Genomic DNA, 288,358 nt, shown 5'->3' with positions numbered 1-288,358 from the left:
CAGCTTTCTGGTGCACTTCAACTAAGCAGGAACCCTGTCCGCTCAACAACAGCGCACAGCTCAGTTTGTCACCTATTGTTACAACTCAAAACTTCACCTGTTACCTGCACAAATCCTTCCATTTTTCTTCCTCCAAATGAGGGTTAAGCAGTATCTACATACATACATCTACTGCTAATTCAAACTATGGCTCTGAAACACATGACTTCAAACTGAATCTGCCACTGCAGAGGAGGAACACAGAAAGAGACCAATTGAGACAACAGACTGTTTTGTGCAAGATTGTTTTATTAACAGACCAGACTTTGAAATATTGCAGCTGGACACCTTTACCTGCAGGGCAAAGAAGAAAAAGGTATCATTAGGCACATGTAGATCTGAAACAACTCTAGCCACATGAAAAAAGTAATACATTATTTAAGACTGCAGTAGTCTCACACACGGTAACTAATTTCTACATTAACATCTCTTCACTGAAAACAGATTTTGAGTACCAGATCTAACAGCACAAGAATTTCTGTTTTGAACCACTGATACATATACTTAATATTTAAAGACATGCCAAGACATTGTGCATATTCTAACTTCTGCTGCACTCTCATTTTTGGCAAATTTCAGAGACTGTTCGCATACAAAAAAAGAAAGCAAAAAAGCTGACTTGGGTCCAGTTTCAGTAAAGTTTGCTTGAAAAACTGATGAAATTCAGTATGTTGCCAATACTGATTGTCAGCATTTGCTTTCAAGTACTATGCTCTTTCCTCACAGTCTATATGAAGGAATCAGTACTGGAAGTCTATTTTTTCACTCACTTAAGACTATCACTTAAGAAATAAGTGACAAATAGAATAAGAAAAAAAGACAAACAGCCCTTCATAATGACATTACCCAGAAAGTACTGCCAGTATGTCACCTGAACCTACCACTCTAGTCTGCCCTCAGAAAAATCTACAACCTCAGTAGAAACTACAACATTCTTCTATAAACATGTTCTCTATTCACAACAGCAGAAAGTTGAAGAGACAAGAACAATCAGTTATCTTAGACTTAGTTTGCAGGAAAAGCATAACAATTGCTTACAAGCATAAAATAAGAAACTGCAAGGTCATTTTCTAAATTAAAAGATGAAGTAAAGCTCTAATGTATGCCACTTATATGGGATGCTGAGCTACAAGTCCAGTGAAACACATGAGCAATTAGATGAATGAATATCCCTTGATTCTCTGCCAATACACCAACCCTCCCAGGCATTTACAGCAACTGCAATAGTGAACTAGAAGCTTCCCTCTCCAGGAAGGCTCCTGTAAACAACACTACCAGTACATATCTGTCTTTCCTTTACCTGGGGAGATAGAGGAAAAAGGACCTGTACTGACAGAAAAGCTGCAGTGTTTCCACTAAAAACAGCATCATGCTCAGAAATTAGACAGGAGCATACAGCCCTCCTCAGCCTTGGCTATGCACCAAACTTCAAGGACACATTTGCCAGTACTGAACTTCCAAGTTTCTGCCACCAGCAGCAAAATTTCTACAAGAATAGTAGTGGGAGTAACTTAGCATCACCTCAAGCACCAACATTACAGCAATTCTGCTCCTCAGTTACCAACATCTTTCCATAGTTGAGCTAAAAGGCTTTTCAAGAACACTGCCCCCTGTAAGGAACTATTTTCCTGAAGTTGCAATTTCCACAGGTCACATCAGTGGTGCTTTAAAACTCTGCTTCACACATGGAAGATAACAGCACAACATGCAAGAAGCTTGAACTGAGGAAATTGGCAGCCTACAAAAAAAGCTTCAAGAATTAATGCTGTCAATCTAATGGAAAATATCTCCTAGATCTCCTTTAGCTCCTTGGGCAGAAAGCAGACTCCAATGAGCTCTATTTGCTGTGCCTTGGCTGTAAAAGTAGTTTTAAAAGACTTGAGGGGAAAACCAAACCAAAACAGCAAAACAAAACAACATAAAACTGCCTTTCCTTCATAAACTTTAATTTCCGAATTTTAGAAAATTTCTGAATCATCCAAATGCAACTGCACCCGTTTTAAACTGTAAAGTTAACAACACTACCCATTTCTATGAACCAATCCTCTGAAGCTAGAAATTCTTAAGTAAACTGCATATCTGATCTAAAAGAAAAAACAAAACCCCACAAAAAACAACGGAACAAAAACCCTAAGCCAAACAAATCCCAACAAACCAATTGAAATAACCATTTTGACTTTGGAGGAGTAAGTTTGGGGAAAATTAGGTTTTTGTTTGATATCCCTTCCAAATATCCTAAGACAATGCAGTTTTCTTAAATTCTAGCATACCCATCAAACCAAAAAGATATTTGACTGAAACTAAGATATGGGCAACACTTAGCATTAATAGTTTAGTGTCTAAAAAGCAAAGTGAAATACAAGAACTCTGAAAAACATATTGGCTTCACCAAAGCAGGAACAGCAGAGTGACAACATGTAAGACATTGTTTGGAGTAGGTCCTACCTTCAGGACTGAACTGTCACTGTTAAATCACTTTAAGTGTTAGTAAACTTTCTCATTTATAAAGACAGACTACTCAAATGGGCAAATCAGTCTTTCAAAATTACTAACTTGGTCACTATACAGGAAAGCCTTAAATGAATAATTCTGAAGCTCTAAAAAGATGACATTTTAGACCAGTGCTTATCAGGCATTTCTAGAAAACCTGAAAAAAACACAGTACTTGCAATCACAAGATTTCAATCATAATAAGAGATTATTAATGAGGCTTGAAAGTTTTAGCCAAGATCTCAAGGCTTCCCAACACAAAACCAAACAAGGCTTTAAAACAATTCATTGGTAATGTTTGTATTTCCTAAACATATCAGTGGCACTGACAATTTAATTTTCCAAACGGTTAAGCTTTAGTAGGACTTCCAAAATAAAACCAGAACAATATACTGTTCAAGTAGCTTTATACTGTAGGTACCACCCAAGAATGAGTGAGCATCTATTAAATGTGAATATCTGACAAATAATGACAGCAGCCTGCAGAGCTGAACAGTTGATTGCCTTGGGCAGTATCTCACCATTAGTTCATTCTCCTTATGAGTCTGTTGATCTGGTCTTCTCTGTTACCAGCATCCCCACCTTCCACAAAGTGGATTGTTTTCTTCTTCATTCCACCCCGAGGAGAGGATAACTTGAAGGGCCAAAGGAAGTTGTTCACAACTTTGAAGTTCTTGCCAACAGTGTAAATTTCATGGATCACATCTTCCATGCAGATGATGCCAAGCTTTCCTAAAATTCAGACACAGTTTTCAGAAAGACTTCAGAGGCACTGGTCAATAACAAACTAAAAATTATCACATTGTTACTGTCATTCCTACTTATTTTGATAAACTTCAGAAGTCAGAAACCATTCACTTTGTTGTGAAACTGAATGACTGACTTTTCCAATTAAAATGGATTAGCTGCAGCCAAGTCAACATTTAGATGGCACACTTGGCAAGAGACATCAGTTTCAACTGTTAAATATTTGCTGCCAACAGTGAGGAACAATAAAAAACAACCAACACTTACTGAATCTTAAGAAAACACTGTTCTTTGGAGAAAAACTAGATTAAATACACCTAAACCACTGCAATGTGTAACTGAGGGAAACTCACTAGCTATTAAATTAGGCCACCGAATAAATGCTACACCATGTTTCCTTAATGCTTTTCCAGAATCTTCAGCAATATGTTACAAGTTAACTCTTGTAAAACACAGTGCTTAAAAGAGATTACAACAGAATAACAGAATAAGTGTATCTTTAAGATATTTATCCACAGCACAGGAAAAGAAATACACACAACATAGGCTAGCTAATCTGAAGGAAAATGCAAATCAAGTGCCAAAAAAAGGGAGAGACTTGAGTGGCCACTTTCACTCATTCTGGCTTGACTGCAAGAGAAGGGAGTTTCTCAGAGCAGCCTGTATCCCAAATGTTCATCATGCTTTGCTTTTATTGAATACACTGATCACTACCTAGTTTTTTCAAAAAGTTTTAAAAGTCTGTTTACCAGATCACAAAAGTAAAAAACAAAATATCTAATATTAAAGTCTGAAAGTTCAAAATTGTGATGACTCTTTCATGCTACAGCACTTTTTCTTTACTCAAAGACCTGCTGACCCCATAAAGGTCAAGAGGTTACATTTAACATTACAAATTTAAAAGGCTAAAATTTGATTTTTTACAACTGCTTTCAATACTTTATGATTGAAGTTGCTTCCAGTTCACTTTGTATTAAACAACTAGGACAGAAGTAGAGATCCTAACTAAACACCAGTGTACTCCAGTGACACCTAAGGACAGTTGCCCAGCTCAGCACTGATCACCCCAAGGCGAGCAGCTGGCTTCCCATTTTGCCCAGCAGAATTTACCAAGGCGCTTCTGGATCAGGCGGTTGTCAGTCAGAGCAATGCGCTGCTTGTTGATCTTGCCGTAACCTCGCTTGTAGATCAGCTCATGCACGGACTTCAGGTTGGGGTAACTGAAACAAAACAGTCACGTTCAAAAAGAGGATTTTAAGTATTTGCCAGCAACATTTCAGGACAATGTTAACATCCCTGATTTGGACTTCCACACCAAACAAATAAAGATCATTTGACAATGTCCCACATGTAAACACAAAAGCAAGAGAGAAGCAAATCCCACACCAACTTCCCAAGAACACCAGTATGAGAGTGCCATACCTAGCAGCCATTACTTTAAAGCACTGCCTTAACCAAGTTTTCAATTCAAAGACAGGAACGCACACAAAAGATAAACCCCGCAAGTCCAGCATAGCAAAATGCAAAACCTGCTCAACACTTGCACCCTAATAAGGTACAACTGGGCCTTGGGCCTTTCACTCACCCCCAGGCAATGTAGGGTTCAACAATCCGCAACATGTTGATGGAGGCTTTGTTGAGTTTTACAAAGGTGCCATTAAAAATCTGACGCAGGCGAAGAAGTTGCAGAACCTTGCGAACCTTAGGGCTGACACCGTTGGTACTGGAGAAGAAAGTGAAACAGTCTGAATTATCAACATCCCAGGCAGCTAGGCATCAGGCTAAAAAACAACCCCTAAACACAACAGCACTGTTCCCATATGAAAACACATTTCATGAATTACAAAAAGCAAGCTTAGTAAATTAACTGACTATTGCTATACATTCCAGTATAAAGTTAAAACATCCATTTCCATGAAAATAACGGTAAGTATTATACTGAAACAATTGAGAACCAGCCTTGCACTGTCCTGAACATAATTCTTCCAATCACATCTATTTTTTAGTTTTCTGAACACTTTACCAGAGTACAACAAAACAAACACTTGAAGAACAGTTCAGCAGAATATTTGGGAATAGAGCATGTAGTTTTATGAAGTTAAAGGTGAGAAAGAATAATTGCCTGCATGTATTTTCAGCTTTGTCTTCTTAAAAATCAGGTATTCCTAAAGCAGGCAGCAAAATTATTTAGCCCTTCAACACCCCTCAAGAGCATGTACAGTATCTACCAACAACTTCTCAAGCCACTGGTAGAAAGCTTATCTTGTTGATATATTTAAGCCCTCAAAACAGAGAGATAACAGGAAAGCCAAAGTCAGTAATTTTGAACATAAAATTGCCTGTATCTGTACACAACCTTACCCTCTTATCCTGATCACAAATGCCAGTTTTGGCTCAGCTGGGACGTAGTAATTGCCAGCTTTCCGGGCCATCCTGGCCATACGGATCTCCTGCCTGTACATATGCCTGTACTCCTTGTGGTAAGCCTGGGCTCTTGCATAGATGAGCTTCCTTTGTGCCTTGCGGTACTGCAATAAATTGGAAATTACTTAAAGTTACAAAATGCCTTTTAACACATGAAAATCACCTTTGAGTAACATGCCATGTTCTAGAACTTCCCCCAAGTAACACAGATCAGTATCACACAGCTCAGAACAACCCTCAGTGATGCTCCAGAGAACCTGGCAGGCTATTACACAGCAACCGATGTTACTACTCCTGACTACTCATCAGCACTGTGGCGATGAAGAATAATGGGTACAAATTGAAAGACGAAAAATTTAGCTTAGACATTAAGGAAGAAATGCTGTATTAAGATGGTGAGACACTGGAATGGGTTGCCTGGGGCAGCTGTGGATGGGCCAACCCTAACCGTGTTCAAAGCCAGGTGTGACTGGATCTTTGGCACAGAGGTTGGAGCCAGGTGATCTTTAAGACCCCTTTCAACCTCTGACAGTTCTAGGATTCTCTAATCACACATCAAGCTCCCCCTTACAAAGGCTATAACCTCTTGCCCTGTACAACATTACAGACACTTTACTCTTAACTCTGCCCAAAACTTTGTTATCAGCCACTAAAAACCAATTTTAGTCTAAAACTTAAAGAAATACTGACATACTGTGAATTTCTGTACTGCATCAGAGCAGCAGCAGCTGCTACTGCAGCAGATAAGCAATTTGAGTCAAGGGATCAGAGGATATACCTTTTTTATAGCCAAGATCTTCTTCTGACGTTTGGCTTTCATGACCGCGTAGGCCTGCCGCTTCTTCAGCAGGCTCTCAGGCACAGAGGGCACCTTCTTTACTCTAAACGGAAACAGAAATAAAAGCTTTTAGCTGGTAGAAAGAAACTCAGTAGCAGTGCAAATATCAAAATCCTCAAGCATAACATGTGTGCAGGCCTTGCTACCTTGAGCCACTTCACTGCATCTTCCTCATCCTCACTGTTCCCAGGCCTGGAAGAGCATCCCGGGACAGCTCCCTGGGACTGAACTGGGTGATTTTCTGCTTCAGAACATGCACCATTCACATTTTGTACCGGACAAGAAACCCTGACAGACACAACCGTAACTACAAAGACTGTCCTCCCTTGCTAAGAAAACAAAGTTGTTTTCATGATAACTTCTCTCTGATCAATATACACTTCAACAGGTGCTTGAACAGGAAAAGCTTATTTGGAAGTACCGTGTCATTTATTAGACAGGACTCTCAGCTTGCTCAGACTATCACAGGTGGGTGATGTCGGAAGGAAACACAGCGGGTCATCCGGTCCCACCTCCCTGCTCAAGCAGGACCGTCCCAGAGCACACGGCACAGGCTGCATGGTTCTGAACACCCCTAAAGAGGGAGACTCCACAACCTCCCTGGACAACCTGTTCCAGTGCGTGGTCACCCGTACGGAAAAGAAATTCCTCCTCAACTTCAGGCAGAGCTTCCTAAACATCACTTTGTACCCCGTTCCTTCTCGTCACGGAGACTTTAAACTCTTAGACACGACAAAACTTGTCAACACAGCGTTTATAGAGCCACAGTCACCCTAACGAGCGCCTACACCAGGCCGACGGACAGTCGCTCCCAGCTCCAACCCCAACACAGCCCTGCCCGCTCGCCCAGTCGGGAGGAACTCGCCGCCCCGGCCCCACATTCCCGGCCACGGCTGCGCTCGGGGCCCGCTCTCCCTCTCCACCCCGCCGAGGGCCGGCGGCCGCAGCCGCCGCCTGCGGGAGGGCCGGGCCGGTGGTGGCTCCATCTCCGCCGCGCCGCTCCCTCCCCTCCCACCGCTCCCAGCCCCTGCGGAGGCGCGGCGGCCCCGGGGGCGGCAAGGGCAGGGCTCGGGCGGCGCGGATGGCCGCGGATGGCGGTGGATGGCAGCGGGCAGGACGGGACTCACTCCTTGTCCGCCATGGTCAGCGCCGGAAGAGAGGGGCCTGCGCCTGCGCGGCGCGCTCTTAGCTCATTGGCCCGCGCAGCCGAGGCCCTGCCCTCCGGCAGGACCCCGCGTTTGGACGTCCTCCGTTGTGCCCGACCGCCGTGCGAGTGCCGGGGTGTCCAGCGAGTGCCTGAGGTAAAAGTGTCCGGGAACTGCTTCCGCCCAGCAGGGCTGGAGACGGCTGTGTCCCGGGATCGGCTGTGTCCCGGGATCGGCTGTGTCCCAGAACCGGCTCTGTCCCGGGATCGGCTCTCTCCCGGGATCGGCTGTGTCCCGGGATCGGCTGTGTCCCAGAACCGGCTCTGTCCCGGGATCGGCTCTCTCCCGGGATCGACTGTGTCCGGGGATCGGTTCTGTCCCGGGATCGGGCTGTGTCCCGGGATCGGCTCTCTCCCGGGATCGACTGTGTCCGGGGATCGGTTCTGTCCCGGGATTGGCTGTGTCCCGGGATCGGTTGTGTCCGGGGATCGGTTGTGTCCGGTAATCGGGCTGTGTGCCGGGATCGACTGTGTCCGGTGATCGGGCTGTGAGCCGGGATCGGGCTGTGTCCCGGGCTCGGCTGTGTCCCCAGCACGGGCTGTGTCCCGAGATCGGTCTGTGTCCCGGGCTCGGTCTGTGTCCCGGGCACGGTCTGTGTCCCGGGCTCGGCTGTGTCCCGGGCTCGGCTGTGTCCCGGGCACGGTCTGTGTCCCGGGCTCGGCTGTGTCCCCAGCACGGGCTGTGTCCCGGGCTCGGCTGTGTCCCGGGCTCGGCTGTGTCCCGGGCACGGTCTGTGTCCCGGGCTCGGCTGTGTCCCGGGCTCGGCTGTGTCCCCGGCACGGGCTGTGTCCCCGGCACGGGCTGTGTCCCCAGCACGGGCTGTGTCCCCAGCACGGGCTGTATCGCGGGCCGGGCGGGAACCGCTCCGCCACCAGACCCGCCTTCCCTGCAGGAGGCTGAGCAGGAGCCCCGGGTGGGTGCTGCCAGCCGTCTTGTCTGAGGCAGGATTTCCCGTTTCAGCCTTAAACCCCGTCCTTCGCGCCCGCGGGACGCCACCTCCCGCCCGCGCTCAGCACCGCGGCGGGAATGGAGGCTGGATGGGAATGCTGCCCTGCCCGCAGGATGGTTCACCGGCACGCACGGGCAAATGGCAACCACGGGATCCGTTTCTGCCGGGATGGGTTTTCATCAGGCTGGACATCTTTTCGGTTCGCCATACAGAATCAGTAACTGCAGTGTAGAGAAGGGAGGGTGGCTCAGGAAGCAGCGCTGCCCAGCACAGCAGCTTGGAAGGCTGCTTAAGGCTGTGGCTCCTAAGTCTCATCCTGTGCGCGCCTACCTGTGCGCCGAAAATCACCCTGAGAGGTGATTTTCACACGGGGAGAAGAGAAATTAGTGGAACTCTTAGCAGCAAAGCACTATCCGGTATAAAAAACCGTGTAGACAGCAGGGCGGGGCATAAGGAATGCCGAGCTCTGCATTTACTGACCTTATTTGTTGCCAATTAACAGCACGCAGAGGTGTCGCACAGCACTAACGCCTGAGAACGTTATTGAGAGTGCTTTGTATCAATGTTCATTTTTTTACTATAATGTTATTTTGTGCTAATACAGACATTTGTATCACTTGATCTTATTAGCAATATTATAGGGGGGGGGGGGGGGGATTAAAATCAGCACGCAAAACCACCCGCAAATATCTACTGAAGAAAGAAGTCTGCACTTTCTTCTGAAACTTTTGAACTTGAATTTCTGCTCAATCCGAGAGGCAGCGTTCACAAAGTTCCAACTTTTCTGACAACTGGCAGCTACACAGGGAAGACAGCGCAGCGTCGTGCACTTAAGGCACAGGGATGCAGGCGAGCAGAGGCAGTGGGATGAGTCCTGCACACCCAAGGGCACGCTCTCGTCCTCATCCTCTGGAACTGGCAAATGGAGGAGCGGGATGCTCCGGCGCCGGGTGGCCGCAGGGAGCCCAGATACAGGGAGCGGCCGCTGTTATCGCACAGAAGAAAATACTTTCCGTGTGCTGGCACCTGTGAGCTCCTATTTCAGTCCGTGGCGGGTGAGATATCAGTGACCTCTGTACTTGGCTGACAGACCAAGAAGTCATGGGCGTTTCCCTCAGCGGTTTCTCACAGCTCAGCAGAGAATCCCCAGGCACGCGGGCATCGTGCATCCTGCGGTAGCCCAGTGGTTCCTGTGGGCTCCCAGCTTCCCTGCGTCTCTAGCCCCGAGCACGAACCTCCAGCGCCCGTCCGCGTCCCTCCAACCCGCGCCGCGGCATCGCGCCCGAGATGGCGCTCCGGCGGGGCGCGGCGCACCCCGGGACTTGTAGTCCTGGGGCGGGCTGGAGCCGCCGGGAGCCGCCGGGACGCCCGCCCCCAGCAGCGCAAAGCACCGGCTGTCCCGTCCCCGTTCCCGTCGGGGACCTCCCCCGGCGGCGGGGCGGAGCGGGACAGGGGCGGGGGGTCCCGGGAATGCGGGGCGGGATGGGCCGGCCCGGGGGAGGGGCTCGGCCTCCCGGTCCGCCCTATATAGAGGGGCCGAGCGAGCAAGATGTTCACTGCCAGTAGCGGGGCCGCGGGCGGGACGGGGCAGGGCGGGCAGGCGGTGGGCAGGCAGGCGGTGGGCAGGCAGGCAGCGCCGTGTCCGGGCTCCGTCCTCGGCGTGTGTGACTGAGGCGGGCGCGGGCTGCGAGCGGCGCGGGGGGGGGCAGCTCGGCGGCGGGACCCCCGTGAGCGGAGCCTCCCGCGGTGCCCGCGGCGGGCGGTCCGGGCAGCGGCGGCTCCAGCTCCGGGAGCCGGGCGGCCAGGAGGCTCCGTGCCGCCGGCCCCGCGGTCCGGCAGCATGAACATCCTACTGGAGTTCTTCGTGGTGACTTTCCGAGTGCTGTGGGCGTTCGTGCTGGCCGCGGCCAAGTGGCTGGTGCGGCCCAAAGAGAAAAGTGTGGCGGGGCAGGTGTGCCTGATCACCGGGGCGGGCAGCGGCCTGGGCCGCCTCTTCGCCCTGGAGTTCGCCCGGCGCCGGGCGCTTTTGGTGCTGTGGGACATCAACACGCAGAGCAACGAGGAGACGGCGGGCATGGTGCGGCACATCTACCGGGAGATGGCCGAGGAGGCGGCGGCCGCCGCCCCCGGAGGTAAGCGGCGGGGCTCCCCGCGCTGTCCCCGCCGCTCACCTGCCCGGCCCGGGGCAGGGGGAGCCGGGGCTGCGCCCGGCGGGTCCAGCCCGGAGCAGCGCTCACCTGCGGCGGGCCCTGAGAGCAGCTCCGGGCTGGAGACCGCCGGGCGCAGAGTGTCAGACGCCCCGACGGTGCTCCTGCGAGCCAGAGCCGGCCCTGTGCCGGCAGCGATGAGCGCAGACCTGCTTCGCGGAGCCTCGGACCCCAGCAGCGGCTTTAAAACCTGCAGCTCTTCCTAAAACACGTAGCGGCGTTAGTAAATAGCTGACTCCTGGTGTACTGCAATGACACCAAAGTAAATAAAAGTTTTGGCGGTTTGAAATTGTATTTGCTATTTCTGCTTGAACTACTTGTTTGAATGTCAATATATGAGCAAGAACCTTATTGCCCCCCACCCCTTCTGTTCTTTTATCTGTATTCTTTAGTGGCTGGAGATGGAGAGAAAGATGTGCTGCCCCATTGCAACTTGCAGGTTTACACGTACACCTGTGATGTGGGCAAAAGAGAGAATGTCTACTTGACAGCTGAGAGGGTCCGTAAGGAGGTTGGCGAGGTGTCTGTCCTGGTTAACAATGCTGGTGTGGTCTCCGGGCACCATCTTCTGGAGTGTCCTGATGAGCTTATTGAGAGGACCATGATGGTTAACTGTCACGCACACTTCTGGGTAACTATAAACTCCTTTCTGCTGCCCTTGTTGGTAATTAATTTTGGGAAATGAACTGCTGTTGCAGAACTCCTGTCTCCTTGAGGTTTGTACTTGTTCTTTTTTACTTGTAGGATTACTGCTTTGGGTGTTTCTTGTTTTGAATTCACTGTTCTGTTTAACAGGAATGCTGGTATTAAGATTGTTAACAAATAGTTTTTAATCAGCTGTATCCTCCTAGAATCCAGAGTTCTAAGTCTTCTGGCCATTTCTGTAGCTTTGGGTATTAAATCCTTTACAAGCAATAATCTCTGAATCTGCTTAAAGGTTGTTACTGTTAATGAATGGCTTCTTTTCTCACATACTCTTCTGCCAGCATATTAGCAGCTTTAATATACTGTTTTAATGATGATTATAATAGCAAACTTGCACATTTCTGGAAAAGAAATCTTTAAAACCCCTGCTGAAAATGTTGTTTAAATTGCCTTGGAGGCAAATTGTTCCTTTTGAAGGCTGGGAGGAAAGGCAAAAAAGATTTCTCAAGAAACTGAGCCAGGAACACTTTTTCAGGAACCCTGTGTATTTATCCTCATGGCTTTCTCTGGAGGCTCACTGTAGAAGTAAGAAAATCTTAATGATGGTTTCTGGGATGCTATTGTCTCCACAAGTAGCAGGTGCTAATTAAGGAGAACAAGTTCGTGGTCTTACTCTTTTTGTCCATCTAAACCTTGTTTTCCCTTGTGATTTATTTTTAGACCCATAGTGGTGTGGAGTTACATAAATTGGAGTGTTGAAGGAGGGCATGATGCACACTTGGGTTAGCATTAGCTGTCAGACTGAGACCATTGTTAGTATTAAAACTGTTCTTTGAGTCCTCAAATAAGGTTATGAAATACACTTGCATAACAATGAGAAGATTAAGCAATCTGAAATATACTTCAACTTAAACCTCCTTTGACTGATCTTACCTTTTCATAACACAATTTTATAAAGTGCCTCATCTTCAAAACTTAGAAGGCCCTCCCAAGCCAACTTTTTAACATGGAAATGAAATGCTGTTTCATAACCCTGAAGGAGCCACTTTAAATCTGCACTGTGACACAGTTAATGGCAGAGCAGTCTCTTTCCAGTGTATTGTAAAGCTTGCAGAGAGTGCACAGGAGATAGTATGTTTAGGAGTTCTTTTAAAGTCTCAAAGTATATATTTTTAAATAATCCGAGAGGTTCTGAGAATGCTTATGTGACTTCTTATAATTAGGAGTTGTGTGTTCCCCTTAATAAAAGTTAAATTGGTGCTTAAGCCCATAGAGATGTGTAGTAGATTTAATGACTGTTATTGATGTGGCTTAAATGTTGAATTGACAGTTTCCAAGAACTCTAAATTATGACATCACCATGATTAAAATATGGGAGGATCCTAAATTCTCCAGCTGTTCTTCCTTCAGGCCTAAGTCATACACTTATTTATAACAGTTTCAGAGACCTTTTTAAAGCACTCTGTGTGTTCTGAGTCTCTTACAGTAATAGGAAACTAAACTTAGAGTCTTGTATTGCTATGATTGGGTTTCCATAATAGTTCCATTCATCTATCTCTAAACATTAGTGTGAAGTAGCTTTAAAAAAAAAAAAAATTACTTCAAGAAGGTATAGCTATGTCTGGACTGTGGAACTTGAGATTTTGGCTTAAGTTTTAAAGGAGTAGTCAACGCCCTTTAGATTTAACTGAGGATCTGTTCATATGTAAACTTCCTGTAGATTCTGTGTCCTGCTTTGCTTTTCCTTTTATTTTTTTGCTGTTGGCACAGCTCTTCCTTGTGTTCCCCTTCATGGTCCCAGAAAAGATTGGCTTGACCAATAGTGGGTGGACTTCTGTTGAAAGTAATACTACTTAATTCATAAGATATCATCTGAATCAGCTGATTTGAAGCCAACTTTTTTGATGCAAGTCAATGCTGACTTAAATAGAACAATGTGTCTAGATGTGTGAAGTCTTATACAGCTGATCTTTTCCGTGTCAGCTAAACTGGTGGTCCAAAAGTGAAGCTAATACTCTGGAGCATTATGTAGGCTTTTAAGTATTCTTGGAGGGCGTTTAGTCCAAAAAACTGTAAGTGGATTTTGTAAAGACATGGATCTTGCATGTAATACTCTTTCGGTAGTTAAGTGTCTGTACTTTCTGAGGTTTTGGTGTGTTGTGTGGAGTTTTTTTAATGTGGTTTGGGGGAAATTCTTTTTTATCCCTTAAATTAATGTGTTTCTATATAAAAACTAAAAATAAGGCCCCAGTACTGTCCTTTGGAACATTTGACATCAGATTAATTGCCTGTTCCCCATGCAGAATGCAGGTGATCTGATCTTGCTTTTATGTTAGCAGCTACCATCAGAAGGCTGCCCAACTTTTGCAGTAGGCAGTGACATGAAAATCTGTCACCGTTTTGCTGTTGTGACTCCAACTGGGCTGTGTACCATATCACAAACTGGCAGTCAAGAGAGCCTTAGCAGCATGCAACAGCCTAAACAGATGCTTTCCATTTTGCTGACATGCATGATTTGTGTAATCCTTCCTATGAGTGTTCTATATAAAAATGTCACCACTGCATCATGTAGCAATTTCCACAGCATAAAATCCACTGCAGTATTAAAAACCTGTTATTTCATGCTGTGATAACTTGAATGCTTCTGATATTGAAAACATAGGGACAAAATCCATTCCTGGTTTGAAATAAGCCAGCTCTGGTTTACTATAATTTGCAGATACATAAAGTTGTAGCAGGGGTGTAACACTACCTTTCCTGCCAGCCTGTTACAACAATAATGACTTACTTGGCTACACTTGTCAATTATTAGAACTGAATTTATACAGACTAGGAAATTTTCTATCATGTGTCAGGATTCAAATTTCAAAAATGCTGTCACAATATAACTTAAAGCTGTTGATAAATCAGATTTTAGTAAATACAGGAATTGGAGGATTTTTTTTTCTGGTAGTTTTACAATAAAGCTTAAGTATCAAAATACTGTGGTTTAGAAAATGGCACCATATTGAATAAAACTACAAACTCTTAATTTTGGGACAATTTCAGAGTCTTGTACCTACTCTAGCACTTTCTTGAAGAATAGTCTATTGCTGGATAAGTAGATATTAATACTGGACATTACTATAATACCTGGGCAATCCTTCTAGTTTTGGTTGCTGGGGAAGAGGGCAGGGTGATGAGCAGGTTTTGAAATTCTGTGGCATGAAGATCCTTCTGTACCACAGGTCTTCAGTACTCAGCTCTGAGAGATCAGTGATCTGTGTTTCCCTCTCATGTGGATACTCCAAATATTTTGGCTTAAAGCTTTCCTCCTAAAGTTCTCTTCAACTTACCATAAGGGGGAAGCAAAAGCATTCTGCTCCAGCTCTGTCATATTAAAAAGAAACCCACATAGAGACAGACTAGGACCCAGAGTTTAAAAACTTGTGTACTGCTTTCTTAGCCTGGGTAGGTTTTTCTTACTTTTTTTTTACAGCTGCTTGATTTTTTGAAGATATGCTGACATCTCTGTAGGAATTGAAGTAATTTTTAGATGGCCTGACATTGGTAGGGGGAGATAAATACTGATTAGAGAGAGATTCAGGTACTTAGGGCATTCATGAAAAACTCTAAAGTTTAAATATACCTTGTGAAGATGGTTAATACACAGTTAATAAATTAAATACCCATTCATGCAGCTGCTGTACTTACCAGTCTCATTAGACTGACGGGATTGCTAAAGCCTTGGAGGGGCTATAGTTACCTATAACGTATCAGTATTTATGTATTGTCTTTAAGCTCCCTGGTGTTAAATAATGCTCACTTATGCCTATAGCTTGTTTAGTTCAAAAACAGAAGAATTACTCATAGTGTGCACATGGAATCTTCTGTGGAAGAAAATGTAGCTTATGAGATTTGAAACTATACCCTGCTAAATCTTTGGCCTGTTGGCATAATTTTTAATTTTTCTGTCAAATTTAGGATTCTAGCATCGACGATCAAATATAGACACAATATTCCACTAACAGGCTACCCAACTATATTAGTATTTCAGATGAGTGAAGTTAGCTTTAACTGTTTTTTCCTTTTTTTCTTTTTAATTTCATGATTTTGTACCTCAAGATGCACAAGTTCACTTATGAAGTTTAATCTAAGTGTTCTTGACTTGTTTCTTTGAAAAATGAGCCAGATCAAGTTCAAGCTAAACATTTGTATGTGATCCAAAATGTATTGTCAAAACTATCTCTTCCCTTCCTCAATTATTCCAACTCCATGCCACCAGTAAATTACCCTGGACAGCACATGTGTTTCATATACCGTGGTAGCATGCTGGGTAGTGAGTATGAAGGAAAGAGCAATTGTACTCTTAGCTATGGAAACATACTTAAAACTTAGTCATACTTAAAACTTATAAGTGTTTTGGTATGGTTCTGCTGTTCATAAGTTTCTGGGTTCATTTCTCAAAAAAATAGAGCAAATCTATCAAATGAGAAAATACTATCCTCCAGATGCATGCCCTTTCCCATTTTATAAAGCAGTGTACTTAGCACAAGTTTTGGAAAATAAAGGGGTGGATATATATTTCTGGAGTTAAAATGGGCACAATGCTACTGGTTCAGAGCTTTCCTTGTGGGTTTACTTTATGGTCTATGAGGACTAGCATTGTGTCATGCTCAGTTGTCAGTTGCCATCATGCAGTCTTTAATTTTATAGCTTGTATCTTACAATTTGTGTATATCTGTATCTTAGCTTTGTAAGCATATTTTAGCCATAGTGATCACTTAAGCATTCATGTTTTTTCATTTGTTTTTTGATGCAGACACCAGCCCAGACCCTTTAATTAGGTGCCTGTAATGTCTGAGCTTTGACCATAGCACCAATCTTACACCAGTTTCAGAATAGTAATGGAAGTTGACAAAAATGAATCTTTTGGCAATGTACTCATTGTGTTGACATGCATAACTGAGCATGTAGGGATGGGGTGCTAGGTAGGTCTTAGTCTTATGCAAAACGCCTCTTCATTTGCCTTGTGTGGGAATCATGAGTTTGAGCATCTATAATTGGGATTCCACAGTGCCGCCCACCAAACTGTAGTTGTTCCTCGTGTTTCTCAGCTCTAGTCCCTAAGGGCTATTGAGTCTGTTCTGTCCTGGTTCTTCGTTGTCTACTGTATCTTGATGATAAATAAGTAGTTACATATCAAAGAGTGTGAGCAGAATAAATTACAGCACTCTTGACTAGTTAGCAACGTTTAAGGCTGTGGGAAAATCATATTGAAGATTCTTTGAATGTGTTACAACACCAGCCTTCCTATATATACTTTCTCTTCCAGAGCATCTTCCTTGCGTGGTGGAGAATGCTGACTTTTGTTCAAATGACAGCTGAATTTGTGCATTTCCCTTCCCTCTCACTGATGATGAAAAGTATTTGATTTTCATTCCAGTCAGTTAACAGCTCTAAAATGACCTTCCATAATGTTTTCCTTGAACTGCTTCAGTTACACCTAAGTCTTTGTGACAGCTTCTCTCAGTCATACTTTGCAACTTAAAATTTGCTGTGCCATTTGAAAAGTGCATGGATCTTAGAGTCTCAAGGAACAGAAAATAGAGATTCACAGATTGTGACCCATGGATTGTTTGTTGTCCAAGGTGGTAGCACAAGGTGTGATCAGCTATTTACTCCCATTCACTAAACTGTATTAAGCTTGAAGAACTTAGGTGAAAACCATAATGTTTCACAGAAAAGCATTGTGAAAATTCACTTAAGAGATAGTTGTCCTTAAGAGACCATGCCAAGACTACTTGAAAGATATCTGAATTATTAATTATTAAGTAGCTTGAAATTCTACATCTATCGAAAATGAAGTTGGAGTTGCAGTATAATTTACAGAGGTAAGGAACTTGGGATAATCTTGCTCTTTAGTCTCCTGTGACTTTTTCTGAGGTTTGGAGACTTGTCAGCAAACTGTGTGAATGTTTTCAGGATTGCTAATCTTATCTGAAGGCATGGTCCTGGATGAGTGATCAGTGTGATGGTTATATTCCTCCTCCTTATGGAACACAGTAGCAGCTGAATAACCAAAAACCTCTGACCTGGCTTTGGTCTGCAATTATGCAGTTACTTGTGAAGGATGTGGGGAGACAGGAAAACCTTGAATGTGATGATGGTCTTTGCCAGTGTGGTGCCTAACCATGCTACAAGTGGAGAGAGCAACTCTTCAATGTTTCAGTGAAATACTCATCTAAAAGACCATGTTTATGCCTTTCTTGTGCTGTAGAGGTTAGAAGGGCAATGGATTTTAAAGTTCCAGATTCTTCCCTCTACAGGTAACATCCACCTTTGTCTTATGAAAACTGGCTAAATTAATGTTATGTCATTGTTATTAACTTCCTGTAATAACCAAGTGACTGTAGCAGTATTGGAGAAGACAGCTGTGTTTGTATGCTCAATGGTGGAGAAAAGCAATCTTAATTATGATGCAGCCAAGTGTCCTGCTAACCCAGTGTTTGCAACACTGCCTAAGACCTTTCTTAACTGATCTGTGTGGGTATGAAATCCTTTTTCATAGCTCTCAGAGTCATCAATTACTCTGACTAGACAGGCTGAGGAAAGATGAATGTTATGTTTTCTAGCACCATCTCTGTCATTTTAGCACTGCACTTCTTAAATCTTTTCTACTTTTATCCTTATCAGCTGTGAACTATTATTCTCTCCCAATGTTTCTCATGCTTTGATTTCGCTTCCGGGGTTTTCCTGTGGGGATGAAAGGATTTTATATACTCTAGTACTAAATCTTTCTACAATTCTCTGTATGTAAAAGTCAGTGCATCACTCACTTGATAAGCCTTGCTCCGTGTGACCTTTGAGGTTTCTGGCTATTGACACTGATGGTAAAACTGAGTTACTGATACCTCTCTGTCTTTTGTGAAAAATGGGAGATGTCTTTCTGCAAAGGCAAACTGAAGCTGATTTGCATGTGATGCTGTGTGCTTTTACGTGTGGTCTTAGACTTCTTTATCTGCTAAAAATTAGAGTCTTTCAAAATTTAGTTACAATATAGGTGTGTAGGCATAGACTGAGATTCATAGAATCTTGGGGGTTTGAGGGTTTAGTTTGAAAGCAGATATGTCACAAATGGGGGGGAGATTTACATCTGTGCTTACACTTTTGAATGAACACTCTGTTCTTGTAAATAATTATATTAGTAAAATGATTTATATGTCAGTCAAATTAGCACTTGACATGAGTGAGTTATCACAGCTGAGATGGGAGGGCATGGTAGGCCAAGAAATGCTGGAACAGCTGCAGTGCTGAGGTGGCTGACTTAGTGTGAGCCTTTTGAAATTCAAGTTTGTTTGGCTGTTGAATTCTGCACCTAAATGTGCCCTGGTGCTGGTTGCTTCTGCCATCTGTTTGAACTTGTGTGACAGCTTCTTGAGTACTCCCCAGTGGTGTTTCGAAAAAGCTTATGTGTCTGTGTTTAGAAGTAACTTGTCAAAATTCCTGTTGATCTAGGATGAAACTACAAGGAAGCTTAATTGTGGTACTCTGTCCTGTGGGACCATCCCTTGAATTTGTTTCTTACCCTGCACTAGTTTTTATATTCAACTGATGTTAGGGTGAGCTGGTTCAGCTTGCTAACTTGTCTGCAGGGCAGGGAGGAAAGCTGCTAATTTTATCTCTTCTAGACTGCTATGTGGAAAGGGAAACTTCCCTTCTAGTCTTGTTCCTCTTGTGAGATACTACTAGGTTGTAGCATAATCACTTTCCTCATTATGAAGGAAATGATTCCAAACAATGGCTTGGGGATTGAGCTGGGCAGGATGAGTAAAGTGACTCAGCTTTCATCTGCCTGCAAGTACTCTAGGAATTGCATTGTTCAGAGGAGCTGGCCTTAAGGTATCTATAAAATATGGCAGTTCCTTTATGCTTAGCCACTTCTTAAAAAGCCTGCTACATAAATCATAAAACTTGAATAATGACTTCATATTTTCCGTAAGTGGTTCTGACAGTACTGTTCTCCAGTAATGTTTTGGAAATCTGTAGACTAAAATACCAAGTTTTACTAAATAGTCCAGAAGATGACTAAGCTTATGGCAAGCTGGAGAAAAATGTGTATTTAAAAGTTGGATTCTGTTCTTGTTCACTGAAAAAAAATATTCAGAGCTCTTATCTAATAGTTTTTTCTAAAATGAATTTATGTGGTTTTTTTTTGTAGACTCATAGGGACATGTTTTCATTTTTTCAAGATTATCAAATAGCTGGCAATAAATAACTGCTCTCCAAATGGTTGGACATTTGCTGCAAACTTGTGCTAATGAAGGTGAGGGACTAATGTGTTAGTTACAGTAATGTCAACATAGCTCTGAAATGCTACAAATCCTTTGACACAGCCATTTGTCAGTATATAAACAAAGAAGAATTTCTAGTCCCTTGACTTCAGCAGGGCTTAAACCACCTTTTGTGGAATGGAGTAGGCAAGTGTTAACTTCCTGTTTTACTTAAGTAGAAAACTCTAAAGTAATTTCATATTTGACATTTGAATAAACCTATTTTTAGGTCATCTTTACTGATAGATCTGCCTGTTGAAAAATCCAAGGTTGGTGCTGCTACCTACTTAGACTGTCATTTAAACTCCTGAATTTGCAGGAGTGTATCTGTGCTGTCACATCCACATTGGAGCTCTTGGTTAGTCATGGCTCTATAGAAAGCTCAAATACTGATCTTGTAGATTTCAGTGGAAGGATTCACTTTCTAAGATGCATCTTACTTTTCAGTGGCTGCCAACTGTGTAATACTTATTTTAAATGAATAGTAATTGTTTGGATAGCTATGATAGTCTGAGAGTAGAAGGAGATTAATATTTATGGAGAATAAATATTAGCTTGTCTAATAAAATGCCTTTGACCAGGAGGGAAGAGGTCAGCTTTTTGCAAGTGAGTACTTTGAAACCTTCAGTTCTCTTGCTTAGATATGCACTAAATTTGTGCTGTCTGGAGAAGTCTGCAAGTATACCTTTGTTTCACTTTGGTCTAGACTTGCTTGTTTTATGTGTAAGGTGGATTAAACACATAGCTGGGCCTCCAACAGCCCTCTTACTAGGCCTTACCTCTATTATAGAGATATGTAATAGACATACCTCTATTATTCAGTCTCATCTTTTAGATTACTTTGGCATTTACAACAAACATCATTGGCAATCTGTTTTGCACTTTTACATGACTTAAGCAGAGATACTCTTTTTCCCTGTTCATTGCTAGCTGTCAAGAATCCAGTATGTTTGGATTGCTCTGACCAAGCTTTAAATTCATTAAAATTCAAATTGTGAAAAATCGTTTGTGAGGACTTGGAATGTCCTAAAGAAGCTGGCAGAGTACTGTAGTTACTGGAAGTCTTCTGATAGCCACGGGGACATAGTTTTTGAAAACAGTATGGTACATGTATGTGCTGAACTTGGCTGAAAATATGTTAATTCCACAAGAAATTCATCTGCCTGCTCTGCACTGCTTCATTTGGCCCTCCCTCCAGCAGAAGGGGCTTGAAGCCAAAGGAGAAGGAGAAATGGAAGTAGAACAGACACTGTTTCAGAGCAGGATAATTTATTGCAGGCAAGAGTTCCTGTCAGAGATACAGCAGAGGAGTTGGCATCCCTTCCAGTTAGTTAAGATTCTGTGTTGATAAACTTGCAGTTTACATAGTGATGAAGAGTGCAAGGTCTCAGCTGGCTTATGAACTTCTTCCTCTTCTTCCTGTGAGAGGAAGAGGGAATGGGCTGTTGAGCAGGGAATTGGTGTACTTAAGTGGAGAATCACAGAATGGCTGAGGTGGGAAGTGGCCTCTGAAGGTCATCAGGTCCACCTCCATTTGCTGGTATAGTGATAACAAGGGTAGTTCAGCTTGAATACCTGAATTTCTTCATGCCCAGAAACTATATAGAAACTATATATAGTAGTGACTCCTAAACACAAGTGAAAAGTGTTCTTTAGGAGAAATCAGGGCTGCCTTTGCCTGTGTTCTGTGTACCTAAACCCCTGCTCTAGGTTATGGTGCTCCCAAAATCTAGTTTGATGCAGTGATGGGGGATGGAGAAAAGCTTTACTGAAGAGACGTTGAAGTCTGATAAGCCGCAGAGCGCTACTTTTCCACCTTGATGCTCAGGAGGCAAGTTTCTGAAGTCAGAATTGTATTACTTAGGTAGTGTTCTTGACTACTTAGCCTACACTTTAGATGAGAGGGAGAATAAAGCTGTTTTCTGCCCCAGTGTAGAGTAAGATCACAGGAAATTAAGTCTTTATAAGGAAGGAGGGGGAGACAATGTAGTGATGTGATAAGGCAGCAGTAATTATAAATTCTGTTGCAATGTCCTTCCCTAAGCATTTTTCACATCCCTCTCTCTGTAGACACAGCCTTTTTCAACTAAGACTTGTTAACAAACTATACAAAAGGCAATTTAGTCAGGCAATGTTCAGTTGCCCTAGGCATAGCATTAGTTCTAGTAGTAAAGAGTGGAAATCAATGATTAATGTTTGAGAGATAGCTAGTGGTATTAGTTTCCTGTGTGCTTTTTTTTTTTTTGTTTAATAGCATTACTTATCTTATCTTTACTGTCTACCCATTGTAAACAGCTTTGTGGTGCTAAGTTCTGATTAAAGAAACTATTTAATTCAGTTTCAGCTTTTGTCTGATAAACTCAACATGAGTAAACTCCATGTAAAAGAGGAACCACTATGATAACTAAGCTCTTCATAGGAGAAGTGGTGACTATTGGCTTTGAAAACTGGAGAAATTCTGGAACTGAACCCTAAACAATACAAATACCAAACAATGTAGTAATGTAAATGTGGGCTGTAGCATACATGTTCTTCAGCAAATGGTATGACAGATGCTTATTGCTACTAGCAAACACACTTACAAACTTCCATAAATAGGATTTAAGCTTGTTTTGTATAACTTTGATGCTTCTCAGCTGATTTAATATGTCTGTTGAGAAGCAGGGGATGTTATGTATGCACCTTGGTCATGAGGGTAGAGAAAATTACTTCCATAAATTAATAATAAATTATAAATCAAGTGAATCATTTAATAGCTTATGTTTTTATTAATCTAAGGCTTCATGTACATTCAATGCAGTATTTCATGCAGAGCTGGGAGAGAAAAAAAAGTATGCCTATTTCTCAGTAAATTAAATACAGTTTAAAATTTATGTTTCTTTTCATTTGTGACTTAACATCTTGAGGGTATTTATTTTATTACCTTCACTTCTTAAAACTGAGTAGATTTATCTCTGTCTGCTAATGTAGGCTATCCAAGGTATTGGGGAGTGTATGTGTGGCTTTGCTTCTGTGTTACTCATCATTGTTGTAGACTTTTAAGTCTGTTATGGTCTTTCATGGGCTCCTGGTTGCATGGCAATTATAGCATTATTACTGTGCTTGTATGTTAAGCATTAACTGCTGGTGCAGGTCAATATTAAAGGAACCCTTGTGGACCCAAAACAGTGGGTTTTTATGTGGAGGACAAATAAACCTTCAGTGAGAACTTAAAGGTTGTGTTGCCTGCCGCGAGATAAATAAAAAAGGGACTTATTTTGAGATGAAATATTGGTAGGTTTGGCTTTTTTGTTCTGAATGTAGGGTCTGTGCAAGGCACACTTGAGGATGATCTGTGAATGGTTTCCTATATTGCTTTTAACACTAAACTTTTAATCCTTTTTGCTTCAAAAGGATCTGGGTAGTCCTATTAAAAAATCTCAGAAATATGACTTTATTTTTTAATTCATTACTCTAGAAAGACTGTGTAATTCTGAGTTATAGTTCATTATAATTTCTTGAGAATAGAACCCAAAGATCAAAAATAGTTCTAATTTCCACAGCTATTCAAATATTTACTTAGACAGTGGCTAATTATCCAGAAGGGGCCCAGCAGTTCTTGAAAACAGTCAGTAGAGACATCTGATGTCCTTTAAAGTACAGCTTTGGTCCCTTGTGTTAGCAAGGTCAACAGTAGTTGTAGACCTCTGTCTGCCTGCTGTATTCAGCCTGTTATTGTCAGAGCCACATCCTTTGTATTATGTAGTCTCTCTAGTCTTCAACTCAGTACCTGATATTTTCACATAGTCATAGTGCAGTTAATGTTCCCACCTTAAGCTAACATTTCAGAGATGCTCGTATAGGGGAGTTCAGGAAGGATGTGGAGGCTATATGGGAAAAGTAATTGAAATTATTGTTCAAGTGACAAGTAATTATTCTCGGTTCTCTTTGGAAACAAAAAAGCTAGAAGGAAAGTAAATGGTTAAATGCAGGCTTGCAGCTTCATACTTTGGTGTGTGAGAAGGCATTTTGGATATTACATTGCCTAACTTGGATAAATTCTCCTGTGAAAGAGTTCTAGGGTGTATTTTCAAGGTCTTTTCTTAAATAATTTGGTGATGACTTCCCCTGTAATCCTGTAAGTGAGGTATTAACCTGTGTTTATAAACTGTATGTAAAGTGGCTGTCTTTTGAAATAAGTTGGGATATATGACTGTAGCTAAAAATAACTTGTGTGTTTACTGATAAGCTTGCCATAGGGGTTTTCTGTCTTTCAGGCACATTCCTTTCCCTTTCAACATTTATAGTGGTGCATTAGTGCAATACCACATAGTTTGGACAAACCTACTACAGGTACGACTGCAGAAAAATTAGAGGTGCTCTTTTGTCAGATCTTGGTGCATTTCTTCTCAGTTACTGGAATGGAGCAAGAAACTGGGGTATGTGGACCTCTGTTCAGTTCTGTGGTAGAGTGGCCACATGCTGTTCTGCACAGGACTAAGAGAACTTGCAGTGTGCTGTGCTGTAGGCTGTGAAGAAGAATGGGAAGAAAAGAGTGTATGTCCATGCTAAAGGAGAAGGAGGATATAACATCTATTTTGGATTCAAAACTTTTCTTGTCACTATTAAACTAACAAATTAGCAAATGTGTGGCAGCAGGCTGCTATGGTCTCTGGTACCTTAGCTCCCAGAGATGTCTGGATGCGAGTCCTTGCCTAACCACACTAGTTTTGTTTCTTGGATTTGCCTGAATAGTTTTTAACATGAAGATAAAACAATACATTTATCCAAAAGTGCACTTCTTTGTGCTGTTAGGCAGTTGCTCTGGCTGTCAGGAAGAGCTGTTGCTTGGGAGAAATTGTGTAGTGTTATACCAGTGCACCACTGTTGTGTATAACTAGTGATGTAATAATTCATCTCTTTTGATAAGCATCAAAAAAATAACCATGCTCCTTACCTGAAGGAGTTGTATGGAAAATGAGCGTTGGTATATACTTTGGCATAAAGGTACTTCAGCCTTACAGTAATACAGCTTATTTAAGCCATTAAAATAGTTTAAAAAGGCTGTTGACAGAAGGCAAAAAGTATGAAGAAATTTATTGTATTGAAAAATAGAAACTTAAAGGACCTTATGTGTTGGTACCTGTTTATTTCTTTGCTATAAAGTAAATATGAGGTAGCACATACTTTTCTACTTTGGTGTGCTTTCCGTATTCAGTATCCATTGTTTTGAGCTGCATACAGCTAACATTGTTTTCTGTGGATGTTTGCTTTCTTCTTTAAAAATAATTAATCCAAAATTTAATTAAAAAAATCACTTTCCCAAACACAGTATTTCTTCATATTCTCATTTGCTGTATTTAAACTAATTTGTCTTGACATTGCAGCTGTGCTGCTCTTTGTGTTGCACAATCTTTGGAGTTTTGTTTCATTAAGAATGGAACTAAAGAATTTGGGGAAGGGGAGGGAAGAAGTGCTAGACTGTTAGAAGTTAATTTGCCGTAAACCAAAATGTTGAGAACAGATTACGAAAGCTATGAAGTGACATGTAAATGCTTGTTCAGTTTCACACTTGTGAGAAATAAGTCATTTAAGCTGTGTGCACATGAAATAGAAGTTTGGTTACAGCTACTGGGAATAGTTTGGTCGTATTGGTATATTCAAAAGGATAGAGGGAAATGCTCAGAAGATTAAAAATGTATTTGTAAGTTCCAAAACACTTAAAGGATGAACTAGTTTGAAAAGCTAGTTCTAATCTGTTCACAAGAACTTTATATGTTCTGTCTCTCCTACCTAGTTTCTATCTAAAGTATACTGCAGGTTAGAAAGTTCATGTTCTTACTATGCTTTGGGGGTTTGCTTTTTGATTTTGGTTTTTGTTGGGAGTTTTCCCCTTAAAAAAGAAAAAGAGCTAATTTTGGGTGAAGAAGATGCTTAACTTGCATTTCTCAATGTTGAACAGTGTGTAACTTCCCTGTTTTCCCTGATCCATCACAATTTCTTTCATCCTCTGTATTCTACGTACTGGTTTTTCCTCAGTGTGGAAAACTGTGATGTGTTTGTCATGAATAAATGACCCAGCTCTGACTTTAAATACTTCTATGTTTTGGTTGAATGTCTTCCTGTGCAGCTGTGAGAGATAAAACTGAAGCTTCAAGGATCAAACCAAAAGGCAGATAGTTCGATTAAACCACTTGACTTGATTTGAATTATTTGGGGACCTGGTTCATGACCTCTAATGCCATGGACAAAACCCATCTTTTGCTTGGTGTCTTCTAATTTCGTTTTTTTTTTATGGAGGATTAGCATGTCCATGCATCACCTCAGAAGACAAATGTGGTCTGTGTACCTGTTCAGACAAACTCCAGATGGGAAGGCCACCCAGGAGGCATCTTGCCTGAAACCAGTCAAACTCTTAACTAGTTTGTCAGCAGCACAACAAGCACACAGAAGACTTCAGGTCTGGTAGGCAGATGTAGTTGAAGCTGAAATAAACTAGAAACAAGAAACTAGGTTGATCTGGTTTATGTAACGGGTAGAAAAACTGGGAACCAGAGTATGGAGGAAGCTGCTTTGATCAAGGATGTGTGCGGTGCCAGAAGCTCAGTAAGAACACTGCTTTATTTGGGGATTGCTTATACCACGAAAGAATAACTTCACTTTGGGATTGTTTTTCCCAGCGAGAGGAAGCTGGGAGGAGCAGTGGGCAAGCATTTACTCTGAGCCTGGAAATGCATCCCCCGGTAGGGTGTGGCTGCCTCTGACAGCGCTTGTTTTCAACTGCTGACTCCCAGCTGCTGCAGATGGCTGGAGGATGGCAGCAATCGAGATGACTTTCACTGACATCCATTTAGTGGACATGTTGATAGTTGACTGCTAAGTTTTCTACATATAATAGTTATGCTATCTTTATAGACTGCCTCAGCTTCAGATTTTAAGTGGATTTTTGGGATAATGTCATGACAAAGTATAGAGGCTTGCTCTAAACAGGCTGTCTTGGAACACTGAGGTCTCATGCAAAGATTTCCATGAATTTCTAATTGTCTTTAAAGTAGAGAAGCTGTGTTTTTTTCCAATTTAGCCATAAATGGCTTTTAAAAGATGAAGTGACTGTAGTTCTGCTGCTGGGAGTTGTTCAAGTCTGCACTTGAGATGCTGAAGACGTCACCCAAAAGTGTCCTCAACAAGCTGTATTTGTCATGTGCCAATTTCATCTGGTTGAAAATGGGTAACTTTAGTCACAAGTTCTGAAAACTCTGTTTTTATAATCTTTATGCTTTGAAATAGTATAGCATAGTTGAATGGGCTTTCTGAAATTTGCTAGTCTGGTTATGTTACATATTTATATATATATACACATATAGGACTTTGAAAATTCTCTTCCTCAGCCGAGCTAAACATAGACATTTATAGACACATAGTTATAGTTCACATATTAAAAACAACCAAAAAAAAGAGGAAAAAAGCAGTGCCATAGCAAAGATAATAGCTTGGTGCATTTGCCTGTTCATCTCTTGGAAGACAATACTGACTCATGCCTTGAAATTAGTAGGGAAAATAATGTGTCACTACTTCTTTCCCTTCTTTCTCTCCCCCAAGACAAACTTCAAGGCCCCTTTTCTGTAGTTGCTGTGGTTTGCAGCCAGAGCTTGGGTCTGCATTATCAAGCTTTCTGGCAATGTGAGGTGGCAATCAGTCATTCCAATGTGATGTGGACAGATAGCTGAGACATAAGTGGAAACTGCTGATGGAGCTGACAAATATTTGGGAGTGGAGTAAATTGTTTAGCAGGACTGAGCCGGGAGCAAGGATGGCATACAGGGATAGGACTGAGGATCAGGGTTAGTATACACACCGTTGGTGTTGCAGTGTGCAAGGCAGGCTGCAAATAAAGAACACTCTGTAAAACTTCAGTGCTGTGCATGTGAAGCCTCTTTTTTGGGTGGCTCTGCCCAATGATGACTGAGCTTTGTTGCCATGCAACATGGGAAGAGAGGCTGAAACTTTGTGTGCATGGCACAGATTAGGTTAACAGCAAACTGAATTCTTGTCAGAGGCTCTGTGTAAGAGGTTTAGAGATCCCTGCCATGAGGAAAGAAACAAATCCAAGGCAGTTTGCTCTCAGATTATCTTTTATAATTAGCTTTGTTATGTAGTTATGACAGAATCTAGGAGTTGTATGAACCAACAGTAGAAAAGGCAAGGAGTCAGGAGGTCTGTTAATCTTCTATCATCTGCCAGCTGTCCAGTGAAAACACTCATTTGTGTGGTGTTAGGAGGTCTGGATTAGTCATTTAACACCTGCAGGCAAAAATGTTGTACAAGAACATGTGAAAATCATTAGAGCAAAACTGTCCTGACGTCTGTGATTGGAAAATGCAGACAGCATAAGAATGGAATTAGATGGATTCAGCTGTAGTTTGCATGTCTTTTTAAGAATGCAGCTGACAAGACTCAGACCAACAATTAAGCAAGTAGGAAATACTTAAAGGGCATTTGCATGCTCAGAGTTTGGATACAAATTACATGGGAAGAGTAGGTTTTTGGGGAGGATAAAGCATTCATGGTACTGAGTGACTTGAAATAGTAGCTCTTTCACTAATAGATTAGCATATTAACTAGGCATGTTTGTGATTAAAAAACAGTGTCTGAAGTTCTTGGGCAATTTAAAAGTGATCTCATATAGTACACTGACAACCTAAAAGCTGAAATACATCATAACTGCACATACCATTTTACTACTTCATTGATTTTTATTGTAAATATGTAATACTTGTTTAAAATGGGGAAGTGTTGAGTCAGCTTCAGGAGAGAGATGACAAAGATAGGTATTCTGGTAGGGGTGATCTTACAGAAAGTACCTTCAATATGTGTTGCTTAATTTTTTTGAAGGTGTTAACTCTAGCTCAGCTATCAAAACATAAACATTGGAGGTTAAAATTAAAGTTTTGTCTTGAGACTTGCTTTGAGTTTATTTTGTTTTATTTTTAAACTTTTAAGGAATTAGTAACAGAAATGTATATCTTGTCTTTTTAGCTGTAGCAGTGGTATGGATAGATGGGAAGTAATTTAAACTAGCAGATGGTGGCTCTTTGTAGGTAAAAAGTAACAACAGCAAAAACTCCACCTTTAGTATTTATTTTAATATAAAATTCCTGAGGCAACAAGTTACTTGGATAAAATTAGTAATATCTAACTTAAAAAACACTGCCAATAATTAGAACTTTTAATTGGTACTGGTCTCAGAGATGTGCTGGATGGTGAAATTAAATACTTTGCATTTTGTTTTATATCTTTAAAAAAAAGTGACTTCTATTTTAAGGTCAAATTATCTCCTTCTGATAACTAGTCTCTTCTGGAAAAATAAACATGTCTGAGTTCAATTGATCCTTTAACCTTAGGATTTCTGCAGATATAATCCTTGCTGCCTTGCTATCTGGATTCACATACAAGCTGTACATTTTCTGTTAACATTTTTGACAAACTCAAGTTCAAAACCTGTAAAATGTATTTCTATATTCTTGATGATAAACTGAAAGGTTCTGAGAGCTCATTGCTAATGTAATTTGTTCATGAAGTGGTTTTTTATGTTGCTGATGTGTACTTTGTTTTTGTGTTTTTTTCTTTTTTTTACTTTGTAGACCACTAAAGCATTCCTTCCCAAGATGCTGGAAATGAACCATGGACACATTGTGACAGTTGCAAGTTCCCTGGGGTTATTCAGTACTGCTGGAGTAGAGGTTTGTTAGACTATAATGAACAAAAAATTTGGCACTTTTTTGCCAAACATAAGTTTTTTTTAATATTATCAGCTAAAGGAAATAAGGTCAAATCTTCAAAGATATTTGGAGGTTTCCACTTAGAGCAAACACCTAGGATGGCTGGGGTTTTCAGAATGCCAGGTGATCTTTTGAGTTGCCTGATAAATTTAGGAACTTGAAAGGTGCCATTCAGCCTATTCCTGCCAAGATCTTCAGTGCTAAGCTTGAAGCCAAAGCAAGGGCTCTCATAAGTAATATTTCTTGTTTATATGAGGAACTGACTGCAAACCTTTTAGAATATATGGCTTGCCTGCTTCACTAGCAGCTGTTTGAGAACTCCAGTTTGTGAGACTTGTCTAGTGCATAGAAATATGTTAGGATTAGAGCTTGTTATTTCTTGAGTAACTAATACAAATGTAAGTGTGAACAAAAAACATTCAATTTGTGAAAATTAATTAGGGTGTCTAAAATAATAATGGTCATATTACCCCATAAGCAGAGGCTTCTTTGTGTATAGGTAAGGCTCAATCCAGGACCTTAAACTGCAGTGTTTCATAATATAAATGAAGATGGTGTAACTTAGGGCTTTTTAGGGTTTTTACTGTCTTGAGAAAGCTACAAGGAATTTCCTAGACTGGGTGTGACCACCAACAGAGATGGACACATCCAACTGAAAGCACACTGAATTCAGCACCAATAAAAAGTAATTGCATAGACAGCAGTAGTGTTTGAGTTATTTGTGCATCTCCTAGAAGAGCTCAAATCTTGGTTGTGTCTTCTGTTGAAACTAACCTTAAAAATAACACTTTTAAGATTTTTCCACCTATGCCCTGCCAACTCTTGAAGGTTTTTCAAATCTGACCCAAGGCAGTATTAGGTATCTCAGTCCTTTGTTGCACCATTTATTATTAAGCAAACTGGTAATTGGAGTAAGTTGTCATGTGAGCCTGCCTGATTCAAAGACTTGAATCCAAGGTAATATCCTCCTACATGCAGCTTTCCTGCTTTCATGATTCTGTGCTAATTACCTCAAAAGTGAAGTGATAAATGAGTTGATGTGATGCTCTATTCAGTGGGTGTCTTTTGTTGTTGCTTTGAAAATCTGTGCAGAATCACCTCAGGTATGCTGGCTTTGAGCATCATATCTGTCTGTTTTGTTTTTTTTTTTTCCTGCTTTGTTCATTCCCAACACAGGATTATTGTGCCAGCAAATTTGGAGCTGTAGGTTTCCATGAGTCTTTGAGCCATGAATTGAAGGCTGCTGAAAAGGATGGAATCAAAACTACTTTAGTCTGCCCTTACCTTGTAGATACAGGAATGTTTAGAGGGTGCAGAATCAGGTGAGTAGAATTCTCCTTCTGCTCTGTAATTGTAGTGTCATACAAGTATTTAAAGGTACTCAAGTGTTATCATAAAAATATTATCTGTTTTATTATATGTTAGTTTTTTTGAGTCTAACACTTTCTGAATTCACTGTCTTCTGTCCTTTTGTACACAGGCAATGCAAGTTTTGAGCTATGTCTTTGTAACTTAACAGCAAATATAGAAAAGTTCAGAAGAAATTAAGTTAATGAACTGTTCACTGGGGTCTCTGGTCCTTTGGGTATCATATTAATCTGTCTTCATCAAATGTTCCAGAAAAGAAATTGAGCCTTTCCTTCCACCCTTGAAACCTGAATACTGTGTGAAACAGGCCATGAGAGCCATCCTTACAGACCAGCCAATGATCTGCACACCTCGCCTCATGTATATGGTCACCTTCATGAAAAGGTAAGAACTAAAGTGCTATTATTTGGCAATGCAATCCCCAAAATACACGAGCATGTCCAGTTTAATGTCCAGTTTCTGGATACAAACACCCTCCCACCCACACAGGCCATAGGTGCCATTTTGCTAGAATTCATAGGTCTCTGGGTTTGTGTGCTTGTAGGTTGCTTGCTTGGGAAGCTTCATTTAACTGATGTCCTGTGTATCTATGCATCTTTGTTTTAACCTTCTTGTATCTTCCATTCTCATTGGATTCCTGTTTTCTTTTTAACAGACTTTTAATTCCACTATTTGAGTTCTCTGTAGGAATGGGGCATGAGGCAGTTATCACCAGAGGAATCTCTAGCTGCTTGTTTCTAGAACAAGTGTGTGAGAAGGCCCTTCCTACCTGCAGATTCTTCAGAACTTGTACAGATGTGATAGATAAACTGAAGATTGGTACTTTCCCAACTAATTTTCAGTCTAAGATTGGCAAAAGGTCTATTTAAAGGAATTACTTCTTTCATTCTAACATACTGCAGTTTTAGAATGAAAGCAGTTTTAATCTGTAACCAGGCTGACATCTCAGTGATGCAGGATAATGCAGGAGCTGCTTTAATTCCTGTGACATAACATCACTTGAATTCTAGTTTATGGAGAACAGCTTCACAGGCGCCTGTGTTTTGTTTTAAATCTGTTGTGTGTAGGAGGAAATTATAAAATATAGCATTGTATTATTTTCTTTCTGCAAGGTATGGTTGAAATTGAGCACCTTGGTGTTTTTTTAATTCCACTCACAAGATGGTTATTCTCCTCTGGCTCAAGTATCTCTTGGTGGACAGGCTCACCAAAAAATAGAGGTATATTTACTGCTCACCTCTTTCCTGGAAGAGAGATGTCTATTCTGACACCAAATGAAGGCTTACTGTCAGTATATTTAAGAACTAACTTTTTCACCCAGAAGCTCAGAGGGTGCTTCAGTGCTTCCTGCACAAGCGGTGCCTTACGCAGCAACAGCCACATCAAAAGCCCTTTGGGTTTTCTTGGTTCAACACTTCAGCTTCCAACAGGAAGATCAAAGCTTCTGCATAATCTGTGCCCCAGGCAGCAGTCTTTAGATCAAAGGCCCTCCAGTCACTGCACAAGCAGTACTGCTGGCACAGGAGACACCTGTACCAGTGACATCTACTTCTCAGTGCTTCAGTTGTCATTACTCCTAATAGCTGGAATTGTACTGCTTGCCACTGAGAAAGTGCCTGCTGCTATTCCCAGGGGCTGAGGAATCCCATTTTATTCCTTCACTAGAGCCCCTGAGTATTACACTTGAAATAAAACCAGTATTTTGTTCATGTGAGAGCAAGAGGAGGATCTGTGGCCAGGTATCCATCACGTAATCACCTCCTGGAATTTTATCTGGAGAGGGGGAAGGAAATTGCTGTCTTTACTTTGGACCTTTCTTCTTGAGGATGGATGATTGAGTTTAGAATATAAATCAAGGTTGTTAGAAATCTGGTGATCAAAGAATGGCATTAACTAACACTAATCCCACATTAAAGAATATCTTAAATGTCTGATGACCTCTGCTGATGTGGCTTTTGGCAGATGCTTTGCTTTTGCTAGGCCTTCTGTGATGCTCTTGCCCACCCCCTCCCCCAATCCCCCCTGCCCCTCTTTAAAACAAGCCACAACACTGCTTGTGAAGAAACCGAAAGTCTAAGATGGAAGCATGTGAATAAACAGCTTGTTTCTCCTTTCTGCATTTTTTCCTTTCTGCTTGCCTGTATGTCTGGGACTCTAGAATTTCAGTTCTCTGAAAGTAGCCCTGTGAAATAAAAATCCCTTAAGTCTTTTAAGAAAATTCTTCAATAGGTATTGTATTGTTTTTTAAGGAGACCCAAGTACATGCTTGTAAGTACTTGTACTTAAAAGTGCATGTAAGCAGAGTTTTTGTTTTATGCTGTCTTCTAACAAATCTATGACCTCTTTTTCCCAGTATTCTGCCATTTGAAGCAGTGGTATGCATGTATCGATTTTTGGGAGCGGACAAGTGTATGTATCCTTTCATTGCTCAACGGAAACAGGCTACAAACAACAATGAAGCAAAAAATGGAATTTAACAGTTTTGGATGGACTAACATTTATAGGTGAATGCAATAATGTTACATGACTGAATTGCAAAGTGCACTTGCATCTAACAGATGCAAATGTCAACATTTTACTGTGGCATTCTCTTGGGTCCTAAACCTGTGTATTGAACTCTAAAAATCAACGGATTTTTATATACTGTAAATAAAACTGACTAGAGTACTTGGGAAATGTGATAGGTAACTCAAATGAATTTACAATGTAGCTGCCACCATTGTCCTTTAGAATATCACTGTATGTACAGTAAACTAGTCATGCTACTTGTAGGGATGCACTGCGTGATCTCTTCCTCAGTCTGCTAAGGCTTCTGAGAGCTGTCTCCAACCAGAAGATGGAATGTTTCAGAAATGATTTGACTCTCCTTACATTACTTAGGAAGGGAGGGAAATCTTGCAATTCAAGCTACTTCTCATGATCTTATAGCAAATTCAAGGACAGTTTCTGAATGCATCTCTTCACTCGTTCACCCAAGTTCTCTAAAGGACACATGGCCAAATTGTGGTGTAATTCTCTTTTGTTGCAACTGTGTGTGTTCTATTTAAACAAAGATGAAAAGAAATTTGTAAATCTCTGCCAATTCAAAGGCAAATGAATGTCTTACATACTGTCAAAGCAAACTTGTACTGGGCATCTGTTTTTTTTTAGGAATGAAGTCAGTGATTTAATTTGACTTTTTTTCCAAGTTGACTTGATTTGAAATATGCTCTGTTCCATTTTCCTCTATATGTCAGAGTCCAATTTACTGTTATGGACTACATGTTTCATTTCTTCCTCATTCTTACTTCTGACAGAGTTCTCCCACCCCCCTAAGGAAACTGTTGTGTTGAATTCTCTAACTGGATTTGTGCCTAAAAGACAAAGCAACTCGGCTGAGATGCAAACTGTTTATGTAACTGCTGGTCATATGCCAATTATTAGCAAAGGAAAAATAGAATAATACCTGATGCAACTCTACATTCAGAATATGAAAGGGTGTAAAGATTTTTTTTTAGTTGTATTCATGTTGTAGGACAGCAAATGACATTTTTACAGTATTTTTTGTAAAGCAAACAATTTTGTGCCTTGAATTTGGTAACCTGTATTAGTGAAGCATTGTAAAAGTGAAATTCTACCTCTGTATCTTAATGTATACCATCCACTTGTAAACTACTATCAGAAAAATTGTGATTACTTTTTTAGAATGTCTTGTTAAATAGTGACCAATGCCTGTGGTTATTAAAGTGAGCCACCTTTTCCTTAAAATGGTGATTGGAATGTTTCCTTTAAAAACTGAACTAACACAAACTACTTGCTCCACAACTCCACAACACAGATCAAATATTTATGGCTCACTCCTGTGTCCACTTTGTCAGCTACATGGTTTACAGTGTAATCTCTGAAGTATATCAGTAGATACTGTGAAATTGGGTTTTAGGACCTGACAGTTTTGTCTTCTAAATTCACTGATGAAGTAGGTGGTCAAAGAGGTTATGAAGAGTAATAATTTTGGTGTTCTATAAAGCTGCATTCAGGTCTTTGAAAAAATCTGTCACTGATATACATAGAGAAAGAGAATACCAGATACCTTGTAGATCTAATGAGAGTTGCTTGGGGGAAGGATCTTTGAGGCTGTATAGTGCTTGTCTTACGGAGTGGGAGACTGAGCCTAAATTCAATTCAAGCTTCCAAAACAATTCAGCTTGTTAGTATTTTTGATACATATGAGCTGTTTTGGAAACAATCCTAAAACTCCTGTCACCTCTAGTTGCACTTTGACTTCTTTACATTATTTTTTTATTTTTTTTTTTTCAATCTCACCTCTCCATGAAGGTTTTATGTTGACTGCATGACTTCCCAGTTGCCTGGGTGGTTCCTATGAAGCAGGATGAGATTTGTGACGGGATGGAGTAGGAACCAGAGTATCCTTTGTTTCTATTGCCCTACTTGTTGCAAATACCATGTGATGGCAAGAGTTTCCTTTAATGCTACAATCAGAAACTATGGAAATTGTATCTCTTATGGCTGTGACTGGTAGATTGTGCTAATTCACATAAAGCCTGCCTAGTAAGTAGCTCACCTAAAAGTTCTAGTTTAATACTTTAGAGTAGAAGCTTAATGTAGGAACACTTTCCTTCATTCTGTAGGACAATGCCATGAAAGTTGACTGTTAAACCCAGATGACTTGGGTATGCTTCTTGGTATTTTTTGTCTTGCTATAACAACCTGATAGGCTATGCAGCTGATGAATTTTCTCAGAGCTCCTATCATAATAGTGCTAAGCTTATAGCCATGTAAACAAGGTGTTTGGAGATCATTCTGTAGCAGTCTGTTTCCCAGTGAGCAGGACAATTTGCATCACTGGTTCATCTGTAGGAGGTTTCTAGGGCTTCTCCTCTATTTCCTAATCTTTAAAAAGAATCTGGGATTGCCAGATCTCTAAACTTGGTGTACCCACTCAGTCACTGGAATGAGATACACAAGTTTAGGCTTCAAGTGTCCTTACTTTTGGTGTCACGAGTTTCCTGTATCATGTGCAGTAGGTCATCTTATGTAGTTGCAGCTTGGAGCACCGAAGCTGGATGCCCATTGTAGTACAAATTGTTCTTCCCCCGCATTAGGCCTGTCTTTGTATGTAGAGTTGGTAACACAATAAATGTATACTTACCTTACAACATAAGGATTTGTGCAGAAGCCCTGAGTTGAGCTAATCAGGAACAATGCCCTTTCGCTTCATAATGAATAAAGGATTCGGCAGCAACCATTATTCTTAACATTCAAACACCATCATAATCTGTCCTAACTTTTTGGTATAGACAAATGCTTGAGTCTTGTCTTCAGGAGCAACTTGGGAAAATTCAGAGGGCTGTGAAATGAATGCACATAAAGGAGTAATTTATGGGCCACTGTGATTCTGAAAGTGTGTGCCTGCTCAAGAATTTGATGCATATAAGATCATTAACCTAACTTCTGAATTTGATTCCTAATTTTGTGGTGTCTCTGGGTAATAAGTTCTCTGTTCAACAAAAGCTGATAATCATAATGCACATGGTAATTGGGTAAGTATTTAACCTCAGGAGTTTGTTTCATTACATTAAAACCCAAGTCTTCCAAGTACAGAAGCTTTGAGGCTCTGCTCAGTTTTCCATTGCAGCCAAGTTCATAGCCCACAAAGAGGAAATAAAACTGTTACCAAGATGAGGTCTTCTAACAGTCCCTGAAACAGCAAATCAGGCAGAATGGTTGATAAGGGCACTTATTTAAGTGTTACTTTGTTCTGAGGTACCTAAGCCTAAATTCCAGGTGTTTAGCCACACACCTTGCAAGAAAAGGCTGGAGAGTCTGGGAACAGTACCCAACAAAGTTTAAAATGTAGTTACAGAAACCTCAGCCCCCTGGTATTCTAATTAGCCTGACATGGTTTTTCCCTGACCATTAAATGCTGATGTATCTAGTGACAGAAAGTGTGGCTTTATAACGGCTTCAGTGAAATTAAGAAATTAATTATAGATTTATTTAAACACAGCTTAAGTAGACAACACAAATATTCAAAATAACTTTAGAAATAACATTCCAGCTTACATACTTATCTATCTGCTTAGTGATGATAATATACAAACAATTCAATTCTTCCACACTATTAAAAAAAAAAAAAAGCTTTTGAGCTAAATGATGAATGTTCAGAAGTCAGGATCAAGTGTTTGTGTGTGTTTGTGCCTAAGTTAAATTGGCAGGATGTTTAGTTCCCTCTTCCTAAGCAGGGCAATTGTAGCACTTAGTTAAAGGAGCCACAATGTATTTGGAAAAAAGTCAAAACTTTAAACACATCCTTGTCTGTAGAAGCTGACCAAACTGCCTTTAAAATGTTATCTATTCTGATTGAAAACATTTTGGCAAACAATGTGCCTGGGCCAGTGCCTATGGCACTGGGATGACTGGAATTTTTCTCTCCTAATCCAATTATCAATTAAAGCTGCTGTGGCAGTAAGATATGGGGAATATTTAATGCTGAAACATTTGGAAAGCTAGTAGCTGAATGCAGGGACAGGTTCTTAGTGGGAGAGGAAGAATGGGGTGCTAAGACGGCTCTAGGGATCTCCCCTTTGTACCTGCTGTAGCAGCTCCTGTTGCAGGGTGTGTGCATGCACAGTGTCTGCTCCTGCTGACATCCGGCCCTCCCTTCCCATGGCAGCTGCAGGCAGCCGCAGTCCTGAACTCATCCACCAGGGCTCTTCTACACACAGCCCTGCCCAGGGGTCATTCTGAAATAGCTGCACCGTGTGGGTGGGTGTGTGTTTTCTACCTTTACATCTTGCAATAAGCATAAACTCTTTCAGCCCAACTTAAACAAGAAGGATACTCTGGAGTAAGAAGTTCTGCACTCTGGGACTTGGGACTAGCCAGGGCCTTTGGAATGCCTGTCACACTCCCATTTCCATCAACCGTCACATCTAAACAAGCCCTTAGAAGATAATTACAAACTTTCATTCAGATGCAACCACTTAAGATACAGATAAGCAAAGTTAGCTTAAACTTGTTCTATTTTCTTAACAGGTAAGTGCATTTGGATCCATGTTTAGAACAAATGTTAATACAAGTTAGGTCTCTACACAGATCAGTAGTTAATGAGCAAACAGAAGCATCCCACAGTCATTAAGTATGTTAAGTTATCCTGTCGTGCTGAGAGCCAGGAATATTGACCTCTGCAATGTTTTAAAAGAGCTTCTGCCTAGTTAAACCTTCGGCATGTAAGATAAAGAGCTACATGACAACAGTAGGATTGGAGCAGAGAGTGGAATTAAGGTCTCCCAGATATCTCCAAATTTAGCTAGTGTCAGTGCTCTTCATTTTATTAGTATCTTCAGAGGTCTCACCACCAGGTCACCTACCTATTCATTCGCTATGGTAGCAGCAGTAAGAGTCCTCATGCAGGTAGCGCTCCAAGGGCCCAGTGTCTCCTCAAGACCTCTGTTTTCCCAGGGCTTGCCTGTGAGCTGCAGTGCTTGAAATGATGAGGGTTGCCAGCTTCTTGTCCAGCAAGTCCTCACTGTGGTGGGGAATAAGCCTGAGGCAGGTGGGGGACCAAGGCTTCCATTGGAGACATCATAAACTAGAACAGTCTAGCAAAAGTATTGACATGTGGATTTCCTCATATCTTGTATCCACATTCCAAACAACCTGATAAAAAATGCCAGCTTTTCTCTGCTTGCAGTGACTCTAAACAAAGATAATTTAAACAATTGCCTTCTGTATTTTATTTTTGAATTACAGAAGTGATCACTTGTTCAGTTCTTTAAAAATTTTGACATTTAAAGCTAACATATGACTCATGTAATACATCATCTGTTAGCATGTGCAAAATAAGGCACTCCGTTAGTTCCAGGACTAACCTGGGAATTTTGGAGGAATTCTAGAGTGGTTCTGAAAATCCAGGTTGTTCAAGCAGTCATTCAGTCTCCTTTACATCTTTATTTTGTGTAGCAAACTAAAAAGAATGAAGCAATTAGAAGATGTGTAATTGTTCTTACTAGATGGGATAATGAACTAAGTGACAACAGGCCTATGAAAGGCTTATAAGCTTTGGAGGTATGTTTTAAAAATAATTTAAACTGTATTTTAATATGGAATCCTTATTTATAGGCAGAGCACTTCTGAGCCACAGCTGTTGGTAGATGGTGTTTTCTCAAGGAAATAATTCATTTCTCCTTTGCATGAAGGGAACAGTAGTAACTTTCACCAAGCCATAGTCCAGGCCAAGTTGGGGCTGGGACTGAGAGGGTGACAAAGACCAGAAGATAATATGTCCCCAAGTTCTTCATACCTGGAAAAGATGCTAACTTTTAGCTGAAATTAGTGGCTACAATAGACTTCGAGGTAATTGTTCCCAGAGTCTCCAACAAGCAGCTTTTACCTTTCTATATCTTTTTGGTATTATAAATATTTACAGTCCCCTGTGGAGGTTGTCCTCTGAAGACCTAGAGCACCTAATAAGAGCAGTCAGGTCAGCCAAGGTAACCCCTTTTTACTTAAGGGACAAAATTGCTCATTCCAAAACCCTTGAGCTTGTTGGACCCAAGTTTCTGTTTTCTAAAAAAAAACCTGCATATTTTAATTTTTTTCCATCCCCCAATGCTTGAATGATCAGATGTGGAGATCCTGTCGGTGTTCCTGGGATTCACCTTGGGAAGTCAAGCCTTTGTTACTAAATATTTGGAAACAGACCTAAAATTATACTCTCAATGGGGACTCATAACACAATCTGCTGCCTTGAAAATTCTTACACGAAACAGCTTGTGGGACTGGGATGGCTGGGAAGCGGAGAAACTAATACGGCACTCTGGGCCAGAGGGAGCAAGGCAGAGCAAAAGCTAAAGCCCCACTGGGAAATTCATTAACCGCAGCTCCTACAGCTGCTGTAACTTCCTGCTCTGTCACTGTCTGGAGCTTTTCCTCAAGTCTCACTCCCTGAAGACAATTCCAGTGTCATGGTCAGGATTCTGAGCTTTCTCACCTGCTGAGGTGCTGCATCCTGGCCTCCTCTTCCTGCCGGGCTGCCAGGTCTGGGCCCAGGGGGAACAGGAACCCAATTGCATGGGCAGTGCGAGAGCTCCCCATCTGTCGTGTGGTTTTCACAAGGGGAAAGGGGAAGTTATTTACCATCATCTTTGTGATTTTGCTTCTCTCCCAGCCTACACTGGGAAGTTTCAAGTGCCTTCAACAAAGCAGGAGAGAGAGCTACCACTTGCAGTCTAGTACATGCATAGAGGTGATTTTTTGGGCCCAGCCTTCTAAGCTAGAGAATTGTCCCTCAAGCCTCTGTGCTGCACTGGACACCTAAAGCCCTATGAAAACATCTTTAGTCCTGGAAAAGTCAAATGCAAGGACATAGGCAAAGAGCACATATCTGCAGGGAGTTCCAGTGCCCATGGGTAGTAATTTTCTGTCAAGCACATTTGACTTCTTCCCAGGGGGGAGATTGTAGCAAAGCATCTCTATCAAACAGAAAGGAGCCACACATGGGAGAATCTCACCCATTAAAGAGGACCAAACAATGCATTTGTTGCTGAAAACTTGGTAACAAGTCCTTCCCAGTTTCACCAGTACCCTGGTGTCTGAATGTCATGTCATGCCCAGTTATGCCAACAGCCATGCAAGGTGGTCCCCTTGAGGAATGGTTCCAGATCAAATTAAGTCTTTCCACATAGGAAGTGTGGTTGAACTGCTTTCACCCTTCAAGGTTGTTAGGCCAGAACTGGCATTTGAAGCCATCCAGGCAGGGTCCCATTAAAATCAGCAGGACTCACTGGAATGGACACTTTCTCTGATGAAGCAGCCATTGCTTGTGTGCCAGCAGTAGAACTAACTGGAAGGATTTCTCTTGTGCTCTATAAATGTCCATCCTCTCATTAAGTGGTCTGGAAGCTGTCTGGATTAGATAAATTGTTGACTTTCCACCTGGTGTCCTGTGAAGGGTTCCTACTTCTGTAGTGTCCTATAGCTTTGACTCTCCTGTGCCAGCGCTGAATTCCCTGACTCATGGAAACCCAGCCATGAGTACTGGCTGCAGCTCCTTGGCTGCAGCTCCTCAGCTCAGCAGGAGAGCTGGTGAAGGACCACTAAGATGCAGAAGGAAGAAAAGCATAAAGGCTCGTAGGAGACTCTCCTTAAACAGAGCTGTGTAGTAGCAATACTGTGACATTAAATCACTGTCTACTGTTCCTTTGAGTGTTCCATTGGTTTGTTCCAGCTACAGATTCCTGGCAAAAATTGTTATTTATTCTCACACATTACTTTAAAAAAAAATTTTAATTTTTATCTTAACTACAGCATCATCCTTTTTTTTTTTTTTTTTTTTTTATGCAAATCCTTGCTGCATGAGTACCTCTGCCTTCTTCCTTAGACAGTCATGCTGTGTTAGGTCAAACCACAGATTTTCAAACCAATCTGTCTTTGGTTTGTATCTTCACTCACTTGGAAACTCCATTTAACTTTTAAATCTGCTTCACATGACAGATCTGTATATCTCTAAGCAGTGAGGGTGCTTGCAAAGAGCAGTAATTATTAGCAAGCACACATGCAAAACAAACTAGCATTTGAAAACAAAGCTTGAGCACAGAGAAACAGAAGTTTATAGCTGTCTACAATGCATGAAAAGCAGATCCAGCAAACAAATACCTCCCTAGTTCTTAAATCTGTATTTTGAACTGACTTTCAACCAGGTGTTTCCACTTTAATTTGATCCCAGGCATTCCTAGAGGTGATGTAAGATCCAGATCCACAAGGTAATAATGAAGTCAAGAGTTGAAAAATTATCAAGGCCTAATCTGGCAATTTAGTCCCTTGTAAATCATTGTGGTTAGTTATTGCAGAGCCCTTCTTACCAACCAATTTCTCTTGAGGGTTTGCATTAACTTCACCACCTGTTTAACTGTCAAAGAGATAAATTTCCTTGAAGGGAATCTTCCACTCCTGACTTTATTTATGTCAGGGGTGGGGGGAAGAGAATAGATTGACTGGGAAACTTCAGTGACAAGGGTCTACATGTGCTGAATCAGGGACTGATGCAATTCACTTACTCTGTTTGATAGTACACATAAGGTCCCAAACTGAAACGTAGAATTAAGAAGTTCATCTGGCCTCTTTGCTGGACGAAAAACTCTAATGAAATATAGACGGCTGATGCTTTTTCTCCTTTTCCTCTTTTTTTTTTTTTAACAATCAGATGCAAAAGCCAAAAGATCACATTAATTATTCTGTAAGCCAATACTTCATTTTTTTTTCAGAGCACCTGTGCATTCAGCATCTCAGTAGCTAATAACCAAAAAGTCCATCAATGAGTTTGGAAAAGATCTGCTGGGAAATAAACAAAAAAACTGGATAATAAAAATAGATCAGTGGGATGGATCCTTAAACTAACTCTCTGGGTTGCCAGAGCAAACCATGAGTTAACTTGTAAGCTCTGATATGTGTTAATGAACTGAGTAGCCTGTGTCTCGAATCAAAGATAAAGCAAAATACTTTCGTGAGTTCAAGCTAGAGACTGTTACACAAAGTATCATCTCAAATTGCTGCTCAGGCCTTTTTTTTTTTCCTTCTTTTAAGAAAGTCCTTTGAAACAACTGAAACTTGAGTAGACTAGAAGTAAGAATGAAAAAGATATTTTAGGTTTTAAATCTGTTATTTCCTCACAGAGCAGTTGCTTATGGCTGTATTTTCTAGAGTTTCCTCTGTCTGAAATGGTACAGCTTCTAGTTTGGGCTTTGTAGTGAGGGGTTTTGGGTATGGACACACACAGAGCTGTGTCATGGCTCTCATCTTTGTCTCCTCTCTTTCAGCACCCCCAGTCTGCATCCAGAATCCATGGCTTGCTCTGTGTAAAACATGCCCAGTGGAAAGCAGTTTGCTACTGTTCACAGCAGTTTTCCTTACATGCCTCATAAGTGACACTATATTAACTATATTAAACCCAGTCAATTGATGCTGCCTCTGCCGAACAGCAAGAAAACAGCTTTCACTCCTTCCCTACCGCATCAGTGTTCCTACCACACAAAGCAACGAGTATGAAAAAACCTTTTACCTGAATTTAGACAGTGTCACATTTCCTTGGCTCTTTAGGGGTGCTTTTTTTTTTTTTTTTTTGTTACTCTTTACACTTGGAGACTGCTGGTAGCAGTGGAAGGGAGGCTGTACCTCCACTGGCATGAGGGTAGAGAACTCCTTGTTCCTCCAGGCTGGTTTACCTGCCAAGGCAGTGAGAGCAACCAACAAGCTGCTCTTTATCATAAGGGTTTTTCAAAGATTTGTGATAATATGTAGGGTTAGGAGGGGGTGGAGGGACATCCTTTCAGCCACTGACAAGATCTGGACTGAGAGATGGAAACTAAGGAACTACTCAATGGAGGTAAACCTGCAGAGCTCTGGAAGATGCCATGAATAAAGCTGGGAATAAAAATGCATCTTAGGAAACTGGAAAAAGTAAGTAAGATGATACAGAGTTTAGGGAATACTCAGGATATGATTCAGAGATTTTTCTTTTCAGAGTGAGAATCCTGTGTGTTCTTTATGATCAGTTGCATAGTGGGCAATGCTGGGACTGTGGTCTTCAGCACTCTTTGTCCTGTTCTCCCCAGTGGGAAACAGGGCAGAAGAACAGAGCCAGAACTGAAGCCCTAAAAGACGACTTTTGAGGGCACTGGAAATGTCTCTATGTGGATGAAAATCTTTCTAGCTCAATGGGAACATAGTGTCAATTAAACTGTCATTGAAGGTATACTTTATATCTTAAATGCTCACTGGTATTTTTGGAAAAGTCTGACAAGTTTTAGGTCCCAAATTCCAACAGTCCATAGCCCAAAAGACCTTGGGCTGTTTACAAATCATTCACTGAGTTAAATCCATTGCATTAATTTGATTATATTAATGTTACCCTTTTTTTGACCCAAACTTTAGCCTAATATGTGGAGCTGCAGGTGTTGCATGGGGAACAGAAGATGGAGTCAAGCTGTGTCTCTGAGACAATCCTGTTTACTTACAAAAAATTTAGAAACTATCCCTTCTCTGGAGGTCTCAAGCTGCAGGTGACAGTTCTTTTCGTCCCTGTTTCACATCGCTGTCAGCCAGTGCTCCATTTGGGATACTGCCTCTCCCCAGGCTTTTCTGAGAATCACATATCTGGACAAATTTAGCAATGCAGGAACCACCCAGGCAACATAGGAAGTGGTATGACACTGTAGCCTGGTTTTGGGGAGTCTTGGAAATGCATTTTTTAAACTGTCTTTTCACTGAGTTAAAAATTAAAATATTGAATGAATTACCAGAATTCAGCTGCTTTCCAGGCAAGTCCCACAGCATTCAGCTGTGGGGCCAATGTCCAGTCCATGCTGCCTCATTTGCTTCTGGCTCAGTTTCAGCTAAGGGAGGTTCTGAGGAGCTACGTGGTAGGAAAGGTCCTATTGCAGACAGGGGTGGCACAGCTTTGGCTGATGCTTCCTTCTTCAGTCAGAACATTTCAGGTTTGTTTCCTAGAAGAAAGACCTACTTTTTGTAAGGGACCCAGTTTACTTCTTTCTGTTTTTGGCCTAAGGGCCAAATGAACATTCAAAGTAAGCTGAGATGGGACATTTTTATGCCCAAGGAAAAGACTGGGTGGATAAAACAGCTTGGAGTTTTGATTTCTTACTATTCGCAAAAGTCAGACCTGTAAGCCTTTTCTTTTCTGTGACTAGAGATCTTCCAATTGCCAAATGCAGAGCAGCTCAGGCAACCAGATGTGCACAACTCCCTGACAAATTGCTGACTGCAGCAGCAAATAAACAGTCAGGTCTGTGCAGTCATAGGTTGTTCTGTGTCCAGGCTGCTTAGCTCAAGCAAATGGGGGTTTGCTTTAAACTCTCATCTCCTGTCTTTAGTCCCTACATCCTTCCTTTGCCTTCATCAGCAAACTGGAATTAGCTGTATCCTCTACTGACTTGGGCAGATGGCAGGTGAAGTGTGTGAGAGACTTGTTGATAGACAGTGTATTTGTGTGTGTGAAAAATAATCACCTGATCTGCAGCCAATTTCTCTCCACTGTGATGTGCCAGCTTTCAGTGAGAACCACATTTTCAGCAGAGAGCTGGGAGATTACTCTGACTTTTGTGGGGCAAGAGCTTAGGAGACACATGGAAAAACAGTGTAAGATGGATGAGAAGCTGGGATGTGATGATCACTTTAGGTGACTGGCCTTGACTGGCCAAGGTGACAGTGGCCCAGGAGGACACAGTGGGCAGAGTGATCTGATAAGGGCAAGTGCCAGAGTGAATGTGCATTGACCCTAAGTGGAAGCCATCTCCCTGGACCTAAGTGTAAGAAAAGTGAACAGACTTGTGCAAGCAATTTAATCTGGCATTTCTTAACTGTTGAGTCCTTAGACCATTTAATTACAGTATCTTTCACTGTGTTGATAAGATATAAAATATACACATGCTTAAGATATATTAAAATGAAAAAAAAAACACCCCAGCACTTCAAAAATAACATTGGTCTTATAGAAAACTAATTAATATTTTCCCAATCCCTCTTTCTAACTTATCTTTCTGAGAAATGAGCAAGAAAGTCTGTAAAAGATAAAGCTGAAAAAGAAAGAGCCAATGTAATCAGAGTTGCACAGAAATTTGGGGTTAAGTCCCACTGGCTATTTTTAAAATATAACCCTATAGGGAGAAGATTTTGTGTGTTCAAAGGTATGAATTAAGACCATGTGAGACCAAACTCTGAATTTCCTGGCTCATGTCAGCCTAAGCCATTATAAAAAAGAGTGTATAGAGGTGTGGGCACTTACAATTCATGCCTTTTGGCTATCTGGGATACACTTTCGTGTTATTCATATATGAAATTTAACAAAGAACTTGGAAGAATAAAGCCTGAAGACATAAATTTTCAATTATAATTTGAATACACATACTTAGTTATGAGAAAACAGCTAAATCAAGCAGTAATTTTCCAAACATGTGAGTTTAAGATGATTTACTGGCACTTGGGTGTGCGCACACGTACACACACACAGAGTTGCTTGCATCCAGCTGTACAAGAAATCTCGGAAAATATCCCAGTCTGCTTTACAGAATTACGGTAAGAAGAATGTGACACCCTTTGCCATTATGTTTGCTGCCAGTGATTCAGGCGGGGGTGGAGGGGGAAGGGGAAAGCTTTTGGCAGAACAGCTCAGGGTCCCCCTACACTTGAACTTTGAATAAGCAGTGACTGTATCTTCAGGAGAACTGTGGGTGTTAGAGCAGGACAGTGAGATAGAGGGAGAGTAAAAATACCTCAGCAGGGGTTTTCCTTCTGCTTTATGGAAAATGATGCAAACCCATTCGTGAGTTCCTTGTAATGGGAGTGAAAAGGGACAAAGGATTATTTTTTCTTTGATTAAGGCAGACAGTGGTCATCATTCTTAGTCACAGCTATCTCACAGCGGCTGAGCAGCTCTTCTGTCTTCACCTGGCTTCATTGCTCATTCAGTGTCCTGGGAGACTATTCCCAACCAGATTTGAGAGGGCTGTTTGGATGAGAGGAGCTTTTAAGAACAAAGTCTACTTCCTTGTGATTAATCCCTTTCTGATTCCTGATTTCTGGAGCCATCTCCAGCCAAAAGTGTGGCTGATTCTGCATCTACCAATACTCACTCACTCACTCTATCTATCTATCTATCTATCTATCTATCTATCTATCTATCTATCTATCTATCTATCTATCTAAACATCCATCCATCCATCCATCCGATTTGCTGATTTGTCTTTGTCCTGGAGGAACAGCTCAAGAGATGTCTGAGAGAATTGGAGGAGCCTTTTCCATCATTTTCACATATGCAGGATTACCTGAAAGTGAGGGTCAAAGGGCAGCACTATCCTAGTACAATTTCAGGATCCCAACCTTTGCTAAATATGTGGGGCTGGGAAAATAAATTCAGCCCTCCTGGGGCTTTGCTGGGGCAGAGCTTCCTGCCCATCCCCACAGTGAGGGGCTTCACTTCAGATGGGCTCCTCAGCAGTGTTTTTCCCCAAACAGGCTCCTGGGAAGAGGTGCTGAGCAGCAGAACCCCATCCTGCACTGGCATCATACTTGCCTCCATCTGTGCCTGGGTCACCAAGAATACCCTGCTATTGCAGTCCCTGGAGTGTTTGAAATGAGGGTTGATGAACCCCAGTGTAAAAGAATAAACATTCATGTCTTAAAAATAACTTAAAAAAGCTTCTTCACTACTACAGAAATGAAGGTTGCCTAGTGAAAAAACATAAATGCATTTACCTGGGCACTCCCAAGCAGACAATCAGCACCCACTGGGTCTTTCTGTTGTTCCTGAACTTAAAATATAAACTTATTTTCCACATAGACTTTGTTAAAGATATGGGCACTTCAGGTGTATCTGTCTCACGTTTTATGACTAAAATCCACATTTGATCAGCTCATATAGCCAGCTGAAGTTTTTCCTCTGCCTTTAATGGTTATTTGAGACCCAGCTAGTATCTAAGAGCTTCCTGACTGTTTATAATTAAACTGTATCCCTGAAAATATTACTAAATCCTATCAAATTCTTCTCATATTTCCTTCCAAATCAACTCTACCCTTATGAGCTGAGAATTACGTATTATGCCTCATGGCAGGTTTTCAAATAACATACCAGAACTGTGTTTGCCACTTGCTAGCCCTAGTAAATTTGATATTTACTCTGTCATCAGCTAAAGTGTGTTGGGCTCCTGTTGTGTGACTTTGGGGATTTGCTGGGGTTTCTATAAAACACAGGCCAGCTGCAACAGTGAAGGCAGTTCACTTTAATAAGCTAATAAATACATTTAATGACCCTCATTATGTCTCACAGTGATATCTGGTATTAAAGTGCAAGTGTTAGCCCGAGAAGAATGTAAAATAGAAAGTCCCCTGCTGAAATGGTGAAGTCTGTATGTGTGCATGTGTGTATACACAAACACACACACATATGCATATAAACACATTTGAAGGTTCCTAGGGAAGATTTCTATGGCATTTATTTTTCATTATTCTCAGCTGTCTTTGCAGATTGAAAGAAGAAAATATTTTTAAGCTCTAGGAGAGTAGGGTAGATTGGCGTCTTAGGATAGACCTGCCCTAACAGGAAGGTAAGTGTTTGCTTGCTGGCCAGCAGACACACTGCACCCAGGCTGTGCCACTGGTGGGTAGCCAAAATAATTCCCCACAAGGCATCCTGTGCTTTCTACTAGACTGGGGGAGGAGGGTCTGAAATCCCCACAACTTTGAACTGCAGTGGTAAAATTGGTCACCAAGTCTGCAGTGGGTGTGTGCACTAAAAGGCTCCCCTTGGGGCTGACAGATTGGAAAATAAACCAGTTACCTTCCTTTACACAAGTTAGAGATAACACCAGCAGTGGAGGCACTGAGTCTTCTCCACCCAGTGGAGCTGTTGGCTTTCTGGGCACGCTCCTAAAAGGATGCCACAGATAATCCCCCCGGCCAACATCCTGGGGTGATCCTCAAGCTACCTGTGATACTATTCTGCCTTGATATGAGGGAGGGGGACATCCTAAAGAGCATGGAGAAAGTGGAGTTTAATCAAACATATTTGCAGCAAGAAAAAGCCAAGGAGGAGCTATGACTGTGAAGAAGGACAAAAGCCTGTGTGTGCCTGAACATTGTATGGTGACCATCACGGAGGACACAGCATCAGCAGGTACCCAAGACAGCTGAAATTAATCTCCTCCAGGGCTGTAACTGGCCAACTCAAAACAGCACAGCCTCAAGAGGGACACCGTTATCCCCAAGGGATGTCTTCCCTGCTCAGACTGCTACACACTCAAGCACAGCACCAAGACTGCTGTTGGAAAGGCAGGGAGGTTTGGCACTTCAGGCTAAGAGGAGGCTATAAAAGGTTATAAAAAATCCACTCCCTGATCAGGTTCATGAGGTTGGATGGGCAAAATGAAAGGGAGATACTATATGGGGGAAACATTTGAAATAATTAAATAGAAAAAGAACAATTTTTTATTTCAAAACAAATCTTCTGGTAATGTATTCAGCACTGGGTTGATGAATCAAAATATACCAATCACTAGATCATCTGTGCACAAATGTCAACATGTGCTCTAGGCATAGACATGTTTTTTTAATGTACATTATAGATAAACTCATGAATTAACAGGCTAGAATCAATTGGAGCGCCACAAAAAGCAGAGGAGAAAGGCTTGGGTTTTTTCTATTGTCACCAGAAAAGCAAGATTATCTTAGAATTCAAAATATGTCCAATCTTTATTTTTAGTTAATATGATAATCCGCTTAACAAAATCTCCTTCTCTTGCAATGCCCCTCTGGTTTCCTGCTTGCGAGAGAGAAAATGATCTTGATTATGAAAGAATCTGCTCAAGCTTTGTTTTTGGTCATTTTTCCATAAACACAGAAACTTTTCTGTGTCAGTCAGGCAATGTACTTGCACTGTGATTTTCCAAGCCAGGCCACGTTCCTGCGCTCTGTAAGTGGATGGGAGGGAGCCCTGAGTGTGTGCCCACATGTGCTCTCTGCTCTGGGCCCTTTGCAGAGGGGCAGAAATGCCACAGTGAGCTCTGTGTTCCTTCTCTCTCCATGCACAGCCAGTGTTTTCACCCCTTAGGGGCCCCAGATAACTGTTTAGCCTCAGCCAAGCCCTCTTCTGGGGGCAGTGTGCATCTAATCATGATTACAGCTTGCCTGGCTGCTGGGAAAATGGGTGCTCACATCAGATACGCCTTGTGGGATTCTCTGATAGTGGCAAGTACAACGAGCCACATTTTTGCTTTGATCAACGACTCTCATCAGGAACAAACTGATGAAAGATAGTTTTTGGAAAGAGATTTTGTAGCAGGTCAGGAAGATGCAGGACAGGCTGTAAAGCACTGGACCACAGGGTTTCAGGGACAAAGGAAGTGTTTGGACAACAGGCTGCAAGCAGGGAGAGCCAAAGATGAGGCTGGGACCTGCAAAACAAGCTGGTCACCCAGCAGCAGAAAGATTGTTCTCCTCAGAGTTCATTAACGCTGTTAATCACCAAGAAAATATTGAAAAATGTAAACTATGAACTTCTCATGGACCAGAAAGCTAAGCTGACTCCCAGAGCATCCCCTCTGAACAGGAGACAGGAACAGTATACAACTGCTCTGAAGTCAGCCACCCATGTTCAGTGACATGGCCTGAGTTTTTGTGTCCTCAGGCAGAGTCAGGGGTTAGAGCTGACCACCTCTAACCAGCACTGCTGTGTTTTCCTTTGAATCACCACAGAACAGCGTGGCCACATGTTGTGATTCATCCTAGGAGATTCCATACTCTTTTTGCTAGAAGTCTTGCAGCAAGAGAAGCTGTGAGAAGCACAAGCCATGGAGAATCACAGCCGCTGAAGGCACAGAGGAAGAGACCAGTCTTATGATAATGGTTTAAATCTCAGGTTTGTGGGGTTTGAAGTGAGATTTTGTGAGCCTCACAATGGCAGTAGGCTCACCAGCCCTGTTGCTTTCTCCCATGGTGGACTCTTCTTTAGGTGGACATGGATATGACAGCTATTTCTCATTTCCAAATGTGTGTGTGCCCTTGCAGCAAGGCTGGTACAGAGGCTGCTCTTTGGCAGGCTGTCAGGTGACACGCCAGGACACAAACCTTGGAAACAAGGGCAGCCACACCTCCCTGGTAGATTTTCCTGTCACGTGTTACCAGGTAATATTCAAAATCTTGCAGGCTGCACAAAACCACTGCCAATTCCCTACTGCTTTAGATAGTTCTATACCACAAATCAGGAGAGCCTTGGAGACTCCAGACCCCAGGGGCCATGTGCAGCAAAATTATAAAAGCTGGCCATGCCTGCTGTATGTGACAGGATCCATGCAGGGCATTTCCTTTGTGCACCACAAGAGGTTCACTTGCATTTTCCTGCAGGGAAAGGTGCTCCCAGGGAGTGTCTGGGGGAATGCAACTTGCCTCCAAAGGACAGGGCTGCATTTAAAGAGATCTGGGTGATCTGCAGTGTACAAGGGCACTGGCACAGCCTGTTGCATCCTGAGGAGCAGTCATGCGCTGGTGAACCCACCTGGGCTGGGATGACCTGCCAGTGCCTTTTGGTAGGAGGCTTACAAGCAAGCCTCGTATTCCACAGAAACCTGGAAGGCTTTCTACTATTCTGTGAGTCCATGGGAAAGTGTCATACATTTTTTTTTAAATAAATTTTCTTGTTTCAGATTGTGATGATGTCAGTCCAGAAGTTTGAATCTCTGCCTGGCTCCTGCAGTCCTCATTAGCTTTGCTTTGGCAATAGCTGTACACTTGCTTTAACAAAAACAGGCAACTCTTGCTGTGGCACTTCCTAGTGTTTTGGAACCAAAAGGTGCTTTTACAAGCACTTTGCAAGACAGAAGTCCTGCACCTGCCAAGGGAGCTAGAAGGTAGCTGATCAGGCAGCTGGCTGGGCAGGCAGGAAGAACTGGAAGGAGAAATCGTACATTTCCATTTAGCATTTCAGAATTTTCAACACTTACAGGTTTCCACATACCATGTTTTCATCAGAAAGAGAAAAAACATTTATCTAGAAAACCTTTAACTATCTGTGGTGGCAGGGATGGTGCCACTATCTGGGCCATAGGAAAACCATAGGGGATCTTTCCCTTGTCCTGAATAAGCTCTGAAAGAAGCTCTTGTAGATCATCAGGAAGAGGCTTTGCAGCTCCATTCACAGTCCCTAAATTGCTCTTCTTGATGTACTACGTATTGCACCATTGGTACTGGTTTGGTCTGAAAATTATGTGCCTGGTATTTCTGTTTCTGTTGACTAAGAACAGAACAAGAAAAGAGCTTTTCATTTCCTCTGCTCACAGTGCCTTCCCCAATTTTTATTCATCTTGATAACCTCAGCTGTTCTCTACTCCCAGTTTGAAAGAGCTGGGCGAGTCCAGTTGAAAGCACACCTTTTTCCACACAAAGGGCTCCACCACATCCTTGTGGTGACAAGAATATTCAGACAGGGTGTACATCAAGAGATGGGAGCCTATCCTTTTAATTAAAGAGTTATTTAATTTATTGGTATTCCTTTAAAAATGCCCACTGAAGTGATACAGGCACAAAGCAGACGCAGCCTACACAACCCTGAATGACAAGCCCCCATGTGGGATAGGTAGTGAAAACTTCCTGCTCAGTGAAACCCAGATTATTTCACAGAAGCACCTCCAGAAAAAAAACAGAATGTTGCTCCAGACAGGAAAATCAAGGTATGTGATTTATCTGTGTCTGGCCTGCCTCTCCCCTGCTCTTACCCCACCTTTATTCTTTCTTGTATTCTTTCTGTCTTAGGCTTGTAAGCTCAAGGTGTTGAGGGAGGAGAAGGCTGGCTGAACTTTCATTTCCTGCAAGGGTTTCCTGTATGATGTAATAATGAGAGTGGGAGCAGCAAACAGCTCCTCAAGCATTAACTGTGTCAGGATGTTTGAGATTGTGCGAAGCAAATGGTACCCAGAGGCTCGAAGCAAAGGTTTTCTCCATTGGTAAGTTTAATCATTAGGGGATTTTTTTTTTTTTTAAGTTTTCCTTCTCCTCGGCTCTCATTGGAATTTGAAGGTTAAGAAGGGGCACAACAAGCTGAAAGGAAGTGTCCCCTCTCTTCAAGTTTATTATTGGAAGTGGCCAGATGTCATTTGTTTGTGACTAGAAAAGGGAAGTTATATTACAGAATGTGACACTTCAAACCCCATGGTAAAAACAAAAGCAAAAGTGGAAAAGCATTCAGCTGCTCTCATTTACATTTGTTATCCACAGCCTGGGGCCCTTTGACATGGATGTAAGAACTGAATTTTATCACTCTTATGTACACTGTGAGTGTTGTCTGTCCTGTATAATAGATTGGGAATGTATGAGATTAATCCAGAGTCATCTGGGCTGGTGGGTGGTACTCTAGTGGAGGACATGGACTACATGAACTGGCTTCAAGTAATATAATATTAAGATTTTTTTCTTTCCCAGTCCCAGCTGGAATACCCTCTTGTACTTGGACTAAGACCTGTGAGTTGTGGGATATGGATCTGCTGAGAAAAGCATTGTAAAGTTCTTCAGCAATGAACTAATTATTCTGGCGCTTGATTTGAAGCAATAATGGGAGTGGAGGAGGTAGAAACACCCTAGCTTGTAGCTATCCTACTAACTTTGATGAAGAGGCACCATACAAAATGTTTGTTACCATCCATTCCTGGATTTATATGAGGATTAAAGATCTTCTGCCATGGTCAAAGAAAAAGATGGTTTATACTACCCTGTAGCACTTACAGCAGCAAGGCTTCAACATGCCCACTTGAAATAACTCAGTCTGCTTTTGTTTTTCAAGGAACATGAAAGAGATAAACTCACTAGTGAATTTATTTACTAGTGAATTTTTAACCCATAATTATACAGATGGCATGACATCAGATTCAGGTTCCCTACACCCAACCAGTTGTTATGAACTTCTACACTGAGAGAATATCCTGGAATAAAAACATATTTACTCTACAAGTATGATTCACCCTACCTTCTCCATAAGTCTGCACAACAGACAGACAATTTCTATGCCATGAATAGCCAAAGAATATGAACAAGAGGTCAGACCAGGAATTCCTGTCCCATTGACATCCAAGCATGAGCAGAATGTTGCAGCCATATCACCAAGTGCTGGACATGCCCTGAAAAACAAATAAAAATCTCTGTGCTGTCACTCAGATTGTCTGCAAAATGCTCTCCAGGAGGATTTCTCTTACCAGCCAGGAATTACTACCCTTGAGTAATTAGATCTTGGATCTAGGAAATATTCAACTGGAAAGCAGTTTAAAAGTGCTCAAGTTTGTTTTTGAGCAATATAATGGAAAAAATAAAACAATAGTACCAAGAAATGTTTCCAGGCACCAAAAATGTGTTTGTGTTTTCAATTGTTGCTAGGGTTCCTGGCACATTTCTAGCTAATGCTAAGTAAAATTCTCACAAAATTTTCCCTGCCTGTGTCAGGAGATGGCACAAGCCATGGATTAGATCCATAGGTAGAATGAATTCACCTGTCCAATACTTTGGTGGGCAAGAACACTCAGGAATATGGATGTAGCTAGAACATGCCTCTAGGTCTCAGGGTGGGCAGAGTTTGAGATACCAGCATAGATACAGCTACTGGGACAGAAAAAGTGAAAATACTTTTGCTCATCCACTTCTATTTCATTAGTCGTACCCCCAGCATGTTTTGGAAGACTACAGGAGATATACCAGGAAATAACTAGAGACAAACTTCATACTTTTCAGGGAGATAAAAACAACAAGTGTGGAGGTCAAAGAACATGCCCATGTACTCAACAGAGAAAGTAGCTTGTCTCCCATGGGTAAATTTTACTCTGAGCCTGAAGGTCCTCAGGTGTGCTTTTTCAGGTGCCATCACAGAGAAGCTGCTAGCTGTGTTCCAGACCATGTGGAAGCAGAAGAATTCAGTTTGTATTTGTGTATCACCTGAAGATGTTTGGGTTTTGGTTATTGTTAATGACAGCTGTGCCACAGGGTAAGACATCTCATTTTGCAATTTAACTCTCGATAAAGAAAATCACCTGAAAGAAGAAGAAAGGGGGGTTTAGAAAGTCACCTAATGGCTACCTTTCTGGTCATATTGATATCAAGAAATCTTGTCAGGATCTTATGAGGATATCTGTCAAATCATCCTGGGTTACAAGATGAGAAAGGGTTGATAAGCCACTAGCAAAAGGATATACATCAGCATTTTCAAACTGAAAATGGGGTGTCCTTTCAGAAAGAATCAATTGCTGGTTCTCAATGACACCTGCAAAACAGAGGTGAAGGAACAGGGTGCTATCTCAGGATCAGGTGAAAATGCTGCCTGGGTTAAAGGAGCAAGACATACTCCTTTACCATATCCATTTGTGATTTTTCAGACACTGCAATGAGGATGAAGAGTCACACAAAGAACAGCACAAACTGATTACCCGTGTAATCGGTACTTACCTACTCACAGAAATCAGAGGTCTATGGACAATCAATATGGATGCCAACTACACTGTTTTTCATTAGACTTAAACTAGGGTGGAATCATGCAAAGCCTCTGGAACAACACACCACCTGTTAGTTACACTGAGGACTGTTACAGCCTCTGTGAGATACAGCTATTGGCTCTGTCTCGTGTGTGTCAGCATTATCCAACCCAGCTGGTTGAAATATTCTGGATTGCTTCACAGATCTGGTACAGATAGCCTGTCTCTGAGTCAGTGAACTGCCAGGTCACAGTGAAAACATGCTTTTCCTCTGTGCTGTCTTTCTTCACTAGTAATAGCCTAATTTCCTTGGAATTTGACATATACAGATTATGAGTGATTTTGTACATTTTAATCTGATCAGTTGCTCACAGTAACTGATCATTCCTCAAACTGAAGAAATGAAGGTATTTCAAAAGGGAAGTCAAATTCTTAAGTCTTCCCTTTAGGCTGCACAAGGTATAGGAACAGAACTCTTGCCTTAAATGTGCAATCACAAAAAAAATATGAGTGGTGACCCTGACAAAAATCAGAGCAGACTTGATTTAGTCTGAGCATTGAAAGAGTTGTTTGTTTGTTTTTTTTTCCATTTGCCATGCAGCCTAAGGTCAGACTGTCACAGCTGCAGATAATGCAGAATTCTACTAGAAGTGAGAGGTAAGGTCTCCATAAGCTCATTTGGCTTATTTTTCTATAATAGAAGTACCAAATGAGTGGCTGACACAGGACTCCACAGGGCATCATGCAGCAGGCAATCTGCAGGACCAGATCCAATTGCAGTCCAGAGCTCAGCGTCCTTTCCAAGGGTGATTTGTGCCTAGATGGAGCACATCTTTGATATGCTGTGTGGAGCAGTCATCAGTCTTAGCTGGCCAGGACTAAGCTGAAAGGAGTGAGTGAGGGGAAGCCATTTCAATTGAAAAGAGGATCTCAGAGATTTGTGTTCCTGGCATATTTCTGTACTCAGCGGGGCTTTCCAGCACAAATTAACAATGGACCAATTTATATGCGCTCAGTGGATTTGGGCTCACAGACCAAGCTCAGCCAGAGGATTCCAAGAACATTCCTTATGGAGCAGTGTTTGCCCTGGAACTGGATGCTGTCCGTCCACAAATACACCAGATGAAGAAGCAGCTGCTAGAAAGGAGAAGAAAGCTGGCTTCCATGAACCCTGTACATACTGATCTGTGCTAATATCCATGAGGAAAGGGGGATTCTGATCTGGATCACAGATTTAGTAAATAGTAAGGACACATAATGAGCTTATGCTGCAAAGTAAGGAAGACTGACATAAAATGGGTGAAATGTCAACCCTGGGGAAAACAAAGGAGTGCTATGAGTACAAGGCTGGATATGGAAGAAGCAGCATAATTGGTGTCTTCTATCATATGACATGAAAATGGAAATGAGGAGCAACTCTATCAGTGAAAAGCATTTGAGATTGAATCACAGAAGTCAGGCAAGGCATATGTCTGTGCTGATCCAGGTCAAACATAAGTAATGGTAAGATTATGGAACAGAAGGTCCAAACCTGGAGCAGCCTGTAAGCCTCATGTAACAGAACGAGTGATGAGGGAGTGTAGGCTCATCCACGCAGCAGTTTTGAAAATGGGACAGAGTGGCATCGTAGTGCACTCAGTGCTTGGCTATTTGTGTAACAGGGCCGTGGGAGAGGAACAGCACAAAGTGGATTCAGAAGGACTCCTGCAGTGATGCTTTGGTGGGCACACAGAGTGAGCCCAACTCCTGTGCTGGTGCAATTGTGTCAATTGGGCCAGGGCCCACTTGAGCCTCTGTGGAGGGGTCTCCATGCTGTCATCTCCTTCAGCCTGGGGACACTTGGTCTAGCTCAGAGGGCAGCCAGCTCCGGCTCAGCAGGATGCATCTGCTCAGGTTCCTTACTACCCAAAACCAGCTAAGCAATTTTCCAGCCCAGGCTGACTGTGACATCCACAGTGGCCTCCTGCTGTCACTAATTTGCAATTGTCCATCAAAAATGGAGAAGACCCGAGTGAAGTGGTTCTTAGTACAGCTTGATGATTATGAGTAATGGCAACTGAATATATGCATGTGTCCCAAAAAGTGATTGCACAAGAATTAAGCTGATTATTGCTTGGAGACCTCTAAATGCCAGATGTAAAGTCAGTTGGGATTTAGAGCAGGTCTCATTCATGTTTAATTTCTTAAAGAGCACACAACTATTAAGTTTGGGATACTGAAGCATCAGCCATGAATACATCTATACCTGAGGAAGTTGTGGTGCAGCTGTGACAAGGGTGTATCCTGATGAACTTAAATATGTGTCATGTAGCCGCCAATCGCAGCTGAGTCAGAGAGGTCCTGACTGCTGGAAGTGTCAGTTCAGGCTTGTCATGTCCTCTTTTCTAAAGCATAATGCAGCTTCTTCACTGGGTGGTGGATTAGTCTTGAAGACCTCCATTACCTCTGGGTTTTAGAAACAGGCTCTGGAGCCCCACGAGTCCTTATTCTCCTTAGCACATCTACAGCACATCAAACTATCACATTAAACATTTGCAATGATCATCAGTTCATGGGAAACTACTTCTAGTATTTGAACTTGTCATTCTCTAAATGTAAAATCACTTAGAGATGGTGAGGGCCAGGAAGAAATTGTTGTTTCAAAATGGCCAGAGTATGAAAAGGTACAAGATGGGTTTGCTTAGATAATTTTTAAATAAACATTCAGATGATACAAGGCTGGGGAAACATGAGCCATGATGATGAATTAGATGTACAATTTATAATGCAAAATATGTTGCCTCTTTGACTTAAAAAGCTGGGTGCAGTGTTGAGAAACACTGAAGTTCAGTTTCTTCATGCTGAATGAGGTGGGGCTCCAACTTCCCTGAAGTATTTTGGAAATCCCTACCCCTTCTTTTCATGATCTTCAGTGCAGCATGTCTGTGGACTTGAAACACTTCCTAACACAGCCTTTCTGGCCTGTAGCTTAACTGAAGAGATTTGACCATGCTGCTGAAGCATGTACTACCCTGGCTGGTTCAAAAAGCCAAGACACTGCTAAATTCTGACACTGTCAAACAACACGTTGAATTTTCTTCAGTGGTCTTGAATCTCTGCGATTACATCTTTAACACATCAATAACTTAGCCTCTGGTTAGCAAGGATTGCTGAAGCATGACTAATCAGCAGATGAAAGTGTCTTTGTGGGGATTAGCTTTAATGAAAAGAAAAGGGATAGTTGTTTTGGTAGTTTGAAATCTTCCATAAATCAAAGCGAATACTGACAAAGCAGGTTCATATGGTAAGAATGAAGCTATTGTGAATAAAATTAAGGGAACAGCTACTTTTATATAAATCACAGGCCAGGACAGCATTTGTAAGAGAGTCATGGGAACAAGATAATTTAACTTCTTCAGGTGTAAATAAGTGATATTTAGCTAATGTTAAAGGATCCCTAAAGAAAAAAACAGATAGATGAGGGTCCTTAGTAGGGAGTTTGTTTTTTGGTTTTAATTTTCTTTTATTTGCATGCAAATAATACCCAGCTAGTTTATCTTGACCATTTTATTCTGTGCAGGGACAAACATCCAGCATATAACTTGGTCTTTACCACTGCCAGAGAGGAAGACATAGGAAGAAGAACTTCAGTCTTGAGCCCTGATAGCAGTTGTTTCTGTCTGGTGTAAATCAGAAAGTTTCTTCATCTTCCATAATGTGGCTTGGAGGAGCCCACAGGCACCATGGGGATAGTGGCAAATCAAAAGAAATGCAAACTCCACACCTTCTGGGGAGTATTCATGTTCAGATCCTGAACTTTAGACCTCCTATATAGTCCTGTGTGGTTAATGTGCTGTATAAATAATCACCTCTTGAGCTCCTCCAGGCAGTGACTCAGAGCACCCACGCTGAAAGCTTAACCCTCTCCAATGACTGTATGGGAAGGCTGGAGTTAGACTGTAAATGTTGAGGTACCTTACAGCTCCCTTCCCTTTATGTTCTCTTGGTTTGTGCTGTGCCTTCGCTATTGCTTTATTGTGACTTTTACATTTATCACAGAAAAATTATCGCAGGTGTGTGTCTGCAACCCAAACTCATAATGTTCCAGTGGGTCTTTCTGCCCCTGAGCTAACGGAACATCCTTTCAGCTAGCCTGAGGCAAATGGAAAAACTGCTCAGATCCAGGTTCCCTTGCTTTCACCTGTGCTATCATATGCACTCTTTGAAAAAAAAAAAAAAGCTTATAAAACATTCAGTCTGCATGCTGCAGACACTGATGTAAACGGTTTGCTGGAAATCACAGATGCTTGCTCATCTCTCTAAAGAAATGTGGCATTAAAGGTAAGGCTCTACACAGAAATATTGGCTTAAAGTACTGCTCAGTTACACTTTTGGAGAGCTTCCCATACTCTGGAATCTTTCAGTTTGGATGCTTTTTGTTGTTCTTTTTCTTTTATGCTGTCTTTTTCTTGTGCTCTTACAGTACAAGCTTTTGTGAGTCTCGGGATCAAGTGACAGAGCTCTTCTGAAGAGTTTGTGAACCAGGGCCTTACTTTAAGCTATTTAGAGCTCAGCTTGTTTTCATACTTTTAGACAATTTCTACATAGCTGAGGCTAATTATTATATATTTAATATGCATCTCTTTTGTAACCAGGGCAAATTTCTCCTTCTCATGTTACAAACATGCTCTGTATTCAGAGTCAGTGGAAATGTGTGTGTGTGTGTGTGTGTGTGTGTGTGTGTGTGTGTGTGCGCGTCTGGGTTCTAAAATCATAGTTTGAATATTTCAAGTTTTCTAGGGAAATTAAAGCAAATGACTGTGTGGTTACATAGTGACAAGAGTAGAATTAAAAAAATAATTTTCATGGCAGAATTTACCATACTGCCTGTTATAATTAGTTTTCTATTAAGTAGTTTTTTGGGTCACGGGGAAAAAAGAAAAACCCCAGACCAACAAAAAACTGTAATTCATGATGTTTACATGATTCATAATTTATAATGGGAAGGAAAAGGAACATTATGTGAAAAAATGCTATGCACATTTTTGCACAACATTCTACTGGTATATGAATCATGCTTGTCTTGGTTAACTCAAGGGAAATAATCCCAGTAATGTATGTAAGGCAGTCATGCCCACATGTCTGGGGTTTTTTATATCCAGATTTCAGTGGAAAGAGAGATACTTTTTAAACAGATGGCAAACAAGCCCCTTTCCCCCCAACTACTTAGCAAATTTAATAACATAGCTAATTATAGTACTGTGTATGTTAATCCATTCATGTGTTTGCTCCATATATTTAATGTCACAAGTCAAAGAGATCTATGGAATTGCTGGGCAATGGCAGCTAAATTACATCCAGACCATATTCCCTCTTTAGGCATACTTTTGAGGCTGAATCTCCTGGGATTTCTGTTGGCAATTCTGTACAAAAGCTAATATAAAATTCTATAGCTGCAGCCTGGAAGTGATGTCAGGAGAAGCAGAAATGAACTCAGAGGCTTTATTTGCCTGGTCTAAGGTGATGTCCCATGTCACATTTATTCTCAAGGGTCAGAAGGAAGAGGGTGAGGACAGTTGTTCCTGGTGAATTTCCCCCTTGGCTGCTGCTGTTTCTTGGGGCCGAGATGCTCCCAGGCTGGTGGCAGGAGCACCACAGCCATCTGATGAGTTTGAAGGACCATTCCCTTCCTCACTCACTTCTTCAATCTGGCTGGGCCCTCCACTCCACTGTGGAGGACTGGTCACAACTCATGGAATACTAGACCAGGCCACCCTCTGTTCCAGCACGTCAGGCACCTACCGAGACCTGCCTTGAGGGGTAGCGAGTGCCAGGAACCACCTTGAGTATGGAGCATCAGCCCCATTTTCGACTGCAAGCTGGAGAGAGCTGCTTGGGGGTGCATCTCGTGCTATTCTGCATGTGTTACAGCTGAAGCATGTGTGATGCCACTCATGCTTTGAAAACATGCCTCTGTGAGGGGAGAGGTGTGCTGATCACCTCTGAGGACAATGGCTCACTTCACTGTGACTGACAGCCCGGAGTACCTTGTGCCAATAAAAGCCTGATCTCAAGTGTCAGATGGTCTGAGTAAATATATATAGGGTTCTTACATCAAAAGCTGTCTGTACAGTAAGAAAAATGAGCTCAGAGCCAGACCATCTCCTGGCTAGTTTTGTATTTGTCATATGTAAAAGATTTTTCAGGCAGGAAGATCTGGCTGTTTATATCACCAGTTCTTTTTATGTAGAATTCAAAGCATATTACTAAGAAAGTATAAAAATTTAGGTTAAAAAAATCTGAAACTTGTAGGATAAAGCAGTAATATTGTCTGGAACAGGTTAAATACTAAAAAGGGCAGACAAAATTAAGAGTATCTGAGTTCCATAATCTGTGGATCTGCCTACACATATCTGTTTGCTTCAAGTGCCCTTTGTGATCTGTCAGAATTATTTAAAAACTTTAAAAAATGTATGGAAATGAATTTAGTCACGTATCACAGACTAACTCAAGAAAGAGAAGAGTCTCACAAATCACAGAGGGATTAAGGTGGGGGGGTGGGGATTCAGAAAAGTGAGGGTTGGTGACGTCTGTTTCTGTGCAAAGTGCCATCCTCACCCTCCAAATGTAGGGGCGAGGTGTCTCTCAGTTCATTTAACCATTGTGACACCCATTTGGTTCCCACAAAATGCAGAAAATTCAAAATATTCATGCTGCAGAAAGTGACTGAAAGCTAATCTCCTGTTTAAATTTCCCTGTTCATTCCTATTATTTTGTTAGTTTCATAATAAATTTTTTTTTCTCCCAGATTTTAACTCATGGAGCTGTCAGAAAAGCCAGCCTGCAGTAAATTTACAGGTTCCTACACTGTAAGAAAAACCCTACATTTCTCTCAGGAATGCAGGAGTTTTCCCCAGCCACTTGGTCTGTCCCTAAAACTCTTGGTGGGGAGCAGATTCTGATGTACAGTCTGTTTTTGCTGCAGGCTTGTGCCTAACGAGCAACAACCTCATATCTCTGTGCAGAAGCCTTTACCTGAAAAAGCCTTCTAGGAAAGATTTCCACTGAGACCAGCCCGGCAGCTCAGCCTTCCCTGCTGCTGCTGCTGGCTTCCTCTGGAGCCACATCCCGACCTGTGCTTTCGCTTGGAAGGCAGCATCCCTTCAATATTTATCTGAAATGCCTTGAAATTCTAGAGCAATCCCTCCCCTGACTCCTATATCCCATATTCTTCCCAAAGTTTGTAGGTTTCTATTGATAACAGAGCATGCCCTGTCTGCCTGTCTGGGCAGAGGGCCTTCTGCCTGTTGTCCTTGATGTGTTTCTTACTGCTTGTTTCAGCTGGTTGTTTTCTTGGTCTTTAAAGGCTTTGTTGTGTTCCACACTTTCAATTAAGGAGGAAAAATGCTCTCTGTGTTGTAAGAGTGAAACTGGCAGTTGTATACTTTGGTTTGTAGCATAAACAGTTGCACAAGGATTCATTGGCAACCTTCCCTTCACTAAGGAGGCTATCAGCTAAATGTCACAGATGTGCCTGGAACTTGCCAAGAGCTGGAAATGTATTGGGAAACATCTGAAAATGCCCTCAATTAAAGAGGAAAAAAAAAAAAAAGCTGTCAAGGATGTAGTGGACACATGTTAGCTGCAGCAGAGATTGGAGATTCTCTGAGGGTATGGTCAGCAGCTCTTCTTGTGCTTCCCTCCTTACCTCTGGAATCTTCTTCCTCATGTAGCAGGCTCTGTCTCTCTCTCTGCTCGAAGCCAGTCTTCTTCCTCTCACCGAGGAAGAAATGAGCAGTTCATTTCTTCCGTGTGGCCTATAAAGCTGAGCTTTTCCTTCTCAGCAACAGCATCACAAATAACATAAGGCATTAAAAATGCCCTGGCCCCTTGACACCTTCATTATAACTAAAGCAACATGATCTTGTTGCTGGAATGCTTGCCCTCCCTTCCCTCATCACCCATCATCACTTCATGGTTTAACTACAGCCTAATCCTGCAAACACTTCCTACCCAGCAGAGCACTTACCAGCACCTAAGTAGCCCACTGACATCAGTGGATTATTCCAGGTAGTACGTCCTAGGAAAGCTAAAGAAGTGTTTGTACCACTGGGCCGTTTGGTTTGCAAGCTCTTGGGGGATATTTCCTTCTGTCTATAAAGAGGCCTGCGCACGCACGGTGCTGTATAAATAATTAATAATAACAGAACTCACACTGAACTAGCACATATGGGAATTTGTACCCCTGGCTTTCCTGGCTTCTAGAAGGAAAATCACAGAATTACGGAGTTTACAGAAAACCTCCTGATAGCGTATCTGGGTTTGTGGTGTTCCCTGCACTTTGAGAAGGTGTTATCTCTTCCTCTGCATGAGAGGAAACATTGAGTGACCTTCACCTGGCAAGAAATGCACAGGAAACATATTTTAAGTTAATCCAAAATCTGATTAATATCTCCCAAAGGTAAATTAAAGCTCTTATCACCCTGTCTAACCTTTAATTGCACAACACAGGAGGTCTGGGTTTTATCAAACTATTGACTCTTTTTGTTTTAAGATCTCTTTGGATTTCAGCAGTGTTGCACAAATTATTCCTTGGTGAAGGCCTTAAGCAATAAAAGAAGCTGCTAATTTTATTTCCAATGGACTCACCCTTTTTGTTCTCAGATTTTGTTGAACTTCTTTTTCTCCACAATATGATGGAATGAATTTGAATAGATCCAAATTATCAAACAAAAATAAAACATTAAACCAGGAAAAGCAAGTATAGAAGTAAAAACAGAGCTGAGAGGCCACAGAAGTTTGAAGCTCTATACGATGTTACAACACAGCTTCTGGATTAAGGAGAAAAGATAAATACTCATTTTATTAATATGATTAAGAAGGAAAACAAACTGAAGTTCTTTGTTGGAACATAGTCTCCTGACTGAATCCATGGAAATGAGTCTTTCTGTAAAGGCTCTATGTCATGGTCATACATTTCTCAGGCTTACATCATCTGTTGCTCAGAGAGAAGTTTATCACTCAAGTGCATGAAGGAAGGTAGCTTCCTCCTCAAGAAGAAAACATTTCCTTGTAGGGAGGGTGATACACCTGCCTCACATTCAGCTGCTCTGCTTTCCACGTGCTCTTGCAAACCAGACTGAACTGTAAAGAACTGTGCAGGGTAAGATTACTATGAATTTTTGCTGCATTGGCAATGTCTCTTAACAGCAGGTAGAATATAACTTTACACCTTCAAAGAATGCTTTAGCCACCAAAACATGGGAGTCACTGGGCTATGTTTCATCTCCACGGAAAACATTCCATTTTTTTACAGAATAATTTCATATTCCGTGGTTCAGAAAGTACAAAAGGGAACACAAGCAACTGCCTCATCATCAGCTGATACTGATATTTCATTATTTTAAGGAAATAGCTTGGAACTCTAGACATTTTATATCATAGCTGGCAACTATTTTAAGCACCAGGTAATAGGAATCATATTCCTATCTCACTAATGTAGTAAATATAGAATAGATCTGTTCAAAGTGAGGAGGATGAGCTGGAGAGGTGTATGACACCCTGTTTCAGCAGACACTACAGCCTGGTATACCAGAGCATTCCTGAAGCAAGATGCAGAACAAGAAATTAGTCTCCAGTCTTAGCTACTGAGTAAAAAGCAGATTTTAGTTGGCAAGAGTTCCTCCTTCACCAGTATGTTGTATCTTGCCCAAAGCAGTAAAAATCCCTGGATTCCTTGGGAGGAAGGGAGCATCAGAATCCCAAAGTGACTGGAAGAGGAAATAGTTCATATGGCTAATATCAAAATGCTTCTGAACATGCCCAGAAATGGAGATTAAATGGGCAATCCTCTGCTTTGAGAAGTTGTCTGTCTGTGCACTTCAAGATGTTTTGTGTTAGATCTGGGATATACAGAAATTTTTCTATACTCAGTTTGTCACCAAGTTAGGTGACCTAGTTTGGCACTTAAACATCTGTGTATTTATATTATAGGTGCTTCTGTTTTCAGTTTGACAGACAGATAATTTGTGTACATATATTCACATGTACATAGATACATGCACAAATGTGTGGAGTTTGAATCCATTCACACACACAGAAACACACAAGTGTATACATATTATTGAAGTAAAGTGGTTATATATAATGATTTTATAAATATATTTATATATATATATATATATATATATTATTTTATATATATTTATATTTATATATATTTATATTTATATTTATATATATATAAATAAGAAAAGTTTAGTTCTATTTTAAAAAGCCAATACTGGTCCCTTTTTACAAATCTTGCAAAACTACCATTTTGTCTTAATTCCTCATCTGAAAAAAAATATGAAGGACTTCTGTTTGTAGAAACAAATGGTTTCTTGGTTAACCAACATTTAAAAGAAAATAGCAAAAAAAAAAAAAAAAATCCTGAAATCGATTAAGTCTCTAATTTCTCACAAACTCTTGTTCATAAAAATGTTTTCACAATATTTTTGAAATATGTGTGGAAACTTTTTCTTCAGCGATTGTGCAAACATGGCAGTTAGGAGTACAACTGATGCTAAGGGGAGAGACAAATCCTTAAGACACAGAACTTACCCTTACCCTTTGAGTGCCTGCAAAATCTGCTGCAAAATTTTGTACATAAGGTTGTGAAGGCCTTGACAGTTTCCTTCCTACTTAACAAGCAGCTTACATTTGTAAGTATTCACAACAGACTGATAGATCTGCTGGTATCTCAAAAACAGTTTCCAAATGACTCCAAAGGTGATATTCAAGATGTAATTGCAACCAGTTGGGAATTTTCAGAAGACATCAGAAAAACCTCATCCTTTCTGGTGTATTTTAACTAAGTCAGTGCTATTAACATTCTGGCCCTGCGTTGTTTTGTCTATGAGTTAGAAGAAACATTGAAATAGTAGCAACATATTTCTCAGTGATGTGTTGATCACATGCAACAAGTATTTCACAATAATAAGAGTATTTATGTTGAAGTGAGCTGCATAAATTGACTGCCCAGCCATGGGTTGAGTGACTTTTCTTTTGCAAGGAACTACTGCATTTCTGTGCTCATTTAATTGTTTACTCCTACCATGTATTGTACATGGGAGCTGTAGTCTCTGCTTGCCAGATATTTAACTACAGTATTTCTAGTGCATCTTGTAAACAGTTGAGCTTTCGTTCACATGGTTAAAGTATAGCTGCTGTGCTGCACTGGATGAGAACTTCCTTTACAAGAAAAAAGTTCCACACCTTTTTTATTTTATATTTTGTCTCCATATAGGAGGACGTCAGGTTTGATTTGCAATAAGTTGTCATTTTGTAAAAATAGAAGGCAAGAAAGTTCAGCTGAAGTAATTGGGCTACCCCAGACAGATGTTACATTTTGATTTTTTTTTCTCTGTCCTATTTAAACATGTCTTCTTTGTTTCGAACTATATATGAAGACCTCCTATCTTTAAACCTAAATAAATTAGAAAAATTCTCATCTATTTCCAGCCAGTTCAAATACAGTTAATTTGGGGTGGAGTTGGGGGTGGAAACTGACCATTTTAAAGTAGGGAATTAGATAACACTGACTTTACTATTATTGTCCTTAAATATATTTAACAATTACCAGTGATTTAGGAAAAAGGAAAACTATGCTGCACACATAATCACAAACAAAAGTACATTAGCAGGTTTAAATGATCTGTTTTGATGCAAAAATATATATTTAATATATTGTAGTGAGAAGCATAAACTGTTTTATCAGGGGTAATTTTCTTCTCATTTATTGTGTGTTGTTGGAGAAAACTTCATAGATATTCAGGCTCTCCTAGATCCTGGTTATCATAAATAAAGGAAAATTTGGGCCTTAAATAAGTTATATTTTTATGTTAGCAACCACTTTGTTTAGCTTTCCTTCTTCTCATAAATCAATTATTGAGGTCTACTTAATTAAGAACATATCAGAAACATTTTCATTGCTGTTTTTTATATTTCCTTTGTACTGAAGTGCTACGGAGTTAAAAAAACCAAACACAAAAGTGCACAGCCAACCATGACTAACTGCATAAAGCAAATAACAAGCTGTACGATCGAAAACAAAAGTCAGCGCTGCTCACGTGCAGTAGCAGGAATCATAGCACCAAAACACTTCACACCCATCTCAGCACCGCTGTGCACACTGCTCAGCCCAAACACGAGCAGCAGGGCTGGCAGCAGAGGCAAACACCCGGAGGGGAACCCGCGCTTCCCTGCGCCCCATCTCAACAGCTCCTCGCGCCCTCGGCTTGGGGATCATCGGCCAGGAGGAGGGAAAGGCAGAGCAAGCTGGTACTCAGGACATGCAGCTCTTCTGGAGGTGTCCCTGGGGAGCTATGCCAAATATACACCATTGCCAGGGCAGGAAACTTGCCATGTTTAAGCCAGAAGGCTGATGGAAGACAGCCATTATCCATTCTCACTGGCCACAGAACCGTGTCCCCCAAAGGCTCACAAAATCATCATTCCATGTTGTATTCAGGCTTCTGACAGAGTCCCTGTCTTCATTATCTTTATTACAATTTTAAAAATCACCTCCCACCCTCTGCTCAGTTTTCTCAGGAGTTGCAAAGGCCATTCTTATTTAAGCAAAGAAAATAATAAATACCTGTTTATAGGATGCAACTGAGGGTGGGGTATGCTGGATTTGACTGGGAAAGGATATAAAGATTTTACCGAGCATATTTTTTTACTTAGTGTTTCAAAACAAACAAACAAAAACCCAGCCCTCTGCCTATTAACTGGAAAACAAATCCAACTTAAAATTTTTGCTCAATTCTCACTGCAGGAAATGGGAAATCTTCTGCTGTTTCATGGGGAATTAGAGCAGGCCAGAAAGATGAGAGCAATAACAAGCAACCACCCACCAATAAAATGCATGTAGTAAAGCACTGTCAGAGAGATCAAGGGCTTTGCATACACTTTAGGAAGGATTAGATTTCATTGTCACTTCAGGCCAAGAAGGAGGAGATTCCATATTCCTGCAGTCATTCATCCCAGCTACTCCCATACTCCTAAGGTTTCTCTCTACTCTCATCCAAAGACCCTTTAAAAATGCTGCTGATAAGTACTAAATATTTTAAATCCTATGACTCCCATCAGAGGAAATTAAATGCCAGCTTAATTATCTCTTAAATTCAATGAGGACTCTAGCTGAAGGGTAAATTCAGCTCCACTGTGAATGGAATGGGCATGCTGGGATGGCAGGGAACAGAAATCTGCACCCTGCTCTGCAGCTCTACAGCCCCAGTGCTGCTGTGTTTTGTATTTGTCAGAAGCAGCACATCTGCCCCTTTGGAGACAGGTGCTACATGTGCCAGTGTGAGAACAGAAACTGCCAAAGTGTGCTGAGCTGTCAACAGGGCAGTATTCCACTGAAGATGATAACTCAGATACAAGATTATCCATGTGTATTCCCACCCTTTGAGCCATATCAGATACCTCATTCTGTCAGTGATGAGCCTTTTCCTGCGCAGGTTCTTAGTTTACTGACCCCCAGAAGGCGTTGAAAAGATTTTTTGATAGGATACATAAGTGACCTGGTTTCTCTTTAGCATAATTCTTGCTGATTAATGAGTTCTATAGGTTCAAAACTGATGACAATTAGTGTTCTGAGCCCTTAAAATAAGTGTTGAGAACACTGTAGTCTGCTAGATAGGCAGTCTGGCTATCCTAGGCTTTATTCCTCATTCCTGCCTTATTCCTAAAGACCAGCTTGCACCTTAGATCCACTTCTGTAAAACATGGCATTTGCTCATCTTTGAAAGTGCTCATAGGATGAAATGTGTGGTATGTGTGCACAACAGGGAACTAAACTGTATTTGGTGCTTTGCAAACAGAATTTGGACAAAATCTATACCTTAAAGAACATATAATCTAAAAAATAAAAATAAAATAAAAATAAAATAAAAATGTCAGCTGCTGTCAGAAAAACAAACAACCCTTTTAGAACTAATAAATTCAAACATATTGATATTCTTTCAGTGTCCATCATAATTTACTTTTAAAACAAAACTAAATATAAAATCTGTTCATTTACACATGTACTTATTTTAGAAAGAAAAAAAAATATGAGGTTAGTCAACAAAAATATGGTAGTTTTTAGATTATCAGACTTAATTATTAATTCCCAGCAGCTTTCAGATACTGACAGCTCAGGAACTAGGAGGAAGAGCTGTAAACCAACCAGAATAAAGATTGGAAACAAGTCCAATTGCAGTGGCTGCTGCAATATCACTGATGCAAATATTTTGCTCAAGTTCTTGGGAGGTTGCTAGTGATAATGCCAAACTAAAGTGCATTTCTGTATGTGTGTGTGAATACTGCAGGATATTCTTTAAGAAAATAAGTGCTGCAGGTGGAACACACTGAAATTACTTTACTGATACAGGAACCTTGGAGTGCCTCAATGACACCAAAATGACACTGTGGTGTTCAGGTGCAGTATCTTGATAAGCTCCATACAGAGGTCTTTGTGATGCTGTTGGTACCTGTAGGGAGCAGGAACTCTCTTCAGATTATTCCAGGAAAAGCTCTATCAGCCTTCACTGGGACCTCTGTGATGCAGCTTTTAACCTTTGGTTTGGAGGTGCTTTGAAACAACCATCTGTGTGCACTTGACATAAGGCTGCAGACTTTCTAACTTGTGATTACAACAACCATTAGTCAGCCCTGCTTTTGGAAAATTGTTAGAACTTCTGCTACTCTATGACCCTCCTCCCCCAGTCTGCTCCGTGTTTCTACAGTTTTGAGAAAAGGGAGTGAGTCCCCCAGCTCAGTTACTTGCCTTGCTTTATGTCAGAATCAGAATCAAGCATAGTTCTGACAAGCAAGAGAATCTAAAATAAGAGTTTCACAGAGATACTCTTTCTCTACTGTTGCCTTGATTGGAGAGGCTGAATGAGCTCTCTTGGGCCTAGACAGCTGGTTGCACACATTTGATTGCAATTTGATCATTGAGAGTGAGGTGAGCATCACTTTGCTGCACTCCACATGCACTGGAGCAAGTCTGGTGCTCAATGCAGAGCCCACCTAAAACATAGCAACTAATCTAAAATTTACTGGGACAGGGAACACCCCACAGAGGTTCTGTTGGTGCCAGGGAGACCATACTGCCAGTCTCCTCGTCACATTCTCCCCAGTAATCACAGCATCTCGCCCTTAGGACAGAGGAATGGGTTTGCCTTTTCCTTTTGTTCTTGTTCTCCATGAGAGGGGACAGTAATGCCATTTGTACCCTGCACACTGGCAGGTACAGCTAAAGCACAGACTGAGGCTGTTTCTGAGCTCTCTGAGCTGTCTGATGAGCTGAAGGAGCAGAATTTCTGCTCCAGTTGCCAATTAGGCAGGTAACATATCCCTGAGAAAATTGGTGTGTAAGAGCTAATTATTTTTGTATGCTGCTGCCTGAATAACTTGAGTCTGCAGGTGCCAAACGCCCCTTGGAATCTGTGGGAACTGAAAGGCTCAGTTTGTTCCTGACTTTTATGGAGTCAGAGCCTAGAAAACTTCAAACTTTTAGAACAAAAGCTCCTTATCTGCCGGGTTTGAGAGTGAATCATACCCATGAGAAACATGAAGTAGAAAAAAAGGACTCCTAGCAGTGGTTCTGGGAGAGCAAGATGTGTGTTCCCCAGACAGCCCGTCCCAGAGGTGAATCAATGCCACTGTACCTTGCACCATTTCCTCACATTGCTGCTCCTCTGCTTTTCTGCATGAGTCACTGAGTTGTGATCTCTGGTTTTGGTGCTTCTACAATCTTGTGCAATGCTGTCATGGCTGTTATGCAGTTAAACTTTAGCTGTTGCATTAAATAAAATAATCTGTATTTTGGTTAGATAAATGACCTAAATACCAGCATGTCTGGTCTAACACATAAGTTTGTAGAAAGTGGTGGCATGGGGACAGCTTGGTTGAAACCTGGCTCTAGTGTGGTAGCCAGTCATTTGTTAATTTTTAACTGTTTTCTTTTCCTTTTTTTCTCTTAGCTGTTTAACTGTGAGTGATAAAGAAAGAGAAGACACTGTCATTGTACACATGAACTGATGTGGTTTTACTGCATTTGGCCACACACTTAAAAGAAATATGCTGGTACAGAGCAGCCACAGGTCTTATCTCCTCTGCCACTCCTTTCACAAAAGAATGATCTTTACATCAACAGTTTCCACCCTTGGCTTGATAATGTTGCAGTCCTCCCTTTTGCTCTTGGTCCGAATGCAGAGATTAAAAACACTCAGTTGATGCAAACGGTGGGTTGATACAACACACAGAATGGGGTGTAGATGTGCTTCACACAACAGAGAGCAGAATTGAAGGCGAAAATGTTGCTTGGAGGCAAGATGCCTCTTTAATTGATTATGGCAAGGAAAATCAAATACTATATTTGCTTTTTTCCTGGAGTATATTGAAAATGATCATAACTAACATCTGTTCATGTTAAGCAAATACTTGTCAAGATTTAAACTTCTGTTTGCATACAACTCTGAGTAGTGCATCTTAAAGTCATACATATTCATATAGAATGAAGAATGCATAATGTCTGCATAAAAAGATAAGCTGTATGACTATATATGAAGACAACAACTACAATTCTCACAGCACTGTCATTGGTTAATTTTAAAATATTCAAGCATTATTTAAAAAACAGTAAGCTGAACTTAAAACTACACTACAAAAAATTGTATAACTGAACCAATGCTGACTTTTTTCCTCAGTATTAATCAATTGTAAAGTTTCTTTTTTTTTTCCCAAACTTTTTGTTAATTCATTGTTATTTTAACCTCCAGTAACACGATCAGACTTCTTCTGCCTCTGGGCAATTGAGTTATGCTCTGATCTTGAGTTCTAAGGGAAATGTTCAATTTTATTTTTTTCCACAGTTGAATAAACAGTACCATGTATACTATCTCTTGTGTTAGAATAGTGTTGTCTTCACATAAGACTCAAATAATGGTATTAGTCATTCATTTCCTTGTACACATACACCCTATTGCGTGTTGACAGGTTTATAAGGATGCAGTGGCAGCCGTGGGTGCTGGGAAGCTCCTAGACGACAGCCTTTGAATCCTTGCAGTCCTGAGCAATGGTGCCTGAGTTAGTCTGTTTATTGTCTGCTTTCTCTCCCAGATGCTTGACTTGTCTGAAAGATTAATACATTAACAAGAGTGGTAAGGTCCAGGGTTGCACATCTTTAAGACATGTTTATTACCAGATGGCACTTGAGATTCAAAGGTCACCATGGAAGGTAACATTTTAAAGTGAAACAACAATATTTATGTTCAAATACTATGCTGATGAGATCATATGGAAATATGTTTCTGATTAAATTAGTTTATAAATAGCCACAATATATCTACTGAAAATTCCAAATGCCACTTTTAGTCTTAGTTCTTTTATTCTATTACTTCCTAATTTATTTAGTAACACAAGACTACTTTCTTTCATAAACAGACTAGCAGCTGGAAAAAAATCTTTACTGGATGGACAATCCCACTTTCTTAAATAATTGAAAATCCAGTGTGAAACCCTGTTCTATTGTCTACTACTTAAAGCTTAATTCCATATTGGAGTTTTTTTTAAGACCTGAAAGAAATTTCAACTTTTAAATTCTCTGAGGTAAAATTCAGCTTGCAGTCATAATGCCTTATTGGCAGATAGCTATGCTTATTTACAGGCAATATCATGTGATACAACACATTTGACAAAAATCATGTTATGCTACTTACACAGAATCCATACAATGGAAAGAAAATCCTTTTCTTTAGCATTTCCATAGGACTATCTCATAGCTAATTAGTAAACATTATCACTAAAACTAAACTTGAAATCATGTTTATCCTCTCAAATTGTTACAAACTGTATGTAAATTCTAGAGGAAATAGTTTTACATAGGTTTAAAAGGGCAACTAAGCTCTTAATTAACATTTCTTATCTACCATGCCACACAGGCATTAAAATGCAGAGGATTTAAATTGTACTTACTTTTCATGTGATCCGTTCTCAAGTTTCATAGCTCCTTCCACTGGATCCAGTCCTTGTTCTGAAAACTGTTTCAAGGCACTTAACGCTGCCTAAAGAAAAAATGAGTTATCAAAAAACCCACTGGCACAATTATATTAGCACCAAAGGAAGGAAGATGTGTGTGTAGATTCAATTACTTTCCTGTGTATTTAAGCCATCTAGGCTACAGAGCTAAGCGAGTGGGTGCACAACAGCTCCATGATAAATAGCTGTGCTTGTGCATGGATTGAGGAGATCTCCTTCTTCCTGGGTATATCAGTGACTCCCATTTGTGTCTATGCAAGCTTCATCACTTATATAAAGAATAAGACATACTTCTAGGATTCTTGGCTTTCTGTCTGTAAAGTGTCTCCAGCTTCCCCATATGCTTTCCTAGAGCCAACACTTTATAGAGATCCTATGGACAAACTTTTGAGCTGCAAATGGTTGCAGAAGATGTGAGAAGTGGGAAGAGGGTCAGCAGGACACTACTAGCACTCCAAAGTCAGATCTGGAAAAATGTTACAGCCTGATGTCTTGCACGCAGGTACTGAAATGTGCTAATCAGGGGAGTGCTATATGGGGTGATTAGGGAGAATCAGGAATAGAAGAACAGTCAGTTTTTATCTAACATTTTCCACTGCATTCTTCATTGACCAACTTCTGCCTTATCTGCTATGAGCCCCCTCTTCTTCTCTTCCTTCTGTCTGCTTTGGTAAAAAAAATTCTTTTTTGTATTGATTTGGGAAAGCTTGATTATGAAACTCTCTGACACCATATGGCCGACTTTGAAGATAGAGCCAGCACAATAAAACAGCTGAGGTCAGTTCTACTGAGAAGGTGAAATGTAAAGCAGAACCACAAAATAGATTTTGCGTTTTAATCACTTCCTCCTGAGATGCATTCAGAACAAATCACAGGGGAAAGAAAAGGTGACTTTGCACATTGTGCCCTAAACTAACACCTCGAGCAATGGAACTGTCTGGAGGCCTTAAAGTGCTGTTTAGAGTGAAGCAATTGCTGCTCTCTTCCTATTTGTTGGCACAGAAAGAATCTGTGACTCTATCTTCCTTTCCCTCAGAGAGCAGGGACCCTGCCTGGAACAGGAGCTGCCATTGTAATGAAATACTAGATTTGCCTTTGTACTAATTCTTTGCCTGGATTCTCTCAAAAACTGCTTCGCTTGAAAGGTATGTTTATACAACTTAAATATTATTAGACAATGTGTACTTTGGTGAGTGAGTAGTAGCACAAAAATTGCCAAGGCTGCCCCACAGTAAAAGACCACATGTCCCATATTTGTCTATAGTAATGACTAGCTGCTGAAGCCTCAGAAGGCTGTACAAGGCACTCCCACCCATCACACATGAAAGTAGAATCTTTCTAATCTTTCAAATGTTATGGTTTGTGCCCTGAGGAAAAAAAAAAAATTGAACATTTTAGAAAGTCTCTTGGTAAACCTCAAATTATCACTGTTACCTACAATCCACTCCACCTTTACCATGTGGTCTGAGCCCCTTGTATGAGATCCCATTGCTGGATCTTTCACTTTTATCACTCACTGAGTTCCCCAGAGAGAATTTTCTCTTTCCTCATTTCTTCTGGTTTTCTTGATGTTTTGATATATTTCCATTCTTCATAAAAATTCTTTCTCTAGCACCTCATAGTGTCCCTTCACAAGTTTCACATGTGCATTCTCTACTCCTATAAGATCTAACCACCATCTGTCTTTCCATCCTTGATCTTGATTGCACAGCAAAGTGACCGCTCATCGCAAATAATTCCTCCAGTGGCAATGAGGGTTTTCAACTACGTTCCTCTTAACTTTTTGGTTCCAGTAACCCAACACATTTCTTCATCCCAATTTCTCTCTTCTTCTCCTCTCCCTGAGGTCTTTTTCATGACAATGCAAGTATGACTCATCAGGTGAGGAAGGGGAGTGATTTGGGCTCCTATGCTTCCTTGTACTTTAACTGGTCATGGGTTAGCAACTGTGAGAAAGAATCCAATGGGTAGGGACCAGCACCCAAGAATCTCCTGTCTTCTCGCATCCATTTTTTCCTGATGCACATTAGCAAAACTATCAGAATCTCCTTCCTTCTTATGTATGGTAAACCAAAGCCCATTACCAGGTAGTACTGCAAGGAGGGAAGGAAGCTGAGACATCGGCTCCTCCCACACAGTTAAACTGCTACCTCACATCTTTCTCAACACACTTTGTTTACTTTTTCATACCCACTCTTAGCTTCCTGGTCTGATGTGTGAATTGTAAACTTACTGTGGAAGAACTCTGTGTTCAGGTTATTTGTTTGTATAGTGACTTGGATGAAAATGCCCTGATCATAGTTTGTAAGTAGAGCCAAGTAAAGTTTCATTCAAGATTAAATCACAGATTGATCATATGATCTGCAGAACAGTCTGGTCTCAATTAGGAGTAACTGAAATCCTGAAATCATCAAGAGATTAATTAGACTAACACAAACATCCAAATTCTAGAATTGCTGAGTAGCTCTGTTACTTACTACTGTTTTACTCACAGAACTGACTACTTGCAAGGCATCCCACATAAATTACACAGCAGCTTTCAGGGTTGTTTTCAGGAAAACTGATTTGAAACTTTCTGGATGAACATTAGCCTCTAGCTTAATAGAATCAGATCAAGAGAGCCCTTCTCCTCTTTTAACAGCAAGGGGAAAAGTACTAAAATAATGCACATTTGGCATATAAACAAGGATCATTGGGTGTCAATGGGAGCATGGGAGCATATGGCTGTCAATAAAGTAAATACAGAACAATTAGAAAAAATACATAACATGAAAATATGATTCAAGGTGTTCAATGATAAGCATGTTTAATACCAACACAATTTCAAAATCCTAATGCTTGTAATATGGTGCGGTCTCATTTCACCATCTCACTCTTCTTCAACCCATGCCTTTCCCATACTGAAATATGACATAAAAGATAAAATCTCAGACTATTGCATTTCTGAAACCAAATATCAGAGAGAGCAATTGGCAGGGAAGCAGTCTGTGCCTGTATCCTTGATGTGCTGGCTACAGGTATCAAGGTGTTTTTGTGAGCACTGTTGAAGTCTACATTTTTCCAGCTCCTAAATGTGCTCCCACACAGAACTTCAGCAGCTGTCAGGGCTAAGCTTTTCTTCCCCAGGTTCTCCCAATCTTCTACACTTCACAGTCCCTCTTTAACTTCCAGTTTCCTAATGTGTTCCAGGTTAATATGAGGTCTGATTTCTTTTTCATGGAACCATGTCTTACTGTTTATAAGCTACCTGTGGGGGAAGCCTAATTACTTATATCCCAACATTTGCAACAAGATTTGAGTTTTGGGAAAGTTTATTTCCTTTTTAAAAGGTCAATTTGTTGGATGTGGCTGAAGGGGAGTAGAGGAATGGTAGAGAGCCCTGCAGCGTACCGAAAACTCCCCCTTTTCTTTCTCCCATAGCCTGCTTGTATTTGGAAGGATCAGCAAGCTAAGAGAAGCAGGTGAGTAAACAATACTTTGGATCTTAATTGATGTCTTTAATGTTTCTTCTCTCCCCATCATGCCCCTAGACAGACATGAAGATGCTGGATTCAGGAAGGAAGCTGGTAGCTTAGAGGCTGTGACCTGAATAGTCAGCAGAGCGACACAGAGCTCAAGTAATCTGCAGTGAAGAAGAGTTACAAGCAGACACCAGGGTAATTTAATCCATGATTCAATTCTATTAGTCCCAATAGATTTACACCACTTGGCTTAAATATAAGTTATGAATGGCAGATAACTTAGGTTAAATGAAAAGGAAAGAAAAGAATGGAACATTTGACAGTGAATCTGGTGAACAATTTCCTCTTTCAAAGGCTCAACACTTCCTTCCATTGATATTTTTCTTACAATACAGCATCTGCACAGATACAGAGAAATGTTTCTCTCCCCCAGAAGATTTTACAACTGTTTTGCGAGTGAAGCCCCATAGGTTACAGAACAGATGTCCTTACACATTTCTTGTATCACTTGTTTTTTGTATAGCTACAACAGTGCCAAAAATACAATGCCAACAGGATGCACCGCAATGCTAGCTGTTTGTCTTGGCTGCCATTTCCATTATTAGTATGTGTGTGTATCAGGATGGGGATGGATGTTTCCAGTCATTTTTTAGCTTTCTTCAAGTCAATTGGCAATTAGTAAATAGCACTGAAACTTGTAAATATTCTTCCTGTTTCTCTCTCTGGGGATTAAGTGTCTTATAATGACAATCTAGTAACATTAGATCATTCTCTAGCAAGAGCAGCAGACAGGCACTCCACTAGCCCATATGCATTTAAGATCACATCCTCACGATAAAATTTTCATGTTTGTTTTAACACAGTATGTGGTTGGTGTTTTTCCTCTTAAATCTATATTACATTTCAGCTTATTACGTGAAACTGAAAATTGTAAACGTTTGTTGCTCTCTGTGGCTCTTCCAGTTGACTTTACCAAGGAGGTCTGAGACAATCCTAATAAAGACACAGTTTCATACTGCTAGTTCACTGGCAATATGTCTCCTAACATCAATTTTCTAAGTACAAGAAAAAACATATTCAGCTTGGCCTTAATCAGTGTTTTCTGAAGACATAAAATTATGGGCAGAAACTGCAAGACTGATTTGTCAGGGTCTAGAGGAGTTCGTCAAAGACAAGATTTTATTGTCTTTAGTAGCTGGGTCTTAGTTCAGGACCAAGTTTTCTAAGTCAAATGATTCATTGTGGTCATGTTTCTTCTAGTCACATGCCATATGCATCAGCAAGTCTCTATTGCTCAAGTTTAGGCTTGAGAACATGTTTGCATACCAGGTTACCATCACAGACTCTAGATCTGGATTTTAGTGTCTAGCCAAAAGCCTATATAACAGTAGAGCGTGAGCAAAACTGGTAGTATGTACAAACAAATCAATGATTATTTGTTTTCTAAATCAAAAGAAAAATGTCCCTCTAATCAGTGAATTTCTTTCCCTCTCCCTGACTACTGAGGCCTCAAAAGGCAATGTCAGCTGTGCAATAACATTGCAGCAAAGCTGTCTGCATCAGTAATGAGATGCACTTCATGAATTTTTAATATATGGATTTTAATTTCACATTTAAAGGCTATTTAAAAAAACCCCAACAATATTACAGCTATAGAGGTGAGTTTGAAGGTTCAGTGCCCCAAAACTGAGCAACTGTTTAAATTTGTTATGTATTCAAATTATTGTTCTTGGTGATTGCTTTTAATTTCTCTAGATGAAGAAATTTTTGACTAAGCTTCTACCTGGCTTTAACTTGCCCACACTCAATACTTCATACATAGAGAAATGCACAAAGAGAAGATATATTTCTTTGTGTAGACTTACATACATGCACACAAATTAGCAAAAATTTGACTCCTTAACATACCTGTTTAATTCTCTTGAATTTGTCAGGATGGCTACATGCAAACTAAACAAAAAACTTAAGTATTGCAAGCAAATCCCTTTTCCCCACAGCTTCTGTTGCAAATGAATTTACTATATTGCAAGCAATAACTCCTGCTAGGAGTTTTCATTGCTTTCCTTTCAATGTGCTGTTCTCTCCAGCTGATTAGATTTCATGTGAACCAATGCTAAAATCTGTTTGAATATTAAGTTCAGAAAGGTTTTTCACAGCATATAGTGTAAACCTTAATTAAATGACTTCAAGCTCTTTCCTCATATGGTTTATGATATGCATGAAAAACACAGGGTTATAATCTGATTAACTTGTGTAGTTTACATGGAAATAGAATTTTCCAAATTGATTAATCTTTGCACAAAGGTATAGTCACTTGATAGGCACTACACTTAAGGCTACTGATTGCACCTGTCAAGAGAAGGAGCTCAGAGGATAGGAGGAGTCCACTATTTTCAAACAAAGAATGATGATTCACACATGTAGCTTAGAACAAGTCCCACGTTGTAGTTAATGCTGCCCCCAGGCAACTCATGCAGCCAGAATTTAAATGACACACAATCCATGTACAGCCTGACCTTGCCAGCTTTCTGGGGGTAATCCTAAAGTAAGGATTAACTGTTCTTGAACAATTTTTCCAACATATTAAACAGAGCTTCTATCAACAGCATGCATGTCACCTTCTTCCACATAGTTTTATTGGACACGTGTACTCATTCCTCCATGCCTCTTAATATGGTGAGAAGTGCATGGAGTGAAAGACACTATTCAACATGGAACTTTTTTCCATAGGTTTTGATCTTCAACCTAAATTCGTCTACTTAATCTATTGAAAAGCCTGCTTAACAGTAGAGAGAGTCAATTGGGCATGGCTTATTTTCCATGTGAACCACCACACTCAAAATCTGACTGCCATTCTTGTGACCATGCAATAATTTCAGCAGTAAGGAATGGTGAAGCATTCCCTTAAAGCCCAAGAAAGATCTGCATAATAATCTGGGGTAAGATTGTTTTAATGGTGATAGAATGCTTTCCAGTCACAAAGAGAGAAAAGCTGAAGAGGATTTAATAAATGCTACTTAAACACATCTAATTTATCAGAATAAGAAATTAATATAGCAAGGAGAGTTTAGTCTAGCTGCCAAGTTTAGGTTGTGTTCTTACTTGCAGGTAGGAATAAGACAAGAAGGGATTGCTAAAGAATCTGTATGGGACTCAGACTGTACAGGACTCTTCTTTAATCTGCATCTTCTCAGACTCTTCCCACACTCATATTCCTACTTGAAAGGGGCAATATACTCAAGTACTACCACGACATTTGCCTTCATGACAATTTATGCAGGAAACCAGTAAGTTGATGCCTCTTCAAGAACATCTCATAAGAGCTTTCAGGTTCAGTGCCAGTATCTACTGACATGTGTCTACATTCTCTAATGGTAAAGTGAGATGTGAAAGTTGGGCCCCAAGTACCAGCACTTAAAATAAATCTTAAACAGTTAAAACAGGATTAAGAGTGAAGTAAATCTTCTATCAGATATTTTCAGTGTATTTTCAGTGTATCTGCTATAGATTTTGTCTAGAATTCTGGAAGTTCTTTTATTTATTTATTTATTTCTAAGTTCAAGATTCCAAATTTTACCTTCAGTTGCTGTAATTCCAAGAACAAATACAGAAATAATCATGTGTCATCACAGCTTATTTATAAACATGAAAGAAAATATTTTAAAATTAAATTTCCAAGTGTTTGCACTACACATATACAATAGAATTTTACTAGAAAGCAATTAATCTTAAATTAATCTTGCTTCTAATTTTATATCCTTAGACAAAAACTACTTAAACACTAACTTTCAAAAGGAGGTAGACATTTAAGTAATATAGGGGCTTTCAGTAATTAGAGACTTCCAAATGAAAGTATTTACATGGCCAATTATTGGTAGGTAAATGTTTAAATTATGCAACTAAGACAACACTCAAGCATGATTGAGGAGCTGCAGACAAAAATTATAGGAGATTTTAACAAAGACAGCTTCAAATGTAAAGCTGAAAACAGGAGAATGGATATCCTCAGGCAAAATCCTGCACCAGCATTGAAAAAAGGCCATGAATCACTCTCTCATCACTGATGGCTGGAAAATATCCCCGTCAGCTGTGTTCTCAGAATTATTTGGTTTATTTATTTATTTATTTATAGACATTTCTCCACATCACTGCAATAGAGTTGCAAGTTGGCTGCCATTAACCCCATATACATTGCAGAAGATTTTGACCTCCTGATTTTGAATAAGTTGACTGAGATTCCTGATTGTGTAAGAGTTTACAGTGACTTCTAAAATACACTGTGTTAAACAATCCTCTTCCTTCATCTGACCTCCTGGTTTTGACATCACTGCCACTGCCTTCACTGCATGGGTGTCAATACCTAAATTACTGTCTTATTCCCCATGAGGGAATGGGCCCTGACCTACATAGTAATGTAGATATAGCTAGAATTCTTTTAACAAAATTCATGATCTATAAGCATTTATTCTGTTATTTAAGTGGTTTTCTTAGGTAATTGCTCATACAGAGTAGTCAAAAAATAGATATTGGAAGTTTTTTAGGAAATCCCAAATATCCACACCAAAATCAGTATACAACAATATTCAAGCTATGAAGTATTACTCAATACTGGCATCAATATGGTTACTCTTTCACTTAGTAAACTGAACTTGTAAAACACTCTCACTAGTGTTTAAGTACTTTTTGGCTCCCCTTGAGGATATTCTCTTTTTCGTAAGACAAAATGTCACTAAAGAACAGAGGTAGTTTAATTAATGCTGTTTTAAAAGAGAAGGAAACCAAAGAGAGAGAACCTGAGAACAGAAAAGGCTGGGTCAAGGTCAGGCAATAAAATTTAGAATCAGTTTTACTAGTTTACATGCATTTTGTCATAGGCCAAGATAGAAAGAGGGACATTCTGAATAAAGGTATTTAATGATAGAAAATTTTGAAGTCTGCACTACAGCCATTTAATTCAAATGCCTCATTCCTTTCACTATCACTCATCAAGCTATCATCTTCCCAACAATGCAAAACATTTTCTATAGAGGAGGAAAAGTCACCCTTTTAGGAGAAGATGACTGGTGAGAGCCTCTCACAATTTTTTTTGCTGAAATATTCTAAAGAGTACTTTTCCCCCCACAATGTTTAACAAACATACCTATATTTTTCTTTAAACTTGGCATATTTTATGTCTAAAGACCATACACTTTGCTTTAGACAGGGGAGCAATTTCCTAAATATCAGATTCCTTGGTTGTAGCAATTTTAGAATGAAAGAATGTTTGTTCTCTCATACTGAGTCCATTACCTTAAATTTTAAGCTCTTGTCAATCTAAACATGACTGGAAACTTCAGTCTGAAGACAAAAGCAATAGATTACGCTTAATGCAAAGCATTGGCCACTGGTTTCTTCAAGGAGCAAATTGTAGCTGGAACAATGGGGGAGTTTAGGGCTGTAGATTCTTGCATTACAACATCTGTAATGAAGCTCACGTACTAAATTGCATCCTATCTCTGCTTCTGTGAAACTCTACTCCTGTGGCCAGCACACTGGCATTCAGAGAAGGATACCTCCACCCTCAGAGCCCTAATGACCAATCCCCCTCTTCATTCTCCAAGTCTCATTTTACAAGTGTGCATGTATGTCCAACAAAGTACCAAATCTAGATTGACAGCTAAAAGCATTATATTTAGCATATATGGCATGTAATTAGAAATTTGAGTGTTTCCAAAAGGAAAAAGTTTTTGATTCTGATCTTAGAGTATTCTTTCACTGCATTAGCTGATATTTTTTGCCTAATTGAAGTTGATTTAAGTGTGAGCAGAGTCAGACCCAAGAGCTACAGGACAAACTTCTCATCTGAAGTAGTTTGTAATATAATTTTGTCTTTGCTAACTGTTGATGGCTCATCCTCATCCCATTTTAACCTACAACCATCAGCTCCCTTAATGGAAGTGTCTATAAAAATCCTCTCTAAAATATGCTTTTCCAGCACACTTAATGTCTTTTAATGTCTTTCCAATTAAATCCAGATGTGAAAAGCTTAAGGAACAGTTCTCAGGACTGAAAAAGATGACATAAATCTTGCAGCTGACAGAGATCCCACTGAGCTCAGTTGGGGAAATTCACAGAGGACTTCTTGTGGGCCAGAAAAGCTGCTGGGTATAAAGACAGATGTGTATACTCCTAATAAAAAAATTTAAATAAAAACTGACTCCTACAATGAGGTATCCACAATTATCAGGGACATTACTAACTCAATTCCTCAATGTGCTGAGCACATCCTGTGCGGTACAAATTTCCCTCATCTTTTCGGGAAGTTTATCAGAGTTGCAGGGGGTCACATCTGTTTGGGAAAGAGCCCCTCACCTTTCAGGATTGCACCTCTTAAACCACTGTAGGGGCTTTACTGGAAAACACTGTCTGCCTTTCCCTCTTACTGCTATCAACAGGGAGGTAACATACTCTGCAAAACAATACTGAATTTTGGTCCTCTCTATGGCTTCCATAATCAAGTTAGCTTATTAAACTGTGGTTTTGTTACAGAAGACTCCCCAAATATGATATTAATTATAAATTCTTACCAGTATGATGGGAAACTGGGCATTCTTAGTAGCTGACTACCACTGCTGGGCAAGTGTTGTTTGTGCAGCTGTCAGTTTGGGGTTTGTTTTGCTGTAATCACTTGCACACCCTTAGGAATTATTTTATTTTATTTTATTTTATTTTATTTTATTTTATTTTATTTTATTATTTTATTTTATTTTATTTTATTTTATTATTTTATTTTATTTTATTTTATTTTATTTTATTTTAACAATAGTACATCATCTTACTTTCCAAACACAAGCTGTAAATGTAGGCTCAGATCAAGCCACATCTTTCAGAGGGACAGGAAATAACACACACAGTTTGTATTAAAGAATGTCTCTAGAAAACTGCCCAATGCTAACAGCTTTCATAATTTCCTACTTTTCTGCTACTTAGTTACTTTTGAAATTAGTAAATTATCCAGACAAATCAATGTTTTTTAAAGAGCTACATCCTTGTGAGACATCTGAAAAGAGAAGGATGTTCCACCATAGAAGAAAACCCCATTTCTAACTGAAGCTCAAATTTGGATCCATGTTTATTAGTGATGGGAACTTCAATAGAGACATTTTGTATAGCACTACTTCATTTCTTTGCATTTTTCTAATGCCCATACAAAGGTTTAGCATAATTTGGTGTCATGAGTGAGTATACAGAAATGTGGAACTAACTACCTGAATTAAAGGACAATCTTGCATCCTCAAGTACAAGAAGTGATCCAATACTGGGATCTGAACAGTAGTGCAAACCTAATGCTCAAAGCAGCAGGCTCCTAAACACACACACACACACACACACTCTCTCTCTCTCTCTCTCAAAGACAAAATTCCTCTGGTTCACAGCTTGCTTTACTTTTTACAATGGCCAGCACTTTTCACACTATCACTCCTTCAGGGCCAGAGGCTGGGTCTGACTCCCACCAAAATCATTGCTTCATGATCATCACCCAGGAGTCACAAGGAATGGCCCTCCCTTGGAATGAGCTGATGCTGCCATGAGGATCCCACTCTTGGCTGGCTCAGGGAATGAGCTCAAATCTTTTGCACTTTGCTGCCAGGGACCACCAGGCCAGCTCTGATTTATAGCTTTTTCTTTACAGTTTTATGATACAAGAATGTTCACTTGTAATTACAACAGCATTTTGTTGGCTCCCTGCCTTCACTTGGGTATGCACAACACCATATCCTTCATTACAGCCTTTTTTATGTCAGGACCCCAAATTTGAGAAGAGGTACATCACTATTACAAGGATGCTGCAGATCTTGCTGCTCCTTAAAGAAGAGACTTGTACATATTTTTCAGGGCGACACATCAGCAGATGCATCTGACATTCAGCTAGGAGCCTAGTGGAGAGCTGGTCAAAAGTCTTTATCAGAAAAATACTAAACATAGGAAAAACTTTGTATGAGAATGTATGATATCTGAGAAAAGGTTTTTAGGTCCAAGATAGACTCTTCAGTCAAAACATCACAGACAAGTGCAAAATATAACCACTGCACTTATGACTGTTTGGTTGCCACATTTATATACTTGTTGATTTGTCTCTATGAGAAAAATTCAACAGGTCTCTAGTTTATTTCAAGGTGAATGGAAATATTTGTACTCCTGATGTGTTTTGTGGGATAAAAAATCTGTTTTATTCAAAAGAAGGTGACCCTGCCATTAAGCTGCTGTATCACCTTGAAGAAACACTTCAGCTCAATATTTTTCAGACATACATTTAGCTCCTGACTTTGAGATAATCAAGTGGTACATTTCCATCAGTTGTGGTTTAAACTTGATTTTATCATTTTCAGTAGAGGCATAACCTCCTTCAAGGGAAATTCCAGGTATTTTAGATACCATTTAATAGTTAACTGTCAAGCAATTTCCAGGTCTTTTAAACAAAGAATACTTCTGTGCTAGCTTAATTTATAGAGCCATATATGTCCCATTTTAAGTGGATGTGATTAAGAAGAAACACTAAGGTTAGATTATTCTACTAAATGAGAAAAGTTTAAAGCAAATAAACTCTATCTAGGATTTTAGCTGGGAGATGAAATAAAAGGCACATTTGTTCCTGGTCACTGAATTTTTAACCTGCGTCTGTTGCTCCTGCTGTTAAGCTCCTATACATTCCTTACTAGCCCGTAGTGTCCAGCATTCCCAGCTCTCAGCACTTGGAATTAGAGGTGAACTGCAAAATAAAACCAGGTTATTTTGAGAGCTAGTGTATGGAAAGCATCAAATATTCTGACAGAAGGAGGCAAGTGAAAAGGCTAATTTTTAAAAAGAGGTCTTCTACAGATTATTAAAAATTTAGATTACATGTATAAAAATTCCAACCTTCCATTTAGGTCTGAGAATTCTGGCTGTATCTGAATAATGGGAAGATGCTGCTGAATCTAGTAGATAAATGAAAACTGTACACTATCTAGCCTCTTAGTAAAGAAAATGAGAAGTTGAGCCTTATGCTCTGACTCAGGTCTCTATCTCAGGTGTGAGAATACTTTTCAAGTGCCCCAAAGCTTGCCTTTAATATACAACAAACAGGAAAGAAAAAAACCTGTGTTTCTAGCAAAAAAACCCCAAACCTATACTGTTTCTGTCCCTTCTGTGCCTTTTCAAACTTATATTCTTCATTTTTTAAAAGTAGAATATTTTGACCTGCCTTTTTGCAATACAGGAGCTAATAATTAAGTAATATGACTTCATTGCTTCTCCTTTTATGTAAAAATCCTGTGAGGGTATTTGGGTATTTTCTTAAGGTGAAATAAACTAATCTGCCTTCAGTGGTTTATCACTCTTCAGTGGCTTATCACTCCTCAGTGGCTTATCACCATTGCAGAAAAGCCTCATAATACATATTTTCACCCTGCCTACACCAGTGCTGCTTTTCTACACACAAATTCAAGTGTTTCTTAGCAAATGTGTCTTGAAGGATTAGTCCTCACTTAAAATCAGTAGCAGCTACTTTCCTGTGCATTTTTTTAGTGGTAGATTTACATTTTATTGGATTATTTTCTATTTACCACTGCTTACAGGTCTCCTTTTTAAAGGAAAGGCCAAAGCTACCCTCAGATTCAGCTTCTGTTGCTGTGTGTTGATTTAAGTAGGAACTGGCCTTTTTCACTTGGATTGGCTTTAGTCACTAAGTCCTACTTCAGTCTACTTCTACAAGTAGAAAGATAAAAAGAGTAGCAAGAGGCATCTTCAGTCATCTCCATGATTGCTGTCCTGTGTGGTTTTCTGATAAGAATGGTACATGTTTGGTACTGTGTACTTCAAAAGGTGCTTCAAGAGACACAGCAGGAACCAGATTTCCTCAAGAACTTCTTAAATTCAGGAACCTCTCCAACTGGTAGGTCACTAATTAAGGTTAGACACTCCTTGTCTCTGATTAACTGAGCTCTGCATCTATGGACCTGCTTTTACTCCATTTACAGTTGCAGTCAAAAATACAGATATATGTCCAAAAACTTTACCGAACAGCTGGGGTTTAGTCTGGAAGATCTGCTAACGGCTATTTTATCATTTCATTCTAGCATCTATTATTAAAATTCATTAACCACAGCTGTCAAAAAGAGCTAACTCAAAATCTTGCTAGTTACAAAATAACCTGTCAGGATAAGATTCAATAAAAAATTCAGGTGCTTATAAATTAGGCGCTGTAAGAGTGAAGTTTTAAACAGCACATCCCTGGAATAAAATCAAAGGTCTAAAGTACTCAGGTTTTTTTACTCAGCTTAAAGATCAGAGACAGGTTTCTCTGAAGAATGAGCTGAGAAAGCTGCATGGTGAGTCTGGAGCTACCTGCAGGCAATGAGGTACTCTAAGCCTAGGGGTGAACTCCTGGTCCTCTCTGGAGTCCATCTGCAAAGCCAGGGCCACAGGTAGAGGCGTGTGCTCTTGGTCAGCTGGTGGCTACAAACGTGCAGTCCTCTCCTGAAGACAGCTGGCCCTTCAGCTCTCTGAGAGGCCTGAGCAGAGCTTGCTGTTGTCATTGAGAGGGTGACCAGCAGAGAAGTGGGTGCGAGTCCTCCTTTTTGTCCTTTTGTCAATGCACAGATGAGAGCACTATTGCCCAGAGGACGAGACATACATATTTCAGATTTCTTAGCTTTAGGTCAACAGACTACATATCCTACCTCCTAGGTGACAATCTCACCTCCAGGATCAGTGATAGGGAAGATTCAGCTGTTGCAAAAAAAAAAAAAGTCAACATGGATAAACCTGGACTCATATATGGACCAAAGAAAGGGAGGAGTCTGACTCCACAGGCTGATCACAGCAGTTACTAAGCAGTCCTGAGGATCACTCCATGCTCCCTAGATAATTTCTCTTCTTTATCTAATTGTCATTTTAGCAGTAAGTTCAGAAGTGATAAAAGCAGGAATTGCAATCCAGTACTTCTGCTTTTGGGGGCTTTAAAAGGTAAGATACAATAATATTCCTTCTCATTCTTTCTCTGTGCAATCCTGAGTATTTTAAGGTTGTTATGCAAAGGCTCTGGTTATCTGGAAAGGTAGATAAATAGCTGCACATGTATTTAGACAGTCTCCTGTGACATGTAATCATTAATACCTGAAGGCTGTGGAAGAGTTCATGTTTCCTGAGTAAATCTATGTTACTGTGTAAAGCATGAAACCACTAGCAACTATCCAACCATAGTTAAGAAGAAAAGCCCTCAGGATGCCATTTCATTTAACAATCTTCTGTAAAAGGAACTTTAATGAATATACAGCTCTATCTTAATAAAAGATTTTATTAAGATAAATAGTAATAATCCTTCACTATTCAAGCTCTCTTTGTGCAAATGATCCAATAAGCCTGCACATGTATGCAAACCCTCTGAGAGGGTTTCCAGGATCAGGATAGAAGCAATTTTACTGTACCATCACAGAGTACACTTAAGTTAGTTAAAGTCAACACACTCAGAATAAAAGCAAAAATACTAATATAAGTTAAACTATAGTAGAGAGTAAAACTTTATGTCCAGTTTCAATTAGTTCTAAGAATTTAATAATTTTAGCTGTCACAAAAACAATAAAAACAGAGCATGAAGGAAGCACTATAGTTCTAAGGCTGCTACCAGAAGCAGAGAAAATACACACATAATGTTATGCATATTAGACAGTAATATTCCTCTAGCACAAATAAGACCGAACTGAAGCCAGGCCTGAGATAACTGTCATGCTATCGAGTTACAGTAAAGAGGAGATCAGACTTATTCTTTCCTTCACAATGAAATCAGTATAAACAAATCATATAATGTTTGGACACCAAACTTCTGAAACAAAGAAACCTAGAAAATCTCTTAAAACCACCCACAGACTCCTCATGCTGGTCTGTGATTATACAACTGGAGAAGATCATCCAAACTGTGATGTAAACCAATGTCAGTCTGCAAAGGATAGTACTACAGTGGTTCTAACAAAAAATGAAGCAAGTCCCTGGAAGAGCCATCAGTAAGGAATACTTTCATACTTACCATCCATTTTCCTTGAAAATGAGGAAAAGTTTTTTAAAGCTTAGAAAAAGAACTTAACTTAATCCCTACACTAAGGATACAAGACCCAGACTCTCTTGTGGGTTTTTACTATACTACAAAACACATTCAGCTAAACAAAAGTGAACCTGGGACCAACCATAAAGGAAAATACTTCATAATGGACCCCACTGGTTTTTGTATTTCAACCTGCTCCTCCATGAAAATCTTTTAGTCCTCCTTATTTGTTATGTGGATATATTCAGCTTCATTTCTAGAAATGAAGCTGAATATGCAAAACAGCATATTTTTTTCCCTACAAATTACTCACCAAGAGAGACAATCCAGTGCTGAAAACCTTTCCATTCGATCAGTAAAATACAGTGCTCCTGTAGATGGCATTTCCACCTCAGGACTGTAGTTTTGCTCCTTGCCTATCATCGGGAAGCAAATGCTCTAGACCAGAAGACATCATGTGCCTGTCTAGAAGAAATGGGAAGGGGTCCTGCTCTCTTTCTGTAGGTGTGGCCTAGAAAGTGTAAACCTAAGGTGAGGCTTCACAAGTTCCAGGACACACAGTACTAAAGATGCTAAAGCAGTGGGCCCTGAAGGTGAGGTCTCTGACATATCCATTTTTTGCCCTGTTTCTACTCAATTTAGATTCCACAGGGTTAAAAAAATGTTTTACTGAAGTAAGGAGCTAATGATACAATGCAAACCCATTTTCAAATATTCTGGCATTCTTTTTTTCTAGCTATGCCATAGAGGAATTTAATATTCCAATGTATTTAGTAAAGAAACTCACTTCATTAGAATCAGTCACCCCTGAAAATTGTTTTATAGTTTATATTTCCCTAACATTAATTTCATTCTTGTTTCTAAGCCACAAATGACTGAACTGTAACTTGGTATCAACAATGGACATTAATCATACAAAAGTAAACAAAAGAAGCAGTAATTAACTGACAACATTTGTTAGTCTTCTACAGTAAGTGTGCAACAATTAGTAATACAGTGAATATCAATCATTCAAATGCTGCAAAAAAAATCTGTATAAAGAGAAGGAATGAAAAATGGTAGCCGACAAAAACTCAACAATCTTGGAGAAAAAAATATCTAATAATTATTATACTTAATGGACTGTGATACTTCATTAATATGATGGCAAAATATTTTGTACTAAAATTAATAAATTCTCATTCTTAAGAAAGTGTATTCTGCAGAATTTACACAAAGTTTGTTCTTTCATATAGTTATATATATGCTTCTTATATATTGCTAACCTTCAGTCTTTTTCAGTCTTGTTTACAATATCATGCCTGACTAAAAGCTGTTCTACTGGCATCAATGTTACTAACAGCTGCACATTGAATTATCAACACATTTATATATGAGCAGTGTTTTTGATGAAACATGAGAAAAAAGATTTTAGCTGTTCTTCATGATCACTAGCTCTCTTGTGATTTAACTATTCCAATGATTCCATAAAAGTTCATCATATATGAAGAACTAAAATAAAATAATTTCTTCAAATATTTTTACATGATTTTCCACATGCAATTTTAACTTACAATGTTTATAACTAAATATAAATTATTATGAATTCTAAAGACAAAATACAAAAGTAAAAAATGTATTTTTTGAGTTACATGTTCAATCAAATATAACTCTCACCCTTCACTGGAGTAGGGACAGGAAGAAGTCTTCAAAAATTTCAGAATCATTTGCTGATATTTTCTATATTAGAGTTACAAATTTACAACATACATTGAATATTTTGATTAACAATATGCTGACTTGGCTAATAATTTCTAAAAAGAGCAAACCCCTCCTTATAACAGCTGCAGTGGCCCAGATGTCCCAAAAGCAGAATGTCTTTGCTATGCAGGGGAGGGGCAGGCCTTCCTTTTGCATAGGCACATGGAGGTCCCAGCCAGCACAGGCACATCCATGCCTGATGGGGTAAACGTGGAATGAATTTATTTGTTTCTGTACACATGGCAAAGGAGCTTCAGACCTGGAAAACAGTAGTTTCAGCCCCATGCATCAGTTTCCCTGCTCCGCTACAGTGCAACTGCCCAGTTTTTCTGATCTGGCAACAGAATCAAGATTTAGCTTTGAAAAATTGACTCTGTAGAGGATATGATGTGCACATGCTAAATAACAATTTACTGAGTAGTCAGAGCTGCTTGTTTCTGATGAACAGCAATGTTTAGCAGGCAAAATTGCTACCCATGCTGTTTGCTTTGTGCAAAGGTAACATTTTCTATCGTGGTCTCTTCAAAGTTCCTAATATACAGTCAGGCTAAGAGAGCAGGCAACAAAAGCTCTGATTTCTCCTGGAAAACAGCAAAGTTTTTCCTTGTAAAACATTGTGGAAGATCCTACTTGGTACTGCTAGAAACTCCAGCCCTCTTCTTTCCCTGGGAAGCAGCAGCACAGAGATTCTAGTCTTCTCCCAAGTTTATTAGTCCCTCTGCTCCTAGTTCATGCTTTTCTCCAGTTCTCTCAGCAGCAAAATACCAATCATTGGGCCCATTTTACTGCTGTGCTGCTTCAACCTGCAGGTTGCTTTGCCTGACAGGGTGGATCCTATCCCTGGATATTCAAAGACCTAAATGTAGTGTCTAAGTGGAATGGAAGAAGCAGGTTTCTGCTTCTAACATCCTACAATTGGAAAAGGGTAAGCAGAGCATGAGGGGAAGCTTGAGATCAGACAGAATCTGTGATCCTCATCATGCAAATGAAGGACTTAGTCATGCAGTTTTCTGTTTGGAGAATGCTACCAGTAAGGAGTAACTTGACAGCTGTGTTCTCATAATAGCCAGTTTGGATTCCTCTATGATCTTCAGTCATTGTTTTATTACTTTACATTTAAATGTAGAAAATTCTATGCACCTGCACTATGCAGCATTAAACCCCATATCTACTAAATCTGCCAACAAAGAAGCCAGTTCAGTCGATGGAATTATTTGATGTGGTCACTCACTACAAAGTGGGTTGAAAGCACAAACCTCTCTCAAAGCCCACCCCTGTGGAAACAACTGCAGCATTTTACTGATGTGGGCAGGACACAAGTGAGTAAGAACAATTTGCAGCACACTTGAAAAATAAGTTATTTTTGAAATAAAGAAACAAAGTTTCTTTGTTCAGCTTTAACACGTTTCTTGACTTTTATTACCCACTTCTCCCTTTCCCATTCCCAAGGAAGTTTCCATTAATCATCCCTCTAATGGAAACACTTGTGTCTGATCACTGAGCAGTGGACACAGGCATAGTCTGTGGGCATGCACGGAACAAGAAGCCCAAGGGAAGCCTAGCTGAAAAGTTTGGGAAAGCAAGGATGCCTTTTTAAAATAAACTTTGGAGAGGTCAGCGGGACAGCAAGGGGTCAGCACCAGGCAGCCATTGGGTGGATGGCACAGGAGAAAGACAACAACACTTGTCATTAATTATATCTGTTGGAATGCTACACATTTTCCCCCCCAAGTGGTAGTACTCCAGACATCCAAGCACAATCTCTCCCACGTCCCACTTGACCCCAGGCAGGGCACATGCCAAGAAGCTTTTATACACTAGAAGCCAAGAAGTAGCTAATACAAGTGGAGCTTTAAGAATTTAAATTGTCCCTCCACTTCAAGACATTTTTTTCCTTTAGTTCCAGGCCATCCTCACGACTGTCTCCTTTACCAGTGAAACACATATTCTCTTAGAGCTAAATATGGCTAGATGTCTGTGCCCAGCCTCAAGCTAACAAAACTCTTAACTTTCATTGGAGAGGAATAACTACAGGGAACTGGACTGCTCAGAACAACTCTACTCTTAAAATCGATCCTGCAAGATCCTTGTACAATGTACCACTTACCCAGGTCTAGAGATATCTGATCTACAGAGGTGTTGTCTCCTATAAACACTTTTTGAAAAATGTCTGCAAGTGCCAGAATGAGTCACTACTGCCAGTGCTCTTGCAAAACTTTGAACCATACCTATTTATAAAGCTAAAGTTTCATAAGCAGCAGTATCTTTTATTTTAATAAAAAACCCAATAAACTGTTGGTTGCATAAGAAATGGCAGGCTAGTAATTAATGGATGGACCCATCCTCACTTAACCCTGAATTCACCAAGCACATAGTCAAAGTTCATTGTTGCCTGCAGAAAGACACAGAAAGAGTCTAGGTATCTCTAGAGTATGAATTATACTCTCCTATATAAACAGATGGGAAGAATGAGCCTTTGGAAATGCTTCTCTCTGTACTTCCACTACAGAAAAACTCATAAAATTAACCCAACTTAGAAGCATTGTAGGCATCTGAAAGGTATGCAAGATGCTTTAGTGACTATAGTTTATGAGGAAGCTTTGAGTATTATAATTCCAGCACAGTAGTTATAAATCATAGTAGTTGCAAATCACAGCAGTTATAAAATATGGAATTAAATTACCTGTCCGTGTGGTGAAAAAAATCCTGCTCATTTCTGCAGAGTGGCCAGAGATGTCTTAAAATCAGCCTGTGGAGTTCCTTGGTGTATGTGAATCAAAGAACCAGGACTGGGGCAGGGGAGAGTCGGGAGACCTTGTACACTGCAGAACCCTTTTTTGTTTATCCAGAGCAAGATTGATCTGGATATGCTAAGCCTTGCTAATGGATTCAGATTATAAAGGGGAGAAGAAAAGTAATGCCTGCACTGGGGCAGGCTTCACTACAGGGTACACTATTCTGTGGCTTAAGGACAAATTCCCCCACAATACAAGCAAACTCCCTACCTTATATCCTTATTTTGGGATTGCAGTAAAAAAAAAAAATAATCTTTTTGTAGAGAGGAAGGAGACTTTTAGAAAGAGAGAACTCTTCCATCAGATAAAAAACATACCATTGTCTCTATTTTCACTTGAATTATGTATCCAACACGAAGTATTTAAATTCTGTTACTGTCTGCCAGTTCAAGCTTCAGGATGGTCTTTGAACCTACAGCTTTGGAGCCCATGTTTAGTCGCCAAACTTTTTTGAGAGCCTTCCTGCAACTTTTTCTCTGTAGTTTTCAAGCTTTCATCGAGTCATAAAACATGGGAAAAAATAGGCTTGCTCTGCCAACAGAGAAATATTGTGTAAGGAAATATATGCTGTGGTAAGTATCCACAGGAAAGTATTAATCTTTTTTTTTTTTTTACCAAAAAAAAGGAAAAAACACCCAATGCTGAAAAATTAGTAGCAATGTAAAAGTAACTTGTTAGATAGATAAAGAACTCCAGAGTGAACAACAGTGTTTGTCTTTTGGAAGTCTGTTCTTCAATCCCATAAGAATTGTGGGATTTAGCATTTAACAAGAGAGGTAAGAATAGGACCTAAGTTACATATAAGAGTTTTAAAAGCAACTTGTCTTGCTTTGCCCCAGAAAACAGCAAATGAGCTAAATAATTAACCTGGTTGTGTTGATTTAAACCATTTGCAAACACAACCATTTCTGAGTTGTGTTTGCATCAAGCAGAGCCAGATGCCAGGCTTCCTCTCTACTTTGAGAAATTCATCATAGCTAGAAATTTTAGGACATAGAGAGACAGGCCCAAAACACCATATATGCACAGTGGATTCACTACTCAAAACCCCAAACAGAAATGAAAAAGACACTGAATCATCAATTACAAAAAGAAGCACTCACAGGTAGTAGAATTATTTCCTCAGATTTCACCTGAGACCTCACTATGAAAGCAAGTTGGCATCACACCCCAGTGTGCTTCCTTCAGTTTAGCTCCATGCTCTCTGTCACAACATGCACTGATTTTCCTGGCCTGTGTGACTTGGTCTAGTGATGAAAGTTACAGGCTTGTGAGATTTCTATGCTCTTCTGTAGTTATAAAGCACAAAGGTTACAAAGCCAGGAGGGAACTTGGGTTGGTCTAGTCTGTCCTTTTATGATACTGCTGTCTTTGAGCGTTGACCAAAGCAATCCTATCTTGTTAGGGACATTTATAAGCTTTCACAGGTAAGCATTTTTCTGTTCAGAACAGAAAAAATGTTCTGTTTGTCATCTGAATTTGCGTACCTTCAGATTTTTACTAGTGGTTTTAATTATGTCCTTCTAACGCAGATTAAAGAGTCCCTTAGGAAAAACCAATTTTTTTTCTACGTATTTTTCCTTAAACAATCAAGCCAGCTCCCAGTTTTTTTCCTTTAAACATTACATTACACCAAATGAGCTTCCAAGTCTCTCACCAGAAGGCATTTCCCCCACTTCCTCAAGCAAATACTTTTTTGTGGCTGTTTTCTGAACTTACTTCAGTGTTTCCATATCCCTTAAAAAATGCTGACATCAGAACTAGATGAATTCCTCCAGCATCAGCTTGACCAATGCCACATACAAGGACATATCTTGTAACTCATCATTACTATTACTTTTTACATTCATGTTCAAGTGCTCAGTGGGACTTCTTACTTAATTGCCTATCCTATATCGCCCCCAAACAGCCAATTAGAAGCCAAAATTCTCTGTGCTGACAGTATGGCTTTGATCCCTTGTTCCTTGATAAATAAGTGTGCAGTAAGCTGAGTCTGAATGCACTTTGTGGAGTCAGCAAGACTTACTGCACTGTATTCTACAACTTATCACCACTGGCCTTCATGGTATCAGTAAACATTACCAAGAGATGATTTCATGCTTACTTTGAGACCACTGGTGAACATACTGCCTATAATGTTGAAATGTTTATTTCTGCATAGTGTAGAGAAAGAGCAATACAGTCTTGTGTACTAGAAGAGATTTCTCAAGGCAGCTCAGGAAATGCTGTATATATAATAAAACGCCAGGTCACATTTTCTGCCTTAGTCTCCAGTTTTTGACTAACTTAATGATAGCATTGAAATGAAGATATTTATATATAGACACTGCAGGCCAAACTATCCAATTTCTGTGTAGATTAGGTACATGAACTCTCCATTTTGATCCTAGTATGATGTCTTAAGTTTTAGCTTTCATATTTTTTAGACTCTGTGCTGCCTAGGTGTGTAGCTGAGAGCTTCACATAAAGTGCAGTAAGCTCTCCTCGCAGAGTAGGTAGACAAAACAATCCTTTTTCAGCTTGAGACCAAGACAACCTATACAAATTTCAGGCCCAAAAAAGCATAAACAATGGTGGACTGAAGAGAAAAAGCAAGAAGGATGGGACTTCATAACCTGAAGCTGTAATTGGACAATTAACCCCAATAGGCAAATGGACCCAAACTAACAAAAGTGTGAAACCTTGTGACCCGTTGTCCATTTTGTGACCATTTTGGGTCCATCTTTGGTGTAGCCCTGGCTGGGCTCTTGTACTGCCCAAGGTGTATCCTTTAAGGCCTTTTAATAAATACCTACTTTATTCTCTTAGCTCTGTCTAGCCTCTGTTCTAGGTCAGACTCTCAAGGCATCAGTACACGGCATCCTCAAAATCCATGGCCTTCTCATGCTTCCCTGGCAGATTAGGTTTAAGAAATACATATGAGATCAAAGTCTTGAAATATGTGCCCATGTCAACAGAGTTAAAAAATGAGAAAATAAAAAGGAAAGACTATTTAGCCCACACCATTGTTATATTATGAGAATAAAGAAGGTTATTGACAGCAATATCAAAGTTGAAGCTGGGAGCTTTCAGTACTACATCTTGTTAGTGCAGAATACCATATTCTGCTGAATGGAAATATTTGAAAGCATCCAATATTGGTGGTGCATTTAATCTGAATGGTATCTAAGCCTCATCCAGCTTCTCACTCCCTTTCCCCATACTGGCATGGGGAGAGAACTGGAGCAGCAAAAGTGAAAAAAACTCATGGGTTGTTAAAGACCATTTAATAAGTGAAGAAAAAGGAGATAGACCCATGTGATGTAAAGGCAATCCCTCACTACCTCACACCAGAAGACCAATGCTCAGCCACTATCCAAGTGATGGTTGTCTTGGAAGGATTCTGCCCCTGCTTTATTGCTGAACAAAATGTTATACAGCATGGAATATCTCCTTGGCCAGGCAAAGTCAGCAGTCCTAGCTGTGTACCCTCCAAAACTCCTGCCCAGTCCAAACTCCTTGCACTGGGGCAGACTGTGATAGAAAAGGCCTTAACTCTATGCAAGCACCACTGAACTGTGGCTAAATAGTGGCGTGTTACCAACACTGGTTTTGTCACAAATCATAGCTGTAGCCTCCCACAGGATGCTAGGAAGAAAATTAACTCCATCCTAGCCAGACCCTGTATACTACTGGATAACAAAGGAGTGATAACAGGTGCTGAATTCAGATTATGAAAGTAAGTGATCAGATTGTTTACAGCTCTGCTTTAGCCCAAGTAGGTGTTTATGTTATTTGGGTATATAGTACATAAAGTTGAAAACAGCTTAATGTCCTAAATTCAGCAGCCTGAGACTGTAGATCGTTATAACTGACAAAGCAATGAATGCCCACCTCCTTTAAGCAATATTGTATTTATTTCATGAAAATAAAAGCTATACATATTATATGATAAGAGTTCTTTTCACACAGGACAAAGGCTGTTTTTAAGATGACCTGTACTTCATTGAACTTGCACTGCCTTTTTTATACATAGATCTTTACACAAATCTGATTTGTCTTTATTGCCTTGCAGTCTTAAGCTTCATGCTCTGCCTGCTCCAGTATTTGAAAACCACATTTTCAAAGTATTAATGTTATGAAGAGCTGGTTGCACAGTTTACACTAAGAGAGATTGTTCAAAACATTCAAATTGCTTGTAATTATTTAGAGTGGCCTCATTTAGATGTAAAAACAATTACTATGCTTATATCTTACTCTTTTGTTAGGTTACCAGCTCATTTTAATTTTCAAAACTCATATATACGAGTCACTGTATAGTAGCAGCCTGCACTGTCTCAATGACAGGATATTAAATACCCTGCACTCTGTTTCCATTTAGTGTAGAAAGGAATCTAGGTCTGCTGCATCCAGAAATGGAATTAAGTTATCACAGAACATTGATTTCAACACTGAGAAATTATGTGTCTTTGATTGAAAATTTAAATTTGAAATAAAGTTAAAGTAAAAATAAGATATAATGTTATCTGTTAATTTCAAAGAGTATTAGAAATATGAGACAAAATTAAGAAATGAAAATTCAGGTTTCTGCATCATCCTCACTCAACTCTGATGTTACTACTTGCCAAAATAACTTGGGTTTGTTCCCATAGCTTAGCTAAAAGTTTATTTGTTGATATACGATCTCATAAAAACCTTTCTTTGAGTTGGGATGGGAAAACATCTTAGACAACCAGCCTTTCTTCTAGAAAGGTTTTGTAAAGGCTCCATTGCTTTGGTCAGACTTTTGTGTCTGGGCTCATAATCTGGGAATAGTAAAGCCATGAATCCCTCACAATTATTATTTTATATAAAGTGACCTGTTCTCAGGCTGTTATTTCAACCAGGGAGGTTGGCAAGTGAGATAAGGGTAATACCTGCCTATAGTATAATAAGCTCTTCCCACTAAGCTCCTGAATGCTGAAACACTGTGGATTTTCTATCTTATAAATATCTAGTTAAAGAAGAAAAAAGAATCAGATTATCCATTAATTTAAGTGATACTGGGATCCCATTACAAGCAGAAACTTTTTTACATTCTATTGCCTGAAGTGTTTTCTTGAATTATTCTTGTAGAGTTCAGATTGTTGAACAATGGGATTTGAAGTTTGGAGGAGGAAGATTTGGATACAAGGGAATTATCTGAGATGTGAACATCAGCCAGGAGAACAACCACAGACTTTCAGCCCTCTTCAGGACCAGACCCAGCATATTTCACTCACCTTGGTGTGTCCTCCCTGGCCTACCTACAGGGATGATATCCCAGAAAAGTCAGAGTGCAAAGAAGGCAGGAAGGAAGGCTGCTGGGCACCTGCTTCTTGTCCCTGTAGGAGGCTAAGAGACAGACAAAGTACCAGGCTCAGGAGCTCAAAAGCGATTTTCCAAATAGTGAACTCAAATATTTTTGCCAGTAGTTGCATCGAATGAATCAGAAAGTTGGAGAAAGTAGGTTGGTGGACATTTTATTAATCTGACTATACAGATTAAGAACTCCATTATTCTGAAGTTTGTTCTTTTCTAGACCTGCCGGAAACAGGATATTGTGAATCTAAGGTTTCCACACATGGAGGAAACATCGAATCACATTAAAAATATTCAGGGAAAGGAGCTCTGGTTTTTGAAAAACCATATTCAATTCTCATTATAAGTTATCAATGGCATCCATCCTCAGTGAAAAAATCCTAATTTGTACTGTGTAAAGCTTGAAGGAAGTACACAGGATGATTTTGAAAATTAGGTTTGTTTTCTTCCATTAAATATTAAATCTGGTTTTCTTTTTTTTTTTTTTTTTTTTTTTTTCCCTGAGAAAAGGAACACCACTTTTTTATCTTCTTTTGAAATATTCTTTTCTCTCTAGTTCTGATGAAACTTCACTACTTCTGATGAAGGAGGAAGTGGAGATGCCAACATTTGATGCTGATTCAGAGGCACCCACCACATGCTATAAAAGCTGCTGCCTGAAAGGGATTATGTGTTCCTTGAACTATTATAATGCTTAAGGAGATATGAATAAACTTCCAAATTCCAAAATGATTGAAAAAATAGAAATACTCCCACAGAAAAGAAAAAAAAAAAAAAAAAAAAAAAAAGAGAGAGAGAGAGAGAGAACCAAAAAGGAACTTGAAGAAATTGAATCAATTCATGACAAAATTTGCCAACACATTTCATATGAATAAGATGTCAGATGTCCTGGAGTTATTTCTACAACTAGTCTACAAACAAGAACATTTTTTCAGTACAAGAAAAAATGGGTTGCATTTGCTTATTCTTTAGTTCTAGAATATTTAAAAAACCTGCAGCAAAGGATGATCCAAAAAGGCTTTTGTGTTCAGTAGATGGTACAATGAAGAATCAGAAGACTAGCTTGCTTTTCTACAATTTAGAGCATCATTGAGGCTGACTAAGTCATGCTAAACACTGCACAGACCATAGTCCTTTGACCTCATTCTCTAGGTCCTACATCAGAGAGTGAAAAGCATCTAAAAAGGGACCAATTTTTCAGAGCTTTCTTAGTCAGACATTGTCTCTTACATAGGCATGATGGTTACTTTTCACTGAGGCTATTTTCATCATCATTACCCTCAATCATCTCCTTTAAATATATTAAAGAGCTTCAGGTCACCATGCTGGTTTTGGTAAGCGAAAATTGTTATCTACTTCTTGGTCTGAAAGTTCAGAGAGGAGAAAAAGTTACATCCTTAATTTCACTAGTCCTTGGCATTTATCAGAGGATTTTTTTAATCAGCAAAGAATCATAGTGGGCTGAAAATCTGAATGCAACAATCCAGGAATTACTGAACCAAGCTATTTCATAATATATTGCAGTTCAATTTCAGTATAACCCTAAGCTTTATTGCATTCTTTTCTTTAGAAGCAAATTTGCCTTAGGCATGCTAATTTTGAGTCTAGAATACATCCTCCATAAACCTAAATTCATATGGTAAGCTCTTGTTCTTAAATCCAATCTTATCCTTATTTTGGGAGAAAAAATAAAGATAAGGATCGGTTTCTACACTTGCCCTTAGCTGCTTCAGAAAAAGGAATGCAAACTGACAAAGCGTCTTTATTTCTACTTATTATTCCAATTACTTATCTGCAGTTTGGATCATGATTGCTTCTATTTATACTGGGAGCCTACACATTGCACTATTTCTGCATGACTGCTTGTCAAACAAACACCTCAAACAACGATAAACAGCTCCCTTTGATAATTAGAGATTCAGAATTTTTCAGGGGAAACAAGTGAATATTTTTTAAATAGAAGGTGACTGAGCTGTGAATTCAGGCTGTATGTCTCAAATTTAGTAACCGAGACAGATAGAAGTAAAACAAAGTCCTAAAATAAAGATCAGGGCACACAGTACATAAAGCAAACTTTTAGTAATAAAACATATTTACACACATGACATATTCAAAGTTTGTAACATGCTACGTAGCATGCTCTGCAGGCATACATGAACAACACTTAAGGTGATCCCATTCTGACTAAGAAGTTGTTCAAAATTAGCATTAAATTAATGGGTTTTTTTACTAAAGGAGTACAAAAAATTTTATATAGGTAGTTCTGCCTCTGTTTTGAAAGGCTACAAGAAATGGAATTAATATGTAATGCTAGTTTTCAATTACTAAAAAGCCATTATTTTAGGTCTTGTTATAAAGGCTTTACACACAGCACAGATAAGAAAACAAAACCTGAACAATATTGTTTGTTAAAAAATTATGTAATTAAGTAAAAGTGACAATCATGTTTCTATCTGAAAATTAGGGCAGCTAATGGGGAGCATTGACACAAACTGGTTTTAGCCTTCTAAGAACCTGAGGTGGCAGTGACATACCCTATGGGTCTGACTCTCAGGACACTCTGCATGACAAATTTCTTCCTTCACACACTGTGAAGCAAAGTAGCACTAAAGAATTACTTGAGACAAAGTCTGTCAGCCCCTATAAATTTGGGCAGAAAGGCACAGGCGATTTTGAGGGAGCAGTACTTGATTTCCTTCCAAGGAAGTTAACATAATGCAGTCCACTTGTTAAGAGCCTGCTGTGGCAAGGTGTTGAGAGCTCTCTGGTTCAATGGGCCGTAGTCAGCGTGGGATGCTGAGCACATTTCAAGTTGCTCCCTGAATCATGCAGGCATCCAATATGCTCACAACTATTCTAGCAGTCACCCTAAAGATTTGCACATAACCCACGGACACAAAAAAAAAAAAAAAAAAAGAAGGTTGAAGCATATGGCAAGATTTTAAATTTCTCTGAAAGACATCAGAGAACTTTACATGCAATCACAAAATATTACACATTCAAATGCTTCAAAGCTGTTTGTAAAAGATCACTGTCATACTGTGGGATTGATTCTTCTGTTATTCTCCTTTTGCTTCAGTAAGCTCCTGCTGAGAATCTGAGAGTGCATTGGCTCTGCAGGTCTTTATGCAGTAGCATTTATTGAAAGATACCAGCAAACACAGAGCTGTAGTTACACTGATGCCAGCATAACTCCTTTAGATGCTAAGGCAGGTTTATATATAGAAATCCAAACTTTTGCAGGTTCAGATTTGTTCTCCCATCTACCCAGGATGTTTGCTCCAGCTGAGAAGTTTCAGAGGGGTGCATGTGCCCAGACAGGTGATATCTGCAAAATGCTGCTCTTCCTCTCAGCCCCTTGCTCCCCATTCATCTTGGGTAACCTAAAATTGCTGAGTTTGCTATCTAATCCTTCTAAAACTAACTTACCGCCAGTTTTGGCCAGACAGCTGCTTTATCTTTCCCTATATTCAGGGCTCAGAGTCGCACCCCCTTTGACTGACAAGAAGCAAGTTGCCTTACCCCTGCTAATCTTTGACATTGTCACAACAATTCAGTCTGGCATGTTGACAATACAGCTAAACTCAGACCTTCTGCTCTAAATGTAAATGTCCCTTACATTTTAGATAAAGGAAAACCTTTACTAAATTCTTACCACAGCCATGGTTATAATGATATTTTTTTTTGGTGCCAATATTTCCTTAAGCAGTTCCTTGCTCCTTCTCCCTCTACTCCTCCATAACCACTTCAGCTCTTGTGCTGCCCCATTAATTATGCTGCTACAACTGTCCTTCAAGCCATAACAATGACCAGTATACAAATAATTTGGCAGGAAAAATGAAATCATGTTTAATACTGGTCGGTTTTCCCACTTCATTCTTCCTACAGGTCTGAAGAGTGGCACCAAGAGAAGGGGTGGCATGTCAGGCATACACATCAGTTTCACCACTAACAGATGGTCTGTGCAGCCATGCCCAGTGAACTACATTAGAAACATGGTTCACTGGGAAAGTTAATTCAGTTATACAGGCTGACTCACCACAGGTTTATTGTGGAATAGTGCAATTATGCTACCCTCTGCAGAATACCAAGGCTAGTTTGGCAAGACAGTTAAGCTGACCTAACACTGTGTCACTGCTAAAATTGGCTGTCCAGTCTCACCCCTCTCAGGCCATGAAGTTGCTCCTGGCCCAAACTTCCACCACCACAGGCACCTGATTGACCCCCAACAGGAGATGTAATTCTATTAACGTATTTTATAGGGTTCCTTTTTTTCTAAGTCTAGAACTCTAAACTGAGTCACCATGGGGGAAAGTGCCATGCAAAGGATACAGGGCAGTCATACAGTTGGGAATGAGATGGTAGGAAAGGGATGAGAGTGGCTCTTTGGGTAGCAGTGAGCAATTAAGCTGGTTTAACTTTAGGGTCAAAGTACGTAATGACAAAAGAAAACACAAAGAAGTACTACCTATCTGTCAGTCTCCAGTGAGCATAAAAGGGCAAGAAGGTTCATTTTCCTGGCTTAACGTGGTGGCATGTGTTAGAACCGGGCAAAGAAAGTGGATTAATTTCTGCTGAAATTAGAGTTTGGGGAGGATAACAGGCATGGCTCATTAGCTCCACTAGGGGTAGGGGAGGGGAAGGTGGCTTTTCCCCTAAGGGCTTAGGTAAACACAGAAGCAGCCAAGCTTGAGAGGAAATATCAGATTAATATTTGCATCTTAGCTGTTCTTTCAACTAACAGCAGAGATACACTTTATGAACAATTACAAGATTAATTATGCATATTTTCTATCCCATGCAGGTTGTCATTTTTAATAGCCTTTTACTGATTCTTTGGTAACAGGTTTCTGAAATGCAGCTTCTCTCAGCTGGTGATTTGATAATATGGAGACTTCCACATTGTAATGCCAACTGTGGAGTAAGAAGGGTTAATTTGGCATCCCACTTGGGCTGAGATTTCCCACATCTTATATATGCCTGTGCACTAAATGAGCAAAGCTAGGTTATAATGAAGAAGGATGAAGAAGGTGTTGTTAGAAAAAATTATGGTGCTTGGAAGTATGTTCTTCTACCCTGAATACCTGGATCTATTGGAAGGTGTCCCTGCCCATGGCATGGGGAGTAGAACTAGACGATCTTTAAGGTTCCTTTTAACATCCAAAAGGTTATGGTTCTATGAATACAGGCACAGGAACAACAACAACAAAATAATTATAGTAAATTAAGAAGATTATTTCCCCTTCTCTCCCCTTTCCCAGAGCACAATGGCATCTGTAGAAGAAGGAGCTGGACTTTACTTTCTACTCTTTAGATTTGTTGTCTTTTTTTTTAATCTGAAGTTTTATTTTAGAAAATTATGAATAGTTTTAGGTAATTTTAGGGTGTATTTGTAATTAAGCTACCATTAGTTAGCATGATAGAAGCTTATTGCTTATACGATGAGCCACAGGCCCACAGCTCATACATCTTACATTTAATCAGAACACTGGACATTTTTATTAGCATCTATTTTTAAGTAGTAACTCTTTGACTGGTTGTAACACTAAATGCCTGTTTCAAGTCAAAAGATCCAATGAATTTAGCTCCAATCTTTGATGACTTCACAGAATGTGGCAGCAGAGGCAGGGCTACCTCTATGGACATAAGCCACCAATCTTGATGGATCTAACCCGAGAGGTCATCGAGAGCCTGAGCAGACTCAGCATGACAGGTGAGCAATTTGTTTAGTTTTTGTACCCTGAATAAAGGTTTAGCAATAAACTGACCAACCCAGTTAGAAGCTTACAGCACTGCAAGCAGACTTGAATTCAAATGCTTCTTCACTGGTGACAATGCTTTCTCACAAACAAAGTCTGTCAAGCCAGTTTTCCTTTTCATTCTTTCAACTGAAGGTTTGGGGACAAACTACTGCCATTTTAAAGGAGGTGAAACTGTGACTACTCTGTTATGGAATCCAGCCCTTCAAAGTTCAGACAGAAATTCCAGGTTGTTTTGTTATCCAGTATTGCTTATTCACCTGTTACCGGCCCCACAATGTTTCCATTCAACAGAGAAAAATTTGCTTGATTCCTACCTCTCAACAAACAGAAATTAACTGACTTGCTTGCAACCATGCATGAAGACATTAGACCCAGCTGCTGTACATCTATAGCAGGCCTCGAGTTAAGATTAAAGCAGTGAACAGTGCCAAGTAAATTGACCTAACCAGCAGTTTTCTCTGGAAAGAATACTGAACAGCACTGTAATATACCTCCTCTAATTTTCTTGTGTCAGCACTAAAGATAACATTAGGTATTTGCTTCACATCATTTACAAGGAAAAAAAAGCTTGCATGGGAAAGTGTAGCAAGGAGCTGAAGTAGTAAGGGAAAAAGCCTGGTGAAATGCAGGTTTGTGGGAAGGAATCTGAGACAGAAATAGGGAAGGGCATTAAAGCCTTCCCTTTGGCCTTTGCTTTCTCCAGAGCTGCCCCACGCAATGCTCAGGCTTAAAGAGAACTACCTGCACAAAGCAACTCGGGACAGGTTCTGCTTCACTTGAGCAACCTCATCCCAGCGAGAGCTTGTACGAGGCGCAGGTTTCACACTGGTTCCCCTGCAGCCCCCGGGTCCCACCCTGAGCCTGGGTTTCCATACGGTCCCTGCAGCATCGTGGCACTGCTGACACCTGCCCACCCAGCCCCAGCCTGCAGCTTCCTGCACGGGCCCTCCTGCAGACATCGCATTGCAACAGCTGCCAGTCACCCGTGCCCCAGGACAGATCCCTGCAGCTGACCTGCAAGTGAAATATTTGCCCCTAATAATCCCTGAGAGCCACCAAGGGCTCCCTTTAACAACTTAAGATGTCACTATGTCAAACAAAAATGGTACTAATTTCTGCTTATGAAGTGAAAGCTAAGTTTTGGTTCCTAGTAATTACTTATATCAAAGGAGAAGAAGACCGAATCAGTGACCTGTTCTTTGCTCTTGGTTTTCTTTGAGCCCACTGATCCTTGGGACAGCAACAGCCATAGGAATCACAGCTTCCTAGGGCCTGGCAGCTCCACAATCTAGCAAGTGTGTTGTGGTACTGAGCTTGAAGTTATGCCTTAGTGAACAAAGAGCAGCAAGAAAGCTGAGCAGTGACCAGCCAAAGGGACCAGGGATCAAAGGATATTCCATCTCCTGGCTTTGGTGGGGTGATAACAGGAGAAAAATACGTCTGCTAAATATGGTCTGGAGATGGTATCATCGGTGGGGACTTCTTAACCTACACTGAAGGCAGAAACCCAGACCAAAACATGAGCTTGAAAGTGTGTTAATGTTTAGCTATTCATAGCCCAGCTGATCTGGCAAGGCATGTACTTGTTTCCTCTGCCAATAAGATTATAAGGATCTAGATACTTGGGGTTACATATGAGAGAGAAATCTTAATGAATTCGGTATGGCACCTTCATGTTGCTTATTTTATATGGCTACTCAAATACTTATATTTTAAAAATATAAATGTATTCCTTCTGTGGAGACACAAAAATATGGCTATTGGCCCTCTATTGAAAAACAGCTTATGTGGCAATTTTTAGCTAGATTTTGTTTAAAAATGAACTATGCACACATTAAAAATATCTATTTTTCTAACGAGAGACTTTCAAAGAGCCTTTTGAAAATTAGCTATGCATTGGAGCCAAATATTTCACAAAAATAACTTGAAAACAATACACTGGCATTTTTTCTTGGATTACTCTCAAACGGAGGCTTCTGGCTAAAATAGTATGCAGCACTTGCATGATATGGACAATTGCCTTGGGACTGAGAAATCAATTCCACAAAGCACTAAAAATGCTGAAGATCAGCACTTTGTGGGATACCACCAATTCTTTCTGGGACTAGTTAGTTGCTGAGACACTCAAACTGACTTAGTGCTACTGATGTATTTCAAATGTTAAACATAGTCTGTAAGTCTTAATACTATTTTAGCAAATGTTTTTTTCTTCAAGCATCTACAAATAAATCCTTTAAAGTCTCTTCTGCAAAATACTGATGTTTGTGTGTATATATTTCAAGGAAAGCTGTGGATTAGCTCTGTAGGTCAAGGTATATGCAATATTCAAAACTATATTTTACTGGAAATGGTTACATATATTGCTTGGGGACGGATTAATTACTTTTGTAGAGAAAACATTTATGAAAAAATAACCAGGTAGATATTTGTGGCTTAAGAACACCTAATGGCAAATAGAGGATCTATTTTTTAAAGCATATATGGGCTACAGTAATTTTACAGTGTCTTGGAATCGCTCAACTATTCAGAAAAATTTAACCATCAGTTTTTTCCTATTCAGCTGCAACACTTCTGAAACAAGCTAATACTTACAGATTAAAGTGGTGTTCTAGATAAGTAATTGGAGTGCAAAAATTTATTGATGAAGATTTAGAGAAGGATTAACATAAGTAGCTGTGCCAGTGCTGGTTGATACCTTGATTTTTCAGAAAATATTTGCTCGGCTCTTAAAAATCCATTTCTCTGACATTTTTTTCTAAAGTGAGGTATCTCTAATCACAAGTCACTTGAAAATTTATTCTTTCTTCCCACTAATGCATTTTGATAACTACACTTTTTACACTTCTAACTATCAGTAGTGAAAGAGTGAAGATAGAATTTCTAAAAGTGAATCTTGTCAGCAAATAAGTCATTAGTATGCCACCTAAATAGCTTCAGTCTTGGCATGCTAAATAGTCATGCTCTGATAAGATTTTGGCATGACCCTTTAATTATTCTTGCAAAGAACACAAGTAATTAAATAATGAACTACTCAATTTTCTTCATTTGGTATAGGAATTGGTATCGTTCCCAATCAAAGGCAATATACCTATGTGCAGAACATGACTATTACTATTACACTGTAAATAAGGCAGTAACTCTCATAAAGAAATACAAAATAAATTACTAAAGCATATTAACTCTGCAAACATTACATGTTCAGCTGTCATTCTCTCAAAATAGGGAATAATGCAATCTGCTCTAAAATGCCTATATAAAGGCTGAAGAAGTAAGCTGCTTTCCTTACAGAGTTGCTCAAACTCTCTTCTATAGCACAATTGGCTTTGTGTGTGTTTGGGGAAAAGGTGTCCAAAAGCTTTGTGAATTATTCAAGAAATCTAAAAGTATTACAGAGGACATGTCCCAGAACACTTTGTCCCTGGCTCAAGGCCTCTGCTCAGCAGCACACACTGAAGGAAAGCATAGTCTGAGGCCCTATAATGATGCCTACTGGTGATTCTTTTCTTTGCAAAGATCTTCAGCACCTGCTTGCTTTCTTCCCATAAGTGCCTGTGTGGATGCAGACATGCAGTCGTTTCTACACTCTTTTTATTTCACCGTGCTTTCTTTTCATCCGGATCTCTCTGGATTAGGGGGCTAAGGATTTGGGCTTCAGGTCCCAAACTGTTTTAATCCTGCTTGTAAGTGAAATGGAAAATAATGAGTGGAAGAGGAATCACTTACCTGATGGTCTGACACAGAATCACAAGATTGCCAGGGTTTACCTAAACCAGTCATCATTCTGCCACCACTATTATCACCCCTAAACCATATCCCCAAGTGCCACATCCAGATGCCACTTGGACATTTCCAGAGCTGATGACTCCACCACCTCCCTGAGCAGAATATTCCAATGCCTAACCACTGTTTCAGCAAAAATTTTTCCCTAATATCAAATCTAAGCCTCCCCTGCTGCAATTTAAGGTCCTTTCCTCTCATCCTTTTATTTGAGACATGGCAAAAGAGACCAACTCCAGCCTCACAACAACCTCTTTCCAACCTCCTTCATACTAAAGAACCCCCAGATTTCTGAGCTGTTCCTCACAGGACTTGTGCTCCTGACCCTTCACCAGCTACACTGCCCTTCTCTGGACTTGCTCCAGGACCTCGATGTCCTTTTTGAAATGAGGGGCCCCAAACTAAAGACAGGATTCAAGGTCAGCCTCACCAGTGCTGAATACAGGGGGACAATCACTGCCCTGGTCCTGCTGGCCACACTATTGCTGATAAGGCCAGGAAGCCATTGGTTTTCTTGGCCACTTGGGCACACTACTGGCTTGCATTCAGCTGTCTGCAACCAGCACTCCCAGGTCCCTTCCTGCTGAGCAGCTCTCAAATCACTGCTCCCCAAGCCTGTAGTGCTGCGTGGGGTTGTAGAAATGATTATATACCAATGTATAAATTCTGGGGAGGGATGATGGTACAGAAGCAGATATAAATGCTTAGTGTGACCACAGAGACAACTCCTGCCAGCTACTCTTTCAGCTACAAACTTATGCAAGTTATGTGCCTGAGACAATCAGCACTACCTGCTGCTATGCCATCTATATGCTGCCAATACAGCCCCAGCCTGTGGAAAGGAGCTGAGACTAACAACCTCACACACAAGTTTAGCCTATTTCATAGACCTCCAAGCACTTAGACATAGCCTCTGAAGACTGAGAAGTGTGAAGACACTGGCTATGAGATTGCCTATGTAGCCTTACTGTGTTCCTTTGTGTGTGTGTAGTATGGCACAATCTTTACATACATGCTCATTCCATCCCTGTCTAATGCCACACACAAGATGGGCATATACAAGAGTCACTCTTTTCCAAACATGTCCCATGTCTTTGTGAAACCCAAAGTTTCACAATAAGTAAAATGGCAGATTGTAAGGATGACCTGGAAGGAAGAAGAACCCATGAAATAGAGCCCTGAGACAGTGTTTGTACTTCCAGGTTTGCTAGCACCATTCCAGCAAGATGCTGAGTGTCCTCATCCCTCATTTCCCATTCATAACATATGCAGAATAATATCAGCTTTCTTGGTAAAGTATTTGAGATAGTTATACCATTATAAAAGGATATGCAATAGTCAGGTCTGTGTTTTGAGAGACAGGACACCTCACACACATCCTCCTTTCTCAGTGGAAGGACTGAAAAAAACTCCACACCTTTCAGTTAAAAAAAATCTAAACATTCCTAAACCTTGGATCACACCTGGAACTATTTATTATCAAGATCTGATCCTGTGATGGGATTAGTTCAGCCTCAGTGTTACAGTAACTCCACTGTGGTTTCACTCGTAACAGGGAATAAAAATACATACTTCTGGAGTTATGTTTCATATTAGATGGTGAGCATATTTGTATGAGCCCTCATTTTCCCATTCAGCTTCAGAGGATCCCATTACAGAGTTTTGTATGGTTATTTTCTACTTCTGCATTGGGTCAAGCCTTCCCCAGGGTACACTTCTAATTCATGGTCTTCTACATGATTATTACCCTTTTGACCTAAATGATTAGCCAAAGTTTGAGGCCCTGAGGGCTGTTTCTATTAGGAGGAGAAAATTGTAAAGTCAAGCATCTTTTAGGCATATCTAGTTAAAAAAACACCTCCAAAATCACCCAATTTTACTCCTGTTTCCTTCAGTGCAGGAGATATACAGCAACAACAAAAATCCTTGTCTTCTCATCTTGAAGCCTTTTCAACCAGCACTGAGACCTTTGTAGAACTGCCACAGTGAATATCTAATTCTTTCTTATTTTCACATTCTCCTCCTCCTTTTAGTCTTCTGGTATGATTTTTCTCCTGCTCTTTTCTTTCTTTTGCTTTTGCCCTACTCATCCAGACATATCTAATTTCCACTGAGATTAATTTAATATCCAGTCATACTCTTCTTCCACTTAATTCAAGTGTCTGAGCACCCTTACTTATGCTTTTGTTTCCAGAGGTGAAATGTGCTAGAGTTGAAGGTGGAGGCTGCTACTGTTTGAGCTGCTGCTAAAATGAATTTACCTGTTCCTTAGAGGGAGGATGTAACATTCACCAAATTCCATTACTTTACAAGTTCACATTTCTGGAATGCTGGGAGACCCTTCTGGTGTGCTTACATAGCCCACTCATCTGGCTCCAGAGTCTGCAGCCAAACCAACACTTCTGCTGGTTGTACCAGAGCAGTGAGTGATGGCAGCAGTCCTGTCCTCCCCCAGCCTCCTCTCCCTCACTGCTTGTAGGATAAACAGCTGTGATAGCTCAAAGGATAGCATGGTAGAGGGTCAGGAATGAGAAGTCAGGAGTGGGGGAAAAGCAGGACAGTGCTTTTGGCACTGGTGTCAGCACAGCTCGCTTGCAGCATTCATCAAACCAGCCTCATCCATTGAAATCTCCCTGAGCTCTGAGCAAGCAGAAATGCTTGTAAAGTGGATGCCAGTAGCTGCCAGTTCTAATCTGAGAATGGTATGGAAAAGCAGTGAATTTTAAAATTATGGCAGTTATGTAGAGTAGCATAAGTGTCTCAATGCTTTCTACCTGCCACATTTAAATATCTATCCAAAATGAATTAAAGAACATAACAGAAAACATGCTCATGATGAGTTCCAACTAACAGAAGGGGGTTTTGGTATTTCATAGCCCTAATAGTTCTAACTCATCAAAATTTTAATATAGGAACCTCCAAAAGACCACTGTGAAAGATAAGTGCAATTTACAGTGACTTGCCCAACATTAAAAATGGCATTTGTGGTACAGCACCCACATCCTCACCTCCTCACCCATCTGGTCCTAGAGCTTTCTCACAATGGAAGTCCAACTATTACCTTGGGGAAAACTGTGTGAATAAGCTGAAAAATAGTTATAGAGAAGCACATTAGAGAACGCCTTGCTATTATTTCCTCTTGCAGATGCACATTTTCAAATAAAACTCCAGCATCAGTTCTGAGGCGATGCACGCAGCATTCTCTAAACTGCCCAAACAGTTGTGCTATACCTATAACCCCAATCTAATAACACAAATATTAAAGCGGAAAAAGCTTGCATAAAATCTATATTACCACATTAATCTCAAAAGGACATTTGGCTAATATAAAATTCAGCATCATCTTCATTGATGGTTCAGGGAAATAAAGTTGTAATAAATTGCCTCAAGGCAAAGTACTAATGATTGAATGAGGCTATGCAATTAAGATGTAAGTTTTTTAATCACCTTTGAGGTTAAACATAGAAGAATTATGTGTAAAAGGGCAATTAAATGCCAGAACTTTCAATCTCAGGTCTCCTCATCAAAGATTCAGTTACCTAAATTGTTTTCCACTATTTCAGAGGAAGAGCTGGGGGTAACAATATTTCATGCCCCACAAGAGGATGTAAAGAATACTCTTTCAAACAAAAGCATTACCAGGCTATCAAAATCTTAACAAAGGAAAATAAACGAATCAAGATTGATCTCTGGTGCTCTCAAGTTCCTGAATTCCTAAATGTTAACATTAAGTTATAAAAGGGAGAATTACTGTAAAATGTAGCCATTATCATCCTCATACCACATCCTCAAGTAATATATATCTAAAGGAAATGTGAGTTCCATGAGCAGTGCATTTGATATTTCTGTGACTTATTATGTAATTTCACATGCTCTGTTTAAAAATACTTTCCTTCTGAAATGGCTTAAGATTTATTTTTTAAGAGAAAAATGGATTCATTTATGCTCTGATCCTTCAGATGCTTTTATACCTGACTGTCTTGTGTAAAATTATTCAAATGTAAGTGTTTTTATGATTGTCAAGCCAATTTAAGTTTTCTTCAAGGGACACATGATAAATCCTAATACTTAGTGTCTGAAAAGTTAACCAGCTACAATCTACGGTTATTTATGAAAGTTATAGGAATATGCTATGCATAGTATTGAAAATAATAACCTTTCCCTACATTTCCAAGGAATGTTAATATGGAGCAATTTAGTAACCTGACTTGTTTTGTGAGGTTTTATACCCCTATCACTAGCAGAAAAAAATGGGGAAAAAGGAAAGAGGTTTCTCACCCAAGATCAGTAATATTTCTATTACTGCACTGTAAGATTTTAACTACTATATTTTCATAATATAAACAAATAAAGACCACATGCAATTTTCCCTCGGGCAGAATGAAAAAGGGAGAAGAGAACAGAAAAGAAAGAAGCACATTTAACAGATGCTAGTCACTTACTACATGATAAGCTGTTAGAAGGCGTATCTATTTCAAAATAACTAAATAAATTCAAAATTCACACCAGTTTGTTGCAAGAACTCACTGTTTTTATTTTAGACTAGGAACGTGTTATTTTGCTCTAACTTAAAATAGCCATACACAATCCTCCTTTCAAAAATACCACACTGAAAAATGTTCCCTTAAGATACACATGACAAAACCGACTCTCCTAGTGACTGAAGTGAAACCAAAGTATCCCTAATTAAAAACCTACCTCCAAAGTGGAAAGAAGAGTTTAGGAAGATGGGAGAAAAAGAAATGTATTCAAATGTGGTGCTTTTTACCTTATGCAAAATGTGTGTCTTTGTCTTCTCTTCATTTACACCTCTAAGCCTGCAGCAACAGTCGCAGTTGTACTGTACAAGTTTCACTGTTCTTTGGTTGGAGTAATTATTATTTAATACTGCCATTTTCATCAGGTAAAAAGCCAGTTCTCTGACTTTCAATAAACTTTCAAGTTTTTTCCCAGAGCTATTTACAACAGCCTTTCCAGCTTAACATTTCTGAGATATGTAGGCAGGTTTCCTGACACATGGAAAAGAGTGCGAATTACTGGAGTATTCAGCATCATAAAACACAGTCACTGATATAAAAGCTGAAAATGTGCATACCAGCTTTTTATTGTGCGTTTACAACCCAATTCAAGTTTATGAATACAGTCTCATTAAAAGTTGAATTATTGCATATTGGGTACGCTGGCATTGTAATAACACTAAACCAAAAACCAGAATCAGTTGCATTTCTCTTGGCTCTATGAAATAGAGCTTCTCCCTGTACATCTGTAATTTTTAAAAATTTCTCCTGCTTCTACAACAACCTTCTGCTAATTTTGTTCAATTTTCTGCTCCACTAACTTAAAAGTCATTTCCTTAAGAAAACAGATGACAGACAACCTGAGTGACTGATTATATTGTGCCATCACTTTGTTTTTTCTCTGAGGCCTTGGTTTAAGAGGATGGATGTTAGTGTAAATGACAGAAAGGGGAGCTTCGCATAGGATTTCACTTCTGTTCAAAGACAAGCTAATGCAGCCTTGCTGAGGTGCAATCAACTTGACAAATGGATGCTGTGCAGCCCTGTGCCTCCCACTGAAACCCGAGAGTCTGATTTACACAATATTCCCCCTGTAAATGGAGGGAAGCCCAAATTCCAATCAGACTTAACGCTGCTCGGCTTTATAATGGGTTGATCTGATAATTCCTCCCATATAATGAAATCTGATAATAGTGGGAAAAAATACATCAGAGAGAATGGAATACATTAATGAACTTGTAAAAATACACTTAAGTCTTAACAGATTTAATAAACAGAGGAAGGATGGCTCAGACCGGGAGTCTTCATATGTGGTCAGCAGTTCTTGGGTTTAACAATGAAGCTGACTGAAAAATACAGTTTCTATTTACAATTGACCACATTCACCACACCTTTTTTCAGATGGCCAGGAAATAAAAAAAAAAAAAGAAAGCATTTAAATATCAAAGTAAGCTTTGTAATATGTTTACATGTCTTGCCTTGTTCTGTTTCCCCTTCAAACTAAACTAATTCTATGATACAAGCTGTTTTCTCAGGGAAATGTGAGTCAGATAGAAATGTTTTCCTACAAGAAAAACAGCGTTTCATTTACTGACTGGAAAGAATAGGAAACATTTGCTTTTAGACTTTTAAGATTTTTTTGAATTGAAAAACAAAGACAATTCCATTTCAAAACACTTTTCACACAAGTTCAACAGCTGGCACAAAAATTAACTGAATGTTTACATAGAAAAATGTGATAGAAATGTCTACTAAAATCAGTACTTTTTCTGTATCATAATAAACTCTTACTGTCATTGTTCTCTACAAATAAATATTTTGCCTTAGCAGCTACAATTGTGACCAGAAGCAGTTCTCACACATCTACAAGTTGAGTAGTGCAGGATTTTTAGGGTTTTATTGACTTTGCTGTTGTCACAAATAAAAGAAAAAAAGAAAAAAAAACTTATGCAAACATTTCATGCTGAAGTGAATGGATTTCAACAGCTGCTGATTTGGTGACATGGAGAACCCCAGTGGAGATGTCCTGCTGAATTAACGTCTTGGAAATGTTAAAAAGAAACTTCAAACAGCCCTTGTTTAGCAGGCGGTCGAGGCTCGCTCTCGGTGGGGATCATGTGAAGACTAGCAGAGCAGTCACTCAGTCATGAATCAGACTTGTCAATAGTTGCCTATTTTCTCAACAGGTGTCTCAATCACACGTCATAATCCTTCCCCCATAGGCTTCTGTTTAACAGAAATGTCTCTGGCATGGGATGCTGCTTTTCCTTATATGAGACATATATTGAGCTCTTGCTTAGCAGCTCCCTCCTCCAGCCTCTGCTGAGCTTTGGGCTTGGTATAAACATGTCTCTCTCGCCTGTGTGAGCCAACAGGGAAAGAACAGGGACTGTAACACAGGAGCGAGGAAGCTTTTAATCCTTTGTTATTGCTGCAGATAAGCACGGCAAACACCAAACCATCACTCGCTGCTCTGTCAGATAATTATGAAGTGCTGTTATGCTGAGGTACCCTTGGTGAATCCCTGTGCAATAATGCACTTGGTGCTCAGACAGAAAAAGGCATCCCTGACATACAATATCTTATGCTGGCTAAAATTGTAGGGAAATGCTTCATAATAATTAAACAACAAAAAAAAAAGAGTTTAAATTAAAAACCCAGGAAGCCACTTTCAAGTAGGTATTTTTAATGTAATTAACTTTCAATCATTAATTTTACAGCAATTTTTGTAATTAAATTAATTTCCCTAAGTTTTGAAATCCTGATTTCTTTTATACGACACATGCATTCAGGCAACTACAGAAGTAAATCAATTCCTTTGGTTCCCAGATGTCAGAATCCAGAACAAATGCAAGTATTCACAGAACATTTTAAACTACAGTTTTTGCCCTATTAAAAAGTGTTTATATCTATGCTTACCCCTATGCTCTTTGAGTTACATCAGTATTAAGCAAAACAACAGAGACTTAAAGAAACTTTGGTTGCCTTTTCTATCAAAAAGCAACAAACCAGTAAATATTCTACAACTCATTTTAAGCTCGCACAGATCATATAATTTCTAATGTATCACCAAACTACCCTGCGCTTCTTAGCCCTACCTTTGTTTTCTAATTTTACCTATTATATGTCTACAAAATGCTGATGAGCTAAAGCAATTTTCTGTATTTCTAGACCAGTCTCTTCCTGTATCAATGGAAGAAGTGTGCTTGCAAAATAATGTGGGCTGGTTAGTAGCAGCATGCTTCACTTTTATAGTAACAGCTCCTGTAAAAACTACAGTTTCTACATGACTTGAAAATTAAACATAAAAGAAGATTTACAAAAAAATATATCAGCTTTATGTAATGCTTTGAGATCATAAGCTCCCTTGTATCAGACCTTATTAAAATGTTCCATAAGGAAGGTAAACTCTCCAACTGTATACAAGTTAATAATTTTGAAATATCTCTGAAATGCACGTCAAATGAAGTTAGACGGTAAAACTGGTCTAGTTTGATCATTCCAGCCATATGTCAAAATTCTTCCACATTGTTGGATAACATGAAAGTGCAGCACCAGCTTCTGTCATCCTCAATTTAAAAACTTTTGATATACTACCTCTGAGCATGGAGTTGTTTAAATACTATCTCTAACATCAGTAAACTGCATGTACCACCTGCACCATGACTTGAATTACTGAAACACAACACTACACAATTAAAGAGATCTTCTCAGATTTCAGCAGAAAAAACATTGTACTGGAGAAATTTATAGCAAAAGAAAATATTTTAAATGCATTTCAAATGTGAAATATAATTTGATTCTGTATCCGATGTATACTTCATACTGGAAACACCACAGTGACAACATATTTTAAGTATGTTGATAGAAACTTATAGTCTGGGCCTGGTCTTGAAAATGCTATGTGAGTGATTTGACATACAAGTTACTCCTGTGAATTAATTTTAACTACTGACACAAGTGCTTTGTAATGACATAGAAATTTTTGCAATTTCTGTCAGAATGAATATAAAATAATATACACTACTTCCTATGTAGACAGCCTGTCAGTATATTCTTTTTTTTGTTGTTGTTGTTTTTGCTCTGGGGCAATTTGGAAGAACTCTGTTCCTAATCATAGTCCTAATTTTATTATATTCAACACTGTATATGTATAAGTATTTTGACATAGGATTGGATTGGATTGGATTAATAAATTGGTTTCAACATCACTGCTCAGATGGATGCTGCTTCCTGTACATTTGTAGGAAAATTTGCATTTTTAAGATGTCTTTTCTCTATATTTTTGACACTACATAAGGATATTATGCAAAGAGTATGCCAGATAGTTATTTAAAGAACAAATACATTATATGTAAATGCAACTTTTAATGACATTTACATAGAAAACCTACTGATTGATTCTGAATGGGAGCCTAGCCTCATAGAAACCACATTCATCAAAAGCATCCTAATCATACAAACATGTTAACATTTTGAACTTTATTTTCAGTACTTAAGGAATGGAATTAATGAAATAATCAAATTGAGGGGAAATTCACTCTTATTTTTCATTTATAAAGACCTACTTTCAACGTAGATAAGGCATTCTCGCTGTATTGTCTGCTTTCTCCCAAGCAAAGATTAAGAATTGATAAAAAGGGAGTAAACCCCTAGCATTGACATATAAGCATTGTAAAATGCAACTTTCAATGGGTAATCCACAATGATGCAAGTTCCATCTCATTCAGATGCAAATCATTTATTCCAGAAAAAGACAACATTAAAAAATTGATATCAAAAGTAAGGCAAAGGCTACAGCAGCAAATGCTTAGGCACATGGTCAGAATGATATCAAGAAACAGGAAAGTGTTATTAGCAGTAGAGATAGTATTTTAGAAGTTAGAGCTAAATGTGATCATGTTCTAGTATATAGAACTTGATCACATTTAGCTCTAACTTCTAAAATTTAAAAGGTATATTGAAAGATCAGATGTTTTCTGGATAAAAAAATAAGTCAAGGATGTCTTCCCTGTATTTGAAGACTAAACAAACTTAAGTTATTCTGCTTATGAGACAAGGCAGGGGCAACCTGACAGTGGACCTGCAATACCTACAAGAGAGATTTACTGGGAAATGTCTTAAGAGTATCAAAGACAAAACCAAGGTCTTTAAATAGTAGAGGAAGATGAGACTGGAAGAAAGGTGCACAACTTTTCCCCAAAGTAAAGATAAGTGATACTGAGATTTTTCTTTCTTCTGCCTGACAAGGAATGGAATGGAAACTTCAGATGCAGACTCTGAAATGCTGTCTTTAGAAAGATTCCAGAGCCAATGCACTACACCAGTTACTCACACTGTCCAATTCACAACCTGAAAAGACATTCTGAATTCTTAATATAACATAAATCAAGACATGGCACCTGGTTATACCAATTTTAGTTAGCAACTTGGCTTGTTTACCTCCTAATTTCTACTTGAAATGGAGAACACGACTGCCAATGCGGAAGTTCACAACACACAACATAGAATCTTCTTCCGTCTGATAAAGACCATCTCCCTAAAAACTGCACTCATGATCAAACCATCAGTCAAATACCAGTCTTTGATTCTCTGGGCTGCTGCTCTCTCAATTGTGAATGATTTGTGATCTGGAACAAGGTTTTAGGAGGGAGGTCTAGGAGGTAAGTAAGAGGCATTACTCAAAACAAGACACTGCTCTTCACGATACAACCCAGCCACATAGCTCTTCTCAGGACAAGGGGCATGAATTCCTGAGATTTCAACAACAAGCCTTTACTTTTCTATGCTTCTCGCCACTTCTTTTCCTACAACTGTGAACAAACTTTTCCACTTCAGTCAATTTTGTCCAGCTGGAGGCAATGGGCATGCAAATGCCAGCCACAATGTTTTGTACAACAAAATAGAAAGAGCAAAAGAGAGTTCAAAATACAAATTATTCATTCTACTATAAAAATCATGAGACATCTGGAAAACTGCAGCTTTCATGCACCCTGGGCTTTAAAGAAATAACTATAGGAACATCAACTCTTAACATGACTGTGCTCAGAGATGTGGTGGTTTAGTCTTGAACACTTAGAAAAGAGCCCAGCTAAAACAAAGATGGGATCCTAACCCCAGACAATGTAGCTGCATTTAGTGTTTGCCTCAGGTCAACCTCCACTCGCACCAGTTGACCACCTCATATGTAGACCTACATGAGTACAGAAATGTTTACAGGATCAGGACACTTAGTCAGAATTTCTTAAAGAACTAGTGTTTTAAAAGCTGTGTGTGCTCTTTCTTATAAATACTGTAGCATAAAGTATCTCAAATCAGAAATCCAGAAGTAGAGGATGTATTTGAAACGTAGACTTAATTTTTCTCACAAGGCCTTGATTTGTACTTCAGACTTTTGTTTCACAGTCTGTATTATTTTAAAGCCTTGTGATTAACCTCTAACTTTATTAAAACTATTCAGATGAGTGCTACTACATTGTTACACATAGCACTGTCCTTAGGTTTGCTGAAAGAACACATCTTGCCTAAATAACTAAGCAAGTGATGATAAACTTTGAAACAATTTCTGGCAGGCTGTTATATCAGACTGTTTCATACCGTCTCACACTTTCTTTAATTTAAAAAAATCTTTCAGGCAAATAATATATTCTCTTTTTTATAATGTCATACATTACTTTAAAAAGCTACTTTTTGATTTAATCAAAAGTCTCTGGTACCTTCCAATCACTTTGCTTTTTTGTCTAAAGCTGAAAACTTATTGAAAAATAATGGTTTACTCCTTACCACTTTTCTTACTGTCATGATCTGAAACTAGATGTTCCTTAAGATTTTCCATAATTTTATCAAGTTCTATCCTTCCTGTTTGTTCAACTGGTTTCAGTACAGTTCTCTTCACTGCACTGCTTATTTTGTCACATTTCCCAAGTTTTACTATAACCCAGTGCTTGTTATATTGCTGTATGTTCTGGAGGCTATTGAGATATGCAGCGCTCTTGGCATGTTATTCTAAAAGGCATATCTTGTACACAGAAAATAATCTGATTCTGAAGTTAACACTTAGCTTTCTACTTTTCCTTCCCGATGATATAAAGTATAACTGTGACATTTTATTTGGTCATTGGCTTAATGCAAGTTATTTGGGGCTTTGACAGGTAAATAAAATCCTGCTGTTTACTCATGACTTGCCAACACTGTTAGGATAGGAAGATGTATGTCTAAACATATTAAAACACAGATTCATAAGGCAGATGCAGTATGACCAATATGTCCTAAAAAGTCAAAGTGTATATATATGTGTATATATAGATTAGAGCAGTCATTTCTCTAAATGAAGAACTAAGACCTATTGCACTGGAAAGGATTGTGTCGAGGGGTAAGTGTGGACCCACTGCCACGCTGCTCTGCTGACTCCCTGAGAAGCTGCTTTGCTTCTAAAACTTCAGTCATGAACTTCCTCAAAAGTGAAAGTTGCTTTCACCAAGCAGCTCTAGCCATATTAAAGCTATCAGCTTTTGATTTTCTTTTTCACATTTCATTACAAGTCTGTTAAAACATTTGTCATAGAGCAAAACTGAGAGTCCAAACAGCAGTTTCTTTAAAATCCCAACTACTGTTCTTTACTGAATGTTGTCTTGTATCCCTTAACACTCAGGAACACTTCAACCTGAAGAGTGAACAAAGCCATCAAAAATAGGGAGGATTCAGCCAAGATCTTTATTTTTCAGGACTATATACATACTTCTTTTATTCTGATTAAAAGTTGCAGCAAAACAAATTCTTTGAGAGAAGAGTACAAACTTTGACTCTTTCCATTTACATTTTTCTCAGGTGTTACCTTTTCTAAATGCAAAATAATTTGTTTAAAATATAACTTTCCCTTTTATATGAAAAGATAATATATATTATCCAAAACACAATTTCCTTACACTCTACTAAACACAGACGGGGATGGCTAGAGGCTACGAATCTTTAGGTTCTCCACTGATGCATAAACTAAACAAAAAAGACAACCTTACTTGTTTTAGAAAGCTTTATTAGAATAGGAATCTTTGAAGACAAACACAAAAGATTCTAATATGTTTAGATTTTATAATGTAAACAACTAATTTAATGCATCACTAATAATATACAATACTCGCCATCTTGCAACATGAATGCAAGGAAGAAACTGATGTAATCTGTGAGATATTTCAAAATAATTAATTTGAGAATAAAAAAGAACTTTTATTGTGCAAACTCTCCTTGTTTGCCTTTTTAAAAGGATCAGAAAACTGCAGCACTTGGACCTTTGTTAAATGAAGGTAACAAGAAATCTTTTGAACTGGCCTCTAAATTAAGAACATGTAATTGCCTGAGAAAGGGTATTTGATCAAAAGGGTTTTAAGTGTTACTTATCAGGAGAGTTCCAAAAAACTCAAGATTCAGTTTATTTAAATGAGGGCCAAGAAACTTTCAAATTATCTTAAAGTAGTTTGACATTTCTAAATAGTGTCTTTGCCAGAATGTCAGACTTCTTCACTAGTATTTTCATTCTGTAAGGGCAAATGGGATTTTAAGCACTTCTGGATCAAGCTAATGTTTGATCCTCCTTTTAATTTCCTTAACTCCCTCTCAAACCCGCATCTTCTTGCTTAATTATTTTGCAACTTATAAAACTATGGCAAACATTCTTTTGCCCTTTTTTTCCTATTATTTTTCTCATGGACAGTCACATGATGGAAAAAAAAAAAAGTTCTATACACTGAACCTTTACTTTTTATTTAATTTGGAAGAATGATCCTGTTTTGTGGCATTCCAAAATCAAACCCTCAGGTTCTGCAGTATTATCTGCACTGATGAACTGAGACACCCTGGGAAGCCCCACTCATAGGCACAAAGATTCATGTAAGCCCAGTTCCCCACTAAATGACTGATAGTGTATTATTATACCACTTCACATGACAATGGAATATTGAATCAAACATGACAACCTAAAAATCTCCTCAATTCATAACTTCATTCAGCATGCTGTGCTAGAAAAAAGACCCAAATTATTCAAAAAAATGTTGATGCAGAAAATATTTAGGAGAGAGTATGAAATAAGACTGACTTGCTGAAGAGCCCAATGCTTCGAAGAAATGTCTAAACAGGCATTCTATGACCTCACAAACCATCTAAAATCTTTCCATTTCTGGGATAAGCTTTGTAATCAGTATCAGAAAAAGGTGTTATTTTTATCTAAGTGGCTGAGACATGGTGGGTACAGGGACTGCTCAGAGCTCCACTGCTATCAGCAGAAGAGACTTGAGGCTTTGGCACTTGCCTTACTTTATCTACAGCCAATACAAGAGATTCAGCAACAGCAGCTGCCAAAATGTCCTTTATGCAACCAAGTTTTAAATATCCTGAACAAATGTAAAGCTCTTTTACAGACAGCTGAAGAGCTGAATGCTGAGGAAAGAAAGATCTTGTTTTGTCTGCAGGTTATGCTTAGAAGAAATACACAAGGGAGGAAGACAAAGACTTTTCAGGTACTGCTGAGGAACACAGTGACTTCATCTGAACACAACCTACTGCCTTAAATTCCCTTCATAGCCCAACCTGGCAGTCTCAGCTCCAGGTCCATGTGGCAACTTCCACCCAGAGGAGCACATGGCTGGAGGTTTGAACAATGCCGCCACCAGCTGGATACCTACCCGAGGCAGGGATGGGGCTGGCTGTAGAGCAGAGCATGCATATTCCTCCAGGAAACACTGGAAATACTTTGGAAAGAGCAGTTTTGCTTTGGCCAAATCTGCTCCCAGACCCAGGATGGATATTCTGCATTTTAAACTGCAAATACTCTAAGAAATTAGAAGTTAATGGCTATAGTTTCTTTAGCTTCATCCACTTGTGGTGAAAACTGAAGGGGAAGAAGTATTGACCATCAAGTCCAGTATTGACTTGATGGTCAATACTGGACTGAGAAAAATCATAGCTTAAGTAGTTTTAACTCCCAGGAAGATAAGAATCATTCTTTTCATTATTCAGATCAAAGGGGTTAATATCAAATGAGAATTCCACCAAATTTTCTGCTCATACAGCTCTGTTGAGCAAACTATTCATTGAGTCAAAAACAGGACTGCTCTGTGGTTACCACTTTGTGCTGCTGGGGCTGCCCAGCTGTGACTCTCTGCTGCATAAGAAGGGTTCCTAAATAGGGTTCATGGTCCTGTGGGGACATGCACAGAATATAACTTAACATCTTTTGCGTCTTGCGTGAGAGTGTGAACCCCTGAGCTTATTGGTAAAATAGTTCATCATCTTTCCCACCAGTTTTGTAAATCTCAGCCATTTTCTTAGCTTCACTACAAATGCCCAAGTAAAAAATAAATTATTTTTTTTGGCTAGAAGCATTTTTTTCTTTATTTTGGACCAATTTGAACTGGTGGGTTTTTTTGAGGGGATAAAGGATCAGAGAGGAGATTTCAGACTGTAAAATCAATTATTTGTACAGCCGTAAGGATCTGTGGAAAACTAGGTCTCACAGTCTCTCTAATGATGGGGAAGAGAAAGAATGAATATGAAGAAATACTGATAAAATTTAAAGTTTAACTTAAGAGTTCACTGCTTTGGTTTTGCTCAATACCTCCATTCTAGTGTTTATTATCTCAAGTTCTGGATCCTTAAGAGAGAGAATTACTTGGAAGCAGTCTTATATTTAGCATATGTGAAGGATCTTGCTGGAATGAAGCATTAGTATTGGAACAAAAACAGTCTGTAAGGCCTACAAAATGGAAGGCACAAGTACATACAGAGCTTCTGGGGATACAGAAACTCCTGTATCAAGTGAGGACATTGCACATTTGATGCATGGAAGAGAAGGTTGGTTGGTGACTCCTTCCTGTCTCAAACAGTGAGATGTTCTGACTCAATAATCTTAGAAACCCAGTGTGACTACAAAAAGCCCGTACAGGTGATGAGTTTGGAAGCAGACAGAGGGACCTGGATTTTATGTTCAATAAGCTATAGGAAAGAGTATAAACACCTTTTTCCCTTGAGATGTCTGGCACTTTCCATCAGGGCATCAATAACAAGCATATAAAAAAGAGAAGTGAAGTAATTTTCTCAGGTAAACCATTAATCATCAAGTCAGGGTAAGTCTTCAGCTCTTTCTTGATGGGGTATTTAAAAAAAAACTTCCAAGGAAGAAAACACAGATGTCTAGGAACTGAGTTTAATCATAATGCTCCTCAATATTGCTCCACAACTTTCTCTTGCTCATACTTACAAAATTACCTGTTACTAGTTACTAATTACTTATGATTCCTGACCTCATTTATTTCCCCTCAAGTCTATTGTCAGAGCATTTATTATGAGATTCTGGCTTCTTGAAATGAATCCTTGAAACAAAGGGATGTCGGATGTCATATTTAGTTTCTGCTTGCACTGTGTAGATCAAGGGGTTGTATGATTGTGAAAACCAAAAACAATGAAATTTCATTTGTGCTAGATGCATGCATAATGCCAGCCGTGGGATATTATTTCAAGACAAGTGGAAAAATTAGGTGGCAAACAGAATTTTGGCAAAAGCACAATTCTTCAGATGCCACATGTGCAAATCATTATTTTGTCTTGTAGAATGGTTAAGGAAATGTAACTTGAAATGCCAATTATATAATTAGGGTGTTAAGCAACTTCACTGAAGGACAAGTGATTAAACACAAATCACCAAACAGACATAGCATTACTTTGAGTAGTGTGTGGAAAATGCCACAGAACAACTCTAGCTAGCACTGGGTGGGCAACAAAGTTCAGCATATATATTGCTAATGTCTTTCTTTGTCTAAAATGGAGGTGTCTACAAAAGCTGGACTTTGAAAGATTTTACCAGTGCTAGAAATTAAAATGGACAAAAATAATAAAATTTAAATGCTGCCTGTCAGAAGTTTAAATGAAAGACCTAGATCTTTGTCAAACCCAACTGCAAGACAAGCTACTTGGGGGTGGGTCTCCTTCCACTTGATTTTTGCCTCTATCTCTGTTACTAACTTTCATCCAGTAGGTGTATGCCTATCCATTTTTAGCTCTTGAGTAGGAGAAGAACCTACCTCTGTTGTCTTCCCCGTGTTTTTCCCTGACAGGGAAAAATCTGTTAGATTTCTTGATAATACAAGTGGGCTGAATCTCCTGCTGAAGCGTGACAAGGCAGTAAACTGACATTTTTAGCTTTTCCAAACTTCTCCAATACCTTTCCCTTTTAAGCTTCTTCCCTTTCCTAACAGACACAGCAGCAAGAAAATTCAAGATTTTTACATTCCACCATTGTCCAACTGAGCCTTAAGTAACTGCAAAACAACCAAACCAGAAACAGATTGCAAACTTAGGATAGTGAACAGCTGGCCTGTGGTCCATGGAAGGTTGGCTCAGTGTATGCTGTTAATGCATTTCTTGCCACTTCCACATGTTACAGTGCACTGAAAGCTTGCTAAGGTATTTTAATGCAAATAACTACTCAGGGTGCAGTTCCAAAACAGCTAAACTTCTGCAGGTCAGGGCTGCTACAGCCCTCCTCTTCTTCCCTCCATGTGCCATTCCTGATCTCCTATTTGTGCCAGGTCATGCTACTGCACAGTGAACAGCTTTATGGGTACTAAAGACAAACATTTCTACAAGAAATTAACTTCTCTGTACAGTTAATTTTTGCCTCACCTCCTTTAAAAGTAATTTTACAAGGTGGGTAAGCCAAGCCAACAGCTTGCTGCTGTGGAAAGGGAAGGCTCCCTCTCCTCTCCTCTTCAGTGGGCAGTCCTAATGTTGCCCTTGTTACAGCACTGACATTCATCTAAGCCCCACTGGATCATCTCAACTCAATTAGCTTGTTTACACCTAGCTCAGCAGTTTGGGAAGCAGCCAGGACTGGAGATGAAGTAAATGGGAAAGAATAACCAAGGCAGAGTGTCTCACCTTGAAGATACTCAAAAGCTGCCTCGATGTGGCCTGGGCAGCCTGTTCTAGATGGCCTTGCTTAAGCAGGGGCCTTGGACCAGGAGACTTCCAGAGGTCCCTTCCCACCTCAACCACTGTGTGATCCTGTGAACCTCACCACTCTTGTGAAACCTCACCAATAGCAGTCAGGAGGATGTTTCACCTTTTTTCTCTTTTTCCAACAGTCCCAAAAACATACATGGTCTTTGTCATTCGTTACAAGCTACATGCCAAGCGTGTAAGATAGGCAGAGACTGCAACAGAAGCATTTCATACCCTGCTGACATTGCTGTGTAAACAAACATGCATACACAGAGCATTGAAAAATCCTATTATGCATCTTCAGCAAGAAGCAGTCACATTGGGAATCTACTCAGGAAGCCCTGAATGAGAGGACTGAAAGAGTCTGGCAAGGAGATAGGCTTGCCTTGGTTTGCATTTTTTTCCTATTCAGCAGTTAATTAGTAACCCACTTTTTGAAAATTAAAGATTACACTTCCTGAAGAAATGCAAGCATTTGATCTTGGGCTCATCAAGGAAAACTTTAGCAGCTGCCAGGGAAAAGCAAATGTTCTGTCACGTACATCCAGACTGACATAATGCAAAACAGAAGATGAAGAACATGGAGAGAATGTACCAGTACTTCCACACACAGTCGTGGGGAGCACAACAGATGAGGAAAAATATAAAATAGCAGACAACAATCCAGTGAGCCTAACTAAAACCTGATGGGATGACTCCTTACTGCAGCATCAACCTAAGAGACAGAACAGAAAATAAAACATAGTGCTATATATCAAAAGTAGTTTAAATTTCTGTCCTGCATGAACTGTTTCTTTTGGAGCATTGGGCATTCAGCTGTGGTCATGCTGACATCCCCCCAGCCTACCCCTTGAAGGAGAAGGAGACCTAGCTGTGTAACATGTTTTCATAAGATCAGGTAAAAGTCACGATGCTGAAGGGGCTGTAATGGAATTGCCAAACTTTGGGAAAACTGCTAGAAAATTTTTACTTATTAAAACTTAAATTTTATCATTTTATTGAAGAAGCCACCCTGAAGAAATGATAACTGCATTTACAAAAAGTAAAGTAGAAATAAGCTGACAAATGAAGCATATAACATCACCTAAGAGGAAAAAAAAATACAAAAAAAGGATACATGATGTTTTTTAAAGAAAACCTGAACATTTTTTATTTTTTTGACCATGTCCAGGACATAAAAACCCACTGTGAAGTAAATCTTAACATCTAGAAAATACTAACTTCTCATTAAAAAAAAAAAATTAATTGGTAATTTATGTAGTGTCCAGTCAGTCATCTGGTTTTCTGGTATGGAAAGGTATCTTAATAAAAAACACAGCCCATTTATCTTTTCTGGTTATAGCACTGGACAAATTTTTATCCTCTGCATACTCAATGACTACACCTTTAGCTATTTTGGTTTTTGTAAATTCTCTAGATGCTGCTTCCTGAGCATGATCTACAAGCAATTCTGAGACCAAAAAAGAGATGTGGAGCTGCTTTTCAAAACTTAATGTTCCAAGCACCTTCCCTTGAGCCTGTCACTCATCTCTTTTGTTCCTTGAGAACTATTCTTGCCCTTCCTGTATTCAAATGCCACCAGGAGCTGATCACACCTGGGCATCCCCAGTCTCTGTTAACCCTGTCCAGAAACGCCTGTTTGCAGGCCAGCAGTGGTGGTTGGATACAGAGCACATTTCAGTTTGCTTGCCACTGCTGTCTGCCAAGCTTTTCATCAGTGATTTCTGAAACTGCTGAGTGTGGCATCTTCCTTTCAGTACATCCTCTCCATGTTGGGCTCTCTGATAAAGTCTATCTTATCAGTAGCTCTTCCACTTCTACAATTTCTGCCCCCGTTCGTTCTCTTTCCAGCTATTTTAATACTTGAAAATAAAAGTGTTATTAGTGGTAGATTAAATATAACATTGAAAGTTTGGTATCTTCCTGCAAAATAAAAGTATTTAAAAATAAATTCTGTGCATTGCAAAGTGCATAAGAGTTCTAAAGCTACAGTCTAATATAAAATATAAATATAATGGATAACATTAAGAAAGTAAAGAATAAAAATATAGGCATAAAATGTTCATTGATATCACTTTAACAGCACAATTAGGTGAAGTAAACAGCTGAACTCAGTAATAAACAAATCTACAGTACTGCCAGCTCCAACAAACATGCATAAGATTAAAACCTCCAAAATCACCAAAAAGTATTAATACAATGAGACTTTAAGACAATGGACTGCTCTTTGATCTGCCTCCTGAAATTCAAGCAAAGAACTGGTCACTCCTCAATGAACATTAAGTTACTTGGAGTTAAAAATTCACTTGTTCAGGCAGAGTACTCCATGGCAAGCATTCTGAAACTCAAAATGGGCCCAAGCTGTTCTTTCTCATCACTAGCACTGACTTTTAAATAATTTTATTTTAAAATGAATGTTCATACTTTCAATTTGCCTGCTGTTCAGTAAGCCTTAAGAATGCACCCAAGATGTTTATTCTTTCACAGCTATGACAACTACAGGAGTGTGATACCCCAAAGCACTCCATCACTCAGAGCAGTAACTTCCAGAAAAACAATTATTATAAAACCACTAAAGATGGTAACATGGCAAGTTTCTAAAATATACATGTAAACATGGAAGCTGAGTTTGACATTGGTTAGTTCAAGGCATAGCAGAAGTATATCACTTCTCAGATTGAAAATAAGTCACAGGCTGTCTTGTTTGACAGAGGGCATCAAATTTAACCTAGCTACCATTATAGTGAATCCAGTGATATTTGTTGAGTGCATTTACTACAACTTTAAGGTATTGACTAGAATCCTCCAGGGAAAACAAATCTCCATTTCCTATAATTGCTAGCATTACAACTTCTAGCTTACAGTTCTTAGTATGCCTGCACTCAAGAATTCAAAGAACTCTTCATGTGTCACAGTTCACTAAAACTGGAAGATATTTATTTGTAGCAGTAACAAGAAATTCAGGTTTCAGTACTTTGAGATGTAGCAGTGCAGATATCTTTTTTTGGTGGGGTTTTTGATCACCCCTTCTGCTTAGCTCTAACTTTTTCTCTTTATCACTCTTCTGTGGCCTTCAGATATTCACTTATTGAGAAAATCAATAGAAAGTGGTGACCATTTTACTAGCTACTTGTAACTAAATTTTACTGAAAAATACCTTCAGAGGATAGTTACTGCTAAGGAAAGAGAATTTTAGAGTTATAGTCAGGTAACGAGAAACAGAAAAAATAGAAAGAAATAATTTAGGAAAAAAAATTATGAACTCCATTACATTTTTAAAAAAGAGGTTGGCATACCTGAATGCAAGACCTAGCAAAACATGTGGCAGGATAGACTGCAGTGGTGCTTTAGGGATGTTTCCCCTTTTTTTTTTTTTTTTTTTGTCAAAAGAAAAATGAAAGATCAGGAATTGCTTCCACAATACTGCTTTATGACCAAATGAGATATGGCTTGTCAATCAGACATTTGAAATACACACTAATTAGTGTACCAGTATGGTATGTTTACATTAATCTGAAATTGCTCAGATGAAGTATGTGGGGAAAATATTTGAACTCATTAAAATCACAAGCTAAACCAATCTAAAGAATGAAAACTCCCTACAGAGTACAGGAAAAGAGCAAGAGACTTGAAAAACTGCAGTGTCAAGTCTTGACATATTTGAAACAGCCAGATAATGTACTTATGTAGGATTGTAACCACTTTGGTATCTACTGGGTAACAAATCTTCCACTGGATATGAGTATGGATATGAATAGGGAGACACATTACAAAAGACAAGTCCAATCTAAAAGGTATTCTATAGTGATGGAGATGTCATTGGCAACATAGTTTTTTCTTTTTTTTTTTCTTTTAATTTCTATTTTTTTTAATCAGCTGCCACATACCACAGTATCGTGGTTCTTCTGCCACAATATAATGACAAACCTGTATATATCTTTTATTAGATACTCTCACACAATATTTTTCACTCCTTTTCCACCAAAATATTCCAGAGTCTTGTTCCTAAAGTGTTCCATAAAAAACCTTTAGAAATTATAGAATCAATATTTTAAAACAAATGTGAGGAAAAATTATCTTCATAAGCACAGAAGCTGACAGTTCCTGATGTCAAACTATGCCAGGCCTCACTACTGAGGCAGAAATCACCATCCTTCCCTGAAATCACAGGCTTCCAAGTGATTAGCCCATCCTAATAGCCATAAAATACTACAGACATGATTTTAAACTAACAGATTACAAAAGCTGAAGAAGAATTTCTAAAATTCAAGGTTTATAGCACAGTTATCTTGAACTTATTTAATTTGACACAAATATGAAGTTCAGTTTGACAAAGGTGCAGCATTTCTGCCTCCTATTTTTAAAAGAATAACCATCAAACCAACCTACTGTGAGTAAAATTGTAGGAAACAAGGAAAGACACACCAAGCACCCAGGAAGAACAGAGAAAAAGGAAAATTTATTTTAGTTAGTCAATTAATAGCCCTAATTTTGTCATTAATTTATTAATTCCAGTGTCTTGACTTGCTAATGATTAATTTTTTTCTCTTTTTATTATTTTATTCAGGTGATGGAAAATGATACTTTAATCTAGTCCTGCTACCTCCCTTATCAAACACAATCCATCAATAGCATCCCTCCTCCCCAGAAAATGAAATTCCTTTGACAGTTAGGAAAGGTATGAGCAGAAATTTGTGTGTCCTGTCCAGTGAGTGGATCTATTTTGTGAGACACTGGTTAGCATTTGGCTTTCAGATTATAATTTTCTTTTGCTCTTGGCTCAGATGAAATCTTTGCACGAGTGATGTGGGTTCAGTAACACAATAACCACCAACCACCCCATCATGCAATAACAAAACATTTATCTTTCCATTTTAAGAACCCTTTGGAAAATTACATAACTAAAACCAATTATGAACAGGTTTTTAAACTTCAAATTGAAACAAGATGAGGAAATTCTGGCTACATAATGGCCTGAGTAAATTTAATTCTACCTATTTGTGAATGTGCTATGTTACAATCTTCATCTATGTGATTTTATGCAAATTTTTTTTTCTTCTCAGAAGAATATCCTGTTTGGAGCACGGAGAGGGTACATTTGGGATGAAACTAAATGCTTGCACATAACCTGGAATTTCCTAATTTCTGGGTGCTTGATTTGCAGGCTCAATACAACATTTTCATTTAGAGGTCTTAAATATATAATTATTCAGATGCCTTAAATGTGCTTTTTGCTTACAGAGTCTTTTTTCTGTTTACATATCATACTCTAGCCTAAATAAATGCTAAGACAAAGGCCAAGCTGGCTGGTAGCCCAGAATGTAGTTGTTACCAAATTGACAGGGACCACCTTAAATTCATTGAAATGTCTAAATATCATACTTGTGTTATAACGATATTTTAAAAGCCTAACCTTACTGAAAGAAAAATGGGACAGCTTTAGAGCAGCATAAACAAGTTGCTGGATGAAATGAGAAGTGAATATCAAAGTATGGTCTGACTTACCACAGCTCTCCATTACTGTAAAACACCAAATACTTAAGGGCAGGAAGTATCCTCATGTTACCATGTAAATAACTAATGGCCTTAGTTTATGTTAAAAACTAACTTAGGAACTTTCAATAAAAACCCACCAAACAAAAACATGGCTAAGAGCGTCTGAAACTTTTCCCCAAAAATAACTAATTCTGCTAATTCTTAAGGCAGCTTTCCTTTTTTTTTTCCTTAGAGATCTTGCATAGAGTCTGATAAAATGTACAGCAAATGTGAACACAGTACCATTTAAAGATAACCTGCAAAGGCAAGTAAACATGGCAATTTTTTCTAATCTACTGAAGATATGAAAGGCACAAGGCTTGGTTTAATGTTTTCTTCTGCTTGTTTCCTTTTTGCTTTTAATACTTTCAGAGTATCAAAGTCTTGTCTTGCTTTTAAACATACGAGTGTTGGAGGAGGACAAGACAACAAGAATGGAAGTCCCCCTCAGTTCCCATCTGAAGCAACAGGGTGATAAATGATTAACATTGAGACTTCTTTTTTTCTTCTGGCTGTTTGCCAGAAGATTGAATTAAATGTTTTAGCAACAGCCAAACAAAATGGGAGTTTTACACAGTCTGATTAAAAACGCCTTCCTCCTCTCAAATGCCAGTTTCTTGTGACAGATGATGGCTAGAGATGATGGCTTCATCTCTCTACTTTTCCAACTACTCATAATCTTCTAACAAAAATAGGATAGACAAGACCTGATACATGCATAACAGGAAATAAAACCTTTGCAGAAACCTTACATCTGACTTTAAAACCAAAGCAAGCTCTTCAGGCTTTCCTAATATATCTTAAAAATATGTAAAAGGCAATATAGTTCTGTCTCCATCTCACTCTTTAGATCTAATCAGGATTTTAGTAGTGCAAGAGAGGCAAATCCCTGTGACAAGAACATGCCATATGAAAAGGACAAGATGTGTCAAAATTTTAAATTTACTAATGCTGACATTCTGGCCTTACCAGATATCAATAAAATTACAAGAGTGTGTGGTGAAGGTATTATACCTGGTCATGGCTGGCTTCAATGGAGCTTCCGATACCTTGGAAAGTCATCTGCACAGGAGACAGTGTCAAACAGGTCAAACACTCTTTGCCATTTTGTCTATCACTGTAGTGTACCTATAACAGAATAACATACGTAATCTGCTAAACGCCACGTTTGCACAAGGGAGTCATGCTAAAATACTGTCCCTTTTCAACAAGCTTGTAAGAAGAATTCCAGACATTTACATTGAATTCATCTTTAATATCAAAAAAGGAGTGTGTAAAATAGTCTAGATAGTCACATGCTGAACTGGGGCCTAATTTTCCATGATATGCCTGTTGCATAATTTTTGAAGTGCTGAGTTCTTCACATTCTGACATCTTTCAGATTGAATTCAAGATGTTGTATCTATATAAGAATCTAGCTTCAAGTTAAATTTTCCAACCTACATGTCATTCTTAACAGCATACTGTAGCTTAGTTATAAAACACCCAAGTAAATCATTACAACCTTGAAAAACTTGCCAATAATAGTTTAAATTTTTCCATTTTAATTTCATTTCTAGCAAAATCCACTAACACTTTTGACATTTCTATTATGACACATAATTAAATCAAAATGACAGATAAAATGGAGAAATCCCATTCTTCTTGAGGTGTCTAGACTATCCTTTTATAAATGTAACTCATTCCCTGTGGGCATCAAGATGTGCATGTTGAACCTGAACTTGCATGAAATACAAAGAAATATAGTGCTTCTACTTGAATTATTCTCTTTGTCTTCAGGTTCCCTTCAGATGGTTTTTAAATCCCCTAAAGAAAGGATGGATTTCAACATGGTGAAACAAAATGAAATTAAATGTAGCTAGCATTTCATTATTAAGAACATGTTGCCACTCATGCTGAATTGTTGAAATATTAACAGTTCTCTGCATAGCTCCTGACTTCTAGACAGGCAAATCAAGCACTTTGTTCTACAGGAGAGGTGGAATTTAGTTTATGGTGGTAATTTACATTGACTATGTGACCCCTGTCAGAATTGGAAAGAGAGATCAACTCTGCTGGAGACAGACCTTTTATGTTAGTATCTATTTACAGCTGTATAGCTCTCAGGCAGAAGGTGCATGGTAAAGCCTCATCCTGACTTTTAGGCTACAAAATCTTGCTATTTCTAAAGACAGTTAGGAACTACATTAGGTTTATTCCTGTGGAAACAGTTTAGTAACAATATGACAATTGTAAACTGTGTATTAAATCCCTTGTGCCTAACTCTTCTCTGCCACAGGTGCAAATTGAGAATACTTTAACTGAAGTAAAACCAGTGCAAAACTGGTTGAGTAAGAAGAAAACCATGTTGCTGCTATGTTTCAGAATTACTTTACTGACAACACACCAAAACAAGTTTGCTGTGGCCAAAAGTAAGATACAGAATGCAAAAGTCTTGTACTGTGTATAGAAATACTGATTTCATTCAGCCCTTCTTAAGGCTTTCTGGATTATTCCTTTCTCTCTCCCTCTCAACTCCCACAGTATGAGCCTACTAAATTGCTTGTGGCTCTCTGCCAGAAAAGCCATACTACTTACTTAGAAACCACAAGAGGCCCCTTCACATATACAATGGTTTAACTTTGATTAATTGAAAGAGGTATGAAGGTATGAAATTTGGCTGACAAATATAAACTGAAGTCCTTTAAATGTCAGGGACTACTGTTATGACAAAGGCTTATCAAGCTTCCACAAGTAGTTGCAAAGTAGATTTTCTGCTGAGTATGTGTTGTGGGAATGCGATGTGAGAAATGGGGCAGCAAAGATCAAGAGGATGGTTCTGTGCTGCAAATATGACATTGCAAAAGAGGCAAAATCTGGTGACCAAGAAAAGCACATATGTAGAAATGGGGAAATGGCACTTTCTGAACTGTACAGCAGGTTAAGTTTTAATCAGAATGAGTATACAATTCACTAGTGTCCACTGGAATTAAGAATGACTAATAAGCTGAAAGAACAGGACATGCCAGAGGAAAAAACTATTAGTATTTCATGACACTACTATCTGCAATAGCAGGTTTGACTCACAAATCCCTTTAGAATCCCACATTGAAATTGCAGTAAAGTCAGAATTTCAGTATAGGCTTAACTTTCCCAACGATATTTCATTAGGCACTTTTGGCCTCATCTCTATGTATCAAGGCCATTATTTCATAATTCCTCAGACAACAGTTTTCTAATTATTTCTTGCTCTGATGAAGCTCTTCAGCTGAACCAAAAGAAACACTTTCTATATTAATGATATGAATAGTGATATAAAACACAAAAGACTGGAATTTAAATAGGAACAAATAAGACTTTGTCCTTTCATCAAATCTCTCTAGTCTACAGATTTGTGCAGTCAGAAGAAACATTCAGACTTCTACATTTGGCATGAGTATGTGCAATTTCCCAGTAATCCTGTTTTGTTATTTATCAGTCCAGTTGCTACATGTTCAAACTACATTATTCCTTTCCCCTTCAAGTTTGATCTACGAGCCAAAATCTGGGGCTTTTTTATTTACCTATTAGAGCAGAATGTCCAAATAACGGACTCAGAAAGAAATAATAGTAGTCAAATAATTATCAAATAGCCCAAATAGCAGAAGATATTTCTTGGGTTTTGGCCAGCAGCATGTTGCAAATATTTCAGTTTGCATGTCCCTGCTATTATTACTAAGCCTGGGAAGAATCTGGACATCTATAAAACTCTTTAAAGAATATCATATCCTTTAAAGCAGAGCACAGCAAATACCTTAGTCAGTATCTGTGGTCAAGGAGTGATAACTGAAGGCTGGCCAAATGCTCTGATGGTGATTATGAAGCCATTGTTGAGATTCACGACGACAAAAACAAGAAGTTTCTAAGTTCCTCTGTGCCTTAAAGAGTCAGGGTGCTTAACTACAGCCCATCTCACCATACCTCTGTTAGGCAGGTAAGGACACTTTGTGGACAGATTTTAAATGACTCATCCAAGCTGGATGGGACTGACTGGCAGTGCTGGGACTATAACCCATCATTAAGGTCTCTGCCCTAACCACAATTGGTCATTTTCTCTTTCCATATGTTATAGAGGTAAAAACAAAAGAGTTATGAAAATAATTACTCTCTGTGTCCAGGACCTAATTTCCTGGCTTCACTTTTTATAATTAAGGCACATTCACAGATTAGTTCAGTGCATTTAAGGATTAAACAGCAATGAAATTTCACTCATTAAAATTCAGAATGTTTTATTTAGATAACATATAAGCAGAGATCTGATGGAAAATAATTAGGATCTGGTTAGAAAACAAGGCCAGAATACAGATATCTCTAGCAAGAGTTGTGCAAGTTTCTGCGTAAAATGCAAGACTCCAGCCTCAGACTATTATGAGTGATTTACATGTAATTCTCCTCCAAGGCTTGTCTACACAGCACAAAGCGGTGTCAGCACAACAAGATCCTGGCAATAATTCTAAATGAGATTTCTCATTTATTGGGAAAAGCACACAGCACTGCCAGCTTTTCTCCTGGGTAACTACATACACCTGAGATAAATCATGTACACCAGCTCAAGAATTCCAAACACAGCACTCCACTGCAGGGCACAAAACCTCCCTGCATAAAACACAAATGGCATTCCTGATGCCAAAAACCAGAAACAAATTATAGAAGTATATTTTTTCAAAATGCCATGGATTTACTCACACATGTATGTTTTCATGATCCATATTCATATGACATGCAAATGTATATTCATTTTGCTTCAGTCAGGAACAAGCAGCATGGTATGAGTACGTGTGGATGGGTACCATTCACTGGAGTGTGTATATAGAAATTTATGTGAAGGTCTGAAACCACTTGACAACTTATGCTGAAATTTGGCCCTTGTTTTCAGTATTTTAAATTACTGAAGAGATGCAAATATTCTGATGGGTGTTTATAGCTACACATAAAGGAAGATATAAGATGAATGTTTACAGTGTTACAAATGAATGGGGAATGGCATAGCCAGAATTCTTAATTTTGTATTTTATTTTATACAAGAGAAAGTAAACTACACTGAATAAAACTGTAGAGGAAATTACATTTTAGGGTACTTCTCTCATAATGCTGCTTCACAAGCAGGAAATTTCCCATTTATCTCATATTTATATAAAGATGTCTCTTCAATCTACCTTTACTATAATACCCCTCCCTTCTTGCAAGAGTTCTAATGAAAAATGCAAAAAATATTTCAGGATTTATCTTGCAATAAGCTGCTTTAAAATCTAGACCAATAGACAATTTCAGATAATGTCCACAGTTAAACTGCAGAAATTGTTTTGCAAATAAAATGTTCCTAACTTCAAGAACAGCGCAGTCTGTTGACCTTCAACATGCATGTCTGAATTTGAACATCTATCCTTTTGCATGGACAAGGGCTGTGGTTTACTGAATCACAGACAGAGGAGGGTGAGAGACCTGTTGTACTACCACTTAATCATTAAGCTTGACTATAATATCCCAAACTACTCTTAGAAATGAGTTAACTAGCAAGAGTCTGAAGAGAGCACAAATAAAGGCTACTCTTTTCACACACTGCTGCTTAGATGTTCACAGTTTGAAACACAACTTCTGTCAGGACATTTTCTTTCTTGAACATTTAACAGTTAAAAAAAAAATACAAATTACCAAAAGAAAGAAGTCATCTGTGACACTGGAGTTCAAATTTCCAAACTGAAAACTACTCTGAGTCAAAGCATCAGCAGGAGTCTTAGAATGCTAGACAGAAATAAACTAGGTAATAAAATGCCATTATATTCAGCAACGCACAAATCTTCTGGATCGACAAGCCTGGACTATTTTGTTAGAACAAAGGATGGTATTCTTTTAAATCTGCCCCTTAAAGGGAGAGTACCCAATTTAGTCCTGAGTTTACAGAATAGTTTCCAAGATTTTACATAGGCTTGGATTTACAGCAACAAGAAAACCAGAATAGGCTCAGAAATTGGATGTTAAAATAGTAATTTTGATTTGGACAAGAGCCTCATGAAGCAGTTTACTTCCTTTGGCATCTTGGTGAAAAGCTTTCTCTTCCATATGGGTCTTTTATCTTCCACTTTATGTTGTTCATCTACAGTTAGTCATGTCAACTATCAAAGAAAAAAATGAAACAAACTTGTCTGAGCTCCAAGTCTCTTTCATGATTATTTATTGGTGAAGAAAAACTTCAGGCACAAAAATAAATTTAATATACTTGTTAATTTCAACCATTTTCTCAAAGCAAATTTTAGGAGCTTTCACCGTATTGTAGTACTTAAAAGCATGAATCCTTGTGTTATGTATTATCCATAGAGGTTTCCTAACAAATATTACATCAGCTCCTTCAGACACAGAGCAGTATGAGAGAGATTCCAAATACCACTTTTCAGTCTTACTACCTGTTTAACAATTCCTTTTTTCTTTTTTTTTTTTTTTTTAGTAAAAATGAAACAAAAAAAGAGGGAAAAAATCCTATCATCTAGACAAATTTTTTTTTAAAGTTGAATAATAGACAGAAAAACCAAACCCAAGTTGGAAAAAAAATTATCCCAGATGAAATAATAAGACATACACTTAAAAAATTAAAAAAAAAAAATCAGAAAAAAAGCATTGAATCAAACTGTTTCCTGCAATGCTGGAGTTCCTTGATGTAGTGCAATTACTAAATATAGTATTTTACTAATCTCAGCAGGGTGCTGGCTAACTGCATGCCCGTCAGATGTTTTTAACGGCCACCCCCTGTGGAACAAATCTAAGGAGAGCATGAAAAACACCCACATTTAAAAAAGCCCCCTTGCTAGATCATTAAGGAAAGATAAAGGCCTGTACATTGGGATGTGATATATAACACAATCATTGTGCCAAGAAAACATATGTTTGATTAGCGCGCCTCAGGTTCATTAATCGCCGTGTCTGCCGCACAGCAGTGGTTACAGCTTCCTCCGTAGCTACTGCACCAAAGGGTAAAGACACTTGGTAGCTTAAAGACTGACAGTTCAGCAGTAAATCTTCAGCTATTCCAACATGCCTCTCTCGCACAGTTTGAATAGCAGCTGTATCATAGCCTTAAATCTTCATTAAAATACAGTCCTAGGGTTTAGACTACGAAATAAACCATTACTGCACCATAAATAGGCAACAGCAAGCAGACTAAAGGCATTGTCACAGCTTACTGCAGCAGTATTTCATGCTCCTGGCTACAGTAAGGCAGACACTTGACATCTACAAAACTAGCAAAGTACAAATAAAAAGGAAAAATATATTTGATATGGTTTCCAAAGACAATATATAAAATATCTGCTAAATGCAAAGCAATTATGAGCCAAAGAAGCTTGTACAGGTTTTTTTTTTCCTGCTATTTAGCTATCTGTATTCAGAGCTCCTGTTTCAGTGATTCATGAGAACTGGAAGGTCAAGCCATATATTATGCTCAGTCAAGCAAGGGAAACCCAGCTCTGTCCGACCTCTAGATGTGATGTTTGATTTCACAAAAGAGAAAGTCAGCTGCCATCATAGCATAGAGGATAATCAATGCAGTAAGGTGCTTATTGCTCACCTTCCATCTGTTAAATCTTAACCCAGGTATGTATTTATACAGGCAGTGCTCCTTTGCAGCACATGCAAAGTGAGCAGCTATGTTTACAATGGCCAGCACTGAGAGGTGGAAAAAGACCTGTTTGTCTGATAGGAAAGCTGAAATTCAGGAGATGGGACTTTCTATTAAAAAAAAAAAAAATCACACACATTGAAAACTACTTGGCCACCCTGTTCACTTCCTCTATTCCGTAAATAAGATACATATTTTTTTGTTGACATAGGAGAGAGTAGTTTAACTACACTGAGTTTAAACATTCAATACAACCTTCTCCCTAAATAATAATAAAAACGTGATAAAAACTAATAAATTAATTATTCAGAAATTAGCACAATGCAAAGCCCTACAAAATGATGTAAACTATAGTTGATACGGTTATTGCAGAAACAACTTGTCTGCCATACACAAAACAGGTAGATAGGGTGTTTCCAGAGAGAGGAACTTTAATTAATTTTATAATTCACAGTCAAAGGAAACATGAAAAAAACTGGCAATCCTGAGATCTCCTGTTTTTATCACATGGCCTAAAAAGTAGGAGGGAGGTGAGAGGGTGTGTTTTGCTAATAACATTCCCTGAGGATGAGCATGGTATGGAGCATTAGTGGATGAGCCTGTGTCTTGGGTACAACCTGAACAACTGATGACACAGAGAGGAACATAGTTTGGAAAGACAAAATTGCTTTAGTTTGAAGTAACTTTCTAGCAACAGCATGAATGGAAATAAGTTCTCAGGAACACTCTTTTTAAGGACTAAGGTTGTCACTGAAGTGATGAGTGAAGCAAACATTAATGATTCTCTGTTTACAAACTACGTGTGAAAGCCCCAAATGCTGTGTTAATGAAGGGAGAACAGGATCACTGTGAAACTGTGAATAGAAAATCAGCTCCTGAATTGGCTAAGAAATCTGATGCTGGTACAGACACTGATGTTGTGCACTAACCTAGAAATAGTGCAGTATGCATAAAGAACCACATTTCTTTAATTAAAACAAGAAATAATCATTTCACTTCCAAAAATTACCCTGCTCCATTGTGCTTTCAGTTTTGAATGAGACTGAAGGAGAAGATATCCAAATAAATGCTCTCTAAAAGCCTCAGCTTCCGTTACAGAGAAGAATAAACTCTAACTTGTCTCCTTTCTTCTTCTTCTTCACCTTTTCTTGTTGCTTCTCTTTTTAAGGGTTTTTTTCTTGAGAGCTGAATTCCCTTACTATAATTAAAACTAAACCCCAGTCTGCTATGAATTCACCACTGCACCTTCATATTTTTGCCAACTGAAACTTCCAGTCTTTCAAAGTTTGGGCTCTATTCCAAGCCAAGGTCTGTAGCTAAGTTATCAAGTCACATTAGGATTTACTGAGAAAGATTTTGGCAGAGAATGCAGTCCGGTGTGTTCAGTGCTAGCTGCAGTATTTTGAGAGATCCTTATAGCTTTTAAACTTTCTCATACATAAATCCCCTAAATTCTAAAATTGGCTATCAAAATATAACTCACATTTTTTCCACAGACCAAGTTACATGCAGGGATATGTGGGAGGATTTCAAACCCTTATTTGCAAGATGCCAAGAAGACAAGCTAAAATGTTACCAAGGTGACATCCACACTACACCTGAGGACCCACACACTGCCAGTAGCCAGTTATTCTCTGTTTGCCTTCTTTCCTTTCAGAAACTGAAACAAAGAAGAGGCACCTGGCTGTTTCTGGAGACAAGAAGAGCAAAACTTCAGCATTGGTGACTAAAGGGCTTGAAACAGGGAGAAAAGTAATGATGGCTGGAATAGAAGAAAGCTAGTTTAGATAGAATTCTGGACCAGCTAGTTGGATAACTAGTGCTAGATTTGCATTCGTTTTCCTAATTCTGCATAGAGTCAATTTGGAAACACTCTTTCTGCAGCAAACACTACCTCCTGCAGTATATTCTGTGAACAAACAGGCTATGTTTCCATATTGCATACCTTTCCTTGTGGAAACTCATGAGAATGATTTTTATGTTTCTTTTCTTGCAGAATGCTACCACCATTTTGACTTCCTTTAAGGTCAAAAATAGGATCATATGAACTAGATGGTGTGTAGTCCACAGAATCATTTCTGAAATAAATGGAAACTATAAAACCACTTCTTGTAGATCTACCTTGTCTCACTGCCATCAACTGTTGTGCTGCCTACCTTCCCTCAGAAGTTAGGTGATTAAGAAAACCTATAAACCAGAATGCAATGAAGTCCAGGTGCTTTGACTTTTACATGAGGCTCTCTCTGAAGATCAGTTCTTGCTATCACCTTGTTCTGGTTTATCTCTCCCTCTATTTCACATTCCCAACATATTTTCTTTCCTTTGGCTAGTCATATATAAATCAAGGTTTGGAGACCTAGAAGTCCCTTCCCATATAACACAACCATTTGATATCAAGCTGATGTTCAGTAGCAGGACTCCTGCAAGTTTCTGAGAGCCAAGTAAACTCAATTATCAGGTAGCTTGGATTTGTGCAAATAAGATATGTCCCTTAAATTGTCAAAAAAATTCTGCCTGACTTGCTGTCATTCTTGGAGAAAAGTTTTTTTCCCCTTTAAATACAACAAAAAATAGTAGTTGTCTTGAATAAATTAGTACATTTTGCAGGAAATAACCTGATAAAAGGTGTAAGCCCTCTTCCAAGCACAATGACCGTGAGTTCACATGGATAAAAGGAGCTTTCCTATTTCCTGACTCTGCCTGGTGGCACACAGTGGTGAAGTTGTTATTACTGGAGCATAAAAAGCTGTATCCAGTTTTGACTGGGATGGAGCTACTTTGCTTCATAGTAGCTTGCTTAGTGCTATGTTTTGGATTTACAACCACCAATACTTATTGCTGAGCTGTGCTCACACAAGGGCTCTTCTGCCTCTCACACCACCCCACTAGCAAGAAGGCTGGGGATGTGTAAGAAGCCAGGAGGGGACACACCCAGGACCCCAAATGAGCAGAGGGATATCCCACACCATATGGCATCAGGCTCAGCATACAAAGCTGGGGGATCAAGGAGGGAGAGGGGTGTTTGGAGTGATGGTGTTTGTCTTCACAAGTCACTGTTACGTGTGATGGAGCCCTGCTCTCCTGGGGATGACTGAACACCTGTCTGCCCAGGGGAAGTGATGAAGGAATGATTTATTTTGCTTTACTTGCATGTGTGACTTTTGCTTTCCTTATTAAACAGTCTATATCTCAACCCTTGAGTTTTTGCACTTTTACCCTTCTGGTTGTTCTCCCACATCCCACTGAAGGGGAGTAAGAGCAGCTGCATGGAGCTGAGCTGCCCATTGGGGTATAGCTGTAACAATCGCTTCTGGCCAGTGTGGGGCATGAGAGGTTAGAGATAACAACTGTTTTGATCAGCTGTACCAAAATTATATCTGTTTAGCTATTAATTGTCAGGCTCCTGTGCTTGCCATAGGGCTTGCTTGCCTGGATGTAGGTTACCAGTACTCACTAGTGACTGCTTTTTGCTTCTGTTCTTTCCTTTTCTCCTTATCATCCTATTTTGTTCTGCCTGGGAACATACTGACTGATAGGAATGGGCTGGCAGACAGACAGGGCACTGCTCCCACTCCTATGCTGGACAGGCTGGAACTCAAGCTTCACAAGACTGTGACTGTGGCTAAAATCATGATGGTACAACCCAAAAACATACATGGCCATGGAGGAGTCTACACCAGAGCAGGTACTGCCCTGAAAAGGGAGAGTGGCCTATGGATATTGCCATTCTGGAGCAGCTACATCCCCAAAGGATCGTGGTCTGCAGACAAGTCCACACTGCCCCATGTGGATTGTGGGTCTGTGTGTAATCTTAAACTGGAGGAGAGACAAGAGGAGGAGTCCATTGCAATGCTGAATCCTATGGTCTGGTCCAAAGGGATGAGGCCTGAAGATTGTAATGGAGACACCTTTAAATTCTTGTAACCCAGGATGTGAGTTGCATGTCATAAATTACTATAGCAGGAACCCCTTGTTGCTAGCCAGGCTAGGAGCAAAGGGAGGAGTTTGCTGCAAACTCTATTATGTTTTCTTGTTAAGCCCTATAATCTGGCCCAAAGGAACCAGAGGTGGAGACTGTCACGGGAATACTTTTAAACTGTTGTAAACCAGGATGTGAGTAGCATGCTATGGAAATTAGCACATCTGGAACCATCTGAACCAATGGAGGACAAACCTCCCAAGATGTGGAAGTGCAACAGTGGCCCAACCTGAGCTGCCTTTGGTGCCCAGTAACTCCATGCATCACACCACCTCTCCTGTCCTGAGTGAACTGATTGAACACAGATGGAATAACAGATTGAATGCACATGGACTAAATGGACATTTTGTGGACTTTTAAAGGGGTGATCCACAGACTAAAGTAATGATTTCTGTGTATATCTTCCAGGATGGGAAAGAGGAGGTGTTTAATGAGGGAGAATCTGTCAGATAATGTGGGACCTGAGCACAGTATCAATAGTATTGAATAAAGGGTTTTGTCTGGGATGGAGCTAATTTGCTTCATTAAAAGCATGTATAGTGCTAAGTTTTGGATTTGTGACCAAAACACTGTTGATAACATACTGGTACTTTAGCTGTTGCTGAGCAGGGTTTGCACAGCACCAAGGCCTTTTCTGCTCCTCACCCCATCCCATTAGTGAACAGTCCAGGGGTGCACAAGGAGCTGGGAGGGGACGGGGCCAGGACAGCTGACCCCAAGTGACCAAAGGGATATCGCACTCCTATGACATCCTGCTCAGTGATAAAAACTGGGGAGAGGAGGAGGGGGACATTCAGCATTATGGCACTTGTGTTCCCAAGTCACCGTCACACGTGATGGAGCCCTGCTTGCAGGAGGTGGCTGAACATCTGCCTGCCCACAGGAAGTGGTGAATGAATTCCTTGTTTTGCTTTGCTTGCACACACAGCTTTTGTCTTCATCTCAGCTCCTGAGTTTTATCACTCATGCCCTTCTGATTCTTTCCCTTATCCCACCAGGGGGGAAAGAGTGAGCAGCTGTGTGGGGCTTAAGCTGCCGACCAGAGTTAACCCACAACAAAAGCCTATAGTAATTGGAACACCAGGCAATGGTTTGGTAATTGGTGAAAGTGCAAACTTCCCATTAGAAAAAAATCCCCACAGCTTTTAGAAGACACAGAAACTGAGATAATGAGGGCTTTGTCAACCATTTCTAAAGGTGTTTATACTCCCTGAGGGTAAGAGACCAACATTGCTGTTGAGATTATTGTAGTGGCCATTGAGCATGGCACAGTACAAGCACACTGTAGATAATACCCTTCTGCCAAAAGCCAGGCTTTAATACTTCTGGGGAAGACAAAGCACAACATCATTCCACACATCATTTTACAAAAACTGATCTGACCAATGAGCAGGAACAGTGATCGTACACCTGACTAAGATCTCAGGCACCAGGACAGGAAACAAAAGCCCAACTCCACTGCTTGTTTTACAGAAGCAAGTACTGATAATATATGGCAGCACAATCACTCTCAAGCTACTTGAAGGGAGTTAAAGAATAAAGTGATCATTATATTTTTAATATAAATTCAATAATTCCCACTACCCTTTGACTGTTAACACTAAGGCAAATCAGCTGATCACAGTTCCCTTTGGGCCTGACTACACTGCTATTTTAGAATAATTTCACTAATATTTGCAGTCTGGTCATTCCTGTTGGGAAAGAAGTCCCCAATGGTTCTGGGGGTGTTGGAAGGGAAGGGGCTAGACGTACAGTTACATACATAGAATTACAGGGGTCTTGGCTTCAAATGTGGACAAATAAATACTGTGTTTAACAGTCTTATTTCAAAAGTATTCTTCTCTAAAACAATCCTGCAAACATTTCCACTTTTTAATATCCTAATTTTCCCTGATTTTTGGAGATAGGATCTTCAAAGAGCCATTTATCTGAAAACATTTTGTGGACGTAGCTGTTTTACATTAATGATTCAAAGAAGCTTGATGCTGTAATTTCAAAAGCTGCCTTTAATTATTATTTGGGTTTTCCACTTTGAACAAGTGATGAGACTTTTGTATTCTTCAGCACTAGCCCATTTTCTGGGATTCCAATCCCAAGCTGACAGTGGCCACAAACTGTGTCCGCAGCCAACACATTCAAGGACAGAACAGCATCATCTGGACTTACATTCTTGTTTTTAGCACTTGCTGCATTTTCTCTCTTTGGCTTTATCTGGAGATTTGCTAAAACACACCTCTGATTTATTCATTTGCAAGGAGCTTTGAAAATACACTCTCCCTGGAAGCTAACACTGTAACTACAACTATCTTCATTATAATAAATTCAGTGCACAGAATCCTTCTATCAAAAAAAAAAAGAGTAAACAGCCCAAGTTTGCAAAACTGTATGTAGGGTGCCCCAACTAGCAAGTGAAGTGGAGGTTAGGTACCTAATCTTCACAGATGTTTATGAAAATCTCAAGCAGTTTCTACCTTTTTGGATTATTTTACAGCTTTAAATGACTTTCTATTACCATCCATTGGGCCTGTGTCAGTTTTGAAAATGGTATTTAGGTGCTTTTAAAAAATCTGACCTGCTTGGAGAAATCATCAAGTATGTAAAGATCAGACCCAAACTACAGGTCTTTCCTTGAAATCCACTGAGGGTTGAATTTCTCTGAAATTCTCCTCACATGCATACCTCAGTAGTGAGATCCAAGCACTCCTACACCGATTTCCAAATCCAACCTCCACAAAGTGTTTTGTTTTGTTTAAGGCCACTGTAGAGAAAGGTTTGAGCTCAGTGTCAACCCTAATACAAGTGTAGAAGTTTAATTTCAGTCTAGTCCTGCCAACAATTCAAACCCAGGCACTGGAATGTATGAGCCACAAGTAAACCTGACTCCAGAGCATCTAGCAAGACCTCTCCTGTGTGTGCAGCCATTCAGAAATGTGTGCCATTGGGAAAAGGAGAAACATTTAGCAATGCCACACAATAAAACATTCAAGTATCCATGTATAAAATGGAACAGTAACGAGTAAACAAATGTGGAGGGGAAAAGAAAATTGTGTAACCATTGCAATCAAAGGAGAATATCACACAGAAACTATATCCTGTGTGAGGTTTTGTTATGGAGCCACTATGGAGGAAAAGTTAAGAGCTCCAAGCCCTGCCAATGTAGGAAGCCAAATATGCCAACAGCCACCTACTGGGACTGATTGTGGGCACTGAATCCTGGCATTTTACATTTTCTTCTGATCTTTGTTTCGTGGAAATTCACAGTGGAATTTCCTACTGGACTACCTGCAACTTGTGTTTTGCTTCAGTAAAAACTGGAGGCTCAAGTTATACATGTGTAAACAGCTTCTCTAAATGTTTCCAATTAAACAAACTCTCTGAATAATTTACTGCACTTAAATGGTCAGCAGAAATAACTGTAACTTTCCTAGTCTGGTTACAGAACAATGGCCAAAATACCATACAGTCACTTAAAAATAACAATTTTACCAAAGCTGAATTTTCCTTTAAACCATTTCCAGGCAAAGTCTGCAAAACAATTAACTGGGTAGATAGTATTCATAAATACTAAGCAAGCACTAAAATGCTTTATTCAGAGTTTGTAAAGGCTTGCTTGAAGAATTTGTGTTTAATTATCACAGGTAATTTGAAGCCTGACCTTTGAAAGTATCCAAGCTAAACACCTGTTCTTCAGTAACACTGAGCTGCTGCATATCAATTACAAATGTCTTTAGAATAATAAATCATAAAGAATGAAAATGCAACTTTTTACTACTTAACTATACATTGGTCCCAATTACTTAATATTAAGAGCTTACAATAGAACATAGCTGAGATCATATACAAACAGTTTAGAAGAACTTAAGTTAAATAAATGTGTTTTAAAGACGTGTCCCCTGCAGCTAAAGCAGTTCAAGAAAACCATTCAAATAAGCAAATAACATTGTTTACATTTACAAATGAAACATCATATGAGTATTTATTGATTTTTTTAAAAAATTCAAAAAATACATTGTAACAGCACAGAATGTATACGTTCTTCAATGAAAGACAAAACTATGGTTATCATCTGGACCAGAATACAAATACATGCTAACAATTTAAAAATAATTTTGGGTCATTCAGGAAACATGAAATAAGCTAGCTGTTTGGAAATACAGTAGTCTTCTCCTTTAGTAAATATGCCTGAGAAAGTTAACCTGTAAAGAAATCGGCTTTTAAACTCTAAAACACAAAGAGCTTTCTAGGCTGAAATGGTGAAGAGACTTGTGATATGCACCTGACAGGCCACTGAGCCATTTCCCACAGAGATTCTGTTCACTGCTCCACCTCAGCTCAGCCACCCAGCAGTGGCAGAGTTACACATCAATACCAGGCTTATTCAAGTGAGGTGTTAAAAAGCATGCTAAGATGATGTAAAACCATCAGTTACATACACAGTGGATAGATGTTAATAATCAAGATTCTGTACCAAATTCCTTGCTTTGTATTAAGGCCAAGTAAAAAGTAGTAGTCTGGTTCATGGATGAAAAGGATTATATATTTTGGCTCAAGGTAAGACACTTTAAAAACAGTTTCTACAAAAAAAAAAAAAAAACAACAACAACAAAAAAAAAAACTGAACAGGACTGAACATGACTAATTAATTTACAGTAATAATAGGCAGGTAGGACCCAAAACAGTAACATAAATTGTGCATCGGTTCTATGAAAATAAACCATTACTAGGAGACACAAGCAATCTGACAACATGTGAAAGTGAGCAGTGAAAACTTTGTGGATTGAATTTCTTTTCCTCAGAATTCATCTGTTTCTACTGCAGGCAGGTAACAAATGGAACTCAGGAAAACTGAATTCCTATTAGCAGCTTAACTCTACTACAGTAAGGCTGAGGCTATTACTGTTTCTTTCATTAAGAGACATTCAAATGAACGAAGCAAAAATGACATTTTAAAAATGAAGACCAAAAGAAAGCTGAATGTATATTTTAGACAAAAGTGTTAGGTCAAATCCACAACTGCTGATATCTGATCTAAGAAAAAGTAATTTAACTACACTGCTTATACCAACAGAACATCTGACACTATTTCTTAAATTCTAGCAGCTTTTTTAAAATCACTGAACAACTGCATACTTTGTAAATTACATGGGCTTTGACAAAAACTTCATTATCAGGCATGCAAAAGGAACTTCCCATTTTTAGAATTTAGTTACATGATCAAATTACATATGCTAAAGCATACGAAACCAACTCTTCAAATGGAGCAAATTCACAATTGTGAAAAGGGAAAAAACTCCAGACAAAACAAAAAGTCAAAGGAAAAACCTATGACAGAAAAAAGTATATTTCTACATTTATCTATGGTGGTTCAACACAGCAAAATGAGCCACTATCCATATACGTGTGTAATTCTGCATGTAATGGGATAGGGAAGCGGCTTCCTTTTCCCAATATCCATTCCACAGAAATGACTGGATGTACTACAGAGGCTTCCAATATCCTATGAAATACAGGGTACTTGGCATTGCTGGATAATATTCAACGACTCATGCACTGAGCCAGCATGGTTCATCTTAAATTCTTGAGTATTGACTGTGATGGCAAAAACATTGCTCTGACACCAGCCTGGCTTCTAGGTTGCACCTGCTGAACAGAACACCATTCTCAAGTGTCCTGGTTCCAGCCAGGAAAGGGTTAACTTTTGCAGTAGCCAGGAGGAGGCGTGACTAGGACCTGGAGGTTATTCTATAACACCTCACATCACTGCTGCAGAAAGGGAATCTCTTCAGGGGAGAAAGGTTTCCCTTCTGGTCGAGTAGTGTGACAGAGGGAGTGGTTGGGTATTGCCTATTGGTGGGGGGTTCTGTGTGATTCTTGTACTCTCTGTCATTAATATTGGTCAAATTCTTATCTCATGGCTGTTTTAAATAAGTTGTTCTTGTCTCAACCTGTGATCTTTGCCTTTTGCGCCTCCAGTTTTCCTCTCCATCCCATTTAAGGGGTGGGAGGAGGGAGAAGGAGGAATGAGTGAGTGGCGTGTGGTTTGGAGAGTCTCAGTGGGAACACTAAACTGGGGAGTACCATTCCTAAATCACTACAGCCTTATTGGGCACCCCGTGTGTGGCATCAAGGGTTGAGGTAACAACAGATCTGTCCAGAGCAGCTTGGAAACAAATTCAATCTAAGCATTTGTTGCATTAACTTCACAGCCACTGGTCACAATGTTGCTTGGTCTGTTCATGTGGTTGTGGTACCTAACCCTGTATTCACATATTCCCCTATATTCCTATATGTGGTCCTCGTGATGTTCTTTCCAGAGCAAGGGAGAGGGATTGGAGTTGCTTTTTTGCTGTATTATGGGATATCAGTCTATGGCTGCTCAAGTGCTGCTCTCCTACTTTTACTTTAGGCACTGTCTTTGGGAGTCAATTAATAATCATATTCAGTCTGTAGGGGGAACAGGGGAGGATGATTTTCCCCAGTCTTTCACCTCCTTCTCCTCCTTCAGCTGTTACAACAGCTTTTGAGAATTTTGCATTTCCCTTGGATGTTAAGGCAAGCATGTTCCTGCTGCTAAGACTCACTGGTCTCCTCAGTCCATACCATGTAACGAGTCAAGAAACAGATTTCTAGGAAGTTCATTCCGAGATCTGCCCCAAGGGTGGATACTCATGAGTGGCATGAAATGTGGCAAAAAATGAAGCAGTTTTTTTTGAAATTTTCTGCTCCAGTGGTTTGGAAGTTCATCCCTGAACAACTACAGAATCCTGCTAAAGTGACAGAATATTTGCAAGGAGCATGCTGTGGCAGCTCAAGAAAGGGGCAACTTATTGTAGTGTGCTGGGCCTGGCTACTCTTTACTGGACACAGTTACAATACTAGACAGCACCCTCAGGGGAAAGAGGAAGAAAACAGACATACAGGCACTGTGGCCTGATTTGCAGGTGAACCCAAGGAACCACCTCTGCCAGTTAGTTGCCCCTATACAGAAGAAATCCAAATCAGCTCACTTAGTGATGGATAAAGAGGAAGTAGAGCCCTTACAACAGGAGGAAGAAGCAGGACCAGAGATAATCACCTCATCCCTATTCCCAGGTGTACTGGGTTTGCATGGCCTAGGTTTGGGGGGGGCTGGGCAGAGGGGCTACGAGGGTGGCTTCTGTGAGAAGTTGCCAGAAGCTTTCTCCATGTCCAGCAGAGTCAATCCCTGGCAGTTCCAAAGATGGATGTGCTGCTGGCCAAGGCTGGGCCAATTAGAAATGGTGGTAATACCTCTGAGAAAACATATTTAAGAAGAAAGATAAATAAAAAACTTGTGCAGTTGAAATTGTGGCTGGAAAAGTGTGGAGTGAGAACATGTACAAAAAGCTCTGCAGACATCAAGGTCAGTGCAGAAGGAGGGGCAGGAGGTTCTCCAGGCACCGGAGCTGGGATTCCTCTGCAGCCCATGGTGATGACCATGGTGAAGCAGCTCTGCCCCTGCAGCCCACAGAGATCCATGGGGATGCAGAGATCTGCCTGCAGCCTGTGGAGGAGCCTCACACCAGAACAGGTGGGTGCCTGAGAGGAGGCTGTGAGCCCATGAGAGACTCTGCAGGGAGGGGCCCTGCTCCTACACTGGAGCAGCCTGGCCTTGAAGGACTGCACTGCATGGAACAATCGCCCATGCTGCAGCAGTTTGGGCATGGACTGTTGCCTGTGGGATGGACTCACGTTGCAGCAGTTTGGGGAGGACTGCAGCTCACGAGATGGACTCATGTTGGAGAAGTTCATGAAGAAGAGTCTCCTGTGGCAGGAACCCCACAGTGCAGCAGGGGAACAACTCTTCTCTCTGGGCAGTGGGAGAAGCCACAGCTGATGAACTGACCAAAACCCCCACTCCCTGTCTCCCTTCACTGTCAGTGAGAAGGAAGGAGGGGTGAGGATATGAGATGAGATAATATTTTGCTGAAGCCAAAATGCTGTTAAGTGAAAGTTGATGATTCTGTGTGGTGTTGTTTGTGGTATGGATTTATTCTGGTTGGTTTGTTGGGTGTTGCTGGGAGGCGGATGGAGTTAAGACCTGAGCAAAAGGAAGCAGGATGAAACACGACAGGACAGAAAAGTAGGTGGCTGGGAGATAATGCAAGTCCCTGAGTACTCAGCCAATGGGAAAGGGGTCAGGGACGCCCCCTAGATGGGAAAAGGATATGCTTTGTAGCCATTCTGTTGGAGGGTATGTGTGTTGGGCTCTAAGGGAGAGAGGTACACATCCAACTCAGTTACATCATTACTAATAAACAGTTTTCTTTTGCTTTGACAAAAATTTGTCCCCATTTAATTGTATCTAAATGTTAGTTCATTTGTAACAAGGGGAAGGTGTTTTCAAGATTCTTACTGAATTTCTCATTTTCTGCTCTGATTTTGTTAGTAATAGATTCAATGCATATCTCTAAGTTGATATGCATTTGGGGAGTACCAATTTTGCCCATGATGGTATTTGATGAATGATCTCTCCCAGTCCTTACCTCAACCCATGGACCCTTCACTGTATTTTCTCTCCCCCATCCAGCTGCAAAGGAGTGAGCAGCTTTGGTGGATGTATTTGACCATTACACCAGGGGAGCAAAAATATGTCAGCCACCAGCCAGGAGAGCCCCTGATGACATGTCTGCTCCAATGTTGGGACATTGTGTCCCATAGTATGAAACTAGGTGGTAATAAAGCAAAGCAACTGGAATCCCTGTCACAAGATGCAGGTATTGACAAAAGGATTGGGAAGGGGACAGAAACTCTCAGCCTTTGGAAGTGACTCCTGCCAAGCAGAGGGAAGGGTGGTCTCTCAAGGATGATCTAATGGTGTGGTGGAATGCCATGGAGAAAGGTATCCAGTATCTGAGAGCATTAGCTGTGCTAGAGGTACTTTAGAGATTCAAATAAAGAGCAGTCCTCTGTAGCTGCAGATGAGGTTCAGTGCACACAGTTCACGTGGTGGAAGTTTGTGCAGAGCACGCCATCATCATACACCATTGCCATTAATGGCAATGGAAAGAGGAGAACAAACAGTGTTTCAGGTGACTACCTGACTCTGGCAATATGAAGATCATGGTTTTTCCTCCCTATCAACTTGCACCTCAGCTGTGGAACGACTGTCAAAGATGGCAAACAGATTTGAAAGACTTGAACAACCTAGAGAAGACATGTCCCAAGGCCCAGAGTCCTTGCTATTGGTAGCAATCACCCACCTGCTCAAGAGGAAGGGTACACACCATAAGGTAACCTGTGGTTTTACTTGCATGACCATGGAGAGGACATGAGGAAGTGGAATGGAAAACCCACCTGTGCCCTAGCAGCATGGGTACATGAGTTGAGAGGAAAAACAACTACCACAGAAAATCCTTCAAGGATAAGTTTCCAGTTTCTACTCCAGTTTCCAGTAGACAAATCCCCAGACAAAACAGGAGGGCTGATGTTGCTTCTAATGCACTTGAAGTACTTTCAGTTCAAATTTGTGAGCAACAAATACCATGACCAGAACTGGAGGTGTCCTGCCTCCAGCAAGGCAGAGGAAAGGGACAATCGGATCTCTTGGATTGTGTGGATCTGGTGTCTTGGCACACAAGACCTACAGGAGTTTAAGGCTTTAGTTGAGACCCACACCAGAGCACAATGTACCCTCATGCTACCAAGATCTGTAGGGGCAGAATCCATCTCTGCTTCTGGGGTAACAGGGGATCCCACAAGCTGCCTATACTGGAAGGTGTACTGAACCTGACTGGGTATAGTGAGAGACTGGAGGGGATTGCTTGCTCAAAACATTCTGTGTGTGTGTGTGTGGGTGGGCAAAGGGGCAGGTTGGGCCTTGCCCTGGTGAGGCAATGCCCTGCTCCATGCACCCCATCCTCTAGAGCCTGGATCCCAGCTCCATCGTGACTCCCAATCACAGGCACACTGGAGGCAATGCTCCTCCTCCTGTCTCTGAAGCCCCTAACCCAGCTCCTGAGTGGCTGCCAAACCAGATGTCTCACCTGGAGGAAAGGCCCAGGAACACCAAAGGCTAGTTAAGCCAGGACACCAGGCAAGCATATGTCTTGACCCTACCTTCCCTTGGATTTTTTATCAGCTAGAAGACTGCTGGAAACCAGCAGTGGTAGCCATATTCATTATTTTCTGCATCTTTTCTCTCTTTCTCTTTCCTCTCCTTCTTATAATGCCTTCTTCTCAAAGTTTGAGTAACTTAAATTTGGGTTGGTTGGAGTTTGCTAAGTTGGTCAGACTTAGAGTTTGCTAAGTTAAGCCTTTGCAAAACATTTTATGTTGACTGAATGTTGTTCTAAACTTTTGCCAAAGTTCTCTGATTTTCTGAAATTTGCCAGTAAAATTTGTGTTGTTTTCATCTCTTGAGAATACCTTGTTGGTATTTCTTCCTTGTATCTAATTCATGGTACATAAAAAACCTGCAAGCCCTTTTAAAAGATTTGTCGAGTGAGTTCTGGGGTCTTACACGAATGAATGTTAAAACCACCCCATTGTGATGGGCCAGAGGTCTTGTACATCCTTGGCATAGACTACCTCAGCAGTGGGTATTTCAAGTACCCAAATGGACATGCAGTACACCTGGAACCAACTGCCCAGGGGTGAAAGCACATTCCTACAATTTGCCATGGAATGATTCAGACTACACTGGAAAAGAGTGAGGCTTCTTAACACTTCCAATATATTGATGACATTACTGTGTGGGGCAACCAAGCAGAGGAAGTTTTTGAGAAAGGGGAGAAGATAATCCAAATCCTCCTGAAGGCTGGTTTTGCCTTAATGCAAAGTAAGGTCAAGGAACCTGCCAGGAAATCCAGGCGTTAGGAATAAAATGGTAAGATGGATGTCATCAGATTCTCATGGCCATGGTCAACAAAACAGCATCTATGTCTCCATCAACCAGCAAGAAGGAAATGCAGGTTTTCCTAGGAGCTGTGGGCTTCTGGAGAATGTATATTCCAAACCTCAGGTCAAAAGCCTTCTATAGGTTATGATGCAGAAGAATAATTATCTTAAGCAGAGTCCTGAAAAATAAGCTTCTGAACAACTGAAGGAAGAGATTGTTCATGCAGTAGCTCTTGGGTCAGTCAGGACAAGACAAGATGTGAAAACTGTGCTCCATACTGCAGCTGGGGAGAATGGTCCTTCCTGGAGTCTCTGCAAAAAAGTACCAGGGGACACTGGAGGATGACTCCTGGGATTCTGGAGTTGGGGATAAAAAGGATCCAAGGCCTGCTACACAGCAACTGAAAAAGGAATGCTGGCATCTTATGAAGGGTTCAAGCTGCTTCAGAAGTGATTGGCACTGAAGCACAGCTTCTTCTGTCACCCCAACTACCAGTGCTGGGCTTTTTCTTTCAAGAGGAATTATCTTCCACACATCATGCCACTGATGCTACATAGAGTGAGTGAACTGAGCTGATGATACAGTGAGCTTGAATAGGAAACACCAAAAGCTCAGGGATCTTGGAAGTTTGGAAGTCTTAATGAACTAGCATAAAGGTGACCATTTTTTATTAACATCAGAAGAGGAGGAAGAAAAGGTGACATGTGCTGAGGAGACCCCACCATATTATCAGCTACCAGAAACAAAAAAGTGATACACTTTCTTCACTGACAGATCCTGCTGTATTGTAGGGATACATCAAAAATGGAAAACTGCCACATGGACTGCTGTACAGCTAGTCACAGGAGCTGAGGGAAAAGGTGGATCAAGTCAGGCTGCAGAGCTGAAAGCCTCTAGCTGGCTTTTAATATCATTCAACAAGAGAAATGCCCAGCGCTCTGCCTCTGCACTGACTCATGGATGGTGACAAATGCTCTCTGGGGGTGGCTGGATCAATGGAGAAAGGCCAACTGGCAGCATGGAGGTAAACCCATCTGGGCTCCTGGAGGAACAACCATTGACTAGGGAAATGATACCTCTGCTTATATATATGTATATACATATATATATAGTTGGATCTGGGCATGTAGTGGCATATAGTGTAGGATTTGGGCATGCTATAGATGGTACAGAACAGGATAATGCCTTGGTTCTGGCCAGGACAGGGTTAATTTTTGCAATTGCTAGGAAGGGCCATGGCTAGAACCTGGATATTATTCCGTTATACCACCTCATGTCATCGCCAGGTTTGAGGGAGGGAGTCTCTTCCAGTCGAGTAAGCGTGGCAGAGGGCATACTCAGGTTATGGCTGTTCTCAGGGGGTTTCCATGGGAATTGATCGTTTCTTCTACCCTCTGTCATTAGCACTGTTGCTGTTACTCTTTGTTTTCTTATCCCACTGCTGTTTCTAGTAAATTGTTCTTATCGCAACCCATGACATTTACCTTTTTTGTTTCCAGTTCTCCTCTCTAGGAGGGGAGGGGAGAGTGAGTGAGTGGCAGTGGTTTGGAGAGTGTCACTGGGACACTAAATTGGATAGTACCATTCCTAAACCAAAACATCACGTTACATTTAAGAGGTAAAGGGTGGGAAGCAAAAAAACCACTTTAATGACCTGGCCTAGAAGACAAATGCAAAGGTAAGGTGGTGCATCAGTAGCTTCTAGATCAGAGTTGAAGGGAGAAACCAAGAGGTGAAGACTCTCAAAGAAGTGCAAGTTAAAAGCATAATTTAAGCCTGTAATTATTTAAGGAGAAGAGACATAGGAGAGAAAGATGGGCTGCAGTAAGATAAGTGTAAGTTGGAAATCTGTATCTCCTGGACCCAGAAACTGCCTCAGACACCAGCTAATTTTACAAGATAAGTTACATGCATGCCCACATTCAAGAGGGCAAGAGCGAAACCTTGATGGCAACGCTATGATTCTGGCTGAAGAGCTTCATTTTCCCCCTCCCATACCTGAAAGCCTTGAATCCTTGCCAAATATTCCAGCTGTTTTGAAGGCTGCACTGTAGAACAGGGGGAAGTAGGAGATACTCCTTTTAGACCTATGGCTTCGGCAGTTGGGGACGTTCCATTCATGAGAAGTTCCCTGGCAATGGTGGCCGTGCTATTTGTGGTAGGAGATATGCTGAAGAAAGAGCTGGAAGTCTGGCTCATTTCTTTGGATGACATATAGCTTACAGTGGTACCAGGGGCTGATTTGTTGCGGCTTGCTTCCATCTCTTGATATACATCAGGAGAGAGATGGAGTATTCCCTTTGGTGCTGAAAACAAAACCAAAGATCATTTTCATTAGTTTAGAATGGGTTTGACATGTAGACAATTTTAATTAACATATTTTACAGTGAAAAACAAAGCAAGAATTTAGAAACAGTATATTTTTTTTACAGTAACTGTAAATGAAGTCACCCAATATATTTAGAAACAAAGCAGATCTGAAGGGGCCCTCTTCTTCCTCTTCCCCAACTCTTTTTAAAATGGTACAAACCCTAACTTTAAAACTAAACTGTGGCTAGCATAGAACACACAGTATGAACAAAAAATATTTGAAGACCTACAGTGAGAACAGATGTTACTTCAAAATAGTAGCACAATCATTATTTCCCTACATTCTTCCACCTCATATCTGATACAATAATTTAGGCTGTTTTTTCGCAAATAATTGAAACTAGTCTATATAAGCACTGTTGCCACCAGGAGTAATTTAGTTTTTTTCTCTCACTTACAGCTGGTGTTTGTACTCCCTAGCTGCTCTATTGCCAGCACCAGCACCTGTAGGACCATGTAGGGATATTCATGAGAATGAGCTGCTGGAGGCAAAGGAAGGGCAGTGTGGTTCCTTGCAGTAGCAGCAATGCCTCGAGTGCTGGCTCAAAGTGTTTGCTGAATCACAAGGGCAGCCTGTGGTTAAAAAATCTTAAATTTCCCTGCAGCCATGCTTACAGTGCTAATGACTCTGATGTGGCTGACTGCTCTGCAGTGAAGAGGAATTTATTTATTTCTTTATTTAGCTGCATATCCTATAGTTTTCATCCTATAGTTTTCAAATAGTTACTTGCCTTTGAGGACGTTTATACTGAAAACAGAAAGAATATATGTGTCCTACTTAATATCAATAGGAGTTAAGGTAAACATTAAAATAGCTAGATTTATTTTTATGAAGAACTTTTAAATATTTCCAGTGAGATGTAAATTAGGGATAATTTATCTACATTTAAACATTTTGAATACCTGTTTAGAAAATATCTCAATCCTAAACTTGCTTGGAAACAGAAATACATATTTTATCAGTTTTGCTGATAGTCCTGTGCATGGAAATGTGCAGAATTAAGTCTGAAGTTTGCTAGTTTTCTTACACAATCAAACATTTTTTTGAAACACAAATAACCAGTTGGCTGATACTAGAGGGAAACCTTTTTCTTATTATTAATGCATCAGTAAATGAGTTTGAAATGTGTAATTTCATATTAAGAACATACTTTAATCTTCTAGCATATAATATGAGTGAACCTGAGCCATATGGCATTTCATTCTAGGGATAATAAACCTGTTTGTTAACTGATTTAGTAATCCCAAGAGAAATCAAAGGGTTCAATGTTTAATTCATTTGCAGTACATATTAAATTAATCTCAGAAAGTAGAATAAATTCAAAGAGGAGGAAATTAATTTCCAGTATGTAGGAAAGATTCCCTTAATCCTAGAAGTGCAAGCAGTACTTTTAAATAAAATGTCTACCACAAGGAGAAGACTCAAAAAATATTACCTGTAATTAATATCCTCATTTTCAACTACATGGTGAAAATGGAACTTCCTCACTGCCGACTCAGCAAACTGCTTACAGGTGAATCTTTTAATTGATTTACTCATACATTTGGCTTTTAAATTCACATTGCTTTTAGAAATCTGGAACATCTGCTATATAATTTACAAAGACGTATCTGTTATTCACCTGATTGCTCTCCCCACCTACCTCCTAGGGAGTCTGGTTGGATCCTGAACATTAATGCTTTTACCTAGTTTAGAACTGGCTCCAAAGGCAGTAGACTGAACTCCAGAGCTGAACTCTAGAGCTAAGCACAAATTCAAGACAACTCTACTAGGAAAGATGGAGGATAGGATCCCTAAAATATCTTTTTGTCCATCTGGGACAATTTCAAACATAATCTAATAGATAAACAACTGTGTAAATACATAGCATTATTTTATGGCACACTACATGAGAAGAGAGACTTTACACACTTTTCCTGAGGCTGTAACCTCCAAGGTCTACCTCTGCCTGTATTTTTAAAGTCTTACACAAGACATAAGATTAATGAAAATTGAAAAAAAAAAAGATAATACGGATCTTGATAGTTGACATTAGGTTACAAAACCAAACAGCAGTAAAAATACTGAGTGGCAGGTGTTCACCACCTCCTAAGAACTGCCCACTGTAAATCCGATTTCCCACGAATATTTCAGAAACAGAAATGTAAACTGAACAAAAGATAAAACAGTCTACTTGTTTAGAAATAACATGATATTAGCTCCCCCAATAAATTTTAGAAAAACATAGTACAATGTTAACTTTATAAAAAGTTTAAAGAAGTTTAAAATCAAGTCCAGTGCTGCAGATGTCTGTTCCATTGATGTAATATTACTTAAAACAAACATTTTACATGCTTTCTCAGCCATTTCACTGTTTTTACATGATCCACCCAAATATCTAACTGCTGTCTGGAACAATGGTTTGGAATACTTCCAGATTACTAAGCTTTCTAAATGTTAAAATAACTAATATGCAGCATATGATGAATAGAAAGATATTGAGCAGAGTATAGCAAATGCTCTTAAAGTACTGACTTTAATGGTGATGTTAAATTAATAATAGTACTTTTACACTTTGCAACACCTTACTGCTAAAGACTTCAAAGTGCTTTATAAGCAATAATTAATTTAAATCATACATTGGCCCTGAGAGGCAGATATTATATTACCATCATTGATTATCTCTGGAAACAAAGTAATGTAATATTCTAGACATTACATTAATGTAGTTGCAAGATATTAACTTTTTATATTCAGGGCCTATGTTTCATGAAGCTTCTTACAAACATGTTTTTAAAAGCCAATAAAAACTTGGTCTCTTTGAAAACTTCTATAAAACATATTAATTGTAATTCATTATGTATTTTTAATGTATTACTGAGGTTATTTTATGTATCATTCTTCACCATTGCCTGCTTACTTCAATTCTGCTGTATTACAGGAAAGTGTATAAATAGATTTAGTTACACTAGTAGAGTTATCAAATGACAAGGGATACAACAACAACAGAGGATTAAGTGCAAGAACAAAAGAACCCTTCAGAAATTATCTTAATTTGTCTTCTAATAATCAGTTGATTAAAAAGCAGGGGAAAAAGAAATACTATCCTCTAACACATTTATGCATTGCAGGAGAACATCTCCAGGCAAACATTTTCATTTTTTTTTATTTTTCATCTAAGAAAAACTTTTGTGTCCACTAAATATTTATCCCATCCAAGCTTCACCATACTCCACAGGAAGAATTGTAATTACTAGGAGTATCAGGATCTATAATAGACCAACAACACTGCACCTTCTGGTGGACATTAACTTAGAGGCACATTTATGAAACATGTTAAAATAATTTCCATTTACATTATTTAAACCTGTGGGCAAATGCATTACAAAAATATGCAGGCTAGCTATGCAATGTAATCACTAACATTTTAAAAAACATGTCTTACTCATCATTGGCAGTAATTGTTTGCAGTCTCTCACAATCTTCTGAAGTCTATGAAAACACACCAAAGACCTTTCTTACCTAAGAATAAATTTCTTCATTTTCCATTGTTTACTTCTGCTGTCACATACTAGATAATGGCAAAATAGCTAAAAGGCAAATGTATGAATAAGATACAAGATGGCCCAGTGATCCTTCATGTGCTTTGCCTGGAAATGTAATCGCAGCGCTTTGATTTCACCTTTTTTTCCCAGCAGCCATAATAGAGATAATCCCTGAATATTCTGTTTGAGTGATATTATTTTTATCCCTAACCCTTTCTGTTCAGTGTCCCCTGGGCTGGGAAGACATGAGGACATTTCTACAAATGGGTCCTCCACTTTCTGGGGTTTGTGGTAAACAAAACTAACCATTAGAAAAACCGTCTGCATGGGTAATGGGATGAAGAACAATGACTGACAATATTACTAACAAGCCTCAATGTAATAAGACTGCAAAAATGGAATTTGCTGATACAGGAACAGTGACAAGCTACCCCACAGCAGTGGGCTACTAAATTAAGAAAAGTTCAGAGTGATGACAGCATTTGCCTGCACACTCAGAGCTCTTAGAGCCTACACAGGTACCTATTTCCAATTTTCTGTTTCTGTCAGGAAGATCAGAAAACATGCGAAGTTGAGGTTTCAATTTTATCATTCAACTACACAAGATGGCCTACAGAATCAGGCTTGTGTTGTCAATCTACCTTTCTCTTCTATACTTAATCAGGAGTGTAGGGATACTCTTCCTCTGCCTTCACTCAATGACTTCTCTGGTTCAGGGGCACTCACTGACTTTTCACATTTTTACTTGGTCTAAGCCACAACTTTATTCTTCCTTGGATAATACAGTTTTCTCCCCAAATTTTTGCTTATCCTACAAAAAAGCTATACTTGTTCATGTGTCAGAAGCAGTGCCAGCTGCAATGGCTTCCCCTGACCCTGCTAAGAGCACGTTCTTCCCTGCACTACAACCAGTGATATGGGACATGGCACAAAGGAGTGTTTTCATGTCTTGTGCAATGACGCAGAGCAAACAATGGTAAAATTATGTATATGATATGCTCCTGAATTAAGTTTAGCACCCTTGTATTTGAAATAACCCATCACTAGATAAGAAAAGACTGTTCCTAAGGAAATAATCAGTAGTTTTGGAACTAAATAAAATACTTGATAGATAATAATCAGAAAGCTTTCTTTCAGATTATGCTATCTGTAGTCACATTGAATAAAGACTTCCTATAATGTGGTACACAAAGTACAGGGAAAAATCTTGCAGTAAGGCTGTAAGAAGGAAAAGTTAGAACTGGATCTAATCCTGACTCCAAAATTTTGTACATTAAAATGGACAAGAACTTAAGAGGCATAGGGGATACTCAAATACAATAATTACTCCGTAGAACTGGCAGGTTCTCAACAGGCCCTAAAATATGGCCCATTACAAATCTACTTACATAAAAAAAGAAAAAAGAATTTACAAAACCAAATAACTACTTCAATAACAAGACTGAAAAATGTAAATATTATAATAAAAATAAATGATGGTTTTATACCCCACTCAGTGTAAAAGGCTATTTATATACTAGAAGATCTTCAAATTTCATTACCTCAGTAGGAACTCAGAAAAGGTCAGTCAGACAATTGAATAGGCAAATAGTATGGCCATTACGTTCTCAGCAATTGTCTACACACAATTTTGGCTTGAAATACCAAGCTGCAATCATTACTTACTTAATACAGCTATCCACGGTATTTCTAAGCCACCAGCTACTGCAATATTCAGACATGAAAAAATGTTTTGTCATTACACAATGTCTTTCAATCAAAAGATCTCGTCTACATGACCTTAAACAAACTGATGTTATATAAAGCCACTCGTTAAAATACAAACTTTGCTTAACCTTATAACAACCATGGTACTGAAATATATACTATTTAGTTCTTCAAGAAATCAGGTCTTGATCTCCCTAATTTCACGGGATTTTTTGTTTAGCCAAAACAGAAATTGCAGTATTGCAGGATTTAAATTGTATGTATAAATAATACATTTATTATTTAACTAACATGACGAAAGTCCTTTGAGTTCTCCCCTAGCTTTAATGCAGCTTGAATACATAACATTTTGGTAAAAAATAAGACACAGTGTTTGCAGTGAGGAATTTCTACAGGACATTCTATGAAATATTCCAATAGACAGATGAAACGTATACACTGTAAGTTTTACATAGTAATTTCTGCATCATAATTTCCCAGCAATATGTCCACGTACTACATACCCAAAGATTAAGACTGAGCAGGTTCAGAAAATAACCAATCACAATACAGAAGAAAGGTCAGTATGCTTAGCAGTAAAGAGGATCAGCAAATTTGGAGCAGGAGCAAATCAAACTAGTGAGCTGGCAGATCAAGGTGCTTTTAACAGCTGCTAGAAAGTGATATTTGTGGGGGGAAAGCAATTTAGGAGAGTGCCTAAGTGCAAATGGAGGCAACCTGTGCAGGCAAGACCATTCATTAAGAGATTAAGAGGGGAATGAAAATGGTGATGATGAAAACAAAGGCCTGACCCACACATGGAGAAGAGAGGAAATAATAAGCAGATCTACTAGACAAGGACAGAGAGGTTCTGAAGCTAAGAAGGCCAAGGGGGCCATCAACACGCACAGCATATGTATGAGTGAGAAGGAAATCAGAGGAGGAGAAAGCAGTGTTTGATGTTGAAAGGGCATGAAACAAAGAGTGGAGAATTAAATTTTAGTTCTGGCAGCAACAAAGCTTCAGTTCAGGAGATTCAGTTTTTCAAGGACATGATCATCTTAGACTAAGGGTGAGGTACATGGTGGGTTCCAGGTTGGAGGGAAGGGAACTGGAAAAGGAGAAAATACTCCAGAAAAGTGGAAGTATTTAGAGTTAACACTGTACTGACATGAATTATGTGATACTGCTCCATTTTCTCACCTGAAGACAGAAAACCAAATGCAGATACTTAGCATAATTACATAATTAAATTTTAATTTGAGAGTTAACATCAAAAAAGAGCTCTGCATTTCTGCTTCATGTGCAGATTTTTCTAAAGGAATAGACTAGCAACCTTGAAAAATATAATTCATATTGGCCTTTTAGGAGACTGGTAAAAATGAAAGGAAACATGACCTGAAATTATCTCTATCCATAGAGCTAGCTGTCTCTTGCCATGGTGGCTGCTTCCTCTTTATACATTTTATACATCAAAAGCTTGATGGCTAAGCAGTCTCCCAGACAGCTCTTTCTTTTCTTGAGGGCACCCAAACCACAGACCTCATAGCCCAAGTCTGTATTTCTTATATATGCACAATCTGTACTACTCAAGAACCAGGCAGCAGGTTTCTCACAACTCTTTGTTTTTTATCTGGGTCTAAAATAGGCAGAATATCTGCAAACCAGCCAGAGAACACCTGAATACACATCTGCCCTTTCATTCACAAAGGTTTAAACCAACAGGCAAACTACACTCATGATTACTTTAGATCACTCCTTCCCTGTGAATTTCTTATCTTTTAAAAGCATCTGATTGTTTATTTTTTGGCTGCAAATCATATTAGATACACATCTCCAAAAGGCAACTGCCATTATCCAGATGACTCTGCACTCCATGAATACTCTCTTCTGCTGAAGAAGGAAACTAAGTCTCCAATGCTCTGGGCACATGCTTAAAACACTAGGCTCTTTATAAACACACACTGTACTCTAAACTCAGCAAAGAAATCATCATCTCTGAAGATGCAAGCTGTGCAGAACTTTAAGCACTTAATTGAGCACCTCAAAAGGGGAAATGTGGGAAATAGAGAAGGACCACTAGCAGTTGTCTTATGCTCCGGAGTTGAGCTCAAATCCCACTCACACATAAAAATGCTAATTTGGCTCTTGTCACTAGTTCTCAAAACAGCAAAGAAAAAATAACACTCCCCTGTTTTGTTAATATGTTTTTTAATATTAGGTGTTTTAGAAGTTTTTTTCAACTATCAAAAAAATTATGCAAGAAGCATTTAATTGGTATTATACTGGATAAAATTATTTTCATTGTTAGATGAAACTGAAAAATAACACATCAGTTATTAATAATGCCAAATGCAGCATGGATTTCCTAGTTTCAGTAAATTAGGAAAGAAATAAAATTGAACAAATCTCCTCTGCTTCTAAATTTAATTTTCCAGTATCTTCAGTTAGAAAGAAAATTTAATTAGTAAATTAGCAAATTAACTGAGTAGTTACAGAGGCAAGGTATTATTTAAACATAACTAGCTGTGAATAGAGACTCTAGTCAAGGCTGTGAGACATATAAACTGAGGACAAATGGCTCAGCTGAAGGAACTGCTCACCTGACAGTTTGTTAGCTAAAAATACCCCACAAAACAGAACAAAAGTATTAAAATGAACAGATGGAAAACTATTGTCCTGTGGCCTTTCACCAAGTAAGTGGTGTTGTCAATCCCTTTATTGTGGTTTCTAGTCAGAAGGGCAAATAATTCAGCAAATATTTAGTGATGTATCAATGTAACTCCTAGCAAGAGTACATTACAATTGACAAAGCTGAGTAAATTTGGAAGCAATTCAGAAGCCAAGTCCAATGCAAAAGCAGCACTCAGCAAGTAAAAATGCACACAATCCACTATAAATCACCTTTGAAATATACCCAAAAGAATTACATATTTCAGCAAAATATAACACACAAACATTCTGATTAAAAATGCCCAAACTACAAAAAAAAAACTTTGTTCCAAAACTGTAGACTTCTGTTCCTGCTCATGGAAACACAGGGGTATTAAATTATATACTTGAAGTTTTCACCAAGATCCCCAGTTGAAAAACAAACAATCAGAGGACTATATAAAAAATATCTTTCTGAAGCTACTGAGGGCCAGAACTACAAAGTTCAAATAAATTTTGTTTCCTTCAATGTGAAGATGTATTAGTAAGCAAAATTTCATAAATATATAATTTATGTTGCATTTATTTTCTCCAAAAAGCTGGTGAAGATATATCTAAGTAAGAATCCAAATGTAGCCATACATTTAGGGCTTACAATAACACCAAATATTTTTGTATTTTTATATGTCTTAATCTAATATTGAAGTAGAGTTTTAAAAATACTAAAATGTTATTTACAGAAAAATATCAAATTTTCTCATTACAGACTTAAGAAACTCTTCAGAATATCTATTTGGTTTTTTCTCTGCTCTTTCTTTTTTTTTGGTCACTGAGAACAATTGTATGAGATCAAGTATCTTTGTTCCTTAGCAGATCATCTGTTCCTGCTGCTCCTTTAGCATCTGAAATCATAATCATCTGTTGGTGACAATCTAATCATCTTCACAGTAACTAATTGTGATGTCACAAACAAATGGTTATGATTTCAGGTGGTGAACAAACAGCAGGAGCAGATGTACTCTGAAGAACAAAGACTGTAAAGTCATGCACGAATCCCAAGTAATAAAATGTTAGGCAACAAAAACAAAGAGTCTGTCCTTTAGAGAGAGGTAGGATTGCTCTGAATGTGTTTTTTTAATTATCAGGTTTTCAGTACTTTGGGACTCCCAAAACTGTTAGAAATAAGTGAAGGAAACCTATACAATGGAAAACTGAAATTGGGAGACATGTAAAAACAGTTATGGTAACTTTTTTCCTTCTTAGAATTATAATATATAAAAACACAATTACATTGTACTTTTGTTATACTGTTCTTCATAGCTCATCTACAGTTTCTCCTAGAACACTTTCTGTATGATGTTTGTGATCACCACATCCAGAAATACAAAGCAAAAATATGTTTCCTTGAAAATGCACTTTGTGATAGGATTGTTCTTTTGTTGCATGTTTTGTTTCTGTTGATAACCAACTTAAATCAAGAGAGAAAAATGAGATTCTGTTTACAGTAAACATTTTTTGTATGGGCTTCAAATGCTTCTGGTCCGCTCAGTCTCTCAAAGTCTCTTCCAGAGGCATAAGGGAAAAAACTCAGTCAATGTCTTGTCATTTCACATGTGAAGAATGTCAAAGATATCCCAAACCAAGGAACCAATAGCTTTGTGTTTCATCTTTCTTTGAAATTGTGAAATGAAGAAGACAGGTAAAGAAGTAAACCTGTGGGAAGAAGCTTTGCCAGTGAGTAGGAGGAACAGAAGTGAGGTTTGCCACATGGATAGTGCAAAAGTAACATGATAGAGGGCAGCAGGAGAAGTTAATATTAAAGGATATTTAATAGGGAATACTAAATAGATATTGAGCTACTAATTAGGTGGATACAGACTGTAGCATATTTCTCAGCAAAAACAAACGACATCATAAGAGTACAATGAAGTCTGTTCCTCAACTGTACTGAAATACAGAATGGTTATGATTTTTGTTTTCTGTTTTACTGAAGTATACAAATTCCCTTTACTATTCCAGTTTTATTTGTCTCAGATGGAAACACAGGGCATTATGCACACAATAAAAGACTATCTGTCTGCAAAAGGAAACTGATGCACAATAGCCTGTCCTAGCAGGACACAATTGTTTTCCTGGAATAAAATTACTGGAAATATGAATAAAAGCTGCCAAATGGTAGATGTAGCAATCTCAGAGCCTCAGATTTTCAAGACCACTGAAAGTTATGTTTATGGTAACAAGAAATGCAAACTGTACATTTCTCTTTTAAGAAAAATACAAAAGGGAAGAAGCTGCTCCATTTGCCGTCTTTTAAAGCTTCCTAACTAAAAAAAAATACTTAAAAAACTTCAAGAGTAAATTCACCTACCAAAAAATGCTATTCTTAAAAATAAACTAGTAAACTCACACCTGAAAGGATGTGACATTTTTTATCTGTGGAACTTGTTTGGAACTGACTTTTAAAAACCCTGCACTTCACAGGTGCATGAGAGATCATGCATAGAAGTGATTTATTTTATTCAAAACACCGTGGCAGTGTGGCTGGATAAGCATTTGAGCAATCTGGTCTAGTGGGTGGCATCCCTGCACATGGCAGGGGTGGTTGGGACTAGATAATCTTTAAGATTCATTCTAACCCTCGAACATTCTATGATACACTTTAATCACCTGCTTATTATTAATGTTGCCTCTAGATTGGAACCCTCAAAAAAAGGGGTTAAGGGATTAAGAACAATGGTCTCTGAACAAATACTCCATGTCTATTGGCATGCTCCATCTCTTTCAACTTCCAATTTACTTGTAGATCAGAAGAATGGAAATGAAGGCATTGAGCACTACAGAAGTTTCCCAGAATAAAAACCTGTTTCTGTACTGTGGCTCTAGTGGGTGCAAAAAGGTCTGTGAAAAATAAGTTATTTAGTTAGCACAAGTTTAAAATATAATTTTTGTCAATCTTGTCTCCTATTGAATGAGTTTGCCTTTGTGTTCTCCTTCTAGATTTGGATTTAAAGGTATAACTGTCAAAGTTGTCTTGCAGCCTAAGAGATTGCTTTTTTTGTTGGTTTAACAGAAAATTGTGGATTCAACTCTAAGTATCTCTGCTACAAGATACTGAAAGGACAGGAGAAAAGATAGACGTCTTATTCTGCTGTCTCAAACTCTAAGATGTTAACATTTGAAGATATTTCAGATATTTGAAGATCCTGTCCTTAAAGATTTTGACAATACAAATAGAAATCATCTAAAATTATTGATGGGGATTGATGACAGGGCTGTAAGGAAGCTATTAATGAGAAGATTTAGAGCCTGTAGAATCCTTCCTTTCAGGGAAACACAATGGCATGTGCTGAATCCAAGATCACATTAAACACTAACAAACTGTTGTGTAGGTTGAAGCACAAGTTATTCCCCAGGTCTCTGAGTCCCTCTGTGCTGACTGGGAAGACCATATATATATAATGGAACACTACTGAAACTCCTTAAAACCTGCTTTTAGGACCATGTCTTTCAGATGTATACGGGCAAAAAATAGAAGGTAGCTCATGCGTGTGTCCATGTCTGTACAGTCCTAAGGTGAGGGAGATAATGTTTGGGACCCTTAAGAATTTCAAATCTACACACAATTCTAGAAAAAATCCAGGGCTCATGAAAAAGCAAAAAATAACTATTTGTATTATCTTTACCACTTTAAACAGCAAAAATCTAGCTATAAACTCATCAAGTTCTGTCCTATTTTTTACCTGTTGCAGTGAAACCGAATTCAATCTTCACCAACAAGGTTCCTTGGGCTTTTTTGTCTTATAGACAAAGCTCAGGGAAGAGCAGAACTACCAGTAGCAGAAGGTCACCAGAGTCAGGGATGTTGTGAGAAAAGCTAGAAATTAGCCCATATAAATAAAGAATCTCAGAATTGCAGATTGGGTCAGGCTGGAGGGACCACAGTGGACCATTTGGTCCAGTCCTTCTGCTCAAGCAGGGTCATCACAGAGCACCGGATTGTGTCCACATGGTTCTTGGATATCTCCAGTATAGGATACTCCATAATCTCTCTGGGCAACCTGTTCCAGTGCTCAGTCACCTGGACAGTAAAGTTCTCCCTGATTTTCAGGTGGAACTTCCCATGCATTCATTGGGCCAAATGGGACATAGCTTAGTGTGCTAAGTCAACCAGCTTGTATCATTATGAGGCCACTCTCTGTTCTGTTCAAAAAGTCATGGAGATCAGAAGAAATCTCCAGTGCCTGGAGAAATGCATTATACTCAAAAAAGGCAGGCTGGTCAGCCTCATTCTGGTCCCTGAGAAAATCATGCAGTCCTCTTAAAGCCATTTGCAGGCACACAATGTGATTATCTTTCATGATAATATGACTGATTTCATGAATGGAGAGCAGTGGATGTCATTTACCTTGGCTTTAGCAAGGATTTTGACATCATGTATCCCCCAGTATCCTTGTCTCTAAGCTGCGATTTTAGAGTAAATAAATAAATTCCTAGATAACAGAAATCTGTTGGGACCCAATAGCAGCCTTCTAATATCTAAGAAAAGGTTGTCAGAAAAGATGGAGCCAGTCTATATACTGAGGTATATAGCAGAAGAACAGGAGATGACTGTCATAAACAAACAGGAGATGTTATGACAAGGATATAAATGGAAAAAAAAAAATCAATGTGACGACAATTAAGCACTGGAACAGACTGCCCAGAGAAGCTATGAAACCTTTATCACTGGAGAACTGTGAAAAAGCCACAAGCAACCTTATTTCAACTCTGCACTGACTCTGCTTTGAACAAGCAGTTTAGGTGACCTCCTAAAATTCATTACAAACTGAAGGATTCAATAATTCAATGAGTAGATAAAAATTTCCTTGTTTCTGCACTCGTTCATACCTACACTCACACACACGACACTCAGGAGTTAATTCACCTAATTGCAACAAAACCCCTGAAATATTTACAAAAAGCATTTCAATTGTCTTGAATAATCCAAATCATACAGAGACAAAGAGAAATAAATATCAATATAAATTTAGAAAGCAATACTTACTATTACTTGTTGGCTCAGGAAACCCAACATTTTGGCCATTCCAACTTTTGTTTTCTCCAAGCTGAAACAGGTAGAGAAAGACAAGTAAGTAAAGAGCAAACTGCTCCCTAAACAGAACATTCCTATTTATAAAGTTAGTTGAAATATACTAAAAAGGATGAGTTGAGACTACTACATCTGTTCACAAAATGTTGCTAACTCATCTTCATTTTTGAGTAAGGTAGGTTATTTGAGTAATGTATCCTTCATGAGTAAACATTAACAACTATTGCCTAACACTGAAATATAAATGTTTCCCCAAGGATTAGGTTTAACTCAATATGTTACCAAATCAGACTTAAATAAAATTAAATGTTTTAAGCGGCTCTCAAATGAAAACATAAACAGTCAACAGAGAAATTACATTCTAAAACACGAAGATCCTAATTACCGCTTATGAAGGAATGTGTAAACACTATAAAGTACTTTGGGTGTATTTTTAAAATATTTACTTGTTAGGAACCAATTTAGTCACTGAAGTGGAAGTAAAAATTATTACAATTTTCCATTATTTTAATGTATTTTGGAGGAAGCTAATTGTCTTCAAATTAATTTTACTATATTTAAAACAGAGTATTACTCTGACATGGAAAAGAGGAACAACTAACACAGAGGTTCAAAATGAAGCCACTACTGAGGTTTACACAGTAAATAAGATGGCAATGTCCTAGGTTTGTGTATAAAACTGGATAAAAAAACCCAAGCTTCCTCATTACATAGGAGGTATCAACAACCAGCTTTAGGAATGTGATATGAATGATCCCTTTCAGATTTCACTGGGATTTTTTATGCAAACAGAAAACTTCACAGCAAAGCAGGCTATATGCCAGAACAAAGTTGTAATCATTTGCTCTCAGAGATGGAGTTGGAAAGTGAAGGAGATGAGAAGGAAAATCAGCCAGCTGAAATCTGTGTCTGCATCTCAGAGATTGCATTAAGGCTGTTTAGATTACTGCCGTGTCATAATACAGACCACTAGATGATACATGTTACTTGGAAAAGAGGAGGAGAGAGCACACAATGAAAAGCAGGTATTTCAATGACTGTTTCCCTGCTTTTCATCATCATGTACATCCCAAAGAGCCTTGGCAATGTGCTGTGAAAATGGGAGATATTTGATGGAAAAGAAGGACAGGCACTGCAGTCAGCTTTCAAACTGGTCACCTATATCCATACACTTTAATTTCATATAACTTGTTTTATTCATATTATGAAGCAGGTAATATGTACATTTGAAAATACGGGTGACAACAGTTCTTCATACGAATAAGCAATATGAAATCTATAAATATGTTTGTATTTACTGCTGTTAACAACAGCATGCTTTTGTCAGGAATCCATTCTGACCATCTGTAACATGATACCAGCACAAGCACACTGTTACAATCAAAGAAGATTTCCAACTTTCCTCATTCTTCTCTTTTTTAATTGTTTATTAACTTGATCATGACAGGGAATTTAACAATTCCTCTATGAGTAAGCAATCCTTAGTACTGCTGCCTCACATGAATGCAATCTACCTTGGTTTTCTTCTCTCTAAGAGAATACAAGGGGCAAAAAAACCCAAAAAGGTGGAAACATGAAAAAATTATTACAACTCCCCAATCTTATCCATAGAATTAAAATTCTGACAACTGCAAAATGTCTCCCAGCATACCTCCAGATTGCTGTCCTCAAGGCTCTGCACAACCATTACTGATTTCTTTCCAGAATCAGTTTAAAACCCAGGAAAGAGAAGAGCCTTTACTCTTCTACAGTTACCTGGATTACTTATGCTGCCATCAGCACTACACATTGCTCTTATAATGCTCTTAGGTCTCCATTAAAACAATAAATACAGTCACACTTTATGTAAGAAGGTTAAGGAAAAAACCCACTGAATTTAGTTTAGTTTTTTTTTTTTTTTGGGGGGGGAGTAGGAATGGAATGGAAAGACTTGAGGAAAAGGGGGCACAGGGGAAAAAAGAATTGCCTTTTTTAGCATCAGCAAAAAATATACAGGTGAAAATTATCTATTTAGATGCCAACCTGCTACATCAGCCAATCTACACTGGGACCCATTTGGATTCAAACACTGAAAGAAGTATCTTCTAATGGTATATCTTTATTGTGCAATTTATATACAAGGAATTTTGCAATGCTCAAATTGATAGAGATCTAAGGGCTATTTTCCCTCTTCTCCACCACAGTTTTGTTTGAGAGTTAAAATTGCCTCAGCTACACAAACTAACTTGTGCATTGCCAAATATGTCCAGACATAAACACAGAAGATAAAATCAGATGCTCTAGATATTTCATGTCCTTAAACCCCAACAAAGTTTTAAAAATTTGTGATGATTTTGTTATGATACTGCCACTACATGAAAGTTGAGTACTTCACACTTTTTGGATACAGTAACCTATTTGTTCATTGTATTCAGAATAATATTAGGCCATTGTACTAGTCCACCAATCCTAAAATGTCTACATCTGCAAGTATGCAATAAAGCCTGATTTTCTAAAGACAATGTACTTGTAAGAAATAGCTTAATAAATGTAGGGAAACAAAGCAGCAGCATCTCTTTTTAGCCACTCAATTTTTTGGTAAGGATTTCACTGTAACCACAAGTTTTCACCATGTAGAGCTCTCCAAAGAAACTATGTTGTGGGCTGATTTTTTTCAGGCTTTATCTCTGAAAAATACTAAGTTAAATTAGTTCACCCAATTTCAAATCCAAGAATAAAACCCCATGTTTTCATATTAGAATAAAAAAAATTAGTTTTTCTGGTTTTACTTGTTTTTTGGCAAAACTGCCAGTGAAGAAAAAGTTAATAGTTTTATATCATAGAGAGTATATTCTACAGCAGAAACGTCTCAGCATTCTGGTGAAAATGAATTATCATTTGACTCAGTCAGAAGCTTTTTTTTTAAATGGCCATGTCTGCACAGTGTGTTCTCACTAGGAACATCATCCAGCTTCCAAGTACTCTGTTTAGAGTATTTCACACTTGTCTATGACTAAGATATATAGTGAAGAACATAGTGAAGGTGAGTGTGAACAGCACACACATTGCTGCTACTCCCAAAGGACAGTGAAACAGAAGAAGGTGGGGCCAAGTAACCAGTACAGTATTTCTTTTCCTGGTTAGGAATACAGAACATCTAGAACAGAATACCTCCATATTTACATATACATAGATGTGTACATATATACTATAGTCAGATTTATTATGTAGTCCTAGAAAATCCCAACAGAACATTTTGTTAGTTACCTAGTGCAGCCACAGTAAATACAAAAGTAATTATCAAAATATATACATGCAGTGAGCCTGTTTAGGGTCTGCAGCTTAGTCAAATACCTCACCATGTATCTTTTCAGAAAACAAAAGGCAAAACTTTAACAGCCAATTTTGGTTACAAACGCCTAATCAATAAATTCAAGAGAGGAGAGGAGTGGTAAGTTGCAGGCAGCTAACGTGGAAATACATACTTGCAACACATATGAATTTAAAATGCAATTCCTTCTTCATTAAAAAAAAAGTGACGCACATTTTATTTATCAGTCATCAAATGTGAAAAGGCCATTATATTTCTGTAATGCTTTTAGTGCACATTCAATGGGAAGGTAAACACTGATTACTATTTCATATATGAAAGTTAATAATGTTGTTCCTTTCTGTTCCTTCTGTTCCTTTGGGCTCTCATGAATGCCCAAAATGGAATAAAAGCACAAGGTACATTCATCCTGATTTGTAAGTAGAAATAGGTGCATGGATCACATGTACACTTTTGCACACACACTATTCTATGGAAATCTGTTTCTGTTCCTAATTACTCTCAGAGGAGTAGAGGTTGCACTTAATACTAAGGGTAGCTGTAGAGCTGTAGCTAAACAAAGGCTAATCTGTGACAAACAACTCCCTAAAACAGGCCATGCACAAGTTTAAGCTTCCAGTTTTACTAAGTGATTAGCTGATACAGCTTAAAAACCTAGACAAGGGTAAATTGTGGGCATCATAACAATTAGTTCTCACCTTTTCTGTCTGGTCTTGAAGAGGAGTAGAGGCTTTATATCCCAGCTGTAGCAACATTGCTTCTGCTGCATTTCTTTTAGCTATTTTCTTGTTTGGGCCTGTCCCAGTAGTAATGTCATTGCCTACTTTTACCTTAAAAAGAAAATATTGATCATAATCATAATAAATGCAAGACTCCTTAATATAATATTCTTGCTGATTTATCAACAGCTGTCAGCTCTTTTGATGAAGATGCAATCTTGAAAAACCTACAGTAGTGCAAAAGGGGACTACAGTATTCACTTGGAAGGACTTGTTTAGATTTTTCAGAAGTTCACCAAAATCATAGCCAAGAGCTGCATTTTTCTGCATCTCAGTGCACACACAGTTACCTCTCTCTTCCACCAGCGTCTGTGTTACCCCCATTCTCTCTCATGAACCTCTCCCCCACTCTGTTAACACTGGAATTGCCCCAGTGTCTGCACTTTCTCTTTCTTGTAGGAAGGAGTGCTGCCTGCAGCAGCTCCCCAGAATCATCAGGACAGTATGCAGAGCAATGGAGAGACAAACAGACTTGAGATTTAAGGAGAGTGGTTTCTAAACAAGGATGAAAACTGTATTTGCCTTCCTCCCACTTTGTTGCACTGCAAAGAACACAGGGGCTGGAACTGCTTACACCTGACAAGCTTTGATCCTAACAGTCCTTGGAAAGAAGGCTCCTCAGTGCACCTGTGGTCTGTCCAGTACAAAGGGTTTCTGACAAACATGATGTCTTTCATAATACTAGGAGAAATTAAAACCCCAAAATAAGGACAAACTGTAGGCAATGGAGATCCATAAAATGTGTGGCTCCAACTTAATCCTTGGCTTTGGTACCATTTTTAAAACTCTTGGAGCTGTATGTGTCTGGTTTGTGACATGAGCACTCTCACTGCTATTCATTCATAGCTCTTTGATTGGTTCATTAGTATTTTGCTTGGTCCATTAAGCCCTTCTATTTGCCAAATTGTGTCTCAAAATAGTGCACAGTTTCAAAACCATGTCAAAAAAAGAAAATAAAAATAAAATAAAAATAATAAAATCATCAAGGTGATCTGAATAACAAAAAAAAAAAAAACAAAACCCCAGAGGTCAAAAATCAGAAACAGTTTGGAAGGAGCTTAAAAAAAATTATAAAAAAAAGGCATACAAATGCTAAATAAAGAATATTTTATATTTTGTAGCTTATGTCATTCAATAATTCACTTTCCTTAATTTTTCCTATATGTATTTTCCTAAAAGTTTAAATTCTTCTTTACTCAAATGCATCTTAATTCTAAATATGAAGAAGAGTATGTAAATTATTAATAATCATTAATGTCCCTTCAAAGCACATATATATACATCATTAACCAAAAAGATTTGTCTACCAAAGCCAGAAGTATTAATAATCCTGAAATATAAACTTTTTCTTTATCTATGCTGTTCACAACAATTAGAAAACAGCCAATCTGCTACGAGTTTATATGCAATAAAACTGAGGGACTTTAATGGGACAAGACAAAAAGATAATTTATAGCATAGCTCACAATAAATCAATGTGTTGCTATTTCTCAGACCTGTAAAACTGGTTTAGCTATTATTATAACCTCTATCAAGGATTAAAGGCCTGACTACAAAGAGAAAGAGCTTTCTGAAATTAACTTTGGGAACAGAACACCAACTAATGTCATCAGAGGTTTTCTTCTGTTTATCTAGTAGCCAAGACAAGTAATTGGATCCATTTCATCACATCTAAACCTGCTCTTTGTGTGACAGATAAAAATGAACATATTATCTCTGGATATTTTACTTCCACATTCAATTAAATTTAATGAAAACATGGTTTAAGTAGTTTATACAAAGGTATTTTTTTCTGAAAAGGTTTTCTGCATGTCATAATGAATCCACTGAAATTTCCTGAAGGTGGGATAAATAGAAGAATAATTTTAGTGTGAAGATATTACAAAAGGGTGAAAATGGAGTTTAAAAGTATTTGTAACAAAGCAACTGCTGTGTGGAGTTTCTTTAACTCTTTCTTTCACAAACCTTCTTAGATACAGGAATCTTCTACATACTGACTGCTTTTAAGATTCCTTTTTTATACAAACTGAAGATTTTGCCATTGTTGACACTCCTCCAACAGAAAACTAAACTGCCAGCCCTTCTTTCTAATACTGGGCTCTGTCACACTGCTCTGCTGAGGCCTCATAGCAACTACCAACTGTGCACAGTCCCATGGGGGTCTAAGCATGGGAAATGGGATTTTCTGTGACAGGATCACTCTTTTTCAAATACTTTCAGGTCTCATAAAATATTATAAATTCAAGTTTATATTCAAAAAAAGAGTCTGCAACAAAAGACAACACTTTATTTTCCTTCAGAGAGAAAAATAATAAATCATGAAGAAAGACCACTTAGGCCCAAGAAAATTAAGATCACTATCTTATCTTCATAGACATGAAGGAGGAACTTAGAGATTGAATTGAAAACATAACTAATTTTCTGGAGAAGGAGGTGCTGGAACATCATAAATTTTGCTTGTGATCAGAAGTGACATTTTGGTGTGGTTGGTAGACAGCAAGTCAAAACACGCTGAGGTATGCAGTTCCGAGTTGTTCCAGCACAAAATTACCCTTGAGTGAAAACACAAGAATACAGAATCCTTTCCTGTTTCTAATCTTTCTCAACCTGCTGTTGTGCTATCTAACAAAATATCACAGTTACACCAAATTTTTGTACATGTTCTTAATTTAAATTTGAAAGGAATTTTAATGATCTACTGTTTCAGTATTAGGTCCAGTCAGAGGACAGTCTAAAACATGTGGCTGGCTTTTTTTGCTGTATTTCAGAGATAACAAAGTCACAAAGAAACTGGAAATCTGAAAAAATTTACAACACTATTTTTAAAGCCAAAATGGCTGGTAATATGGACATATGAATACCCATATTTCAGAATACTAGATATTGCTGTCATCCTTGGATCAACACCAGTCCAATTTTTTTTTTTTTTTTTCTAAAAAGACAAGTAAAAGTAAATAAATCATGAACCATCAGGAATAAAGACAATAACAATCTGGTGAAATAGAAATAAGAGTACAAAATAATGCAAAATGCATGAAAAGCATCTAGAGGGCACATAATTCAATTGCAACTTGTTTCACTAAGAGAAAGAAGAAAGTTTAGATGGGATTTCTGATACTGTATTTCATACTATTCCTGTATATCTGACAGCAAGGCAAAAAGCTAAACAGAAGGAGTTCCACTTCATATTATGCCACTGTTTGGTTTGATTTTGAACCAAACACTTAGCAAGGCCATTATCTCTAACATGACACAAATGATACCTGCATAACAAATTCTCGACGGCGAGGCATTCCTCTCTCTGAAAGAAGAACATACTCTGGCTCCTTCTCCTTTTTGGCCTGTTGGATCTGAGCCAACCGACTGATGGGATTCATTCCTTGACCATATTCTGGTCCAGTCTAAACCAAGTTAAAGGAAAGAACCATTATTTCAGTATATATCCCTATAACTATTACATTGCTTCAATAAGCATTAGGATTCTCTCTTTTGTAATACTCCCTTTGAGAGAATAAGAAGTAACTTACTTTCCATTTTTTGATTATGAGACAAGAGATAAGAATCAGGCTCAAAGCTGCAGAAAGAAATTGTCTGCCATTGTTGCAGGTAGTGTACATACCTTGCAACTGCAAGCTACAAAAACCCTCTCCTATCCATGGAGGTCCTCATAAGGATGGATGAAAATTAGCAGATTAATTAGCCACTTATATCTTATTGCCCTTATTCTAGGAGCCTTCCCCCAACCCCTTAAAATAGCTTGCCACAATGCTGGAACATGCACCACACTGAGAGGAGGTGGGATTTACACAGAGACAAAAACCATTTGCCATACATAAGTATGCTTCCTCTTCCAGCCTTCCTTCTTTCCTTCTCAGCACTCCAGGCCTTTCATCCTACAGTGCAACTTGCAACTAAAAGTGCAGAGGGTTTACTCTATGTGTCGTATGAATTTACCCTAGAATTGTTGCTTATAGTGAACCACCCATAAAGTACTTCAAATGCTTAACAGGCAATAATCCTCACAATCATATTTCCAAAAGTATGGTTGGTGGGGGAATTGATCTCATGCTGGGGAAACAAAAGGACTGACAAAGTGGTCTGTCCAAGACTCCACAGACGGGAGGAAAACTACAGTCCTTGAAAACTCTCTAGCTCTGAAATTCTTTTAATGAATTATTGTTCACACAGCAAATGCTCTTTCAAAAACACATAGCTATGAAAATATTTGTTTGTAGATTTTTAAGAAGAAATTAAGAGCTACAAAAATTTATCTGAAGTCATACTTCACTGATTTACATAGGATAACACAAAGATTGCACTTGCAAATGTAAATGGCATTTGAATGCAGAATTATTTCTATATTATGAAGCTATTTCCCTTTTATGAAACCATTTGCAGGCTAAGAGAAGATAAGCATTCATGCTTGCTTGAGCTTCTCAAATAACAAACAAGTGTTCAGGAACCTGAAGAAATGATCAGCAACTGAAGGCAAAGATCAGAGAGGGATATTATATTTAGAAAGCAGTGCAGCAAATCCTACATAGTGTAACTGCTGAAGTAGTTAGAGAAGATGTAGGTGAAAGAGCTAAGACAATGTCATACACAAGGGCAGCTGTGTGGGCAAGAAGCCAGGCAGAGACAAAATGCAGAGCAGGCTAAATAAAGAGCAGGCCATAAGATACAGCCTCATAAATAAATATACAAATAAAAAGTTATTGTTGCCACTTTTTTGGTGCTCAAAACACATGCAAATTAAATTGAAAGAAATGGGCACATTGAAAGCATTTCAGAAGTTTGGATATTCAAAAAATAAAAGCCATCTACATATTCAGCTTATTTTGACAATTAATGTTCTTTCTAACAAGGCCAACTGTGTATAATTAAATTTGAGTTTGTAATGGCAAATGGTATATGGTAATGTAAGAAATCTTTTCATTACTATACCCTTAGCGTCTTTCCTGAGAAAAACTTTCCAAGATGTTTGGTGAAAACCAAAGCCAAAAACTTTTCCAATCTTCCAGCTTTAAGGCTGCATTAATGCTGATGGTATTCCATTAAATAATTTTCTTTCCCATTTTTTCATATAAGTTTCTGAGAATTAGATCCCCAGGATATTAATAGGAGACGGGTATCTAATTAATCTAGGTTTTCCTAAAAAATCAGTTATTCTGTATTGAAGGCAAATGAAAAAAGGAAGGTGACAAATAAGCCTTTTGTATATTTTCCAAATCAAGTTTTGCACTCTCCAAAGTATTTGCTTATTTTAAAGTGGTTTTCTGGTGGCTGCTCTTTCAGAACTCTGCACTTTGTATCCTGAGTGTACAGATTTCTAATGCTCAAACTTTTAGTAAAATATTGAAACACTAAAATAGCACCCTATTAATTTACCTTTTCATGTATCTCTCTCCCTCCCTAGGGAGCGGAGAGGGCCCTGGGAGAGAACCAGCAGATATGCTGAAAGGGATTCTCTGAGGAGATGATGCTAAAACTTGACATGGCTGGACAGGGCTGCTTGGAGGGCCTGATCCTCCACTGGACCTGAAGCAAACCCTTGAAGACCTCAGTGATGTGAGATATTTATAAGCCACTCTGTTTGAGAATCCCACAGCATTCTCAGGATTTAAAAAAAAGCCCAGGCGTATTAGCACAGGCAAACAAGTAACAATATTGACAGTAACAAGCAACTGTAACAATATTGACAGAAAATGACAAATAAGCCTTTCTTGATTTTAAATCTGTTACTTTCTGAGCAAACATTCTTAATTGTGTCAAAGGTGGAGACATACCTTCAATATTGTTTTTGGACGCTTTTTAAAGTAAAGTTTTGGCTTTTCAATCACAGGAAGAGGAGGAAGTTTCTTAAGTTCTTGTAGGACAGCCATTGCAGCACGTTTCTTTGAGAGTTTCTTACTGTTGCCTTCTCCTTCTGCAGTGAATTCTCCTACTGTAACTCGTGTAACAAAGCTCTTCATGTGAGGAGGTCCACTTTCTTTAATCACCTTTTAAAAGAAAGTAACACTGAGTCAAAGAAGATGATCTAATGTTTGTTATCACTGCAATGAACTTATTACTAGTCCAGTTTTCCTGCTAATTGAAGGCATTAGGTTGGTTTCCATAGAACTTGGACAAGTATTAATGACAATATGAGGTTTGAGTACAAAAAATTAAGACTAGTTGGATAAAGCAAATCTAACTACCATATTCAGTGTTTCACAGAAAGTAAGAGTAGACTTACATTTTTAAATATTTATAGAATAACACAATATACAACAATTATGCATATTTAAACCAAGGCTGTTGGGCTTTTTCTTTGCAAGGTGCTTCACATACTAAAGCAATTAAATCCATGAAGGTCTACCAGGTTTTGACTATTTCTTTAAACAAAACATATTCAAAACTGTATTAATTTGGCATTACCTCAACCTGTTTGTAATATTTTTTCTATTCTCATCAAACCATTGGATGTTCATAGTCCCAAACTTCAGTCTCAATAGGTGCAAGCTGGATGCCTGCTCTCAACTCCTGCCTTGTCAGGGCACACAGCTCAGAGCAATATCCCATATATTTGAAAGGCTGACACATTCTTGCCTCCATGACTCTCAGCTGTCCCTCCCAACAGTACTGAAAAGAATTACCAGAAGAGCCACTGTAACTCACACAAAAGCCAATAATTTCTGAAAAAAATTCATTTATTTATTCCCTTCCAAACATATTTAGTACAACAATAAGAAAATCCATTTGAAGTACTTCACTGCAACAAGTTATAGTAATATGGAAAGAAATTAAGTTCTGAATGTTGTACCATCCTTTTCTTGTTTTTCTGTCTTCATTTTTACATACATATACACATACACACCACAAACACACACAAACACATCTCCTTTTAGAAGGCTAATGCTAGGATGTGTCCACCCCCAAATCGGAGCACTGCAAGTGCCAGGATAGCCATCCATCCCTTTGTGCATGCACACACCATTTACTGGTCTGGACAATGTCTATCAGGAATTAAGAGACCTCATCTGGGAAAAGGTTCAGTTATTTTGTTTGATGGGCGGAAGCAGCTACCTAATTTAATTTTTGTTATATGTAATATGTATAAGGAGACATTAGAGTATCTGACAGGCATCTCTTTATAATATCTTCAAAATCAATACAAACATAAATTTTTGTTTTCATTTGATGGAATTATATCAAACCATTTGTTGAAGAAGAGTAATGTCTCTTTAGGTTGAGGAGGGAGGGGAAAGGGAACAAAGGTAAAGGCACCAGGACCTTCTTGGTGTAATAACTATAGTTTTAATGTGCTCAAACCTTCAATCTTGACATTATTACAACATGTTTTGTATTAAAGTTCTTTTTTTCAAGGTCATGTCCCTTGCATTATTTAGTTTTGCTGTTGCACTGTAATGAGGTCTCCTTTGGCTTGTATTTCTTTTTTAAGTTCTCTTTTGTGGCAATTTCACCCACAAATACAATTACCACAGCATATATCAATAAAAAGACAAAAAATTAAAATTAACAGACAACTTTGTCCCATTTTCCCAGAATAAGATGACATCTATGCCAGAATGGGATTTTCCTGTTGTAGTCCAGAAGTGTTCCCACTCTAAGATTCCAGGTATTAATTTCAGAAGTCTTTTCAACACTGCCTCAGTTGAAAGTTGCCCACTAAAGCTTGACCACATGAGAAGGCAGCAGTGCTTTCAATGCACTGATCCCCAGGATACTGCAGTGCCTGCACTGGAGCTGGGATGAGCCCATTGCCAGGATCTCCTGCTCTCAGACACGGTCTGGTGTCATGTCTGTGCTGAGCACCTTCATCGCACTGCAGCATTTCCCACTTGATCCTACAGTGCCTCAAACCATCCCTGTATTCTGTTATCCAACTATTACAACATCCTTGCTGTAAAACACTGCTAACTTAACCTTACTAAGGTCCTTAATTTTTCTGTGGTTCTACTAATACTGTTATATAGGTTTGTCTTTACCTGCAATATACTGTATTAATAAAATATACAGGAATGTCTATACTGACCAGATGAAAAAGGAAAAAATAACTTGGTTAAGAAATATAATTGCTGAGTTCCTAAAATATTAGTTTATATAAGTTTTATCATATTTATATAAATGCACACACACACACACACACACACATATATATATATGAGAGAAAGAATGTTAATACAAAACCAGATTATATTTTCATATACACAAAAACATATTTCTTAGTATAAAACTAATGCATTCTGATGTGGTTTTAATCTTTTAAATTTTAAGTATGTGACACAAGGTAAATAGTTTACTGGAAAACATTAAAAACTCTATCTTTGTTAGTGTGTAAATGGAAAAAAGTCTGTGCTGTCAATGAAATGAACCCCATAGGATTCAGATGGGATCTGGACCAAGCTAAACATCCAAATTTGGTAATTAAGCAAAAAATATTTACCTAACAACATTTTTGGTTAACCCCAGATTTCAGCTCTTTTTTACTCCATATGATTTCAAACAGTTGTGCTATGAGCCTTGGGATAGCAAACACTAAAAAGAAATTCAACCTTTGCTATCTAAGAACACTATACACATTAGAACATTAAACTATTTCCTCAGTTGAAAGATACAACCTGTGGACCTAATCATGGCTAATTTAAAGCTGAGAATTTGATTAAGGGTGACAGTTCAATATACTTTTCTTTTTCTGTGCCATGGATTCAAAGAATAATTACAGCAAGAGAAAACACATGGGGCCAAAACACATCTAAGGTCAAGTTACATCAAGAATGAATTTGGCTCAACTTAATGAATCATGCTGACAAATGAAAAACAGAAGTACAGTGAAAGAGTAATACTGCTTTAATTATTAATGAAATGCCAGGTAGAAAATTCAAAATATTAGGACAAGATTAAATAAACATGAAATCCTCCAAAAACTTGAGGATCAAAAAACCCATGTCACCTACATTATGAATACATGATTATTTATAAGATATTAAAATAGCAATATATTTCCAGGAGCTTGTGCAGGCAGACACACCAGATTTTCCCAGTTACAAATGAAAAGAAAAGAAAAAATAACTAAAAAAAGAAAAAAGGAAGAGTCTGAATGTCAAAATGTAAAACTGCAGTGAGAAGGGTGGCCATTCTGCAAAAGCCAAATGAGAGTAACTCGGTAGTCAATCATCCAAAGCTTTAATCTCCAGGACAGCAGAAGTCAGATAGGTGTGAAACTTCCTGCTGTGAACTACTCTCCCAGAGTTTGCAATTTGGCCTGTCCCTGGTTCAAAACACAGAAACTCTGATAATTCTCTGCAGAATCTTACTGTGATAAGGCTGGGACATAAGAACACTTTCCAGCAGAACACTGGACGGGCATGGAGGGGCAGAAAATTTGCCTGTTTAGGCACTCTGTGCCTTCACTCCTGATACTGAGAATGAAAATAACATTATTATATTTGCTATTCTAAAGAAATAACACTGCAGTACAAAGAACAATACTGAAAATAAAATGGCAATCAGAAACACCCCAATGTGTTCTAATATTTGAAGCTGTTGACCTCAGTTGTATTTTCTATGTTCATCTATTCCTTACTGACAAATAAGGAATAAAAATCATATCTATTGAAACAACAACAACAACAACAACAACAACAACAAAAAAAAGGCAAGATTTTAGCCTACTGTCAAGGCAGGAATAAGATGTGAACTGACCATTCTACAGCTACTCTAACAATTCCCACAGCAGTCACTTCTGTAGTCATCCTTAAAAACTCTTCATTGGGAACCCCACAAATGTCCTAGAGCAGTTGCATTTTGGCTTAAAAGTTGATGAATCAAAGTTAGCTAAGAATGCACTAGTGATAAGTATTGTTCCTTGTTACAATGGAATGTTTTTATTTAACAAATTAATAGATAGAAAGTTTGTTAAAATCATCCTAAAGTTCCTAGGCAATTAAAACTAGCCACATTACACAAAATAGGACTGTTCACTGCTCATGCAATTCTGAGGACGTGTTTACATAGAGCTTAATATATATTTATGATCATTACTTAGTTGCATAACGCAGCACTGCTGGAACACTGGCTAAATCTTTGTCAGATGAAGAAAAGGCAGATTATTTTATAGCTACCACACACAAAATAAAAGCTAGAGAAGCTTTGATGCCTGCCTGGAATAGCACAAAACCATTAGTGAATAAAATCCTATTAGAAACACCAGATCCTGGGGATTATCCATAATTGCTTAGCAGTTCAAGTTCAATCAAAACTGCATTTGAGAATGTCATCTATATTTAGATTTAAAGGCAGGAAATAACACAAAACCTGTCAGGAAAGCAAAAAACTGTATTTTTTCGATGTTGCTAACATTCTTTGGCAAGTGACACATTAGATTTTTCCTTACAAAGTATTTCGGCCTTCACTCTCTCCTTATCAAATGCTCTCCCTTGAGTAAGCTCAAACAAGAGTGAAGAAGACATTCAGAGCACTACCCCTCTTTTCTTTACAGCTTCCAAGCTCCTCTGTGACCAGTGATCATACATCTCCTTACATTTTAGTGCATTTATTGGTACAGAACTATTCCAAATATTTTTAAATGTTTAAGGTAGAAAATGTTTGAAAACTAATTATCAGCTTTCTTTTTGAAACACAAGCTTGTGTTTCCATTATGTTTGCTCTTAGCTAAGAGTTGGGTGATTGGCATGTAGTGGCAAACTGATACACCAACAGCCACAGACACACCAGTTTTATCCTCTAGATTATACATTATCTTAATGTTTTAATTAGTCCATATCAAAGAGACAACATATATTAAGCATCTATGCCTTTGCTATACCAAGGAATTCCTTAGTCATGAACAATATTCTTTGTCTTTCTTACCTACCTTCTGAAAGATTTCTCAGATTTGTAAGAAGGTCCAAATGTCTTATTTGATGTTGGCCAATTCAGGGACATGGGCCAAACATGTCAGTAAACTGCATACAGCACACTGCAAGGCATGCCACAGCTTAGGGGTTTTGATTCTTTTCACATGCAAATACATGCCTATACTTTAACAGGAAAAAGCACTGGAGAAAATAGCCATCACCAGTATAAGCACTATCCATGTCTTTCATGCAGACTCAGTTTAAATGTAAAACAAAATGCAGAAAACTAAATAATAAAAGGCCACTTACATTAGCATTTTCTGCATTAGAAAGAAAAAACAACAAAAACAAAACTAAAAAACAAAACAGCTTGAAAATCTGGCACTTCCTACCACAACAATGTTAGATTTTTACAACAAGGTTTTGTAAGAACTTTCTCATAGGAAAAAATGAGTGTCAGTATCACTCATTCTCCCTTAGTTGCTTCATTGATACCACTGGAGCTATTCCAAATGCTCTTTATCGCTTCAGGTAAACAAAGGTGTCAGAAATGGGTTCATAGATAAAATCATAAACAACAAGCAAAAAAACTTGTGAAAGCTTAAGTAGAAATAGATAAGTGAAACAGAATCAGAGTGGAAGATACTCGTGACTTTCTGAAGACAGCACATTGAAGGTGAAATGTTTCAATTGGAACTTTCCTAGCATATGAATGCCAACAGTTAAAGCAAAGGCTTTGGCTAACTCTTTTGAAGTTTATTTCAAATCAGATTGAGTGTGGCTACAGATTCTAACCCCACAGCTCTGTACAGAAAATGGTTTAACTGTCTGCCATCCCAGTGTTTGCAACCAAATATTAGATCTCTTAAAGTTCTGAAAGAGCATCTAATTTAACAGTAAAAAGTTCTTGTCATAGACTCTGATACACTGACAATTTTTTTATCATTTCCATGAATATGAAATGCATATTTTTCATATATGAATATTATATGTTGAATTTTAGTGGTACCTTTTTTTAATACTTTCTTAGTAAGATAAATATGTAACACAGGTAAAAATGTAATACATACCTCGAAAGTGACAGGTATATTGCGCTTCAAAGCAATTTCAAACACTACGCTGATCTCAGATTTGTTTGCATCTTTATCTTCTTCTGATTCTTTTCCTGTTTCTCCATTCTGAAAATGATGCATACATAATCATACTACAATTCTAAGAAGATCAACAAAATGTAATATACTTCTCCTCCCAGTTTCTCAAAGACTTTTGAAGTCTCCTGTCAGGCTGTAAATCAGCATTTATACATCCATCTCAGCACCCCATTATCAGACATCTGCTGACTGAAGCCATATATATTGTGCTTTTGCTTCACAAGAAAGGAACACATACACCTTAATTTATAAATTAATTATAAACAACAAAATCATGTCTATGGTTGTTAGTCTTATTACTGACATCAATAACAATTGTCTGAGTACACACTTGCGTCAAACATGAGGATCAAACAGATCCTTTGACCCATTTCTCAGGCTCTCTGTGGGTACACCTTCTAAGCAAGGAGGAAATCTCTGCTTGTTGGAAAGTACAGAATACTGTACTTCTCTCAGAAGAAATTCAGTCAATCACCCCCACACTCTGACTGGGTCACCAGGTTACAGGTGTCCTCAGCAGGTCCAGCTGGTTAATGGCCCCTCCATCAACTTCCCTCTGGGAGTTATGACCAGTGTGAAAAGGTAGTGACAGAGAACAGCTTGCTCAACACAGAACATTATTTATTTATCCATAGGAACATAACAAACAGAGAGGCAAAGAGATAAAAAAACAAAAGGCACATGAAACATTATTCTGCCTAAAATTCAGCTTTGCTTTATTTTTCAGGTAAATCTAAATTTTCTCACACAATCATTAGCACCAGGATCAGTCAGAGTTTTGCCTTTTGCAACTACTGCCTTTGGTGTTTGTCCCCCAGGCCACATTTCCTTAGTTCTCAGAGGCTTCATTTCCAGCTATTTTCAAACTGCAAAGCTCTAAAATACTTCAAACTGGGATCTCTCAACAATCACGTAACCTTGGCCAGGCTTCTAATTTTTTATTAGTGGAGGTAAACATCAAAGACACTTGGGCTGAATTAGGTGGATTCCTGCAGAGCTCCCATCTTACATAACAAAGTCTGATCTAAATCTTCAGCCACCAGCATAGCTACGAAATCCAGATACCACAGCTCTAAAACAACATTAAAAAAGCACTAGGTTCCTCACATTACAATGAAATTTATCAATCTTTTATCTCATTTTTAAACTCTCAATATATTAATCTTTAAGATAACACAGGGCCAAAAATCCAGTACTCAGCTACAGCATGCAGACAAAGAACACCTTTTGTCTCATGAAATTGTTGCAAAATTTTTATTCTGAAAAAATCCATTTACATGCCTGATATTGATCTGGAGATAAATATAAAACAAAATATTGTAAAGTTATAGAACCTCCAGAAAAAAAAAAAAAGGTGCTGTGCAAAACAATAACAAGGGTATTTACAATGAAATTATGTAGGACCTCTAGCTCATTTCATATAATGAAATTAAAGTACCACTGAAATCAAGAATGTAGATCATTACTTGCAGGACAGGAAAAGCATTGATTAGTTTCACTAAGAAAGGTCAGCAGAGTTAAAAGAACAATATTTAAAAATAAAAAAAAATATTTGGGGATATAAAGAATGGGATACTACTATTCTGTAAAAAATATTAGTGAGAATATTATTTGATATTGTGTTCAATTAAGTTTGTGTTTTATAAAGGACATTGATAATCTAAAAAGCTGGCAAAAAAAAAAAACAACCCAAAGAATGAATTACAAATTAGAAAAAACAACTTTGCACTGAGACACTACAAAAATAATCAGTTCTACAAAAAATTCAAAAATACTTAAGAATAATCTCTAAATATATGTATGGGAGAGATTTTTGATATCTGTTGTTTCATTTAGCAAACATAAGAAAACACCAATTAAATAGAAAATGAAGCTAAATGAATTCTAAAATAAATACCTCACAAATTATCTTTGAAATGGAGAATAATCAAACACTAGTATAATTTACATAAAATAATATAATGCCCACTGGACTTGGAGCAAGCCTTCAAACCAAGAATGTATATGTTTTCTATATGTACTCTAGTTTAATTGGATATGTATAGTCTAAAATAGAAACTATACTTTAAATTTTCATGATCAATAAAAACACATTTGCCCAGAAAATCCCTCATTATCCCTTCTCCCCTAAAACTTAACTCCCTGAATATTTTTTCACCAAACATAGTAGAGAACCAAACAGTGAGTAGAGAAAAGGGAGTATCAAGGTTTAAACATCAGTACTGAGCAATAAAGTTTCAAGCCTTAGGAAGATAAAATATGTTCAGGAGTGTCTCAGGCACTTTGGATTTAAATTTGATCCTCATTCCCACAACTGACACTTTCATTGTAAGGCCTTTCTTAGCCTCACATCTATGAGACAGCAGAGGTGCTTTGGCAGACACACAATAGCTCTTTGTGAAAGCATTCACCGGCAGCCCTGCCCTGTTGGCTGATTGCTTCTTGCTTCTGCTCACTTTATGCTCTTCTACACATATGCCCAATTAGGTATTAAGATGGCAACACTCCTTTTCAGTAGTTTAATATGGATAAAGGATTTTATCCTTTATTAAGTTTTTCTAATAAAAGGAAAAAATGCTTGAAATAGAAGAATATACAGAAGGCTTCATTAAGGATAGCCATGAAGTCCAAAAGATAGACCTATAGTATATACTGTGCAAGTGTGTACTGTGCTATATTCCACAGATCCCATTCCAGTCAAGTTTACTGAGTTACTAATGGGATTACTAGATGGGTAGCAGCAGGTCCGTCCTTGCTCCCTCAGGAGCACACTGTCAGGGAATGGGGAAGAAAGAAGCTCAACCTCATAATGCAGTTATGAGTATGATTTGTACTGGCTCCGATCCACACTTGACATTTGAGGAGCAATGAATCAATCATCTTCCACAGATAACCAAGCTGGCCAGTTTTGCTGAAGGAAGTAAGAGTTTTACTAAGATGGACCATGTCCCATGGTGAAAGCACACACCACCACTGCGTGGTGTCCTGTGTGCACTTCTCACGGGCAGCAGCAGGGAGGAGCCTGAACCTTGGCACCATGTAGCCCTTAAGCTCTATTTCACCAATCTCCAGATCTCTGGAGAGCTACACTCAGCTCTACACAGTGCAACACTTTGTACTCCCTCCATCATGATCTCAGCAAAGTGTTACCTCCAGCCTTCTCCAGTCACCTACAGCTCCAACCCAAGATGTGACAGAGGTGTTGTTCATGACTAACCTGAAAACAGTGCCCCTTAACCTCAGCATAACCAAGCCACAGAGATTTACATGACTAAGGATCCAATTTAGTCTCCTACAAACACACACCTGCTGGTGAGAACCTATGGTATCCCAAGTGGTCTTCAGCTGCTCCCAGAGGTCTTGCAAGTACTTGGCTTCTTTGATTGAGAAATGTTATTATATTTTTGCTTTCAATTTAGAAAGAATGCTCTGAGAATAATTTTTCTGTTCAGTATTTTTAAAAATATGACACAACATTTTAATTTTTAAGCAGCATCTATTGCTTCTTACTTAAAGATATAGCAGTGAAAAACCAAGGTCATTAAAAAAAAAAAATTCCTGAAGCACAGACCTGAGGTAATTTTTCTGGAATAGGCTCATTCTGAAGAGCTTGAAGGGCCTTCATTGCAGCATTATGTCTAGCAGCTTGACGAGTCTTTCCTTCACCAAAAAACTCACTGTTGCCAACAGTTAACTGGACATAGAAAACTTTAGGCACTGGGCAGTGATACCTGGAAGGAAGCCATGAAAAGAAAACAACAGTACAAGTTAGGAATTTTACCTGTCCATTTTATGTAAAATAGAGTAGTATTTGGGGATGAAACATTATCTTTTCTCCCAGAATAAGACCCAGTACTCAAATACATGGATCGTTCCTCAGCAAGGCAGTTGGTAACTCTGACAGCCGCTCCTACATGCAAACCAGCTCTTCGCCTACATTTGTGGAGCTCTGCAATGAGCTCTACTAATTATCAGCCCAACAGCCTAGCTCTGCTCTCCTCTTGGTTTGAGTCTTGAGAAGATGGAACCTAAGGAGAACAAAAAACTCTGCCTGGGAGAGAACTCCTGTCCCAGACAAGTGGCATGGAGGAAGAAGGATTGTGAGGTTGTTCATATGAAAACCTATCATTACAGCTCAGCTCTAACAGACAACAAAGTCAGATGACAGAGAATATACCTAGCAGAAATGGATCCTCACTTGACAAATAACTTGTTCATATTTTACAGCAATGTAAGAAAGCCCAGGATTCCAGCATTCCAAAAGCATGGATAAAAGCAAGTTACATCAAATTAAACTAGACTGACTGAATCTAGATTCAATCAAACACAGTACTATATTTTCCTTATTCCTCTGAAAGGATCCTTTTTAAAGTGTGCTCTCTCCACTTTCATCTGTGGACATGGATGGCAACTTTTTTATATTCACTTTTTTATAATGTCTGAATTTTCATTAATAAATGTAACCCAGTCATTTCAGCTGTAAAACAAAATACAAAGTTGACCAGAGAGCAGCACACTTCAGAAGCAGACAAGTGTGAGTATGCACTCTGGCGTCAGTGTCCCTAAACTTTGTGCCTAATTCTAAAACTAGATTTATATAGAAAGAACCAAGCATAACACTGGCTCTTAATATGCCTCTGGCTATAGGGTCTTGGAGGAGTGAGCCAAGTTGCCTTTATGAAATGCAAAAAGTGAATATTTACTTTGCTTTCTTGTTTACAATTTAACAGTACAGTTTAACACACTTACTGAGAATTACTAAGGCCTGGAAATGCTTTTGCTTATGTAATATTTTAATAAAATTATATAAAAACTTCTGCTGGAAAGGCTTCTGGAGGTTATCTAGTCCAAAGCAACATCCAGAACGTGGTCAAGACCTGAAGTTAGACTGTCTTGTTCAGGCCTTGTCCAAGGTATTGTGGAGGTCTCCAAGGATGAAGATTCCACAACATCTCTGGATGACCTGTTCTAGTGTCGGACACTTTCTGGGAAACTATTACAAAGTTCCTACATGCCTTATGGAATTCAAACACTTGGCACTGATATTGTTGCAGATTTGAAGATGGAGCAGAAATCTTCCTCCCAGTACCAAATATTACCAGCTTCCAGTTCTTGCCATCACAGGACTCCCTCCCAGTTTCCCAGTCCAATTAGCACTGACTCTCCCTGCTCCTCCTTTGGTATGGCTGGGAATTCATACTCTTGTACTTGCAGGGACTTAGAGAAGATCCAAGTGATCCCTTACTCATTTGATCTAGTGATGTCAGCAGCCTGTTGACACCTTCCTGCATCTTCATTACTTGGTAAAGGACAAAAACACAAATCTTCCGACACAGCACACCTCCTGCAGACAAGATCACTATCTCTACAGCCTAGCTAGAGCTCTGGAGCGAGCTCTGACTCAAGGTCTCTGATGTAACAGGAGAACTGCTCCAGATGGTGATAGGAATGGTGCCAGGTGGTGCATCACCAGCACTACTGAGCACAACCCCATCCTCAGCAGAGTTTCCAACTCCCTTCTGTATCTTCTGCTGTGCAACCTGCTGTGCCTGCTGCCTGTCTCTGGAAGCAGTGCTCTGGGCCCTGTATTTACATCTGCTCTTCCCCAGCACCTGCTGAGAGGGTGCTTGACCCTTTCTAATCAAATGACTGGAAGGAAAGCTCAGTGCAGCTTTTGACCAGGAGTAGATGACAGAGCTTACTGGCAGCTGCTAGAGCTTGCTGGAAACCACAGCCTCCTGTAGATCTCTTTTCCCTGCAGCAACAAATACTCTCAACTTCTTGAAGAGTTCCAGGAATCTTCCCACCATCCCAGAAGATGGAGAAGTGGAAATGGCTGCATGTGTTGGCTGGTGCTTAGCACAAGACAAGCTGTGTCATGCAAAAGCAATAGGCACCTTGATAGCATGTCCCACCTCATTACTTCACAATCCTCTTTAAGTAGAAAAAAATGAGGTAGTGCTGTTAGCAACTACCTCGATTTAGGGAAAATACAATATCCATCAAAAGTTCCTGTTTCCTGTTGAGTTACTAGACCTACCTTTCTCCCCACTGCATGCAAAGGAGGAAAGCACATGAATTTAATCCACTTTATAAACTCAAATCCCACAACAAACCTTCTTTTTTCCCCGCTCCTCTCCCCACCTTTTCTTTTTAAGAGTGTTTAGGGAGCTATTTATGTGATAATAAGGAAAAATGATATTCAGCCTGTGGCTCTAGAGCCTCATGCAGCTCTTTGGCATTGCCAGAATGATTAAGCTTTTACGTGGTTTTGATTAAATTTTTCTTGCTCTCCTTGGCCTCAAGCAGAGTTGTAATACAGCACTGATAATATGAGCATTGCCAGGAAAGTGCAAAGGAACACCTGAAATCCTCAGAAAATGAACAAAATCTGTGAGGCTAATGGCTTCTCTACAAGGAACATGTCAAAGGAAACAACATTCTCCTCTTTTCAGTTATGAGGACAGAGACTGTATTGACAAAAGCCTCAAAAGTAATCCTAGTATTACAGTCTGACAGTACAGTGTGACAATTAAACTGAGTTTTAATAATGAATGTTTCTGCATCCTGAAGATGTACACTCATGTAAAGAACAAGCCCATGGAAAGGCAAAATGCTCTGCCACTGATCATTAACAAACCTTACTAGTAAATTACATATGAGTTATCAAAAAGGGCTGAAAGCATTAGCAATCTTTGGAATATATATATATATAATTTAGTGATTATTCTGCAATAATGTATCAGCACAATATTTTCCATCATAAGAACACCTACATGTCAGCTCTACACTACTCAGTCCTCTGTCACTCTGTTCAGCCACAGAACTGAAATAGTCAGGATTTCAAACAGCAACACCTCACATATGTTCTCATTAGGTCTCTAAAAGTTCTTAAATTATGTTAATTTAGAAATTATGCATCTTCCTGCATTCTACATGGCAGCTACAAATGCTAGGATTTTTCTTGGAGAAAATTCTTATGTAAAGGGGATTTTCAGATGATACTGGCACACTCGACAGAACATAAGCTGACCACCACAGCCAAATGACAGAAGACTGTAAGACTAGAAGACAACAAGATGGCATGTGAAATGATACATTCAGCTGGAAGAAATCAAAGTGTGATAACAGATAATACAGTCACATATAACCTACAAAAACAAGCTCATTTTCACCTGGCTTTTCTGAACATTTCAAATTCTTAAAAAGATCCTCGAAATAAGAGGTCTGGAAAGCAGATTCTCTTTATTCCCTTTAAGTTCACAGCATCAGAAATCTACTCTTTTTAGCTAATGCCATTAGAACAGTCAACCTGAAAAAGGATATTTGCTCTATGAATGTGACCTTGAATGTCAAGTTTCAGCAATGAGTAAATATTTACAACTAGTTATAAACCCCCAAAAATAGGGGTTCATAACAGAAATGCTGACAGACCTCAACTAAGTTGGTGTGAGTGGGCGCCACTATAATTAAATAAATCACCAAGGTCTGCTGACAATTAGAAAACTCATTTTGGTTTGCCACAGAGACAAACAAAAATTCTGTTCATTATAATTTTACTGGAATATGATGTCATAACATGTAAGCATACTGAAACAATCTGCTGCTTTTCTAGCCAAAATATTAATTGCATACTAAGGAGCCCTTGGGGCCTCTTCCTTTTTGGCCATCAAATCCACACACACAAACACAAATAAAGTATTAGTACATACGTTATGTGTTCATACTGCATTTCCTGAATTTCTATGGATTCCTCAATGGCATAAATGTTTTTGAAAATATTGTTACCTTCTCCTTAGAAAGAGAAAAAAAGAAAGTACAAGATGCAGATCACAGAAACCGGTAAGTTTATTTAGATTTAGCCTCATGCTTAAACATCAGTGAAGTTTTCTCTAATTTCTAATGGTCAACATATTCTTCAACTAATTAAAAAAGAAGAAATAAACCCAATTACTTCCCCACTACACAAGTGTTATAGGAAGTATTACCCTATTCCTATTCCATAATGCAAGGTGAAGAGTAACTGAAACCATATTTTACTGGTCAAGATAGAAGTCACTAAAATATTATCTATTACACAGTATGGGAAAGTCATTCTTCAGATACCAGCTTTGCTGGAAGGATCATTCTCTGCACCTTTTCTATCTGGCTCATTTTCCATATGAAGTCAATCAAGCTGGCAGCCCTACTGGCACTTTTTAATCAGAAAAATGCTTTGAGCTTTGTGAGTGGAGGGATAGAGAGTCACAGACCTTGCAGGGGAGTAGGAAAGAGCATTTGCTGTGAACAACTTTTTCTCCGTAACATTTGAAATTTCTCTAGGGGAGCAAGTTGCTTAGTGCAGCTGTTCCCTGGCTATATCCTATTTTCCTAAGCAGTCCATTAGACACGTGCATTTCTTACAGATGTGAATTCTATGGTTTGAAGAAGGAAACATCCAGTATAGTCACTTTTGTCTCCACGCAGTGAACCTCCTGGTTCTTTCAGTAGATCCACAACAACACCTGGGAACAAAGAGGCTCTCTTTTCCAAGTACTCCTTTTGAGATCTACAGTCTATTATTCTTGAACTGTGTCTACTACAGACTAGGCTGCCTGATCAAGCAGAGCCTATAGATGAAGCCTTGTTTCTCCAGTTCCAGGAAAGATTTTGCTCAAAGGCCCTTGTCCTGCTGGGGGACTTTAAAGACCCTGATATCTGCTGGGAAAGTAGCAGGGCAAGCTGTAGGCAATCCAGGAGACTAGACTCCTGGAATGCGTGGAGGATAACGTCTTAACCAGAAAAAGAGAAATATATCACCTCTAGAAGGAGGATCTGGTAACCTGGGAGGACTATAAGGATGTCACAAGGTCATCTAGGAAGAAAATTAGAAGGGCCAAAGCCCAGTTAGAACTTGATTTAGCCACTATAGTTTAAGACAACAAAGAAAGTTTCTATAAATACATTGGCAGCAAAAGGAAGGCCTTCAGCATTGGTTAAATGCAGAGGGTAGTGACAGAGGATGAGGAAAAAGCAGAGATACTTAATGACTTCTTTGCCTCAGTCTTTAACATAAAGACCAGCTGTCCTCAAAATACCCAGGTCCCAGAGCTAGAAGTTGGTGATGGGGAGCTGAGTGAAGTCCCCATAAATGAGAAGGAGATGGTTAGTGACCTGTTATGCTAATTAAACACTCACAAGACTATGGGCCCAGATGGGATCTACCCCAGAGTAATGGAGGAACTGATGAAAGAACTTGCCAAACCGTTCTCAATAACCTAAAAGCAGTTCTGGTCAACTGATGAAGTTCCAGCTGACTGGAAATTAGCAAATGTAACACCCATCTACAAGACGGGTTGGAAGGATGATCTGGGGAACAACAGGCCTGTCAGCCTGACCTCAGTTCCAGGCAAGGTTATGAAAGAGATCCAGAGTGACATCCAGGGTGACATTGCATAGCACATACAAGACAATGAGAGGATCAAACCCAGCTAAAATGGATTTGCAAAAGGAAAGCCCTGCTTGGCCAGCTTGGTCTCCTGTGACAAAGTGACTCACCTTAGTAGATGACAGAAAGGCTGTGTATGTCATCTACCCAGACTTCAGTACGGTCTTTGACACTACTTCCCCCACCATCCTCCTAGAAAAACTGTTTGCAGCTTGTAAGGGTGGACTCTTTGACGGTTAAAACCTAACCGGATGGCTGGGCCCAGACAGCTGTGGTGAATGCAGCTAAATCTGTTGGCAGCCAGTTGCTAGTGGTGTTCTCCAAGGAACAGTTTGGGGCTGGTCCTGTTCAATCTCAGTTTAATCTCTTTACTGTTGATCTGGATGTAGCGACAGAGTGCAGTAAATTTGCCAATGACACTAAGTTGGGTGTGACTGTTGATCTGCTGGAGGGTAGGAAGGCTCTGCAGAGACCTGCACAGACAATCAGCGGGCTAAGGATGACAGCATGAGGTACACTAAAGCAAACTGCCAAGTCCTGCACTCACAACTACCCCATGCACCACTACAGGCTGGAGGAGGAGCTGTTCAGCAGAAAGGGACTTGGTAGTGCTGGTTGACAGCTGGCTGAATATGAGCCAGCAGAATGTCCAGGTGGCCAAGAAGGCCAATGGCATCTGTCTCAATAGTGTAACCAGCAGGTCTAGGAAACCCCCCTGTACTCAGCATTGGTGAGGCCATGCCCCAAATACTGTGTTCAGTGTATGTCCCTCAGTTTGAGGAGCTAGAGCATGTCCACTGAAGCACAACAAGGCTCATGAAGGTCTAGAAAATGTGTCTTATGAGAAAGAGCCAAGGGAGCTGGGTTTGTTTAGATTCAAGAGGAGGAAATGGCTTTAACCTGAGACAGGGGCAATTGGGATTGGATATTGGAAAAAAAAAAATCATGATAAGAGTTGTGAGGTATTGGAATAGGTTGCCCAGGGAGGTGGTGTAGTCACTATCCCTGGAGGTGTTTAAGAGGCATCTGGATCTGGCACTGGGTGTTGTGATTTAGTGGTGTAAGAATGGTAGTGCTGCACTGATATTGTACTTGATGATCTTAAAGGCTTCTTCCAACCTTGATGATTCTACTTTATGATTCCTGAACCGAGTAACAGATAGCCCTACCAGAGGGAATGTGATACTGGATCTGTTGGTCACCAATGCAAGCAAGCTAATAAGGGACATCAAAACTGGAGGCAGCCTGGCTACAGTGACCATGCTTTGGTGTAGTTCCAGTCCTGAGGGATATGGGTCAGAACCCAGAACAACCAGCATCTTCCCATTGTCATAACAATGTAATGAGACTGATGCTAAGAAATAAACAGCTCAAGACGCGTTCCACAGCAGTCCTGTCCCATTCATGATTTATACATAACCCCCAACCAACAATAGTAAAGAGTAAACTTAGGCTCCTGAACCTTAAGAAAGCAAACTTCCATATCTTCAAGGAGATAGTCAATAGGGTCCCATGTGAGACTGCTCTCTGGGACAAGAGCAGAACAGAGTTGGCAGATCTTCAGTGAATTCTTCCATGGAGCACAAGAGCTAGCAATTTCCAGGAGCAAGAAATTGGTCAAGGAAAACCACAGATCAGTGTGGCTGAGTTGGGGACTGCTAGTCAAACTAAAAGGAAAGAAGCAAATGCAGAGGCATGGAAACAAGGACAAGTAACCTGGGAAGAGTATAGAGATGAAGTACAGTTGTGTAGGGATGGGGTGAGGAGGGCCAAGGTGAAGCTGGAACTGAACCTGGCAAGGGATGTAAAGAATAATAAGAGGGGCATCTACAAGTAGGTTAACCAGAAAAGGAAGGTCAAAGAAAGTGCTCCCTGAAAAACAGTGCTAGAAAGCTGGTAACAACAAGTGAAGAGAAGGCTGAGGTACTCAACAACTTTTTTTGCCTGTCTTCAGTGGCAACCTCTCTCATATCGCCGAAGTTGCTCCTATTGTAAGTAAATGTCAGGTTCATGAGCGCTTGAGGAACCTGAATATAAACAAGTTTCTGGGACATGGTGGGCTGCAACAGAGTCCTGAGGGGAATAAGTGGATTTAGTTGCCAAGCCACCCTCTACAACATCCCGCTCTCTAAACTGGAAAGAACTAGATTTGATTAATGGACTTTTAGATGGATAAGAAGTGTTTGAACAGTGCAGCATGAATGTGCAGCAGTTAGTGTCTCAGTCCTGATGGACATTCAGTGACAAGTGATGTCCTTCAAGGATCTGCATTGGGATTGGTATTATTTAGTATCTGTAATAATAACAAAGGGATCAAGTGCACCCTCAGCCAATTTGCATGTGACATCAAGCTGAGTGGGGAGGTTGTCACACCTGAGGGATGGGATGCCATCCAGAGGGACCTGGGCAAGATCAAGAAACAGGTCCATGGGAATCTCATAAGATTTAACAAGACCAAGTGCAAGGTGCTGCACCTGGGTTGGGGCAACCCCTGGCATCAGCACAGGCTGGGGCATGAACAGATCGAGGGCAGCTTTGCTGAGAAGGACTTGGGGATGCTGGTGAATGAGAGGCTGGAATTAGTGGGAAATTCTTTACTGCAAGGGTGGTGAGGCACTGGAATGGGCTGCATGGAACAACCTGGTCTAGTGGAAGGAGTTCCTGCTCATGGCAGGGAGCTGGAACAAGAGGATCTTTGAGATCCCTTCCAACCTAAACCATTCTATGATACTATGATGAATGAGTCTGTCTGTTTTTTCTAGCTTACTTTCACATCTTCCAAAAACATTTTTAATGTAAAGTGAGCAAGGCACACACTATGTATCAGTTTTAGCTATAGACATCCCTTATTTGAATGCTGACCTCCTCCCAACTACCTAGATGAGAATTAAAAGAAGAAAATTCACATATACTTGTCCCAGATTAGTCTTCATTCAAAATATAGTATTAAATTAGAAGTCAAATATCTAAAAACTTTAAATGAATTTAATTAATTCTGAATGATTCAGTATTTTTTCTCTATTTAATATTTGCAATGGTAATTTATGAAACCAATTTTGACCTAGTTATAGAAAATCCCTAAGCAAAAGAATGTTTAACTGACTATGTAAGAATTGCAAAGAAAACCATGGGATAAAAACATATTAACAGAAAGACATTCAAAAGCATCTGTCCATTTTTTTAAAAATAGTCAGAAAACATAACAAAGATGCTTCCCATTTTAAAACATAGAAATCCCTTCTCTATTTCAAATGCAAGAATGTAAGAAAATCCCAAATTAAGCAGTCAAGATCCATGAGTTGCAGGCAACTGCATAATGTAATCCTCTTTATCTGTTAAGGTCCATTAGAAAACAAACAAGATTACTTGCTTCTGCAGGGAGGATGATCTAGAAGCTGAGTTGATACTTAGAAATCTCCTACTGTTCACCTTGGCTATACTTTAACATATGTTATTTTGTTCTGTGTCAATAGTGTCCTGTAACTTATATAGCTTATTTATTTTTTTGTTATTTATCCTCCAAGGTGAGTTTTCCTACTCCCTATCAGCCTTTGCTTTGAAAGGGAACAAGTTTAAGTATTTCAGAACTTTTCTGTATAAAAGGCTACCCACTGTCTTGATCATCCTTTACATCCCTTCCCCATACTTGCTCCTGTTCTGAAATACAAAAGCCAAGAATGGTAGACAATATACCATATAAAAGGTCAACAGTGTCTGTATAGTAGGAATATTTATGTATCTATACCAGAAATATCTTGGTCAACACATCTTAAAAATCACATTTGCCTTTCTGCTAATTCAACCACATTAGTTCTTCTCAGATTATCTTGCAAATACTTAACAATATAACACTTCTGTTCTGCAGTTTTCAACTGAATAACCCTCAGGCGACAACAGAATTAGCACTACTAGTGCCTCTGTTATTAATCTTACATTTTAGACAGGTAAGTCTAGTCTTGTTGCATTTCTAATAGATCAGTCCTCTCTTATCACCCAAGTCTTCCTCCCTATCTTAACCTTTCTGTGTACCAATTATGCCTTCTGCATCTCATGAACGTTTTCCTACGTGTGCAAATACCTTTAACAAAAATAACTTAAAAGGTTGATTGTAAAACTGCAAGAGCTTACTTAATAATCTTCCTCATAGCTTAACTTTTAATACTGCTGATTATTTTTCTTTTCCTTTCCCCACCCTGCATTTCTTACACAAATCCCCTTGTCCTTCAGTTTAATGAAAACATTATCCTTATCTAATACTATAAAATGCTTAAATGAATCTCACAAATATAAGATTTACTTTACTCTCTTTACCTAAAAAATGAGTTGGCACATAACATGTAAGGTTAACACATTAGTCATACACAATCTACCTTTAATACACAGTAATTTCATGTTGAGTTTTGTATCTTTCTGTCTGTCTTTATTTATACTTTCTTTTGAATTTTGTTATGAGTCTGGGAATTTTTCATGAAGCTAATGTTAATTCCCTTTTCTGTTTTCTTTTCTTTTCCTGAGCTAGAGGCTATGTAGTTCCTTCAAGCAGTATGAGTAACCTAGTAAAAAAAAAAAAAATGTTACTCATATTTCCACAATCACAATATCAAAACATTCCGAAGTGAAAAAGAAGAGGGAGGAGGATTCAGTTTAACATAACATTAACTAATCTGGAATCTTCCCAGCAGAATTTGTGATGACAAGACAATAATATTGCCACATTACTATTTCTCTGAATTCCATGTTGCTCAATAGATATTTGACTGAAATAAATATTTCAATATTTACTGTCTCCATTTATCACTTTATCACTACTTTGTTTACCATTTAGAGCAAACATACTAAAGTAGCTATGGAGCACTAGTTTCAGAGTAATTTCAAGTCTCTGCTTCCAGTTTTATTGTTCTCTCTCCTTCAATTGAAACCCTTGAAGTTAGGATGAAGCACTTGTCAAAGTTCCAGAAGGGTCTCAAAACCAGCCCAAGTACTCTCTCTTAAAGAGAAACTAGTGTAAGACATATGTAAGGAGGACAAAAAAAAAAAACAGGCTAAGAAGAAGTAATGGGGAAAAACTCAGGTGAGAAATGATCATGAGAAAAAACTCCCAAAGTACTGTACACTGAAGACTAAGGTATTAAAAACAAGGGAAAACCAACAGAGATGAGAACAAAATTTTATGATCATCTGAAGAAGTATTTTTCCCTATCAACTGAATAACTAAGTAATGCGAAGTGTCTACAAATCATCAACTTATTCTTGACTGTAAAAGTAGCAAAAATAATAAAGGAACATAATAAGAATACTGTCCCCAGAGTTAAAGACATTGGAAAATGTCAAGTGGACAGTGCTGAAATGGAGTTGGGGGCTGGGGGAAGGAAAAGATAAATGCAAGGAAAAAGGTTCTTTTCTGTGACACAAACCCAAGAACAATAAGAATTAAAGGGAAAAACATAATGAAGCTGTGATGTACACTGTATACTTTAGAGGTTAAAGCAGACAGCCAGAAGACAAACATCTCATACTCTTATTTACTTCAACTCATAAAATTTCCCATGAACTGTATTAATCACTAATCTTTACAAGCATGCAGAGTGGTTACTGAGAATGCTGTCCAAACAGCCATTACAGTAAAAGAACATAAACAATGCTGCATATCTGACTACAGAATCATTTTCTTTTTACATAAGAAATTCATGTAAAAAAAAAATATCATGTCACTTGCCAGCCTAGACACTAAGTAAATGAGAGCATGAAGTATCTCACTTATTTCATTTTATCATGGATTTATGCCAGTAATGTAATACTAATAAAAGTGTTACTAGTAAAAACATCTCAGGGCTAGGAGTTCATAGGAATTAATTAACCTGAAAGTCCAGAGGAGAAAGGCCCAAGAACGCTCACAGAGTGATTCTCACCATCCAAATTAAATTCAAATAATTAGTGTGTACTGATCTGCATTCTTTTCCCACTGTGAGAAATGTAAACATACAGGAATTAAATTGCATTATCTTGAGTAAGAAATTTAACCTATCAGTTTAAAATTGGAAATTGAAGGATTGAAAGTAAGAACAAGCTGAAAAAGCACACTTAATTCTGATTTAATAGGCCACCCCTCAGCAGATGAGTGCAGTTAAATGAGGATGCACACACCCCTACCTTGCTAGTTATCAGCTCTGCAACCTCTAAAAATGGCCATGCATGGACAGCTAAAGCTTCTATCCAGAAATCTTCTCCTCTGTGCCATCAGACTTGAAAAGAAACGTGAGAGAGAGCTTGATCAATTACAAAGGGAGAGCATTTTATGTTGCCCTGAACATCATATCAGAATGCTGACAAAAAAAGTTGATGGCCTTAAGAAGGAAGATTTATCTACACCTGTAAGGGAAAAGGAAGGTGTCTGTTAATCAACCATACAGAAGATTGTAAAGGGTCAAAAGGTCAGAAATCAAATATGGTTGGTGGAGCCCTTAGGTGCTTTGATAAATTTCTTCTGAAAAACATTAAAAGTGCAAATGTCCTAGGGAAGCAGACATAGTAGCCTTTAATATTCTTTTTTATTATTTAATATTATTTTTCAATCTTTTAATGGATTTTCACCAGTGACTGACAAGTAAATAGCAAGTCATTGCTAATACAAATGCATAAATAATGCAATGAGACTGCCACAGTAGTGGTCACCAAAGCACAATGACTGATTTCAATTGGTCCAGTGAACAAAATTTAGTACTGAATATTAGCAAAGAAAAAAAATGTAGATCATGTTAGATCAGTACATTAAAATACAAGGTTGCAGACTTTCTAAAAAGTAGGAAATATAAGAAATGTTTATAAAAGTGGGTGGAATTGTATTGTAGAGAACAGGGGCTCAAATGAAGTCTTGAAGGACAGAGATACCAAGGACGGTAAAAATGGAATCATAGAATTATTTAGGTTGGAAAAGACCTCTAAGAGAATTGATTTCAACCATTAACCTAGCAATAACAAGTACACCACTAAACCATTTCATTAAGTGCCACATTTATGTGTCTTTTAAATCCCTCCTGTAGCAGTAACTGAAGCACTTCCCTGACAGCCTGTTCTATTGCTTGACAACTCTTTCTGTAAAGAAATTCTTCATAATATGTGGAATGGTTATTACAATGTTTGACTTAGTTAAACAAGGTCAACATGGAAATTACCTTTACTGAAATGAACAAAGGTTCTGCTGCTGATGTCCACCTCCTTAAGGATTCTCATTTCTGTTTCCCTGACACTAGTGTCAGACTTGAATCTAAATCAATAAGGTAATTAGACTCCACATTCTCCTCTGTTGTGGAACAGAACCTCAAAGCTAAATTTTGGGCTGGTTTTTGTCCAGAGATTATTTCCCTTTTAATCACAACACTAAAGGATTCAACCCCATTTTAGCAAAACATATAAGCCAAACAAATGATGGTGCCAAAGTACCTGATGAGCACCTGTGAGTGCACCTATCCTTTCTGTGACAGTAAAAAGCAACTTAAACTGGCATCCTTCTTTAAAATATCCTATAAAGACAAGGAGATCTTTGGAAGATCCTGTGAATTGGCATTTCAGAAGAGATGTTAACTGTACTTTTCTTTCACAGAACACAAGCACCCACCAAAACCGATATTATATGTGTGAATATAGATGTGAAAAGACATTTTAACACAGTGATTGCTGGTGAAACGTTCTGCCTTCAGACTGAATATATTCTGTTACAAAACAATCTTTAAAAACTTTCTTCAGAGTATTTAATACTTCCTCATTCTGTGGCAGAACTTTCATTTCAAAAGTGACAAAGACTTTGTAGGGATAGAGTACAATTCCAGTCAGATCTTAGAGAGTTACAAGCTGTTATAAAAATCAGCCACTAACCTTTCTGCTTGCTTCCCTCAGGAAAATTATGGCAACCTCTCAAAGTAAATTTTGAGCTCTAAGAGCAGCTCACCTCTGTCATTACCAAAACAAGCAGGCAAAGGAAGGAGAACATATTCACTAGAAACCAATATTCAGGTTCTGGAGACAGAAGAAAGGCCATAAGAAGAAAGGAAGCCACACATGCTTGTTTCCATTGAACCCACTATCTCACAGGTATCCCATCTGAAATATCCTTAGTTCAGCAGAAGTACAGGAAAAAGACAAGGGTGAATAAAAAGCTAAGTGTGTGGAATGAACAAACACACCCAAAATATTCCTGCTCCTGGAGGAGCATTCTGAATCAGTGCTTGTTTTCATACATACCAACAAGACCAATCTTCTGTCCATATCCTGAAAGTAAAGCTGGCTTTGCTAAATGCAGGGCTAGAGAAAGAACACCCAGTGAGCTGCAAAGCCAACAGACGGAAGCGATTCATGAGGTGCAGGGTGTTGGCTCTGAGGATCTTTGTATCAGAAGGTTTACAGGAAGTCTCTCAAGTGGAAGGGCAGTGTTGAAAGATAGACATTAGGAAACCAAAGGTAAGGACTGTATTACACCTTTTTGTTTTCAGCCTCTGTAAGAACACAAAAAACCACACTGGAAACTTCGAGACACATCTGGAGCCAGATGCATTTCCTCCAGAGCAGAGAAAAATCTGAGGAAGTTAAAGACCCAAAAAAAAGAACAGTGTCCACTGAAGAAGCTTCAGAAGAATTAGTCAAAATACGAGCCAAGGACCACAGAAGGCAAAGGCACTCCTCTTAGCAGATAGAGCAAGAAAGCAAGTGATCTGGGAAGGTCACTATATCATGAAACAAAATTAATAAAAATATTAATTAAGAAAAGATTGAAGCATTAGGGCTTAGGAGTTCCTCTACAAATAGGGCCAAGAAGTCATTGACAAAACTACTTCATCTTGAACAAAGACTGTTTAGAATGCTGCAATAATGTAAAATGCCATGCCTGATGCACCACATTTTAGGCACGAAGAGCGATGAAGCATCTAGAATGCTCTACAATTAAGGCTAAAATGATTTTAATGATACCAGGTAAGTGCATTAACTTGGAGAATGAAGAGACGCTGTACTTGGAACACTAACCTCAAATCTTGCTCTCTATTCTGTCAACTTGATTTTTAGCCTTCATAACATTATTTTAACAGCTGTCAGTGTAATAGTATAAATACACTTAAGAGCATATATGTTATTGCATATACACATGCACACTGTGTCAGGACACATCACCCAACATAATTTTGTGTGCATTGTGCAAATTCATAATAACAGGGTGAGGAGATTACAGAAAAATCAGTTGTGGACAGAATTTAGTGGAAACTGTAAATTCCATATCAGAATCTGGGTTTTCTGATCCCATATATCCTATGTATATTTAAGATTTAAAACACTGTAGAAATTAAATATTAGCTGTCAAAAAATTTATTGCAGGAATAAATATCCTCTGCCACTTAAGGAATCTTATTTTGTTTTAAACCAACCATATAATCACTATTGTCTAAACTGATAGCTACTGGCAATGGCAAAGCTCATCACCTGCAAGGTCCCTTGCCACTGTTCTTTTGGGAAAACTATCTTAAGACAAACAGATGTTTCTGCTGTTTTAAACTAACAGGAAATGGACTTTCTCCTTTTTCCTTTCCTAGAAACAGATACTAGCAAAGAAAAATCTTAGCACAGCTGTACGCAACACTTTTCTTGTAACAATATGTCTGTGTGGGAGGCAGGCAACCAGTGGGAACTGGCCAGGGGAAGTGAAATATAGCAAGCAGAAGATGAACACAAAGAGTTAATTGGAAAGTCTGTGACTGAATTATTACACCATAATGCCAATACACTGGCAGGGAAAATAAAAGGGTGATGTACAAGGCTTCACTTCAAGTATGATATGAATCCTAGCTCAGCTGGTAATGTACACAACTGAATTAAGCATCAGCTGGCAATCTCAGTCCCTTACAAGCAAATAGGTGTTCAAATAATCAGAAAGCTTCTTTAGTACAAATAGACTGCAGGTTAAATGGCCAAATTGTAGTCTTATCTTTAAGGAAATGTTTTTAGGTCAGGCCTGAGGAATGAATTAATATGATGAAATGCAGAATTCATACTTTATGCAGATAAACCAAACATTTAATTGTCACTGCTGGCAAACTGGCATCCTTTACTCACACTAGCTTTACATAAAAAAGGAAAACTGCCATTGAAGCTACTGTATTAGAGCCTCAGTTATTATAGAAGATGAAAACCTGAAGAAAATTATGAGACAGAAAACCTGGTTTTAATTGATTTGTATTGGAATTATGACATTTTAAAGTCCTGAAAAGCTTCCAAATAGAAAAAGGCAACTTTTTTTGAGAATGCTTTTGCTGAGAAATTATTGTACAAATTCATGCTGCCATCTAATGGTCTAAATCAGCTATTTCTAGCTGAACAATTAAATCTGAACAATCACTTGCATTATTCTTTGGACTATGTTTTTTCCTCCCAGTTTTAATCCTTTGAAATTGATATCTGTTGTTCAGAATTAAATAATAGCATATTTAAGGCGATATACCCTATTTTAACTTTTAATTTCTATTTCCAAGTAGTTTTTAATATTTCTTCAAAGGTTTTTTTTCCTAAACTACTGGGAGAAGTTTGAGGAATGCAGAAAGGAGTTTTTGCAAAGTCCCTCAGTAAAGATTTTTATCATCACACCTCCCAATCCTTAAAATACAAATTTTAAGGACAGAATTTTGCAACATTGATTAGAAATGCAGGCAAAGCACCTCTGATTCTGGCTTTTTTGGGGGGAAGAATGTTGTACCCTACAGCTAAGGTCTGAAGCTGACAACTGTAGCAAAGTAAAAATCCCAGAGACACCCTACACTGCTCCCCCACAAACCGTTGATTTGTTTGCTGCAATCAGTGCAACACAACAAGCTCCAGAATTGAGGGTTCACTTCATGTGGGGAGCAAGGGCACTGGTATCCACAGCCAAAGAGCTTCTTGCAGCAAAACAGTACTTTATTCAATCAAAAGCATTTCAGTGCTTGCATGCCTGCCTATCCTCAAAACTGCTGTTACCCAGATATGTCCCTAAATAGTTTGTTCTTTTAATACTTTTCTCTCTCACTTCTCTCTGGGGACAGATTTTTGTCTTTTTTTCAGTCCTTCCACTGCGACAGTCAAATTACTCCCACTATAGCACTCACAAAATTATTGCAAATCAACATTCTTAGGATTATTTCTCAGAGCAGGATTCAGCTCTGGATCAGATGCCTAAATTTAGGTATTAAGTTAATGTGTAGAAACTAAGTTGTTAAAAAAGTGAAGCTCTGGAGAGATCCATACAAAACATAGACAAACTAGCTTAAGGCATGACAAACAGAATTCTGGACTAGGAATTGTTCTGACTAATTTTTCCACTGGTTATAAATGGAGACTGAGACTTTCTAATGCACAGGCAGAGACTATTCGAAAGGCATCTGAGCTTGGATCCAAATCCCACCAGCACCCTAAAGAACTGCACCTAGCTGTCTAAACACAAGCACACAGCACAGCTTGAGATGCAGTCGTGTACCTAAAACATCCCCATGATGTGACACAGAACTGACCCATGAAACAGACAAGTTTCTCACAAATAGCTGGAGTTCTAGTGCATTATATGAAATGTTTCGATGACTGAACATCACTTTTAGGGATTCTGTCAATTGCCTAAACTTAGCTATGCAGGGCCATTTGAAATGCTCTAGGGTATCTGACCTTCCTGACCTTCTGCTTGACCTTCCGCTGCCACTCTAGTAAAGGTCTCCTCTAGGTCTTCTGCTAAATCCATTGGTACCATGTGGATGTCTCACACACCCTACAATGTCTCAAGTGGCATTAGAGACCTATGTTTAGGCAACTTAGTGTCCCACATCTGCCACAGCATATTTGCTTGGGAAAAAAAATCTGCTTTACACACAGCTGTGCATAAAATCCTCCTCTGCTGCAGCAAACCCCAACAAAAAACCTCAATAATGGGAATTCAGCAACAGATAATAAGCTAATCATGTGCCTAGAGTAACAAACAAACTACTGCATGGATTAATCTAAATTTTACATTTTCCAGGTTGCTGGCCAATCTAATCAATACGATAGAAGTCTTTCAGATCAAACAACCTTTTGTATTATGCACTGGAATATTTGTGCCTCAGATGAGGCTCTCCATGCAGAGAACAGTCTTTTGCTAGAAGGTTAAACAGGGTGCTCAAGCAGCACAGGAGAACATCTAAAGCTCAGGAAAATTCCAGACTTCATTCTCTTTCTGTAAATTAGGTAACAGGGTTGTATAACTGTAGGTGTAGTTTTGGAGATGGCATTATCAATAATTTTTACATTGTCTCCTGCATTGCAACCCACACACTTCAAGTTTGGTGTCTACAGCTGTTCTTCTGGCTAGATTTTCCTTTTTTTTCCCTCATAGGACTATGTAACTTTCGTAAAACAAATTAAGCCTGGTGAGAATTTAGACTGCATTATTAAGCATTCATGTCAAGTAATACTTCCCTCAAATCTTTACCCTTTGATGCACATATTAAATATTTAGGTCAGCATTCATAAAAGAAACAGGCTCTTCATTTTATTCCATTCTTTCACCATACAATCTTTTATAAATATGACTTGAGAATTTTAGCAATTTATCCAGTGCTCACAGAGTCTACTCTCTCTTTGATCATTAGATTGGATAACATGTTAGTTCACTATGAAGCTAGCAGCTGCAGATGTAGTTGGCCAAAGACCAACCCTCAAGCTTTCTTTTATTAGCCCTCATTTTTAAAGTGTTTGTTCAGTATTTAGGCACTGGTCCACAGGGTTAGTATACATCACTTCAGGAGCAGAGAAGTCTACAGTTGCATGCAGCAACTGAGTACCCAGCAGGCGAGCAGGTTACCTGGCAGGTAGGCACTACACACTCAGGTAGGGTGATAGCCTGTGCTTTGTGACCAGGCAGTGGAGCTGGATCCACAGGAGGCAAGGATATGCTGCTGCCTTATTTTTCTGAGTCTGGTCTTGCAAAGGGCACTGTAAAGAAGCATTGATTAACATCAAAGAAAAATGTGCTCAGAATGGTGGAGCTATGAAAAAAGAGGAAAAGAGGAAGGGTTTTTGCACTCCCCCGTGCTCTGAGGAGAAAGGGGATAGTCTTCTCCTTAGTCTGCAATACACAATGTATATGCAGGAACAAGCAGCCCTACACAAGACCACGATGAAGGCTCAGTGCAGCAGAAACTGTCCAAGTGCACAGAAGCTGTAGTTTATCCTAGGGTCACCACCACTTTGCGTGACATCCTTGCAGAGCTATCACACCACCCAAATTCCTAAAAACCAAGCAAGAAACTGCTTTAATTACTTTATTTCCGTTCTTTAGCTTGTCATTGTTTTGTACTCCCTTTGTTCCTATATTTCACAAGTGTTTTTAATTTTGAAACCTCTATTTTTTATATATATAGAGAGATTTTTCAAGCTCTTTAGATTGTGATGAGACACATATTAAGGAATTTTATATATTAAGAAAACAACTTCTGAATTCTCCCAAAACACAATGGTTGGGTTTTATGAGCTCTTTAATACAACTTTCTAAACTAAAACATCAAAAACTGCTGTTCAGTTTCTAGTGGTTTTATTTCTTGGCTGAAAACTCTTAGTTTAGGTAAATCTGTAAGATATAAATTTACAGACATTCTATAATTGAAAGTATTGCAGGACAATTAAACTTCAGGAATACTCTCTTCAGTTCTAACTGAAGGAAAAAATAAAACAAACCAGCATTCAATGGTAACAAGGGGAGTTGGACAACCCTGTAATCAGAATTGATACCTTATTTTATTGTTTAACTGCTCTAATTTAAACAGCCATGTTTTTAATTCTTTTTTACATGGTTTAAGCCAATTCCATTTAAGCCAGAGATGCGAGGGAGTATGGGTTCTAGCAATGGCTACAGATATGAAAGCAAGCACATGTTTTGTCCTCAGCTCTGCCAATAGTTTTCAAACCTGACCTGCTGTCTCAAGGCTTGGGCTGTGCTGAGTAGCGTGCCAGTTCTCCTGACTCCTGCCAAATGCTGTGCTGACAAACACGCAAGCTACATCAGTTAGCAACCCAGCCCTGAAAGCATCAGCACCTCCTTCCCCAGAGTCAGCCTGGAAAACACTTTGATTAAAGAAGCCATAAAAATGAAATCTTCACCATTTTCAGCTTTTCTGTAACATAGAGTTTGAACTGGAAGGTCTTAGTGTGCTTTTGATGCAAAATTGCTTGAAATTCCAACCTGTGAGTTTTTAAATTGGTTGTATAAAACTGGTAAATTCTGAGTGCCAAAAGAGTATTTTCCTCTATTACAATCTCTTTTAGGAATATAGAAATCTTTGCAAAATAAGAAGTTGTCTAACATGGCTGGATTCAGAGCTGACAACTCTTTTAAAAGCTGCCTTATCAGAGGCCATCAAACTTTCTTTTACCAAAGTTGCATGTATTTTACTTCAATAAAGAAAATCCAGAGAAGACTCCAAGTTGTTATCTACATTGTGAAATAAATTAACTGTAGTATACAGATACCCAAGCTACCAGAGACCTAAGCTGGTAACTTCATATGATTCAGCTCACCTCACACAGACTTCATCACCCTGTCACAATATGCAGTATAATGGCAACTACCCAATGCTGTTAACAAGTTAGCCAGAACTGTATTCACTATCTTGAGTGAAGAGTCAGCATGAAAACATTCATACCTCATCCAGTTCCAAGCTGGACTGTGTTTTATCTACTTAGCTACCCTAAGAGGGGAGCTGACTTACCCTGTACTTTCTAACTCAGCACAGGAAGAGACTTACAAAGCTAAGACCTTACCACGGTGTTAAACACTGCCTTAAATGTCTTGCTCCCTGCCATGCTGAGTTTTGCATGCACAAAGCTCTATAAACAGTCAGTATCCAACACCAACCCTGGTGCAGCACTACCAGCACTGTGAACAACAGGTAGGTAGAACATGTCCTGATAAAAACCATAGAATTACTATGGGAAAGTGTTATTAAGAACATTTGCTGCATTGAAGAGAACAACTGTAAAGAATGCTCATTTGGGACATCTCATCACTTGCCTTCCATGCTGACTGCTAGGAAAACTTGCCCCTTTTCCTTTTATCCTCTAACTAGTTTGCTTTCCTTTTCCCTATGAAAATAGCTATCACCATCACTATAAATTTATGGCATCAGCTGCAGACCTTGCAAATGGATGTTGGCCCCTTACAAACCTATTTCAGCATCCTCTGTTCAACATACTGCACATATAAATATGCTCCACAGCATGTGAAAGAATAGTCCTTCACACATTTAAATCAACCTAAGTTGCCCTTACATTCCAAGTACACCCATCCCTTTCTGCTGAAGGCACAAGCTCCTGTGTGACTAGAAAAGAAGATGTCTAAGTACAGTAGTTGTAAGTCAATAAGTAACTTCTGCCTTCCTCTCCCCTGAAAAATTGATTCATTTCCGAGCAGCTCAACTTCCAGTGCTGAAGGCAGGAAATATTCACGGACACAAAGTCTAGGGACAAACGAAGGAGGAGGAATCACTGCCACTTTGACATAAATCATCTTAGCCTGACAGGAATCTAGCCGTAAACTTTGCACACGAATTGCAACTCTCGGATCATGTTTCTATGAGGTACTGAAAAGGATCTTTTGTGCAACTTGAAACACTAGACTTTACTGGTATAGAGATATGCCCTGGAATGAACTTAATAATCTATTTTTTCCTCGAGACATTAGTCTTTCCAGTATCAGAGTTTCCCTAATGCAATCTCCTAATCTTTGTCTGTATCTTCACCTATTTGAAAAGCACATTTCTTTAAACAGAGATCAGTAAAGGGAATGCAGACACAGTAAAAAAGACAAAGCTTCCAATTTTTAATGTATTTTTTATCTTTTTTAATAACAGAAAATAACCTACAGTCAGAAACTAATAAAAATGAAGAAAAATAATGTAGCATATTATCTACGTTAATTCTCATATCTTGTTTTTAACTGTCTATATAGTCTGCATTTACTTGGGTACTTCAGCAGTACTTCTATTCCACTACCCTATTCCCAAAAATCAGCAAGTGAATGCTAAATACAATGTGGCAGTAGAAGAAAATAAATGTAACATATTATACCACAGGAACATAACACAGTGCTGCATCATATGCTTCACATTTCAGACCTCACTGGCTATTGTAAACGATCCAGTCTGTGTCTCCAGGCCTGCCTGTGGCGAGGGTGAGTAGGAGGTGCCCAGGATGCTGACAGGATGAGGTGCAGGACCGTGCCCATCACAGCCAGTGCCCCACAGCACAGCCAGGCTGAGCCATGCGGGCTGTGCCGAGCTGCAGGGCCCGTGCCCAGCACGGGCACAGGACGGGGCTGTGCTGCTCTAACCCCTTGGCCACAGGACAGACTTGTGGCAAGAGATGGGCCCCTGGGCAGCTCCCCCTTGGTACCATCTGCACGGCCCTGCCTTTATCTGACAGCACAGCATGAAGTTTTCACAGTACCATCATTCCTGAGTATTCCTGACAGGGTGTCTCCTTGTAAGTCCTGTAAGAGTGTGAATACCCAAGAGGGGTTAGTCTCTGCGGAGGCTGAGGTCTGCTGTGGTGCCTGTGGGAAACAGTCCTGGTCAATGCCACACTGCTCAGGGCCCAAGGCAGCTGAAGGTATGGAAGATTATCTGTAATATCCACTTCTGAAACCAGCAGGTCTAATAAACAGCATTTAAATGATGCCTTACAAAGTCTAAGTGCCTTTCTTACTCTGATCATAAAGGGCCAGCACCTCCTTATGCAAAACAAGGCGAGGAACAATTATTTCTAACAGAGTAGTCCATCAACAGTACTATACAGATCATTTTTCTGCTTCCTCTTTGCTCTGGCATTCATGTGTGTACATGGCGTGTGCACAGCGGGTATGTGTTCATGCAGATAAACAGGTATGTCCAGTTATTTACTACTTACTGTTAGTTATTACTCAATTTACTAACCACAGTATTATTAGCTATTCTGCATGGGTAACTGCACTCAAATAAGCACAATTAAAAAGCAAGCACAAATTGTGGCCTTCTGTCCCACTTAGCCTGTTTGTTTTGTGATCAGAAAAATCAAGTGGCCTTGGCTACCTAATGTGCCCAGAAAAATAACCTTCATGTATCATTTTACCCTAACACCAAAACATGGCTCTCATGAAAGAAAGTTTCCAAAGAAGCAAACTTATAAATTGATCTAGACACACTAATCATTTTCTATGAAAATAAATATTAAGAGTTAGCAACTGCTGAGTGTTTTGATGTTCTATTTCCACCAATACCTTTCCATAATTAAGTTCAGATTCCAGAACTCCAGATTTTATGCCTTTAACTAGCTTTCATTTTTTCCAATATAGCGTTATATCTGCTAGTCAAGTTAATCTCATAATAAAAGCAATTCAAATAAATGAAAGATTTCTAAATATTAAACAAACTCATTTCAAGCACCATAATTAGCTTTTTAAACCATGATGGATGTAAATAGACACACAGGTAAGCAATGACTAGAAATATAAGACAAGTGATACAAAAATCAAGCACTGTTCCACACAGTAATTAAAGGGTTTCTTCCGTGTTATTTTGATTTTTTTGGTCTTCTATAATTCTAGGTATTGTTGTTATAACACAACACAACCCACCAGCCAAGCAAATTTAAAAAAAAAAAAAAAAAAAAAAAAAAAAAAAATCCTACTCAGAATGAAGTGTTAAAACCCTACACTTCCCAAATTACCATAATTAAAAAGTCTGGGGAAAAGTAAAATAGAATTACGTAAACTGAAATATTTTCCTTAGACATTTTTGAAATGCTGGTTTTTTTTAAACTCCTTAATTTTTCAACATTGCAATAAATTCAATTTCTAATGAAGAATAATTTTGAACCAAAACACTCCTTCAGAGTTCAAACCCTCAATCCATTTGACAATTATGAGATGCACAAAAATGAACATGAAATTCATCAAGTCAAGATTTATTAAAAATAAAAAAATTTTCACTGATAAAACATGTCATTAGAACTTTCTGACCTGTTTTGGTTTGGTCTTTTCTTATATTACAGATCACATTTTGTCTCACTTTTGGAGCTTCAAAAGACCTGATCTAATACAGTTCCTCTGGGGACAAATATGGAAAAATGGGGAAAAAACCTATCTCAGAGAAAGAAGTTTTCCAGATTACAAATTGACATAGTTCTGAATATAGGTTTCTAAACTGTGAAATAAAGGATTTTTCCTAAATAAACATTGAGGATTAAGGAACTGAGATAGCTGACCAAGGAGAATGGTTAAAAAACCAGAAACTTGAAAATGGTTTCAAGCCAGTTACCAAAATGCATTCCTTCCAATTTTATATTCAATTTCTAAGAAAAGATTGCTTCATTTTTGATGCCACAGGTTCTAATCATATGACAGCAAAGAAAGCAAAACCTCTCTCAGAAGTCAATGCTCTTCTTCCTCACTACCATGGCTGTGTAATGTGCTTTTTAATGCACTTACAAAAGAATAAAAGCAGTTTCAGACATCTTTAGTCGTTGTGATGAGCTTAAGGCACCTGTCTCTTTTAGGAGATAATTATGCATGTTTCTAAATAAGACTGCAGACTCTTCTTAACAAAATTTTTAGTTTCCTTTTACTCTGAAATAACCTAGAAATTTTAGGAAGATTTAGGACATAAAGATAAAAAAAAAAAAAAACCAGAAAGAGTACAAACCTCTGATTGTACATGCCCCGGAAATTATAATTTGCTCTGTAATTGGGGATTGGCTTTGGATCTAATGGCCTGTAGATGGCAGGCTCTCCTCTTTTCATCGCCAGACCATTCAGCTCCACAGTTGGTGTTATACTGCCTGCAAAAAAAAAAAAAAACAAACCAGTGTAAGTAAGGTGCTTAAACCAGAAATACAGAAAAAATACAGAAAAACACACAAGCAGGACTGAGCTATAAAGAGAGACCTACACGACTTTTTTTTACACTTAAATTAAAAAGATGCAACTAAAAAAACATTTCAATTTCTGTAAAAGATGGCAATATAGATGTCAACTTAATTACAAGCAATGAAAAAGAACATTTAAAAATCTCAGTGCATTTTCTATGCAGTTTCAGTGGATTAACCTTCACATATGAATGAAAAAGTCAGTGTAAGAATCAGGCTGGTTATTCATCTTTCCTAAGTACCTAATAATACATTAGATACTTCCTGAAAGAACTAGAAAGATAATAGAATAATGTGTCTTTCTGCTGAATACCATTAAATAAAACCACAAATAGAGCAGAGTGTCTTTGAAAGAAGCATGAAGTAACAGGCAGTACTGCAGTCATTCAGGAATCTGACAAGTTAGAAAAAATGTTTTATTTGCAAGACATGAAAACTTAAGACTATGTCTAAGAACTAATGGTCTCATAGGAGTGATCTAACAGGCTGAGCATACAGCTCCTAGAAATCAGTGCAACTACAGCCATCTACTGGTGACAGAATAAAAAAATAGAAGGCAGCCAGTACTTGCCCACTTGAAAGGTTTCAAAAATGCCAAATAAGCTACATCCAGCTTTCTTTTTTTTTCTTAGGTAAAACATTCAGCTACAGTAATCCCCACTTACACTGTTGTAAGAGAATCCTAAATGACGTAAATTTTATTCCAATAAAAATAAATTCATATATTCTGAAAATATTTTCATGAGAGATCCAAACAAATTTACCCTTAAAAAAGCTATGATTAATTTTCCAGTCTGACATTGAAGATTTATATGCCAAATGATGAAAATGTTTATGCCACTTAATCAAAAACTTACACCAACAACAATTCTTATAATTTCCAGACATTACTATGAATTCAAATTTTTAATAAAAATACAAAATGTCGTTTTGATGAGAAGATACCTGTGCATATACAATGCACCTTTCTTGGAGAAAAATTAGTGTTAAGTGATAAAATTTTAAATTAATTCTCTTAAAGTCTATTCCTCTTGTTATCAGATTTTCCATCTAAGACTATGCTCAAAGACAAAAAACTCTAGAAACTCAGTAATACTCTGCAATGTCAAGAACCAAACTCAGGATCACTTTTCACAGAGATTTGAGCCTTCTGCTTTCTAAGCAGCCACAGTCACAGTGACTGTGAAGCAAACAGGGTAAAACCAATGTCCTGGGTCTGGAGAGGCAACGTACTGATCTCCAAAGGAGTGAGAGAACACTACCACACCACTCTCAAACAATCCTTCATGGCCAATGCTCAGGAAAATATTCACAAGTTCTAAAGGAAATTTGCTCCTGCTTTTCTCTTTTCAACACAGAGAAGATAAACTGCAAAATTACTTCATTTTAAGAAAGTGGCTGAAGAATACATTTTTAAAAGAGGGAGAGGGGCAGACAGAAATTAAAGGGGGAAAAGAGAAAACAGAAAAAAAAGCGGGGAAAAGGATTGTTTAAAAATAAAAATGAGAAAATATTCTAACCACTTTATTTCCTTTACATTAGTCTGAAATGAAGTTATGATTTTTTTTCTTTATTGATCAAGACAGAACAGATCACTGAGCATGTGCATGAGATGTGTAGTTCAGAAGGTTTCGCATGCACTGAAGGGAACTTGCAGGTAACAGCTCAAAATTAAGGCTGCAAGACACCAGTATACATTCTTTCTATTATTGAAACAAGTTTCTGAAGACATCTGAAAGCTTTTTGAAAGCACAGGCTGCTCTGAAGGAAAACTCAGCATGCAGGAAATTACCTGTCAAAGTTCTCATGCCAAATCCCAGCCTTTTGTTTACACCAGAGATGCAATTTCACAGGATTGGACTGGATAAAATTTCCAACTTCATTGAAAAGTTAGCTAAAAGAATGCTTTGGGAAATGTGTTTTAGCTAATTCAGTCTGGTTTTCTCCTGTCTGCTTATCATTGATCACATACCATCACTTTGAACACATCTAAGCATTACCTAATTAATATATTCCCTTACAGTTCAACCATTTTAGGTATGTGCATTAAGAATTCTTCCATGAAAGCTTACTAGAGGTTCTGCATTAACCAATCATACTATAGCTATGTTTTCATCCTGGAAATTTAATTATCTTGTTAAAATTACTTATTTAGTGCTATAATGTACCAACACTTCAACAAGATCTAACACTCAGAGGAAAATATCATACCTGGATTATTGTTTACATTGTTTTTGGGTGGTCTAGGCGTTGGCTTGGGAAGGGTAGTTTCATTCAATGCTTTGCTAGCAGCAGCATGTTGGGCCTTTTTAATACTGCTTCCTTCAGCTTCCCAGGTCTGTTCTCCAAGAGTCAGCTGCACTGTGAACATCTTCAAAGACAAAGAACAGGTAAACACTGGCAAGATTATCACTGTGGATTAGAACAATCTGTATAAAAGCTTCCAGGTCTGAAAAGAAACCACTCTCTCTTTTCATTGTATTCAATTCCCAGATAACGCATCTGATTCTTCCAGAGATCAGTGAGACCTTATCAGTGAGCAACATTTGGCCTTTCAAATCACAAAGTAAAATAGTGTAATGGTAATGTCAATTATCAAAGAACAAAATAATATTTGAACCAAGAATAACATCAAACTGATCCTCTGCTCTTGGAAGATTCTGTATAGGTCAGCTATGAACACATTTCTTCATCTATTTGAGTATGTTTAGTCACCTTACTTGTAGAAAACAAATACTAAACATGCTATGAAAACAAAATCAATTTTTTAATGATTATGAATGAATATAAATTACTACACCCTTCTCAAGGCAGCAGAGAATTTGGCCCAGATAGTTTTACAGAGTGAATTAATTTCTCACCCAGATTTCTAAAAGTAATGCCTTTTGTTAGGGCAGAGTCACAACTCAAGCACGTTCAAAAAGATAAAGTAAGAAGCAAAATAATTATTATCTTTTCTAATGAAACTGCAGTTCTTAATGTAAGATCTATACTGAGGACAGGAACTGTAAAAATCCAGAGTTCAAAAATGGACTAACTGATAAAAATCATATTTTTCAAATTCTGATAGAGGGCTATTTCAAGCATCCATGCTGTGTAAATTGTGCAGATAAAACTCAATGCATGTTTAAGATATTAGATAGAGTCTATCTTCTGTATGATACATAAATGTTCTGTTTAAATTTGAGCATCTGAGAGCAAGGGGAGAAAAGCTAGAAACTCAATATATTTGCCATATAATTCCTAGATAAAAGGCAGGACTTAATAGTCAGATACACACAGTAAACTAAGAATCACCTACCTCAGAAAACAGACTAACTTACTTGAGTCAAAGAAAAAAAGATCTACATATTAGTATGAGAAGTATATAAAGTAAAATTTTAATTTTGACAGCTCTCGAATTTTTAAACTTATTTAAACTTGATAGATTCAGGACCAGGCTTTTAGAGATTAATACGGTGGGCAGCCTTTAAATCTGCCTTTACATATAAATTTTTTTAGCAAGTACTTGCAAACAACCATTTGAACACAAGTATGTATGTGTCTCCCAACTCAGCCCTCTGCACATGCACATACTGCATTCAAACTGACTGTTATAAATACATACTGGTGTCTTAATTACAGCCTTGAGTTTTGGCCTACTGTAATTTTCAGAAGCACAATGCAAGTCCCTGTATCACAGCTCTTATTGCCATGTTGTTTTTGCCACAGCAGTCATAACAATTTCCTCATGGAAGAAAAAGAGAAATAGTGTCTTAATTTTACACTCTATCAAACCTTACTCCTACCCCCATCTGAAAGATAAGATGGGTATTAGAGCTAAATACCCATAATTATAAAAATTACCTACAAACATATATCCTTATTACTAAAAAGTTGAAATTTGATACCTGAATCTGGATTTTTCAAGAAACTATCAGTATAGTATTTTTATAGGAGGAAGAAAGTCCCAAATTTAAATGAAAATATGATTAATAATGGTTACTTATCTACCTATAACTCTTAGTGCTTAGAGCAATAAATAGGAACTCCAGATGATAAAGTGCTTGCTCAGTAAATTTCTGCCAGTCAGAGCACCTTCTCACTTAACACATCTTCCAAAAAAACTCCTGCAAAAACCTACACATAGAATTAAGCTTACTCCTTTATTAAAGGAATAAACCTTCCTAATCCAAATTCTAGAGCAGACAGTGGAACATTCTAGTCCTGGAATACCAGAGCTAACAGTTCTGCTATTGACTGAGAGACATTTCTCACCTGAGGAAATTTCTATTCCTTACACCCAACATAATTTACCTGATGTCCAGAGAGCAGAAAGGCAAAGGCCACCACACTTGTGCTTGTTTCCATTCTGCTGTGCTTGTAAGGTCAGTCTCTCTAAGCTCTGACAACTCTTTACTCCTCACTTCTTCTGTGCAAAACCTTCTATCCTCCTTCCCAGTTTTTGAAGTGCTACATCCCCCACCCCTTTCCCTCTTTTCTGTACCATCACCCACTTTCTTTTGACACTATTCCTTTGTGTCCTAAAATGACACTGACATGGAAGGACAGAAGACATGATCAATCTGACTTACGTACTCCAAAATGTCATTTATGCTAACAAAGACTTTCTGATTTTTCTTATGATAAAGAATCCACCTGGAGGGCAGACTTCTAGAAACCCTAACTGCGGTGTTAGGAAGAACCCCTTCTCTCCCAAGTGCACTGTTTCTAGTTTTCCATTTCACCCCAATTGTCTAAACTTATTTTCCAGAGACAACTAGAAAAAAGGGTATAAGAAGTTACTAGCATTTGTGGTCATGACACAGACAGCTATCTTGTAGAACATGTCTGAAAATTGTGAAAACCACTAGTGGTCAGGAACCAAGTATGTGTAGGATCAAAGCAATATGAGAAGGTCCTTGAAGGGCCAAGAGCAACAGCAGCACTACATCCTTCAGGTCATGCCTCCCAGGACAGATTCAGGTCTGTTTCACATATTCTGTCAAGTATATAATCATATTATTAGCAAGACATGATACTAAACTGCTAAGAGAGTCATAATAAATTCTATCTCTTTCTTTGTTTTTCATAGGTCAAAACCTGCATAATCTTATTAATATCACCCTTGTTCTTCATTCATGTCTCTTTTTTTATCTCACAACACAGATCAAAATTAGATGTAATATCCTTCCGAGTCTATAAAGCACATAACTGGTTTTTTTACCACTATGAGCACAATGAAAAGAACGAGGTAAACTGAAAAACTGAAAAATTAAGAAAGTCAATGAAAGTCTGGATTTCAGAAGTGCAGGTAATGCAGACTTAAGTCATTTCACTGATATCAACTCCTTTAAAAGTAATAACAAATATATCATAGAATCAATAAAGTTGGAAAAGACCTCTAAGATTAGTGAGTCCAAACCTTGACCAAACACCACTACACCATACGAACTGTAGTACTAAGTGCCATGTCCAGTCATTTCTTGAAAACCTCCAGGGATGGCTATTCCATCACCTCTCTGGGCAGTCCATTCCAATGCTTAACCACCCTCTCAGTCAAAAGATTTTTCATTATGTCCAAAGTGAACTACCCCTGGCACAGTTTTGGTTATGTCCTCTTATCCTGTTGCCAATTGCTTGGGAGAAGGGTGCCCCCTTCCACCTGTGAACAATTTCTTATCCTACTAAAATTTTAAGCATAATATGAATGTCATATAACTCAAATCTCCTTATTGCTGAGAAATGTAAACAGCCAAAACCACACCATAACCACAGCAATTATTTTTTCACAGAAATGGAAAAAAAGGTAACACAATAAACACAATAGTGAAAAGTTACAGAAAGCCCAACAAATTTAATATGCTGCAACCTAAAACCAACCAGTCAGTGTACCCTGTGGTGCCAAATGCCTCCAGGAAGAGGAAGAGCACTTCAATTTCCATTTGCAACGAGGGATGCTAAAAGCAGCCTCGCACCTGCTGACATCATTTCCACCACTGTAACACGTTCAGCATCGCCAGCCAGCGAAGCTGAAGGTCAGTGATTTGCATCAGTTCTGCAGTATCTGGCAACATAGTGTGCAACACAGGAACAAGAGGCAAGGGCAGAGACAGCCCATGAGGAGCTGAAACTGTTACTAATCTACACCCTGGCCCTGCTGCCTCATGTGATTTGGCCACTCCAGAAATACTATGTACAAAACAGCTACTAAATATGCCAGTGTCTCGCTCAGACTTTTCTAGGATTTTTTTTCCTTCCCCAGTTTGCTCCTAAGTAGGGAGGAAATTCAAAATTATATCCAAAAAATACCATGAGGATATTCCTCTGTATTCCCCATCATCTGAAAGCATCCTAATTTTTACTTATTAAGTTGGACATCCATCTATGAGGTGGCCAGAATTAGCTGTCAAATCACTAGAAACTTACATGTTATAATCACATTATGAGTTTTAGCATAACCATACATTGTAAAGTTGCACAACAAAAAAGTTTGTGCCCTAGAAAGCAAGACTCAAAGATAGACTATCAACTTCATGGACAAAAAATTGCATCAATAAGCACTTTAAAAAACGTCACAAATTTGCCATCGCCTGTATTACCATGAAACAAATGGAGAGGTAGTTATCAGAAGCATGCTGACTGCAGAGAAAGACTCATGCAGCCTAAAAAGCAAATGCCCCAGAAAGATTAAGGAAGGATGGTGATACCCTGAAAAGACCTTCATAAGTTCTATATAAAGATCAGCAAATGTAAATTCAAAGATGAGAGACAAAGTAAAGTACAAAATTATCTACAGGGCTTCTGTAACAGAAACACAGGCTTACTTTTGGAAAGTGTAACATAAAAGAGCAGTAAAATAAAGAACAGGAAGAGAAAGCCCTTACACTAGAAATGTAGCTGGGTTTGACAAGCACATTTGTCCAAACCATGATATCTGTTCAGCATGTAAGGTATGGCTCATCACCTGGAACTGTGACCTTACCTTGGCATGAGCAGGCCCTCTTTCATTCAGAAGCTTATACTGGGGTTGAATTCTATTGAAACGGGCTAACTCATTTACCAGACACATTGGAGTTTTCTCTTTGGGGTTTGCCATGTTATCTTGGAGAGGAGCTGTAAATAAAGAGTCTGTAAAGTTTTTGTGGAGAAATGTACTCTTCACAACTTCACAAAGCTTTGCAACAGCAGCATGCTTAAAAAAGGAAATACTTTGGCTAACCACAACTTTTGCATATATGCTAAATACAAAGTTTAAATAGCATTTATATATTCATCACACGAGACTATGTAGTTCACAATAACAACTATTGATTACATGCAATTAAAAAAGCCCCAAAACTATTTCTTCCCAAAATGTCTTTATGAAAGATGACAGTGCAGGAGAGCACATTCATATTCTATATTTTCTATGTCACCATCTATGTCACCAAAGTTTACTGTCAGGAGTATACTGGTTCCTGGAGTTGACTACTCTTTCAGAATTGAAAATTCTGAGTTTTTCCACTCTTTGAAGCAGAAGTGGGTAGCATAGGAGTTATGAAACAAATACAGTAGATGAAACCCTGCAGTGCCCAGTTGTTTCTGCCAGCTTCTTCCCAGAGTTTTAGACTTTTCTCACAATACTGACATCACTCTCAGAACACTCCCATAGAACACCTCCCCCTTTAAGGATTTAGTTCTGCTTTCTTTAGACTGTTTTACTTTCTGTGGGTTTTTTGAAATTTATTTGTATTTATCCCTAACACACACACATTGTCACTTCTTGCTTAAATTGTTAGGACAACACTTCTGCATTTTATACCTAGTTCAGCATAGAAACTACAGCATTTATTGGGCCACAAAGGAAACACCAAATACTGCCAAGCATTCAGAAGACATTCTGTTCTAGGGAAGAGAAATAAACTTGGAGACCTTCCTGTCCCACTAAAACTTCTCTATAAAAGATACACTGAGAATTTGACAAAATAGACATATTCTTTCCTGAGCTTTTATATCATTGATTAAAACTTCACTCCAAATCTGAGCTCAATAAAGAAACTAATCTTAATAAACAGTTTATTTAGTGAAAACATTTTTCTACATGAGTTTTCTCCTTTATTTTAATCCTCTTTAAGACCTAATTATTTTTTTTAATTAACAAGTCATCAAAAAGATTAATTTGAACACCAAAGAAAATACATCTGGACCAGCTTACCTGGTGAGTTGATCAAAGATGTGGGATCCACAAGGTTGGCAGTAGGACTGCTACAGCTGGCAGCTGATTCTGAAATGGATCCATTCATTGAGGATGGCAGACTCAGTGTATTTGTAGCTGTAACTGGAAGGGGTAGCACCACAGGGGCCATGGTGGGTCCAGACAGGTTTGCTGTAGTCTGCATTTTAACTTGTGCCATTGCCTGTCACTGCAATAAGTACATTGTTATCAGCAGAGCACTCTGTATTTTGAATGTCCAATGACTACAGTGGTATAAGCAACACTCCTTTTTTGCTCATGGATCCAGGTCACAAAACTGTCCACAAAAGTCATGCCTCTGCTAACATTACTTCCAAATGGAAGCACAGAGAAACAGAGCTCAGAGCCAAAGAACATCCCTGGAGAAGAATCCACATACCTTGGCTCCAGGTTCTGCTTTTCAATGCTAGGGTCACCCTGCCTGAAATCTAGAAGGAAGAATTACTATTCTAGAATTAAATTCTACACAATTATTCTGCAGATGAGATAAGCACTTGCCAGTATCTTCAAGACAGGATAACTTTGCAACCAACTGCCATAGCAAACTTGCAAACTTTTGCCATTGTTTCTCCAGTAAAGTGCACCTTATGTATAAAATAAGGCCACAAGAGAAAATCCCAATAATTTTTTTGGCCTGGTACAAAACTAGAAAAGAGAGGGGAAAAAAAAAGGAACAAAATAAGAAACAAACAAGCAAAAAAAACCCTGACCAATGATGTGAGTTCTTTACAAAAAATCACTGCTTATTCAGTCAACAGGTGAAGTACTTCAAAATTACTGTCAGAGGTACCATGATTTCCTAAACTAGCCTTTAACCCAATAGCTAAAACATTTACCTGGAATATGCCAGGTACTAATTATCTCTTCATCTGCCCAAATTAGTTTCTTTATTGCCCATACCTGTTCTCAGGCTAGGTCTACATGCATAAACAAACCAGGGTTAGGGCACCACTCTATATTATTCACTGGAGTATGCTCCTTGGCAAAATTTGGGCTACTAGCTGAAAACTCCTGCTGCTGCAAAAACTATGCAGGAGCAGTTTAAAGACCTGCAGGCATCCCAGGTAATCCATTCAATTAAGAGAGAAACCAGTCATTGTCAGTCATCTGGGAAAAAGGTTTGGGCTTCTCCTGTCCCATAAGGAGCAGGTTGATATATTGTACTCACTAATATGTACATAGACTGTATTATTTGGGGTTCATACACATGAGCTGATCTGTACAAAGCAGATAGAGAGACAAAACCTGTGAGAGCCAACAAGTGGCCTGGACAACTGGGACTTCTCCCAGCAGCTGCTCTGGTCCTGCTGGCTAAAGCAGCGCAGGGGTTCAGCTCTCACCATTCACAAGCTTAACACCAAGCTGTTTGCTCCTTCTGATGGGAGAATTCTCTCTCCCTGTCTAAAAAAAACCCCAAACAAACCCATTCAACACCTGAAATTTTCTAACGGAAGGCTTACTGAAATGAATAACCTATATAAAAATTTTGATTACCATCCATATTTTTGCCCCCGCTCCCCAATCCATTTAAAATATCCAAGTATTTACTCAGAGGGACAGTATTGCTGGATTAAGATCCCAAATTGCTCATTACACCTTGGAGTACAAGTACTTTAACACAGTTGCACTAATATAATGAAAATAATAAATCCTATTAGTGTGACTCTGTGCTTTGGAGAAGAGGTTCAGACCAGAATGCTATTTTTATTACTGAGGAAAGACAGATAATTAATTTAAGTCTCTGAAAAGGCAAAAGTAGAAAAAAAAATAAAACTGAGGTGCCATCACCTGCCCTTTTCATAAGTATCTTCGTTAAGATACTAATAGCAACAGATTTAACATATACATATGCAGTTAGCTGTGTTCAAAAATATGTACTAAATTCATACTTTAAAAATCCTACTATAACTTCACAGCAAAGGCCATACAAAACAGCAGTACTGTTAGAAAGGCCTAACTTAAAGACTAAGAAGTGTAAAATTATAGAAGTCTTTGGTACACAAATGTCTGCTTCTGATTTTAAATACATTAGTATAAACAGGAATTAATTGAATATTCTTAATTGTAAGCATTAAATTCAATGATGGCAGAATCAGGCTTTATATCTTAAACATATTTTAAATGAAACCAATATAACCGGAAATATCAACACAGTAATTGAAGTTTAAGAAACTCACAGTATTTACGGCATTTTATCCTTACAAACATGAGTATGAGAAAGGCATCATTCACATGATACTGCATGAAATACTACTGAATACCTGGTCTTGAGCCCTGCCAGTTGTGAATTACCACTTCAACTTCCAGTAATTTAAAAGTTTATTCTTCATGAAAGCAGAACTTACTAATAAACAAATAAAATATTATGTTCTACAATACTGATATTCTACAGGGAGAAATTGTGGGAGGGATCATTTCCTATTAAGAATAAAACAAGAATAATCAGTTTAAGAATAGTATTGAGGAACTACAAAAATGAGCAAGACAAGGTTTAGGGAAAAAAAAGACACTAAAAGTAAAGTACATAAAAATTAAATTCTAAAATCAGAATTTCTCATAACATATTAGGTGCTGGGTAGTTTTGTTTTTTTAAGCTGCAGAACTTCTAGAAGAAACTGTAACTGTAATCTGTATAAGCAAAGATGCCCAGGCAGTAATATAACTGTAGGGACTAACTCTTAAGCAGATGAGATATGGAGATAATAAATTTGTAATCAGTTCTAAAAATCCATTACTAGAGAGAGAAAGAAAGAATACAGTTGATATAGTGATGGCATGTCATTTTCACACTACCAGGCAGTCAATCTTTGATGTCATGACAAAAGATGACAAAAACTCTGTGTTCCACCTTTTCTGTACATTTTTTACATATATACACCAATGTTATACTGTTTCATAAACAGTGAAGCCAAAACATTTTGGGGCCTTCCAGCCACAAGCACAAATATAATAAAATACATGGCTACATAAAATGTAGGACTTGGGGGAGAGAGATTTCACTAAGCTGGTCAGAGATTAAATAAAGTTATATAATCAAAATATTTTTACATCTTCTATGCAGATATTTTTGAAAAATCTGACATATACAAAAGTGATAGTTCATTTAGGATACTAAGATTACAAGAATTAAGATTACAATTAGAATAGTCTCCACACACCCATTTCAGGTGGTCGTTACCCAATTCATATCTAGGAAATTCCTATACCCAAGTGTCTCCAAAGAAGCTTCCCTTTAAGTTCAGCAGTGGTTACAGTCACTTGCACCTCTCAGAGAAAGTTGGACTTCAGAGCTGTGCTTCCCAGCTTCGTGCCTTTACTCAGCTGCCATGTCAAGACACAACAGAAATGATACTTCCCAATGTTTTAATCACACACATCTATCCAGTCAAAGTCTGCAGGCTGCAGTGCTGCCCTTTTTGTAAGGCTACGCTGCTACACTCATACACTTATGAGATGCTGCAATGGTTTCTCCTCATAGCCTCACCCACACATATGCAGTAGAAATGCAATAGCAAACACATAAAGGGATGCAAATATACTAGAACTGCATTTTACTTCACTTCCCCTTTTGAGCACTTACTACATAGGCAGCTACACAGGTTTCATTAAACAGCTGACTTTCTTATTAAACAATGTGCAAGCTGTGAATTTTCCTGACAAACTAAAGATTACCAAATGACAAAACTCCTCACATTTTAAAGTGAAAATATTGCTGTAAAATAGTCCATTCATATTTTTATATATCAGGAAACACAATGTTGCTGTGAGTTGACCATGTTTGTATAACAGGTGACCACAAAAGCTGCCCTATGGCTCACCACCTCAGCTGGACAGGAGAGGGAAAATATAATGAAAGACTTTTGGGTCTAGACAAGTGCATGAAAAGATCACTCACCAATTACTGTCACATGCAGAACAAACTTAACTTGGGGAGATTAACAATAAATTCATTTAATCAAATCAGAGTAGCAAAAGAAGAAATAAAAAGTAAATCTTAAGAACACTTTCCTCCCACCCATTCTTTCTCCTCAGGCTTAACTTCACTCCTGAATTCCCTATGACCCAGATGGATGGCAAATGGGAGCTACAATCAGTTCATCACATGTTATCTCTGCCACTCCATCCTGCTATAGGCAAGACTCCCTCATATTCTTTCCCTGCTCCAGCATGGGGTCCCTCCCACAGGCGACAGTCCTGCACAAATTTCTTCAACGTGAGTCCTTCCCACAAGCTGCAGTTCTCGGTGAACTGTTCCAGGGTGGATCCCTTCCACAGGGTGGCATCCTTCAGGAACTGAATGCTCCAGCAGGGGTCTCCCACAGTGTCACAAGTCATGCCAGTAAATCTGCTCCAGCATGAACTCCTCTCTCTCCCCATGGGGCCACAGATCCTGTGGGTCTCCCACGGGCTGTGGGTAAATCTCTGCTCCACCATGGACCTTTCTGGGCTGCAGGGGCACAGGGCTGCCAAGTGTCATCATGTGCAGCACCACGGGCTGCAGAGGAGTCTCTGCTCTGGTGCCTAGAGCACCTCCTCCCCCTCCTTCTGCACTGACCTTGGTGTCTGCAGAGCTGCTTCTCTCACATATTCTTACTCCTCTCCTCTCCTCTCCTCTCCTCTCCTCTCCTCTCCTCTCCTCTCCTCTCCTCTCCTCTCCTCTCCTCTCCTCTCCTCTCCTCTCCTCTCCTCTCCTCTCCTCTCCTCTCCTCTCCTCTCCTCTCCTCTCCTCTCCTCTCCTCTCCTCTCCTCTCCTCTCCTCTCCTCTCCTCTCCTCTCCTCTCCTCTCCTCTCCTCTCCTCTCCTCTCCTCTCCTCTCCTCCCCTCCCCTCCCCTCCCCTCCCCTCCCCTCCCCTCCCCTCCCCTCCCCTCTCCCCTCCCCTCCCCTCTCCTCCCCTCCCCTCTCCTCTCCCATCCCCTCCCTTCTCCCATCCCCTCCCCTCCCCTCCCCCCTCCCCTCCCCTGCACTTTTTGTTGTGCAGCAACTTTTCCTGCTTCTAAATCTGTTATCCCAGATACACTACCAACAACACTGATGGGCTCAGCCTTGGCTGGCAGCAGATTCATCTCAGAGCCAGCTGGCACTGGCTCTATTGGACACAAGTGATTCTTCTGGCAACTTCTCATGGAAGCCACCCCTGCAGCCCCCCATTACCAAAACCTGGCCATGCAAAGCCACTACAAATATTTAGTTACATTTACAGATGCAGAATACTTTTTAAAATTGTGAACACTGTATCATGCTAAAAACACCATGCAGCATAAAGAATGAGTTAACACTTTTTCTGATTATTATTACTTTTTGTATTTTTCTGGAATCACTTTGGAGCCTTAGATCTCTTGTGACATTAAATATGAACTAAATGCTCAGGTGAAATGATTCTTAGACTATGTCACAGTAATTGAATAAATAAAGACAGATAAAGTAGATAAAACACCACAAAAGGCAGAAGGCATGGACAATGAGTTTTCAAACCAAACAGACTTGTACAATGTGGGAAAATTGCAAAAGCAATATTAGAAAGAGAAGTTATATGCAAAATCAACAGATAGAGAAACCAATGGCCTGAACAGTCAAAACAGAAGGCTGGACTTCATCTGTGCAGAAAGTGAAAATGCACATATGCAGTAGAGTCACCACACTTTCACATTGCTCTGTCACACAACTCAAGAGTACCAAATTTAATCTGTGCACAAGTATGTAATGGTGGGACGTATTACATACTTGTGAAGGACTTTACAAATGGAACAATTGAGGGCCAGCCACTGCTGAGCAAGAAAAATTACTTGACATATCTTGTATTTTATATAACCAAGTGTTCTGCTTATACCTTCTGATCAGTGTCCATTTTTCAAAACAGTATTACATTAATGATCCCAAATCCTTTTCTACAGAACTGCTACCCAGCAAGTTCTAGACTGTGCTCTCTTTGTGAATCCATTTCCTAGCTAATGAGACTTTGTCCTTGTCTTCCTTGAATTTTCTTATTTAAAAAACCAAACAAAACAGAAAAAAAAGAAAAATACAATAATTTATGTTTTCAAGATCACATCAAATTTTAATTCTAATTCCAAAATGTTTGCAAGTCTTCTCTAAGCCTGCTTTATAGCATCTCCAATTTAATAAGTGTACTGTTTCATCCACATAATTAATGAAAACATTGAAAAGTACAGGAACAGCAATCCAATAGACTGGGGGCAGTGTCTAAGCAGGCAGCAAGCATCTCAAGGGTTTTTTTCAGTTCAACCCCATTTTAGTTAGAAGCTTGTTCATGTGATTCTTCTGTGAAAGCCCCAAGTCACAGAACTCTAATAGTTAACAGCTTCCTAACTAAGAAGGGTTTGGTTTTAGTCTTAGCTTTAAAATTCCATTAAATGTTCTGTTCTTCTTCTATTCTCCTGATATTAATTCATTTGTTCAGTTACACAAAGCATATAAAACTGCCTAAAGGTAAAACATATTTCTGGTGTGCTATTTCTCACATTTTTAGCAAATATTTATTTGTGGACATTATTATTAAAAGTACTAAAGAAGGTCTAAGCCTTACACAATTTCTTTTTACTGTGTTATATCTGGCAGCTTATTTGCTGTTGACAAAAACCACACAGCTCTGGATTACCTTCAGAGCAGCCTAATTAGAACTTTTGTCTTCTAATATCAAGTAACTAGATGGCCACATAGTAGCAGTTTAGCAGGAGTATGACTTAAAGCAACAATCAGCAGATGATTATCCAGATTAATTAGCAAAATTTATCTTATTTATACATTTGAAATAGCAAAAAATAAAACACTAGGAATGAAATTGCACAGGGTCTCTCTAGTTTTTAAATTTATTTCTGTATTACTGCTGGTCACCGTTTGTTCTTCCCATTTGCTCCTCCAATTTCATACCTTTTTGCCTTATGAGGAGTTGTTTGCCAACAGCCAAACTGAACTAAGGACTTGCTGCCACAGCAAGGGACAATCCTGTGTCCTTTCTTCCCTGCGACAAAAAGCCAACACTTTCTGTTCACCTCATTGAACCAGTTCACATGGCAGGTAAGGAGAAAGCACAAAGGAGCATCAGGTCTGTACAAGGAGGGCCACAAGCTCCTGACCTGGAGTGGGTGCATGGAATTAGCCCTTTCAACTCCTGCTAATCAGCTTAGCTTTGCTGTCAAGCCATACACTGAAGTTCATCTCCTCCACACTGTTCCTCACAAAGCCCGTGATCTCATCCCTGATGATTACATCTTCAGAAACCTGTGGCCTGGTTTCTTTTCTTTTACTGTGCCTAGAGAATTTACACTAGAGAATTCTCTACACTAGAGAATCTTAGTTTCAACGAACATATGAACATAGCTACCAGCTAATTAACAGCTAAGTGATACATGACAGCAAGTGAAGTGATGCCTTAAAAGCATTTTACTTTGCAGAAGTATAAGATGGGTGCCGGAGAAATCACTAACTCTTTTCTTTTCATTATTTTGGTAAGATATTTTACAAGCAAAGGAAATGACACAGACCATTAGGGACTTATACACAAAATTTAAGGAGCTGCAAGGCTTACAGAAAAGTTCCCCTTGTTGCTCAGTGTTAAACCCAGTCCCTGAAGACTAAATACCACAGTTTCTTCTTTCATTTTGCTTCCTCTGCTCTTGGACTGGAGCAGAAAAGAGTTGTAGATAAAGCCCCAGGAAGGCAAGGAAAGGCCAAGCAGCTGCAGTGAACACCAGTTCACAACATCAAATCCTACCACACTTTCAGATATTATCACCCACAGAGGATTATCCTTTGCCAGCACTCATGTACAATGAATAAGAACCTTCCTGAAGAAAGAAAGGGAAGTATTTTTGAAAGAAGAAAAAATCAAGTAGGAAACAGACCAAAAATCTGCAGTCATATTTTTCAACCACTTCTTCAAACGACAGTCAGTTCAACCTCTCTTTTGAATTACTACACAGAACAGGCACATTAAAGCAACACAAAAGGACTTAAAACTCAGAAAACTGAGGTAGAAACTGCTTCACCTTGCATATTTCTTTCATTCTGAAACTGCATCTGTTCCCTAGCTTCCAATATGTTGAACCGATTTGGTACAAAAAGCATGCAAGTCTCTAAATCAATAACCACATTATCATTACCACAGAATCACATTACGTGGGAGTACATATTATTTATATCTGTCACTGATTCAATCCTTCTTTAACAACTTACTTTAAAATTGCTTCATGTAAATTTGAAAAGTAAAAAAAACAAACCAGACAAATAAGGCAGCTAATTACGGAATCATGACTAAACATAAAGATTTTCTCAATCAACAAAATGGCCAAACATGGGGATTTTTGCTCACATTTAGTTATGATGTGTTAGCAGCAGGGCAAGAACAGAAGTCTTACCTTGTAATCAAGATTGGATTTATACAACTTGAAATACATAGAATATGTCCCTGAGTAAATACAATAAACAAACATTTAGGATTTGATAAATTACTTAAACAACTACAGAAAATGTCAAGTAACTAATATGAAAAATTGGTGATCTACAAAGCCATTTGCATGCACAGTACCTGTGACACCAGCACAGTCACCCACATTGTATAGCACAACTGTACAGTAAAATATGAGGACTCAGATAAGGATTAAAGGCATCTATAATTCAGGTTTACAAATATAAGTCTGAATTTTCAGTGGAGTCAAAGGAAATACAGCATGGGATTACCATGGTTTACCAGAGGGTACTGGGTTTGCATGGCCAACTTTGGCAGCGGGGGGTTACAGGGGTGGCTTCTGTGACAGCCTGCCAGAAGCTTCTTCTGTGTCCAGCAGAGCTAATCCTTGGTAGCTCCAAAGATGGACGTGCTGCTGGTCAAGGCTGAGCCAATTAGGAATGGTGGTAATACCTCCAACGTATTTCAGAAGAAGAAAAAAATGTCCTTGCTCAGTTGTAATTGCGAGCAGAGAAGAGCAGGGTGGGAATGTGTGAGAGGAACAAGTGTGTGTGCAGACACCAAGGTCAGTGCAGAAGGAGGAGCAGGAGGTTCTCCAGGCACCGGAGCTGGGATTCCTCTGCAGCCCATGGTGATGACCATGGTGAAGCAGCTCTGCCCCTGCAGCCCATGGAGATCCATGGGGATGCAGAGATCTGACTGCAGCCTGTGGAGGAGCCCCATGCCTCCCCATGCAGGTGGGTGACTAAAAGAAGGCTGTGACCCCATGGAAGACCTGTGGAGAGGGACCCTGCTTCTATACTGGAGCAGCCTGGCCTTGAAGGACTGTACTGCATGGAAGAGTGACCCACACTGCAGCAGTTTGGGCATGGACTGTTGCCGGTGGGATGGGCTCATGGTGGAGAAGCTTATGGAGAACTACATCCTGTGGGAGGGACCCCATGGTGCAGCCAGGGAAGGACTCCTCTCCCTGAGCTGCAGGAGAAAAAGCAGGTGATGAACAGACCATAACTCCCATTCCCTGTCTCCCTGTGCTGCTGGGAGAGAATGTAGAGCTGGAAATGAGGGAGGGGTAGGAAGAAGGTGTTTTTAAGGTTTTATTTCACTTCTCACTATCCTGTTCTGATCTTTTTAGCAATAAATTCAATTAATATCTCTAATTTGAGCCTGCTTTGCCCATCATGGCAAATAGGTGAGTGATTCCTCCTGGTCCTTATTTCAACTCATAAACCTTTCATTAGATTTCCTCTCCCCTGTCCAGCTGTGGAGGAGAGTGACATGAGTCCCTGATACCAAGCCACGGTCAACCCACTAGAATCTTTTAAAGACCCAATACACAATACCATCTGAGACACCAATTTGAATGCCTGCCTATTCCATCAGCTGCTGCTTCAGGAAGCAAACATTCTCTCGGAAGACTCATGCCACATGTGACACTACATGTGGCAGGCAGTTCAAAGAAACCCTGACATGAAGAGGCAATGAAATGGCAATAATGTATGTGTTTAAAGAAATGTATTACACCAGTCATCAGTACAGCCAGCAGACCCAGGGAATTATTCAAGGTGATCAACAAGTAGGCTTCTAATCTTCTAATTTAGGGTTAGCTAACCACACAGCTAAGTGGCAGCTGAGAAGCAGACAGGGTAACTTAGTGTCTCAAACTGCACAAGATGCCAAAATACAGAAAACTGCATTCTACCCAAAGTCTACTGCCAAACTTGTCTTCAACAAGTGATCATGGATGTTACTAAAACTAAGGCACAATTACAGAAGTAAATAAGCTCCCTTGCAGAGACATGTCTTTTTGCAAGGAATGATGGAAAATGCAGGGGTTAGGGCACTGACTGCAATTGTGCCCATTTTCATGAGCAAGAGTATAAAAACTTGTAACAAGAAACTCAAGAGAAAGTGGAGCATACTTGACAGGCAGGAATGCAACTTTCCCTTGCTTCCCTGGCAACAATGAGGCTGACATGAAAAAGCTGAGAAAAGAGCAACTCAGGCCACAGTGCATCTTACTGTGTACAGCAAAACTAACGACCCCAGACTGTACACATGGCTAATTTTCTTTTATAACAGAGAAATCAGTCAGGTCCTGTGTATGCTAGTCTTGACACTCAAAGACTCAAGGAGAGACTTCATAGACATCCTAACAGAGATTCTAAGTAGAGAAACTTTACTAATATTATTCTGAAAAAAAGATGGGAAAAGGAATTGCTATTTTATATTAAAATGGTAAAGGACATCAATCAGATTATCAACTTGAAGATTTCAATGCCAGAAAAAAACCTAAAAGATAAAGAAAGCAAATCTGTTGCATCAGAAACTGTTTGGCATCTCAAAACACTTCAACAGGTTTATAACCCAAAGCCCAATGGGGAAAATGAGTCTGGTTTATATAAATGTTTGCTATGTTAAGATAATCTCATCAGAAAGTCTCTCTCAATTTATTGTTCCTGTCTAGAAAACAGAGAAGATGGTATAAAAGCCATGGAAATTTCCAACAGCCAGTACAAGCTAACCCAGTTCTCACAGTGCCACAAATTTTAAGCTCAGAAAAGACTTTGAACCATCCAGACAGAATATTGCTTCAGACACAGCCATCGGTTTGACCCAGCCAAGATACCCTGAATTACTACAGGGAAGAAAATGTGAAACACCTTCATGAAACAGCAAGGTGATCATCAGAGCCTTCTTTGTGGGAGGCCTTCCTCATCCAAAACTCATCATGGTTTAAGGGAGATCCCAAAAATTAGCTTATAGGTGGCTATAATGCCTTACAGATGAAAGGCAGGACACACACCCTACCCAACACTAGAGGTAATATCCTTTTTGTATTTGCTTACTGCACCTGAGAGCAAGCACCAACCCAAAGCACAAGAGCTGGCCATCCAGTACTGTAACTCTTCAGCTCTCTCCCTTACCATGACAATAAACTACTTATGACTTCTTGAAAACTGGAAACTGGTATCTCCCCCAGACACTCTGTGATACATAGTCATATCTGTACAGTTTTTAAAAGATGAAGAAAGTGGTCATCATAACATCTTACTCTATATACAGGTAACTCACATTCACCTTATATTAAACAAAATTAGTTAGTCAGCTTTCCTGAAGAAAAATAGCTGAATAGAAGGGAAGTGTAAGCTGCTAGTTTAACAATCAATCATCAGCTTAAAAGTGGAGAACAGGATTAAGAAAACGAAAAAAACATGACTCAAACTTGACACTCTGAAGCTACAGCCTTGTTTGCATCAAATTTGTAACTGGTTCGTTATTTGTGATATTGAAGTCTAATCTGAGATGCTTCCAAGAATATAGTTTCTGATTTAATTTGCATTTTGAAATTTCTCTCCTATATATTTCTAAAAGCCGCACTTTTTTTCCAATTTGTGCTAACAAGTAGTAGTTACATTCCCAGAATCTCCAATAAGCTTTGACTGATTTTAAATTACAATATAGTCTTACTTGAAGTAAAACATCCCTCCAACTGTTATTTTGTTCTGAAGCAGGCAAAAATTACTTCTTGACTTCAATCCCTAACTAGAAATTGCATTTTATTAATGGAATTCAGAAAATCATCTCAGTTTTCCTTGACTGCCTGTGACAAACTACTTCTCATGTAATCTGAAGTAGCAAATTTGGTGAAGTAGGAGAAAAATGCCTTTTTCTTTGAAACAAAGTTATAGCTCCTGCTACCAGCCCTCCTCATACTGTAGTCAGCTGGCTATAATGAACAGCTACAAGAGCCTCAGAGACGGTGGTTTCAGTGGACTAAGCAACAGGTGTTGCATTCTATTGTTAGAAGTAGATAAATTCAGATTTGTGTGCCTTTTTTTTTTGCTCTCCATGAGGATATTTAAACAAAACCACTGTATTTGACAGCTAAAGTGATGAATGCCCACATTGGTCTCATACAGCTTCCAAGAAGTTGCAGCTCCCAGAAACAGCTGGGGTCAAATTGCCACCTTCTGATCCTGAAATGTTCCCGGAGCTCCCCTTTCTCTCAACTCTTCCATAGACAGTTTTTTAATTGCTTGGATATAAGATAATGTGGACATACAGTTCATAGAGAGACTAGCTCCTTGCTCACTGGGGGTCAGGATTGGGCCTCTGCTAACAGGCACAGAGTACCTGTGAGATCCAGAGCTCTGCACTGATTTGATAGAGCCTTCTTCCCATTCCAAGTGCAGCTCTCCTCAGTCAATGAATTAAAGTCAAATAATTTTGGAGTATTGGATTGGGCCTACCAAGTGCTCTGACTGAAATAAACACAAAACATAAGTTTTCAACTGGAGAAAATTAAGTTTAGAGATGTTGTGTTTAGGGGCAAGGTCATGATCAATGCTAAACATTAGCTGAACACTAAAAGCCTGCCACAAATTCAGCTGCAGCACAGAGGCTACACACAACTGGCAGGATGGCAAAATGCTATTTCTGGAGTTGAATCAGCATGGAGGATACTAAAGTAACAACAAACAACAGAAAGGAAAAATGCTGGTAAAAAGACATTTGTTTCAAGTTGAGCACACTGTGAGGGCACAGAACCAGGCTTTTTCCTCCAACTTATGTAATAGTGTTTAGGAACACTAAGTAGGATACACCATAAAATAGCAAATAGGAGACCTTCATCTATACAGCTGATGATTCAGAATAACTCATTTCCCCAGACCAAAGGAAGTTATAAATGTAACTACTAAAGGGGAAAAATGTAAACAAACTGAATTAAAATTTGTAATTGTCTCAAGTATTTTTACACAGAAAATCAGAAATAAAACAAAAGATAATGGTGGCTTAAAGTGCAAGCTGATGCACTGGTAACAGGAAATGATTCAAAATACTAGGAAAGAGTACCTAGAATTGAGCAAAAGCAAAAAAGAAGATTGCATTTATTAAGAATGGCAATGCTGTAGCATCATAGACAATGGATGGGTGGATCATGCTCTGAGCTGCACTTCAAAGGAATGTCTTTCATACTGTACTTTAGGACTCCAGGGCCATTAGACTCAGCAGGGTAAAGTTAGCTTTTGTGACTCTGGAACCACCCTAAACTAGCATAAAAGAATAAACTTGCTTTTGAACTTGCAGGGGGCTACTTCTGTTCAGTACTAAAACTCCTACTCTTTCCCTTCCAAATCAAAATCAAATTTAAAATGGGTACTTCAAAAGGGAAACAGGACCCCAGAAATTTTCTAGGATCTCTAATAGCCTAATGTGCTATTAGGCTACAAACATATGCCTAATACAGTCTAATCCCCTGCAGAAATGGATGTTCCTTGTTAACAAAGGGTTGTGCTCCTAGCCCAAGAGTCATCCAAAATCTGTCTAGGTTGCAATGACAAACAGCAGAAGTTTAGGTAGAAGTGCTGACCCCAGAGCTGTGCACACCAGCAAAGACACCACATTCAAAAAACAGAGCAGACCCTGGAAATAGAACTGCCTCACCTAACCCTGTTCCCCTGCAGTGCTCTGTCCTGTCCTATCTTGGGGATATATCAGGTATATTTGTCTGACAGTACCTATGTCTCCCATACTGCTGTCAGCTATGAGATACCTGAGCAGAGGTGAACAGTACCAGCATTTGCAATGACAGCAAATAAAATAATTTCTTTTTGGTGTCAAAATTCCTAGTGAGCACAGGATTGGCTTAAAAACCTTGAAAATATTCTAATTACTACTGTGTCCAAGAAAATAAACAATTTCAAATACAGGATGGGCAAGTTGATGCTTACATTTATTTTTAAATACTTTTAAATACATTTAATAACTTAAGTTTCACCAGCTACTGCAGCCACTTGCTTTCATGCCTACTGTAACTTGTGAATGTTATAAAGTATCAAAAGGCTCTGACTGCACTGAGATTTGAGGAGAAACAGAGGAGATAAAGTTTTACAGGTAGCTTAATGGCATCCTGGGAAGAGAAAAGGCCTCTAAAGCCACCTCCTCTGATGAACTGCCACTGACAGTAATATGTGGAATGGCTAGTTTCAGAAGAACCTTGTAATGTAACAGCTGAAGAATTTAATTAAATATAAAATTATTCTCATGGGACTTGGCAAATACTCGCCTGGAAGATCAGATCCAGAACATCCTCATGAATGGCAACTCTGCCAAGTCCGTGGAAAATGGATCCAGTCCCGACATCTTCAGCCAGTTTTCACTTGCTTAAGGCTCTAAGTAATAAAAACTGGCCAGTTGAAAAGGGGTGAAGAAAAGATGATATGGGCCACTCTCCCTTCTGAAGAGGTCAAACTCCATATCTAACCCAGTGGATTCAGCTAAGACAGAATGTTGAGAGATGCCTCTGAATAAACAGGGAGCTTTAACTGACTCCTGATCCAGTACAAGCTTCTCATTCCTTTTCACAAAGATGAGACAGCCCTAGCTGCCATGCAGAAGCTGGACACTCATTTAATACACGACTAGCAAGTGTCTTGCACTGAATTCTCAGAGGGTCAGAAAGGTTTTCAAGAAAATCCTTCTGGAGTCATTAATTACAATTACAATTACAGGCCCTAAACAGGTACAAAAAGCATGTCTCTTGGGTATCTACTCTTAAGCAAAATGCTTCCTTGCATGAACATTGCCTTCATAGATGAAATACTATTTCAGAGCAGGCAAGTTTAAATACTATTATACACAAGCCTGCAACAAAAAGCAGAGAAAGTATTTTCCACAGTCTAGAAAGCAAAAAGCAACATCGTATCCAGGACTGAAGAAGGACCAGCAGAAGGGGGGAAAAAATAAAACAAACATACGAACTAACAGTTAACGTGAAATTTTAGAGTGCTTCTTGTTCTTGTCTAACAAAGCCAAAGCTACTACAGAGTGTTAGAGTGTTAATTCATTATTATTTTGTTTGCATCAGAACAACTGGGTATACTTCTAAGTGACCCAACATTGCCCTCTACCAGGCCTACATTTCCACCTTGAGAACAACATTATCTTGATCTCATCCTTCAAAATGTATCAGTTGCATGGATGTGTCATCTGGGTGATGTGGAAAAATTCCCTTTCACTTGCAGACAGTTACTTATCCAGACAATTCCAGTTAGTGATATCAATCTGCACATTTAGTATACTCATATTTCCTTATATTGGTTTAACACTGCTTTTTTAAACTAGAGTCATTGTAGGTGAAACTGGGAACCACAAATACCTAACAGGTGCAAAAAAATAAGCAGTAGCAATAAAAATTAGGTTACTCATCTTGATCCAACAAGTAACTATTTTCATTGCAAGAAACTTTTCAAGAAAATCTGGTCTCCTACGCTCAAAAACATTTCCTTTAGCCTGGAGGCAAAACAGTCTCCTCAAAGCTGGCAAGCAGTGAAACTTGAAGTGGAACCACTGTGGTCCTTTGGAAGTTTTCAGAAGATACTTACTTGATATAATAACTGGCTGCTAGTCATAACCAGGTTTGGGACACCAACGGGGATCTGAGCTCAAAGCCTGAGTTCTAACCAGTCTAAAAAGTGCCCCCTGCCATCATTTTAATGGTGACTAAATCAGAAGACTATGGGGATACAGTAGCATAGTGAAGTCACAATATTAGCAATTAAATATGAAAAAAGTGCTATTTACTGGGAAAAATTTAAATTTCATAATTTGATTTTATTTGGTTAAATAGAAATAAATTTGTAACATTCTAGCGATGTACTGTATAGATGTATAATTGACTAAAGCAAATGCAAAGATGGAGTATGACACAGTATAACATATTTCATTAATGGGAAACACTCCAAAAACTACCAGTTTAATAAAAAAGACCCACAAAACAAAACCAAAACCACAAAACACTTGCTCTTGAGATGAAGTACAAACAATCTTTAGCACTTACAGACATAGATGTGACTTTAGTGTTACACTACCATAGACAGCTTTTCAAAATTCATTTTTGCACTAGGAGTTGTGATAAGCAATTTTTTTATTCTAAATATTTTTCTAGAACAGTGCCTGAGAAGACATCTCTCAGATTCTTACTGAACTCTTGATCCTTTAATGCAAACACACTTTGGATAATGGTGATTGTGACTCAGTACTGACAATGAGCAGACTCCCTAAATGCAGAGCCCTTGACTTATATATATATAAATTATATACGTGTGTTAACTACACTACACACAGATTTCATTTCCTCTCTTCACAGAGTTTGTCATGCATTTCCACTAATTCCATTCCCCCTTGTTTACATCCTTTTGTCTGAGCAAAACTGCCAACCCAATTCCCTGACCTGCCTCCACAGGACCCCTGCCTTGTGCTCTTTATGCCCTGCCACCAAATGGTGCCCTCCTGTCTTTCTTTCTCTCCTTCTTTTTAGAGAGAGAATTCAAGAACCATTGTGAAAAATACAGGCTATGTGTGATCCAAAGATTAGAAATACAAACCAATAAGTTCTGGCAAAAGACAGGCCTCTTTTCCTATAGACTTTACTGTTGGTGATAGAAAATAAATGTAAACAGTGGAAGTAAAAGTGTAGCTCTAGTGGCTCATTAACAGAAGTTATGTTATTTCAGTTATCCTGAAAAAAACATGCAGGGTTAGGTCCTTCCCCAGCACATCAGTGATACATGCACGAGGAAATAAGACACTTTGCACCCTGATCAGAAAAAAATCTGTGCCCATATCGATCAAATATATGCAAAAAAAAAAAAAAAAAAAAAAAAAAAGGCACTAAAACCCACACACTTCCCTTATAAGACCAGCTCTCCAATGGAATGATGGAATGATACCATAAGAAGTATTTTGGGGTAAAGGACTGAGCATAATTGTTGGGAGTTTTTAAGAGTTTTCAAAGACTAACAAGTCAATAGCCACATATTTTGGGCAGGTCAAAACAAACTGTCTAGATAGAGCATGACAGGTGCACCTTTCCTATGCCTAGAGACCCAGTCTTGGAATAGGAGAATCTGCTTCACTATGGCTTGTTGCCTAACCTTCCCAAGGTCATTTGTCATGACACTTTACAAATAAAACATAGTATTTGATTCACTTCCCACATTCACACCGGTGTAAACCAGAGTTAGAGTGAAGTTTTCAAAGCTGTGGAGGAAAATCAAACCTTTGCCCCCAAAGAAGAGGCTGACGGTGTTAAATGCTCATTTAACTTAGTCCACTCATTAAAACACCTCTTATCAGGTTCTTCTACAAGTAAAATTAGAAAGTTTCTTTACAATCTACTATCTTTAATCAGAATTTAAGATTAGTCGAATTTATTATTATTTTGATGTAATTCTTGGGGAACAAGGAAGGTTGAGCTGGCAGAAAGATACATAAAGACTTTGGCCTCCACGCTGAGCAGCCTGAGCAAAACCCAAGCTGAGTAACATGGCTGAAAAGTTGTCTGCAAGGAAAAGAAAATCAGAACTGTCCTTTCCCCTCAAAAACTACAAACAAGCAGGCAGCCTCAATCCTGTTCCTAGCTGGCAGCAATAGGAATCTTCGCAAAGACTAGCAGGAGCAGAAATATCTGAGGTTTTTAGGTTAAACCTAAGGTTCAGCAGCTGGAAATCAGTATTGGAAATCTTACTCTGCTGCTGACTGTCTAGAAAAAAAAAAAAAGATTTCATTCAGAAATCTGACAGTCTGGTGCTGTTTATATAAGCAGCAATGTCACAACAAAGCCTATACAGAACCTCCTTGTAGTTAGCAAATGGCTTAAATGCATTAGCATTACTTCACTGGTGTAGACTGCTAACCTGGAATTACCACACAACCTAGGAAGACCTTACTCTTGTGCAGCTCAATGCCACTGTTAAGCACAAGTGAGATACACCACTGTATGTTCCCTGACAGAAGCACAGCTCAACCACCCCGAGCTATGGGAGAGCAAACAGCTTTCCTTGTGCCTTGCAACACTGCAGTTACTCATACACATCCCTCAGTACTGTTCAAGGCAGTACTGCACGCAAGGAGAGGGGCTACAACAGCAGCACTTTATCTACTCTTTTGTACAGCATAAACTTTTTTTTAGTACCATGGTAGTTGCACAGGGAGCATTCCAAACATGGCTTGAGAAGCTTACGTCTTGGTATTCACAGAAACAGCTTGCTGGCCGTAAGGCAACATGAGCCAGACACACTGCACGGAATTGTTTTGCTTGGTTATCACTGACTGGTCAGGCGGGACCCTGAGCACTACAGGGAAAAAACAGCTTTGCTGAAGGATTCACCCTCACAGATAAGCTCAAGCAGCCCACACTTCCCCAGGACGGCATGTCTGCGACTTCCAGGCCTGGCTGTATTCAGCATGAACTTTTTCCCACCAGACACCTGAACACTGGGAAAATGCCACCCAGCCCATGAGAAGCCTGGACTAGGCAACTTTACAGTAGTGTGTCTCTGGGTCCCACCTCAAGGACGGCCCCGAACCCTCGTGCTGGGCGAGGGCCGGTAAACGGCTCTGCCCATCGCTGAAGAGATGCCGACATCCATTTTGGGAGTGGGAGAGTCCAGCAGGGATGGCAAAGTTTGGGGCCCTGTCCCAAGTTTGGGGGCAGCTCAGGCCGTGCAGACAGAGGGCTGGCTAACACACACGGCGCTGAGCCGTGAGGTCCGCGCCGCTGACCGGGCGAGCAGCGCCGGGCGCCCCTCGCCCGCCGGCGGCGGAGCGGCCGCTCAGCGCCCCCGAGGCCGCGCACCGCGACAGGCCCGGCCGCCACACGGGAAGAGGAGCAAGTTCGTGTGGCACAGAACTCCTTCCCGGGGACCGGGGCAGCGCAGGCCCGGCGTGGTCCCCGCCGAGTCGGCCCCGCCGCAAGCCCGGCCGCGGCCCGGCCTTGGCGCAGCGACCGCCGCCGGCAGCCGGACCCGTGTGCCGGGAGCTGCGGAGAGGATCCAGCGGGGCTTCCCGGCCCCGGGGGCGGCGGCGCTGCCCACCTGTGCCCCCGCCCGCCTCCTGCGCCCCTCGGCGGGCGGGCGGCCGGGGGCCCGCGGAGGATGGCGGGGTCGGCGCCGCCGCCCCCCGCCGGAGCGGAGCGGAGCGGAGCGGAGCGGGCCGGCGGCGCCGTGGCGCAGCAGCGCCGGCACGGCCCCGGGGAGGCGGGGGGCGCCGGGGGCCGGCGGAGCCCTCGCCCGGGAGCCGCCGCGGCGGCGGGAGGAGCGGGAAGCCGGGACGGAGACTAGGACATCGCGGCTGAAGCCGCCCCCTTCCCTCCCTCCCGGTTACCTGCTTCCCGGGAACACTTTGGAGACGCCTCCAACATCGGCAAACACTAAAGAGAACTGACCCCGCCGCCGCGGCGGCCGCCGCCGGCCCCAACCACTGCGCCCCCCCCCCCCCCGCCCTCCCGCCGGCGCCGCCGCCGCCCCGCCCCGCCGCCCCCGCGCCGGGCGTCGCCCCCCGCAGCTCCCCTCGGCCCCCCCTCGCCGCCGCCCCCGCCGCGCCCGCCGCCCCCGGGGCGCTCCCCAGCGCTCCCGGCACCGCGCTCCCCCCGCGCCCGCCGCGCGAATGGCCCCGTCCGCGGCCCGGCCCGGCCCGGCCCGGCGGTGCGCAGCGCCCCCAGCGGCGGCGCGGCGCCCTGCGCCCTCCGCCCGGCCCCGGCGGGCCCCGGCGCCCCGCGCTCACCTGCCCCCGCCGGGCCGGGCCGGGCCGGGCCGGGCCGGGCTCCCCGCACGGCGAGGCCTCGGCACCGCGGAGGAGGAAGCCCCGACCCGGGGAGAGCGGCGAGCAGCGGCGCGGGGGCTCTGCCGGTCCGTGAGTGCGGTTGAGATGGGCCTGGCGAGCGTGCTGTGCCCGCTCTCCGCTGCTCCCGAGAGCCGCTGTCTGCACGGCTCCTTGCGCGCCCGGACAGAGCGGGCTGCGGGCAGCGAGACTTCGGGCACGGAAAAGGGCTGGCAGAAATACAGGGAGAAGGGGCAGCCACCACAGCACACCAGAGAACAGGCTTGATTTTATTTTCCCCATCTACTCTTCCTCATCTCACTCTAGTTTGGACCACTAACTCTCCAACTTATTTCCCCTCTCCCCTTTCCCCTCCGAGGGAGCTGTGTTCAGAAAGGTAAAAACTTATAAAGAAGATTTATGTGAATATATTCTTCTGTCTAGAATTAGAACAAATAACTGATGCAGTTGCTGGGAGCTGCCTGGAGGGAGGCTGCAGGAACGAGGGCCAGGGAGTGCAGCTGTGGAGGTTCAGCCATGGAGGTTCCATGGTGCATCCCTGAAACCACCTCCTTCCCCCGGTAGGCACAAACCCTCCTCTCCTTACACAGTGCCAGGGCTCAGCCTCGTAAGACCTTGGGATAAGTTGGTGTTTCTGTGCCTTTCCAACCAAAATCAACTGTCTTTGGTTTTGTCACCATTAAAAATATTTATCTTGTTGCCTTGTTTCAGGTTTGCACATCCCTTATTGAAGGCAGAACTCGATAGAAAAACGTAAAAAAAAAAAAAAAAGCAGAAACAAAAAAAGCTTATGCACATTGAGATTAAAGTCTAAAGTGTTTCTTCCTTTAAATTCAAACTTAATAGACAAATAGAAGGCAAAGAAATCAAATAAATAAATTTCTGACCATCTATAGCATGAAAAAGATAACATTTAAATATTTATCACAAAGTAATCAGAAGTTTATTCTTCATTAATAAAAGATTTCCGAGTTTAATCCACAATCTAACTTTGTAAAAATCTGTTTTCTTGATTGGCTTCAAGTAAAACAAACCAAGAATTTTTAAATCTATGCAAAAGCCAAGTAGAAGCATCAGAACTTGAAGCAATCATCTTCCTACCTGATTTGCAAGGCTGCAGTAACAAAATTCATCAGGCTCAGAAAAAAACCTAGATTTTTAGGGGGCAAAGATCTATACCTTTTTGCTACACAACTAAGTTCTAATGAATCTTTTTATATGAGAGTTATAACATTAGTTATAGCAAATGTAATTTAAGACAAAACAACAGGTAAGTCAGGATCAGAATGAGTTTAGGGTTCATATTGCCTGCAGTATCTGCTATTATATGAGAATTTTTTTAATTATTACTTGATACCAAGAGGCAGATCAGTTCTGAGCAAAAAAAAAAAAAGATGTAGCTTAACACAATTTCCAAGGACAGTGGAGGAGCACTCTAAAAACACAGAGTCCAGGTGAATTTTGGTAGTAAGCTTGCATATGGTAGATAATTTACACACCAAATACACATCATGACACCTAGTGGCAGAGCTGCATTGTGAGTGCCTAAGTGATAGCAAGATTTTATTCATACTAACAGAACACTAATATGACATTTACAACTTGTTGAAACACATGTTGGGAACTCAGCATTTGCTATGAGAGGTTTATACATACCCTGTATTCAGCAGTGGTAGCTTGTTAATCCTCCCCTTCTCATTCTTCCATTGTTTTGTTTTCTGATTCTGAGCTTCCTTACCCCTTAATTTAATTTAAGAACAGAGGACAGAAGTACACAGTATAATACAATTGCTTTTGTAGTCTTCTGATATAATGTAGCAATGGATAATAATGCAAGTACTTTTCATTAGGCTACTGCAAATTTTTGCATGAGTACAGTTCAGATGCTGAATCGTGATGGTGCTGTCCACAGAAGTTTGTGGGGGGTTTTTCATGTTTGTTCTTGGTTTTTTACTTCATAATTTTATGTCATGTCATTTTTACTTTACTTACTATAAGTAGTTTGAAGAACAATACTACAGTATAGCACACATTTAGCATCAGCACACCCAGAGAGAAATGCATCTAATGAACGTCAGCATCAGATTATGAGGGGGCTTTATGAACTGTCTGCAGTAGACAGGTGTAATTCCAACAAGCCTCTAAAATCACCAATCTGTGCTATTACTTCAATACCTAACATTTTTATAACGTTGCTATTACTAAACAGCTAAAATCTTAGTTTAAAAACATATCTTGAGATACATGTATAAACTCAGAAGTCTTGTATCTTGATATACATTTTGTGGTGCAAACAAAATGTAGCTGGAAGAAAACTGAATGCAAAAGAGCAGATTTTATCCCAAAAGTTACCGTATGTATATATGTGTGTATATATATATATATATATATATATATATATATATATAAAATAGAACAAAGGTTAATATATTTTATAATAATTTTAAGTTCATAGCTGTATTTTGCTTTTTTAATGTTTCCTATATGATTGGAGCTTTATATGTATGAACAACTAAATTGCATTACTAGTCACTTCTTTAGGATTTACTGCACCCTTACGTTTGAGGGTCTTTTTCCTGCCACTGCTGAGATTCAGAATAACGGCTAGTCAGTTCCTCCAGTAAAAGAAGCTTAATACAACCTAAAAAATTCTCAGGGTTTGAAAAGAAGATGCATAATTTGTATGTACTCTTTCACCCTACTCCATTATTAAATAACAAGAGTGTCATAACTTGCCCAACAATCTAGTTTCAGTATGCAAGTTGTTAATACGAGTGATTAATTCAGTATGCAGTTTGAAAATAACAAAAAACCACATTAATGCCTAAATGACTGCATAAATGCCTAAGTGGGGGAAAGGATAGAGTTACTCTATTTGGACTGTACACATGATTGCAGGACACTTGAAGATACTTGGCCTTGAAGATACTTGGCCTTGTAATTTTTAACTTCAGATTCAGAAAAAAATAAATCAGCACTTTGACACTGACTTAAAAAAATCATAATATTCTAATTTTTACTAATATATTTTATTATTAGAATTGTAGTTTTAACAGAAACCATCAAGAAATGAGTTTCCACCCCTCAATACACTTTGGTGTAACAAACCAAGCCCCAAAAAAAATCCCCAAAGAAAATGCCCAATGATGTATTTGGGAAGTAGATTTGCAGAACCGATTGGAAAGGAATTCTGAAGGTCTGTTCCAACACCCTCCCGGCCACCTCAAAGCAAGACCAACTTTAAAGCTGGATCTGACCTTCAAGTTAGCAGTTTGCTTGATTTCCTTTAGAAAATTTGCAAGACTGGATATTTTACAGAATTCTGTTTCAGAGTATTAGAAAGTTTCTTTGTAGCTGTACTATTTATTTATTTAAGAACTTGGATATTTGATACTAAAGTTGAAACCATAATGAAGCTAATAGAGTGCTCATAAAACACCCATAAGAAGTTAATAATGCCTTGTTTACATTAGTCAGTCATTCAACTGAATAAAAGTCCCTAATAGCTTAGTACCAGAAGAATGAGTCACTTATTTTTTTTTAATAATATTTTTTCAATCATTAAAAGCAAACCCCAGAAGTTTGGGATTATACTTGATTAAAATCCAGTATTATTAATGAACCTACATCTAGTCAGACCACTGCTCTCCCCAATTACAGGTTCAAATCTGTCACTATAAAAGTAGATCTTTAAACTACAATGCATGACAAATTACTAATTAATTTATCACTAGGTCGTACATGGAAGGAGAGGCATGAACAAACCAAGATAAAACAAACTAAAAGTAAATACTGTGAAGTTTTCTCAGGTAATGGAAACCATTTACTCTTCATGCTCCAATGAGGACTTGCAAGCAATGAATTTTAACAACTCACACTAACACACTGTCTTTGATGATTCATGTCTAAAATGTGAGTTCCCTAAACCAGATGAATCACACAATCACTGCAAGGATCTAAATTAAGTGAACTAGAACTTGCACTCATAAGCATATATTGAATTCCCTCACTGTTGGTATAAGGACATTGAGAAACCTCTAGGTCCTTATCCCTTTAACAAGTATATTTTTTTAGAATACAAAGTGAAATCAACCAAAAAGATGTGCTGATTTTGCAATTACCAGCCTTCATCTAGGTCTCCTATCATAAAGGCGTCAACGCTGTTTCTTTATTAATTGACCCACTGCTCCTAATTTAAGATTGCTTTGCAGGTAGCATTGTGTTTCTCACAATCACTTGCTGCCATTCCTTTCCTATGTCAGTGCTGGGAATAGTAAAGCCATGTGTAAATAAATGCCTTACCTTTCTAATAATTCAGTGAAACTTTAAAATTATACTGGTAAATTACTTCAAGTAAGTATTAGAAGTTTTACTGCACATTCAAAAAAATTAATTATTATAGTTCATCTATCCAAAACTGCATAAAAGTCCCTAATTTTAATTTGTACATTTGTGACATTTGTGTCCCTAATTTTAATTTGTACATTTGTGACAGATATTTCCATAATTTTCAATTTATTTTTGACACAAAATACTGTAAAAGTTTTCTTTACAGCCATCTCACCTTCTTACAACTGCAGAAAATATGATGTTGCATATTTATGCCTATACGTTAATACATATAGTTACTATACAAACTTTGTTTATGTATATGCACAGATACTTTGTACAAGTTCATCACCCATTATGAACATTGGAAGCTTCTTGAATATCCTATGTGATTTCCATATTTAAAAAAAAACAAACAAAAAAATCAAAAACCAACAAGATTTTGATTACTTCTTTAAAGCACAGAGCATAGAATGGTAGAAGAAAACCAGGAAAATTCAGGTCAGCCAGGGAAACACATCTCATGACTACAGCAATGAAGACAAAGGTAACTACAATTTGATAAATCAGCAAGAATAATAACAGAACCAGCAGACTGAAGATCATGGTGTATTGGTTTTCAATTACAAAGCATACAGACATTTAGAAATGGCCCATTTCTGAATTAGTAGGCATTGCTACCTGATGAGACTACACTGGTTTTGCTTAGGAGAGAAGTATGGGAAAGTCAAAGTCAAATTACAGGTCAAGGAAGCAATAGAGTCCATAAGATTAAATTCCTGATTACAAACCTGGGATTTTTGGGGGTTTAGCTTTACTGAGAGCATTCTAACTACATAAAAGACCTTCAAATAAGTCCAAACACAATGCTAATTCCACTGATAGTGTTGTATGAGAGGATCACACACATATTAAAATGCTTTGGATTCTCATTAGTGCCTCTCAGTGCAGGCAAAGATTACAGTAACACTTCAAACGTAACCAAAGTGACACCAGTAATGTGACCAGCTTGTACATCTGTGTCCATACTAGTCACATTTATTTGCAGTCATGCTCATGAGAGAATGTACCTAATCACACCTATTGGCACCCCTACAAATAGCAGACTAGATGCCAGAGAGAGCAGGGATTAGGCCTTTTACATCTTGAAGTTAGGGCCAGTGTTGGACATGAAAATTATGTATTTTGTTTTTCTTTTATCAAATGTGTATATAAATCAGTAATACACCGGGTTCCATAATGAACTTAAAGTGTAGCAAAGAAACAGATAAAACTGTTCCAAAATTTTCAAATAAGTCTGCAAAGATGCAGTGCCCTGTAATTTGTTTATTCTTTGTCTTAATATGGCTTTGAAGAATCAAAACACTGTCAGACATGGGGACGTTTCCCTAACTTCTATGAAGGCATGTTAGTTTTTCAACTTTCAGAGAAATTCAGAGAGGTACAGATCTGCCACAGACCTTGCCTTTTTAAACATTTTTATTTATTGTTCCAGGTAACATATTTATCCTATTCTCTCAATAAATGAACACTGAACTTCTCAAATTATGTGGGGGTTTACTCTTGCTTAGATTGTCAAATTCAGCAACATTCAACTATCACAAACTATATATGCTTTTGGTAAATTATTGGATGGCTAGGAAAGGTTTGGCTCAATTATGTGTTATACAGCCACATTTTAGCAAAAATATCCACTTAGGGCATTTGTGTCAGTTCTCAAAATATCCTAGAGCTCCAATAACTCCCAAACTCTGTTGTCCTGGCATAGCTAGGACATAAAGGTAACTGATGATTTGGTGATGATGCAAGATAAGAGGGGAGAGTTTTATTGTTAATGGGAGATAATTGCTGCTGACTCATCATTTTAAAAAATTACAAAATTAGAAGTGCTGCAAATCTTACTGTGTACTGTCACCAGACCCAAAAAAAACTTTACTAAGAGGTGGGGTCTTATTTTGGTAGGACTGTAAAATGATGTGAAGCCAAACAACTTTAACCAACTTAATCTGATATGTCATATGATATTCATATGATTTGTCTCACTTAAATACATTGTTCCACTATTTGTTCATTGCTGTCCTCTGAGAAAGTCAACAGTGCCTGCTGTTATACCATGCATAATAAAGAGCAAACTTCTTGCACATTGAACCTCTTGAAAATGGATATTTTGTAGGTGAAACTGAGGATAACAATTACATTTGATGTAAGTGTAATATGCATGGATTCTGTATTCTCAGAGAATGTAATACTGTTGCTTACTCAATTACACTCAACCTGTTTTGAAGCTGTCTCTTGTTACGGTCCCTAGAAGTAGCAGGAATCTTGTTGCTCTAAGAACTGTCACTTAAAAAATTGGGCAAACTGAGATTGAAGCTTGTGTGTGCTGGCAAGAGATAGTACTAACAGTGGATTGGAATTGGATAGAGCACTGGTAATCCTCTAGAAATAAACACCATTTGAGTGACAATGCTGCCAGTTGCCCTTGCTTTTAGTGTTTCCATTCATGAGATTCTATACTTAGAAGCATATGTAGGCAATGCTTTATTACCATTCCTATTGACCATAATAAACCCTTTATGTTGTGTACTGAGTCATGTTTGCAGTACTGCTAACTTCTGAACCTTTATTTTTCTGGGGCTGGGAGACGGAGAACCCTTTTTTCTGTATGTTTACTGGGTACGGACAATTTCCCTTTTCTGCTCTTGCAGCTTGGCTTCATGTAAGTCTAAGACAGTTCTTGTTCCAAGAGCATAATAATTTAAGAAACTACTGGTTTAATACAGATTTAATTTACTGTATAAGTCCTTAAGTAATTTTTTTACTTCTACAGAATGGTAGAAATACAGATCTCTTTCAACTTGTCACAGAATTGTTCTACTGTCCTGCAATAAAAGGTAGTTAGCAGTGTAACTTAATAGAGATGGATGGGAAGCAAACAAACTATGCAGAATGGGAAGCATCTTTCTACTGGTTGAATTCTTTGGATTAGTTGTGTCCTTTGATCTCTGTATCTGTATCAGGTAAATTTAATGTCAAAACAAGAATGTGTTTAGAAAGAAAGAAAAACAAAATCAACAAAAAAACACCCACCTTAGATTAGAAAATTGAAATCTGAAAGGAGCATTTTGTAAGAATTTGTAAGTTTTAACTTCCAGACAAAAGCTAGCAAGTTCTCACTTCCTTTTATGCACATTATTTTTAATGCAGTATCTTTGCTTTAAAAAAAGCCATGAAGAATGAAAATGTGAATGTTGATGGAATCTTGCTCTTTTAAATGGAAAGCTGCAATTAATAAGGTGTTTGATACTAAGAAAGTAAGGTAAAACATAAAAAGTTTGATATACACTAAAATAAACCCAAATAATGCAAGGCCTAAGCAAGATTAGTACCCACCTTTATATGTACCTACACATGTAACTGCTGCTGAGACCAAACACAAGAAATAAACTCTATGACAAAAAGAAGCATTCTAGTGCAGATCATGCAGGAAGACTCCTTTCCAGAGGCCAAATTCTGTAATAATATTTTGCAAATATAGGAAAGAAATAATTAAGTAAATGCTTTACCAAGTGACAAACTCTTAACAGTGACAGAATTCATTTCTCAAAATCAAGTATCAGTGCATTAACAGCTGTCTTGAAGTACACAAAAAAAATCTCACCACAGAAGAGTATGGAATCACCTTATGCAGAGATCACCACAAATTTTCCAATTAGATCTTTGGTTTACTACCAAGCAAACCCTGAGACACTAAACTTGGTGTGGAGGGATGCTCCAGACTGAGCTGGCTGGCACAAGACAATTCTTGTTATACTTACCCAGGTACATCCAATACTGAATAAAAAGTTCCGATGGATTTACATTTCAGAAATCACTCAAGACCACCTAAGCCTTACTATATTGCATGCTACAGTTCTAATGTAAGGAAACTTACCTTCTGGATATTTATACCAATATCCAAATTGTCAGCCTTTATAATGTTCACTTCCAAAAAGAGTTGCACAGAAATGAGTTTAAAAACCCTCAACATTACAAGGTAGCTGATGGGAAACAAAAAGAAGTAGATGATGTATTTAATTGTGTGTAACAATCCAGAGAAGCTTTTAGAGAAAAGAATTACAGGCTTTTCTGTACAGCATTCCCCAACAATACCCAAGACACCAGGAAGACATAAGTAGTGACTAGATATTATTTAGTCTATTCTTACAGACTAAAGAAAGGAAGCTAACAGAAGACATTTTCAGAATTACAAAACACACAAACTACAATATCTAGTCTATTTTTAACATACAAGACTTCAAAATCTCTTGTCAGGCACAGTATAAAATCTACTTTGCTGTTTATTAGGGTTTCTGGTAAAACAATTGCAAAGAAAGAAAAGAAACCTATTACCTCAGTTCATGCAGAGGGCTACCCATTCTCTTTTTTTTAATACAGCACATCTCAACAAACTGCTACTAATTGTCATACAGGATCTTGATCCTTCACTTGTATCATGACCATAGTTGCATTGCATTTGCCCTTCTGTAGCTTTGAAGAACTTTGTAACGTAAGAATTATAGATTGGTGCAATTACTGATGTCCTCTTAAAAGCAAGCAAACAAACAAAAAAACACACCAAAAACCAACCAAACAACAACAGCAAAAAAAAAAAGACCCACACAAAAAAAAAAAAAAAACCACCACCAAAAAACAAACCCAAACCCAAAATCCCAAAAACATAGAAACCCAAAACATCATGCCACCAGCCACTGATTTTTAGAGAACCTTCAGGATGCTATCAAACTTAAAACTTCAAGAACTCGTTGTTCTCCCTCCTGCCCTACTTTGTGAGCATAGCCTATCTCCATGTGATATCCTCACTGTTGGATACAACAGCTTGAAGGAGCATTTTAAAAATCATTCCCAATACAGTACTGTCTGGATTATTATTATTGAAAGAATACAAAGTCACCTCTTACTGCAGCATAACACTTAAGATAATAGTTACTGCCTGGCGCAGATGACAACACACAGATACTAAGAGATTAAAAGAGTTATAGTCCAAAGTGTGATACAGAAGATACCAGTGCAAGATGACTCTCCCAAATTCTCCCCTCACCTCAGACCCAATAAATTTAAAACCTTATGCAAATCAGGACTTTAGTCTTGATATACTGTGAGTCATCTGGAAATTTGATGACTTATATTTGTCACTTACTTAGTTATGTATACATTCTATACTGCATCTTCCAAAGTTCTGATCTTCAATAAATTGTCTACACCATGTAAATAAAATGTACTTTATTCTGTGCATGCAAAACATATATAACAATGTTTTCTGCAGACATAGGGACAGTTTAGAGAACAAGAGACTCAAGAGATGTTCACACTTCATCATCAGTCAGAGTAGCAGCTGTCACACCCTCTTCACTGACCCAGCACAAATAAATACAGGTAAAAACCACCAGGTTTCATCCATTCCTTGAACAAAACCTTCAGAGAAATGGATGAGGTGGCAAAAGGTGTGGTTCTGTCTTCAAAACCTCCTACCAGAGTGCAAGAGTCCTGTTTGTGAAGTATACAATAGGTAAATGAGACCTCTGAGACTTGGGACACAACTGTTGTCTGTGTTAGATGACTGTAAACACATCTGGCTTTTTATCTAATCTCAAAAACATTTTATTTGTAACATTATTGCCTTCCTTCTGGAAAAATAACTGTAATTTTCGAAACAGTTTCACCACATCTGTAACTATATTTGATTAAGGTTTGACAACAGTGATCTGATAAAAAGTTAACTAAAAATATCCCCACAGAACAATGACTACAGACTTGCTACATTTAAAAACACCAAAAACAAACAAAACAAACAAAACAACAACAACAAAAAACCACCCACCAAAACACAAAAAGCCAACCTGTTCCTGAGCACTAAAACTCAAGGCATCTAAATGGAGAGGTAACAGATGACTCAAACGTTTTGAAACAACTTCATATTTTTTACTGGAAAACAGAGTAAAAAATTACAAGAGAGTCCCCTCCCATAGACTAATAGGCAGTTCAGACCTCCAGCTCTCAGGCTTCTAATAGCACATAACTCAGCTTCTGTGTAACACAAGGTTGCCAATATTTTATATAATATTTTATTATGCAGAAAATTCTAAAGATACAAATCATGTTTGATCCCCCACCTTCCAAACCCCAGCTATACAAAGCTTTCAGTTTTTTGCACTGGCTCTGAAACTATGCTTATGCAGCAAGCTGATCTATTTTGCTAATTGAGAAGACAGATTTTCACTTTTTCAAGTCGGTTTCCTACTGGTTTACCATGTTAAATCATCTCAGTGCAGACTCAAGAATAAAGTTAGATGCAAGGTAGGAACGTAAATCATTAGACTGTAAAGGAAGGAGTACAAATTCCTCTTTCTCTGGTAATAGCAGAAACCATGCTTGATTTTATCTTTAAGGATTAAATACCCTGGAGAACTGCATTAACAGCATCCAGATAATATTGTAGTCCTGGGAAGAGAAAGGGCCCAGAATGTTCATCTGAACAGACCTAACCCTCACCTACTTGGCACTAAGCACTTCAAAGGGCTTGAAGAAAAGAGGTTCCCCAATTGCTTGAAGGTAGGACAAAAGTTTTAAGGTCTTACTATGGAGATTTTAAATAACAAAAAAACAGGCCAGCATAAGGGAAGAACTGTGGTCAGTGTTACAGAAATCCAGATTGTAACAGCTTTCTTTGAAGGCAACATTATGGTTTTTCAACTCTTCACTGGATTCCTATTCAGAAGAGTCTCTTGTAAGCTGCTCCTTCACCAGCAGAGGTCAAGAGAAAAATGTCACTTCAAAAGACAAAGTTACACTGCACATAGCCTGCACATAAAGTAGAGGGAGTTAAATACAATCTAACCTACTACCACTGACTCACACATTAAAGCTCCTATGAAGTATTTTATTAGAAACTATGGACACAAGCTTATAAATCCAATCTCTATATTTATATACACTGCACAGTCAATTGATTTTGCATTTAATTTTTTGGTTTTAAATACAAAATAATTACCTGAATGAAATCTACATGGTTTTGCCTACATATTTCAGGACAGAAATTACTTTGGAACTACAATGTTTGTGAAATACTCTTACTTTGTAATTTTAAAAAAATCACTTTAAGTAGCTGCAGAGATACTTTGCTACATTGAATCAGCTGATTAAAATTCCTTTAACACTATTTTTAAAAGTATATAAAATCAGGAAGAAAAAGAAATGAAGAGTGAACAGATTTTCCTGAATTGCTATATCAGTAAAATGAAATAAAAACAGTAACTAAGTTTGTTCAAATTTGTATTTCTGAATTATATTTTATAGTAAAAGGTGGCTCATGGTATTTCTACTCTCCAATTTTATAAAGGTATTTTAAAGCCAGGAGGTTTGGAAATGTATTATTAGTCCTTGAAACAACAGCCAACAAGTACCTGGCACATGAATCAAATCCAAAGTCTCTCCTCATATTGTTGTGTGACTGCAGCTGAAGATGAAATATCACTAAAACAGCTTAATTCCCCTCATTCAGTTCAACACCCAACTATTCAGGTACCACTGTGTAAATCCAAACTGGACTGGGTGATATGGATTGGAAGTAACTGGTTTTAGAAGAAAATCTATTCATACCTGGCTCTTTAGAATGATCAGGATTTGTGAGCCTACAAACACAAGATAATGCTCAATTGCCCTACTAGAGGAGGCAAAAGCTATACTGACTCCCCCCAAACCTTCAAACTCTATAGCTGTATTTTTGCAAATGTTTTAATTTAATTAAGGTTTTTCCCCCCTCTCTTTTTAAAATATTATTAATTACTGACCTGGAAAACTTATGGTCCCCTTAAAGCATACCTTTAAATACAGTTCACATCTTAGGTTTTTGTCAGACTTTCAAAAAAAAGTAGTAAATTTTAAAAACCCAAACATTTAGAATAATCTTCACAATATAAAATATAGTAATAAATTTTAAAACTAAATTTTTCATTAAAATACATGTTTTAGGTATGCAGTGCCTTGCCTTTTACAAAGCAGAAAAGTACAAAACTGAAAGCAGTTATTGGTACGAGGCAGAGATTTGATTAAACAGTTCTGATTGATGCTGACGAAATAATAGAAACTCTATTCCACCACTGCAGGCAAACAAGAATCTTGCATCTGAAACTTCTCAAGTATTTTAAGTGCTTGTCAAACAGCAAAAAAAAAAAAAAAAAAAAAAAAATAACTATTTGCTCATCTGTGAGAAATGAAAACATTACATCTTAGTGATTTTTTTTAATTAGCTATTTCTTTCAGCTGTTACAACAGATACACTCTGGAGAATGAGGAAACACCTTGCTGTTATGCAAATTCCTCCTCTGATATGCATCACAACATTTCAGAATAACTGGCAGTTTTGTCTTAAGAGTGGCTGAATGTCAGGAATTATGCTTCTGCACTGCACCATGAAAAGGTCCACACCTTTTCAAGGGTAGTAATTCAAGGGTAGTAATCTATTTTAAAACAAGAATTTATTGTGTTATAGTATAAAGACACTAAACACAAAACAAAGTGTTTAACAACATGAATATTGACACAAAATAAAAGCAAGATAGTTTCAAGACAATTCTGTAACTATTCCATGTGAGACACTCCAAGTGAAAGAAAGCTACATACACAGGGTCACCCTTGGGAAAGGGTGGCACCACCTCCATCTAATTCAAGCCCTTTTTCAGGACATCATAGCATTGTCAAATAGTTGCATTATCTTGAGGGCTTGAGTGGTATATAAGCTTTGTCTTGACCCTCTCTATATAGGTGAACTTACCCTAAGATACACAAGGGAACCAATGAGGCATTTCTACTGTAAACTATAAGACCTGAGGTACATTCTCTTCTAATCTACCTTACATTTTCTTGATCTAAGTATATTATAGGGGGTGGGGGTTTATTAAAGAGCAGCATAAATTTGGTTATTTAATTTCACTATAGTCCATGTGACAGCACAGGTCAATAAAATTCATAATGCTTTGCACTACAACACCCATCTTCAACAAAATACATATGGTATGTCATGAAGCTTCTCTGAAACCATGTATTGTAGTTTCCCAAGCCACTATATGAATAGATAACTGAATCTGCAATGTACTTAAGCCATTTCTTCAGAAATTACCTGGTCACATTAAGGTTTCTTTCCTGTGGACTATTTGGATAGGATCCAATATATGAACCAGTCATACATTAATTTCTCAACTGTTTAAATTCATACAGAGCAGTGAACAAGACTATAGAGATTAAGTATCAGACTACTGCTCGTTCATATGAACCATTTCCAAAACTAACCAGTTTGATGACCTCACAACAATAAAACTTTGCTAAACAAGAAGTTTAGAGTGTAAGTATTTCTTTTGTTTAAAACAATTTTTTTGGCTCTTATAGAAAATTAAATCAGTGTTTCCAAGGCTCATTGTGAAAATATATACACACATCAAAATTATATCCAAAGCTAGATTTTACCATTGAGTTTTAAAGGCCAAGAGATATTTTCAGTACAGTAGGAAAACAAAAAGCAGTTCCTGAAGTATATTGTAGCCTCATTTCACTCCCAGTATCTACAGTTCTGATGCTGTACAAAATACTTCTCTGAAGCAAATCCATCTAAACTCTATCTACCCTGAGTTAAGCATCTATACTTTTTTTAAAGTGTTTTAAACAACAGGTAACAGGGAAGTATGTACAAGGCTATAAAACATTAGTTATCATACAGCAGATTAAAAAAAAAATCAGTCTTTTCAGCCAATTTTCTGTTTTTTATTGTAGTTAGTCATTGTGGATTTGGTTTAGGGATTTTTTTTTGCTTTTATTTTTTTTACATCAAGCTATTTAGACATTCATGCATTAACTGCTTGAATTTTTTTGAGTGCAACAATAAGGCAACAGTAAAAAAAAACCTATAGAAATTTTGCATATGTGTAAAGGTATTTAGTTTATAAAAGTGCTTCCTAAAAAGAGAACCTAATTGCAGTATCAAAATATTACAGAGTGCTGAGAACAACTGTCATTTCAGTAAATGTTGCTCCACAGAAAAATGTCTGATTTTAGGCTTTCCCCCCCTTTTTTGGTGAAGAAAAGCCTGGAAAAATTGGCATGGCTACATGGGACAAGCAAGTTAAGAAAATATACTTTAGTCTAAACTTAAATAAGAAGGTCCACACTTTTTTGTGAAAACTTTAAGCCTCTGTCAAAAATGTATTTTTTTTTTCTTTTTATAATACAGGATTAAAAGACAAGATGATGCTTACAAGGTAAAGAAATAATTTACATGAAAATATCTTCTGACAAAGCTTTTCAATCAAAATATTGTTTTGTAACATTCAAACATGACATACAACACAAAAGAAACAGTGAATACAAACAAAAAATGTTATATGGATTGCTTTCAAACACATAAATAAATGAAATATTGGTGTAGGCAGTAGGGCTCATGCTGATGGCTAGCAGGAAATAACAGTGTGCAATCTATTTGGAAAAAGCTCTAAAGTACAAATTACAAGCCCAGTTAAGGACTGCAGCAAGTTCAGTTATATCACTGCCATCCTCTATCTTCAAAATAAATTCTTGTTTAAATCATTCATATCCTAAATTACTCATACCTTTGCTTCAGAGATATGAATAACTATATACAAAAAGTAGTTTTATTTCACCATAGGGATAACATTGTACCTCTCTGCCAATGTCACTTGGAAAGCCGCCCATGTCAAAACAATTTGACAGCAGATAAACAATTTAATAAATACATAATGATCTTATTACAGTCCTTCAGATAGGCATGTTAACTCATGCTGCTAGGTTTGTGGTCACAGTGCATAGAATCCAAATATAAAAGAATGGGCTGGATTTCAGGTAATTGTCAATCCCTTGCTTATATTCCAAATATATCCAAAACTTTCATAAGCTCAGTCATGTGTCAATCTTTTTTGTGGCAGGAGCTAAACCTTTCCCTGGTACAATGTCCATTGCCGGCAATGGATGCACCAAAACCGCCAAGGAGCTCAGTGTTATTGCACAATATATGAAGACCTGGAATTCTTCCAAAACTTAAAATAAAAATAATGGAATTACTCTGACATTTCTGGACACCTGCATTAATACTGTATGACTAATAAAAGCATGTCAGTTGCATGGACTGAACCAGCGATCAACATGCGCCCAGAATGCACACTAGTAAAAATGCAGTCAAAGGAAGTAGTCTTCATTGCCTATAGGTCACTTCCAGTCAAAGGTTAAAGTTCAAAGACTGAATGATCAAAGTGCTCATTTTCTCAGTAGGACTATCTTCTGCTACGAGGATCACAAAATGGTGGCATCAACATGTGTCATCTTTAAAATAAAAGAAGAGCATTTATGGAAAACATATAAACATTCTAATTCCAAATTAGCAAGGTGCTATAGGCAGAAACAATTCCTAGCATATACACTAACATGCAGAGGAAAGACCCTAAGTAATTCTGTGATTTTATTCAGTAACAACTCAGGGAGAAAACAGAGTATCAAAAATTAAACTTCCAAAATACACATACACCCCCAAAGACATTAGTGTTAGCAAATACTCCAGAAAAACAAGTCACTTCCATACTTGGTATTTAGAAAACCACTTGCCAGAAAAATGAAAAATCAAATATGCTTAACATTTTGCACCCTTGAAGTACAGCAGATCCACAACAGTTATCTAATTAAAACATCCTTTTATAAGGAATATATAGGGATAAGACCCAGAAGAGTGGGCTGTTTCTGATCCATTCTCAACCCTTTATACATATACATGTGTGTGTATATATATATATATATATATATATATATATATATAAATTTATTTATAAAGACTCAACACAAAACAATAGCTGACAGATTTATGCAAAAAAATAGGTTACTACTATAATCCTAAAATGTTAAACCTGAAAGTAAATTACATACACTAAATTTTGGATACTGTGATTAGACAGAACATACTATAAAACTGCATGTCTGTACCTATCTTTTCTGCATTATGCACCATACTAATGCTCTCTCTTTTAAGCATTCTCTTTCACACATCAACCTGTGGTATAATTGCACCTGCTAGCAGTAAATATTGAGTTGTTAACAGAAAGCCAAGTTACTGTCTGCTTATTTTTAAAGGTCTTACTTGTAACCTCCCACACCTAAAAAATGTAGCCTCATAAACATTCTACATTCTCATGGGAAAATATTGTATCAAGGCTATTACTTGTAAAAAAGCTCTAATTTTTTAGTAGGCTACTGTACATTAAAAAAAAAAAATGGACAAGGATGCAAAAGAGAGAGAGAAGGGATATTTAAATGGTGTACTAAAATTTTAGGCCAAGTATCAGAGAAAATACTTTCCACTTAAGAAAAAAACAAAACCAAACCAACCTCAAAACCCAAAAGCAGCAAGGAAGTGCTGGCTGCAAACAAACACCATTGCCTTTCCCTTCCTCCCCACCTCACCCTCCGCCCCGCAAAAAAAAAAAATCTACCTCCTGAGAACAACAAAGGAAGTCAACAGCTTTATGAAACAAATTTCAGTCTGGATGCCCAAGTCAACCGATCTGGAAGATCCTCCTCTGTCTTTAACACAACATGAGCAATTCTCAGATTGAAATTCAGCAGGAAAGTCAATGTACAGTTGAAACAGATATTGGGCAGGGTAGACAATCTAGAAATATTTTCAGTTACCAAACATCGGGAGCTTTAAAATAGGGCTTGTGAGAACATAATTTTGTAGCAAACAAAGCTCCATAACTCTAGTTGAGGAATAAGTTGTGTTGGGGGAGAGATGATACAACAGATTAACAACTCTGTGTTAAACTGAATGCAGATAGATATTTACATGTCAAAATATGTCTCAAAGTGCTACTTTATCACTCTGTGCTTATCTGGGTTAGCTTTACATCAGCTCCCAGCCAGGGACTATTTTGCTCTCAGGTAAACAAATTCCAGGCACATACTAAAAAAAAAAAAAATCCTTCAAATGAATGTATCAATACATATGATAGACTTCTTCCTATCTATTCAAAACACAGAGCTACTATGTCACATTACAGCTAAACCAGGGCAGCAGACAGCAGAAGTGGCACAACCACGCTGCATCTCCCTCAGGTTGCTGTATTAGCACTGGTATTTAATTTCTCACTACAGTTACCCTTGGGCAGCTGGCTTTCTTTCCTGGGTGGGATTGTTTTTTCATCTCTCATTTATCCAGCCAAATGTGGTTCAACCACAAGATTAGATATATCAAACTTCAACTGAAGCATGAGCAGAAAATAAACATGACAGAAGCATCTTTTCACACTTCCCATTTTACTGTAACAAACCATTTCTTTAAACCTATTTAGAAAACACTGACAATTTAAAGATCATGCCTTGGCAGTCTTGTTCTATGTCCACATAGAAGAAACAAAACTAACTAAGAAAATAAGCAAATAACACACACACAAAAATGGAAGGGAAAACACTCTAATATATGAAATTTTTGTCCCATGGACATCAGAAATATTTTATTTTTTCATGTAAGAATTCAAGGTGGTGAGGAGCCCAATGAATTTTTAATCAAGACAGTATGAGTTACTTAAATGAACTGACTTGCCTTCTCTTGCCTCAGGTTGGCTTTTAGGTTGCTCTGAATTTGAGGAGGGGTAAGGTTTTATGACTTTCAGACAAAAAAGACTGCATAGTTACTTCATAGTAACTGAAATACACATTCAGTGACCTGTAAGCTGTGGTTTTGAGCCATAATAATACAGCAACCTTCAGAATCAGCAACTCAAGATTTCTTTTCATATTAAGTTTCTGTTTTGCTTGTTTAACACCAATTGAATATCATTATTAAGAAACAGAAGTAATATCTGCAGACTGTTCTGCTTTTACATATTTCTATTCCAAATCAAAATGAGACTGGTACAAATTAAAAGTAGTCAGAACATATTTTAATCACAAAATAAAGCAAATAAATGGAACTTTACCTGTTTCTCTTTAAAAGTAATTAGCAAGTGAAAAAAGAAAGTTAACAAAAACTCTCCCAAAACTGTCATTTAAGAGAAACCAAAATTAGAAATGGAGAAGCACCAGACACATTACAAGAGCATGAAAACAGAGAGAGAAAAGAAAGTGACTGCTGAATAATCTGATGAGGATGAAACATCTATCCTTGTGTGCAATATGATTATGATTTTTGGAGTCAACTTTAAAAACAACTACATGATGGTCCCAAGTTTCTTACATATACCTTAATCTCATGACATACAGGAATTCTCTTCCTGTACCTGCAGCCACCTGGGTTTGGAGTTACAATTGCTGTATTATGAGAAACAGAGTTTCATTCTGTTACATTACCATATGTCAAAATCCCATTGGTCTCAGCGAGTATTATGAAACTATTACGTTTTTCTTGTTAGGCCATCCATGGGCTTTTAAGAATCTTAAGAATTTTAAAGGTGAAGACTTTGGAATTTGCCTCTCCAGTCATGAACTCTCACTGTCTCAAAATACTTGCTCTGGTTTTCACTTCAGGGACAGAACCCATCCTGGAGTGGAGGGGGGGGCATGAAAAACAGAGGATGTCTTATGGTGGAACCTTCACCTGCCTCTGCAGTGATGGAATCAAATGTTCTGCACTACATCAGCATGGAGTATTACCTTCTCTGACATATCCCTTCCCAATGTACTTGTGCTTCCAGTAACTACCATTTGTACAGAAATTTCCTAGGGAAAGCAAGGAAAGCATTGCTAACAAGAGGAGAGAAACAAAGCATGGCCCATCTCTATCCCCTTCTTCTCTCCTTCCTCACCAACGGAGTGGGTAAGACAAGTACATACAGCCAACTGCAGCTCTGGGTGGAGGATGACAAATGCTGGGGCAGAAGAAAGAAACCACAAAGTATAAAGCAAGACACAGAACACATGGAAAACAAAAGTAAAAAGCACAAAAGCAAAGCACACCCCAAACCAAAAAACAAACAAAAGAAAAAGCCCCCAACACAACACTAGCACCGCAGACACTTGCAGTTTTAATACACGTTTTTTCTTCTTTATCGTGTCCATGGAGAATCTTATTACGATATTATTGAGTATTAGTTTTTAGGAGCCTTTAGAGTCAGTCAACTGTCCCATAATGGAAATTCTGATTAAGAGTGGAATCTATCAAAACACATAGCTGTTTACAAATATATAGGTATCTTTTCAACAACATAAAAGTTTTTAAAGTGTTAATAACAGTAACAAAAAAAAAATTGTTTGGAGCAAAACCTAGTTTCATCATGGACTTTCCCCAATCCAAAACTTTGAAATTGTCATGGATTGATACACTTTACAAGAACTTTCATTCAAAGTCAATCCTATAATTTTAAATATGCTTAAATTTCCACCAGGAATTATTCAGATGTGATATAGAAAAAAAAAAATCACAGCAGAGTGTATCAGAAACGGGATTTAAATAACTTTTTGAGTTGAAAAAAAATCAGTTTAATGCTTTGAACACATGTATCCTACTTTCCTACAATTCAATTGCCTTCAGCCTGAAAAGAAGTTAAAAATTTCTGGTTCTAGTTAGATACTTACCATGATACCACCATTTTGTTTTCTTTGGATTCTTGTTACATGTTCTTACATAAAATGAGTTATCTGGAGGTCGTCTCTGCAACAGAAGAAAAGACCTACAAATAATCAAACAATCCTCATATTGTAATACATGAGCTATTTAATAAGATTATGAAAGATTACCATGTGAATGCAGTGAAAATGAGGTAACAGGCAGGATTACACCTTTTTGGTCAAGAAAAATCTCTTAAACATCCAGGTAACAAATTCTTACTTGAGATACTCCAAGAAAATAAAATAGTAAAAAATATCATACAGTTTAGTGATAAATAGGGGAGAAAAAATGAATAATAAAAAAAAAAACAAACAAACAAAATAAACTAACTCACAAGAAACAGCTGTTGTTCAAAAAACTCCCCAAAATTACATTCCTTTGCAGTTTAGAATCTAATTCTGCTCCATTACATCCAATTCCTATTCTAAGGCTCAGCTTAGTGTGGGTGAATAAATGAATTTAAGTATCTTTATCTGATCATTATTACATATTCTTTGGTTTTCTTCGTAAGTGTCATCATTTACAAAACGCATAGGATAAAAAAACCATTTTGGGGTGGTTTTTTGACTACATATATGACTAGGACTGATTGGGATACAAAATAAACAGGCATGCTTGGATAGCACATATGGACAAGCTCTGACCACATCTAAATTCCACAGACAGCCCTCTGCGAAAGAAATGGTCAAAAATGAAAGGGCAATCTCTTTACAAAAAGGTTTCTAAGATATTAGTTCCAAAAAAGCAGCTCAGCGCCATTTGCTTCCCTGAAGTGAAAATTATCAAGATCACTCAAATAGTACAGATGCAAAGTTAGAAACATCTGCACTAAAGACATTACACTAGCCATTCTGCACTGCCTTTAGAGGAAGGATAATTTTATAAAGAATTGTCCTAAAGCATGAATGAACTTTGCAGTTAGTACAACTGGAAGGGTGCCAGTAATGATATATAAGCAGGTTACCATGAAAACAATGGCAAAGTACTTATTGCACTGTTTATTTTGCAGTTCTAGCTTAGTAATTTCGCAGTAGTAGAAATGTAGATACAGTAGTTTTGCCTATTTCAGAATTTGAAAAATGAAAAGTTTACTTTGTAAGGTAGAAAATTACTAACTTTTACTTATTCTACTTCAACAGTGCTAAAAAAGCCCATACCTTTTCTTTGCAGCTGGAAAGCATGCTAATAATGCTAAGACAAACAGATTGCACTGAGAGGGCTGGAGACCAGTCTTCCGTTAGAATGGATAAACAGATATGACCATTGCTATAAACATGAGGATGAACAGGGATATTGTCTCCAGTAAACATGACCTAAAAAAAAGAACAAAAATAACTAATTTATAGTCCCCATTTTAAATAAAACTATATTGGTTTGGGGAAACAATATAATCTTATTTAAGAAGAAGATCTGCCATTTTCACTAACACCAAATAACACACTTTATCACATTGGGCTAATTCCATTTTAGAAACTGTTAAGTGAAATGTAAAATAATCAATGGAAGCCTAAATAGCTAGTGAAGGTGGAGTTAAATAAATGGTCAAATATAGGGGATTTTATATTAATATAGCATAGAAAAAATGTAAAGGTAACAATGTAAAGACGATGCAAAATCTTGCAGCCTTGGTCTTCCATGTCCTAAGGAATACAGCTGTCATGCCAAAACACTGGATTTTAATGATTATATAAGCCACAATGTTATACATCAAAAAGCACAACAAAATTCACAAATGAATATTTCTATAAACCTGGACACAACAGGAATAAAGTTCTGGACAACTCATCCAGGTTCCAGCATGAATAATAAAATTTAAATTCATCAATCTTATTAACTATAAATAAAGGACTTGTGAAACTAAAATTTGCCAAAAGTTTGCCGAATAGGAAATATTTTTAAAACATTATTTCAAATAGAAGAGTTTTTATTTGACATGGAGTATATAAGAAAGTCATTTAGAACCTCAAGAAGGGCTAGAAAAGCAATTTTGACCACTACTGCTCTTACATCAAGTTTTTTGTCAAACATCATTGGTTCAGAACCAACAGAAAGAGAATAAAAGTGAAATCTTCATATCAGTATTATACACCTGAACTTCTTTTACAACTCCTTTTATGCAATAAAAACATAAATCTCTACCACTCATAACTATAATACCCAGCAGTTTCTTAAGTGTTTCTTAAACTATATAGGTATGCATAAAAATATGTAAACGTGTACATAGACACCCACCTCCTCACTGGTGACAAGTAACACCTTCATCATATAGGAAACTGAAATTAGAGAGCTTAATTTATCTGCAAAATGGCAGACAGGTTTCTAAGGCATAAGAGAAACTGGATACAGAATGATCTTTCACAGGTCTTTAAACTGGTATTTCTTAAGCATTGAAGGGCTTACCTTCATAATTCTGTAGTGTATTTCACTTGTAACTAATATCCTGTTTTTACATGACAACCTAAACTAGGCAGACTAGGTAAATAAAAGCATGCACTCTATGGCAGACAACATACATTTACAGGCAGAAAACATCCAAGTGATTAAAGCAGCACAAGTGAAAACTGTCAATTCACAGTAACTAGATTTGCAGGAGAGGTAATTATGACCAAGAAATTGTAGTGCAGAATGACCCTACTGCACAACAATGTTTGCAAAATTGAAATTCTAGCCATCTGAAACAATCCAGTATGCAGTACTTAAATTTTAATTGTTTTCTGTGATAAAACTCAGTGTAGATGTATGGATCTAATTTGCTGCTTTGCAATAAATTGCACAGAGCCACAGACACAGGTTGGGTAATGAAGACAAACAACCTGGAACCAAATTAAACTGGTTACTCTTTTGTGGATTACCTATAATTAGTACCTTGCAAAACTGATGAGATGCAGAAGTATAAGTAGCCAGTTTGTTCTGTAAAAGGCTGAAAGTCAGCATTCTAGTGTTTATCATGGTACCTAAAAATATGCTAATTTTTATGGCTTAAGTGCCTCTCACAGCTCCATGCTTCAATTTTAACATCAACGAGAGAAGCTGCAGAGATAATTTGTAGAACTCTAAGCTGAGAGAGACAGGACAAGAACTAAGACACTCTTGCTTTTCTCCTTCCTTTTTCAGAAAAGCAGGGGTGATAGCTGACCACTACTCTTATCAGGAATATTTTAAAGTGTTTCCCTCAGGTAATGGAGGAATGGCTGTACACAGCACATTCTGCAGTCTGTAAGTTCTGCTGTCCCTTCAGTTCTCTAGGCTGTCTTGGAAACAACACAGTATCACATACCTCAGTCATAACATTATTTGCAGGTCTCAAGCATAACATGTATCTATGAGAATCCCTATCAGAAGCACAGTATTTCTTCAGCTGTATTAACAATGGCAGCAGAGAAGATACAAGAGTCTTAAAAATCAACCAGAAAAAATATGCTGAAAGTAAGAAGGGATGAAGCAGCAGTTTGTTTACTTGGCTCCTGCATCACAGTAAAGGGGATCTTCCTACTTTACCCTGTATTTCATGACATGAACACGACATCAAAGAAGCCTCCAGGTTACACTGCTTTCATCTGTTCAAGCAGACATCAGAGTCCTATATTTCACTGTAGAATTATTTGTAAAGAAAAGGCATCTGCATAATGTGTTTAATACATATTAAAGTAAGCAAAGCTGACACTGGGCTATATGGCTAATACAATACGCAGCACATGTCATAAAGCTGTAACCACAAGGTAGCAGGAAGAGAGAAAGAAGGCAGCAGTTACCTGAGGCGAATCAAATGGATACCGACTACTAAACTTAAATAAAAGCTGAAATTTTTCCCCTTCATAGAGTGTTCCTGGAGCACCTTCCATGTCTACAATCCACCTAAGGAATAGGGGAAAAAGCTGTTAGCTTTGTGGACTGACAAACTAATACTTGTACTCCTGGAGCACTGGACTAATCAAATCAAATATCAATCACAGCCAGACCGTCTAACTTCTCTTCTAACACTGCAGCAATCATAAAGGTGAACAATACATCAAGCCTGTATTTAAAAGAAACAAGCTTGGTGTTTTTCATACAGGCACTGACACAGTGATGCAAATTATAAATGTAATTATGACTTGAACTATACACAGACCCATCAGTTCCCAAGAAATGGCTCTTAATGCAAGACAACAGAGCTGAAAAAAAAAACCTGCTTGAAAACTTAAAAGGTTTGGAAGGAAACAAACTAGTACACATTGTCTTTTGGGTTGTTTTACTTTTCTGTCAAGGAAAATTCAATACGGTTTATAAAAATAATACTGTAACCAAGGGGACAGGGCAAAGGTCATCTTGTACTTACTGTAAAACTCAGAAATTAAATGGTATCTTGCAGGTAATGGAACCAAAAATGGAGAAGTTAATAGTGAAAAAATTAAAAGGTCCCATCAAATTAAAACAAAATCCAAAAAAAAGGGTAATTTGAATCTGTGATGAAAATAACAGCTCAGTGTATCAGTATTCTTTTTCCTCTGCTTCTGCTCCTTCCACAATAACACCATTAAAGTAACTGACTGGTGGAGTTGCTGGGGAAGAGGGTTGTGGTGTTGCATGTGGGGATTTTATTGTTGTTGGGTTTCCACTGTGGTTTTTCTAGTACAGCTAAAACCAGTTGTTTTGCATATTTTTCAACACGTACAGCAACATTCTGCTGTCTAACTTCCCTGATTTTGGAGTCCTGCTGACCACTTAACACCATCCTTTGCGGCATCACTTTCCCATTTTTGGTTTTTTACCTTTGATTGAGTTTTACAGATATAAGCAACATACTAGGACAAAGAGACTACCAAAATACTCAGATATGGTTTACATCAATTCAAGAAAGGCAGCTGAGATTTTGCAGAACAGCAGCATATACTCAGACAAATCAACATCTCCAGCTGGCAGCTCTGATGATCCTTCTGTAATATATACTCTCTCTCTGTATTTAAGCCATGCATATTTTTTATTTTCCCCTCTGTCACTCTTTGGCTTTTTTTTGCTGGTTGTATTATTGTTGTTGTGTTTTGGTTTACGGCATTTTTGAGAAAAACTGCTAGCTCTCACACTCTTCAAGAGGAATACATCTTCAACAGTAGCACAGTGGCTATACAGTGAAGCCTGATGAAGTACGTTTCATATTTTAATTTTGTGAAGATGCCTTTGATTTAATCCTGATCACTTCTCTTCTACTGCCTTCTGCTTTACATTTATACACACAGCACAGCAATACTCTTTAGATTTATTGGTTCTTGTGATCCAGAACTTCCACTTTCAAGTTTTTTAAATAGTTTACTTTACTAAGTAGAAGATAACTTTGCCTAGACAATGCTCCTTTTATGGTCAAGGAATCAGTAGAACCCATATTTCCTGTTTTACAGTTTAGCCTTCTCAAATTTCTAATCCTTGTATATTTAAAATAAAAGATTGCTCAATGTTTCAAATTACTCCGTTGCATCATGGGATCCCATTATTTTATTCAACATCTTTAAAAGCCAAGCAAGTATTGCTACACAAATTTTTAACACAACCAATTGGAACTGTAACTTGATTAATGAACTCAAAACATGATACCTGATACCAAAAGCCCTCAAAGACAAAAAAAATCATTTTACTTTTGACAAGAAGCTTCTAAAACAGTGACAGTTTAAAAATCTACCATGACAGTAAACAGGAAGTATTATGTGCAAGGTATTGAAAGGTCTAAAAGTTGTACAGGGCAGAAATTATAATGAGGTAGTATTCTGGAAACAGAGATATCCTTTTCAATCTGCTCTAAACATTGTTTTAATAGTTTTTTGTTTAAATAAGTGAATACCATTATTAGACTGCCTCATTTTTGCAGAAAACTAAAACTTGCTATTTCAGTCATAGTCATGCTCATCTGAAGTATCACAAAGGCCATCGTAATTTAAAGAGCAGTGAGTGTTTAACTCAGTATATATGAGTCTCAGAAAAGCCTCATGTAACATGGTCTGAATGCCACCACCCAAAATGCAGATGTGAAAACATCAAAATTCAGCTCTATGTTTAAGCTGCTCCATCAATTGATAACATAGTCCAGAACTTATAGTCTGAGATGATATGCTCATCAATGTTTACAAGAGCTCAATTTTTAACATTTCTCTAAAATTAAACTAAGAAAGTTATGAGAAAAAAATGTCAACAAAGTCTGAATCTTTTGAATTTCTACAAGTTAAAAAATAGATTAATATCAAGAACAACCCCATTCACAAATGAACAATGTCCATTTCAACAGACACTGAATATTTTACCATGTTTCTCTTTCTATTTCACAAATCACGAAGAAAGTCAAGGCAGGGGAAAAAGTGCAAACAAGTGTACCCAGACAACTTTGATTTTTAAGAAGTCTTCTCCACTTGCCTTAGAGAAAGTAGGTAATTAAAACTAACAGCTGTGACACATATTCTATTCAAATGTCACAGAATTCTAAAACAACTACTCCATTATTTCAATAAATCTAGAATAGTTTTGGAGGTTAGTAGCTATGAAAGATAATAAAATTATTTTATTCTAAAATATGCAGAAGCTTTTACCAATTGACAGTTTGTTAGACAGTAAAACACCTAATAAAAATTTAGTAAATTCGCTACCCTGCTCCTGAAAGTGTCCAACACATTATAGCAATACGCCTACTAAGGAGAACAATGTTTCATTGCCTAGGCTAAAAGCAAAATTCACACTGTTACTTGGTGTAAGTGGTGGAAGAATGAAGAGAACTTCTCATTACTTAGTCTTTTCAGCACTACAGCAGAAATAAAACAGTATATGTACTTACTGTGTAATTGAATTTTGTACACTCTTTTCATCTAGAGTCATTCCCGGAGGTGGATCATTTTGAAATGCCAATAGTTCTTTTTGTAATCGTTTCTATAAAGAAATTATATGGAATATTTGAAATACTAGATAAAGTTCAACAATAAACATGCACACTTAAGTACATTTCATCAATTTTTGAAAGGTAAAAGGAGTTTTACTTGACAATTTAAAAACAAAGTGAAACTGGAAGGTGAGAAAAAAGGATGACTTTGTTCACTTTGTTAGATATTAAACTGAAAAGACAAAGGCAAAATAAGTTACAAGCTTTAAACTTACTATTTGTGTAAAATACAGTGGCAGTTACATTTGCAACACTGCAAAGGGAAGAGCTGTTTTGTTAAAAATTACAAGGAGGTATAAATGAATTGGATGTATTACAAAAACATTTGTAAGAGCTCCACTCCTAGCAGTGAACATTTCATATTTACACAACATCATTAGATTTATAATTACATCTACAAGACTTTAACAGCATAAGCTCCTCCTCTAAGTAACCTAAGGCATGTCCATTTGGCATCTGTGCAAGCCTTTGCCTTGTTCTAAGTCATCCCAGAGGACAGAACAGAAAACTAAACCAAGACTATTTGGATTGCACAAAACAAACTAAAAACTTTACACTAACTGCAATTTAGAACCTACAGAGTCATAGCACTTATTAAAGTGTTATGGCAGTAGCTCAGGTAATTCTTGCCTATTTTGACTGAGAAATTGGTCACTGCAACAAGGTGTTTCTGTAACAACAATCAGAACACTTTCTTACAATCTATTGAGCAAAGGAAATGCAGCCTCTGAGCTGTCACTGGCACTGCTCTTGGAGTCAATTTTCTCCATATAAACAGCTACACAATACGTTTTTTCATTTCCAAGTGATCTAGGTGATAAAAAGTTCAAGGCTTTCTAATTTCTACTGTCTTTTTCTTTTCCTGCCAACAATTTTAAGGTTACCATCTACAAGTCCTTCAACCTTACTATAAGTCAAAATTATTTTATACTCCAAAGGAATAAAAATACATGGTTTGGTGATTTAGTACCTCATTTCCATTCAATAACAATTTTTTTAAAACACAGATCTAGCACACACTTGTAGCTGTTTTCCTGTACTTAGCAGAACTTAAAAAAATTCCCAGGGGAAAATAAAGTGTTGATTTGCCAACACAGAAGTTATTAAGTATCCCATCAAATATATTTGAAATCAGACTACAAGAAATTCAACCACACAACTCATAAAGAAAAGGCCCTTACACATTCATAACTTACATTCTGAAAATACTGAAATAACTTTCTGTCTCTATCAAGCAGCCCTGAAAACTTCCTTGGGCTTCCATATTGAAAGTTCCTACCTTCCACTGAGATATAACATAAATCAAGTGAAAACCCAACTCTAGCATTTTCATAAGCTGTACACATTGCTCACACATTAAACAAACAGGTTAGAATCCTAGTGTTTACCTTTTTATTTCTGTTCAGATTAAGAAAACACTAACATCACTACGTTAGTGTTTCCAGCATCATTATTATGAATTCAAATGCAAAGGAGCAAAGTTACAAAACAATTTTATAAATCCTTAATTTGAATGGCAGAGATGTTATGAAGTCAATTATCTTTCTGGCACTTCCCCAGACCATCATCAAATAAACTTCAAAGGCAGTCAACCTGTGTACACTTTTTCACATAGAGAAATATTTTAAAAGTTCAGAGATAAAAACGTTTTAAAACAAAGGAAATTCAAACTCTGCTGAAGAGGAGATTTGGAAACATTGGTTCCAAAATAGCGAAGAACATATGTATATAAGAACAGCAAATAATTCAGCAGATCCATTTACTTATACATGTAGACCAACTATACAACTTTGTCTATATAAAAAGGAGCCTAAAACACATTTTAGATTTTAATTAAAATCAGAAACATTAAGCTATCAGTGTCTGACAGTAACTTGAAGAGACAAAATTTTGTCTGTTCCGTATCATAAAAAAAAATTTCAAATTACCAACACTTAAAATATTATCTAATTTCAAGTTTGCACCTTTAGCCCTTTTTCCAGCAACCATCTTTTCAGTCTAACTCAGTCATGCTTTTGTCCATCTCACTAGTGCAAAAATATCCTGTTTCACATGTCTTTACTAAACAATAAACATACTATGTTTATGGTCCTTTCTAAACAAAAAAGCCAGTAGCAAAAAGAAAAAAATAATAAAAATGTACACTTGAACAACACAATACCACTAAAGTGCTCTGTTCCTCTGATCCTAAAACATTTGCTGACACTGGCTTGAAGGCCTGTCCATTCAGCATAAATAATACATACAGACAAGATACTGCCTCTCATCGCTTGCAATTCAAAACAAAATTCACAAAACATATCCCAGAGAAATAGCAAGAAATACTATTTACACTTTGGGTCAAATGTGTCACATTTGACACATTTGACAAATAATATTCTTAAATAAATTATTATTTCCCAGTTAGCCACTTCAAATAAGTATCAATGTAAGCCAGGAAAGAAAAGTCAAAGAAGGTGTAACTCCTCCTGTGCATAAAAAATCCTGGACAACTGGAAAAAACTGATGAGCAGAAGGCTACAGTACTCAAGAGGATTGTGTTTTTTCCATGTTTGGAAAGTCCAACAGTCAGGTGAAGTCCCAGCTGACTGGAAGAAGGGGAAAAAAAGGAAGACACTGAGACCTGTCAGTCCCACCTCTGTACCTGAGAGGTTCATGGGACACATCCTCCAAGAAGCTGTACTATGACACATGCAGGACAGAGAAGGATTCAGGACAGCCACCATGGCTTCACTGAGGCCAAGTCCTGCCTGACCAGCCTCGTGACCTTCTACAATGGAATTACTACATCAGTAGACAAGGGAAGAGCTACAGATGTCATTTATCTGGACTTGTGGTAAGTCTTTGGCATGGCAGCCTACAAGATCCTTGTCTCTACATTGAAGAGATGGGTTTGATGGGTGGACTGTTCAGTGGATAAGGAACTGCTTGGAGAGTCACATCCAGGGAGTGGAATGAAATTATCTTTACAGCCCCTTAAAATCCAAACCATTCTATAATCAGTTCCATTGACTTCTATTTGCAGTTCTCAGTGGAAATATCAATACAAGGAAAAAAAAAAATCTATGTCATTCCCATAAAAAGTTGAAAAGTGCATGTCCAGTAGGAAATGCATGTGTTATCTATTAACAGAAACTCAATAACCCAGAAAAGCAAGACTAACACAGTCAGTGTTATAATGAAAACAATTTATAATAAGTCAATTTATCACACTGAAATAAGGGACTCCACAAAAAACCCTGACAATGATTATCTATCAACCATAGGAAACTTCCGTGCAATTCTGATTAATGGTAAATTCCTAGACACAACTCCTCATTGGACAGGGAGGGAAGGGATTTAGAGGTGAAGAATGCACACCTCTTCTGGATTTGTTCTTGATTCAGAGCAATATCCCAGATAAAACCAAGTTTCAGCAAAAGGCATTATTTCCTTCTGCCTTACAGAAATCTCTCTAACCCTATGTCTACTAAAGAACTTGTATTCCATTGTACTACACCTTGATGGGTTTTATGCATCTCAGCACTGCTTCCTCCCAAATAAAGAGACTCTCACCCTAGAATTATTCAGGACTGAAGAGAAAAAACTGCTATTAGAAATGGCAGAGAACTTCATTTTTCTTATCTCCAGCTATACTATCTGGATAATTTGCCTTGATATAAAAGATCAAAAGAAATATATTGTAATAAATTCCTGGATTTCTCCAGTCCTCAAAGACAGGAAGTCTGAAAGTGAAAAAATGCTTTTAAAGATTTCCTAAGTGTTAATCTTGCCACTAGAGTTAGAAGTAAGGCAGTTTATATATGAAGACAATTACTTCTACTGGACCAACAGGCACACACTTAAGATGTGATTTAAGCCCATTATTTGTTGGGGCTTTTTCCCCAGGTGGAGTAATAAAATATACTCTGTATTTCAAGACACTCTACTATTCCATTAACCACAACACAGAAGTTAATAATTCCTAATCTGATGAACATACGTGGGTATCTTTAACAATCTTTCATCACACATTTTCAAAATTTGGGGTTTTTTTAATCAAACATCAACTCACTTATTTCTGTACAGAATAACAAAGAGCTGCCTATAGACCTTTTTCCAGAACATGAGAGTATTCTATAGGAACTGGAACAAAACTGCAGAGGGCACAAAGGGCCTACTAATCACAATTCATCCAAACAATGAGAAAAAAAAATGTTTTAAGAGAGTAACTAAGTAATATTTAGAAAATAATCTTTAAATCAAGGTCTCTGGTGAATGTATTCCAGTGTTTCACTACCCATGGTATAAAATGTTTCTTTTGTGTCTTACCAAAATCCTTCATGTTCCAAATTGTATCTATTGCCCTTTGTCTTCCAATAGTGGCTGTTTTCCCTTGATATCTTCCTATTATGTTGTTGTAGGCATCAGCAAGATCTCTCATTTGCCTTCTCTTCTTACAGCTGAAGAAACCCAGTCTCCTTGAAGGTCACACAGTTCAGCCCCAGCCATCCTGCTTGTCATCTGCTGGACTCACCCCAGAAGTGCAATGTCTGTCCTGTAGTGCAGCTCCTTGAACCCAGCACTCCAGATGTGATCTCAAGTGCCAGAGAGAGGAGAAGAATCACTCTCCTCGAGCTGCTGGCTCGACACTTGCAAAGACAGCCTGACGTGCAGCTTGGGATATTCAGAAAACTTGAAGGTATTTTCCACAGATATTATGAAGGACTATATTTTTTCCTTCCTCTCTTTCTTAAAATAATTTGCCTTTTGTCGTGTCTCATTAATACAGAAACTGTATATTATCAGGAGACTGATCTAGTTATTAAAAAATGCCCTTAAATGAAGCCCTTAAAGACCAGATTCATATCATTTAATTAGGAAACCGAGTTCCTCATTACCACAGTAATTCAGAAAACATCTAAAGTTTGAATTTAAAAACTTGAAATTAATTTATATTCAGTGTTGAACAGTATTTGCTGACCAAAAAGGTTACAAAGGACAATAATTTTCAACACAGTCTAAACACCCACTCTTAGCTTCAAGACTCAAACGTACTTGAAAAAAACATGACTCTGGTATACCAAGTCCAAATACAATAGGTACAAAAGGCACATTGCAACTGCAAGATTCTCAAATAAAGCATTTGCAAAGAAACATTTCAGCATGTGAAAGCCTTTCTTATATTTGACAGCTATGAGTGCAGAATTATTACTTTTGTTTTCACAAGCATTCTAAAAAATTAGCAGCAATATAAATAGGAAGACAAAATATAACAGATTAACACATTTCAGACAATTTTAACTGTCATTCATAGAATCGTATACACCTAGGACTTAAAGATACTTCTCCATCTTCCTACCATAAAAGAAGTTGTGCTAAAAGCCTTTAACATTTTTTCACATCACTTTATCTCTTGCCTTTACAAGTGGAAGAATTTCCTTTACAGTAACAGATCTAGGTGGGTTAAATGGATTATAGTAAAATTACTTCCCTTAGGCTTCGTGGACATGAAAGTGTTCTTTTATTTACTTCAACTCTCACCTTTCCCAATCTCTACTCAAGTAAGCACTTTCAAGCCAATGCAGACTGCCCTCAAAATACCCTTTGGCAGGTTCACTCTGTTGGACAGAACCAAACACCTACTCTCAATCAGACAACCAGTCTAAACAACCAACTACGACTTTGATAACTTGTGGTCTTTATGGTTTCAGAAAAAACAGAGTCCACATGATTGATACCACATTTTTCTCGTGTGTTTATTCAAATGTCACATCAACACATGGAAAATTTTTGCACAGTCAAAATACAGCTACTGCTCCTCCTTCACATCAGCTACAGCCCAATACAGGGAGAAAATAATGTTAATTCAATGTGATTTCTTTTCTTAAACCCATTTGGCTAATTGTCTTTGCTAATTGTCGATTGTTTGCTATAGGCATCAGAGACTATTTGGGCCAATGATTTCCAAAGTAAAATTTTCACATAATAGTAGAACAACAAAAATAATATTTATCTTCTGGAAACTCACTCCAAAGAATTGTCAAAAAATCTCAGTTTTAGTTGCTTAAACACTTTTAAAAAGCAAACCAACCCACATAGCTAAATTTTAATTACTGACATAATATCTAGTGTCTAAAGATATTGAATCTGCCCTTGTTTGGCATGTTTTGTCATCAATTCCAGTCTTTGTCACCTATTCTTTGCTTTGCTTTCCTATTTACAGGCTCATTCCTTTCCTCATCTTTCTAATGATTTATAAGAACATCTTCTAATGCTTTTTAAATACATCACTTTAAAACAATGAATCACGAGTAGATTTCACTCATATATGCTTATCCTTTTAACATGAATTACTTAGTTTCACTTTTCTATACACAGCCTCCTCAATCTCCATGTCACTGAACAGGCCCTCATGGTGCCACGCTGACTTTTACTATTATTCCTATTTTTTTCCATATTGAGACAGCTTGATACCAGACATTAGTATTTTTGTCTAAAAACCTGTAGCACCTCAACACTCCAGCTATATTAAGATGTGCCTAACTAAAGTCAATATAACAACTGCTTTCAGCTTTTTCCTTACCATGAGTGAGGAATACATTTTTAATCACACTCAAGTTGCTTTCAGCCTCTCAATCAGCTCTTTCAAATCAAAATAGAAGCTAGTGCAGCTATTCATGCCTAAAATAATGTCCAAACACATTTTCCATACACTGATACACTCTTGGGAGCTGTGCTTGCTTTACTGTCCTTTTCACATCACAAGGCACTCTCTTCAATGTTTCTGCTAACCCATCAAAGGATTTCATATAGAAGCACCTTCCTGCTTGTCCACTTTCCATTGAAAAGGACTGGAAGAAAGCTGCAGACTTATAGGGGAAGAAGGCTGCAGACTTGCCTGAAGGATGCACAGGCAATCCAACTTTTTCTTATTTTTGAGAGAAAATCTTATGCTTAAACATTCTTGTAATATAACTTTAAAATAAAGTTATATTACTAGAACTAAAATGTATCAAATTGATATAAAAATTCACAATTTAGAGCGAAACAGAACAGCTGAGTAAGAATATCAGAAACCCAAGACTGGTTAACAGCACAGTCCTTCAACTAAAGTAATAATCACATGCAAAATGCAGAGGAGTGATGTAACGAGTTTATAGAAGTATTTTCAAGTGGAAATTTTTGAAACCAAGATTACTTATTCCTTACTTATACCTATCTCTACAGGAAAGGATGAATCAGGGATGAAATCAAAGAACACAGCTTAACACTGATCCAAGCACCATTTCCAAAAGAAGTTTATTCAAGTACTTGAGACATGACTGACATAGCAATGTTTTCTATCCTCTTGCTTATTCTGTCAAACAGGATTTGTACAACTCCTTCAATGATCCTCCAAAGATATTCTACAGTATCAAACCCGTAAGACTTCTTACAGCATATGGAAAAAACAACACAAAATTGTGATGCCAGTGGGGGAAAATTCCTGACAGCTCCCCAGACAGGTCACAACCACTTCTATCATTTCTATCCTGACAGACAGCACTCACTGTCTGTCATGGTTCAAGTTAAATGTATGTCTGAAGTCAACAGTTTCTATCAAAAATACACACTCCTCTCTCTCCAAACTAGCACACATCTTTTACTTGGTCACCTCTGGAACTGGGGAGATAACATCTCAAATGCCACAGCTGAATTCTCACTTGAGTTGATTCTGGGTGAATCACAAAGAAGCAGGCAGGGCCTGCACATAAAAAAGATTCAACATGTGAAAAGGGAGAGGGGACAGGAATATAGGACAGGAAGAAATTTAGAGGTTTTCAATATGAGTGCTTCAAAACCAGCCCTAGAAACAGGTAGTTTGGTCACTGTGTATGACTGGGCTGGACATTATAGCACATAAATGCTTATTAACAGATACAAAATTATTTCACTGGTCTCTGTGTCCCTGTTAGCTACCCCAAGTGTCAATAACCTATATTCATAAAGCAAGTATGGCATCATCACCATCACACTGCCCAAAACCAGGGATTATTTTTCTGATTCTACCACAAACAAGGGACACGTATGGACAGACAGAACAACAGAGCTTAACCACAATCCCTCACAATGAAGTAATGCAAAGGCGTCTTCTTTACCCACCATGAAAACTTCCCTACTCTTGTAGGCATATGAAAATTACCTTTCCCAAGACCTTTAAAAAGGAGTATCACAATATCAGGAGTCTTCTCAGTTCTAAGTGCACTGCCAGAACTCTTACAACAGCTTTGCCCCCCCCTTGGAAAAGTGGAGCACAGAGTTAAAGTTTAACAGAGCTAAGGGCAAACAAAAACGTGTACAGTGAAGGCAGAGGGGTCATTACCAAGTACCACTTATGTACATACAGCTGAGAGCACCTAGGCCAAGCAGTGAGTGTTGCTTCAGGCAATGTTTTATTCTTCATAACTAGAGTGAGAAAAGCATACATACAGTGGTACATTGGCTGTTGATTAGCAGTGAAACATTAACACATTAATCCAATCAAGTTTGAATGTATGCCCATACTCCTGGATTATTATATCCTATGAGCTGAAATGACAAACTTTGAAAACATAAATACAGAGAAAATAAAATGGCAATTCTTGAATACTTCACATTTTGGTGTTTCAAGAAATGCAGTACAAAATGTGCAGTGTGTTAAATCAGCAATATCTTAAATGAGTAAACTAAATGATGAGCTATCTTAGTCAAATACCTTACCTACAAACAACCTATTTCAGTGATCTTCCTTTTTATAGAGAAATAAATTAAGAAGGAAAAAAGTTGAGCTGATTAAACTCAAAGCAGATTCAGCAGAAGACATGATATATTAAGGGAAATGCTAAGAATTTGGCAGAAAATAGCTAAGGGAAAAGCAAAACTATCAGTAGAGCAGAAACATACAAGTAGAGCAGAAAGTGTCAAATGGACAAATAGATTCCTTTCACTTCTGCTGGAGGAAATGTTTCATTGCCACACCTTATTTCACCATTAAAACTAGATGTGATGGGCAATTTACCTGAAATGTGGTGACCTTTTCACCTGGACTGGTAGGGACTCAACCAGCCATGTCTAATAAGGTAGTATCAAGATGATACGAAGAAACAAAGATGGAATGGCAACTTCACAGACTAGGAAGCATGCGGGACCAAAACATCTCTATTTGAATTGTGTTACAAACCTTCTATTTCTAGGCACTCATATTCCCTTCTTTTGTTGCAAGAAGCTGTCAATGTAAGAAAGGAATAGTTTTCCAAGGCCGAGCCTTCCTGGACACTGTAAACTCAAATCTTGATATGGCTCAAATATCAAAGAGAAAGAAAATTAACTCATAAACAGTTAGAAGTTAACCATTAATCCCATGGGAGCGCCATTCTTCTATTTTGGTATAAATATATTGGTAGAACTGCTGCACCCTAGGGACACCTGGAAATATTTCTTCCATAACTACCAAAACTCTCTTCCACATCCAGAAATTTCAATAGGCCCAAACTCTGTTAGCACCAAAACACTGCCAATAATACGATAATGTCCTGGCAAAGAATTTACATTTTGCTTATGAGCTGCAGCCTGCCACCTCCTTGCCCATTCAAGTTATAAAATGTTTCACAAAAAGCATCCTTTCTGTTTTGGAGAAGTTCACACATGCAGGAGACAGTCACAGTACAGAGACAAACAGCAAGCTTGTCTCAGTACAGGAGCTGAAAACAGGCTGCAATGACAGTGTTGTACCATGTTGATTCATAAGCAAAGCTTGACTGTTAGTACAAGCTACTAGTCTGAGAGTGTAAGACCACTAGAACTCCATTTTCAGTATTTCAGTTCCTTCCATTCACACATTTCTTACTGAAAAGTGTCTCAAGTCCAGAATATGGAGTTCTAAACACCAGGTAGATAGTTATGCTTTTCAAACTAAACTCATCTACAGAAGAAAAAAATCCAACATATTTTGAACAGTTTAAGTATTCAGGAACTCACTGCATATTAATCTTTAATTAGAAACCTAACTTAAACTACCAAAAAACTGTCAAACAGAAGAGAAACAATATAAAGACTAACAATTGTGACATTTAAGAAAAAGTCACCTGCCACACTTCATCTCACTACTTAAGAAATCTAAAGAATGGCAGTTCCTACAAATAAAAATCTTTTTATTTCCCAATCAACCAGGTAATTCAAGAAAGCCCTTGCAGAATATGTCCCATAATTCAGGTGAGATAATTTGCCCTAGACTCTCAAACACAAAAACCATCAAGATACTTGATTTATCACAATCTTGCATTAATTCCTCCTATCAAAATTCCTAGTAAGCTTTAGTCAAAGCACAGAGTAGGAAAGACAGATAATTGTCTGGACGTGGCTAATTAAAGCTTCACAAATGCATAACAAAACAGCTCCACAAAACACTCTGTCCTTATTAAAAAGTAATACTGGGATTTTAGCTCAAAGACTTGTTTTTCAGTTTTATCTATTTTTGGCTGAATAGCAGTTTTCAATCTATACAGAGAATGCAGAAGCAGATTAGTCTCTTCCTCATTTCTAACACGACATGTTAACATCTGGCAACCGAGTTCTAATGTTATTTCCTCAGACCAACCCTGACTTCAAGATCAGAATGTCAAGCATTTTGCATATTTCTCTCATTTTAAAGAAACCAAATGGCAATGCATTAATCTTTTTATTGAGCCACTTACAATAAATTCCTATCACTCATCTTTTGTTCTTCTGAGCATTTAAAAACTTCAAAAATCCAGTCATGGATTGAGGGTGGTGTGAGGAAAGATTGTTGATTTCTCAGTTTGATAATAGAGTATTATCTTCATAAGCTCCAAGACATTCTGAAACATTTGACTGAAAGGTCAAAGCAATACTCCTCTTTAAAAGAGAATAATACGCTTGATTTAAACTCACTAAGAGACAAGATCAATCTGAAATCGTAACTACAGTACAATTAAAGATAAATCACAATAACTACACAAAGGAAACATTCTCTACTTCACAGTCTGAAAAGCTTTTTGCCAGAAAATCAAATTTTTTACAATGAACCTGTCATTTGAAAGCAAATTAAGTGGAATCCACTATTACAGAATAAGATGAAACTGACAGCAAGTCATCTGCTTTGTAAATGGAGTCTTCAAATGTACCAACGCCCAGCACAAGCCTCACAAGTAATAAAAAGTCAACCACAGATAATTTTATCTTTTAAAGAAAAGAGTCTAGCACTACTTGAACTACTTCAGTTAAAGAAATTTATTTAAGATAATAGTGAAGGCTGGCACAGTGAGGTCAACCATATGTTTACCAGGGAATTTCTCATCCCTATAAAAACATTCCAATAGTTGGTAACCAAGATAAAGTGTTCTGACAAAAAGCATTTAGAGAGAAAAAGAGGTAAAATGTTTGAAGTAGCAAGCAGTAACAAGATTTAAATAGTCATCTAATCAACATCTCTAAATATGATGGGGGAGGGTTTCTAACTTAAGAAGGGGCAAGGAAACTGAATGGATTTAGATTTCTTATTACTGCCCACCAATTCCTAATGAAGAAGAACAAAATAAATCAATACGAACAAGTGACATCAAATTCTATTAAGCATTTTATTCCAGCAGACTTTCAGGGACAATATTTGCTATGCTCTGCTAAACTATTATCATCATTTACTGACACACACAGAGATTTTCTTCTTGAGGCTGATTAAGCAGTACTTTTAATTAGGTTGAATAAAAAAAGATGACAAATAACTTTGTATTTGTAATCACCCAAGGAGAAACAATTATTTTTTAGTACTGTGTATGAAAGGATGAATAGCTGGTATCCTCAATGAGATCATTAATTAGTAAAAATGAGGTATCTCACAATTCCTAACTTAACACCACTAACTTCTGTCCTTCCTTTACTAACACATTAATATTGCTTTTAGGAAGGTAAATTAAAGGTCCTCTCCCTTCTTTCCTTGCCATCCCTGACTGATACCTGTTTTTCATGCCAGTAATTAAGGTCACCTGAGGAAAAACAAGCAAACAAAAAACCAAACTACAAAGGCTTGCACAGATTCCAGAACATATTTTTGAACAAAGTAAAAAAAAACAAAAAACAAAAACAACACAAACAACTGCAAAGCCCAGAACAGATTCCAGAATACCTTTTGAAAGCCTTCAACTATCAAAAGCGGGCAGAAGACACGTTACACAACTTTCATTGATCATAAAATGTTGCCTACTGGCTCTTTTTATTTAAAGCATTTAACCTATTTATTTTCATTTGGTTTCATAAAAGAAGTTGTAATAGGTTTCAGTGAATAGATATTATCTCTTCCTCCCTTCAAAAGACAAAAACTAGATATCCAGATGACAGTTCTGTGACAGTCCTTCACTACTTCAAAACCATGCAAGACACACAAAATTCCTGGCTCCAAGTACTGAGCGAAAGACTTTCATCATCCTCTTCCCCTCTGTCCTAGTGGAAATTTTAGCCTGTAATCTGCTTGAACGCTCATCTCTCAGTTGTAAACCAAGGCTCTGTGAGAGCCATGATCTAATGATCTGAAGGCACTTATGTTGGTTGCACACTATGGGTACAAATTCACTGGGAGCTGTGCCTTCTCTTTCACATCAATAGGGGTAATTTAATCCCAGTCTCTGCGTGTAGTCACCAGTATGACCTACACCTGTACAATACATAGTGAAAATCCTTTAGTCTAAAACTCTTCACACTTTTCTCTAATTGGAGCAAACAATTAGAGAAAGTACTTGATCACCGAGTTTCACACATTGTTTAAGCTAAGCTGCTTTAGCTTATTAATGACAAACCCACAGAGCCTCCCAAGGGAGCAGCTTAACAAGACAACATTCCCTGCCTCTTGCAAATGTATTGTGTTATATTTTTCTCTTCTCAGAACTTGAATAGCTAGGTCTAAACACAAGTATAAGATACTATAAAACTCAGAGCAAAAAATAATTGGAATCAACCAGAATTACTCTTCTTTACAACAAACATATGTCTATTTTATTTTCCTTATTGAAATCATCCACATATTCATGAGACACCAGTGTTCAATGTGATAGGTTGAAAGCATCCATGGTTTTTTACATTTTTAGCGGTATAGTTGGTCTATTTGTAAGAAATAGCTGCTGATAGTGCTCAGGGGACACTTGTTTCAATAAGCTTTTCTACTACTGCTTTCTTTCTCTGAAGTGAATTCTTCCATCATAGCTCAAAAATTCTGCAGCTGCTGCACAGCAATGTATTTCCCAAAATTCTATTTACACAGGCAGATACAAAAGCAAGCGAATGAGACTCCTTAGGGCCTAAATCCATAACTTCTATTTTATTTATCTTTACTGAATGAAGGCTATAAATTTTAAATATCAGTTAATATTCAAGATAAAACTTTATTAATAAACTTCCAAGATTAAATTAACTTATCTTGATAAAATTACTAAAAATTTTGTATTTATCTTACTTCATTCTAGCATGTTTATATGCCAAAGCTAATACAGCACACATCAGTACAGACTGATTACCAAAGGTTATGTAAAGGACAAGCTCTTAGTGGACAGAGGAAAATATTTTTATTGTCTACTCATTCTGGTTTCAATTATGGTACTCACATTTCACAGTTTAAATAATTACTAAATTTTTTATCTTCAACAGCATTTCACCAATGGAACCACTAAACACTTTACTGACTACCAGTAATTTTATTTTGTTTATATCCCGGAATTGGTTATACAGCTACAGTACCCACTCATTTTCTTTTTGAAACAACACAAATAGCATCCCATACTATGACACTTAGCAATACAGAACCAATGTGCATAACCATCCAAGTTACAATTCACTGAAAGCTTTCCCCATTTAAGGTTGGAGTTTGGGATTTTTTTGGAACACACAATAAAAAAAGTTTAATACTTTTTCCTGGACAAAGCTTTTAAATAAGAACAAATTATTGCCAAATCATTAAATAAAAACACTGCCAGTGTTGAGCAAAGATTGCACAATAAGTAAATGTTCTGACAAGAGCTGGAAACACAGACTTCCACCAACACTAGAAGCACAGGTAAAGAATAGAAGGAAGTGTAACCAAAAGTGTATGTATTTTTTCTGGAGATTTCAGTGGCCTGTAAATATTTTCCTCAACCCCTACATCACTGACTGAAATTACTGGGGTAAAACTTGCAGGAAATCTTTGTATTGTTACTAGCTTGCCTTCTGTGATACAAGTTCACTGGGATCTCAAACTGGCCATGAATTCTGCATTGTCATCTCACATAGTTATTTTATTAGATGGCTGCTTAGACACACATTTTCAAAAAAAATTCTTTTGATGGAACAAGATTTTTCAAGTAGCACTTTATTTTGTTGTGTGCATGTAATTTGATGGTAGCCCACCACAGCAGTTTTCAAAACATAACACAGAAGCACAGTGAAAGCTAACATCCTATACTCTTTACTGAAGTTGTGTCATTAATTACATTACCTCTGCATTCAATCAGATGTAAACACCTACAAGTACAAATCTTATGTGCCTAACTTTACAGAATAGATGAGAAGTTATTCTGGTGATAAAAAACCTAAAACCATCCCTCTAAATATTCTCACAATTGCACAAATAAATCCAAGGTTTGTAGTATTAAAACTAAAAGGAAGTGAAAGGTAAATCATAGTAATTAAGATGTTAGTATTATCAATAAAGTCAATCTTTCAAGTTTGTGATGCAAATAGTTCATATTGGGACCCTGAGGGAAAGGCTTTAATAATTTAACACTTCATACAGCAATGACGTATTTTGTGTGCATTTTCAACTGAACTTCCTTACTCTGCTTTTACCTGCTCTTCCATTCATAAAGCAAGCTCTGTGTTTCCAGCTGTTCTGAGAACAACTATTTACTATTTCTTCATTATTTGCCTTTAAAGACTTCAGATTACTAAAGATGCTATATCAAAATTTTCTAAAGCAAATCCATTCTATTCCCTTGTTCTACATTACTTGTACCTTTTCAGAATATTTCTGTGTTTTTATCCAGGAAAACATAGCACATGCTTGGGCTTTTTCTGGGAAAATTCTTGAAAATAAGTGCTCTTCCTTTAAAGGCTTGTCTAAGGTGTGTTAGCTTTTTTTAAGAAAAAATATGATTTGCCTAAAGTTATGCAAACCAGGTTTAAACCAGTCCAGCAGTGGCAAATTAGCAACAACACTGTGGTTAGAAAACAAAACACAAGGTCTCATAAGCATTGGCTTCTACTGTCACGGAAAAAAAGGGTTACAGAAAACTCCCATTACAGATTGTCCACACAGATAAAAATCACTGTAAGTTTAATGATACATACAAAGACTCAGAGTCACAAATTACTGTGCATCCACTGAACTGCAGTAACTGTTCAGGTTGCTGCTCAGAGCCATCAGCAAAGAGGCAATTTATTACAAGTTTCAAAGCTTCACTGAAGACTGACTAAGAACAGGCTAATCAGATAACTCTTGTAACTTAATCTGAGACTTTTCTGTGAATCTGTTAAAATAAATGTAATTAACTTGGGGCATCATACACTGTTGTATAAAATTACAGCAGTGTAAGAAGCAATTAGAACTTACTTTGTGCACCAGTGTATCATTTTTATCAATAAAATAAATAATATTGTCATAATAGTACAGTGTCACACCACTAGCAGAGCCAGAGATGGCAATGAGTTTCACAAACGTTTCAGGTAAACACTGTGTATTTAAAAACACTATACTTAATCAGAAATATGACATCTTTTTGTTGTGTCAAGTAACTTAGTACACAGCAGTAATTATAATAAATGATTCTGGACCAAAAAAAAAAAAAACCACTTAAAATTATAGATATTGGTTTCCTTTGTAAAACATTTTTTTACACTGAACACTTAAATGTTAATTGACAGAATTCAGTCTTGAAATCTTGGTCATCTGGGAGCATGTCTACAATAAACTTACTAAATTTAGTAAGTTCACTTACTAAATTTGCATTTATGCTTCCAGTTTACAACTCCTTTCCAACATGCTAAACTACATTATTAAATTAGCAGATTACTAAACATCAGAAATTTATTAGAGCATTATGCAATTAGCAACATACAGACAAAAAATCTCCATAAATGTCCTTGAATCTCTTATCAAAAGACAACAGAACATCACGTAAGAAAACAAAAAGTGCCATCTTACAGCTGGTATTTCTAAAATGAATGCAATTACAACATCAGACTTAACAGGGTGTATTTCAGGAAGTGAGTATTACCCTCCACACATCTGACGTTTAGACAACACTTGTCATTCCTGTATCCTCAACAACCTCATTTAATATGTAACCATTTTTCTCCCTTTACAGAGGGAGCAACAGGAATTAGGGTGAGGCACGCTGTAGAAGGTCATTTACCAGGCCAGAGACAGCAACACAGCACAGCTCTGCCAAGTCCCTTTACAGCGTGCCTCTTTCCCGGTTCACAGCTGCCATTTTCCTACTTTTCACACGGTTTTTTAAAGGACACTTCTTAAGAAACTACAGCCTCTATTTTGCAGTTGAGCTTGTAAAAGTTTGTACATTAGAAGAAGAGCATTGCAAAAATGCATTTGACAGATAGAGCTAATAAAACCAAGGCACATCAGACTACCTGCTAAGCTACTGCTAAAAGAACATTCTGTACAGTACGTTCAATTTCTAGATCTCGTTTCATTTCAGTAACTGTGAAAGACACACCAAGGAATGGGGGGAGGAAGGGGGAGTTATGCTTCTAAACTTCAGGAGAATAATTTTTATCCCATACAGTTCAATAATTTGACATTTAAATCCTTTTTGGCTATGCTAAATCCAGCTTATTATGAAAATTAAACAAATTTCACTCATTTTATACACTCTTTCCATGCTGTTCTATTACTAGTGACAAAAAATGTAAGCTGTACTGGACCAAAATGAGATCTAGATGATTCAAATATAAAAACAAAATGGAAAACTATAAATATCCGAGAAAAAGTAGAGAAGTTACTGGTTAAATAAGGAGAGAAAGGGGCCACTGCCACAAAACCTAGAGCTCTTTTCTCCTGCCCCAGTCATAATAAAGCATTACCCACTGAAAGCAGCACAGTGAAAGCGATCCATTCTACCAGAGAAATTTCTGCAGCCCCTGTTTAAGAACCCCTTCGGAGTAGGTATGAATGAATAATTCAGCTGGAAATACCTGTCAGGCAGCAGGATGTTCCATCCTACTGTACCTACAGCAATACCATCCGGCCGAGAAAGCCAGACGGTACCTGTCCCCAGAGCTGACCCCACACCGCAACCTCATTTTACGGAGAGAAAGAGAACCCCACGGGCAGCAGGCGGCTTGGAGCAGGACGTGCCTGTCCCAGTCCCCCTCGTGCGGGGGAATCGCAGGAGCTCAGGGCTGTTGGTCACGGTCCCACGCCGACACGGGGAGGGCCCCGCTGACCGCGCAGCCCGCACGGTGCCATACGTTCCCACGGCGCCCAGCGAATCCGCGGCCTCCCAAGTCCCGGGGGCCGGCATCCCTCCGCCCTTCCCTCGCCTGCCCAGGAAGCGGCGGCATCGCCCCTGACGCCTCCCTGAGGCGCCTCTTCCCCCGCGCCCCGGGCCCGCTGCCTCCCCCCGCGCCCGCCCCGCCCGAGTCCGGGCCTCGCCCCTCACACCTCTGCGCGCCTCGCCTCCATCCCGGCCCGTCCGCCGCCACCTGCCCTCCCCGGCCGCGCTGCCCGGGACCTCGCCGCTCTCAACCTCTGCCCGGGCGGTTCCTCCCTCCGCGCCGCGCCGCGCCGCGCCGCGCACGCACACACCCGGCGGAACGGCTGCTCCCGGCTCCCCGCGCCGCCGCCCGGCCCCGGCGCTGCCCCGGGCTCCGCCGCAGCCGCCTCACCTGCATCGACGCCATGATGGGTCCGCCTCCTCCCCCTCCCCTCCGCGCCGCCGCCGGGCCGGCCCCGCCCCGCGCGCTCCCCGGTCACGTGCCCGTGCCCGCCCGTTGGGCAGCCGCGCGTGCGCGGGGCGCGGGCGGGGCGCGGGCGGGGCGCGGGCGGGGCGCGGGCGGGGCGCGGGCGGCGCGGGCGGCGCGGGCGGGGCGCGGGCGGCCCCGAGGAGCGGGAGGGGCGCGGGCGGCGCGGGCGGCCCCGAGGAGCGGGAGCGGCGCGGGCGGGCGGTGTTTGTTTGCGAGCTGCCGGTCCCGCCGCCGGGGAGGCTGCCCCGGCGCTGCCCGTGCCCTGCTCGCCCTGCGGGAGCGGCGCGATGCCCATCACCGCCACCCGCGGGGCGGGAAGGGGTTGATCCCCAGCCCGCTTCAGTTTGTGAAGGTTTTTAGAGGTCCACGTGCAGTGTTTAAGTCACTCGGTTAAATTCGGACTGCGCCCGCCCGTCGTGTGGGTTTCTCCGGGCTTTCCCTGGTGCGAGTGCCATACAATCGTAGGACCATAGAATGTTAAGGAGCGGGGAGGGACTTAGAAGATCATCTAGATCCGACACCCCCGCCATAGGCAGGGACACCTCCCACCAGGCCAGGCTGCTCAGAGCCCTTCCAGCCTGGCTTCGAACGCTGCCCGGGATGGGGCATCCACGAGCCTCTTCTTCCAGTGCCTCACCACCCTCACAGTAAAGAATTTCCTCCCGATACCTAACCCAAATCCCTCTTCCTTCAGTGTGTGCCATTACTCCATGTCCTGTCACTGGACCCCGCCGCAGGTCGCCCCGGGCCGGCGCCGCGCTCCTTCTGTGCGCTCCCTGGTGCTGCTGTGCCACAGCTCATCTGGCTCTCCTGCACTGCTGTCTGCTCGTGTATGACTCCAAATGAACGTGGGTGTGCTTTAGGTCGGAGCGTTCCTGGGTTCTACGTTTTCATTTCCTGGACTGGAATAATCCCTGTCCTTTGCACCAGGTGATTTTGCCGTACCTGTGTAGGTGAAAATAAACAGGCAGCACTCAGTAGAGTGACTGTGTGCAATCAATAAATTAAACAACTTGTGGAAACACGCTTCGTAAAGCTGTTATTCCTGCTGGAGTATTTCAGACCTAACAGATCCTCAAGATAAACCTACAAAATGTTTATCCAAAAACAACCTATAAAATTTATAATCCCAGTGGTTATGTAAAACTAAGGATTTAATAGAGAAACTGATTTTAGAGGTCATTATAATCCCCGTCTCCCCACTGCTCATGCTGCACATTCCAAAAACACTGAAGCCCCTTCCTCTGCCCCTTCACCCCTCTCCTTTTCTGACAATGTTAAAAAATTCTTGGGTCACCTCTGCTCCAGTGGTAGCCCTGATTTTTTCTTCAGAGATGGACTGAGAAGCAAAAACCAAATTATTGAACAATTGTTTGCAGTTTGTACTACCTTTGAAATCTTCGTTAATTTTAGACCTCTAGAAGGGTTCTGCACCCAAAAGCCAGTCTGCCTTGTTCAACCATATTATTTAGTGTGATGCAAGTACTACCTTTACGTACAAGCTTTACCTTCTGGTAAGTTTTTAATATCCTTAACTTTGAAAATGGGTAACTGGAGGAAAAACAAAACCCCAGCACAACTTAGCATCAGTTTCCAACTTTTATCCAGTATCAACACTGTCATCGCTGTTAAAGTAAGCATACAAACTTTGGGGTTTGCTTAAAAGGCAGAACCCTTTAAGCAGAAGAAGACAGCAGGAGTATCTTTACCCTGTGAGATAGCTGCAGAAGTGAACAAGCCCCATGGCTTTGCAAGATTATGCTGAAGACCAAATCATTATTTGTTGATTTTTGAGTAGGAAAGGAAATTAGGCTACCAAAAGTAATGATGGGAAAAGTATAGTCATGTAAATTGCATCCTATACATTGTCTTGTCTTCCAAATCCAATTCTCATTTATAAATTATGGGCTCCTGATGCTATGCAACCTGACATTGCTCAGCCATGTTTTCCCTGGAAGTCAGTATGTATTACTATATGATTTTTGCAAGACCATTTAGGTTGCAGAGGA

At 38.7% G+C, this 288,358-nt stretch overlaps 4 protein-coding genes and 1 long non-coding RNA gene across 9 annotated transcripts; 2 read left to right on the top strand and 3 right to left on the bottom strand.

The window, feature by feature from the left end:
• Positions 1-270: 270 nt before the first annotated feature.
• On the bottom strand, positions 271-7,773 carry RPL7 (ribosomal protein L7). Its single transcript, XM_021530603.2, has 7 exons — positions 7,666-7,773; positions 6,479-6,581; positions 5,638-5,804; positions 4,862-4,999; positions 4,387-4,496; positions 3,051-3,261; positions 271-333 (listed from the first exon to the last, which is right to left on the bottom strand). Exons 1-6 carry the CDS (start codon positions 7,677-7,679, stop codon positions 3,053-3,055), a joined length of 741 nt encoding a protein of 246 aa, XP_021386278.1. The 5' UTR covers positions 7,680-7,773; the 3' UTR covers positions 271-333; positions 3,051-3,052.
• Positions 7,774-10,430: 2,657 nt separating this feature from the next.
• Positions 10,431-34,636, top strand: RDH10 (retinol dehydrogenase 10). The gene is made up of 6 exons (XM_021530602.2): positions 10,431-10,824; positions 11,292-11,530; positions 29,477-29,575; positions 30,791-30,936; positions 31,235-31,366; positions 33,336-34,636. Exons 1-6 carry the CDS (start codon positions 10,533-10,535, stop codon positions 33,457-33,459), a joined length of 1,032 nt encoding a protein of 343 aa, XP_021386277.1. The 5' UTR covers positions 10,431-10,532; the 3' UTR covers positions 33,460-34,636.
• Positions 34,637-71,848: 37,212 nt separating this feature from the next.
• STAU2 (staufen double-stranded RNA binding protein 2) lies at positions 71,849-241,161 on the bottom strand. Of its 5 annotated transcripts, none has more exons than XM_021530598.2 (15): positions 241,051-241,161; positions 221,417-221,624; positions 220,205-220,350; positions 215,452-215,611; positions 213,018-213,153; positions 188,452-188,611; positions 184,800-184,907; positions 178,657-178,869; positions 176,134-176,271; positions 172,790-172,921; positions 168,737-168,797; positions 155,458-155,765; positions 132,010-132,123; positions 72,982-73,070; positions 71,849-72,139 (listed from the first exon to the last, which is right to left on the bottom strand). In XM_021530598.2, the coding sequence occupies exons 2-15, from the start codon at positions 221,613-221,615 to the stop codon at positions 72,046-72,048; spliced, it is 2,058 nt and encodes a 685-aa protein (XP_021386273.1). In that variant the 5' UTR covers positions 221,616-221,624; positions 241,051-241,161; the 3' UTR covers positions 71,849-72,045. The 5 variants fall into 5 exon arrangements, with proteins under 5 accessions (XP_021386273.1, XP_021386275.1, XP_021386274.1 ...); XM_021530600.2 differs by having other exon boundaries at positions 220,205-220,335; XM_021530599.3 differs by lacking the exon at positions 241,051-241,161 and adding an exon at positions 240,236-240,343.
• Positions 241,162-256,778: 15,617 nt separating this feature from the next.
• UBE2W (ubiquitin conjugating enzyme E2 W) lies at positions 256,779-286,314 on the bottom strand. The gene is made up of 6 exons (XM_021530597.2): positions 286,272-286,314; positions 268,284-268,375; positions 265,243-265,345; positions 262,648-262,803; positions 261,457-261,532; positions 256,779-257,220 (listed from the first exon to the last, which is right to left on the bottom strand). The coding sequence occupies exons 1-6, from the start codon at positions 286,284-286,286 to the stop codon at positions 257,207-257,209; spliced, it is 456 nt and encodes a 151-aa protein (XP_021386272.1). The 5' UTR covers positions 286,287-286,314; the 3' UTR covers positions 256,779-257,206.
• A 268-nt stretch (positions 286,315-286,582) lies between these two features.
• Positions 286,583-287,371, top strand: LOC116183326 (uncharacterized). The gene is made up of 2 exons (XR_004147929.2): positions 286,583-286,996; positions 287,087-287,371. It is a non-coding gene; the product is annotated as an uncharacterized LOC116183326 (long non-coding RNA).
• The last annotated feature ends 987 nt before the right edge of the window (positions 287,372-288,358 follow it).

Source organism: Lonchura striata, chromosome 1 (genome assembly GCF_046129695.1).
Source record: "Lonchura striata isolate bLonStr1 chromosome 1, bLonStr1.mat, whole genome shotgun sequence".
NCBI classification, from domain to species: Eukaryota; Metazoa; Chordata; class Aves; order Passeriformes; family Estrildidae; genus Lonchura; species Lonchura striata.
The sequence above is the reverse complement of the archived record's forward strand: the minus strand, read 5'-3'. Positions and strand labels throughout refer to the sequence as shown.

What these genes read in the sequence shown, in the direction of transcription:
- RPL7 (XM_021530603.2), bottom strand. An exon ending in TTTGTGATCAGGATAAGAGG is followed by an intron (nt 5,000 to 5,637) that starts GTAAGGTTGTGT and finishes TTTCTTCTCCAG; the next exon opens with TACCAACGGTGTCAGCCCTA. An exon ending in CCTGATCCAGAAGCGCCTTG is followed by an intron (nt 3,262 to 4,386) that starts GTAAATTCTGCT and finishes TCTGAATTTTAG; the next exon opens with GAAAGCTTGGCATCATCTGC.
- STAU2 (XM_021530598.2), bottom strand. Translation starts at nt 221,615, where the DNA reads ATGGCACAAGTTAAAATGCAGACTACAGCAAACCTGTCTGGACCCACC. An exon ending in TCCTGAGCCAACAAGTAATA is followed by an intron (nt 155,766 to 168,736) that starts GTAAGTATTGCT and finishes TTTTGTTTTCAG; the next exon opens with CACCAAAGGGAATACTCCAT. An exon ending in TTGAAGCCAGCCATGACCAG is followed by an intron (nt 73,071 to 132,009) that starts GTATAATACCTT and finishes TTTTTTCTTTAG; the next exon opens with GCAGCGTTAAGTGCCTTGAA.
- RDH10 (XM_021530602.2), top strand. Translation starts at nt 10,533, where the DNA reads ATGAACATCCTACTGGAGTTCTTCGTGGTGACTTTCCGAGTGCTGTGG. An exon ending in ACTGTCACGCACACTTCTGG is followed by an intron (nt 11,531 to 29,476) that starts GTAACTATAAAC and finishes TTTACTTTGTAG; the next exon opens with ACCACTAAAGCATTCCTTCC. An exon ending in TCAGTACTGCTGGAGTAGAG is followed by an intron (nt 29,576 to 30,790) that starts GTTTGTTAGACT and finishes TTCCCAACACAG; the next exon opens with GATTATTGTGCCAGCAAATT.
- UBE2W (XM_021530597.2), bottom strand. An exon ending in ATCCATTTGATTCGCCTCAG is followed by an intron (nt 262,804 to 265,242) that starts GTAACTGCTGCC and finishes TCTTTTTTTTAG; the next exon opens with GTCATGTTTACTGGAGACAA. An exon ending in TTTCCAGCTGCAAAGAAAAG is followed by an intron (nt 261,533 to 262,647) that starts GTATGGGCTTTT and finishes CTTCTGTTGCAG; the next exon opens with AGACGACCTCCAGATAACTC.